Consider the following 246,966-nt stretch of genomic DNA (forward strand, 5'->3'; position numbering starts at 1 on the left):
CTCACCTGCCCCAGGGGTCCTCCGGCTCCCCCCACCCCAAGCTCCTCAGTCGCGACTCAGGACCCGAAGACCTCTGGAGCATAGTTTCCCCCGCAGACAGTGTTAAAAATCACCACTTACTGGTCAAGGATTCCACTGATGTCGGGTTAAACGGTCGGCCCCACCTGCCCAGGACTTTGTAAGAAAGCTGACCCACTGGGCCAGCCCAAGGCCGTGGATGTGCCCTCCGCCCGACGAAGGGCAGGGCGGTGGCTGCCACCCCGGGACCGCGCCATCCGGACGCAGCATGGAGCTGTGCTCCTGGTCTCAGGATGGACCTTCAGCGCCCGAAGTCAGCCGGGCAGGTAGGCGTCGTCGGCCACCCCCCCGCTCAACCCCCTCTTCTGCGGCTCCAAACAGAAAATAGGGTTTGGGGCCAGCCTGCATGGGCTCCTCCTCCAGGGGAAGACTTAGGGAAGAAGGCGCTACAGGCCCTGGGGAGGCCCCGGGTTTGGAGAGGCGCCCGCCCGTGGGCGTGGGAGATACGTAGTCCAGACGGCCCTCCAGCCCCGCTGTTCCCCCGGGACGCCCCGCACGTCGCCAGTGTCCTCGGCGCGCCGACGGCGCTGAGTCCGGGCAGGCGTGAGGAGGAGCGTTTCCTGCCGGCGGCTGAGTTTGCTGCACGCCCTCCGGGGCCCGATGACCCGCAGAGCTGCTGGGGGTGGAGGCGAAGGCACACACGTGCTGCTCCCCGCCAGCCCGCGCGGCAGACGCGCCGCAGAGTCTAGCCGCGTGCGGGGCCATCGGAGTTGGGCTGAGTCTTCTGTTGTCCCCACGCCCTGTCCCCAAGGAGGGAAAACTCATTTTACTGTCCCGAACGCTGTTCCCACTTAGACTTTTTTTGGTGGCTGCACCGCGTGGGATCTTAGCTCCCCGACCAGGGATTGAACCCACGCCCTCGGCAGTGAGAGCGCAGAGTCCTAACCACTGGACCACCAGGGACGTCCCCGCACTCAGGCCTTTTGCGGTGCCTTTTTCGGTGTCCTTAGCACGAGTGAATTCCGTTCTCTGTCACAAGCACGTGTGAACAGACCAGCGCGTGGACTCTCCCGGGGAGACCCCTCCCGAAGGCTCCTCGCACTTGGATGTGAGTGGGCCGCGCGGCATCGTTGGGCGTTCTTCCTGCTCGTCCCAGAAAGGGCTGCTACCCCACCCCAGGCGGGCGCTGAACTACAGTCTGGAGGCCGAAGGCCGCCCTCCCCCAGGACACGGCAGCGGCCAGCAGAGCGGACGCCTCTCGGCCGTGACGTCCAGGTCTCCAGGGTTGGGGGAAGCAGGGGGCCGGGAGACGGACCTTGGGTCTCAGCCAACAAATGGCTCCCGGGTCCCTCAGGCCTGCAGCACCCAGAGAAGCAGGAGAGCTGGCCTCGTGCGGGGCGTGCCTGGCGAGGCCTGTGCTATGGGCTCCGTCCCAGCAGGAGACAGACAGAGACCCGCCCGCCCAGTCAGGAGGGGTGAATAGGGGAGCCCCTCCCGGGACACGGAGGTAGCCGGCCATCAGTCAAGGGCGGGTTTTCTTCTGCGACAGCTGCTGCGGGAGGCGGAGAGCCAGGGAGACCTGAGCCCCGCTCCCCACGCCAAGGCAGGAGGCTCCAGAAGGCTGGGCGCCCCAAAGGAAGGGCGCAGGCAGGGCTGGGGCCGTGAGGCCGGGCCACCCGGGCAAGCTAACTGGACGTGCCCGAGGCACCGTGCGGACAGGGGGCCGTGCTGCGCCTGGAGCGAGGGGCCCAGAGGGCAGGCCCTGACCTCCCCCGGGACGGGACGGGACGGGACAGGAAGGGACGGGGAGAGCGTTTGCTCCCCGGTCGTCAGGTCAACAGCGCAGGGCGGGGAGGTTTACGTCTGAAGGTGAAGGGCGGAGGAGGATTTGTAATCACAAGCCGGCCAGAGAAACCGCCCTGAGAGGGGCTCTAGGGGGCCCCCGCCTATCGCCAGGCGGGGCTGGAACAGGCAGGGGCCAGCAGAGCCAGGTGGGCCTCAGCGTGGGGTTTGGACAGAGCCCTTGGAGTTCTCACCACCCTGCGGAAGGAGCTGGGGGACAAGGGCCGTCCTGCTAGCTGCCCCCTGGCGTGGCCCCTAGGGGCACGGAGCCCCTGCAGCGGGCTCACCAGGGCTGGAGGGCAAAGCGAAGCCAAGCTGCACAGAAGCTGCCAGAGGGAACTTGGGAGGGTCACAGCAGAGCGGGAAGGCGGGGAATTTCCAAGGGGAATCGCTGCACTACAGGGGTCCCCCCCCCCGCAGCACGCGGGGCCCGCGCTCTCACTCTCCCAGGGCTGGGCTGTGTCGCCCTAAAGGCCTGGAGCTGGGGGGTGGCGCGGTTTGGAAAGGAAGCCCCAGGTGAACTTCGGGAAGGAGAAGGAGCTGAAGTGAAAAGGAAGCACCCCCAGCAAAGCAACCATGCAATCAAGCGTTTGAAACAGACAAAAAGATGGAAAGACTAGTGAAAAGAAGGCCCACGTGCCTGTCCCTAAACCATGCAGCCTCGGGCGTCCCGCCCGTCCTAGCCGGAGGCCCGTCCGCGGTGAGTGCCGTGGGCCAGGCCGTGTTCTGGGCGCTTCACATGCGGTAACTCAAGTGTCACATCAAAGCAGGAGGAAACACTGCCGCAGTAGGTGACAGAGCTAGAGGGGCCGGGCCGTGGTATCCCGGACCTGCAGCCCCTGCCTTCCACGGGATGGCTCTCGGGATGCCACCCAGGTGAGCAGGATGGGGTCGCGCTGAGGGGACACCCTGCATTTTGCTGTCCTCATCCAGCGTTGCTGGGGGGACTCACGCAGGAGCTGTGGTCCAGCTTTGCTGCCGTATCATGCTTCTTTGTGTGAACATGTCAGAGTCTATTTTCCTGTCGGACTCGCACGTGCACCATTTTTGGCTGCAGTGAATCTTCCGTCCACGTTTCTCTGTGCCCTGGTTCTGGTGCGAGAGCCTTGGGCGTATGTCTGGGGCTGGAACGGCTACATCGAGGAGGAAGGAGGCCCTGCTTTCCCAGACCTTCCCTTTGTTCCCAGCCCCCGACCGTGGGCGCGCGGTCACAGGTTCATGGCAAGTGCAGGTGCTGCCTCTCCAGGGGTGTGAGGGGTCCCGTGGGGTTCAGCCTATGCCTCCCTGACCACTGGGCGGGGAGGGGCGTCCAGCCCCAGCACATGCGTGTTAGCTGTGGGAGCTTCCTCTGCAGAAGTGTTGTAACTTCCCTCCCTTTTCGAATTTGTTGCTGGCCTTTTGTTTATTGATTCCTAGACTTTCTTTTTTTTTTTTTTTTTTTTTGCGGTACGCGGGCCTCTCACTGTTGCGGCCTCTCCAGTTGCGGAGCACAGGCTCCGGACGCGCAGGCTCGGCGGCCATGGCTCACGGGCCCAGCCGCTCCGCGGCATGTGGGATCTTCCCGGACCGGGGCACGAACCCGTGTTCCCTGCATCGGCAGGCGGGCTCTTAACCACTGCGCCACCAGGGAAGCCCCCTAGACTTTCTTTATATAAGTTGGATGCACTCATTTTTTTGGCGGTGTTATTCATTACCAAAGCCTTCTCATTTCTGCTTTGTCTTTTCCCTTTATTTTTGTGTCTTTTGATGCACAGAATTTTTTTCATTGAATGGAACGGAATGTGTTCATCGTTTGCTCTGTGGTTTGGGACACTGTGTGTCTTGCTAAGAAATCCGTTCCCTTCCTGGAGTCATAACTGATTCTCTCACACTCTATTTTGAAAATTGTAATGTTTAGCTTTCATTTGGAACTGAAATCCACCTGGAACTGAATTTGGGGGACGGCAAATAGAAGTAGGTACCCTATTTTATTTTACGTTTTCTGCCTGGGGAACAGGTCACCCCCCAGGACCATTTAAAGATCCTGCCCTTCCCCACGGATCAGCAGGGCCCCGAGGTCACCGCAGGCCTCCTGACGTGACGTGCGGGGTCTGCTTCTGGGCCCTTATTTCCTGCGGTTGGCCCACTGGCCCCTCGTTTCTGATGGCTGTGGCTTCACGAGAAGTCCAGGCATCTGGTAAGGCAAGCCCTTGTTTTTTATTCTTCAAATTTTTCTTGGTTATTCAACAACCTTTATTCTTCCACACGACTTTTAGAATCAGCTCCTAAGTTCCATTTAAAAACCAACAAAACCTGTTGGAACTTTCACTGGTATATTGTGAGGCTGGATTAATGCAGGAGGCCGGCCGTTTCCAGCGCTGATGTGTGCGAACATCCTATTCCCGCTCTCATGTCATCCTCTTTCGCGTCTTACGATAAAGTTTTATGATTTTTCCGTACACATTATGCACACCTCTTGTTCATAAGTACCAGCCACCCATTCTGGCCTCTAGAGTCTTATGTGTGTCCCTTAAATCAAGCCCGCTACTTTTATTTTTGCAATTTTCTGTATCGTTGCTCATTTCTACCTGCTAATCTGTCATGAAGAGAAGGATATTAAAATCCCGCACAAAGTTGGCATATTGTCCATTTCTCCTTGAAGTTCTATCAATTTTGTTTTCCATCGCTTGCTGCCTATGAATTTACAATTGTTCCGTTTTCTTGGTGAGCTGCTTTTTGCTCTAAGTCTAATCTAGTGTTAGTATAGCTACATATTACTTTTCTTGCCTAGTCTATAATTTTTCCTTCCCTTTAACTTACCTGTGTCTTTATATTTTGAGGTTTGTCTCTTGTATCTGTTGAAAGCATGTAAGCAGCAGGTACTGGCCTATTTTGGTTTTAATCCAGTAAGAAAATAAATACCTTTCAACCAGTGAGCTTAAACTATTTACATGTATTTTTATTATGGACTTTATTTTTACCATCTTTTCAGCATTTTCTGTGTGTCTCTTTCTGCTTCCTGATTAAGGTTTTTTCCCCCACTTTTCCTCCTCTACTGGTTATTTTTATTCTTTTAGTGGCTACTCTTAACATACTTTCTTTTTCTTTTTTAAAATTTTTATATTGAAGTATAGTTGATTTACAATGTTGTGTTAATTTCTGCTGTACAGCAAAGTGACTCAGTTATACACATAAATACTTTCTTTTTATATTTTATTTATTTATAATATATTTTAAAATTTATTTTATTTATTTATTTTTTGGCTGTGTTGGGTCTTTGCTGTTGCGCGCGGGCTTTCTCTAGTCGCAGTGAGCGGGGTCTGCTCTTCACTGTGGTGCGCGGGCTTCTCATAGCGGTGGCTTCTCTTGTTGAGGAGCACACGCTCTCGGTGCGCGGGCTTCAGTAGTGGTGGCGCGCAGGCTCAGTAGTGGTGGCTCACGGGCTCTAGAGCGCAGGCTCAGTAGTTGTGGCGCACGGGCTTCATTGCTCCGCGGCATGCGGGATCTTCCCGGACCAGGGATCGAACCCACGTGCCCTGCATTGGCAGGCAGATTCTTAACCACTGTGCCACCAGGGAAATCCCTATTTATTTATTCTTATTTTCATTTTTTTGGCTGCACTGCATGGCTTGTGTGATCTTAGCTCTCTGACCAGGGATTGAACCCAGGCCCTCGGCAGTGAAAGCACAGAGTTCTAACCACTGGACCGCCAGGGAATTCCCGTACATTCTTTTTTATATTCTTTTCCATTATGGTTTATCCCAAGATATTGAATATAGTTCAGTACTATGCAGTAGGAGCTCCTGTATAGCTGCTACTGTGCTATGCAGTAGGAGCTCGTTGTTGATCCATATTCTCTATGTAATAGTTCGCGTCTACTAATCCGAAACTGCCACTCCACCCCTCCCCCAGCCCCTCTCCCCCTTGGCAACTACAAGTCTGTTCTCTACGTCTGTGAGTCTGTTTCTGCTTTGCAGATAAGTTCGTGTCATATTTTAGATTCCACATATAAATGATATCATGATCATTGTCTTTCTCCTTCTGACTTACTTCACTTAGTATGACAATCTCCAGGTCTATCCATGTTGCTGCAAATGGCATTATTTCGTTCTTTTTCATGGCTGAGTAATATTCCATTGTGCACATGCACCGCATCTTCTCTATCCATTCACCTGTCGATGGACGTTTAGGTTGTTTCGATTTAACATACTTTCTTAAGGTAACGAGCCCTGAGGTTCACGGGCATTTTTCGCTCTCCTTCCTGCCGATGCACGTGCCTGAGGCAGTGTCACATCTGTCGCTCCCCCTCCCACCCTGAATATTTGCCAGCATTTGCAGTTCTTTCTCAGTTTTACCCCCAAAGTCACTGTTGCTATTTTCAGAGGGTTCCCATTTGCCTGGATTTCCCTGCATCTGCAGCTTCTGGGGTCCTCGGCCCTCTTTTATCTTAGGACCCCACCCTGGGCTCATTCTCCTCGAAACAAACCTTTGGGAACTTCCTTGAGCGGGTCCGGTGGTAGTAAACGTCTCAATTTTAGCTTTTCTGCAAACGTCTTTATCTCATCCTGGTTTTGAAATGGGAGTTTAGCTGTGCGATAATTACAGGGCATCATTGCTCTCTCTCAACATTTTCAGACATTTTCCACTTTTCTTGCCGGGAGGTCAGCGGACAGGATCTTATCGTCGCCCCCTCACCGGTTGCTAATCCGTCCTTTCTCTCTGTCTGATCTAAAATTCTCCCCGCTGTTTGTCTTCACTGTCTGTAGTGGCACTAGGATATGTCTGAGCATGAAGTTATTTTTATCTGGCTTGAAATTTGACTTGCCCCTTGCATCTGAGAATACAGTCTTTTATCAGTTCTAGAAATTTCTCAGCCATCGTCGTGCTTCACATATTGCCTCCGTCCCATTCCCTCGCTCTTTCTCTCTGCAGCTCCAGCCAGGGGTGCTGTACCTGCCTTTCCATCCCCAGGCCTCAGACCCTCCTTCCCGCGCTCCACCTCCGTGTCTCTCTGCACGGCATCGGGGGCTTTCTGTCCATCTGTTGGTTTGCACATTCTCTCAGCAGCCGCACCTAATCTGCTCTCTAAACTGTCCACCGAGTCTTAAAATTTACATTTTTATCACTATGTTTTTTAATTTTTTTTTAATTTTTATTTTTTGCAGTACGTGGGCCTCTCACTGCTGCGGCCTCTCCCGTTGCGGAGCACAGGCTCCGGACGCGCAGGCGCAGCGGCCACGGCTCACGGGCCCAGCCGCTCCGCGGCACGTGGGACCTTCCCGGACCGGGGCCCGAACCCGCGTCCCCTGCATCGGCAGGTGGACCCTCAACCGCCACGCCACCAGGGAAGCCCCTGTCACTATGTTTTTTTAAAAGAGAAAAAACGCTTCTCTTCTTCATACAGTATCATGTTTCCGCCTCGTGCTTTTGCTGCTCTTTCAACACTGGAAACATTTTTGACCCACAGAACCACGAATGGCTGAGCCCCAAGAGCCCCTGCGTTCTGGAAATACTCCTCCTCACCCAGCACACTCAGGGCCGAGCCGCTCTCCGGGGAGGTACCGCCTTTCTTTGATTATGAGAGCACTGGCGCGAGGAGCGCTAAGTGACCGGAGGCGGCCGTAGCTTTCTTTCTGTGCAATACTTAGTGTATCCCCCATGGAGCACCGTCCACGTTTCCCCCAAACCAGAACCTCTAATCCAACAGGACCTAAGGTCACAGGGACGAGAAGCACACATTTTGCAAGTGGGTTTCTGGGGTCGATGGTGAGAGGACCCGACCCTACCCCCCACCGTGGGTCCTCGATGGCGTATTACGGGGGAGTCTGGTTCTGGGGAGACAGTACTGTACCTTCTGCTGTTGGCTAAATACACAGACCGCGTGCTGGAGCTTAACGCCCCAGCCCCGCGGTCGCCGAGCTTTGGCTCTGAGGCTGGCTGCCCTGGGGGGTGGGGACCCAGCGGCAGAGCAGTGGCCTCTGTGGCCACAGCTCTTCTGCTAGGAAGTGAGTCCCCGATCTGAGGCTGTGAGGCGTGAGGTCTCCTGACTGTGAACCCGGGCACTTCAAGAACGCTCGGATAGCAGTGCGGGCCCAGGCCCTGGGGGCAGGGGAGCCAGCCCCTGGCTGGAGCGGATGTCGCCTCTGGTGGTGACGGCTCACTGCCCTCTCCGGTGTGGATGGAGGTCTCCTGTCACCAGTCTACCACCAGCTGGCTGGTTGGGCTCCTTGGGAAAAAGACCACTGCCATGGGCTCAGCATCAGAGGCTTCTGCTAGCAGGCCGGACATCCGGCCGCGTCGTTCTCGGAGAGCGGGAACCGGAGCTGTCTCGTGCGGTGGCCAGTGAGGCGGAGGCCGACAGCTGCCCGGTGGCCCGGTGAGCCATCTGTCCACCTGGTTTTTCTCTGCGCTGGATGTTCTCTGCGGACGTGGGCGGGACACAAAGAGCCACACGTGTTGTGCCGCCCCCTTAGACCAACCACTTTCCCTAAGGCGTCCCATCGAGGCCCTTCCCCCAGACCTTCGGGATGTGGTCTTCCGATTTTGCTGCTTCCAGGCGACTGAGTAGTGAGCCAAGCCGTTCATCGCTGCCCAGAAGTCCTCCCATGGCATCACCTCCAGCCACCTCTCCCTCTGTCCAAAGGCACGGCACAGTGATCTCTCTAACCGCTGCCCACTGGCCTTCGGGGCCACCTGCGTGGGCTGGGGTGCAGTCGCTGTGCACGTTCCTTTGGCGCCATCATACCAGGCTGAGCCACTCATGAATCAGGCCTAGGATGCTCCCTCTAGTAGCGTCTTAGGACTTAGGGGCCAGCCCCAAGGGGCAAGGTGTGGCTGAGGGGGAGGTGTCTGAGTGACAGAGGTGACACGAGGGGCGGGGCCACGGTCTGTGTAACTTCTTCGTGCCCAGGCTTGACACCAAACGTCCCATTTCCACCTTGGGACACAGACGCTGTTGCACCCGCCCATCCTGTGACCCAGTGCTTTGAGAGCACCTAGCTTGGGAAGGACGGTTCCAATCACACCTGACGTCCCATGCTGAGGCCATCAGGATGTACCGGGACCCGAGACCCGCTTTGCAAACAGTGTTTAGTTCCCCGAGGCAGAAGGCATGGCATCACTCCAGAACCCTAGGGTCCTGGGCTGTGACGTTCCCGTGGGGCTGTTCCCGCTGCCACCAGGGAGCTGAGCTGGGTGGAAGCATCCTCGACCAGCGTACTGGCCGCAGGGGGCGGCCACCTGAGCTTCCCCGCGGTGGCAGTGTCCCACGCTACTGCATCCCCTCTGCCTTAGTGGAGTGGGGGGGACCTCTGACCGTCCCCAGATCTCTAGTCAGATGGTGGGTTCTCCAAGTGCACGTGTGACGCTGCTAGAACTCCTCACCTCCTGAGGCTCCAGGCCCCTCCTCCACACTCTGCCCAGGCAGCGCTGGCATCTCCACGTGCTACAGGGCGTCCCCATGGCCATGCCCCAGGGCGGCCCGTCCACGGCACGTCAGGAGCACCCCAGACACCCCACCCAGCACGCTGGTGACCCCGAGCTCCGGGGCAGACGCCCAGCCCCGCAGCCTCTTCCCTACCCGGCCTTACGCCCTGCACCTCCGCCCCTACCGCCCGGTCCCCTGAGGACCACAGCCACGCAGGAGCCAGACCTGCACCCAAGCGAGCAGAGCCTGCGCTCCCCTGCTCAGGCTAGGCTCAGGCCTGGCCCTCGTGGCTGTGCTGGACTCAAGGACTGGTGGCAGCTGGGGGCCGCCTGACTCAGGGGCGGCCTCTGCAGGTCTGCAGGGAAGGGGCGGTGCCCTCCCTCATGCAGGAGAGGGCGGCTGCTTTGCCGGCCCAGAGCTCGGGGCAACTTGGAGTTCTCGACTTGCAGGCTGGTCTGGTAAGCTTTTCCCTCCTGAGTCTTGGGGTCCCATTCCCACCCCATGCCTTGTCCTCAGCACAGGAGACCCGTCAGAGCCGCATGGCTAAATCGCCTTGAGGCTGTGCCTCTCTCGTGATGCAGGTGACCAGCCATCCCAGGGTTCCTGAGACTGTCCTGGCCCTGAAAGTCCCACATCCTCGGGAACAGACGCCCCGCTCACGGGCAGTTAGCCACCTGGGCCCGATTTTCAGGACGAGCCGATTACAAGTGGGGTGATTGACTGTCCAGGGACAGAGCCCGAGAACCCCGCTGAGGGCCCGGGCCAGTGTGCCGCCTGAAACCAGAACGGGCCGGAACCGTCGCCATTTAAATCAGGGAAACATCTCGTCACTGACACTACGTTCAAATAAGGGGAACCCGAGGACCCCAAGAGTCAGCAGCAGGTGGTTTCGTTTACTTTAAAAATGCCGAGTTAAGAATTAACAGATGTACAGGGAGTGAGACTGGCTAGTCCAGGAACCGAGGTTGGACCCACCTGGGGGCTCGACGGCGTCCCCGGCGCAGCGCTCCCCTCGCTCATAACCTGATGTTCCAGCAAAGCCTGAGGAGGCATTTGGGGACACGGACAGAGCGAGGGTAGGCACAGTGGCCTGTTTCTGGGAGGGTAACCACATCCTGCAGCCACCAGGGCCTTCCCGGCGCCCAGCTGGCGCGTCCGTGGCCACGCAGCCCGCTTAGGGGGCGGCCCAGACTAATGGCCACTTAAAAATGCATGAGCTCGGCTCCCACCGGGTGCCGCGTGGCGTTGGAAGGACGGATCCCTGGGGTCTCTCCGGAGGGCCCTGGAATCAGCATCTGCTCTACCTCCTGACCACCTTCCCTTCGCCGGCCCTCCCCACCCCCCTCGGAGCGAATGCTGCCGCCCTGAGCTTTGTCACCGGCTTCTCTCATCTCACGGGGGTCTGCCGAGCGAGCGGGTTTTAGGGTCTGCACGGGTACACGGCACCAGGACGGACCCCGGGCTGCCAGGGCTGAGGCCGTTGTTTGGCCCGTTTCCCACCCAAGCGCACGGAGAGCATCAGACATACCGATTCCCATCCCCCGCCCCCTACGGCTCCCAGCGAGGCCCCGCCTCAGCTTAGGCTGCAGGATCTGGCTCTGGCAGTCCTGCAGGGCGCCAGGGTATGGGACACCGTGTGGCCTGGGGTCGCAGCTCCCAGGCCGGGGAAGGAGGCTCCTCTCAGGTAGGAGCTCTCTCTGTGCGTCTCGGCTTTCAGAGTGGCCCCTCTGGTCTGAGTCCAGCCTTCTCTTGCAAGGCTTTGCTGTGACCAGCGCAGCCCAGAGCATGCTGCCGTCACCTCGGGGCCCCAGCCAGCCGTGCTCTGCACCCAACCCCAACAGGTGGCGCTTTGTCTGAGTACTGAGTCATCACAGAGCCCCGCCCGCTCTCATGGCATGAACTGCGAGCAATAGGAACCCTAAGAGTGGCCTAAACAAGGAGTGAGTCCTTTGCCCACGATGAGCACAGAGCCAGGTCCGTGCTGACCTGCCCTGCAGCTTGACAAGGTCAGAGCCAGTGCGTTGTCTGTGCAGCCGGCGCAGGCTGGAGGGTAGCTGGACACATGCACGCTTGGCCTGGCAGCGTCCACGGCAGAGGCCATGACAGGCTGTGGGGTGTCAGCCGACCATCTCCCCACCGTGCACGGCCTCCCAGCGCCTGTGTTCTCAGGAGGGCTGCCTGGAGGGAGTCTTAAGAGCCCAAAGCCCCCTAGGCTGAACCTCCACCGGTGGAAGTGAGTCCTGCGCAAACTGGCTGGCGAGGAATTTGGGAAGCGAGGGGCCCGTGGGCCCAGAACCCTCCAGTGAGTGACAGCAGGAAGTGACAGCTGCCTGAGAAAGGCCGGGTGCAGCAGTTGCCGTGGTTACCATACATCCTCTGCCAGGGACACAGGGGCCGCGCCTCTGAGGAAGGAGCCTGCCTGCTTTTAAAGACAGTCCTTGGGCTTCCCTGGTGGCGCAGTGGTTGAGAGTCCACCTGCCGATGCAGGGGACGCGGGTTCGTGCCCCGGTCCGGGAAGATCCCACATGCCGCGGAGCGGCTGGGCCCGTGAGCCGTGGCCGCTGAGCCTGGCGTCCACAGGCTCCGCAACGGGAGAGGCCACAACAGTGAGAGGCCTGCATACCGTAAAAAAAAAAAAAAGAAAAAAAAAAAAGACGGTCCTTAAGACATCGCTTTATTATAAAGAACCTCAACCTACCCAGTCTTATTGAGTGGAATGTCTGTCTGAGTGTAAAGTTCAGATGAGAAAAATCACTCCATTTCCAGGAGGTTCGTAAATGAGAGGAAAGGTTAAGTACAGTCGATCCAGTTTTTCTGAGTAGTTAATGCACTCGCCCTATAACCCAGCACGCGTGGAGAGGTCCCAGTCTCCCAGGGCCTGTCTACCCGGGACTCCTTCCCCTACCCCCGTGGACAGGCAGGCCTGGCGGCCACACCCCTGCTCTGAGCAGCTGGCGGTCTGATGCGATGGTGCTGAAGGCCCTGTCGTTTTGACGGACACCGCCCGTCCACACCCGCGGAAGTGGCTGCATTTACCCCTTCCACCAGCATTGCACGTGAGGCCACTTTCCCACCCTGTCACCCACTCAGTGTGTTGTCAGACTGGAGTTTTGCCAGTTTGATGGGTGTGAGATAACAGAAAATTTATATTGGGCTCTGTCCTGGGTTCATGGAGCAGAGCTCCTGAAACCCTTGTAAATTCCCAAGTGACAAGAGCAACAGAAGCATCCTTTGTCCCAGTGAGGTGACTCGGTGGCCACTGGGTGGGGGCAGGTCATCAGAAAGACCGAGCCAGGATGAGAACCTTGGCATTTTCAGCCCTGCCTCCCGTCCTCTTAAGGAAGGAGGGGGCCGGAAGTGGAGTTAACAATAGGTCACACCGATGTGAGAAAGGCTCCTAAAACCCCACTGGTGTGGGTTTGGAGAGCTTCCAGTTTGGTGGACACATCCACATAATTGGAGAGGAACGCGCCCCAACTCCCCGGGGACGGAAGCCCTGCACTCAGGACCCTCCCAGACCTCACCCTGTGTATCTCTTCATCTGGGTTTTCATCTGTGTCCTTTATCATATCCTATAATGAACTGGTAAATGAAAATAAGTGTTTCCCTGAGGTCTGTGAGCCACTCTAGCAAATTATCTGGACCCAGAAGGGGGTCACGGAAACTTTCAATTGGTGGCCAAGTTGGGCAAAAGCTATGGGTAACCTGAGGACTTACTTCTTACAAACTGGTGTGTGGGGGTTCATGTCTTCACCTCTTTTTATTGGATTATTCTTTTTCTTCTTGATTTGTAGGAGCTCTTTATATATTATATATTAGGAAGGTTAGCCCTTTATAATATATGTTACCATTTTTATTCCAGCTTGTCTTTTTTTTTTTTTTTTTGCCGTACGCGGGCCTCTCACTGTTGCGGCCTCTCCCGTTGCGGAGCACAGGCTCCGGACGCGCAGGCTCAGCAGCCACGGCTCACGGGCCCAGCCGCTCCGCGGCATTTGGGATCTTCCCGGACCGGGGCACAAACCCGTGTCCCCTGCATCGGCAGGCGGACTCTCAACCACTGCGCCACCAGGGAAGCCCCTCCAGCTCGTCTTTTATCTTTTGACTTTGCTTATGATATTTTTCCCCAGGCATATGTTTTTATTTTTACCCCAATTCATCAACCTTTTATTTTTTTGGTCTCCGGATTTTGACACATATTAGAGAGGCCTTCTTCACTCCAGGGTCATAAAGAAATTTGTTGTGTTTTCTTCTAATGATTTCGTGGTTTCACTTTCTACATGTACATTTTTTAAAAATTCATTCATTCATTTTTGGCTGCGTTGGGTCTTCGTTGCTGCGCACAGGCTTTCTCTAGTTGTGGCGAGCGGGGGCTCCTCTTCGTTGTGGTGCGCGGCCTTCTCACTGCAGTGGCTTCTCTTGCTGTGGAGCACGGGCTCTAGGCAGGCAGGCTTCAGTAGTTGTGGCACACGGGCTCAGTAGTTGTGGCTCGTGGGCTCTAGAGCGCAGGCTCAGTAGTTGTGGCGCTCGGGCTTAGTTGCTCCGCGGCATGTGGGATCTTCCCGGACCAGGGCTCAAATGGAATCCCTGGCGGATTCTTAACCACTGCACCACCAGGGAAGTCCCTTCTACATGTAAATTTTTGATCTCCCTGAGGAGAGGATTTAATCTCATCTTTTTCTACTTGGGTACTTAGTTGTCCCAACGTAATTTATTAAATGTCTGTCTATTTGATGACTCTTTTTCAAATATCTGGTAAGCCTCCCAGAAGCTCTCTAAGATTGGTATTGATTCTATTTGATAAATAGATCCAAAATGATACAATGGAGATAAGAGCTATTTTATCAGTGGCTGGGATTCAATTAGATACATGTATGTAAATCCCTTGGCACACAGTAACTGCTAATAGATGGTATTTTTAAAAATCACTGCACTCAGTGAGAATCACTCTGAGACACAGAATCACAGAATCAGCCCGGGGGGTGTGGTGGCCACAGGGCAGCAGGCAGATAAGTGAGCAGGAAAGCCTTCTTGCTTGTGTTGTTGCACTAATTCGGCCCCATTGCTGAAAATGGTTATAAAAAGGACAGCAGTACAATCTGTACTTCTTTATTCAGTGCCTCTCAGTCTCTCCGTATACTTCCAAATGATTTTCATTTGAGTCCATTTTTTTACCTTTTGATTTGAAATTCCAACTTTATCGCATCCCCAATCCCCATATGTATGTGGGTCTATTTCTGATTTTCCAATTCCGTTCCACTGCCCTGTGGGTAGTACACAGTCCCTTGCACTCGCTTCGGTTATTAAGGCTTCGTGGAATGCTTTGCACGGGCGCTTTAGGGTTTGCTCGTTACGCTTCTTTACAGGGTTTTCCTGGCTGTCCTCTTTTGTTTAGTTTTCATATCATTTCTCTGAAATCAGCTTTTCTAGAAGCAGAGAAACAAGCTTGTTGGTACTTTTAATTATAAGGCTTGCATTAAATCTAGAAGTCAATTTAGGGAGAATTCGCATATCCACGATGTTGAGCTGTCCCAGCCAAGAGCATGCAGGTCAACTTTAGGGTCTTTGAAGGTTTTTCTCACACATATTTCGCACATTCCTTGTGACGGGTATTCACAGATACTTTATCTTTTTTGTTGTTGCTGCTATTGTGAGGTTCTCTCTCCCACATCTTCTATACGGTACACATGCACACGCGCACACACACAATCGGCCGATCGCTATAGACATATGAAGTCTACTGTATAGTAACACAATATTAATTAATTTAAATATATTATTAATTTTAATATATTTTAACTTATTGGGGGGGGCTTTTTTTTTTACTTGCTCCAGTTTATTTTATTTTATTCTTTTGTCTGCGTTGGGTCTTCGTTGCTGTGCGCGGGCTGTAGGTGCGCAGGCTTCAGTAGTTGTGGCACGTGGGCTCAGTAGTTGTGGCTCGCGGGCTCTAGAGTGCAGGCTCAGTAGTTGTGGCGCACGGGCTTAGTTGCTCTGCGGCATGTGGGATCTTCCCAGACCTGGGCTCGAACTCATGTCCCCTGCATTGGCAGGTGGGCTCTTAACCACTGCACCACTAGGGAAGCCCTTATTTTAATTTTAAAAGAAATCTGCTAAACTCTCTTATTATTCGTGCTCATTTAGAATGGATTCTTTATTGAATCTGATTTCCAAAATAATGATCGTTTTTATGCCTCTAATTTCTTTCTCTTGCCTGGCGGTGCTGATGATGGGTATCTAGCTCAGTGTTACTCAGGGTGATGGTCTTAGGGATTCCTGTCTTCTTTCTGACTTTAATGGGAATAAGTCCAGAGTCTCCTCATTACGTACAGTGCTGAGTTTGGGGCTGGTATTTATATGAGTATAATGGTATACATATTGCTAAGTTAAGGAAGAATCCATCAATTCCTATCTTTTGAAGCATTTTTTTTTAACTTCAGGAATGACTGATGAATTTGAGAAATGCTTTTTCTGAATTAATATAGATAATCATAAGGGTTTTATCCTTAAATCTATTAATATGATGGGTTATATGAATAGATTTTCTAATATTAACTTGCTTTTTCACTTTTGCTTCGAACTCTATTTGGTAATAGATTATCCTTTAAGAGTTGATGGATCAGGGCTTCCCTGGTGGCGCAGTGGTTGGGAGTCCGCCTGCCGACGCAGGGGACGCGGGTTCGTGCCCCGGTCCGGGAAGATCCCACGTGCCGCGGAGCGGCTGGGCCCGTGAGCCGTGGCCGCTGCGCCTGCGCGTCCGGAGCCTGTGCTCTGCAACGGGAGAGACCACAACAGTGAGAGGCCCGCGTAGCACACACACACACACACACACACACACAAAGAGTTGATGGATCAGGCTTCCCTGGTGGCAGAGTGGTTACGAGTCTGCCTGCCGATGCAGGGGACACGGGTTCGAACCCTGGTCGGGGAGGATCCCACGTGCTGTAGAGCAACTAAGCCTGTGCACCACAACTACTGAGCCTGCACTCTAGAGCCCGCGAGCCACAGCTACTGAGCCCGTGCGCCACAACTACTGAAGCCTGCGCACCTAGAGCCTCTGCTCCACAACAAGAGAAGCCACCACAATGAGAAGCCCATGGACCGCAACGAAGAGTAGCCCCTGCTCGCCGCAACTAGAGAAAGCCCACGTGCAGCAAAGAAGACCCAACGCAGGCATAAATAAATTAATTTTAAAAAAGAGAGTTGATGGATCCTATTTGCTAATATTTTATTTAAGGGTTTAGCATTGATATTTGTAAGTTACACTGATTTCTAGATTTCTCTTTGTGTGCAGTCTTCATCAGGTTTTGGCATCAATAATATACTTCTTCAGTTTAAAAAAGTTGTAAGTTTTCCTTCTTTGTCTATGTTATGGAGTAGTTTAAAGATGGGTAGACTTTCCCCGGGAAACTGTCTGATTGGGTGGGATTTTGGGGTGGGTCTTAAACTACTTTTTCTATTTCTTATTTGGAAATTATCTGTTTGGTCTTCCTATGTTTATGAGTCAACTTTTTCCTAGAAAATTAAATTTCATCTTGGTTTACATTTTATTTTAAACAAATAATTGCTTAAATTAATTAGTACAAATTAGTCATTTAAATTAAAGACATTTTTTTGTCTCTGTGGTTATTTCTCACCTTGTCATTTTAATTTTGTGTATTTGTAGTTTCTCTCCCCTTTTCCTTCACCCACTTAGCTAGTCACTTACTTATTTTTTCCAAAGTGCCAGATTATTTCTTTCTACAGCTTTCTATTTTCTCACCTCTTTTGTCTTTATTAACTCCTTCCTTTTTTTTTAAACATCTTTATTGGAGTATAATTGCTTTACAATGGTGTGTTAGTTTCTGCTGTGTAACAAAGTGAATCAGCTATATGTGTACATATATCCCCATATCCCCTCCCTCTTGCGTCTCCCTCCCACCCTCTTTATCCCACCCCTCTAGGTGGTCACAGAGCACCGAGCTGATCTCCCTGTGCTATGCGGCTGCTTCCCACTAGCTATCTGTTTTACGTTTGGTAGTGTGTATATGTCCACGCCACTCTCTCACTTCATCTCAGCTTCCTCTTCCCCCTCCCCATGTCCTCAAGTCCATTCTCCACATCAGCGTCTTTATTCCTGTCCTGCCCCTAGGTTCATCAGGACCATTATTTTTTTTAGATTCCATATATATGTGTTAGCATACAGTATTTTTCTCTTTCCAACTTACTTTGCTCTGTATGACAGACTCTAGGTCCATCCACCTCATACAAATAACTCATTTTTGTTCTTTTCTATGGCTGAGTAATATTCCATTGTACGTATGTGCCACATCTTCTTTATCCATTCATCTGTCGATGGACACTTAGGTTGCTTCCATGTCCTGGCTATTGTAAATAGAGCTGCAATGAACATTTTGATACATGACTCTTTTTGAATTATGGTTTTCTCAGGGTATATGTCCAGTAGTGGGATTGCTGGGTCATATGGTAGTTCTATTTGTAGTTTTTTAAGGAACCTCCATACTGTTCTCCATAGTGGCTGTATCAATTTACATTCCCACTAACAGTGCAAGAGGGTTCCCTTTTCTCCACACCCTCTCCAGCGTTTATTGTTTGTAGATTTTTTGACAATGGCCATTCTGACCAGTGTGAGGTGATACCTCATTGTAGTTTTTTTGTTTTGTTTTGTTTTGTTTTGTTTTTTTGCGGTTCGAGGGCCTCTCACTGCCGTGGCCTCTCCCGTTGCGGAGCACAGACTCTGGACGCGAAGGCTCAGCAGCCACGGCTCACGGGCCCAGCCGCTCCGCGGCACGTGGGATCTTCCCGGACCGGGGCATGAACCCGCGTCCCCTGCATCGGCAGGCGGACTCTCAACCACTGCGCCACCAGGGAAGCCCCTTCATTGTAGTTTTGATTTGCATTTCTCTAATGATTAGTGATGTTCAGCATCCTTTTATCTGTTTGTTGGCAATCTGTATATCTTCTTTGGTAACTCCTTCCTTCTCTCCTATCAGTTATTTTTGTTTTTCATTTACTAATCTTTTAATTCAGTGATGAATTCATTTGTTTTCATTCTTCCTCTTTTAAAATTTGATATATTTGAATTTAAGGCGATGTGTTTTCCATGAAACACTGCTCACAGGTCCTAACATGTAGTGCTTTCATTATCTTTGATTTTTAGGAATTGTGCAGTTGGCTTTATATTTGCCCTTTGACCCAGGTTGTTTAGGAAAAAAATTGTAGATTTCCAAGTAGGATGCCTTTTCTGTTTCCTTATTTTGTTATCAATTTCTGGTATTATTGCATCATGATCAGAAAATCTTGTATTTTCCTACAGTTTGGAAAGTTACTGAGGTTTTCTCTGCGGCTAAGTGTACGGTCGGCATTTGTGAATGTTCCAGGGCCACATGGAGAGGTGGTGCCTGTCCCGTAGCTATGCTGGAAACGCCTCCCTCACATCAACCTTACTGATCATCTCGTTGGGCTGTGAATGTGGTTGCTTTTGCACTGGTTCTGCCATGGACTCAGAGGCAGAGTCAACACCCCTCTTAACAACAGAGCCAGCCTTTCTCTGTGTCTCCTGACATGAGGATGTATCTTTTTGGGGGTATTTTTTGGCCATGCCGCAGCATGTGGGATCTTAGTTCCCTGACCAGGGATGGAACCCGTGCCCCCTAGAGTGGAAGCGTGGAGTCTTAACCACTGGACTGCCAGGGAAGTCCCTGAGGCTGTATCTTAAACAACGGTCTACAACTTTCCTCCATGCAGTAGCCTTGAAGAAAGAACATGGTCTGTCTGAGGTTTCTGGGAGGACAGCGTAACTTCCCTCCCCCTCGCCATCTTATCTGGCTGCCTGGGTCTGTAGAAATCTCTGCAAAGGAAGGGCAGGGGTGAGGAGGAGCCCGGGGTCAGAGGTGCCTGCTGGGCCTGGGGAAGCAGCCCTGAGCCCCAGACAGCAGCAAGGACCCCAGAGAAAACAGCGAGCCCCTCACTCAGAAAACCTACCTGGGGCTTCTGTGCCAGCTGTGGTAAGAGCAGGGCAGACAGACACTGGCAAGCTCACCACCGACACTGTGTGGGGCCCAGCTGTGTCGCCTTCTGTCACGTTTGTTTTGGAGCTCCTGGCCTGTCCGGTCAGGGACAGCCGGCGGAGACATGAGGACGGCCAGGCCATGCCAACCGCCAGGCCTCCTTCAGGGCCACGGTCCTCAAATATTGCTTCCACATTCATTAAAGGATTCAAGGGAAAAAAGGGTTTTCTATTTATTAAGTACTCTTGATGTTCAGAACAAAGCATTTGGGGACTTCCCTGGCGGTCCAGCGGTTAGGACTCCGTGCTTCCACTGCTGCGGGCATGGGTTCGATCCCTGGTCGGGGAACTAAGATCCCACAAGCTGTGTGGCAAGGCCCCCCCAAAATATTTTTTAAATTAAAAAGCAAAGCATTTATTACGCGTGATTTTTCTGAGCCAGCCGAGTTCCTGGTCAGCACACTAAACAGGAAACATTTAGGTAATCAACGAATCACTGCTTCTCAGTGACCAGGCCATGGATGCATCTATTTCAGACTTCAGGGCGCATGCGCCTCCTTCATGACGCGGATCAGGCTGCGTCTTAGGTCGGGTGTGAGCCAGACTTGGCGCAGGTGGGTTTTCTTTGTCGGTGGCCCCAGAAAGAGGAGGAAGAGGGTGGGGGAAGGGGGGGTCAAGGACCAGGCGCGCAACGGTGACTGTCATCGAGCTTGCTGTCTCCGCGGGCTCGACCTGCCGCCGGGCCCGCTCGGGAGCCGTGCACCCCACACTGTGAGGTTTGCACATTGATTCCCCAGCTCATTGGGGGAGGGCCTGGTGGTGTCAGTTTCCCACCACTTCCTGCTCAGCCTGCTCTGGAGGCCCCAGCGGGTCCTGGAGGTGGGACCCTACCCGTGCCAGGGCCGGCCAGCTGCAGTTGAATCAGAGCGAGCTGGGGGTCTGGGGCCTGGGGCCCCCTATGTGTCTGCTGGAGTCTGAGTCACCACGCAGGCCCCTGTGACCGGACTTTTCCGGGGGAAGAGACACACCCAGAGAGCTGGGTTAGCTGACCCCGCCCTTCCTGCTTATGCCCGTGGAGCTTGGTGCCTTTGGAGGCTGGCATTCTGGGCGGCTCAGCCTTTCCACCCACCACTCTCTTCTGCCCCCGGCCCCCGATATTAGGCGCGCCAGTAGCTGGCACAAGAGCCACTAGCCCTGCTTCCACAGCTGACTTCTGCCACCGGGGAAGAGGGCGGCCCCCTGGGCTGGAGAACAGCCCGAGCAGGTGGAGGGCGGACGTGTGGGGACCTCCCGCACGGTGGTGGTTCCTGTCCCCACCTCCTGTCTGCGTCCGGCAGGGACCCAGGTGAGAGACCGGAGGTTTGGGCATGGAAAGGCCTCTTGGGGGATAACCGCAGCTTGGAAGGAGAGGGCGAGAATCCAGGCTGTCAGAAAGCCAAGAAAGAAGCAACTGAGCTAAAAATAGGAGCATTGAACAGAATATCCGGAAATGCCATCCACAGTGCCAGGTTTGATTTCATTATTGCTAATTGTTTAAGTCACATTATGCAGAATAAAACCTGGGAAGGGGATATACTGTGTCTATACAAACGAATGTGGAACGTGATGCACAAAGCCAGTAACAGTGAACCGTGACCTGAGCCCATCATTGAGCCTGAGAGGAGGGCAGGTGGGCTGGGGCTTTCCCCCCTGGTTTGTCTCCCGGCTCCGCCCTTTAACCCGCTGGGCCTCGGGCGCCTCCTGTATAAAATGGGGTGAGGCGAGGCGCCACCTGCCGGAGCTGTGGCTTCCAGGAGCTCCCGGAGCGGCCCGACACCAGGGGCTGTTCTCTGAGCGGCCACCGGGCGAGCACTTCCTCTATCTGTTCCTCCACTTCCCATCTGTGAAATGGAGATGGGAAAACCATCTCAAGGATTCTGAGGGAATTAATTGCAGAGCACACATGTTTTGGAGGGGAAAATTCTATCACGATCCCTGCTTTCAGCTGAGAAAATTGAGGCTCAGGAAAAGGGAAGGATGATTTGGAATCCAAGTATCCTGCTCAGAATCAGCTACCTAGCCAACGGTGCGGTGCGGCTCTGTTCTCGTTTGTATACAGTCGGGCAAGACAGTTTGATGCATTTCTGTCCAATCTCTTTTGAAATAGTTTTTTTTTTTTACTTTTATGTAGTGGTGATCATATCACACCTTCATGTTTGTTAAAGACTTTTTTTTTTTTAGCTTTTTAAAAGCCAGTGTTTATTCCTTTTAAAATGTTCCAGAGACTTTAAAAAGGTCCAAAGGCCTTAAAGCTATCCAGGTTTCAGATAAGATAACAGGCAGGCGCTGACTGTTGGTTTCTCTGTTGCTAAAGCCTCAGTTTCAACCTGTTCAGTTCTGTTCCTCCACGATTCCAGCTGGGGAGTGGCGGATTCCTCCGACTTTCAGCAAACTTCAGCAAAGGTACCACGCCAATAAGGAGGGGAAAACAGTGCTAGTAGCAATCATCGTCATGGCAAGGGAGAAAGTTTTATGATCCAGGAATCCACTTTGACAATCAACATTATACGATTTTCCAGACTATCATAAACACCTTCTAAACACTATTTTATTTATTTATTTATTTTGCGGTACGCGGGCCTCTCTCTGCTGTGGCCTCTCCCGTTGCGGAGCACAGGCTCCGGACGCGCAGGCTCAGCGGCCACGGCTCACGGGCCCAGCCGCTCCGCGGTATGTGGGATCTTCCCGGACCGGGGCACGAACCCGTGTCCCCTGCATCGGCAGGCGGATTCTCAACCACTGTGCCACCAGGGAAGCCCTAAACACTATTCTGATGGTGACATAATTGTTCATCAAATAAACACAACATAATTTATGTAACAGTCATTTTTATTTATTTTCATCGTTTTCAATTTTTGGCCACTGCCAACAACGCTGCCACGTGTGTTTTTATCCATAAAGGTTTGGGAGAGACTGTTTCCTTAAAGAGATCTAGAAGTGGAATTGTTGGGTCAGAGGATGAAAGGGTGCTACTGCCGTTTAAAGAGGTGGCATCTCAGAGAACGCACCGAGGCAGAGAAACGACTGTCCAGGTGTGCTAGGCTGCTTGCTTTCCCACACCCTCACCTGCCTCAGCCCTCCCCACCCCCAACCAAGTTTTTATTAATTTAGTAGAAAAAAAGTTTATATGGCATTTCCTCTATGACTCATGAGGGAGATTATCTCTCCACATAATTATTACTACTCCTATTTCCCTTTTGTGGACTATTTGCCCCCCTGAGGCTACCATTTAGGGAAGGCTTGGTTAAATGTGAGGAAACACCTGCCCTAGAGGGTCAGGACCACTCTGCCTAGCGCTGCCCGTGGCAATGTTCCTGAACATCTGGTGAGCAAAGGAGGTGCAGTGAGAGGAGCTGGGATGCTGTGGAGCGGTAAAAGCGATACACAATTTACCTGGTGGATTCTTTGGAGACTCGTGTGTTACATCTTGAAAGTCAGTTGAGTTGATCAAACTTCTATTTTGAGACCACGTAGATTCATACACAGTTGTATGTAGAGCTCCCATGCACCCTTTATGTCATAGGGAAAAACAAATCTGACTTCATACTGGATCTTTCTTTTACTTCAATCTTTATGTTCTATTGCTTTTGCTACAAGTTAATCAGTAAAGGGATGTTGCCTATAACTTAAAGTAAACATAGTGGCCCATCTCCCAGAACCCTGCCTCCCCTATGCATGAGCTTAAGCTAAAATACCTTTTCTTCAGTTCACCAGAAACACCCTGACCAGGCCCACCTGTAACTGGCTGCAGGAAAGCAGAAATTGACACATCCCCTCCGGGAGTCTGGCTGGAACCAGGAAATATTTGCAACAACTTACGTCTTTATAACTTTACTTCCTCACCTCCCCCTCTTTGCTCTGTAAAAGAAACTAGCATCCAAACCTGTGCAAGACGGTTCTTTGGGACACTAGTCCACCCTCTCCTCTGTCTGCTGGCTTTCCCAATAAAGTCGCTATTCCTGCCCCAACACCTCATCTCTCGATTTATTGGCCTGTGTGCAGCAAGCAGTACGAGCTTGGACTTCGTAACATTTACCCAGGTTCCCCCAGTGGCAGTGTCTTGTAAAACTCTAGCGCAATATCACATCCGGATGCCGACACTGGTGCCGTCCAGACTCACAACATGCCATGCACACAAGGTCCCTCCTGCTGCCCTTTTACAGCCACATCCACTACCTCGTTACCCCCACACACCCCTTACCCCTTGGCAACCAATAAGCTGTTCTCCACATCTATAATTTTGTCATTTCAAGACTGTTCCATAAATGGAATCATATAATATATAACCTTTGGGGGTTAGAGTTTTTTCTTTCTTTTTTCTTCTTAAAAAATTTTTTTTGGCTGCGTTGGGTCTTCGTTGCTGCACACGGGCTTTCTCTTGTTGTGGTGAGCAGGGGCTACTCTTCGTTGTGGTGCACAGGCTTCCCATTGCAGTGGCTTCTCTTGTTGCAGAGCACGGGCTGTAGGTGCGTGGGCTTCGTAGTTGCAGCACGCAGGCTCAGTAGTTGTGGCATGCGGGTAAGTAGTTGTGGCGCACGGGCTTAGTTGCTCCGCAGCATGTGGGATCTTCCCAGACCAGGGATCGAACTTGTGTCCCCTGCATTGGCAGGCGGATTCTTAACCTCTGCGCCACTAGGGAAGTCCTAGAGTTTTTTCATTCAGCATAATTCTGTCAAGATCCACCCAGGTGGTTGTGTGTATCAATAGTTCAGTCTTTTTTGTTGCCACGTGGTCTTTCACAGTGCCGATGGAGCACACATCGTTTAACCAGTCACCCGTCAAAGGACACCTGGGTGGTTTCCAGTTTCAGCCACCAGTAATAAACCTGCTGTGAACACGTGCTGGATCACCTTCGGTTTTAGCACAGCCCTCTGTGGAGAGGGCCTAAGGAGTGGGGCAGAGCAAGCCCAGGGGGGCCTCCCCTTAGACGAAGCATCTGCAATATCCCAATATATAATTGAACAGGCTCTCTGCAGCCTGAAAGTGTAATGGGCTACCAGGAAAGACCATTTGGGCTCAAGTTCCAGCAACCTTTAAAAAAACAAATGCTCAGCAGAAAAGGATCTGAAAGAAAGAAGAATGGACATCGATTAATAGAGATAGCATCATTTTCACCAATATTGAAAGGAATTGCTAAACCAGTATGTGTGCTGAATTCAAGCATTTTCTAAATTCCCATGTGAAAAAGAAAAAAATCTCTGATAGGTCTGCTCAGGGGAAAAATAGCCCAGGAGTCCCCTTACTGCCCTTGAGCCAAAGTGTTGCCTGGTATAGAGTGGAAGAGCTTTGACCTCCCCTTCCCTCCATCCAGAAAGAAAATCCTTCCAAACAAGAGTTGGCCAGTGGGGCCAGGCCACAGCATTGCCGTGAAGGAAGAATTGTTAGTGTCTGTCTTCTCAGAGTCTCTCTGGACTTAGTTCTCTGTTAGAATAGGCTAAAGATGTGGAGACCTGGCCTTGGAGTCTACATTTGGTATCTTCTGTTTCATATTTTATTTTTGTTATTTGAGTAGATGTGAAGTGATATGTCGTTGTCACTTTAATTTGCGTTTCCCGGATATCTAATGGATGCTGAGCATCTTTTCATGTGATAACTGGCCATTCGTGGTGGTCCTCTCTCTCTTTTCCCTTTTATTATTTTTTTATTTTGGCCTCACCGTGCGGCACTCGGGATCTAGTTCCCTCACCAGGGATTGAACCCGTGCCCCCTGCATTGGGACCGTGAAGTCTTAACCACTGGACTGCCAGGTAAGTCCCTCTTTGTAGGTATTCTACTGAGGTTTTCCTGAGTCTCTCGATCTGTAAGTCAGGAGTTCACTGCTTTCCGTCAAATTTCTGGATGTCTGCCCTCTTCTCACTGTCTTCCTGGTAAGCCCTGTGGAACCTCAGCCAGTGAGCGCTGAGCGCAGCTGAGGCTGAGCCTTGCACTGAGCCGCACGCAGACTTCTGGCTCTTATCCCTACCTCCCTCTGCTCCGCGGCCCTGCCTCACAGGCTCCATCTGTCCTAGACCCTGACCTCTGCCTGCTCACCCAGCCTCAAAGCACAGCGCTGCACTGTGCACACACACTCGGCAGCTGTGTTCACACTCAAACTGTTCCACATACATTTACCTTATTTCATCTGCAAAAGTTACCCCAAACCTACTTTCCTTGCGTAAGAAAGGTACATGCGGTTAAAGTAAGGTTTTATTTTGTGGCATTCCCAGAAGGTGCCTACTCCGTGGAAGGTCCTGTGTGGCTGGGTATTGGGGGTGGGGACACAAGTAAAAGGCAGCCCCTAATTCAAGAATTTTACAGTGTCACGGAGACAGGAAACTAGTGTTGCGGGGCTGCAGAGAAAGGTGGTTGCTTCCAACCGCAGGGCAGAGTTTGTGGGAGTCGGCCTCCCGGGTGCGCCTTGAGGAGGACCGTGGTGCTGCTGGAGAGTCTAGGTTGCACTGAGAAGGTATGTAATCTTGCTCTACTTAATGGCACCAATATTACTTCATAAAAACAGTGTAACGAGAAACACAAGACCAAGAGTGTTGCAAGGGGTAACTGCCATTCAGCTCAGTGGTGGGAATTAACCTGGTGTCCTAATGATTCCCCCGAGGCATCGGGCCTCTGGTAGAAATAACAATGCTAGTCTATGGGCGGCAGTCCCACACAGGTGTCCACTTGCTGATGTCGGCGACTCCCGGGGTCCATGTGTCGGTGTCAGCGACCCCCAGGTGGTCCCCCCGTCCGGCTGTCTGAGACCCCCGGGTGGTCCCCGTGTCCGCACGCGGCTGTCAGCGACCCCCAGGTGCTTCCACGGGACCCGGGTCAGCGACCCCCGGGGCTGTCCTCGACGTCGGGCACTCCTGCGGGCGAGGCTCGTGGGCGCCCCGCAGCAAGTCCCGGCTGCCCTCCCCACGCCAGCCCTGTCCGCCCGAGGGCGCCAGCCTGGGGGGCGGCTCCCGGCCGTCCAGTCCCTACGGTACGGGACCCACAGCGGCCCACGTCCGGCCTGCGCGGACTTCGCCCCGAGGCGCGGAGGATACCTCCGCCGACACTCAGCCTGGACCACCTTTCCGTCGGAGGACCGCGTCTGCGTGGCGGAAAGGCCTCCCCTTTAAGGCGCGCGCCCCGGAAGCGGTACCGCCGCGCGCCGGCACCGGAAGCGGATGCCGCCGGCGGGCGGCGACGGCGGGCGGCCGGCTCGGGAGCTACCTCGCGCGGCCGGGCGGGCGTCGCTGTTGCGGTTGCGGCGCCGCTTAGGCTCGGGCTGGCCCGGCGCGGCCTCGGGCTGCCCATGGGGCGCAGGAGGCCGGGCCGGTGACGCCGGACGCCCATGGACACCCCTGAGGAGCCGGTGCCGCCGGTGATCTACACCATGGAGAACAAGCCTATCGTCACCTGTAAGTGCCCGGCGGCGCGGGAGGGGGCGGCAGCCGCGGCGTGCAGCCCGGCCCAGGTCGCCGGCCCCTAGGCCCCCGCGGCCCGGCCCCCGCGCTCCCGGCCGGGCCGCTTCCTGGAATGGAGGTGTGGCCGGGGCGGCGGCGGCTGCGGCGGGGTCCTGACCCGCGGGCGACCTCCGACCTCCCCGGTGCCGACCTCGTATCTCTCTCTCCTGGAGGCGATCTCTGACCTCCTCGGAGACGGTCTTCCGGTTGTCTGGCTGCAGTTGGACAGCGCCCGGGGCGCGGGGCGCCCAGGACGGAGGGCGCGCCCCGAGGGGCCCCCGCTGTGCGCCCCGTCCGGTCGCAGGCTGTGCAGCTGGCCCCGCGCGGGCCGGACTTTCCTGGCGGGGACGGTCTCCTCCAGGCGCACTGTTTCCTCCTCTCCCGCAGAGGGTCTCCCGGCTCTCGGTTGCGAGCGTGGAGGAAGTTTGCGTGCGGTTGTTGTGTTTGTTAGGAGTCGGGGGTTTGTACTTCAGTAACGTGTTAAGTAGTGGAAGACGCAGGGGACCCGTCGGCCTTGCCCGGCTGCACTTGCCTGGGCACAGCGGCTCTGCCGGGCCGGGACCGCGACCCAGGGCTCTTCCCCGCAGGCCGCTCAGGCACTTCCCGAGACGCTGGCACAGAGCAGAAACCCATTTCACAGATGAGGCTGCAAAGGTTCGGTGAGCTCATCCACGCTCTGGATCATTGGACTGGTGCCCCTTCATTTTGAGTGTCGGGTTTTTGTGGGATTTTTTTTTTTGGCGCCACATTTACGCATCCACAAAGGAATTGTTTTTATGTTACAGAAAAATTTCCTCTAATTTTTACAGCCATAACTTCGGAATTAAATACTTTCAAAAACACTGAGCTTAGGGGCTTCCCTGGTGGCGCGGTGGTTGAGAGTCCGCCTGCCGATGCGGGGGACGCGGGTTCGTGCCCTGGTCCGGGAGGATCCCACGTGCCGCGGAGCGGCTGGGCCCGTGAGCCGTGGCCGCTGGGCCTGCGCGTCCGGAGCCTGTGCTCCGCGACGGGGGAGGCCACGGCAGTGAGAGGCCCGCATACCGCAAAAAAAAAAAAAAAAAAAACACTGAGCTTATGGAAAGTGTTGAAATGTTGGGTGACATTTTGATGACTTGCAGACAGGTGTTTCAGGCTATTAGGATTTTTGATCTCTGACAGTGTTCTTATCTTCAGTTAGTTTTTTTCAGATGGTCTTCCACGTTTTGAAAGGAAGCACTCTTTCTACAGCAACATCCAGGCCGGCACTTAGGCCTTAGTAGATGGTTTTGTAGGTCTTGAGCCCTCTCTTGTTTTTTTCTCTCTCTTCTTTTCTTTCCTTTTTTTTTTTTTTTTTTAAATTAATGGATACTCTTCTTGTATGCTTTCTCTTGTCAGATCCCTGAGAAATTGTATATTTCAAGTTGAAGTCTGTTGCTTTATCTTTAGCTGATAAACTTTCTCAGGGAAATGGACGGTGTCACATCTAAATTTGGACACTTGCATAGTTCGAAACTGTTTTCTCTTTTCACCAGGACAGCTGCAAGTCTTGCTCAAGACTGTACCTTTAGTCGAGAGAACAGGTGTGTGTAGAGCTGATCTGGAGGCCCTGCAGTTAATTCCCAGGTGCTTTCTGTACCCTCAGGGAAGAGGAGCCAGGCTCGGGGTGGTCTTCCTGTTAGGTTTCAGTGTCTTCCAGACACTGGGGACTCCTCCCCACGTGCCCTGCACACTGTGAGTGCTGATCAGTATTGCCTGTCGAAACATTAACGAGTCTAATTATATCTCATACATACGCCTTAGCTTACATCTCATAGCAGTGTTTCTGTGGGCGTTATGTAAATACATATCTGAAGAGAAAGTTCACCTTTGGGTTGGGTTCAACCTTGACTAAACAGGTAAATCGTTATCCTAGTAGTGTTTGAGATACGGGTCTAGTGTTTAGTTTCATACCCACATGCATGACAGACAGCTAAAGGATAGTTTCCTTTCCTACAGATTTATTGTAAAAGCTATGTTGGTGGAGGTTTTTCCGTTGTTTAAAACTGTTGTCTGTACTGATGGTATCTCTGTTTTAAAAGGCACAACCATTCATTCATTGGAGTCTCAGAAAAGAAAGTGGCTTCAGTAAACTTTCAGAGAAAGTTACCTTGAAAATTAAAAAGATCCCTTTAAAAGTTAAAGATTTTTTTAAGTTTTAGGAAGGCTGACTTCGTTTTGGTGTGTCTGGGACTGAAGCTGCGGTAAAGCACTTGCTGTCCTGGTTTCACGTTATACTTTCTTTATCTTGTTCCATTCTTTCATCTGCACATGTGTTGAAGGGAGCCGCTCGTGTAAGCAGTGTAGACAGAGCTAGTAGGAAAATTGCTTTAAAAAAGTCCATCTGGAGGCTTTGCTGTTGTGTACATAGCTCCTTTAGTATGCAGCATTTTAGTTTTCCAAAGTCTGTTTAATACTTTTCCAGCCATTGCACCCTGAGGAGGTCTGTGTTTGTTCATTGTAAAATGAGAGCAGAGTATGTGCTCATTTTCAGTTTTTTTTCATAGGATTTAGAACGTTTTACTTTGAGTGAAAGTGAATTGTGCATCAGCGGTTCTGAGAAGAATGTAGAATGTTACCAGTTGAGGTAAATTTAGGAACTGTTCTTTTGTGGCCATGAGAAGAGTGGAAAGTCCCCAGAGATTAGGGGTAAACAGAATACATCATTCCTTGAAAACCTTGCTAAATTATTTTAATAATATTCTGAAGATACCTAAAAGTTTTAATGGCCTTTAGTCCGTAATTAAAATTTCCCGAAGCTGTTGCCTAACTGCCTCTGGTGCAGAGTGACTACCTCTGTGGGGGCTCTGCTTAGACTCCCAGGCCCCGTGAAGCTGCTGAATTCTGGAGGATGTGTCTGCAATGCACAGGGATGTGCACCGAGCAGTCTGCCGTACTAGTGGTGTGATGGCACTGGCAATGAATCACCTGGCCATAGCAATGTGAATACCTGTAGTATAACTGACTAATCATGAAAGATGCACAGTGAAACGGAAACAAATTCAGCAGATCCATTTGATCTAAATTTAAGTTAGAGCTTAGCTTTTTTTTTTTTTTCAACCACTGGATCAGTTCTCTGCTTTGGAATAAAGACTGAGGTTTCTGATCCAAGGGTATGTTAGGAAAGAGATGTTCCTTTTCCAGCTATCTCATTTAGCAGACAAAGCTATTGTAATTCCACTGATTTGTGGCTTTTCTTTATTAGCATATAACACATAACTATCAGTGTGGAATTGTGTAGTATCTGAAAAACAGCAGTGTTCATTCGAATGATCTGTTCTCACCCAGTCACATCGGATGGTGCTGCTTTAATTTTTCTCAATCTCTATATTTAGGGTTCCCAATCCGAGATTATGAATTTTCAAAGGGGGGGAAAGGCAACAAAACTGAGCAGATCCATAATGCTTTTTACCTGGTTGGGTTTTGTTTTTTTCCCCCCTGTAGGTTAAAGTTTTTAAATTTGCACATTGCAATTTTCTATCAAGCGTGAAAGTATGGTGCTTGTGATTTAACCACTCTCAGTTTCATTGCTGGAAAAGTAACTTAAAATGTCCTCTTTTTAAACTGATACACATAAATGCAGGTCTTGGTCCATATTGAATCCTTAAGCCAGTAGGGAATCAGCTATTGAGAAGTGGGAGAAACGTTTCTCCTTAGGAAACCTCGGTTCGATGGGTTGTATTTGGAGGGCAGGGGCTGAGGCATTAGTACCTGTACTTTTCTTGATTTAGAAATCACTTCAGGCTTCCCTGGTGGTCCAGTGGTTAAGAATCCGTCTGCCAGTTCAGGGGACACGGGTTCGATCCCTGGTCTGGGAAGATCCCACGTGGTGCAGAGCAACTAAGCCCGTGCATCACAACTACTGAGCCTGTGCTCTAGAGCCCAGGAGCCACAACTACTGAGCCCGCATGCCACAACTACTGAAGCCCGCGTGCTTAGAGCCCATGCTCTGCAACAAGAGAAGCCTCCACAGTGAGAAGCTCGCTCACCGCAACAAAGAGTAGCCCCCGCTCGCTGCAACTAGAGAAAGCCCGTGTGTAGCAACGAAGACCCAACACAGCCAAAAATAAAAATAAAAATAAAAAATAAATATTTTAAAAAGAAGAAGAAGAAATCGCTTCTACCTGTGTGTGGTTAGAAACAGGCAGGACTTACTGTGTAACTACTTCCTCATCTGTGAAATAGGGACAGGGATGGTACCAGTCTCAGAGGGTTGATATGGGGATTGAATGAATATGTGTAAAGCACTCAGAAGAGTGATGAATGTGCAAAAAGAATGTTAGCTACTCAGGAGGGACTTCTCAGTTTCCTCTGTGCATGGTGGCCATAGTGTCCTCAGTAATTTTTTCATGGCACCTCTAGGCTAAAAAGAATATTTAATAATTCCATTTATTAAGTAGTTTGGTTCAAATAATTTTATTAAGTATTATGTCCTAACAATAGTTATTTGAAAAAAAAATACGCATAAATTGGACGAAAATTTTTATTTCATTCTTAGATAACCAGAGTAACATATTAGGATGGTTGCACCTGTTGGGCACTACACAACTTCTCTAACCTGGAAATCAGACTGGACACTGCTGCTTCGTTTATTTGACAGTGGTGGGGGGTGATTCTTGGTCTTTTATTACAGCAGTTACCCTGTTTTGTGATGATAATGATGTCATTGAAAGAACTGTTGCACGATGTAGTATTGAAACTGATTAACTCAGCTGGGGCCTGGGACATCTTCAGTATTGCTGTTTCCCCTCAAAAATTTGGAACATCCTTTGGGCCCTCTCTGGGTTTGCTGCGGTACCCTGAAACACCTGGGTACACATTTGGGAACCCATGCTACTAGTATGTTAGCCCAACTCTAGGGTGGATTCAATTGAACCAGTAATTCAGAAGTGAAAAGCTTCCTTTTCCACTTGAACGTCGGCTCATGTGCCTGATTTACAAGATGTGTTTCTGAAGAGTTTCTAGTAAAGTTTGGTTTATGCAAACGAGACTCGGGGGTCTGATTTTTTTTTTTTTTAATTTAAGCACTGATGAATCTCTGAAGTAATCAAGCATGGCAGACATAACACATGGGCCGGTCTTTCCCTAGAAAGGAACTGACGGCATGGTGGTTGGTCCACACAAGAGGTAGGAAAGGCCACCTTGGTTACCTTTTATTGAAAAGGCCAGTGACTTACTGAAGAATTTTTTGTCTAAAAAAACTTTTTTGCCAGTTGACGGAGTGGAGTGGCTTTTCACATGGAGTGCACAACTTGGTGCGTGGTCTCCCAGGGGCTCCGTGTTGATCTCCGGGCCCTCTGCTCTGGCCTGGGGGCTTCGGATCTAGATGACAGACCGCGGGACGGGGACTGCGCAGCCTCAGATTCTCCCGATCGCCTCCCTCTCTCACAGTCTCCCTGCTGGCGTTTGCCCACAGCCTCCTGGGCTTTCTCTCCTCCCTTTCTATCACCTTTCCTTCTGTCTTTCCTCCCTTCTGTCCCCGCCTTCAGTCAAATCGTTCCTTTGGAACTGCTCTTAACGTGAATTTTAAATGTATTCACAGCATTTTGCACTTAGAGAATGTTTGGTTTTTACATTTAAAATCGGTGACCTTGTCGTCATCCCCAGCTGCTTTCTCGCCCGACCGCCGTTCCGTCTACCGGCAAATAGCATTCTACCTTCGAACTGATCTAGGAGTCAGCCCCTTCTCCACACCTTCACTGCTGCTCCCCCCAAGCCCCGCCCCCTTCATCTCTCCCTGGGACCCCAGCAGCCTCCCAGCTGGCCACACCATCTCCAGCCTGGCCCTTGAAGCGCGTTCTCTCTGGGGTTGAAGGCAGTCTCTCTAAGAGAGAAGTACAGCATGTAATTCCTCTGCTCAGGCCCCTCCAGGGGCCACCCACCTTCTCAGCGTAATATTCCCAGGCCTTCCCATGGGCTCTGAGACCCTCTGCGTCCTACCGCCCCCTGGCCCCAGCACTGGCCTCCTGGCTGTGCCTTTAACCACTGGGTCCCTGCAGCCCCTGTTCGCGTGGTGCCCGCATCGCTTTCCTGACCCCCTGGGTGCGTCCCTCCCGCTCCCTGGGCTGCTCATGTGCCACTTCCCAGGCCTGCTTAGGGTTTGGCATCGCTTCGACTTTATTCAGTCTTATTGGCTCAGCACCCCCATGATAGAACCTTTGTTTTTTCATGGTGGATTGTTTCTCTTCACCCCTAACCCAGGCTGCCCGCACACTAGAACGTGCGGTTCAGGATTGCGGGAACTTTATCTGTTATGATCACGGCTGTGTTTCTGGCGCCCGGACGGTGCTGAGCGCGCAGTTGGTGATCAGTACATATTTGTTGAAGAATCAGATCAACGAATGAGTAAACATTACTGTAAAGGGAAAACTGTGCTCTGTGTCATTGAACGCTTCCATAAGGCAGGCGCTTTTGATGGTGTAAAGTTATTTTCTTTAAATACACGTCTTCATCAAGATCATTTTGTAGAATTTGAATCCTGATCACTCAGACTTGTTTTTAGGTAAACTGCTATGCGCTTAGTTTTTTTTCTTCTTTTTGATTCTAGGACATTCTCTGTTTGGAGTTTTTGAATTGAGGAAATACATGTTAATCCAGTAAAAGAAAAGCTCAGTGGTATGGTAGGGGCCATAATCTTTAAAATGGTCCTTCTGAGTCGTGTTCAGATATGTTTTCTTTACTATACGTCAATAGAAATTTAACTGTGACCAAAACAAAGCATTCTCGGGTCGATGATTCAGCTTCTGCTGTGGAACATTTAGGATTGAGAGACTGTCAACCTGGCATTTGGATAAAGCCTTGAAAGAAGATAGAGCTGTAACTTTTCGAAATGAAACTTTAACCTTAAATGTGTATAAATAAGAACAGGAATACATTTTCATGATAAAAAATGGAATCTAGAAGTGTAATTGCTGGGTCAGAAGCGGGGAGCAGTTTAAATTTTGAGACCTGCCCCTCAGTCACCCTGTGAGAACGCTGTCCTCTGAGATATACTCCGCCCCGCTGAATGGGGGTCATCTTTGTAGTTTTTGCCAGTCTGATGGATGACTGTTTCTGAACAACTTTATTAAGAGCTCTAATCTACATACTATAAAATTAATATCCATTGTACACGTGCAATCCTCTGACTGATAGTAAATATACAGAGTTGTGCAGCCATCACCGTAATTCAGTTCTAGAACATTTCCATCACCCCAAGAACTTGTTAGCAGTCAATCTCTGCTCCTATCCCCAGGCATAGGCAGCCACTAATTTGCTTTCTGTCCCTATAAATTTGCGTTTTCTAGACATTTCAAAGAAGTGAATCACGTAATATGCTGTCTTCTGTCCGGCTTCTTTCACTCTGCAGTGTTTCTGAGGTTCATCCGTGTTGCACCAACTATAATTTGCCCCTTTTTTATTGCTGACTCGTATTCCACTGTGTGGATGGACCGCATCTGGTTTATCCATTCGCCAGTTGATGGACATTTGGATCGTTTCCAGCTTTTTGTCGTGAGTAATGCTGCTCTGTACATTTGCATGAGTTGTAAGGTTTCACTGTATTTTCTTGATATATGTCCTTTATCAGATAGATGATTTGCAAATATTTGGTCCTGATCTTTGGTTGTCTTTCAGTTAATGTATTTTGAAGTACAAACATTTTAAATTTCGATGAAATCCAGTTACCAATTTTTTTTCTATGGATTTTACTTTCGATATCATACCTAAGAACTCTCTGCCCAGCCCAAGGCCCTCAGAGTTGGTTTGGTGTTATATACCTGACAATTAGTGAGGCTCTTTTTATGCGTGTACTTGTGCTTGGACCTCTTCTGAACTGCCTGTTCATCTGGGTTTACTTTGACGTATGAGAAGTATGGCCGAAAACATACCTAAAAGATGAATTGGTGTAGCACTAGGAAAGATGTACCTTCTATTTTTGTATTTTATACCATATGTATTAGTTTTCTAGGGCTGCTGTAACAAATTGCCAGAAACTGGATGGCTTAAAACAACAGAAATATATTCTCTCACAGTTCTGGAGACCAGAAGTTGAAAATCAGAGTGTCAGCAAGGCTGTACTCCCTCCCAAGGCTTTGGGGGAGTGGGCGGGGTGGGAATCCTTTCTTGCCTCTTTCCAGCTCCCAGGAATCCTCGGCTTGTAGCCACACTGCTCCAGTCTCTGCCTTGTCTTCACACTGCTTTCTCTCTCCCTGTGTTTTCCCTTCTGTCTCTTATCTGACCTGACAAGTGACCTCTTGTCATTGGATTTAGGTCCCATCCATATATGATCTGGAATGATCTTATTTGAGAGCCTGAGCTTAATCACATCTGTAAAGACCCCTTTGCCAAATAAGGTTCATTCTCAGGTTCTGGGGCGTCAAGACGTGGACAGATCTTTTGGGCGTCCTGTTCAGCTCCTTCACTGCAGTGTCTGCATGGCGTTCAGGTGCACGTCGGCCGGCATCCGTCGAATGTCTTTGGTTTTATGTCACTTCCTCTGCTTGGAGGCTTGTCCTCATTCTCCTCCTGACCAAGGAGCAGTGCCCTGGCATCTGGAATTGGGGCTTGAGATGTCGATACAAGGTGGGATGATCTCTTAGGAAAAGACGAACGCTTTCTGCAATCTTTCTTTCCCTCTTTCTTCCCCTAGGGAAATAAATGCTTTTGTCTTCCTGCACAAGTGTTACATGATGTTTCATTCCTCAATATTATTTTAGGCCTTTGTTTGCAAAATTTTTTAAAAAGTGAGCAGAGAAATTATGAAGAAACTGACAGTAGGCTTAGACGTTGGTTTCACCACAGAGTGGGATATGTTTGGAAGTTTTTTTATTTTTAACAGATCTGTTTAGTGTTTGGAAGTTGTTGCATAAGTTTCAGAGCTGGGATTTTAGGTAGAGCCTTGGAACTAACAATAACCCCTGTGGTAACAATTTTTACTACATCCATACATAGCTCACCGTTTGTAGGCACTCTTAGTCTGGCTGGGTCAGCTCAAAAGTTTCTAGGCATTGAGGTGCACAGTGGGAAGGGCCGTCAGGTCATTTGGAGGTTGAAGACCTGAGGGCCAGTTTCGCTGTGCCTGACCAGGACCCCTCAGTATTAGGTAGCACGGCGAGGACCAGCAGCAAGGTGGCGACTCCTCCTCCCCCACGACCTTACCTAGTGGTCAGGGTGTCAGACACTGTCTGCCCACACGGAAGGGAGGATTGTCCCTAAAATTACCCCTGAGAGAAAGCCTTTGCCATAGAGTTAAGTAAAAGAAGAATATCACTTCCTTTAGTTCAGCAGTCGAAGAACTGAGTAGGGCAACTGTACTGGAAATATTTAGTGTAATCTTACTCATTCTAAAATTAAATTCATACTCGGAGAACTTGACCACCAGCAAGCACCGTCATTGCATCTTCTGTAGGATATCCTGTCCTTTGGGGGCCCTGAATTGTCTAGTGTAGAACATGAGGGAGTTGGGCTAGATTCGCCATCAGCGAATGTGTACTCAGCATCTCTTCTGTGCCAGGTGCTGTTGCAGGTGCTTGGGTTACACCTGTGAGCAGAGACCCCAGCCCTCTTAGAGCTTACGTTCCAGCAAGAGGAGATAGACAGTGTACATACATAGTAAATTATGTAATAGGTGATATGTGCTAGGCCGAAAAGGACAAAGAGAAAAGGGTAAGAGAAATGGCAGAATTGTTAACATTTCAAACTTTTTATTACAGAAACTTGCAAATATGTAAAAAGAAATAGAATTATGTGAAGAAACCTTACAAACCTATCGCTCAACTTCAACAATTGAACGAATGTCAGTCTTGCTTCTTTATACCCCTCATTCCTTCCAGTCCTGTGTTATTTTCAAGCAAATCTTAGGCATCACGCATTTATCAGTAAATGTGTGTGTTCCGGACTGAATATTTGTGTGGCCTGCCCAAATTCATGTAGTGAAGCCCAAGCCCCTAATGCGGTGGTATTTGGAGATGCGACCTTCTGGGAGGTCATCAGCATTGGCTTGGGTCACGAGGGTGGTGGGTACCTTACAGTGGTGTCACTGACCTCATAAGAAGAGGAGGAGACATTGGGAGGGCACTTGTGCTCTGCAAGTCAGGAAGGAGAGCCCTCCCTGGGAGCACAGTCAGGCGCCTTGCACTCCAGCCTCCAGAATGAGGAGGAAAACAATTGTGCTGTTTCAGCCACTGCATCTGGGGTGTTTTATCGTGGCAGCCTGAGCTAAGACAGTATGGATCTCTAAAAGACCAGGACTTCTAAAAGACATAACTGCAAAAACTTTTATGGCATCTAAAAAAACACAATTCCTTAGTATCAAATATTCAGCGTTTACATTTCCAACATGTCTGAAGTGTCTTTTTTTAAAAAATTATTTGAATTATTTAGTATCCAAATAAGGTTTTTAGGTAAATGTCTTCAGTCGCTCTTGAAATTTTGATTTCCCCCCATCCCTCTTTTGTTCCTTGCAGCTTCTTGAGGAGCCCAGGGGGTGTGTCTTGTGGTCCCCTGCCTGGACTGTGCCAGCTGTGTCCTGTGGTGTCCTTGAACACCATCCTCTGTCCTCTGTTTCCTGAAGGGTGTCAGAGCCCGAGTCTGGGTCAGAATGCAGTTTGGATTTTTCTGGCAAGACTTGCACAGGTGGTGGTGTGTTCTTCTGTCAGCAGGCGCAGTAATGTCCGCTGGTCTCTCTTTTTGTGATGTTAGCAGATATTTATTCTCACATCATTAATTACCTAAGGGTTGCAAAACCATGCTATTTATTCTAATTTTACCGTTTCTTCATTTATTACCTGAAAGATTTCTGTAAAGAGTGTGTATTTGTATACACACACACACACACACACACACACACACACACACACACACTTGTTTATGTTATTTGGTTACTCAGTGGTATAGTTTTGTATAGGAAAGGCAGACCAAATACTTGATTCTTCTCCTTTACATAACTTCTCAAAATGAGTTAGTTCACTAGTATTCTTCATTGGTGATCAATTAGCTTTTGCTTATTTTTATTTTATTTTATTTCTGTAGTATCATTATGAACTTAAGGATTTAAACATACTTGGTTTGTTTCAGTCCATGCACTTGTTATCGTTACTGATGGGCAAGTTCCCTCTTTGCCAGCAGGCTTGTGAGTGTAGGAATCTGTTAGTTTCCTTGCTCTCTGGTATGACGCAATGTTCCAGACTCATTTTGTGCATTTGCTGTCTGGACCTGGAGTAGCCATTCTCCAGGGAGCCCTGATTCCTTCTAGTGGGAGATGGTATTTGGAGACCCCAGTCTGTGTGCTTGGGCTTCTAGTTGCTGCTGGGCTATTTCAGGGGGCAGAGCTAGGAATTTAAAGGTGGAAGCACATCCTGAGTTCACTTTGATCTTTTCAATTCAAATTCAGAACTTCAGGGTTTTATTTAACCGCTCTATCCTCTATATTTGCTTTCTTCCTGCTCTTTTATATTTTCTTTCCTCCAGTTTTCAGGGATGATAGTGTTAGAGCGAGGTTCTCAGACTGGATCAGAATCCAGTGGAGCGCTCGTTGGAACCCGAGGCCAGGCCCCACCCCAGAGTTTCTGACTGAGCAGGTATGGGGTGGGGCCTGGGAACCAGCACTTGTAACAAACACCCAGATGATGCTGGTGCTGCAGGTCCAGGGAACTACTTACTCCACCTTCCACAGCCTCTGAATAACACTTTAACTCTGCCATCAACAAAGTGACTAGTGAAGATAGACTTAAAACTTTTTTAGGAGTTCTTTGTGGCATTTGGATATGTTACCCCACTAGGAATGAATAGTCAAATGTCTACGAACTGCACATACATTTAATAAGCTCATTTGTTTTATATTTTCCTGATATTTTTAGGGAAAGCTTTTTAAAAATTTAATTTGTTTTATAATTATATAAAATACATGCTTCCAAAGGCAAATCTGCCAACACGATACATTTAAAACAATCTAGCGTATACCCCTGTCCTCTCTACCGTATCCCTGCCCTGACCTAAATAGTCTCCTTCTATAGGAGACATTCATACATATTTGTACTTCCCCTTCTTAGGTCAGAGATTACAAACTACACACACATTTTTCCCACTTTGCTATTTTCCCTCAACGTTTCCTGGTGGACATAGTGTGTGAGATCTTTCCCGTTGCTTTTTATAGTCCCCTAGACCTTTGTCGTGTCCACGTGCTGTGCTTTATTCCACCGGTCTCCCATCGGTGGAATTTGAACGGTTTCATCTCTTGCTGTTTGACATAGTCTTGTACCGAGTAGCCTTGCGTGTGCGTCTGTGTTCTCATTTTCCCCGTGTACCTGTCGGGGTAGAGCAAGCACTGCAAGGGTTGCTGGGACTGTGGTAAACACTTAGTCTTGCTAGATGTTCTCAAACCCCCTTCACGATGGCGCACCTGTTGAAAAGTGCAGTTAGACCACATTGAGAAAGAGAGTGATCTTCGGACAGACCTTAAGGAGGTGAAGGGGAGATCGGGGAAGGAGCCCTTTGGGAGCCCTTCTACCCAAGTCCGCAGGTCAGGGGCGTGCCCGGAGTGAGCAGGATCTCCTCCTGAACTCGCAAATGCAGGGGTTCAAACTGCTGCAATCTTACTGTCTTTCCTGTATTTTAAAAATATGTAAACCTTCAAAGGCTGAATCTTCAGTCTTCACATATTTAGATGCATTTATCCGATCTTTCTGTTTCTGTTGGAACTCTTCAGTTTTAAGTCTAGTGTGGTGTCTGAGTGCTAGAGAAGGTGACTGCTGTCCCCCGGTTAGAAGTGTGTACTCAGACCGCCTTAACGCTTGGCGTGTGTGTTAACTTGTCTTTCGTGTCAACAAAGAAGGACTTCGGGACTTTCTATCTTGCGAGTAGTCTCTGTGTGTTGCTTGTAGTTCCTGTTCTGCAAACCCCCACAGTGTGAAACTTGACTAACACGCACACATTGTACTTTTTCCCTTTGGTCACACCTGCGGGGTGGTGACTGTTGCGTAGACTGGGTACCGGGGGTGAGGGACACGGGGTGGGGGAGCACGTGTGTCTGTCACAGTCAGGCTGGGGGAAAGCTGGATGGAACTGCCTAACATGAAAGCTGGTGCTGACCTGGCCGGGTGTGCGGAGTTGTGATTTAATCACCGTTATTTTGGAAGGCCTGAGGCAGGGGATGTGACAACTGACGACCAAGTGCAGGCGATTCCCATCATGTCGAATGGAGGAATTACTTTTCTTGAAACTTGGCCTCTGCGGCTCGGAGCTGCGGGAGGGTTCATTTGCTTTTCTTCTCAGTATCGACCTTCCAGTGAAGGGAGCGCAGTGTTCATGTGTAGAAATGGGCCATCGGTTGCCTGGTCGTTTTCGGGCACAGGCTAAGCCTTAATTTCTATTAATACTTGCAGAATCTGGATGCCATCTGGGTCTTTTTTGTTCTTTCTCGTTAGCTTTCACTCCCTGCCCCCACCCCCAAATGTGAAAGCCTTTCATGTACAGATACCCTGGGAAGAGCCCCGGGGAGGCTGCCGTACCCCGGAGCACACATCTGATGTCAGTTGTCCCCGCGAGAGAGCTACCAACTTGAGGCAGGAATTCACTTTGATTACCACATTGACACTACACATAAATTATGGAAAATACGTGTTACATATTGTTGAATAGGCTGCAGTGACTTCCCAGTTTGTGACTTTGGACTTTTTTTTTGTCCATTTGCAGGTCGGTTGTACTAGAAGCTGTTGAGGAGAAATTAAGGAACGTACGGTCTGAGGGTGAGCGCACGTGTGCTTAGGGTTAAAGACAGTGCCCTCCTCAACACTTCTTGTTTTCCAGTAGGAGTCAGCTGCCTCACAGTGAAGCGTAGCTTTATTTTGTTAACAGCATGCTTAAAGAATGGCTGTTTTTATCAACTTTTATATAAAGCAAATGTTAGATAAATTCTATATTTCCTTTGACTTTTTTTGAAGTAAAGCCATAGCATCGCTTGCTTGGAAGGGCCTGAGGTAGGTTCCCTAGTCCTAGTCCAGCCTCTCCACAGCGGCCTAGTCTCCAGAGACCCAACTAGGAGGTCGTCAGGTGCGGATGAGCCAAAGGCAGGTTCCTCTGTCTACACCACACACTTCTTCATGTGGAGCCACGATCCACCCTCTAGTGCTGTGGAGCCTCTGGAGCCATAAAGGGTAAATCTGACCCCTTTTTTTTTTTAAGTTAAGACGCTGCCCGCTAGACGGTTGAAGACAGCCATCTTATTAACAGACTAAGTAATCCGGATGTCTTCAACAATTTAAGATAAAATGCGAGATGCATTTTATTAGAAAAGTTACTCTTTCCTTTTACTGAGATTACACTAAAGAATTTGAAGAAGAATTGTACTGTATGAGAGTATCAATAAAATATTTAAAATCTTTATTTAATATCTTTTATCCAACATAAATCTCCAAATAAAGGTACCGATATTGAAAATACATGGTAGCAGGTGTTTCGGAAAGCTGTCCTCAGCGGCAGATTGGCTGAACATTGGGTTTTTATCTGCCACTTTCTCATGGTTGTAATTTCCTGATCCTTTCCTACTTTTGTGTGAGGGCCTTCACAGTTTGTATGTTTCAGCATTGGTAACAGTGGGATGCCGGTGACATAACGGTGCACTCTTGGTGGTGGTTTTGGTGGAAGGTCTTCTGGAGCCTGTGTTTTCAGCCAAGCGGTGTCAACACAGCCACTGCAGATTCCTTAGGAAACAATAAAATGAGGAAACAGAGAAGCAGCTCGGAGTGGCAGCCAAGAACATTGAGTTCGGAGTGGGCTGCCCCGTGCGGCTCGGCCCAGCTCTGGTGCTTGGGAGCCGCTTGACTCAGCTGGGTGGGCAGGTGCCGGGTGCCTGGGCCTCCACGTGTGGGGTGGCTCTAGGTCCCGGGGCTGCTGGGAGGGCTCAGGGCGCCTGTGCAGAGTGCTGTCCGAGAATGCACGGTAAACAGAGGGGCCCTCTTTTGACTTTTGTTAGCTAGCTCTCACCTGGGGCCAAACCCTCTATAGTTTATTTAGCACATCCTCCCGGATCATCAGATCAGATTACATAGGTTTTTTGGGGGGGGGACAGGGGGGGTGGCAGCACAAATCAAATGCTTTTATTTTTCCCTTTTAAGTCTCTCATACACTTTTGATAGTTGTGTCCGTTTTTTTGCGGCTGCTGTAACAAATTACGCAGGCTTTGTGCCTTAAAGTAACAGAGATATTCTCTCAGAGCTCTGGAGGCCAGAAGTCTGAGTGGGTCTCCTTAGGTTAGAATCAAGATGTGGGCAGGGCTGATCCTTCCCGAGGCTCGGGGGGGAGAATCCATTTCCTGCCTTTTCTGGCTTCTAGAGGTGCCCGCGTCCTTGGCTCTCTGGGCCCCTCCGCCTTCAAAGCCAGTGACACCAGGTCAGTCTTTCCCGTGATGCCGTCTCTTCGGTTGTGGCTCTTCCGCCTCCCTCTTCCCGACTTAAGGTCCCTTGTGAGTCCAGTGGGCCATCCAGAGAATCCAGGATCATCTCTTTAAGGTCAGCTGACTAGCCGCCTTCATCCACCGGCAGCCTTAATTCTCCCTCCCCATGTAATGTAACATGTTCCCAGGCCCCAGGGAGTTGGCCAGTTTCGTAGATTTCCGACTGCCCATAACATGCGTCTGGGAGAGAACCATTGGTAATGATTCTATACGTATGAAAACCCTGTTTCTTCCCCAATTGAGAGGTGACTTTTCTCAGTATCCCCAGAGGCGTAGTTGGTAGCTCAGGAACATTCAAACCACATTTGGTAACTTACGCTACTTTTTCTGCAGACTGTTTCATGCCAAATTCTAACTGAGTGCTAAAATCTTTTAAAAATGATTACATAAACATTATAGGAACATTAGCAACAACGAAGGTATGGCTTTTTGAACATAGATACAAACATCTTTCTTCTAGATTAAGAGAATATGTGCCTTTATTTTAGTCTAGTTTAGACATCCCACATTCCTGAGATGCAGGCTGTGAGCCCCTCTGTAATCTCCTCCCCCTAATGGAACCACTTTGCACGGTTTGGTTTGGATGTAGGTTTTCAGGAGGATGAAGCTTTCACTGCTTGTTACCTGCGGGAGGCATTTTCACACCGAGCAGGACTGTGGACTCAGTCCTCTGCTCTTGAAGTATCAACGTAAGACCGATTCTGTTCTGGTTGCAATGGACTGTTACGGATTGAAAATCTGAATTTTAAAAATGCTTTGACACTAAGTAACTTGGTGGATTTGCAGTTCTAGGGACCCTAAAATAAAAGTTGAGTGCGTAAAATGATTGTAAGTTTTCATTGCTCCTTAGGAAGGTGAAGCGTGCAGCAGATGATGTGTGACTGGCCCTGGCCACGGCCGGCCGAGGTGCGTCTGCCGCATCCTCATGGGTCTGCCTGGGCCTGTTACTCATCTTTGCTTAGACTGTCGTCTTAGTGATAGCATCTCGGGTCTAAAAGACTGTCTAGCCTACACGTTTCTATTTTTAGTTATAATCGACTTCTTTGAAAATTAGAGTTGTTTCAAAAATAGCCAGCTTTTTACTCTTAGTGTTGGTCATCTAGAATCCAAATGAGGGAATTCTCTGGTGGTTCAGTGGTTAGGACTTGGCGCTTTCACTGCTGTGGCCTGGGTTCAATCCCTGGTCGGGGAACTAAGACCCCACAAGCCACACAGCGTGGCCAAAAATAAACAAATAAAATCTGAATGATATATCTTTATCTGTAGTTATTTATGTTTTGTTGGACATGTGTTAGTGTCTCTTTACGTTGGTAAAAGTTATCTACTTTATGATTGTCCTTCTGTTTTAAAAATTTTAAGAAAATGTTAAGCTGAGTTTGTTGAAATACCCATTTATGCTTAAGTCACTGAAGTCGTCTTTCTGAATTCTTCCCCCCGCCCCGTGTTTAATTAGTTCTTATCTGCTTTTAACAAAGAAAGTTTAAAATTACATGATTAATACATGAATATATATGCTTCTAAAAATCTCAGAGCATGCAGTCATAATTCAGGAAATAGCGAAGGTCTGCATCAGTCACCTGACGGCATGGAACAGCAAGTCTAATCACAACTGGTGTAAATAAGAAAACAGGTTCAGATAAGCAGCAACCCGGGGCTCTGCCCTCCTTTCTTGGGGAGCGTCTGAGCTGGGCTCTCCTCAGCCGTTGGGCTTAGGCCCAGCCTGGAGTCAGGTGCCAGCAAGCCTGGGCACCATCCAGACGGAGTGCCTGCGTCCCTCCGCAGAGCAAGGCCACTGTCCCCTGATGTTTCCCTTTACGTTTGAGTGGCCCCTCTGCCTGTCGGCAGTCATTGCTCCTGCCTGGGTGCTGCCACACGCCGATGCCGATGCTCCGCAGACGCCCCTGGAGCTGCCTGTGGGCGCCCTGGCTGGCCCCATCCTCGTATCCACGTGTCCCCAATTGAGTGACCACACACACACACACACACACACACACACACACACACACACACACACACACACACACACACACGGAGAGAGAGATTTGTATTGGGTTGGCCGAAAGGTTCGTTCCGTTTTTTCCGTAAGATGGCTCTGGTAGCGCTTAGTTGTCTTTAACTTCATTTGAAACAATTTTGTTAGATTGTATTGTGACAGCTGTCATATCAGCGTGCATTTAAAAAAAAAAACTAACCAAAATTGGTGAATTTTTGTGTAGCCATTTTAATATTGAAGGTGGAAGAAAAACAACATTTTCGGCATATTATGCTAGATTATTTCAAGGAAGGTAAAAACGCAACTGAAAACACAAAAGAAGATCTGTGCAGTGTATGGAGAAGGTGCTGTGACTGATCGAACGTGCCAGAAGTTGTTTGAGAAGTTTCGTGCTGGAGATTTCTCACTGGACGATGCTCCACGGTCGGGTAGACCAGTTGAAGTTGATAGTGACCAAATCGAAACAATAATTGAGAAACAATCAACGTTATACCACGCGGGAGATAGCCAACATACTCAGAATATCCAAATCAAGCAATGAAAATCATTTGCACCAGCTTGGTTATGTGAATTGCTTTGGTGTTTGGGTTCCACATAGGCGAAGAAAACCTTGACCGTTCTGCATGCGATTCTCTACCGAAACATAACGAAAACATTCCATTTTTAAAACAAGTTGTGATGTGCTATGAAAAGTAGACACTGTACAATGATGTGGAACGGAAGAGATCGTGGGGCAAGCGAAATGAACCACCACCAACCACACCAAAGGCCGGTCTTCATCCAAAGAAGGTGATGTTGTGTTTATGGTAGGGTTGGAAGGGAGTCCTCTATTAAGAGCTCCTTCCGGAAAACCAAACGATTAAGTCCAACAAATACTGCTCCCAGTTAGACCAGCTAGCTGAAAGCAGCACTCCACGAAAAGCGTCCAGAATTAGTCAACAGTAAACACATAATCTTCCATCAGGATAACACAAAACCTCATGTTTCTTTGATGACCAGGCAAAAACGGTTACAGCTTGGCTGGGAAGTTCTGATTCATCCGCCATATTCACCAGACATTGCACCTTCAGATTTCCATTTATTTCGGTCTTTACAAAATTCTCTCAATGGAAAAAATTTCCATTCCCTGGAAGACTGTAAAAGGCACCTGGAACAGTTCTTTGCTCAAAAAGATAAAAAGTTTTGGAAAGATGGAATTATGAAGTTGCCTGAAAAATGGCAGAAGGTAGTGGGACAAAACAGTGAATACATTGCTCAGTAAGTTCTTGGTGAAAATGAAAAATGTCTTTTATTTTTACTTAAAAACTGAAGGAACTTTTTGGCCAACCCAATATTAATGGGATTGTGCTTTGAATTACTTATACAAATTATTTTGATGTCTCCCCTCTCTCACCAAAAAAAAAAAAAAGAAAGAAATCTTAGTTGTTGAAATAAATAGTCTGAGTTGACTCTTTTAATAGGCCTCTTGAGTAAGAAAAATAAACACAGCAGTTTTCTGAACAGGGTTCTTTGAACACATCAATCTGAAGCCTCATTTTTGCTTCTACTAGCTGTTTTCTAACAACAGAATCCTTATTGGGTTTTCTCATGCCCCTGTTGCCCATGGGATCAAAACAGAAGTGGCTCTTACAATACAGACCTCAGAACGCAAATGGCTTTTCTGCTAAGTGGTTTTGGGCTATTTTGGGGAGCTACAAAGTATACACTGTTAATTTAATTACTTATCACATAAGCCTAGATTTAATTCTTTTGGGGTTTTACACCTAAGCTCTTTCCCGTCCCTCTCTTTTAGAGCTCTGGCTCTCTATAGCTCATTTTCAAAGACATCTCTAGTTATCATAATACTCAATATAAAGACTTAGGAGTATTATCATTAATAATAGCTATATATTCTGAGAAGATCATGGGAGGCTTTTCTTCATGTTCAATCACTGTAGAATTTCAATGGGTGAGAAGAATTTGACCTTCAAATGTAAATCAGGGGTGCTGTATCAGTTGGCTAGGGCTGCCATAACAAAATACCACAGACTGGCGGCTTAAACAACAGAAACTTGTTTTCTCACAGTTCTGGTGGCTGGACGTCCAGATCAAAGTGTCGACAGGGTTGGCTTCTGAGGCCTCCCTCCTTGGCTTGGAGGTGGCCAGCCTTCTTCTTGCTGTGTCCTCATGCGGTCTTTTCCCACCCCGGAGTCTGCGTATCCACATTTTCTCTTATAAGGATGCCAGTCAGATTGGATCAGGGCCCATTCTAAAGCCCTCATTCTAACTTAATCATCTTTTCAAGACCTTCTCTGCAAATACGGGCACATTCAGAGGTACCGGTGGTTAGGATTTCAACATATGAATTTTGCAGGGACACAGTTTGGCTCCTAACAGGCACTGAGATCAAATGGTCACTTAAGTCCCCGGTTATTGTCAGATGACGTCTTTGCCCTTGGCAGATGTGCTAATTGACCTATAATCTTTTAAAATTAAATTTAGGACACAGATTAAAGATTTATTTTATGATTGAATATAAGAAAAATTGTTACTTTATAGTCTCCACTTAGACAAGTTTTATATCGTATAACAGGATTTCCTGTGGGGGACACTTGGGAGGGGGTGTGTAAGAGGCACTTCATTTGTTTACTCTGTACATAGGTTTTTCTTTTCTTTCCTTTTTTCCCTTAACATCTTTATTGGAGTATAATTGCTTTGCAATGGTGTGTTAGTTTCTGCTGTATAACAAAGTGAATCAGCTATATGTATACATATATCCCCATATCCCCTCCCTCTTGCGTCTCCCTCCCACCCCTCTAGGTGGTCACAGAGCACCGAGCTGAGCTGCTTCTCACTAGCTTTCTGTTTTACATTTGATAGTGTATATATGTCAGTGCTACTGTCTCACTTTGTCCCAGCTTACCCTTCCCCCTCCCCGTGTCCTCAAGTCCATTCTCTACGTCTGCATCTTTATTCCTGTCCTGCCCCTAGGTTCATTAGGACCTTTTTTTTTTTTTTGATTCCATATATATGTGTTAGCATATGGTATTTGTCTTTCTCTTTCTGACTTACTTCACTCTGTATGACAGACTCTAGGTCCATCCACCTCACTAAAAATAACTCAATTTCGTTTCCTCTTATGGCAGAGTAATATTCCGTTGTATGTATGTGCCACATCTTCTTTATTCATTCATCTGTTGATGGACACATAGGTTGCTTCCATGTCCTGGCTATTGTAAATAGAACTGCAGTGAACATTGTGGTACATGACTCCTTTTGAATTATGGTTTTCTCAGGGTATATGCCCAGTAGTGGGATTGCTGGGTCATATGGTAGTTCTATTTTTAGTTTTTTAAGGAGCTTCCGTACTGTTCTCCATAGTGGCTGTATCAATTTACATTCCCACCAACAGTGCAAGAGAGTTCCCTTTTCTCCACACCCTCTCCATCATTTATTGTTTGTAGATTTTTTTTTTTTTTTTTTTTTTTTTTTTTTTTTTTTTGCGGTATGCGGGCCTCTCACTGCTGTGGCCTCTCCCGTTGCGGAGCACAGGCTCCGGACGCGCAGGCCCAGCGGCCATGGCTCACGGGCCCAGCCGCTCCGCGGCATGTGGGATCCTCCCGGACCAGGGCACGAACCCGTGACCCCTGCATCGGCAGGTGGACTCCCAACCACTGCGCCACCAGGGAAGCCCTGTTTGTAGATTTTTTGACGATGGCCGTTCTGACCGGTGTGAGATGATATCTCATTGTAGTTTTGATTTGCATTTCTCTAGTGATTAGTGATGCTGAGCATCCTTTCATGTGTTTGTTGGCAATCTGTATATCTTCTTTGGAGAAATGTCTGTTTAGGTCTCTTCTGCCCATTTTTGGATAGGGTTGTTTGTTTTTTTTTTTTTTGCAGTATGTGGGCCTCTCACTGCTGTGGCCTCTCCCGCTGCGGAGCACAGGCCCCGGACGCGCAGGCCCAGCGGCCATGGCTCACGGGCCCAGCCGCTCCGCGGCACGCGGGATCCCCCCGGACCACGGCACGAACCCATGTCCCCTGCATCGGCAGGCGGACTCCCAACCACTGCGCCACCAGGGAAGCCCAGGGTTGTTTGTTTTTTAGATGGTGAGCTGCAGGAGCTGCTTGTATATTTTGGAGATTAATCCTTTGTCAGTTGCTTCTTTTGCAAATATTTTCTCCCATTCTGAGGGTTGTCTTTTCATCTCGTTTATGGTTTCCTTTGCTGTGCAAAAGCTTTTAAGTTTCATTAGGTCCCATTTGTTTATTTTTGTTTTGATTTCCATTTCTCTAGGAGATGGGTCAAAAAGGATCTTGCTGTGATTTATGGCATAGAGTGTTCTGCCTATGTTTTCCTCTAAGAATTTGATAGTGTCTGGGCTTACATTTAGGTCTTTAATCCATTTTGAGTTTATTTTTGTGTATGGTGTTAGGGAGTGTTCTAATTTCATTTCTTTACATGTAGCTGTCCAGTTTTCCTGGCACGACTTATTGAAGAGGCTGTCTTTTCTCTATTGTATATTCTTGCCTCCTTTATCAAAAATAAGGTGATCATATGTGTGTGGGTTTCTCTCTGGGCTTTCTATCCTGTTCCATTGATCTATATTCCTGTTTTTGTGCCAGTACCATGCTGTCTTGATTACTGTAGCCTTGTAGTATAGTCTGAAGTCCGGGAGCCTGATTCCTCCAACTCTGTTTTTCGTTCTCAAGATTGCTTTGGCTGTTCGAGGTCTTTTGTGTTTCCATACAGATTGTGAAATTTTTTGTTCTAGTTCTGTGGAAAATGCCATTGGTAGTTTGATGGAGATTGCACTGAATCTGTAGATTGCTTTGGGTAGTATAGTCATTTTCACAATGTTGATTCTTCCAATCCAGAAACATGGTATATCTCTCCATCTGTTTGTATTATCTTTGATTTCTTTCATCAGTGTCTTATAGTTTTCTGCATACAGGTCTTTTGTCCCCTTAGGTAGGTTTATTTCTAGGTATTTTATTCTTTTTGTTGCATTGGTAAATGGGAGTGTTTCCTTAATTACTCTTTCAGATTTTTCATCATTAGTGTATAGGAATGCAAGAGATTTCTGTGCATTAATGTTGTATCCTGCTACTTTACCAAATTCATTGATTAGTTCTAGTAGTTTTCTGGTAGCATCTCTAGGATTCTCTGTGTATAGTATCACATCATCTGCAAACAGTGACAGCTTTACTTTTTCTTTTCCGATTTGGATTCCCTTTATTTCTTTTTCTTCTCTGATTGCTGTGGCTAAAACTTCCAAAACTATGTTTAATGATAGTGGTGAGAGTGAACAACCTTGTCTTCTTCCTAATCTTAGTGGAAATGGTTTCAGTTTTTCACCATTGAGAACGATGTTGGCTGTGGGTTTGTCATATATGGCCTTTATTATGTTGAGGTAAGTTCCCTCTATGCCTACTTGCTGGAGCGTTTTTATCATAAATGGGTGTTGAATTTTGTAAAAAGCTTTTTCTGCATCTATTGAGATTTTCATATGATTTTTTATCCTTCAGTTTGTTAATATGGTGTATTACATGGATTGGTTTGTGTATATTGAAGAATCCTTGCATTCCTGGGATAAACCCCACTTGATCATGGTGTATGATCCTTTTAATGTGCTGTTGGATTCTGTTTGCTAGTATTTTGTTGAGGATTTTTGCATCTCTGTTCATCAGAGATATCTTTTTTTGTGACATCTTTGTCTGCTTTTGGTATCAGGGTGATGGTGGCCTCATAGAATGAGCTTAGGAGTGTTCCTCCCTGTGCTGTATTTTGGAAGAGTTTGAGAAGGATAGGTGTTAGCTCTTTTGTAAATGTTTGATAGAATTCACCTGTGAAGCCATCTGGTCCTGGGCTTTTGTTTCTTGGACGATTTTAAATCACAGATTCAATTTCAGTGCTTGTGATTGGTCTGTTTATATTTTCTATTTCTTCCTGGTTCAGTCTCGGAAGGTTGTGCTTTTCTAAGAATTTGTCCATTTCTCCCAGGTTATCCATTTTATTGGCATATAGTTGCTTATAGTAATCTCTCATGATCCTTTGTGTTTCTGCAGTGTCAGTTGTTACTTCCTTTTCATTTCTAATTCTGTTGATTTGAGTCTTCTCCAGTTTTTTTCTCGATGCGTCTGGCTAATGGTTTATCAATTTTGTTTATCTTCTTAAAGAACCATCTTTTAGTTTTATTGATCTTTGCTATCATTTCCTTTATTTCTTTTTATTTCTGATCTGATCTTTATGATTTCTTTCCTTCTGCTAACTTTGGGGTTTTTTTGTGTGTGTTCTTTCTCTGATTGCTTTAGGTATAAGGTTAGGTTGCTTATTTGAGATTTTTCTTGTTTCTTGAGGTAGGATTGTATTGCTATAAACTTCCCTCTTAGAACTGCTTTTGCTGCATCCCATAGGTTTTGGGTCATCGTGTTCTTTTATTGTCATTTGCTTCTAGGTATTTTTTTTTTTTTATTTCTTCAGTGATCTCTTGGTTATTTAGTAACGTATCGTTTAGCCTCCATGTGTTTGTATTTTTTACAGTTTTTTTTTTTTTCTGTAATTGGTATCTAGTCTCATAGTGTTGTGGTCGGAAAAGATACTTGATACGATAGCAATTTTCTTAAATTTACCAGGGCTTGATATGTGACCCAAGATACGATCTATCCTGGAGAATGTTCCATGAGCACTTGAGAAGAAAGTGTATTCTGTTGTTTTTGGATGAAATGTCCTATAAATATCAATTAAATCCATCTTGTTTAATGTGTCATTTAAAGTTTGTGTTTCCTTATTTATATTCATTTTGCATGATCTGTCCATTGGTGAAAGTGGGGTGTTAAAGTTCCCTGCTATTATTATGTTACTATTGATTTCCCCTTTTATGGCTGTTAGCATTTGCCTTATGTATTGAGGTGCTCTTGTGTTGGGTGCATAAATATTTCAAATTGTTATATCTTCTTCTTGGATTGATCCCTTGATCATTATGTAGTGTCCTTCTTTGTCTCTTGTAATAGTCTTTATTTGAAAGTCTATTTTGTCTGATATGAGAATTGCTACTCCAGCTTTCTTTTGATTTCCATTTGCATAGAATATGTTTTTCCATCTCCTCACTTTCAGTCTGTAGGTGTCCCTAGGTCTGAAGTGGGTCTCTTGTAGACAACATTATATACGGGTCTTGTTTTTGTATCCATTCAGCCAGTCTATGTCTTTTGTTGGAGCATTTAATCCATTTACATTTAAGGTAATTATCGATATGTATGTTTCTTTTACCATTTTCTTAGTTGTTTTGGGTTTGTTTTTGTGGGTATTTTCCTTCTCTTGTGTTTCCTGCGTAGAGAAGTTCCTTTAGCATTTGTTGTAAAGCTGGTTTGGTGGTGCTGAATTCCCTTATCTTTTGCTTGTCTCTAAAGGTTTTAATTTCTACATTGAATCTGAATGAGATCCTTGCTGGGTAGAGTAATCTTGGTTGCAGGTTTTTCCCTTTTATCACTTTAGTTAAATATGTCTTGCCACTCCCTTTTGGCTTGCAGAGTTTCTGCTGAAAGATCAGCTGTTAACCTTATAGGGATTCCCTTGTATGTTATTTGTTGCTTTTCCCTTGCTGCTTTTAATATTTTTTCTTTGTATTTAATTTTTGATAGTTTGATTAATATGTGTGTCTTGGTGTGTTTCTTTTTGGGTTTATCCTGTATGGTACTCTCTATGCTTCCTGGACTTGATTGACTATTTCCTTTCCCATGTTAGGGAAATTTTCAACTATAATCTCTTCAAATATTTTCTCAGACCCTTTCTTTTTCTCTTCTTCTTCTGGGACCCCTATAATTTGAATGTTGGTGAGTTTAATGTTGTCCCAGAGATCTCTGAGACTGTCCTCAGTTCCTTTCATTCTTTTTTCTTTATTCTGCTCCCTGGCAGTTATTTCCACCATTTTATCTTCCAGCTTACTTATCCATTCTTCCACCTCAGTTATTCTGTTATTGATTCCTTCTAGAGTATTTTTAATTTCAGTAATTGTGTTGTTCATTACTGTTTGTTTGCTCTAGTTCTTCTAGGTCCTTGTTAAATGTTTCTTGTATTTTCTTCACTCTGTTTCCGAAATTTTGGATCATCTTTACTATCATTACTCTGAATTCATTGTTTAGGTAGGTTGCCTGTTTCGTCTTCATTTATTTGGTCTTGTAGGTTTTTTATCTTGCTCCTTCATCTGTAACATTTTTTTGTCTTTTATTTTTTTGATGGGTGGTGCTGTATTCCTGTCTTACTGGTTGTTTGGACTGAGATGTCAAGCACTGGAGTTTGTAGGCAGTTGGATAGAGCTGGGTCTTGGTGCTGAGATGAGGACCTCCAGGAGGCCTCACTCCAATTAATATTCCCTGGGGTCTGAGGTTCTCTGTTAGTCCAGTGGTTTGGACTTGGAGCTCCCACCACAGGAGCTCAGGCCTGATCTCTGGCCTGGGAACCAAGATCTCACAAGCTTTGTGGCATGGTAAAAAAAAGGAAGAAAGAAAGAAAAGGTGCAGTACAATATCAAAGAATAAAAAAATAAAATTGGAAAGATAAAAGGTATGTTAGGAAAAATAAAACTATAATTGAAACAACTGCAACAAGGTAAAATAAAACCACAACAGAAAAAAGAAAAAAGAAAGAAAGAAAGAAAAGGGGGTGGGGAAACAGGCCAAAAGGAAAGATCACTAACAAAGTATGAAGAATAAAATAGAATTAGAAAAATAAAAGATGTATTAGGAAAAATAAAATTCTAAAAGAATCAACAACAGTGTATCAACAAGGTGAAACAGAACCCCAATCTAAAAGAGGAAGAAACAACAACAACAAAAAGAAGCCTTGGTTATGAGGGCGGAGTTCAGGTGGGAGTGGAACTTAGGCAGGGGCGGGGTTTAGGGTGGGGCGGGACCTAGGCGGGTGTGAGGGGCCTCTGCTTAGGGCTGGAGGGGAGAGGCAGCTCGTGGAAGGGAGGGCCTCTGGAGTGTGGAGCTCTGGAGTCAGGAGGTGGGGCCCTGAGTGGGTGTGCATGGGTGGGGCTTGGTCCCAGTGCCTTGGAGGGGGTCTCAGAGGGGGTCTCCGAGTGTAGGGGCAGGGCTTGGGCTTTGCGCAGCAGGAGGGAGGCTGGGAGGGCAGAGGATTAGGCCAGGGAGCCCAACAGGCTACCTGGTGCCTAAGTGGACAGGGGAAGTGCTGGCCCTGTTCCCTTCCGTTCCTTCACACCCCTCCCCACCATCTCCCCCAGGCTCTCCCCTGTTGCTGCTGGGCCCCTAACTGTGCGTGGGTGGGTCCCGCTGGGTGTAGGAACTCCTCCCCTCCCCCAGCCGCCTCTCAGGGGTGCTGGTCCTGGAGGTGCGGCCTTTACTTTTGCTCCCCTTCCCTCCCTCCCACTCCCTTGGGACCCTCGTGGCTGGAGGAGGCCTCGGTGGGCACAGGATCAGGCCCAGGATCTCAGCAGGCTCCTGGGCAGGGGAGACCCGGCCACGCTCCCTTTTGATCCTCTGCCCTCCCAGTGGCCCCCCAATTTCCCCCTTCAGGTGTGGGATCCCTTCCCCTCCCCCAGCCGCCCCTCAGGGGCGCCAGTCCCCTCCCGCCTCCACCACTTCTCCTCCCTCTTCACTCACCCCATGTCCCACGTCCTACCCAGTTGTTGGGAGTTCCTCCTGTCCCCTTAGGTGTCTGTGGTCCCCCACTGGTGCCTGGTAGGTGCCCTAGTTGTGCAGAGACACGGATTCCACGTCCTCCTAGTACGCCATCTTGACTCCACCCCCTGTACCTTTATGTGAGACTTTATTGCAAGGACCATATATACGTGTGTATATATATATATATAAAACCAAGTGAGAGAGGAGAAAGCTTCTTTGTGTTTGCCCTAATTTCTATTTAGCAAAGTGTAGTGATTTTAATATGTTAATCTTAGAACCTTTAAAAGAGACAGAAGGAGTTGGCGCTCAAAGATAAGAAATCTGAAGCTAACTGAAGGTTTTCTTACTTTGATTTCTAAGACAACTACCAAGTGAATGAACATGATGAAAAATGATGAGTTAAAACATAAAAGTTGTTTTTATGTCAACAATAAATTATTAATAGTAACCTTATTAAGCATTAACTTTGTGTCAGGCCTTGTTCAGGGTTATTTGTGCTGACTCACTCCGTCTCACCACAGCCCTGTTGGGAGCTATTCTTATTTTCCCATTTCACAGATGGTCCCTGAGGCACAGCAAGGCTGGGTGGTCTCCCCGTGCTTACTCAGCTAGTCGGTGGTGGAGCTTAGGTGGGAATCAGGCCCTCAGCCTTTCAGCATCTGTGTCCAGCCACTGTGCCCCATTGCCTCTCGGATAAGCAGGGCAGCTGCCCAGAAACACCGTTCCTCTCAGCAGTCACTTGACAGTGTTATGTGGTTTGGGGAAGGTTTTTTTTTTTGCGGTACGCGGGCCTCTCACTGTTGTGGCCTCTCCCGTCGCGGAGCACAGGCTCTGGACGCGCAGGCTCAGCGGCCATGGCTCACGGGTCTAGCTGCTCCGCGGCACGTGGGATCCTCCCGGACCAGGGCACGAACCCGCGTCCCCTGCATCGGCAGGCGGACTCTCAACCACTACGCCACCAGGGAAGCCCTGGGGAAGGTTTTGTTTTGGTTTTTTGGGAGGCTCATCATAGCAAAATAAGCAAATGTGTTAATGGCCCACATCGATTCCCAATGATTTCTTTAAGATCAATAAAAAAGCAAATGGAAAATGGTTTTGCTTAAAGTTACAGGATCCTCTCAGTATAAGAATTAGAGTCATCGACTTAAAGGTTCTTTTTAAGCCTAAGTACAATATGGCTATGCTATCATTTTTGTGAGAGCTAAGTGGATTTTTCAGTTCCATCAAAGCTAGGATGAAAGAGCTGAATTAACAGCTTAGCATGCGAAGTCAGACACTCCTGGGTTCCTCACTGGTCTCCGCAGCCAGCCAGCTTTGTGCTCCCCCTCCTCAGCTGTGAGGTCGGGTCTGCCTCCAGGACTTCCCTGTGGACTGGAGGAGAGCAGGCGTGTCCGGTGTCCTGGGTGTCATGGACACAGAGAGCGTATTGTACGTCTCGCCTCCTAGTGGCATTTGGATGCATATCGAGCTTATTTTGGTGAAGAAACTCATGTTCACTTGTCCGGATTTCCTATTCTGCCTGGAGTTTCATGGCTGTTTTGTCTAAGTTGAAGAGAGCAGCAGCTGTATGAGCTGACGCAGGGGTGAGGCTGGGTGGAGCTGGGCCAGCTTCACCTCTCCTTAGCTTTTAGACCCCAGGCAGGTGACTCCCCTTTCCTGATCCTCCTCCTCCTCCTTCTCCTCCTCCTCGTGGGGAGAATCATAGCCACCTCAGAGAGGCCAGGCGAGGGTTAGTTAGATCACGTGTCAAGTGCTGGCTTTTCTTGAGACCACTTATTTAAAGATATGAAAAAATCTTGTTTTGTGATGTCATTCTGCTAAATTATTAAGTTGCTTAAAAATACCACTTAATAAATTTTAGAGTCCATTTTTCCTATATTTACCTAAAAATGCCATTTTTATTCCTGTTGTAGGTGCTGGAGATCAGAATTTATTTACCTCTATTTATCCGACGCTCTCCCAGCAGCTTCCAAGAGAACCGATGGAATGGAGAAGGTACGGCGCCTCTGGGTTTCCCTGCATCTCCCTCCTCATTTTGTAGGCATTTGTGTGAGCAAGTGAAGTAGTAAGAGTTAAAGGCTAAGTTCTCAGGAAACTGAGTGGAGCCACGTAATCGTGGGCCTTCTTCTCTAAGGAATGTGTTGATTTTCTTGATAAGACATAGGACGGTAGAAATGGGACACTTCTTCTGAGCTGAAGACCCACTTTTATAGGAATGGCTTCTGATTCCTCATGGCATTTTGGAAAGGAGACACACACTCTGATTCCACATTAGAGCAGGTGACTCTGTCTGCTGTCTTATGAGGCTTTCTCTCTGCCCTGAGCTCCTGGCTCTTGTCTTAAGGATGAGAAAGTGTATAGAAAGATGTTACTTAAAAATTATGAAGGAGGGGCTTCCTTGATGGCACAGTGGTTAAGAATCTGCCTGCCAATGTAGAGGACACGGGCTCGAGCCCCGGCCTGGGAAGATCCCACATGCCACGGAGCAGCTAAGCCCGTGCACCACAACTACCGAGCCTGTGCTCAAAGCTCGCGTGCCACAACTACTGAGCCTGCGTGCCACAACCACTGAGCCTGCATGCCACAACTACTGAAGTCCGCAACCTAGAGCCCATGCTCCGCAACAAGAGAAGCCACCGCAGTGGGAAGCCTGCACACTGCAGCAAAGAGTAGTCCCCGCTCGCCGCAACTAGAGAAAGCCCGCGCGCAGCAACAAAGACCCAACACAGCCAAAAATAAAAATTAAAAGTAACTAAATTTATAAAAAAAAATTTAGGAGGGAAACCAGATCAATCCTCCTGTTTGCCCTGTTGTTTGTAATTGTTCCTCTAATGACTTGTTCTGAGGAAATAATTGACTTTGAATTATCTCACTGGAAGACTAATTTCTGGTCAGATTAGATATTGTTTGTAGAAAATGTTTGGATTGGGACTTGCTGATACCGGTAATGTGATGTGAACCACCAAGGTGTATGAAGAATTTCCTGTTGTTACGCATGTTCATGTAATTCTGATTCTTGCCACGTTATTCCTTCTGGCCCCCAGTTTGTCATCTACTAACGTGAAGAGTTAACATTCTGGATGACTTATCCAGGCTCTCTCTTGAACCTAGTCTAATTTTTGTGCCCGATTATAGTGTTACAAGGAATGTATTTAATTACCTACATGTAATATGCAGAGTGTACAGAATGTGGGAGAATTCTCTTACAGAAAAAATTATTCAACATCTCAAGAGGCCCAGTGCTGTGAATGAGAGAAAATAGTCCAGCAAACGGAAGAGTTTAATACCTGAAGAAATGGTGTAATCTGTAAAGGGTTTCCAGTAGTTTGTGTTATTTAAACATTCAGAAAGATAGAAGAAACAGGAAAGGGTGTTGTGAGGAAAAAAATGAAATAGAGACACTGCATAGATTTAACACGTATTTTCATCTCTTCACCTTCTTGAAAACTAAATGAGAAAAGAGAACGAGAAATGTTCAAGGACAGAGGAGGGCAGAAGTGGCGGCAGCAGACACGTGGACGCCTCTTTGGGAGAAGGATGGACAGAGGGATAGGGCGGAAAGAAAGCTGAGCCCGTGTGTCTGCAGAGGTGGCTCCCTGAGAAGCAGGCGAGCCCCTGACAGGTGACAGGGCCTGGGGCCCAGGACCTTGGTAGGCGAGGGGGAGAAAGAGGTGACAGAAGGCCTGGGCGGGGTTCCCTCTGCCGTGTGTGTGTGTGTGTGTGTGTGTGTGTGTGTAAAGCTCTGTAGTACTACTTGACATGTTAAAGTGTATGTATATTACTTTGATGAAACTTTAAATTAATTGATTAGATCTTGGGGGGTGGAATTGAAGCAAAAACTTTACTTGATGCAGAGAACTGCTGTGTAGCTGAAAAGCGAAGTAGCGAGTTGGGAGATTGCGCTTGGAAACTCTGGAGTTGAATGCTGAGAGCTGGAGTCTCTGGAGGCGTGAAAGGAAAGCTGAGCAGTGAAGGCCAAGTCCAGAAGTTCCAATGTCCCTGTAGAAGATGTTTCAGAAGGAGAGTATAGAGAGGGTGGAGGACAGGTGATACTTGAAGCACTGGCGTCAAGATTTTCCCAGCAGTGAATTCGCAGATTGCAGGGGCTGCTGAATGTCAAGCAGAATGAAAACAAAACAGAGCAAACAAAAAGCCACGCCAAGCAACAGGGAGAATAGAAAAGCCGAATTTGCAGTCTCTAACAGCATTTAAAACGTAGCATAAAATATAGAATTTAAGAAGAGTTTTGAGGGCAAGTACCTACCTCTGAATCTGGAGTTCTGTATTATTCATACTCATACAAGCGAGAAGACTGCCTCAGCCTCCCCCAGGCCTTGGGAGAGACAGGATGCCAGCTGGGCCCAGGATGGCCGGGGGCCCTGATCTGCCACTCTGGCCGCACGGCACCACACGTGTTCTCTCCAGAGTGCTGTTCACATCTTATATTTGCTGCTTGCCACCGGATGGAGATCGTTGGGAAACATTTTCAGACATGTATGATCAGAAACTGTACTGCTCTCTGTGAAATAATTAAGGAATGTATCTCAAGAAAAAGGAAAATGAACCATGAATTCACAGGATACAGGAAGCAGCTGCCAGCAAGCAAGTCATAAATACTGTGCTATATTATGGTGTCAGTGCTTTTAAGAATTAAAAAATCTAAAATTTCAGATTGTGGAGGAAAGCAGAGAGAAGACAGTGTACTATCTTTGTCTCGTTCAGGGAGAGGTAGACATTTACTGTAGTCTTTGAGAGGGAAATTTACGTTTATGCATATTAAAAATTAAAATGTAACCAACAGCAGAAAAGAAATAGATGGTTAAACTTTCAACTAACAGAGAAAAAGGATGGAAAAAGAAAACTTGATTAACCTCTCAAAGGACAGAAAAAAATCGAGAGCCTGAAATAGAAAATCCACAAGTTCAAGCATAATCACATTAAATTTGGTTGGTTTCAGCTTATTAATCACCGAGACTCCTTAGATTGGATAAAAAGTACAAAATCCAGCTATAGATATTTAAAAGAGATACAACTACTAGAAGTGGAAAATAGAGGTATGGAAAAAAGATGTATTTAGCATAATTTATTTTTACAAGTAACATAAAACAGCATCCATACCCTCTGATAGCCATAGATTAGATGAGTGCATCTTGTGGGATTTCTCTATGTGTCCTTTGTTCTTGGGTTGAGAAAAAATGGAGGAGGGTGGTTACCACTATTTTATTTATGCTATGTGAACGAAACCTGTTCTTTTTCACCAGACAGTTCTCTTTTTTGGATAATACGGGTTGTCAAAAAAGTATTAGAGCAGTTTAAAGCTTTGATAGCTTCACACAGCACTTTTGACAATTGGGAAACTTTTCTTCTTTTATAGTGACTGTAGGTTAACATCCGTTTTTCCCAGAAGTCTGTGTTGCAAGCAGAGTAAAGCCGACAGATTTACGGGGAGCCCTGACATGTCCATGTGGGCTGTGTTTAATTAAGCTAAGTTACAGCATCTTTTCGGATAGCATACGTAATCGCTACAGTTCAGGCTCAGTGCCCTGTGTGTACTTCTGAACTCACGGATGTGATTAAATTGTCGTCGTCGTTTTCTCCTTTTCTTTCTGCTGAACATTCTCATTTTTCTCAGCGACTTGTTGAAAATTATTTATAGGTCCTACGGCCGAGCTCCAAAGATGATTCACCTAGAGTCTAACTTTGTTCAATTCAAAGAGGAGCTGCTGCCCAAAGAAGGAAACACAGCTCTGCTCACGTTCCCCTTTCTTCATGTTTATTGGACGGAGTGCTGTGTAAGTACGCATGTAAAGGGAAAAGTTACAAGAACATGTCTTGGAATGGGGTTAATATGCAGTGGTCTGGGTTTTGCTAAGACAGCTATACTTTTTGAAATTTACTTTTTAATTTTAATTGTTTGGTAGTCTTCTCTCTTCTCCACCCTTCAGCCAAGCGTGTGGCTTTGCCGTGGCCTATTTTCTGCCCTGGCCCAGCGCAGGGCACTTGTGGTGAGATCACCAAATACAGGCTCGCTTGTGTTTCCAGTTCTTGTGAGCCGCCTCACTGTGGCCTAGTGGGCACTAGGTGTTTCTAGTATTTACTTTCAGCTTTGTTTTCATAACACCCTGTACTCACCATCATGACAGTAACTGTACTTGCAAATCCTCGTTTGTCTTTGCCTCTGGTTTGCGGGCTCTCTGGGGGCAGGGAACTGTGTCTCCTAACTCACGATCCGTGTCTGGTGCAAGAGGCGCTCTGGGACGCCCATCGAGTGAGGGGACGCTGCAGCTGCGGGCGCTGCGGCCTTTACTTGTACTTGGCAGTTCTGTGTTCGTGAACCCATTTTTTTTTTTTTTTTTTTGCGGTACGCAGGCCTCTCACCGCCGCGGCCTCTCCCGTTGTGGAGCACAGGCTCCGGAGCAGTGAGCCGTGGCTCATGGGCCCAGCTGCTCTGCGGCATGTGGGATCTTCCCGGACCGGGGCACGAACCCGCGTCCCCTGCCTCGGCAGGCAGACTCCCAACCGCTGTGCCACCAGGGAAGCCCGTGAACCCATTCTTGACGGAATTATTCTTTCATGAACGAATAGAAAATTCTGTGGGTCATTTCTTCCTGTCTGTTTGACTCTAATACAACAAGCATTTAGCAGTATACAAAATATATAAATTGTTACATACTGTGACATTTTAACCTGAACCTGAGGACGCAGAAGTCGTTTTTGTAGTTTTAGTGAGAAAGGACTCGGAACTCACGCCTGTTCTTCCCTTCACCCAGCGCACCTTTCGCCTTTGCTGACTTTGCTTTGTAGCCTTTCCCAGTGGAGTCACGTGGGATGTGCTCCCTCCCGAGAACAAGTGTGATGGCACATGTGAGATGCTGTCCACCAGGGGAGCTCGTTGGAGACTCTGCGCCCAGGGTTTTTACTGGGCCAGGCACATACGCAGCCTCCGCCTGGCACACAGCAAAACTCCAGGGGTGGCTAGACCCCTGGGGGAATGCAGATGTTCAGCATAAGCCATGTTGTTTGCACAGTTTATGCCCAGGGAGGCACCCCTATCACACAGTGACGGGAACCCCTCCAAAATCCAGACCAGATTTAGCCGCCAGTGATGATTCTTCCTGCACCGGTCATTACCCAGACTTGCACATGGCACTTCCCCCAATTTATCAGCCAGCGCTCTACTCTAGGGAGGAGCCTGGGTGGGCTTCTGTTTTATTAGTGCTTTATAGTCAGTTATCCTTACTTATTTTGACGTTCAAGCTGTCCCACATTTGGCCAGTGAGAGCCACCCCAAGCCGGCTCCTGGGTCCTTTTGAGCCCTTTCTAACTTTCTGGCACAACAAGGTGTTTGGGTTCTTGTCCCTTTGCTACCCTTGCGCTGGAATCAGCCATTTTTTCACAGAGCCCTGGTTCCCCTGGCACCGTGGGAGGGTCCCCGCTTCTGCGCCTTTTGACTACTTGGGGCTAGGGAAGCTTGTGTCTTAGAAATCATGATTGCTACTGGTGCCTCTGATTTTAGCCTAACCCCACAGGGCTCTTCCTTGCTTTACCCTGTTCCGTGTTTATTATATCTACCCTGGCTCTGACACATGAACACATTCACTCACCTGCCCAGTCCTGCAGTGTGCATAGAATAGTTTCAGAATTGCTTCACCTGTACTGCAGCCGGAAACAAACCTGCTAGAAAGAGTTCAGAGTTTGTTTGCAGTTCGTGCTTTCCCTAGACTGACAGTCCACATTATACCTGGTCGGGTTGCTCCTCCCTCAGGGGTCATTCTCTTCAGTGTTTGCCTAGTTGCTCTGGCATGTTTATTTATCCACGTGGATTTTAGTATCAAATTACTTTTCTAAGTATTTTACTTTTTAGTTGCTATTGTCAACGGGGTTTTCTCTCCCATTATATCTTCTAGTTGGTTATTTTTTTTGTATATGAGGACATTGGTTTTTTTCATGTTAACCTTGCTGAATTCTTTTATAGTTTGAGTTAGTTTTATCATTGGTTCTCTAGTCCCCAAAGTCTAGGATTTTCCAGATATCCTATCCTGTCACCTGCAGAGAGTCTTATTTCTTCCTTTTCAATTCTTATGCCTCAAATTGCTTTTCCTGTTGTAAGACATTGTCTAGTAGCAGTGGAGACAGCGGGTATCTTTTCCTTGTTCCTGACTTCAGTGGGAATGCCTGTGGTGTCTCCCCGCAGTAGGGTGCTGGCTATGGGAATAAGGTAAATTTGAGTGAGTGTGTGAAGGAACTTCCATCCGTTCCTATTTTCTTGAGGGTTTTTATTAGGAATACACTGTTGAATCCTGTTAAAGGCTTTCTCATACCTGATGGAGATAACCATATGATTTTTCCCACTTATATCTACTAATTTGTTGAATTACATTAATGGGTTTCTTATTATTGAACCGTACTTGCATTCCTGGTATATTCCACTTGGTCAGAGTATTATTTTCTTAATGTGGTATTGGTGTCTGTTCACATTATTTAGGATTTTTTGCATCTATAAATATATTCACAAGTGGTTGGTCTATAACTTTTTTTCTGCTGTGTTTATCAGGTTTAGATATCAATGTTATACTTGATTCATAAAAATAACTTGGAAGTTTTTGTTTGTCTTCTATATCTGAAACAATTTACGTAGCACTAGTACTATCTGGTCTCTAGGGTTTGATGGAGTTCTCCTGAGAAACCATCTGGGCCTGGTACTTTCTTGTGGGATAGTTCCTTGATCACTTTCTGTATCCCTTCCAGGGAAATTGATCTGTTTCAGCCATTTGTCAATTTTGATAAACTGTATTTTTCTTAGAAATTATACATTTCAGTTTAAAAATTTCTTTTCATTGAGGTGTATGAAGTGGTCTTTTTTCAACTTTTAAAATATGCTCTGTGTCAATAGTTATTTCCCCATCATTATTTCTTATTTTGTATATTTGTGTTTTCTTCCTTTCTTCCTTGATTAAATTAGCTAGTTGTTTCTTTCCCCACCAGAGAAACAGGAGTTTTATTTATTAATCTGATCTACTATTAGCATGTTTTCTATCTCATTAATTTCTGCTTCCATTTTTATTATTTCCTTCCTTTCATTTTCTTATAGTTTACTTTGTTCTTTTCCTAGTTTTTTTAAGTTGGGAATGCATTTATTTTCATTCTTAAATTTTTAATGATATAGGTCTTTAAAGATGTGAATTTAAATATATCCCTGTGTTGTTATTATTTTTCAGAAATTCTCTGTTTTCTGTTTGTATCGCCCCTTACACTCAATAGTTTAACAGAAAGTTTTTTAATCTCCAGAAGGAAGTTTAAAAATTTTTTCACTTTAACATTTCTAATTTTATTGCATTGTGATTAGAGTGGTCTTTTTAATATTTTCTGCTATTAGGAAAATTTTTTTTCTTTGTGACCTAATAAAGTCTTTGTGGATGTTCCATGTGTGCTTGAGAATGTATTTTCTTTGTTTTTAGATTGTAATACTAAATATGTACCCATAAGAGCTTATACTGATTATGTTGTTGAGGTCATTTATATTTTGTTTTGTCCCCTTGATCTATCTTTAACTGATAGTGGTATGTTAAAGTCTTCTATTATTAGAAAGTTTCTATTTCTCCTGCATCTTCTGCAGTTTCTATTTTATATAGGTAGTTGATGCATTATTTAGTGCATGGATATTAATAACTATTATAATCTTTATGGAGTGAAATATGTCATTAAAAACATGGTTTCTGAGTAGTGTTTCAGGGTTAGGAAGGCCTTGTTTATCTGAAGATAATAACGGATTTTCTCCTATATTTTCTTTTAATATTTTTATAATTTGTGTTTTATATTTGGATCTGTATAGCTTCAAGTTATTTTTGTATATGGTAGGAGCAATGTGGGTTCAGTGTCTAATTTGTTGTCTAAATGGGGAGCAACTTGACCTAATATCATTTCATAATAGTCTACCTTTTCCCCACTTACTGAAAATGTCACCTTTATTTTATTTATTTATTTATATTTTTTGGCTGCATTGGGTCTTCATTGCTGCACGCGGGCTTTCTCTAGTTGCGGTGAGCGGGGCTATTCTTTGCGGCGGTGCGCGGGCTTCTCTTGTTGCGGAGCACGGGCTCTAGGCACGCTGGCTCAGTAGTTGTGGCACACAGGCTTAATTGCTCCACTGCATGTGAGATCTTCCCAGACCAGGGATCAAACCCGTGTCCCCTGCATTGGCAGGCAGATTCTTTTTTTTTAATTTTTTTTTTTTTTTTTTTTTGTGGTACGTGGGCCTCTCCCATTGCGCGGAGCACAGGCTCTGGACGCGCAAACTCAGTGGCCATGGCCCATGGGCCCAGCCGCTCCGCGGCATGTGGGATCCTCCCAGACCGGGGCACGAACCCGTGTCCCCTGCATCGGCAGGCGGATTCTCAACCACTGCGCCACCAGGAAAGTCCCGTCACCTTTATTTTAAAGCAGTTTCCTTTGTGCACAATATTCTGGACACATCAGTTCTATTGATCATTGTCTGTTTTATGCCTGGACCAGACTTTTAATTACATTTAGTTACATTTTTATAATACGTATTGATATCTGTTCTTTTAAAATAAATCTCTTGGCTAACATGCATTTTCTCTTTCATATGAATTTTAGAATCCGATTGTTAGGTGTACAGATTTTATTTTCCAAAAACGTCTGTACCAGTATCTCCCATCCACGTGTTCTTCTCTGCACCGCAGTGACATTGCTGCCATGAGAGCCTGGGTCTGTGTTTTCTCCAGTTGAATCTGGGTGGGTCTGACTGGCAGAGGGAAGCTATGACTCTTGAGACTGTCCTAAAAGCGACTATATCTTTGCTGCGTCCTCTTGGGATGCTTGCTCTCAGACCCCAGCCACCATTCTCAGAGGAAGTCGGTGCCCCTGTGGGAAGGCCATCCGGAGGGGTGCGTTCCCAGCCCCAGCAGGTCCTGTCAGCAAGCTCGCCTCCACCAGCAGGCGTGTCATTGCCTGCTCGCTCCCAGCCTTCCAGTGCCACAGCTGACACCACGCGGGGCAGATGAGCTGTCCACCACATCTCCAGGGTGCAGGTCTGTGAGCAGATCTCCTGGACCACCGCGTATTGTAGTGGTTCGTTACAAAGCCATAGGTAACTGGAACAGTGACCGAAAAGAAAAAAACAGAAGACTGAGCTGTTTTGATTGGGATTGTCTTGAAAAAGTTACACGTTCATCTGAGAAGAATTTTAATGATCATGAATCTTCTCCTCTGGGAGCCTGGTTTGTTTCTCCATTCTTTATGGCATTTTTATGTTTTCGTAACATGTCATAATGTTTTTCATAAAAGTCTTGCATTTTTTTGCCAGGTGTAGTTTTTGTGGGCATTATGGATGATGGTTTTTTGTTCTCCTTAAACTTGTTTTCTAGTAGGGAGCCTGTGGGGTTTTTTGGTTTTGTTTTATTGATAATTTTTTTTAATTTAAATTTTAATTACTTACTTAATTAATTTTTTTGGCCGGGTTGGGTATGTGTTGCTGTGCGCGAACTTTCTGTAGTTGAGGGAGCGGGGGCTACTCTTCGTTGCGGTGCGCAGGCTTCAGTAGTTGCGGCACGCAGGCTCAGTAGTTGTGGCTCGAGAGCTGTAGAGCCCAGGCTCAGTAGTTTTGGTGCATGGGCTTAGTCGCTCCGTGGCATGTGGGATCTTCCCGGACCAGGGCTCGAACCTGTGTCCCCTGCATTGGCAGCAGATTCTTAACCTCTGCGCCACCTGGGAAGTTCCTATTGATAGTTTTGATTATCATCTGTTAGAAAATTTGGGGGAGCAAGTTGACAATGTTTAGGAGTTTAGATTTAAAAGTAAAACTCTTTGTTATGTTATTTCACTAGTTGCTTTAGGCTTTATAGCAGCGGTCCCCAACCTTTTTGGCACCAGGGACCGGTTTAGTTGAAGACAGTGTTTCCAAGGACGGGGGTGGGGTGGGGGGATAGTTCAGGCGGTGATGCGAGTGATGGAGAGCAGCAGTGAAGCTCTGCTTGCTCTCCCGCCGCCCCCCTCCTGCTGTGCGGCCCGGTTCTTCATAGGCGCAGACCAGTACCAGTCCTCGGCCCGGGGGGTTGGGGAACTCTGGTTTATAGTGTACACTGTAAGTTACACCTCTTTCCTTCAAGTCATATTATACTAGTTGAGCCAGAGTTGCTTCCCTTTCCATACTGGTAACTCCCTTCTCTGGCTTGGAGAAGCCAGGCACTCATTATCCTCCATGTGTTTGCTTATTGGAATCATCGCTGCCTGTGAACCTTCTCCTGTCACTGCTGCCCCGTGGTGTGGGTGCCCCCCCCCCGCGCTCTGAGGCTGACGCGCTGCTGGATCACCCCCTCCCCACCTCATGTGACCCGTGACCCCCCTCGGAGGCCGTGTTTGCCCTACTTGTCCTGGGACACCCCAAGCCGGCCCCCAGTCCTTTGTCATCTGTGCTGTGATGCCTCCTCACCCAGCGTGGCTCTGGCGCCAAGGCGGCTGCTCCCCACCAGGACCCCCTCGTCCCCCTTCCTTCCCTGTGGTGACGTCTTCCTCTCTTCGCTGTGGTTTCCTCAGATACCCTTAACCTCAGTGGCTCAGCTTGGGTTCCTCTTCTGCAGAGTCAGCGAGTCTCCTTAGGAGCGTTTGCTCACCGTCGTGAGTGATGCGCTGGGTTCCCTCCCCCGATTCTGCCAGAACTTCGGGGGACTCTGTCCAGCCGGCCGCTCAGCGAGGCCTCTTCCCGAGAGTCCCTGCAAGCTGCCACAGCATGTCCCCAGCAGAGGGCCTGGTGTCCCCTTGGGGTGCGGCCACCTCTCCTCAGTGTGAATTGTGGTGAGGGGCGCCCTGAACTGGCTCCGGGACGGCCTTGGAGCTTGTCAGGCCTCCTCACCGCCCCTTGTCCACCCTGTGATTCGTGTCTGCGCCTTGATTTTAAAGCTGCTGGCATCTGTGGCTGCAGCCCCCTGGCCTTTTGGTTTCAGTTGCCAGGCGTCCTGCATCTGGGTTTTGACAGAACACCAGCATTGTAAAATCTCAGCTTCCAAGTCCTAAGCACCGCCATTGTATGGAAAATATGCAGTATGTGTGTATGTTACTGTTGGATATTAATTCACAGAAATGAGATTTTTGCAGGCCTTTTAATTTTTAACCAAAAGATCTTTTTCAGATTGTACTTATTGCAAATTTAAACTGAGGACATAGCAGTTTAAAAAATTTTTAAGTACTGCCTTTTGGAACTTTTCACTTATTAATTAAACGAAAGGAGAGACTTTATACAGAATTTGAGATTTAACTCATTTATGGATCAATCGCATGAGTGTTACTCTAGAGAGACTAAAAAATCCAGAGAAAATACAAGCAGGATAGTAAGGAATCTTTCTATTAAAAGAGGGGAAAGCATATATTTAGGCAGTAGCTATTAATTATAGTTTCCAAAGGTTTTTAAGCGCCTGATGTTGAAATGAATTAAACATCTTGGCTTTTTCACTCTGAATCTGCTTAGTGGATTTATGGAGTATAACGTCAGTTGTAAGCGGAGCTACAAAGCAAGGAGGACTTCTGTTTCCCTGCTTCTCCCTGGAAGAGAACCGAGGCTCGCCTCGTTGGCGCTCTCGTGCAGGCTGGCGGGTGTGTGGTGCCCTGAGTCAGGAGCAGCCTCGATTTCGGGGCCCAGGCCAGCTCCCCTGCCGGGGTCCGTGTGCATGAGAAGAACTCTCAAAAGCCCCGGAGCGCCCCCTTACCCGGGTTCGCCTCTGAAGCTGCCCTGCCCCTGACGCGGCCTGCACGCGCCATTGGCGTTAGGGTGGTTCCGGGGGCTCCAGAGCCGCTCGCCTCCCCCGTCAGGGCGGGGCTGTGACTGTGGTGGGACCCTGTTGCGCTCGGGCCCGTGGCCTCCGGCCCTGCAGGCCTGGGTTTCAAAGCCCCAGCTTAGTCAGCAGACTGTGTTGCTGTGGGCAGCTTGCTCGGCCCTCGGCCGCTCCACCTCTGCCTCTGCAGCGCTGGGAGACCTCCCCGCGGCGTCCCCGGCCTCGGGGACAGTGCACACCTGGGGTGTGGCGCTGAGCCTGCCCAGAGTGCCAGCAGCCGGGACGAGCGCCGGGCTTTCCGTGGTGTCCCCGTCCCGGAGCAGGAGAGCACGCGGTCTTCTGTCACTGGACACATTTGCCGTGCAAACTAAAGGATACTACTTAACCTGCTTTCACGGTGAATTATTTATTTTCAGGATACTGAAGTGTATAAAGCTACAGTAAAAGACGACCTCACCAAGTGGCAGAGTGTTCTGAAGGCTCACAGCTCCGCGGACTGGTTAATAGTGGTGGTTGAAAATGATGCCAAGAAAAAAAACAAAACCAACATCCTTCCCCGGACTTCTATTGTGGACAAGATAAGAAACGATTTTTGTAATAAGCAGAGTGACAGGTAAGTGTATGTTTCATTTTACCTCTTCGGGCTGATGTCTGGATGATGTATAGTTTACTGGCTTCCAGGTCGTAGTCAATATTCGCTGTGTGAGCCCCTGTCTGATGCCTGACGCTTGAGCATGTGGTGGGCGCTGAGGAGCAGACTAGGTCCCCCTCGTGGAGTTCCTGGCTGGCTGGCGAGAAACTCTGAACAGCCATCTGCAGCAGGTTGCCTGGCAGGGGAGGCCCCGAGGCCTGGTGGCCGCGGGAGAGGCCACAGTGGGTCCCCTTGGAAGGCCGGATATGGGTGTTAGCGCAGGAAGGGCTCTGAGAAGTCTGCAGCCTGTGTACAGCAGGGCTCCTTGGGCATTTCTTGGTTCTGGGACCCTGTGTTTTGTTTACCCGAACACCTAGTAAGAGTTCCTTAAGACAGAAGTTATAAAATGCTGGTTTAATGTTCTTCAGAAACTTTAAAAGGGAACCTGAGATTTTGGTGGCTGCTTCACTGCCTGGACTTACTCTCCCCTCCTGCTCAGCCGTGTCTGGGCCCTGTCCTCTCCTGCTGGTAGCGCACTTCCTGTCTCTTCACTGAGTCCGTGCCTAGCTGTGGCGGCCAGTGCGTCTCAGCACCCGGCCAGTTGTAGTCTGTGTCTGGCAGTTCAGCCCTTGAGGTGCTGGGGCTGCAGTGGTGAGCCTCGTCCCTGCTCTGCTGCTGCGTGGTCTAGCGGCAGAGGCGGGCTTTACTTCACACCCAAGTCATCACACTGGTCACCACAGTGGCAGATGCTCAGACGGAAGGTTCCAGAGTGCGGCAAGAGCTGGGAGTAGGGGAGCTGGCCTGCTCTGGGGGCTAAGATATGAAGGACGTGCGAGGAGTTAAGGGAAGAGATCCTGGGTGTGTGCTGCCAGGAGTCCCAACCAGACCCTGCCACGCGGCTGCCACTTGGCCGCATCCTGCGTCAGGTCCACCTGATGAGCTGACAGTTCTTCGGGGAGGAAGCCATGTGTGGCCTTCCTTTCTATGTTCCACACAGTACTGGGTACACAGTAATGTTCAGACTTGCTTTATTTAAAGTTTGAATTAGATGGTTGAGCTTACACTTTATCTTAGGGAAATCTCACTGTATCTGGACTTCTGGGGATTTTTTTTCTGAGGTCTGTTATTCATACATTAGTTATCTCAAAGGAATCAGTTTAACATTCTGCTAGATGCTCCATTACTGAGTGTCCTTTTCCTCTCTGTGGTTAGGTGTACTAACATTTTTGTTTTGAAAGAAGAGTGGACGGCCACAAGGCCTGGAGGGAAGAGAGCAGCTTCACCATCTGAGGGGAAGTGGGCCGCAGGGAATGCTGAGACAGGGGCGGGAGCCCAAAGTCAAACCCGAGTGGCCTCTGAGTGGTGTTTTTTTGTTTTGTTTTGTTTTTTAATTAATTAACTTATTTATTTTTTTGGCTGCATTGGGTCTTCGTAGCTGCACGCGGGCTTTCTCTACTTGTGGCGAGCGGGGGCTACTCTTCGTTGCGGTGCGCGGGCTTCTCATTGCGGTGGCTTCTCTTGTTGCGGAGCACAGGCTTCTAGGTGCGCGGGCCCAGTAGTTGTGGCGCACGGGCTTAGTTGCTCCGCGGCACGTGGGATCTTCCCGGACCAGGGCTCGAACCTGTGTCCCCCGCATTGACAGGAGGATTCTTAACCACTGCACCACCAGGGAAGTCCTTGAGTGGTTTTTAATATAACAAAAGAAATCATATTTGTTTGGGATTTTGTTAAGTAAATAAATTGGTACTAATGGGGTGTGTTAGTCTAAACTTATGAAAAGTTCAAACTGTGTAATAATTTTTTTGAAGTGCTTATTGATTACTTTTGTCTACGTTATAATTTTATCTAATTTCCAAAAGTATGTTTCTGCTAGGCCCATTTAAAACTAACTTGCTTTTAATGACTATTCTTTATACGAAAAATTTAACTTACTAAAATTTTTAACATTTCATCTTCAGTATTTAGAGATGCCTTCTAACATTTTGATTTTCATGAATTTGCAAAGCCACCTTTGACAAATCTGTACTCTTAAAGTATAGATTTCACTTAATACAAAATGTTTTCTTTGAACAGTAAATGTATTTCTACACTATTATTGTTAGTATATAGTAGTCCATAGTATTAATGCACTGTAAGTTATTTATACAGTCCTCTGCTGGACTTACAAGTTATTGCTTACTTATTATTATAAAAGTATAAACATCATTCTAGCGCAGAATGTTATCTACATCCTTAATTATTTCCTTAGGATAACTCCCTGAAAGGAAAATTGCTTGGTGAAAGTTTTTGTGCATTTTCAGGCTTTTGGTAAGTGTTGCTGAAACAGAGGGTCGTGTGTTAATTGGCTGTGCCAGCAGCGTCCCCGTGACTGGCGGAGACCCCGGCCTGGAGCTCCTTGCCCTGCAGCCGCGTGCCATGCGGATGCGGCTCTACTCCAGATCAGACTCCACCAGCCCTGACTTAAGGAGCTGTTTTGGGTTCTCCGTTTCTCAGTTAGCCATGCTCGATGTGAATTTCTGAAGCGTAGTTTGTTGTGTTAATTAGTAAGAGAAGAAGAAGATGTAGTAGAAACAGTAAATGTTGAAGGGCATAGTAAGGGATAGAGAGCGTAATGAATATATCGTCTGATTGCTAAGCACCAGGTCACTGAAGGAAAATATCGTTTTGGTGGTTGGTGTTTGTGTCAGTTTCCTTTTTCATTTACCCCTTGTAGGTATAGAGAACTCTGTGTCTGGTCAGGCATAAACATGGATTATAATCCTTGAGAACGCCTGAAGGAGAAACTACTGAGCTGATAGACCCTCGCAGCTCATATAGTGAATAGATACACGTTAGTCCTTTGAGGGAGGGGGCTTAGGAGTGAGCTGACTGGACCCCTTTATCTTTCAGGGGAAGGAACAGAATCTAGTGGGGATGGAATGACTGGATTAAAGCCGGCCGCCGACTTAAAAATTTTCTTCTTGGTACTGATTACTCACCTGGTGGACCCCCTAGACTATGGCTGTTTCACCCTTTGTCCACTGATTTATAATCCATAGCTTTAGTCCTCCCTCCAAGAGGTATGATGGAGCCCAGAGAAAATGAAACTTAGAATCTGTTCATTTTGCTACTTGCTGGTAGTTCAGGTAAAATATTTACAGAGGAGGAATGTTGATACTCATAGCATCAATATTTAAAAGTTATTTCTGAGTTCAGATTTATTTATCTTTCTGAATTACTGTTATCAAGGATAAAGAAAGTTACCTTTTCCAATCTCTCGCATGAATGGGTTGCCTTTTCCAAATCCATTGGAAACACTTGAAATTATATGCCTTTGACATTTTTACACCATGCATACAAAGTCTTTTTGTAGTGAAATTGTATTATACTTACAAGTTAAGCAATATCTTGCTACGCCTTTATTTATCAAGTATTTATTAACGCTGCTCTCGAGGCACTCACAGTCCGGTGGGAGAAACAGACCAGCAAAGAGGGGAGGCGTTTCCAGGGCGCACCGACTGCTGTGGTCGTGGAATCCTGGAGTCGCAGTGGGGCCAAGCGCAGAGCAGCGGGGGCGGGGCTGGGGGAGAGGTTCAGTGAGGGTGTGTCAGCTGAGCAGGGCTGTGCGGGGGAGGTGCTGGGAGACGGGAGAACATGAGAAGCTGAGTGGGCTTGCGCTGGAGATAGTAGGAACCAAAGCCGGACAGCTGGGTTGGTCCGTGTTGTCGTGGGCCTCGTGGGCCACGTTAAAACATCTAGATTTTAGTCTGTCAATTACAAGGAACCAAAAGGTTTTTGAAGGGGGCGGGGCAGGTGGGGTTTGGGAACTGAGTGGGATACGATCACCTTATTTTACAGAGAGCCCTGGAGACAGGATCTAAGACTCAAGACTCATCATAAATCCCTCTCCCCCTTTCCAGTCCATTCTACAGTAACACTCTTGGGAACAGCACTGACCGCTCACGTGGCGTTGGCTCAGTTCACGATGAAGCCTTTTCCTGATCTGATTTCTCACCACCTGCCTAATGTCTTTTACCCGTTAAAGAAGGAAGAAAGGAAGGGGAGGGAGGAAGCCAACCTGCACCCCAGGAAACTGGTAGCCGTGGGGCAGCGGTTCTGTGCTTGCGGTGGTTTCTCCACAGTCCTTTTGTCTCTCCACAGGTGTGTCGTGCTCTCGGACCCCTTGAAGGACTCCTCCCGAACTCAGGAATCCTGGAATGCTTTCCTGACCAAACTCAGGACATTGCTTCTTATGTCTTTTACCAAAAACCTAGGCAAGTTTGAGGATGACATGAGAACCTTGAGGGAGAAGAGGACTGAGCCAGGCTGGAGCTTCTGTGACTATTTCATGGTGCAGGTACTTGGCTGATTATATAGAACTAGGCTGTTTCCTTCTTCTCTCGTTCCCTCTTTCGTTCTTTACGAATAAGGCAGCTCTTTTGGTAATTCATATTGACATAGTTTTTAAAACCAAAAGACAGTACAGTAGGTAACAGATGGTGCTTCATTCTCTCGGCTTCTTAGGCCGAGGATCAGAGGTGGTCTGCTGAGTAATCATGCTGTCAGCTGCCCTGCTGCTTCAGAGCTTGACGTCGGGCCTTTCTGAACCGGCCTTGTGCTCAGAGTAATGCCGCTTTTGTTAGTGTCTCGGGCCTCCCGGGGTGTCCACCGTGGACGTGGCCGAGGCCGAGGAGTCCCAGCCGTGGTGATGATCCTGTGATAAAGACGTCCACTCCCTGCCTGGGGCTGTGATTAAATTATGACTTCCCAAGAACGTTTCCTCTGCAGTTTTGTTTTAGAACCTTGGGTTCCAATAAAAGATTGTCTTAAGCTGGTTTCTTTACTCTAGTTTACAGAAGTATGGTCTGTAGTCAACTCGTTATCTCTTTCTAAAGAAAATTTATTTGTTTATTTATTATTATCATTGGCTGCATTGGGTGTTCTTTGCTGCGTGCGGGCTTTCTCTAGTTGCGGCGAGCGGGGGCTGCTCTTCGTTGTGGTGCGTGGGCTTCTCATTGCGGTGGCTTCTCTTGTTGCGCAGCACGGGCCCTAGACGCGCGGGCTCAGTAGTTGTGGCTCGTGGGCGCAGTAGTTGTGGCTCGTGGGCTCTAGGGCGCAGGCTCGGTAGCTGTGGCGCACGGGCTTAGTTGCTCCACGTCATGTGGGATCTTCCCGGACCAGGGATCGAACCCGTGTCCCCTGCACTGGCAGGCGGATTCTTGACCACTGCACCACCAGGGAAGCCCCAGCTCTTTCTCTTTTAAGAAGAAAAGTCTTAAGAGAACAAAGGGATGTGTAATAGAGTAGTTTGGGGGAGGAGGCCTTCTTAACACCGCAGAGTGATAAGAAAGTTGCTCTTAGGGTTCCTTGTTCTTGTTCACCATGTTTTGACTGAAAAAGTGTAATTTTCATATTTAAACATCACTTGTATATTAGTCACTGAAGAAGTAACGCACTTTGAATAAATAAAAGACCAATTCTCATTAGAAATTTTGAAGTTTATCTCTTATTCTGATGCTTCTGTCTTAGTGGCATTTGGATGATTTTGGCCACATAAGGGAATTTGAATGTGTTCATTCCCTGTATGATTGACCAATGGCAGATCTTTCAGATTTCCCTGTCTCTTTACCCTCCAAGCTTATTAAACTTATTTTTTAAGAGTAACAAACCAGGAAAGAGGGAGTCTAAATGAACCCAGTGGTGCCGGTTTAGAATCAGTGTGAACCCATGGTTGGATGGCTGCTGGCTAGATAGATTCACAAATACAGAGGTATGTGTAGGTGAGGGTTAATACATATACATATATTTCCTTGCTCTCTGCTCTGATGGGGCCTAGAAAAAAATGACACCTCAGTAGCAATGCACATACTCAGTGCCCAGATCTTGGTTTCTAAACTGCATTCTCCAATAAAAGGTGCCAGGGCTCCTGAGGAAGTGGTTGATTCCAGGGCTGGTGTATGGAAAATACAGTATCGTGTAGAACCGGAAAGTTAAGAGGGGCACAGGAAAGGTGGAGGACTGTCAAAAGAAGATATGCACCACCTCCAGGAGCCCCCTCCATGGCCAAAGCAGGAGCAGTTTGTGCAACAAAAGAAGTACTAACAGACTTGGATTTTAACCCGTGGGGTAAAATTCATATCCATGAGTCTGTATAGATGTAACTAAATAGGTAAATGGAGGAGAAGATTCTGCTCTTCCATATAGCAGAACTCTAATGAAAAAGTGTGTGTCTGGGGGCCAGGGAAATACCGTGGGCGAGAGGCTGACCAGTGAGGCCCAGTCTGCTGGCAGGTCACACAGAGACTCCGGGGCCATGTTGGCCGCTCCCTGCTTCTTTCTAGTCTTCTCTCTGCGTGTGCATAGAGGTTGACATGTGTGGCCATTAAAGTGATCTTTTCTTGGTGTAGCTCAAGCGTTATTCGTTATGCTGCATGCTTTTCTCTGTTGTAATCTTTCATAGTTACTTGTTTCAAAACACTGATTTATAGTTTTGCTTTTTCTTTTTTAAACTTTTTTTGGGTAAACAGGAGGAGCTTGCCTTTGTTTTCGAGATGCTACAGCAGTTTGAAGATGCCCTGGTGCAGTACGATGAGCTGGATGCTCTGTTTTCTCAGTATGTTGTCAACTTTGGCGCTGGGGGTGAGTAACGACGTTTTGGAAACAAATTCTCTTCTCCGTATAGCTTTCCCCACTTTTGAATAGTATGGAAGCTGCTGATTATTTACCTAGTGATTAAATCATCTTTTGTTGTTGTTTTTTAAAAAACATTATATACAATATATTCCCATGGTTCCTATCGGAAATGAAATGAGAATTAAGAATTAGTCACTTACACTTGTAGAAGCATCTTGAGTAATGAAAGTGTTTAAGAAGTTGTTTTTTAGATATAAAGTGTCATTTCTCCAACCTCCAGCAGGCTAGTGATGCTTCTGATTCTGTGTCTCCTTGCTAGCGTAAGAGTGGGAGTCTTCTTCTTCTGTTGAGAGGTTGTCTTTGTAATATTTGAGAGTTCATTACCGTGAGTCCTGTATGACACCATTGTAAAGGGTGTTCATCTTTCTTTTAAACTTTTAAATGATGTCTTAAAGTCTTCTAAAAATACAGAACTAGCACAGTGACCCACATACAAAGAAAAAGTTTATAATTGTGCTCACTGCTCTTTGCTTGATATTTATTTTGAAGGAGGTGGCATCATATTATCATGACCTTTGTCTGAAGCTTGTTATTCTTACTAACAGCCCATCACAGGCATCTCTTCAAGCTGACAGATCAGGTTCTAAGCTATTGCCGATAAGAGCTGCAGAGTGCTTCATAGTGTGGATTCGTTAGACGTTATTCAGCCCACTGGGTTGGACATTTGGGTTGTTTCCGCTCTTGCTACCACAAGCAGTGCTGTGATAGACATCTTCGTTGGGGCTTCTTTTGAGAACCCTTGTCACAGTGTCTGAAGAAAGGCATGATTCCAAGGAGCCACCGTAGTGTCTGCTAGGAGGCCTGTAGGGAGTGAGGTGCTGGGACAGTCAGCGTGGGCTGTGGCACCGCCCTTGTTCTGGGAGTGATGAAGTGTCACCCACTGAGCCCCACTCCAGAACAGTTTCTACGCAGTTCACGTTTGGGTCTCCTTACTTTGCTGAGACACAAACATAAGCATATAACCAAAGCAAAGTACTTACCAATTAAGTTGTAAAAATGTAGAAGAGGTAAAATTCCATTTCTTATATCTTACATATCCATATTATACATGTATATCTCAAATAGCTCACATGTTTCTTACATTATATTTCACGTAATTTCTTTGTTCTCTCAGTTTTTAAATAAACCTGGGGCAATTTAAAACCAAAAGTAAGCCTGGACCAACTTTAGCAGCTAAATAATATTGTTCATTTTTGTTCATTCATGTAACAGATACTTCCTGAGAGCCCACTCTGTGCCAGGCCCTGTTCTAAATACAGTAGGGAAAAAACCAGAATTCCTTCTTTTATGGAGTTTACGTGAAGGGGAAATAGAAACAGAAAAACAAAAGTGTGACTTAAAGTCAGGTAGTGAGACTAGTACGTGTGGCCTGCAGAAGAGGACACGGGTGCAGGGGTAGGGTGACGGTAGGTGCTGTTTAGTATTAGACAGATGGCCTGGGAGGCTCTCCGAGGAGAGGCCCGACTGAAATGTGGGGGGAGCCAGGAGAGTGCTGGGGATGGGGGCCCCGGCAGAGGGACCTGCTGGGGAGGGGACCCCGATGGGTGGGGGACACCGCACTTAGTGGGCACTGAATCCGCTGAGTCTAAGTTCAGATCAGTAGAGGATGCTCTGCTGTATTTGGCACTTCAGACATACAGTGACGTCAGTGTGCCAGTGTTGAGTCACTTCCTGAAGAGAACGTAGAATTAGATGGCGTGACACCTCTCTTTTGGAGTGAGAAGGTAGATTACAAACTTTTTCATAAAGGTCGAGTGACTTGTTATTGTAGATTCTTCTATTTATTTTAAGATCACATCTGAGTCTTAGGACTGTAAGTTAAAATCGAGGAGTCTCATTGGAAATTTTTGCCAGTTAAAGAATTTTTCTCCTCTGCTGCCTGCTACTACGTCTTCCTTGTGCCTGCCGTCCCTTCCCCTAGGAGCATGACTCAGGGATTGGCATGGTTGAGTTGAGACGGGCATGAGGCTTAAACAAGTCAGGAAAAGTGTGGAAATGAAGGAAGATGAGCCTCACAGCACACTCAGCATGCTTCCTCCTGGGGCCGACTGACCGCAGAGCCTGAGGTGTCCCTGGCCCTTGGCCTGGCGGTCTCTGATTGCGTCCTGACCTGCTCAGGACCTTCTGGGCCCGCTACGGCGTTGTGCCCCGTGGCCGGTGTCCCGTCCCCCAGCTCTCATCCCCAGGTGCCAGGTACCCGGTGGGTGTTCTTGCGGTCACCACCCTGTCCCGCTTCCCTAGACGGGGTCCCTGCAGACAGAGGGGTGGGCCGGCGCTTCGGGCCTGTCCAGTAGCTGAGCCGCCTGTCGGTCCACGAGGGCTCACGGTCCTGCGCAGTGAGGTGGAGGAATCTGCAGTCAGCGCCTTTCACGATGTGTGTTTGTTTAGATGGTGCCAACTGGCTGACTTTTTTCTGCCAGCCGGTGAAGAGCTGGAATGGATTGATCCTCCGAAAGCCCATAGATATGGAGAAGCGCGGATTGATACAGAGGCAAGAAGCCACCCTGTTAGATCTGCGCAGTTACCTGTTCTCTCGCCAGTGCACCCTGCTCCTCTTCCTGCAGAGGCCGTGGGAGGTGGCTCAGCGCGCCCTAGAGCTGCTGCACAGCTGTGTGCAGGAGCTGAAGCTCTTGGAAGTGAGTGGTCTCTTTTCCCCATTTACCCGCTTCCTGACTGTTGGCGTAGAAAACGCGGAACCTTCGATCCCAGGCATTGAACTGTATGTGCTTAGGAAAGAGTTTTCTTTTTGTGAATGTCCTTAATTTTTACTATATTATTTGCATACTTACTCTTTACACTGATTAATGAATTGCTCGAAAATGTAATTTCTGCTCTCAACACGGTGGAGCTCACTCACGTTGGCCCAAAGCGAGCCTCTTAGATCACTTTCTTTTTAAGGCAACTTTGGCTTATTCTGTGGGAGCTGGTCTTCACCGATAAAGATTAATTACCTGCTGGACACACAGAATTAGGTTTTGTAGGTAGACGTCTGTTTTATTTCAGAACTGTCTTTCAGATAAATGGTTTTGCACATGAACATGCCGGTAACAGTGTGAGTGATACACAGCCAGCTGTGCCATGTTCGTTAGTAGCACGAAGCGTAACGGAGGTACGTTATGAATACGTGTGTGCATGTGTGTATGAGAGAAAGCAGTTAGCGAGCCTTTAAGTGGTGTGTTTATAGTGAAATCTTTGTCTTTATAGACTAATATCCCCCAGGGCTGCTGAGCTCTTTTCTTGCCCTTAGCATCATAAGCATTTTAGTGACGTAAGGGAACTTTAATGACTGTCCAGTCTGAGGGCTCTCACCTTTTTTGTTTCAGTGACCTCTTTACACGGAAAAATGCGCATATGCACGTACAAAATGTTACATATAATTTCAGAGGATTCACAGGCACCCCCATTCCCTGGTTCAAAACGAAGTGGATGGTCGAATTCCATTTAATAAGTGAGGAAAGTGGGTCTGGGAGTGGTTAGGTGACTCATACGCACACAGCGAGGCACAGAGTCAAATCCTCGAGGCCGGGCTGCCGTCCTTTCCGTCGTGCTCCACACCAGCGCTCGCAGGGGCGGTTACAGAAGACCAGGGTGACCAGCGGTAGGGAGAGTTTTCATATGATAGTAATTTCTGCTTTGTGTTCTTTAGAAAACTAAATAACAGGCTCAACACTTAGTTTGAAATGACCTTAAGAGATCTACACATTTTTTTAAAAACCCAAATGAAGAGAAACTGTTTCAGTTAATTTCTAAAGAAGAGATGCCTAGCCTAGCTGAGTCACAAACTTGAGAATTTAAGACTTTTTATCAAATTATTTTTTTTCCTTGGACATCTAATCAGGCGTATGAGGAAAAATAGCATCTTGAACCTGGAGGTGATATTCTTGTGGCTGCCTGTCACCGAGTAGATTTTGACAATCTGCTTTGGCTACGCTATGTAACTGCACAGACTGGGGTGGGCGGGGGCTTTGCTTCATTAATGGGGCAGGGCCGCCTGTGTTCATGGGTGCCTAGAGAGTTTACTGACGTAGAGATTTTGTCTTGTTACTGGATTGGGGAAAAACATGGGATGTGTATTAGAGTCCAAGCAGTTCAGCCGTGGCGCTTTCAAATTGGGGTCACCCCAGGAGGGACTTTTAGGATGTGCACAGATGTGGGGCAGGTGTGGGAAACCACGGACGGTGGTCGGAGCCAGCCTCTTCAGCGCTGGGCCCAGCCGGTCACAAGCTCTCTTTTTCAAATTCTTTTTCTTGCCTTAGACGGTTGACTAGTCAGTCACCTGCCAGGCTGCGGAGAGGAGAGGGAGCACCGGGGGGGGCTCTGGCCCTGCAGGAAGGAGCGGGATGCGGCCCACACTTCTTTCTCCTCCCCTCCAGGCCTTCTGGAAGCTGGAAGGCAGGGCACCCGGGGACGGGGTGCGCTCAGCTCCCAGGCAGGCGGCCGGGACAGCCAGTGTGGAGCGGATGCCACGAGCATCTTTGCCCGCCGCGTGTGGGGACGGTGTCCTACGCACTTGCCGTGCGGTGGGTCCCCTGGCTTGGCCCGTGTCCCGAGTTCTGTAGAAGTCGCTGGAATGGGTCAGTTTTTACCCTCTTGGCTGGAAAGAGAACAGAGTGAGTGGTGGCGGGCCGTGTGAGCCGGGGCGGGGGCGGCGGCCGGGACGCCTGTCCTCCAGGGCGGCGGCGGCCGGCGTGCTTCCCTTTCTCCAGCGGCCGCGCTGGTCGCTCCCTGCTTGGAGGCGCTCCCCCCTCTCGGCGCTTGTCTGCTTCTGCCGTGGAGCGAGCAGGCTGCTGAAGCGGGGGAGGCAGCCGCACTGTGGTCCCCGAGGACACAGCTTTCCGGACCTCGTCCCTCTCGTGCTGTGTGACCGACCGACCGCGCCCCGCTCCATGTCCCCTGGTGTCGGGGCAGCAGCCGGGGCAGCCGGGCCTGTTGCGGTGCCTCCTCAGCCACTGTCGCTGGTCCCGGCGGGCGCCTGGCCTGCCCCGGGCGTGGCGCTCCTGTGGGGCCGCCTGGCCTGTCTGCTGTGCTTCAGAGGGGCCTTCCGCTCTCGCCCCGAGCTTGGCTCCTGTCCCGAGTCGGGCACCCTTCGTGAGGGGCCAAGCTGCAGGGCGACAGTGCAGCTCCGAGGCCAGCAGCGTGGGCCCCGAGCAGCCCGCCTGCACCGGACGCCCGCCGCCTTCCCGCTCGGCCCTGCGGAGGGGCGCCCAGCAGCGGCTGCCTGTGGGTCAGGGACCCGCGAGGTGACGCGCGTCCATGGCGGTCAGCCTGTTGTCATCCTTCAGGCAAGTGAGGACACTCCTTACTGGCGTCTTCTTGGCTCTTTCTTTCAAAAGATGCCACTGCAGAGGGCGTGCCGCAGGGCTTCACACACAGAATTCTTCTCTCAACTTTCTCAACTGAGATTCTTTCTCTAGGTAGTTTGGGGGCGGGGGGTTGTTACATCTTGAGCTTTGCAGTTGGCAGTTAACCCGAAAAGTTATTCTTAGAGTTTCTTTAAATTTTTACGGAAACAGTGAAAATTCAAGACTCAGAATTGTTTACTTTTTCTGTCCGTTTGATTGTACGCTCAAAACTAGACTTGTTTCCTGTGTCTGGCTGGCTTTCTGGTGATTATTGTTCACAGTCACGTCCACGGCCAGAGGCCGGCACGGAGCCTCGGGTTCTGCTGCACAGGGCTGGGCGGGGCCGCTCGGGCACATAGGCCGGGGCGTCAGGCTACGCGCAGGCTGAGCCGGTACGTGGTTCTTCTAGGGTTAGGCTACGCTTGTTCATCCTTTCAAAGCCAAAAGCCTGAGTATTGCAGGCGTCTTGTGTGTTTCTCATCGTAACATTTCTTCTGCAGAAAACGCTGTGTGTGTTTGCTCTTGTGGCTTGTAAAGCATATGCCCTGGTAACTTCCTGGCTGGGTCCTCAGATGATTTAAAGTATCTTCCCTGAGTAGGAGGCATTGTGGTGCCAGATGCCAGCTCCGGGGTGGGGCCTGGAGTCACACCCCAGGGGTGCTACCTAAGGCCTGGGGCCAGCTCCCCTATTGCAAATGTGTGAACATGGAAATTGTACCTACCCCGTACAGTTGCTGGGGTCAGGAAGTAACACCTGGAAAGTTATATCAGTTCTGTGTGAGCTCCAGTGATTCCATTACAGAGTATTTCTTTTTGTCTGCAACATTTTAAAGATTCCCCCCCTTTACCAAAAGTTGAGTATATTCTCTGTTATAAATTTGGAAAATACAGACAAATATACAGAAGAAAATGTCATTGCTTATTCTAAAGCAGGAGGTTCCCTTTTTGGTCTGTGGGCTTTCTGTCTGGAGAAGAGCTGCTGTTTATTTAATTGGTCCTGTTTCGGACATTTGGATTGTTCAGCAGTGTCTGTAGTTGGAGGAGTGTGTATCCTTGTACATCGTCTTTATGCAGTGCATTCATACAAGTAGAACGGCCAGTTCAAGGATGCCTGTGTCTTTAACGCTTTTAGTGTACATCACCAAATTGCCTTCCAGAAAGATCTTCCCATTTTTAGTTACACTAGCAGTGCTATTTTCCGGCATCTATGGTAAGAAAGAAAGTAATTTGTGTGTATACTTTAATCTTTACCAGATTGGTAAAGGAGAACAATATAAGAAGGTATTTTCTAGAAGGCCGTTTTATTTTTCTTACAGTGACTCTGCCCAAAAGACTTCTGTTTTAACGTGTTCGCCTCAGAGCTGACTTGTCTTTTATCAGCTTAGGTTCTGATGATGTTCACAGACAGGGCAGGCCAAGAGGGATCAGGACTCTTCAGGATCTAGAGACAGGCCAGTGCCATGGATGCGAGGCCACTGCCCCAGCTGGCCGTGTGAGCGGGGCCGTGTGGGGTAGACACTCCAGGCTGACCCGGAGGGATAAGGCTCGCCACCCGGGCCTGCCAGCTGGCATTGCTGTTCCAAGGTCCCGGCCCCGCAGAGGACAAAAGCAGAGGTGTAGCCGAGGAGCGCACCTCGGGGTCGTCGAGTACTTGCTGTGTGCCGGACACTCTGCTGGGCTCCTCCCCACGTGGATGGGTGGGGGTCATCGTGGGACCTTGAGCCCTGAGGACCTGAACTGGGAGGACAGAGTAGGAGCCGACAGGAGGAGGTGCGTGAGGGGGGTCAGCACCGCGACGGCCCGTGGCTCCCGGGAAAAGGGAAAAGGCGTTTGAGGAGGAGCTGCCAAGTACCATTCAAGAAACAGCTGATTACCAGCTGGGCACGGTGGTGAACGCGGTGGTGGGGGAGAGGGCCCGCAAACGCGGGAGCAGTGCGTCCCACCTACCCTCGAGAAGCCCGCCGCGGGGCGCGTGGGGCCTGCAGGTGAGCAGGCCGTCAGAGCCCGGGGCTGCCAGGCAGTGAGAGCGGAATGTTCGGAGGTGGCCGGGTGTCCAGCAGGGAGGGGCAGCGTGCGTGGGCGCGTCGGCGGCGCCTGACGTGTGCCGGGGAAGGTCTGCAGAGCCGGTCTCGTGTGAGCTAGGTTTTAAAAGATTCATTCATTCAGCAGTTATTCGTTGAGCACCTGTTTTGTGCCAGGCAGTCATTTATTCTAGGCACCGTGTTTTTAGCAGAGAGCGAGACAGACCAGCCCCTGGCCTGTGGAGGAGCTTTGGTTTTCACGGGCTGAGTCAGGATCCACCAGGCGGACGTGGCTTGGGTGGCAGGTGCAGAGAGAGTAGAGTGCGTTTCAGGCAGACAAAATTCACTGTTATTTAAAGAACTCTATGGAAGCTTAGTCTTGCTAGAACTTCAGGGGTGAGGCAGGGCTTGGAGGTGAGGCTCCAGAGGTACTGGAAGCCAGGTTTTGAAAGCGCCCGTCATCTGGAGGGTCGGATTTTATTCTGTAACTATTGGGAAGCCGTTGTTGGGTTTGAAGCCGGGGTGCCGTGCAAGGTGTTAGGACCTGGAGGTGGAGGCGGAGAGAAGCGAAGGGTTAGGAGGAGGCGTGGAGAAGAGTCTGAGGTGCGGCCGGAGTCCGAGGAGAAGCTGAGGCGTGAGCCCAGGCGCTGGGGCAGAGTCTGAGTACATGAGGTAAAACTTACTCAATGCATACACGGTTCCGAGCCAGCCGAGTCTCACACCAGCCACCAGTGATTATTATTTTATGAAAGATAAAACAACAAAGCTTCTGCAAGGTAATATGGGAGAGCACCTTTACGTCCTTGAGGTGGCCAAGTGTTTCTGAAACAGGACAGAAAGGCACTGGCCAGAAGGGAAGTGTATGGAAATCAGAGCTCCTCTTCATCAGTCAGCGCCACGGAGGGGGCGACGGGGCCGCAAGCTGTGCGGTCAGGAAGGGCTCTTACCCAGGATATGGGAAGAGCTCCTGCGGATCAGCTTAAAAGACAGGCGAATAGAAAACAGGCAAATGAAGCTATCCAGATGGCCAGTAGGCATACGAGAAGGTGCCCAATCTCATTAATTAATAGTGAAGTGCAAACTAGCACCACAGTGAAGCCCCCCCAGTGGCTGAAGTGGAAAGACCGGACGAGTGTTAGTGACGGGGGAGGAGCCGGAACTCCCTTCTTGGCAACGAGAGTGGGAGTTGGCGCCCCGACTTTGGAAACCGGTTCGGCGGTGTCTGCTGGAGCCAACCCTGCGCGTGCCCGATGAGCCGGCAGTCTCCCCCCAGGTCTGCTCGGAGGGCGTTCCCAGGTGTCCAGGAGACGGTGCCGGCGTGCTCGTAGTGGCGTCATTCGTGAGCTCTAGAACCGGAAATAACCCAAATGTCCATCACGTACGAGGGAAAAGGTGACTGCCGTCTGTTCAGACAGCAGACTGGCGTGTGGCAGCGGGAACGAACGAGCCCGGAGTCTCACGAACGCAAAGTTTAGCTGGAGCGGTCAGACACCGAAGGGCACCTGCCTGTTGATTTCTTGTGCAGGTGCGAGAGGAAGCACAGATGTCGTGTTGGGAAGCGTGTGGCGGCCGCGGCCCTCCAGCGGGGCGGCCCCGTCAGGGTTCACGTTAGGACGCTGGGTTTTTCAGTATTGGGGTTATATTTAAAAAGGTAGTTTTAGCAAAAGAGAATGAAAAGAATGCCTTTCATTGTATGCTTGGAAAACGGTAAAGCGGCTCTTGCCGTGACCGGTAACACGGATAGCAGAAGAGAGAGGCCCGGAGAAAACTAAAGGGTGCGTGATAAGGAGTCAGTTCTAAAAGGTCTGTTGTTCACGAAGGAAGTTGTCCAGAGGGACCCGGAGCCCATGGAAAGGCACCCGCGCCCTTCCTGTTAGGGTGTGCGAGCTGTGAGACGCCGAGCGCGCCGCACGGCTCCGGCCGGGGCTCGGCCCTCGCTCGGGGGCAGGGCTTGCTCTTTGCCGGGTGCAGGCAGCGTGGGTGCTGGGGTGGGCGGCCTTCACAGGGACACGGGCTGCCGCCATCCGTAGATGTGTGGCTCCTGGGCGAGAACCTCGTGGGCGTCGGCACCTCTCGTGTGTTTGTTGGAGTGCGTGCGCCCACCTCGGCCGCGCGCCCTGCGGAGCTCGCCCAGTTCGATTGCGGGAGGCGCGCGCTCTGTCCAGGGTCCCCGAGCTGCATCGTACCGACCAGCTCTCTGTGCGTCCCTTTGGGGGCGCTCCTCTCCGGGCAAGAGAGTCAGTTGTACCGCTTGATGGAAGTTGCTTCTGGTCATGGAATTTTTTTTCTATACTGATTTTTGTCAAAGGATCTAAGCGGCTTGTCTCATTTTTCAAAGACTGGGCAATTTAGTGTTTATAGGAACATTTAATAGCATTCTCTGTTCTCTCCAGTTGGTGCCACGGCCTTTTGTTTGTGCTCAGGGTGTGTTGAAGGAGTCCTTCTTACATAATCAGTTTCACCAGCTTATGCAGCTGGCTCTTCTCTTGTCACCTGATGTAGCGGCACCTCTTACTTTCCCACTTTGAATAGGACTAATTAGCGTGTCTCACCAAAGCTAGGACACCAGTTGTAAGATACCTCATATGATGTCAGTGCCACCAGGAAGACAGTCTGCTCTGCCAAGTGTGGGTGTTAAGATGCCCTTGACTGTGAGGCATTCCTATGTCAAAAACACTGAAACGTAGGAAAAAAGTCCATTTTAGAATCAATCACATACAGTAGATGCTTTTGAATTTCTGATAACATTTTATTATATCTCTAAGCAACAGGTGCTCTTTTTTACAAACATAGTTACACTTAAAAAATTAATAGCAATTCCTAAATATCATCTAATATTTACTTAATATTTAGATTTCTAGCATTGAACATGATCTTCTGAAATGTGATCAAGTGGTCATCTGAGATCTTAGTTTCCCACCTTCACTTTATATGCTCTTTAAACTGAGAGGTGACCAGTGTTCAAACGTAGACTAAGTGATGACAGTCGGCCTTGCTGTAGGCTTCTTTTGTTAATAAGCTTTTAAAGTACATTATTGCAAGTTACATCCCTGCCAAGTCACTCAGTATCATCAGAAATATGACGCCAGATAGTGTATTTGGACACAGATCGCTCCTTTCCTCCCGTAGGTGGACTGCTGTACAGGTCCCGTTTCTCTTCCCTGTAGTTTTGCAGAGACTGGGTGGCTGCTTGGAGGGGCAAAGGAGGGCGAGCGGGCCCAGGTGCTTCCCCCAGCGCTCTCCTCACGTGCCCGCGTCTGTGCCCCCAGGTCTCCGTGCCACCCGGTGCCCTGGATTGCTGGGTGTTCCTGAGCTGCTTGGAGGTGCTGCAGAGGATAGAAGGGTGTTGCGACCGGGCACAGATAGACTCAAACATCGCCCACACCGTGGGTCTGTGGAGCTACGCCACAGAGAAGGTAACTGCCCCAGTGCAGGTGTGAGTCTCGGCCGGGGCTCTGCCCGTGGGGCTGGGGGACGGAGTTAGCTGTTCGGAGAAGTGCTGCTCACTTAGTCCCTGCACAGGCAGCTCTGGCTACTTCAGGGTGCGTCTAGGAGCAGCGTGGATGCAGTCGTTCCCTGCCGATGTCACTGTATCTGGCAGACATCAGACACTCGCTGCGCTCGTGCTAAAGGCGGGCTTCTGCTCCAGGAACGGGTGGGGGGACAAAGCAGGGTGAGCGCGCAGCCGTGGGCAGACGTGCAGAAGAGGACGGTGGCCCCGAGCGCGCGGCAGGAAGGCCTGCCGGGGCAGGGGTTGAGGGGGGGCAGGCGGAGTGCGAGGCCTTGCGAGCTTGGGAGAGCGCGGGTGGAGAGCACAGGCTGGGAACGAGCGGCGGCAGAGCCACTCTGAGGACGATTACGTAGAGGCTTTGAGTTGGCAATGACCCCAGTAAGAGACGTTTTCAGATCCAGGTGAGAATCGTTTGGATAGGAAAGCCGAATTTCTTCTAGTATTTAGATGGTTTTAACTTTAAATTTGTAAATTCTCTGCGGACTCTTATGGCAAACTAATTGAAATTTGGGGTTTATCTCAACAGCTAAAGTCCTTGGGCTATCTGTGTGGACTTGTGTCAGAACAGGGACCCAACTCAGAAGACCTTAACAGGACGGTGGATCTTTTGGCGGGCTTGGGAGCTGAACGGCCTGAAACAGGTGCTTTTTGAGATGTCCCCATACACGTGGTGGAAAGCAACGAGAATGTCGGCTGTAACTGGCACATATAATTTGGGTTCCGTGATATAATTACTCACCATTTGGGAAATTACACTCATTATTAGCTGACCAGATTAATACACAGGATATTTTACCTTTTAGTAGCATAAAGAAATGTCAGAAATAGTTTAAGAAATTGTGGGACTTGCCTGGCGGTCTGGTGGTTAGGACTTCGTGCTTCCTCTGCAGGGGGCGCGGGTGCCATCCGTGGTCAGGGAACTGAGATCCCGCATGCCATGCAGTGTGGCCAAAGAAAAAAAAAGAAAGAAAGAAATTGTAACGATTCTTAAAAATGTGTCTGAGTTTCTTGTAGGCTTAAGTGAGCTGATCATGCCTTTTTACAGCCCACGTGAAGTTTAAATGCATCAATCTTCCTCTGAATTACAGATGATTATGTTTCTAATGATATGGCCAGACAAATCCTTTTATTGAGTAAATTACCCCTAGGTAATAAAGCACTTTGAAAGGAACGTTGCTAATTTTAGGCAGGAACACCTCCATGAGTATGATTTGGCAAAACTGTTGCTGAAGTAGAGCATAGGGCACATACCTAATGGCCTGGGAGGCCTCTCGCTGCTGAATCCGTTTGTCAGGGAACGCGTGCTATGTGTATATTACACTGTTTCCACCTCAGACCACGTCAGATCATTTTGGGAGTAATTTAATTCATTGTAGGATTTGTAACACGTACTTAAAAAAATTCTAGTCTCAATTTAAGATAAAAGTATTACTTGAAGGGTTTAGACTATTTCACGAGTATATTAATTAGACAAGAATGTAAGTAATAATGTAGTTTCAGTTGGCGTGGGTTGTTTGTGATTTCCATGAACATCAGACAAAGTCCTTTACCTGTGACATTTGAGGCGGAATGTAAACTCATATGATTGGACATAATTAAGATGAATAAGGACTCTTATTTCTTTCTGTTTAAGCCAACACTGCTCAGAGTCCGTATAAGAAACTCAAGGAAGCATTATCATCAGTAGAAGCTTTTGAAAAACACTACTTAGTAAGTATTACAAAGCTTCCGCTGTCTACCCACGGCAGAAAGCCCCCCTCTACTAGACTTTGCTACTTTGTGACCTTTTGAGTTGGGAATGAGCTGGTATTTGGAACCTCCTTCTTGTTGGCCTTTGAAGTTTCTTTGGTACCCTAGGGAGTTGTGCGTGAAACCTGGGATAGTTGGTTTATTAGCATCCATGGTGCCATAATTAGGCATAAAGGCATCTTTGGATATTTATAATTTTGTTCACAATGGTATAGCTCATTCAGTAGAACAGAAATTGTAAGAAAGGATAGTGAATGGTTTTCTGTGTACAAAGGAACAATTTGAACCTGAACAGAGCTATTGTACTTGATTTTAAAGGACTTAAATTTGGACAGTCTCAGAAAGCAGTGCAGTAGAAGCTCGGTGACCCGTCTGCCTTCCTAAGTCACGGTTAATTCGACAGCAGTTGACAGTGGTCTGTAATACTGCCTCTGTCATCCAAAATGTGAGAGACATTCAAAATGTTACCCACAGATGCAGAATACTTTGAAAAAAATTATTCTGTGCCTGCTGAGTTCACGTTTCTTTTATTATTATGATTTATAGTTTATGTACAAGCTAATGACTCGTGTGTAAATCACACATTTATCACAGTGATTTATACAATAGTGTATAAACCACTATTACATAAAAACTCAAATAACACAAAAAGAGATACAAAGTAAAAAACTGTTATATTAACAAGGAAGTCTTGCTTCAGCCTTGGGTAAATAAATGTAGGATTTGTCTAGCATTAAAGTACAGAATTATTTGGTTCTTTGCTTTTCCGCAGGACTTGTCCCATGCCACCATTGAAATGTATACGAGTATTGGGAGAATTCGATCCGCTAAGTTCGTTGGAAAGGATCTGGCGGAGTTTTACATGTAATTGATTTTGAACTTTTCTCTGAATTTCAGGCATCTCACATGTGTAGTAAGAGGTTTGTTATGTAGGAGTTAATATGAAATGTACATAACTTTGTAGAACAAAAAATGTAAACTGTTAACCAATCATCATTTCTTAAGAAAATTTCTTTGAAAACCAGAGTGAATTCAGCTTATTACCCTTAATAATTGTTACTGATCTTTGTGTTTCTTTCATTTAATTAATTTAATGAACTTATATGTAAATATTATACACATGTAGATAATATATATACTATTATATGCGATACATAGTATGTGTTCTACAGCATTTTCTCTAGTTGCTGTTTTAAACGCCTCCTCAGAGGATTGAAAGCCTCGAGGTCAGTGACGTGAAGCACGTGATATGTCAGGTCTGTGAGAGAGGGCTGAGCCGTGAGTGCTTGTGAGCTGGGGTGTGCAGACACTGTGAGCTTTTCTAGTCTGGCTCCAGCTTTGGAGTGGATTCCAGAGAAAAGACTAAAAACGTGGCATATTTCTCACGTGTTCGATAAAGAACCGCTGCTGGCAGTGTAACTGCTACTTCAAAGCACTGGGAAGAGATACGGATAACGAGGGAAAACACATTTTCTCAAAAGAAATGTGTGTTTGAAATGATATCTTGAAATCTATAGTTAGTCATTTCATTAGATGAAACAAGAAAGAATAACTTACTTTAATGGATTGCAGGGCTCTGAAGGGGTTCATAGATCATCTGAGTGAACCTCCTAGTGTTTCAGCTGTGGTTGGAGCAGGGAAAATCAGTTGCACAGCTGAGTCATGCGGGGCTGGACGTCGGCTCTCCTGAGTCTCCAGCTAGTGTACCTGCTGACTAAATCGGTAGCCGTGTCCTCAGGCGCCGTGAGCTGAGGCTTGGCGCTGCAGTGGGGTGATGCTGGCCTGCTAACTGGAGACTTGGGTCCTGGTGCTGGCTTGACCTTGGACTAGCCGCGTGGCCCTCGGCCTGGGTCTGAGGGGACTGGATGACAAATGGCCTCCCTTCCAGCTCTACAGTGTAAGAATCTTGGGCTGGAGATAGTAACTGAAGAAGTATGTAGAAGGTTCTGATCCCTTTAAAAAATGGGGGAGGGGCTTCCCTGGTGGCGCAGTGGTTAAGAATCCGTCTGCCAGCGCAGGGGACACGGGTTCGAGCCCTGGTCTGGGAAGATCCCACATGCCGCGGAGCAACTAAGCCCGTGCGCCACAACTACTGAGCCTGCGCTCTAGAGCTCGTGAGCCCCAACTACTGAAGCCCGCGCACCGAGAGCCCGTGCTCCTCAACAAGAGAAGCCGCCGCAGTGAGAAGCCCGCGCACCGCAACGAAGAAGAGCCCCCGCTCGCCGCAGCTAGAGAAAGCCCGCGCGCAGCAACGAAGACCCAACGCAGCCAAAAATAAATACATTTATTTTTTAAGTTAAATAAATAAAAGAAAATAAAATATGGGGGAGAGGACCATAAAAGTCTGGAGAAACCGACACATGTGATTGATAGGTTTAAAATTTATTTGAGGATTTGGGACGTCTCATTGCTTCATAAGCGAGCCTGGGCGGCTGCCCCGGGCTGCTTAGAGGGCGAGCGCTGGTTCGGTGTCGGCCTTCGTCCCGTGAGGTCAGCAGCCCCGCCCTCTGGGAGAGGCCCGGGCATCCGTGCTGTCCCCGAAGCTCTGGCAAAGCTCTCATTCACTGGGTTTTAGACTTTGTTGTATTCTGCACGTCCTGAGGGTTTAAATTGGGGTGATAAGTGTTGATATTGAAATTCCTCACAGTTCTCTGTAAATCTTCGAAACCTGCTCAGTGCTTTTGCCTGAGTGTCCGACTTGGGTCAAGCTCCCCTGTCGGCTGGCCCGTGTGGAGCACGCTGTGTTGGCCTGTCCTCGGCAGTGAGTGTGGCCCCGAGCCCAGGTTTCGAAGCTCCCTCCATAACTGGCTGTGTGCCTGTGGACGGAGGCTTCCGCTTTCTTCCCGCTTGGTGTTCTTCTGGCAGCTTGAAATCGTGAGTGACGCCCTCACGTTCTTATCCGGAGACTCAGCTCTGAGGGCTCTTTGGCTAGTGTAGGATGCCGGGCACACAGCGTGTGCGGGATTCTCAGCCTGAGCGCATTTCTCAGGTGCAGTTAGGTGTTCCTGACTTCTTGTTCTTTCTCATGTTGCGGGCGGGGTGGTCAGAGAAGGTGTGTCTGCAGATGGCACCATTTCACGGTGTGGGGTTGTCAGGGGTGGAGAGCAGGCCGTGAGAGGTTATGTGTGAGTTTGTTGATTACCACGAGCCGTAATGAAAGCTTCTGTTTGTTGATGTGCAAGGAGGAAGAAGTGTCCCCAGAAGGCAGAGATCTATCTTCAAGGAGCCTTGAAGAACTACCTGGCTGAGGGCTGGGCACTGCCTGTCACGCACACAAGGAAGCAGCTAGCTGAGTGTCAGAAACACCTTGGACAAATTGAGAAGTATCCTTTAAGGTGAATACGTTCGTGAAGTAGGAGGCCTGCTTTCTCCGTGTACGGCAGCAGTGCCCACCGTTGAGGGTTTCAGGAGGACCTGGTAACTGGCAGAGAAAGGCCTGCCTTGGCGCGCGTGCTGTGCTGGATAGAAGCTGCTGCCTCGTCAGCGTGTCTGACTACTGCTTGAGCCCCTAGCACCCTAGAGAAAGGGGAGCACCCGTCGGGGGGCGCCCTGCGGGGACCGGCGGGGCTGGTGCGCGGCGCCCAAGCGTGTGCTCCTCTCAGGCCCCTTGACCCTGCGCTCAGCTACCTTCAGACCAGCAGCGTCCTGGCCAGCGACCAGCACCTGACGGAGAGCGAGCGGCAGCACTTCTGCAGAGAGGTGGTCGGCGTCGCCCTCCGGCAGGCGGGCAGCCCAGGTGAGGCTCGCTTCAGACGCCGCTGCGGAGGCTCCGATGTCGGCGGGGGCGGGGGGGGGGGGGGGGCAGAAGCCGTAAGACCGCGTGTGTGCCCTGTGCTTAATGCCGCGTGTGTGCTCCGTACCGACCACCTAGATTCAGCAGTCGTTAACCTCTTGCCGTGTCGCAAACGGGTGTCTCCATCTTTCTTTTTTCTTTCTGCGGAACTTCAGAGCAGCTCCAGAGCCTGAAACAGCGTAGCATCTTCTGAAAACAGAGGTGATCCCCTAACCACCCTGCCCACAGAGGGACGAGGTTCTAAGTCAGGCGACCGAGTTGTCCCCTCTTCAGATCCCCCCATTGTCTTGAAAAGTGTTTTTAGAAATCATTTTGTATTCAAAATAATTGGACTCTACTGGTCCAGTCAGGGGTCACACACTGCATTTGACTGTTGTGTCTCAGGTCTCCTTTAACTTAGAACAGTCTTTGCATCTCGATTTCTTCCTCTTTTCCAGACACTGACCTTTTAAAATACAACAGCTTTATTGAGACAGGATTCACAGCGTGCAGTACACGACTCTGTGGCTTTTGGTGCCGTCGCAGACGCGTGCGCCCGTCCCACAGTCAGTGTTAGAGCATTTTTATCACCCGAAGGAAACCCCACACTTATTTCCTCCCGACCTCCTCCTACCACTCCCCATCCCCCCAGGTCCCCGGGAACCACTAATCCACCTTCTGTCCCAAGTCCCCGGGAACCACCAATCCACTTTCTATCTCGGAAGGTACGTGTTCCGGATATTTCGCGTAAATGGAATCATACAACATGTGTTTTGCTGTGACCGGCTTATTTCACTCAGCACAGCGTTTTCAGGATTCAGCGATGTTGTAGCGTGTGTCAGCATCTCATTCCTTTTGTGACTGAATAACAGTCTGTGGCATGGATGGACCGCACTGTGTCCCTCCCTCCATCGGTTGTTTGACAGCAGGGCTGTAAGGCACTGACTTCGTAAAGACGTCGGGCCACGTGTCTCATAGACTGTCTCACCGTCTGAAGTTCCTTGAGTATTTCCTTATGGGAATGTGTTTTGGCAAATATACTTTAAAAATTGCTGTGTAGTAAGATTAAACTTATTGTAGTATTTAGCTTCTCATGTTCAGTTTATCAAGAAGAGTATTTATTTAAAATAGTCGCTGTCTTAGCTCGAGCTGCCGTAACAAAATGCCCCAGACTGGACGCTTCAGCAGCGGGTGTTTACTTTCTCACAGTTCTGGAGGCTGACATCTGAGGTCACGATGCCAGCAGGGTGGGTTTCTGATGAGGCCCCTCTTCCTGGCTTGTCCCTTCAAGGCAGGGGGTGGCGGGGGGTGGGGGAGGTGGAAGGGAGGTGGAGAGAGAGCCTCAGAGGGAGGGAGGGAGCGGGAAGGGAGGTGCGGGGAGAGACGGAGCGGGCTGTCCGGGGCGTCCTCCCACGAGGGCCCGCGTCCCTCATGACCTCATCAAACCCTGCCTTTCTCCCAGAGGGCCCACTGGGGGGAAGGGCTTCCACTTAAGAATTGTGGCGGGACGGCGTTCGGTCCACAGCGGCTGCGAACGCTTGAAAGCCAGCGTTCCCAGAGGTTTGGGCTTCGGGTTGCTGTGGCCGTTGCCTGTGGGCTGCGTGTCACGCCCACCGAGCCGTCTGCGTGGGTGTCTCAGGGGCGGCGCGGCGCTGACATGCGCTTTAGGGCCTGTAACGGGCCCCGACTGGCCATCGTGGAGCCGTGTGCCGGATCTGCTGTGTGTGGCCCGGGCGGGAGCCTGTGCGGTTACGCTTGTCCTGCCAGCTTTCCGTGGCGTCTCTGTGAGGAAGATATTCCGCGATTGTCCCTGTTTTCTTGTGGTTTTATGGCATCAGTCTCAGCACCGCCTCCCGTACCGGTCAGTCCAGTGGCCTTGTGGGTGTTCTAGACACACCAGTGCTTGTGGAAAGGAGGTGGGAGGGTGCAGTGGGTTCCCCCCTGATGGTGCCTCCGGGGCTGGGGGCCTGCTGCCCTCCTGGCTCCTCGCTTCGTTGGCTGCCCTCGCAGGTGGCACACACCTGGGTTTATTTCCAGATGTGCGGGGGGGTTGGGCATCTTTACGGGAGAATCTTTCTGTGCGTGGGAAGGTGGTGGAATCCCCTGAAACAGCTCTAGGAACCGGACTTTACGAATCTTGTTTTGAAATTGAGGAGTTAGTTGACCTGTGTTTCTCTCGGGTTTGCCAAAACAGGAGTTAGAAACCTTAATTTCTTCAGGTTTTATGATTTCCAGGAGTTACCTAGGCATGTGTTTCTGTTCCCTTTTTGACAAAATAACTCTTTTTGGTGTGTGAAGATGGCACGAGGTCGGGAGGGTCTGAACCATCTCTTTTGCACGTCATTGCTTCCTGTGGGCCCGATGGTGGCCCAGTCCTGCAGTCGCTGTAGCATCTGGAAGTGTGACTTGGGAAGTAAAACATGGTACTGTGTATTTACAGGTCACAAAATAGTACTCCCTATGCATTCTTTTGCACAACTGAGAGATCTCCATTTTACCCCTTCCAATGCTGTGGTCCATGTGGGTGGCGTCTTGTCCGTGGAGATAACCGTGTGCAGTCGGATGCCCGTGCCTGTCCACGTGGAGCAGATTGCCATCAACGTGCACTTCAGCATCGAGAAAAACAGCTCCCGCAAGACTGCCGAGTGGCTCACCAGGCACAAGACGGCCAACGGGATCGTCAGCTTCCCGGCAGAGGCCCCGCCTCTCCCCGCACCCCAGAGCAGCCCGCCCGCGCTGGAGCTGTGCGAGGTGTTTGAGAGAAGTCCTTCCGACAATTCCCTGCACACGACAGGGATTATCTGCAAAAACGTCCACATGCTGCTAAGGAAGCAGGAGAGTGGCACGTCCCTGGAAGCGCCCTCGGGTGCCGCTCTGGAGGCCGGGGCCCACGTGCTGAGGTGCACCGCCGTGACCCTGGAGCCAGGGCCCAACGCGATCACGTTCAGCACGCAGGTATGTGTTGGGCTGGGGAGTTTCCTTGAGGGGTGGTCGGGAGCGGGTGGCACTTGCAGGAACCCTCTGAAGAAGCTGAGAATCCAGCAGACGCCTCTGTTCTGTGAACCTGACTTTGATTTGTATCCTTAAGGAAAAACAGACGGATGTGTTGAAAAATTTTTTTGTACTTACATAATTGTAAGGCAGTTGATAAATTTTGAATGCAGTTCTTGACGTAGGTAATTATTTGTGTTCTCACTGGATGTAGTTAGACTTTTTCCCTTTGTATTAGAATATACCCTCATTTGCTAAAATGAGGAAGTTTCAGAGAAGATGGCGCTTTCATGTTAAACTCTCTTCTCCTTTTGTGGCTGCATGGATGGATGCCAAGACAGTTGTTTCTGCCCCGCTCCGATACAGATCTTCCTCCAGGGCAGCGGCTTCTGTTCGTTCCACTGACCCCAGAGGCCGGTGGAAAGTACAGCTATTTGCCACGTGTGTTTTTAGTCTAGTCTTAGAGCAGGTCTTACATTTCATGCTCCCTGTCTCCATTAAATACCTTTTCCAGAAGAGAAAGCCACAGATAAACCTTATTAAATTGAGAATGCGTTATTAAGCATGAAGTCAAACTTAAGCATCAGTTACTCAGAAAATCCTCGACTGAGAGATGCCGAGGGATCTTTTCAACAGCCCGCGTGTAGACGTGTTAGCACAGCGTGGCGGGAAAGAGAGGGTAGGAAGAACGGTCACTTCAGAGGTTATGGCTCAGCCTCCCCGTGAGAAGCTCGTCATTGCAGGAACGGGGCGGCTGTGCGAATGCTCGGTTTTGCCCCCAGGCCAAGGAGCCGGGAACCTACACGCTGCGGCAGCTGTGCGCCTCGGTGGGCCCGGTGTGGTTCGTCCTTCCTCACATCTACCCGCCGGTGCAGTACGACGTGTATTCGCAGGAGCCGCAGCTGCACGTGGAGCCGCTGGCCGGTGAGTGGGCCGCGGGGGCTCTGCGGGGCTTCTGTGCTGCACTGGGCTCCTTTACTCTCAGGGAGCGCGTGGGAGGAGGGCTTTCTGCAGCGGCACGCTTGCAGCCCTCTGTAAGAGACACTTCGGGGAGCATCGTGGAGATTTTGCCTGGGAACGGACTCTGGCTCTTTGGTTCATCTGAATATTTGCTTCTCTGTAATTGCTACTCGGGTGTTTACTAAACGTTAGCTGAGAAAAATGAGCTAAATCTCAGCTGATGTCTACTGCAGAGAATTTAATAAGTAAATACAATTTCCTGCTTAGAGTTCCATTTCAGAGGCTGAATGCTAGATTAGTTATGGTCTGTGCTCTGATCAAAAAGTCTTCTCTGGGCTTCCCTGGTGGCGCAGTGGTTGAGAGTCCGCCTGCCGACGCAGGGGGCGCGGGTTCGTGCCCCGGTCCGGGAGGATCCCACGTGCCGCGGAGCCGCTGCGCCTGCGCGTCCGGAGCCCGTGCTCCGCAACGGGAGAGGCCGCGGCGGTGAGAGGCCCGCGTACCGCAAAAAAAAAAAAAAAAAAAAGTCTTTTCCTTTGGAAGTGTTGATTAACCTTGATCCCCAGGCATGGCATTTGAGAAATTCAGTGCTGCTGTGTCCTTTTTGTTAAGTCCAACAATTAGGAGGAGTTGGTGTAAACAAATTATTGAAGACCACATAGCAGCTTGGGTAAAACACTAATGAGTGAGCGGCTCTGTGCTTCAGGCTAGAAACAATGTGTTTATTTGCTTGCTTCTTCCATTTGCGGGGAAAGAAAATCAAGGAAAGCGTTTTTTTCTATTTAATCTCTCTGAACTACCTATTTTTATGCTTTTTTTTTTTTTTTTTTTTCGTTATGCGGGCCTCTCACTGTTGTGGCCTTTCCCGTTGCGGAGCACAGGCTCCGGACGCACAGGCCCAGCGGCCATGGCTCACGGGCTCAGCCGCTCCGCGGCATGTGGGATCCTCCCGGACCAGGGCACGAACCCGTGTCCCCTGCATCGGCAGGCGGACTCCCAACCACTGCGCCACCAGGGAAGCCCCTATTTTTATGCTTTTAAACTTCTCCCCTGGCGGCCTGGAAAGGCCTCAGGTGTGGAACACAGCAGTCTCTCAGTGGTTCTTCCCTCAGAGAACCTTTTGTGACAAAGGCTGAGCCCTGTGGCTGGGAGAGCCTGGGAGGTGCTGGCTGACCCTCCGCCTTGCTCCCTTTCTCACCTCCGCCTCTCCCTCTCTCTCTCTCTCTCTCTCTCTCTCTCTCTCATGTGTTATTCCTCCTCCTTGTGTCTTGTCTCCTGCATTCTTCCTTCTGCCTTCCCTGGAACCGATTCTTAGAAAACCTCAGCCCCTTCCCGCCCTCCATTTCCACCCAGGAGAAAGTGTACGCTGAACCAGAGGAAGAGGCCTGACCTGGAAAGGCCAGAGGAAAATCTGAATAGCAGCAGCACATGCGGTTTCATTACTTTTTTCTTTATTAGTGTCGTTATCTGAGTCTCTCTCAATAACTGGCTGGCGGGTACGTTTTGAGGCCCTCGTCGACACGGTTGCCACCACAATCCCTAACTCTCCAAACTGAAGTGGTGATGAGGTCCCTGAGGCTCTGGGGTTCTCCTGTGCCTGGCGAGGGCCCCTCAGCGCTGCAGACCCCGTTACTGAGGTGTGCGGAGAGGGTGCGCACCGAGCCGCGTTATGGAGTGTGCGCGGTGAGCGGGCCTCGTCTAGTAGAAGCCGCGGCGCCCTCCAGCTCGCGGGGGCCTCCGTTGGCGCCCTTGCTTCGTGGTGACGCTCACTGCTGTCTTCTCCCCTTAGATAGCCTTTTGGCCGGGATTCCTCAGAAGGTCAAGTTCACTGTCACTACTGGCCATTACACAGTAAAAAACGGGGACAGCCTTCAGCTCAGCAATGTAGAAGCCGTGCTTATCCTGTGTCATGAAGAGAACAGGGCAGTGATCTATTCCAACATGAGAGGTAAGGCAGCAGTCGCCTGGCAAAGGCGGACTCTTGGCGTGTTGTCATGCACCGTGAGGATGTAAGGAGCCTGTCATCCCTGCGTCCTCGGTGGCATCTGAGGACCGCTTCCCCTCGCGGCTCTTGCGTGGCCACGTTCCACCTGTAGGTGGACTGTAACCCTTCCCCTAGGTGGGGCATTGCATTTGAGGGGAGTAGACTTAGAGCTGTGCGCGTGCCCAGTGGCCACGCAGCACTGACCTTGCTGTGGTCTCTTGGTGCGGCGCTGCCGCCTGGGCTCACGCTCCGTGGTGACGCCCTGCCGGCCTCCAGCCCCCTTCTGCCCTCCTCAGCTCTCCTCAGCCGAAAGGAAAAGCAAATCAGCCTTTTAAGACACTGGTGGGAAGCCCTAAAAAAGTCCCACCTCCCACGGTCCCCAGCCACGAGGTCTGGAGAGGGAAGGCCGCAGCTCTCCTTCTCGGTGGGAGTTGGTCTGGCGGTGGGTGGAGTGGGAGCGTGTCCTGCGGGGACACACGCAGTCTCGGGGGGGCTGTGTGAAGGGCGCCTGTTGTCTGTCCTCGGCCTGAGCACGGTGACAGTCCCCTGAGCCGAGCCCCACATGCAGTGCTGCTCTGCCTTCGGGGCTTTTGCTCCCGACTTTCCTGTCTCCCTCCCTCTGCAGCCCTTCCCAGTTACACGCTTCCGTGTGTGTAGGAGCGGCGGGAGCTGGGCTGGAGCCGCACTGCTGGGCCCGTCCCTCCTGGAGAGGACAGAGGGGCTGTGTCACAGGAGGCTTTTTCTGTCTTCCCCAGAAAAGGCTGCCGATGCTGCGCTGCGGGTTCAGTCATCCGACAAGGTCACGAGCATCAGCCTGCCAGCTGCGCCTGCATACCACATGATCGAATTTGAACTGGAAGTTCTCTCTTTACCTTCAGCTCCAGCAACTGGAGGGGAGAGCACCGTGCTGGGGATGGCAGAGCCCCATGGGAAGCATGAGGACACACAAAAAGCCGGCCACTGCATGGCTACCACGGACCACAAAGTAAGCAGGGGCTGGGACGGTGCAGCCCTGGGCTCAGCCTCTGTACATCCCCCTTGCTTTGAAAGACAGTACATACAAGATGACTTCTGTCGGGGTGGCAGGTCTCCAATCCCTGTACCACAAGCTCAGGTTGGGTTTAGCGTTTATGGCCGTGAATCACTCCTTCTTAGATAGGGGGTGCATCTTGCAAAGACAAAGACAGGCTCTTAACTCTTATGTCCCAACTCGAGGAAGGACGGTTTATTGCAAGAGAAACGGTCTTTGCTTAGAGGGCAGTGACTTTGCCTCTGTGGTCCATCTGTCCTGATGATTAGGCTAGAGGGAGTTCTGTGTCTTGGTGTGCTTTTGCTTTCTGTTCCCTGAAACATCACATCATACTTGGCAAGGAAGAAGTGCTAAGATTTTATGCTTTGGTGCTGGTCTTTATTGACAGTTATTTGAGAGATCCATGACTTTGATCCTAAATCCGCAGCCTGTCAGCTCACAGAACCAGTCACTAGCATCATGAGTTTGTCCATGTCTTACAGTACAGGTATCAGTTCCGAGGGCTTTTGAACAACCCGAGGGTAGACGTGTGTGCCTGTGGTCCCATGGGACTGTACGTTTTGCATACTGTTAAAAGCTGGTGCCTGAGGGTCTGGCTTCCAGACAGCCTGGAGGTAGTTGCTGAGACCGTCCCCTTTGGGACACTGACAAGTCTTGGCTCACCCTCGACCCCTGGGAGCCACTAGAAATAGAGTCGGCTGCTCGGACAGGCACAAAGGTTTGGGAGACAACCAAGAGCTGCGGCAGAGTTGAAGAACAAGGTTTATCTCCTACACGAGGCCACTCCCTCAAGACTGGGAGAGGTGGTCATTTCATCTACCGTACAGAAAGCGACACAGAAAAGCAAAATGAAGAAACGGAGGAGTATGTTCCAAAATGAAAGAACAAGATAAAACCTCAGGAAATAACTTTAATGAAACAGAGATAAGTCATTCACCTGGTAAAGAGTTCAAAGTAATGTTCATAAAGATGCCATCGAACTGGGGAGAAAAATGGAGGAAAACAGTGAGAACCTCAACAAAGAGATAGAAACTTATAAGAAAGTACCAAAAAGAATCTCAGAGCTGAAGAGCACAATAACCGAACTGAAAGAGACACTAGGGGTTCAACAGCAGACTAGATGAAGCAAAGAAAGGACCAGTCAACTCAAAGACAAAGCAGGGGGATTTGTCCAATCAGAGCGGAGAAAAGATTGGAAAAAATGGAAGATGGCTTAAGGGACTTATGGGACAACATCAAACAGACAAACATTCACATCATAGGGGGTCCCAGAAGGAGAAGAGAGAGAGCGAGAGGGGCAGAAATTTTATTTGTGGAAATAATGGCTAAAAACTTGCCTACCCTGGGGAAGGAAAGAGACATTGAGATCCACGAAGCCCAGAGAGTTTCAAACAAGGTGAACCCAAAGAGACTCACACGAAGACACATTATAGGTAAAATGTCAAAAGTTAAAGACAAGGAAAGAATCTGTTATGTGCAGGAGAACCCCATAAAACTATCAGCAGATTTTCAGCAGAAACTTTGCAGGCCAGAAGGGAGTGGCACGATATGTTAAACTTGCTGGGGGAGGGGGTGGGAGACAAACAGCTTCCAACTGAGAATATACTCCATGTGGCAAAGTTATCCTTCAGAATTGAAGCAAAGACAAAGAGTTTTCCAGAGAAGTAAAAACTAAAGTTTATCGCCACTAAGCCAGCCCTACAAGAAATGTTAGAGATCTCTTTCAGATGAAAAGAAACTGCACTAAGTAGTAACAGAAACACATGAAAGAATAAATCTCACTGGAAAGGTAACTATTTGATAAATGTAGTGGATTGATCACTTATAAAGCTGGTATGAAGGTGAAAAAGAAAGCAGTAAAAATAGCTGTGATTACAGTAATTAGTTAAGGGATACACAAGATAAAAAGATGTAAAATGTGACATCTCAAAAACAAAATGTTGGAGGGGGGAGTTACGATGCTGAGTTTTAGAATGGAATCAAACTTAAGTTGTTATCAACTTAAAATAGGCTGTTATAGATGTAAGTTACTACATATAAGCCTCATGGTAACCACAGAGCAAAACCTATAGTAAATACACAAAAGATAAAGGAATATAAACATACCACTAAAGAAAGTCATCACACCACAAGGAAGAGAGCAAGAGAAGGAGATAGGAACAGAGAGGAACTTTAAAAACAGCCAGAAAACAATTAAGAAAATGACAGTAAGCACACACATATCAATAATTACTTGAAACGTAAATGGCTAAATTCTCCCCTCAAAAGACAAAGTGACTGAATGGATAAAAAAATCAAGACCCATCTATAAGCTGCCTACAAGAGACTCACTGTAGATGTAAGGATGCACAAACCGAAAGTAAAGGGATGGAAAAAGATATTCCATGCAAATGGAAACGAAAAAAAGCTGGAGTAGCTACACTTATATCAGACAAAATACACTTTAAATCAGAGGCTGTAGTAAGAGACAAAGATGGGTGTTAGGTAACGATAAAGGGGTCAATCCAATAAGAAAATATAATGTTCATAAGTATTTATGCACCCAACATAGGAGCACCTAAAATACAAGGCAAATATTAGCATATCTAAAGGGAGAATAGCAGTGTTAATAATAGTACGGGCTTTAATACTCCACTTACATAAATGGATAGAACCTCCAGACAAAAAATGAATAAGGACACATCGGACTTAAATATGTTAAACTAGATGGATTTAACAGACATTTACAGAATATACCGTCCAAAAACAACAGAATACAGATTCTTCTCAAGTACACATGGAATAATTTTCAAGATAGATCATATATTAGGCTGCAAAACAAGTCTTAATAAACTTAAGAGGGTTGAAATCATATCAAGCATCTTTTCCAACCACAAAGGTATGAAACTAGAAATTAATTACATGAAGAAAACTGCAAACTGCACAAATATGTGGAGGTTAAACAACATGCTGTTGAAGAACCGATGGGTCAAAGAAGAAACCAAAAGAGAACTGAAAATCTACCTTGAAATGAACATGGAAATGTAACATATCAAAATTTATGGGATGCAGTGAAAGCAGTTCTCAGAGGGAAGTTCATAGCAATAAGTGCCTTCCTCAAGAAACAAGAAAAGTCTCAAACAACCTAATTTTATACCTCAAGGAACTAGAAAAAGAACAAAGCTCAGAGTTAGTGGAAGGAAGGAAATAACATGATCAGAGGAGAAACAAATGAAATAGAGACTAAAAAGATAATAGAAAAGATCAATGAAACTAAGAGCTGGTTCTTTGAAAAGATAAAATTGACAAACCTTTAGGTAGACTCACCAAGAAAAAGGACTCAAAATCAGAAACGAAAGAGATGTTACAAGTGACACCACAGAAATACAAAGTGTCATAAGAGACTAGTACTATGAACAATTATATGCCAATAAATTGGATGACCTAGAAGAAATGGATAAATTCCTAAAAACATACAAGCTACCAAGACTGAGTCATGATGAAATAGAAAATCTGAGCAAACTGATTACTAGTAAGGACGTTGAAACAGTTTTCAAAAAACCTCCCAACTAACAAAAGTCCAGGACCAGATGGCTTCACTGGTGATTCTACCAAACATTCAGAGAATTAATACCAGTCCTTCTCAACCTCTTCCAAAAAATAGAAGAGGAAGGAACTCTCCCACACTTGCTTTACAGGCCTGCATTATTACCCAGATACCAAAACCAGACAAGGATGCCACAAGAAAAGAAAATTACAGGCCAGTGTCTCTGATAAACATAGGTACAAAAATTCTCAACAAAATATTAGCAAACCAAGTTCAACAAAACATGGAAAGGATTATACAGCAGTATAATCCTGGGATTTACTCCAGGATTGCAAGGATGGTTCAACATCCACAAATTAATGTGATACACTACATTAACAGAATGAAGGATTAAAAATCATGTGATCTTGTCAATAGATGCAGACAAAGCATTTGACAAAATTCAACATCCATTTATGACAAAAATTCTCAACAAAGCCAGAATAGAGGGAACGTACCTCAACATAAGAAAGGCCATATATGGCAAGCCCACAGCCAACATTGTGATCAATGGTGAAAAGCTGAAAGCTTTTCTTCTGAGATCAGGAATAAGACAAGGATGCCCACCACTTTTATTTAACATAGTATTGGAAGTCTTAGAGCAATTAGGCAATAAAAATAAATAAAAGTCATCCAAATTGGGAAGGAAGAAGTAAAACTGTCACTATTTGAAGATGATATGATATTATATAGAGAAAAATATAAAGACTCCCACACAAAAAACTGTTAGGACTAGTAAGCAAATTCAGTAAAGTTACAGGATACAAAACCAGTACACAAAAATCTGTCACATTTCTTTACACTAATAATGAACCGTCAGAAAGAGAAATTAGGAAAACAATCCCATTTTCAATTGCATCAAAAAATAAAATACCTAGGAATAAACTTAACCCTGAAGGTAAAAGATTTGTTTATTGAAACCCAGAAGACATTAATGAAAGAAATAGAAGAAGACATAAATAAATGGAAAGATAGTCTATGCTCATGGGTTGGAAGAATTAATATTGTAAAATGTCCATACTTCCCAAGGAAGTCTGCAGATTCAGTGCAATCCCTATCAAAATTCCAATGGGATTTTTCACAGAAATGGAAGAAACAATCCTAAAGTTTGTGTGGAACCACAGAAGACCCCAAATAACCAGAGCAATCTTTTTTTTTTTTTTTTGACTGCATTGGGTCTTCGTTGCTGCCCACGGGCTTTCTCTGGTTGCGGTGAGCAGGGGCTACTCTTTGTTGCAGTGAACGGGCTTCTCATTGCGGTGGCTTCTCTCGTTGTGGAGCACGGGCTCAGTTTTTGCGGCGCGTGGGCTTCAGTAGTGGTGGCGCGCAGGCTCTAGGGCGTGCGGGCTTCAGTAGTTGTGGCGTGCGGGCTCTAGAGCCCAGGCTCAGTAGTTGTGGCACACAGGCTTAGTTGCTCTGCAGTTTGTGGGATCTTCCCAGACCAGGAATTGAACCTGTGTCCCCTGCATTAGCAGGCAGATTCTTAACCACTGCGCCACCAGGGAAGTCCCCAAAGCAATCTTGACAAAGAAGTACAAAGCTGGAGGTATTATGCTCCCTGATTTCAAACTATTAGTATATTACAAACCGATAGTAATTAAAACAGTATGGTACTGGCGTGAAAACAGACACATAGATCGATGGAACAGAATAGAGAGCCCAGAAATAAATCTACACATATATGGTCAATTAATTTATGATGAAGGATCCAAGAATGTATAATGAGGAAAGGGCATTCAGTAAAAGGTGTTGGGAAAACTGGAGAGTCACATACAAAGGAATGAAACTGGACTTTACACTGTATACTGTAAATGAACTAAAAATGAATTAAAGACTTGAAAGTAAGACCTGAAACCATACAACTCCTAGAAGAAAACACAGGTAGTAAGTTCTTGGCGTGGGCCTTGATGTTGATTTTTTCAATCTGACACCAAAAGCAAAAGCAATAAAAGCAAAAATAAACAGATGGGACTCCGTCAAACTACAAAGCTTCTACACAGCAAAGAAACTATCAACAAAATGAAAAGGCAACCTACTGAATAGAAGAAATATTTCCAAATCATATGTCTGATGAGTGGCTAATAAACTAAATGTATAAAGAACTCATACGACTCAATAGCAAAAAAAACCAAGCAATCCAATTAAAAACTGGGCAGAAGATCTGAACAGACGTTTTTCCAAAGAAGACATACAGAAGGCCAACAGGTACATGAAAAGATGCTCAACATCACTTAATCATCAGGGAAATGTAATCAAAACCACAATGAGATAATCATCTCACACCTGTCAGAATGGCTTTTATCAAAAAGACAACAAATAATAAGTGTCAGCAGAAAGGGAACCCTCATGTATTATTGGTGGGGATGCAAAGTGGTGCAGCCACTGCAGAAAACAGTATGGAGGGTCCTCAAAAAATTAAAAATAGATCTGTCATACAATTTAGCAATTCCACTTCTGGGTATTTTTCTGAAGAAAACAAAAACACTAACTCAGAAAGATACCTGCACCCCCGTGTTCATTGCAGCATTATGTATAATAGCCAAGATATAGAAGCAACCTAAGCATCCACCATGGATGAATGAATAAAGATGAGTACACACACACACACACACACACACACACACACACAGAGGAATATTATTCAGCCATAAAGAAGAATAGGTCTTGTCATTTGAGACAACTTGGATGGATCTAGAGGGCATTATGCTAAGTGAAATAAGACAAAGACAAATGCCATGTGGTCTAACTTATCTGTGGAATCTAAGAAGTAAAAATAAAGACCAAGCTCATAGATAAGGAGGACATATTGGTGGCTGCCCGAGGCATGGAGTAGGGGTTGAGAGAAATGGATGAATTGTTTTTTTGTTATTTTGTTTTTTAGTTTAAATAAATTGAATAATTTTTAAAAAAGAAGTGAATGCACAAAAGCAGTAGGATAAAAGGCTAATAGAAGCAGTCATTTCAAAGGGATTATGGCATAGAATACTAGGCAAGGCAGGATCTCAAAAATAATGTCTTAATTTTCAGTCCTTGAAATTTCTTCCCTCCTTACCTGATACAGAGTTCAGGAGGCAAAGATGATACTTATAACAATAAGCTCACGTTCTATACTCAGTATATTCCTTTGTTCCGGGGGGGGAAATAAAATACAAGTTTGGGAACTGGTTTCTGCCCTTAAGGAAGTCAATAGCTTGGTCCACACGACAGCCCCAGATTGGGTTTCAGTTATGTATTCGGTGTCTTGTGTATTAAGAGTTTGGGTAATTCACCTGATTTGTAATAGTTAATGATTGATTAGTATCATCTGCACATGCGTGACTAAAAGCACTTGGTCGTAACCTCCTGCACATTAAAAACACATTTGTCGTTGTGACCTCACGCCCGTGAGAATAGCGGGGCGGGGTCTGCGCTGGGGGCGGCGGCGTCTGCTCGGGGCTGTTGACACCATGCTGATGGCTCATGTTCCTCTCCTTTGTTTGTGTGTGTGTCTAATGGGGTTTGTCTCTCTGGATAAGAAACGGTAAAGACACCAAATATCTAGGAAATGGGCCGCCACAGACCTGGATGGATGGTGGTGGCGGTGCCTATCCCCTGTGGTGACGGGTCTGAACGCCTGTCCCCCGTCTCCCCTCAGGTGTCCATCGATTGCCCGTGGTCCATCTACTCCACTGTCATCTCGCTGACGTTCAGCATGCCCTTCAGGACCACGCACTCCCTGCTGTCGTCCGGGACACGGTAAAGGACCCCAGGCCCCTTTCCCAGGCTCCCCTACCTGCAGACCCTACTGTGGAGAGCCGGGCTTTGCTGACACTGAGCATGTTTTCTCATGGCCGTGATGCCACTGTCCACCCGTGAAAATTCATGGTCATTCCCTGGGTCCCATAGCACCCAGCCCATACTGAGGTTCAGTTTGTAGGATACAGGATTCAAACACAGTCCCCTCTGTTTCTGAGATCCCTTCTTCTCCCTCCTCCCCCTGTTTTCAAGCCGTGGGCCCATTGCCAGACTTGGGTCGGTTGCCATTTTGGATTTCCCTCGTCACGTCCTCGTGGGTTTGTGTAAGCAGCTCTCTGTCAGCTGCTGTCTGTCGCCTCTAGAGGGGGGCTTGCAGTCTCAGCACTCGCGATGCCCGGTCAGATCCCTGTGCTGTGGCTGTTTCGCAGCACCCCCTGCCCCCCCCTTCCCAGCAGGGGCCCTCCTCGCCCTCCGTACCCTTGGTGTGAGCCACAGACGTCTCCAGACATCGTGCCCAGTTGAGAGCTGCTGCTTTAGGGGCTTGACTAGGTTCAGATTCCGTTTTTGGACAAGGAAGTCTGCAGGCCTCACCCTGTGCTTCGGCTGTCCCCGCATCAGGAGACTCAGCGTGTGGTGGTTAAAAACACCAGCAGCTCTACGGAGACTCTGGCTTGCTTTATGTGAGCCTGGATTGTCAAAACTCCTCTTTACGTGTAACAGAAATTCAGGTGAATTCTGTACTGACCTTGTTTCTCAGTGAGTAATCGTTCCTTCTATAGATGAAGAGTAGTTTTACTCTTTCTACCATGACTCACTGCAAGCTATTGTATGTTTAGGAAAATCAGTTACAGTCGTGTAATAATGTATCCAAAATAGAATATTCTTTGACCCATTTTTCCTAAGAGATAGCTTGCTTAGAAGGACGTGGTTTTTTCTGACACTTTTACGTGTGAAATTAAAAGTAGAAATACGTGTTAACAACTGGTTCTTATTTTCCTGTGTCACTTTTTTGATTCTTTACAGAACGTCTTAATACAGCCAAAGTATGTTTAATAAAGTTCTTAAATGGCAAAATCGCATTGTTTTTCTCCTTTAGGAAATATGTGCAAGTGTGTGTCCAGAATTTGTCAGAACTGGACTTCCAGCTGTCAGACAGTCATCTCGTGGACACCGGCGATAGTACTGGCCTGCGACTAATACCGCTGAACACGGAATCCGAGCAGGTAAGCGTTTCCTAGGACCGAGCGCGAACCCCTCAGCAGAACACAGAGGAGAACAAGTGTGTCGTGATGTTGATGGAAGTGCGGTGCGCTTCAGCTGAGCCTTTCCGTGTAGAGAGCGAGCTCGCTGGTGGTCCGCGGGAAGCGTGCCCTGACGCGCAGCTGTGTCGCTGCGACGCGCACGTTGCGGTTCGCGGTGGGCCGAGCGGCACGGCACACGGAGTAAGAAATAGGCTGGTGTTTGTGTTTTTAGAAAAATTAAATCTTGCGTTTGTCAGGCTCCACGCACAGATTTATTCCGAGCTTGTCCTGATCAGTCTCAGGCTGATTGCGTGGACGCCGTCACCCCCAGAGACAGTGGCTGCTGCGTACGTGCCGGCCTTGCCCCGCGACGGGCTCTCGGGGGCCGGGGTGGCTCTGTATACAGGAGTCACGTTCACGTTCCCACTGCCTGCTTGAATCCTGGCCCTGTTTTTTCTGTGCATCGGTTGCGTGTGGTTTTAGACAGTCTGTGCTGAGCGTTTAGAAGATCAAAGGTTTTCTTAGTGGATGTCCGATCTTCAGCGTTTTCAAAGGATTTTTCCCAACATTTGAGCCATGTCAGATGCTCCCGGGTCTGTCACTGTGCTTACAGGTGTGGACTTGTTGTCCGGGGTGGTGCCGGTTCCCTTCCTCACTGCACTCAGCGGCCAACACACAGTAGTTGGCGTGGGTGTAAGGATGTCCCTTTAACTGTTTGATGACATTTCCCACTTTGGGAATGTATGGGCTACTGAATCCTAGTAACTGCTCTTTATGCTTTTTAAAACCGTCCCCTGTGCTGCAGAGCTTATGGAATCGCAAAGGCTGAGACCCTTCTGACCAGCTTGGTGTTCCCTTTTCTTCCTCGAGGGCGGCCGAGGGCAATGCTGGGGAGGCGGGCGTGGCAGTGCAGGCTGTGTGTGGGGAAGCGGGCCCTGGGGGACCGCCTCCCCCGACCCTCTCGCCCCCCTGGCGGGAGGCGCCGCCCGGGGCCAAGCGCCTGTGTTGTGCGCGCGCAGTGACGCCGGCCCTCTTTGCAGCGCATCCACAGCAAGCAGGCGGTGTTCTTTGTCTGGGAGCTGAAGTGGACGCAGGAGCCTCCCCCCTCCCTGCGCTGCCGGTTCTCCGTTGGATTCTCCCCCGCTGCTGAGGAGCGGCTGTCTGTCTCCTTAAAGCCCTATACTTATGAATTTCAAGTGGACAATTTTTTGGTATGTATCGCCTTATTTTCTGGTGGGGTTGTGCGGTGGCAAGGTGGAAGAAGGCATCATATTCTTTACCTTCTGTAAATCAGACAAAAGCTTTCAGTATAATGAAGCATCCAGTCGCAGAAAAGAGCACTTGGGGCGTGGAGGCCCCGACTGGCTGGTTAGAGCCCGAGGTCCGGTCGGGTGGCGCGTCTGACACTCGTGCCCTCCTGCACGGCTCCCGCCGAGCACGATCATCTCTGGAGACAGGACCCCCGCCTCTCCTCCCTCTTCTCTTCCTTACGCTGACTTGGTCGTGTCCTGCACCCGTTTCTTAGAGTCCTTTTATCTTGAGCGTTAGCTGCTACGTCTCTAGGTTTTTAGAAGAAAAACTGAAAGTATTATGGAAACTTACTTAAAGCAGATTTTCTTTAACCTGCACGTTAGGTGTGGAGCTAAAAGCAGCCTAGACCGAGGTGAGTAAAGGCAGTAGTTGTGTTTTGTTTCTGTGGTGAGATGATGGGGTTTGGTGTTATAGGTAAATCAAAATATGGATACACAACTTTGTGGTGTCCCTTTTCTTCTCTTTACGACTGAGATCGTCATACACTTTATTTGAGAAGGTGTTTGTATAGCTCTTGACGTTAGCAATTTTTTTCAACACCTCCTTCCAACCAAAAGACTGTTTGTTTCGACCCTCCTGCTTCCTTGAGCTCTCCTTCTTAGCCTTAGAGTTAAACATAATCACTAGCATAGTTTCTCTTTTTATGGGACAAACAGGTGCCCTTTTGATGTGATAATAGCAGCTGAACATTAAATTATTCATATGGTAAAGGGTCTGCATAAATTTAATCTGGTTTCCTTACTGCAGATGATGATTAACACTAGTTAGCAGTTTCCACTATTTTCTGTCTTTCTTGCTTCCTTTTCAAATTGAGCATAGGAAAAATTTTCCTTTAGAACTGAACAAGCTTAGCTAAAGGCCAGAGAAAAATACCTGGTGGATTGCTCTCTTCAAAACCAGTATTCTGACGATGAGAAATACAGATACCACTTTTCTTTTTCGGCTGCGTTGGGTCTTCGTTGCTGCACATGCGCTTTCTCTAGTTGTGGCGAGCGGGGGCTACTCTTCGTTGCTGCTCACGGGCTTCTCATTGCAGTGGCTTCTCTTGCTGCGGAGCATGGGCTCTAGGCACGTGGGCTCAGCAGTTGTGGCTCGCGGGCTCTAGAGCGCAGGCTCAGTAGTTGTGGCACATGGGCTTAGTTGCTCCGCAGCACGTGGGATCTTCCCGGACCAGGGCTCGAACCCGTGTCCCTTGCATTGGCAGGCAGATTCTGAACCACTGCGCCACCGGGGAAGTCCCCAGATAACCACATTTTTTTTAAAAGCTTCATTGAGATTTAATTTCTATGCCATGAAGTTCACCCGTTCGGAGTGTGCATGTCAGTGAAGTGAGCGTGTTGACAGAGCTGTGCTGCCGGCACCGTGATCGTGTTTTAGCACACTTTCACCCTCCCAAGAAGAAGCCTGTGCCTCGTTCACACTCACCCCCTCTCCTTCTCTCCTTCCTCTTCTCACCCTGGGCCACCCCTGATCCAGAGGCAAGTGTGCCTGTGCTTTGCCTGTTCAGGTGCAGTTGTGTTATGTGCGATCCTCTCAAGACTGGCTGCTTTCACGTGACAGGATGTTTCCAGAGCTCATTCATTTCGCAGCATGTTCGGGACTCCATTCTTTGTTGTGGGTGAATAATATTCCATTGTGTGCATAGGCCGCATTTTGTTTTCCATTTACCTGTGCTGGACATCTGGGTTGTTTCCACCTTGGGACTGTTATGAATAATAATGCTGTGAACATCCTTGAGGAAGTTTTCATGTGTACGTATGTGTTCCATCCTCTTAGGTAAATTCCTCGGTGGAGTTGCTTAACTTTTTGAGAAGCTGTTAAACTGTTTTTTAAAGAAGCGTCACTTGATATTCTCTCGGGCAACGGTGAGGTTCCAGTTTCCACATTCGCACCAACACTTGTTCTTGCTGCCCCTTGACCGCAGGCGTCCCAGTGGGCGTGAGCTGGTCTCTCATGACGGCCCACGATGTTCAGTATCTTTCCTGTGCTTCTTGGCCATTTGTGTGTCTTCTTGGAGAGATGTGTCTATTCATAGCCTTTTTCCATTTCTCAGTGGGGTTGTCTTTTTATTGAGTTGTAAGTGTTTCTTTGTATGTTCAGGTCCTTATCATACATATGATATGCAGATATTTTCTCCCATTCTGTGGTTGTATTTTCACTTCTCTTGATGGTGTCCTCTGAAGCACGAAAGTTTTAATTTTGGTGAAGTCCAACCTTAGTCTCTTATTTCTTATACATTTGGTGTAGGAGCCAAGAAACCATTGTTTATCCCAAGTTCAAAAAGATGTCCTCCCATGTTTTCCTCTAAGAGTTTTATAGTTTTACCTTTTACATTTCAGTCTACGATCTACTTTGAGGTAACTTCATGTATGGTGACAGGTGGCGGTCCAGATTCATTCTTTCCATGCGGTGCCCCTATACCATCCATTGAAAAGACCCTTCTTTCCCCGTTGAATGGTCCTGGCACCCGTGTTGAATATCTGCCGAGTTGATTTCTGGGGAGCTCACTTGTAGGCGCCGTACCCGCAGCCTCTGCAGCTGCTGTCAGCAGGCCCCTTGCTGCCGACTTAGGCTCAGCTGCCCCCGCTTCCCGAGAGCAGCCAGGAAGCCGTGTGCGAGGACACGCACTTAGGGGCGCGGCCGCCTTGCCACTCTGTCACTTGGAGCTGCCTCTCCAGCTCTCAGCAGTCGCGCTCGTCTGGCTGCCCTTGCAGCCCTTGCAGACCGTGCGGGCTCCGGCTGTGAGCTTCTCGGGCCAGGGCCGCTAACTTCGGCCCCTTTGGTGTTGCCGTTCTCTCCGTCAGAAGGGGGTCAACCGCGTGGGGGGGGCCCGGGCTGTGATCCCTCGTGCGGGCTTGGGACCTTTGTCCCGGGTGGTGGGCAAGTGTGAACACGTGTGACTACCAGACAGGTCCCGGAGAAAGAAGCATTATGGAGAAGGTTCATTATGGACCTTTCCAAGGAACTCCCGTTAATTTTGCTAGTTGTGATGCTGGCATTGTGTTTCATTAAGAAAACGTCCGTACCGTTTAGTAACGCATCCTGAAGTATATATGGGTGAAGTGACAGGTCTGGAATCTGCTTTAAAGTGGCGCGGGCAGATAAATCAGTGTGGATCGACGGATGGCGGAGGCTCATGAAGCAGGATCTGACCCTGACTGTGGGTGACAGGCCCGTGCAGGGTCACAGGCCGTCCTTCCTCCTCCTGAGATGCTTGGACGTGTTCTCATTAGGAAGAGAGCTTAAGGCTCTTGAGGCGGGGCTTCCCGAGGGCATCGTCTCTGCAGGGAGGCAGCGGTCGGGGAGCGGACGCACAGCTCCTCCTCTGGTCCGTTCTCTCTCGGGTCTGCGGGCGGCACCGTGGGCCCCAAACAGCATTTCTTCAGACGGTTTATGTGTCTCCTTTGCCCTTCCCTCTCCTTTCTTGCCCAGACCCTGTACAATGTGAGGGCGGAGATATCGCCCCCTCCGGGGACAGAGCTCTGTAAGACAGGCGCCCTCTGCTCCTTGGAGGTGTGCGTCACGCGGCTCTCGGGCCTCTCGGAAGTGGACAAGGATGAGGCGCTGACGGAGTGCGACGAGTGCTTCTCCACGAAGCTTATGTACGAAGGTGGGTCGAGCGCGTCTTTCCCTGAGCGCTGTGCTCGCCCCCGCCATTCACAGAGCGCCGTGCTCCTCGCCGGAAGAGGGGACCGTCTAGACTTGAAAGCGCGCGTTCGAACGCTCCAGTGTATGACCTGGTCCTGGGCCCGCGGGATGCTGAGCCTGGTTACCGCGGAGTCATTCTCCTAGCAGGCACTCGAGCAGCCCTGGGGCTCCGGGCTGAGCCCACAGCGGTGCCTAGAGCCGCCCTGTCCTCTCTGCCCGTGAGTCAGGCCCACCCCCGAAGCAGAGCCCAGACCCCCTTGCGCAGCAGGCCAGGCGTCCTGTAGCCATGCTCCTGCGCTTCCCCTCCAGCCCCTTTCACCCCCTTTCCCCTCGCCCCCCACCCGACCCCGGCCCTGACACGCCCGGGCCCTCCTCCCTCCCCAGTCTCTGCCAGACAGCCCTTTGCAGCCCCCCTCCTCCTGGGCCTGGGCTTCTTCAGCAGTGGTTCTCAGGTTTTGGCATCAGGCCATCGATGCTCTTAAAGTAATTAAGGAGGCAAAGATTTATTTACTTATTTTAAAATAATAGGGAAGCCATTTCCTGATAATACTCTTGAAAAAGAACTATTTTCCAGATCAGTAAATAGAGCGAGAAGAATGGCGTTTTGCAGCCTTTCAGATCTCTTTAATGTCTGGCTCATGGCAGGTGCTGAATTTCCCTGTCTGCTGCATTCCATCTGGTGATGTCCCGTACTGGTTAAGGTAGATGAAGAACCTCCAGTCTCGCACAGATTTGTAACTGGTAAAGGGAGCACTCTCTCTTAACAGCCTTCAGACAACTGGATGTTCTCTGATACGCCACCAAAACTCAACAAGCGGTAGTTTTTGACAGGCTGGTTACAACGTGGAATCTGAAATCACATGAGTGAGCGTTTCATGCTGTTTCATTCAGTCCTTTCATCTGCCTTGAGTTCTGGAAGGATCTTTCACCCGGGCACGTTTGGTAGCCCCGCACCTCCGTCATTTGTGAAACACGATTCCTGAATTGTGCAGCCCCTGTTCGTTGTTCAGGGCCACAAACTCGTGCTGGTCTCAGGCTCACGCTGGGCCCATCACGAGGGTCTTGGAGTGCCGGGACCCTGCCAAGCTCACAGTGGCAAAGGCAGTTTTCCAAAATGCTAACTTTTGATCAGAGTTTCGAACTGTATCATGGGCAACTTCTTTGAAGTGCCAGGCTTGTGCCATTCATTTAGAAGCAGGCGTCTGCCGGATGCCTGAGGCTGACGGGCTCGCTGGTGAGGCCCCAGCGAGCTCAGTGGCCTGGCAGCCCGTGCTGTGCCCCGGCCCGATTCCCATGTTACGGGAAGCAGGGTGACGGATGCACGGACCTCTCTCCACTATTCTGCAAGCTCTTGTGAGTCTCTAAGCATCTCAAAATTAAAGTTAAAAAGAGAGATGTGTACGAAAGGGTTGAATTAATGAAATTAAATTGATTCTGACTGCTTCATGAGGGCATCCTTAGCTAAAACTGGCGCTCTTTCCCTGCAAGTCTGTGGTGGCGAAGAACACAGTGCCTTGACTCTGAGTGCACGTGGGGCCCCGGCTCACACTCAGGCCCTCGCGTTCCCACCAGAGGGCGCGTCAACACCGAGGAAGGCAGGAGTGTGCCCTCACGGCGCCCTGCAGACCAGCTCGGGGAACCCCTGCTCCGGTGCCCCTCCCCGATGCTGCTGTGGCTTCTGCCCGGCCTCCTCGAAGGCCCCCGGCCCCCTGTGGGAAGGTCGCCCTCTGCCACCCCTTCTTTGCTCATGGAGCGTCCAGTCACGTGCTCCTGGGCTCTGGCTTTGTGCCCGTGGCAGGAACGCTCTGACCTCCGTGCACGGTCATCTGCTGCCCGAGGACAAGCAGCACCTGTCCTCCTTACCTCCTGAATGACCGCTCGGTTAGGTGTTTGAATCGCACCGAGTTGCCTCCCGCTTGTGGTTTAAGTTGGTGTTTGTCATAGCACCTGCCATACAGCAAGCCCCTCTGCGGTACTCATAGAGGAGCTAGGTGCCTGACCTGCCTCTTTTCTTCCCGTCCCATCAGAGGCTTCTTTGGGTGGCAGAGTTGGGGTCAGACCCCCCGCCAGAGGCGCCAGCTCCCCGCCCCTCCCCCATTCTGCAGCCGGAGCGACCGTGCCCTTGAAGCATCACACGGCGCTTTCGAGGGGATTTGAATGCAGAATTGAATCACTGCTCATTTATTAACTTGAGGAGGGAAAAGTGATTTTTCCCTGTGCACCCAACCTGTATCTTCCTTATGAAATCAGGTGCGTTTTACTTTGAGGTGCAGTTACGAGGCATCGAGGTACAAAGTATACACTCCGGTTCTGGACTTGGCATTGTGGAGTGTGAGGCTGTTGATGTTTCTTATTTTGGTGTGAACGCTGAAGGTCCCTTTTTGGGGTGCAAGCGGTGCTGTCCCTCTTTGTTTCAGTTGTCGACAACAGCAGCAATTGGGCGGTGTGCGGGAAGAGCTCCGGGCTCATCTGCATGCCCGTGGCCGCTCAGGCCACCCACAGAGTCCACATGGAGGTGATGCCCCTCTTTGCGGGCTACCTGCCCCTCCCCGACGTCAGGCTGTTTAAATACCTGCCCCATCACTCTGTGCACTCGTCGCAACTGGATGCTGGTAAGGACTCTGCGGCGAAGGCACCGTCCGGGGGGGGGGGGGCAGCTCCGTGCGGAGAGGCCACGGACTATGGCGTATGGGGACAGGCTTGCTGCTTAACAGCCCGTGTCCAGGGCCAAACACTAGTCAGGGTCACACGTCTTGGGCCCAGGACCCAGGCGCTAGATTCTCTTCAAAGGCAACGCCGCCTTTGACGTCCTTGTGCCCTGAAGGGCGACTCGGGAGGCTGGCGGCGCCCCCCCGGGCGGGGGAGGTCGGCGCGGGGCGGCCTCCATCTCACTTCCCGTGCGCTTTGCAGATAGCTGGATAGAAAACGATAGCCTCTCGGTGGACAAGCACGCGGACGACCAGGTGGACAGCGGCAGCGTCCAGAGCAGGGGCAGCGTGCGCTCGGTGGCCAGCAGCGACCACAAGGGCCTGCCCATGCCCCGGCTCCGGGCGCTGCCCCCCGGCCAGGCCTTCAACGCCAGCGCGGGCACGCAGGTCCTGGTCGTCCCCAGCCAGGACGACCACGTGCTCGAGGTCAGCGTCACGTGACCACGCCCGGGGCTCCCACCGTCCCCAGGCCGCGCGCGCGTGCACGCCCACGCCCACGCCCACGCTTGAAGGGATCCTGACTCGACTGTGACTCTCTCTCGCTCTAACCAGACTCTTAGTGATTCTGCCTGGCCGTGGACGCGTCAGAGAATTGCAGTGCGCCACTGGTCAGCTGAGTTGCGTCGTTATTTGTGTGCTGTCTGGGGTGTCAGAAGCCTGTTGTTTTCTCATCTCCCCGTCCCTGTGCTGCCGTCCTCCCGTGTTGGCCCAGAGCCCCACTTTCCCCTCACCCTCTGCTCAGGAAAGAGCTAGGTCCTAGCACTGTCACCTGAGCAGCCCGTCATCCGTCGGTTCTCTGTGGGAGCCTGGGGGTCTTTCAGGTAGACTCACAGCAGGCCTGGCAGGCTTCTTAGTGACACGTGTGTGCCTTTCTGGTCGCACGGCTGCCCGATTTCTGGACCAGGTGCATTTGTATGTCTCCTAAGGGGTAAAACACAGTCCTTTACCCCAGATCATCTAGCTGTGCTTTTCTAGAATAACACCCTTTCTGGGCGGGGGGATGGCGCTGGGGGTTGGGTGGGGAAAGAACAAAACCCCTTCTGTGCCTTGGGATGTCAAACTGGGTGGACCTGGAGCATCCATCAGCTGGAACCATTTTAAAGGTACTTTAAGACTAGACCAGGGCACGAGAAAGAACTCGGTATTGAAATAATTTGGAAACAAATGTTTCTGGAACCCTTTCTCCCTTCTCCCGCGATGTGGATTAGGTATTACATACACATGGAATTAAATATATATTTATTTTAATTGTCATTGTGTCTGTGGGGGTTAGTACGTTGCTTTTCTCTCACCTTTAAATTTAGTCTTTACATGTAACTGTAACTGTCTAATGAATATTTTTCTTTTGCACCTTAAGTCTCAGAAATTAAGAGGTTCCATTTAAATGACGATTAGAGGGGTCTCCTCCGTGTATTTCTCGTCTGGTTGTAGGAAGGACGAAAGTCTTGGGCTGTTATTCTCTGCTGTCCACTACCTTGCGGTCATACCATGCAAATGGGTTAATTTGCTCTAGGTTGTAAATTTAATTGTACATATGGTCGATTTATTATTTTTAAAAGTACAAACTAACTGATGTAATGTTTAAGTTGCACCAAAAATCAAGGACAAAATAAACGTGTGTTTGTTTTTATTGGTGTGAAAGTCACAGCTTGTAAATAAGTGTTGTATGTATTAAACCTTTTCCAGCTGTCCAAAGCGATGTATTTTTGTACATAAGAAATAGAGAACTCTTAATTCACTGGAACAGTGTGGTTGGAATTGAACTTGACCAGATTAACACGAGTGTAGCCGGTCCAGCAGAGGGTGGGGCCTCGTGAATAACCTCAAACGTGTGAGCGGTGGGGAAGAAGGAGCCTTCTGCAGCAGCTGCCACCGTCCTGGCGTGCCACTTGCTGGAGGTGTGGGCCAGGAAGGCACAGCGCAAAGTGAATATAGAGCAGAGCAGGTGCTTTCTGTGCGCGGTCTTGGCTCGCTTAACAAGTGAAGGTGGTGATCCCCGCCCCCCCCCCCATGGTTTTCATTTGTAGAAATTGGAGAAGTGTGCAAAGAAGATAAATATATGTTTAATTAAACTTTTCAGAAATTTACCTTTCTTACGTACAGTTTAAAACTAATAAATGAGGCAAATTAGAAGTTCAGAATCTAATGATAGTTTAGGGTTTCTAACGTAAGTTTGTTTTATTGTAAAAATTGATGATTGCCCTACAGATCCACCAAGCCTTTTGAATAAAGAGACCTTTGATATTTGATTCTGTCAGAAAAGCCTCTCATCCACGTGGTGAGCCTCGGAGCCCAGGGAAGGCGCCCTTGCTTCGTGTGTAATGTAGCGTTCGTTCCCTCTCACCTTCTGGGGGGGAATGGGAGTCAGTGCTTCCCTGATTTTTGGTGGACTTTTGTGCTAGGTTCTGATCCCAGGATGAAATTCTCTAACTACTTACATATTTAGAGGAGAAAAAAATGGAGGGGAAATCCAAAATGTTTATGGTAGTTTCTTATGTCTGGAAATTGAATGAAGGTCAAATTTATCTCAGGTTTGTTTTTTACCCCCTAATTACCCAAAAGATCTTTTGCAATCTAAGTTACTTGGGTGCCTCTGTTGTTGTTGTTGTTTTTAGCACAAATGAAGAATGTCACCTAAAACTTGGTCTTTTTTTTTTTTTTTTAACTAAAAGGCTGTAATTGGATTTTTGTTTTGTTTAAAATAAGGCTTATGTGTTTGAGACAAGCTAAGCTGGTTTTGTTGGTAAAGGTGTAGCAGCTGTTAAACAATTGTGATGCCACGTACTGAATGTGCATCTAAGAAGCAGAATATGCAGCCATTTTACAAATATCTGTGGAAGATGTAAATACTAGCAAATGAAAAAGAAAATAAGTTATAATTTTGGTGAATTTCATAGGGTCTCCTGTGATTGGAAAAATTATAACTCTTCTGATTGTAATGTGGAAATTGTATTTAATCTGAAAATGACTTCTACCTACAGTTCCATTGTCAGCCCAGCCTGCAGTGGGTCGGGTTCCCATATCCGTCTTTAGTTGATGGGGCTGGGTATCCCATACAGGGTTAGTGGAGAAAGGACACACAGGCTTCTAGTCAATTTTTCTTTAGTGTTTAAAATAAAATTGAGTTACAAAATGAAATTAAACACTCCACGTGTGTACATAAAATGAAAACTTATACAACTTTTTATAAGAGAACAAACTAGGCTGATCAAAGTTTTATTGTCAACTGCGATCTTTAAAAGAAATCTCCTATGTGATTTTAAAATGTGAGTGTTCATGAAAATGCCCCTTTCTCTAAATGTATTCATCCTGTGCGTCAGGCTGTAAGACCCAAAAGCATTGTTGATATGGTTTGCTGGGATTCTGTGGCTGGAAAAGGTGACAAGTTGGTGACTTTGATACTGCAGGTATTAACTCCATTTTCATGGTTTACTATGAAAGTCATTTTTCACATTATTCTGTAATATATTGTTAGACTAAAGCCATTGTATTAAGACTGTTTAAAATGTAAGCATTATAATTCTGAAAATACACATTTTAAGAAGAAACTTGCTGCTGTGAACTTCATTCTTTTGTTGTGGAGTGTGAAAATTGAGTGTCTAAAGTTAAAGAACTTTCTTGTTTTATTTCCCTAATCCTTGTTCTTGACTCTAAGCATAGATTATTTACTTTTGGGGGAGCATTAGGGATTTTTTCACAACTTATTACCCAATAGCTCACTAGAAGTAAGACATTTCAGTGTTCAGAGTTCTCGAGGTTTTTGCAGACCTATTTGCCCAGCCTGAAGTTTGACAAGGTAAAACTGCCTCTGTCACGTTTGGTAGCACCGCTAATACAATTTCTTTTCTTCGGAAAAGGTTTTCAGTTTATTCAGTCTCGTTGTTTTGGTCCCCACTTCATAATCGAGAGCTTTCAAACGAATAAGCGTGGGGTTGGACTTTCTCACCCTCCTTGGTGCCTGAATGGCCCGTCAGGGCCCGTCTCAAGCCCGTGAAGATCCATAAGCCTGGACTGCGGTGGGCGGTGCGGGCGGGCAGGAACCCACGCCTCGGGGGCGGGGCCGGCTGGCTGGGGCTCCGCCTCGGGGGCGGGGCCACGCCTCCGGCGGCGCAGCTCTTCCGGGCCCAGTTGGGGGCGCTGTGGTGCGTTGGCGCTCTCCTGCCCCGGAAGTGCTTACTGCGGGCCGGGGGGCGGGGCGCAGAGGCCGCAAGCAACACACGTGTGGCGGCCGCGATGAAGTTCGCGTACCGGGTGAGTGCGGGCCGGGGGTGGTGCGGGGTCCTTAGCCCGGGGTTCCGGTGGGGTCGCTGCTCGAGACTGCTGCTTTGGGGCCAGGGAGCCGGGCCTGGGCGGGCTGGGTCCGGCAGCACCGGTCGGCCCCTCACCGTGCAGCCTGAGGCAGGCCGGGCGAGGGGCCGCGTCGCCCTGGACTGGGACGGAGCGGCGGGCGTGGGCGGGAGGAGCAGGAGCGCTGCGGGAGGGTCTGGCTGAGCTCCGAGAGGGCAGCGAGAACCAGCCCGGACTGAAGTCCTGCTTCCCGGAGCCCGCAGCGCGCGACGTGGGGAGGACGCGGGGACAGGCGCCGAGCCCACTGGAGCGCTCTTGCATCTTCCGCACGTCTCTGGACCCTTGGCACAGCGGGCCACCCGCGGGTTTGGCGCTCTGGGCGTTTGCGCGGCCCGGTCCGCTGCTGCCACTCCCCTGAAGGCTGTTCTTCCGCCGGGCCGCCGCCTCCGGCCTTTCCCCCTCCGGCCTTTCCCCCTCCGTCGGGTCCCAGCTCTTTACAGGCTTGCTCTGGCCCTGGCCACAGCGCGGCCCTCCAGCAGCTCCACCCCACACCCACGCTGCCCCCACCCAGCCTGGTCTTCTGTGACCCGAACCTCCCGCTGACCAGCTCCTCTCGGGCCTGATTTCATCCACGCTCTCCATTTCTTGGGTCATCTCCCCAGTTCCGACACCACTGCCTTCTGTGTGGAAGGGCACCAAAGGCTCACCGATTCCCTGCATCTCTTCTGGCTCCCAGGGTCGCTTAGCGTGACCTTCGAAAAAGGGGAGCGATCACGGTTTACTTCTGCTTAGAACATTGGCTGACCGGGCTCTCCTCGTGGCCTCCTTGGGGTTCCCAGGGCCCTGCCCGCCTGCAGCTCCAGATGCTCCTTGTCATCTGGGTTCCAGCTCAGGTGGCCCCTCTGAGGGTCCTTCCCTGACCACCCTCTGAAGTTCCTCTCCCTTTCCTGCCCACGGGGTTGGCTGTCTGGGCAGCACGGCGCTCTTGCAATCACAGCTCTGTCTCCATCGCCCACCTGCCCGACGTGGAGCCTGAGGGCGGCTGATGGTTGAATGAATGATTGAATGGATGGGCTGCAGCAGGTTGCCCTGTTCAGGAAGCCGTGAACCCAGGATGCACCTGGGACGCTGTTCCGTTGTCACAGCTGTTCTCTTCCTGCAACGTGGGTCCTGTCCTGTCCTCCACCCGGCAGACACCCTGTCTGGATGCTCTCACTGTGCCCCTTACCCCCCAGCGGGAGCTCAGGGCCTCTGGGGACTGGGCTCACTTCCTCCTCTCTCCTGCTCCGGGCCTGGCCTTGTAGGTGCCCAGGAAGTGTCCTGGGGGGTGGGGGGTGGCTAGCGGGACCCCAGGAATGATCAGGGAGCCTGCGGGGGTCTCTGCACCATCTCTTTGACCGGAGGCCTCGCTTAGCCCTTTCCCGGAGTTGTATTTTCTTTGTGTTAAGACAGCTTTGTTTTCTTTTCAGTTTTCAAATTTGCTGGGGACAGTCTATCGGTGTGGAAACTTAAATTTTACGTGTGATGGAAATTCAGTTATCAGTCCCGTGGGAAACAGAGTCACTGTGTTTGACCTAAAAAAGTAAGTTCACCAAAATGACGTTAACAGCCGTGATCATTGTAGTTGGCAGGTAAAAACACAGTGTCTTCCTCACCTCTCTTTAATAGCGTAGCACACCTGTTCCTATTAAACAGGCACTGGAGACAGAGCCCCCTGAGAGGGGGCTACGGGATTTACATAGTGCAGATGGGTCAGCGGCGGGACTGGCGGTAGGGACCCTGGTTTCTTCCTTCTAGTCTCTCAGCTGAACCCCAGGTAGTGAGGTTGTTGATGTTCCCTTCAGGGTAGTGGCTGCGTGTCACTTGGCTGAAACGTTTGGGAGGGGATGCCTGGGGCATGGGGGCCACCCGGGACTGCCGTCCTGCCGGCGCGCTCAGGTTCCCTCTGTCTCCTGCTGAGCAAGCACGTGGCTCCATTCCTGTCTTCTCCGGGGGAGGCCGTCACCCCTTGGCAGACGTGCGTGGCCCGGGCGAGACCCTCCTGTTGCAGAGGCTGCCTGGGTCTCTGCAGGCCTCGGTCTCCGAGTCTGTAAGGCGGGGCCGTAGCACCTGCCTTGCTTGCGAGTTGTTTCCTGAAGTGCGGGGCGCACGCAGGGCCAGCTGCTGACGGGGCATCACTGGCGTCGATGGTGACGGGGCTATCTAGAGGAATGACCACGTGGGGGCACTATGTAATAAAGAACAAAATCAGAGTGTGATCCAGTGGTTGTTTATTTTTACTTAGCTTTCCATTTTTCTGTGTTTTTGCATTTCTGCAAAAAGCTTTACGGGGCCTGCTGTCCCTGCGCTCACCCTCCCGTTGGACAGCTGGCTTGTTTTTGGTTTCCTGACTATGTGTTTCCAGGGTTCTCTCAGGATGAGGTCCTGGAAGCAAAATTGACACATTTGAAGCCCACTTTTAAGGTTTTTACATGCTTAGCGAAATTTTCTCGAGGACGTTGTCTTATTTCTTCTCCCTCTCGAGGGACGGGCGGTGGAGGAGTCCGGGGTTCTGGCAGACCTGGAGGGGTGGGGAGACAGGTGCAGGGCGGGTGCTGCTGGTCCAGGCCGGCCCGGTCCCCCACCCCTGCCTGATGACACGAGAGCAGCAGCTCAGCTCTGGTTTTTTGTCTCCCAGCAACAAGTCCAACACTCTGCCTCTGGCCACTCGGTACAACATCAAGTGTGTGGGGCTGTCCCCGGACGGCCGCCTCGCCATCATTGTCGATGAAGGTAACCGCCCTCGGCCGAGAGGTGGCAGAAGGCACGGGCTGGTGACTGCAGGGCGGGCGGGGCAGGTGTCCGGCTGACGCGAGGCCGACACTGAGACCCCTGGGGGTCCAGGCCCGCGCGGTCCCCTCGGCCGCTTCTGCGTCTGGGCCCCCGGTGGGCCTCGGGCGGGCACGCGGGGCGTCCTCCCTGGCCGTGTGCCGCCGGCGCCGCGCGGCTGGGCCTCACGACCTGATGCCTGCGTGCGACGCACGGGGCCTCACTCTGCTCTCCCTTTTCCCGCAGGGGGCGAGGCGCTGCTCGCCAGCCTGGTCTGCAGGGCCGTGCTGCACCGCTTCCACTTCAAGGGTGCTGTGCACAGCGTCTCCTTCTCCCCTGATGGCAGGTACGCACCTGCGGGCGGGGTGGGAGCTGTCGAGCTGCAGGCTCCCCCACGCCTGGTGGGCTCGGACATCACCGCGGCGGCCACAGACAGTCCCTGAGCCCGTGCCCCTCTGGGTCCCCCCTGGATCCGGTCTGCACAGGCCCCTCCTCTCCTCCCCTGGGGCTGGTGTTCACACCTCGAGTGGGAGGTTCTGCAGGTTCCTGTCCAAAACCGTCTCCGGAAGCTGTGCCCTCAGACAGCGGGCTCACGAAGGAGCCCTGGTGCTGAGCGGCACTGACCGCGGCCTTGACCCCCACTGGGAGGAGGGCGTGGCAAGTCCCGGGCCTGCTCTGGGCTCCAGGGCCGTGGGACGAGGGCTGTTCCCGGCTGCTCACGCCCAGGCTGGCCAGCTGTGCCGTGGAAGGAGCGGCTACAGCAGTCAGTGGTGAGCCCCGCCCCGTGTCCACCCTCCGAGACCCCGGAGAAGGCGTCCTGGGCAGGGGCCGCACCCGGGTCCTGTCCCAGGGCCTGTGTCTTGCGTTCGGTCCCACCCGGGGCTGTCTGAGCTTGGCCTGGCCTTGGTGACCACCCCCTGGGCCGGCGGGAGAACCTGAGGGGCCTCTGCTCCGGGGCAGAGGTGTGGCAGGGCCCGGGGTCTGTCCACCCGGAGAAGGGGGCACTCGGGGCCCGTGAGAGGCAGGGTTAGGGCCCCAGGCTTGCCGCCCGTAGGGCTGGCCTCGGAGCAAGAGAGCGGTCCTCTCCGAAGATCTGAGCTGGGCTCGGGCCTCACTGGCGCTGGATGTTGACGGCACCCGTTTCTGCGGCAGGAAATTTGTTGTCACCAAAGGCAACCTTGCTCAGATGTACCACGCCCCTGGGAGGAAGCGGGAATTCAATGCGTTTGTCCTGGACAAAACCTACTTCGGGCCGTACGATGAGACCACATGCATTGACTGGACAGACGACTCCCGGTGAGGCCTGGTCGGGACGGGGCTGGGCATAGGAGGGGCCCGAGGCGAACTGTAAGCAGCACCTGTTGGGGAACTCGGGGTGACTTGTCGCATCCCCGTCTTGTTTTCAAATGGTCTCTCACGAGCCTCGTGTGGCACGGGGCACAGGCCTGGCTCCTGGGTCTGAGTCGGGTCTGTCTGGCCCTCGTCACCAGAAACTAGAGCAGAGCGCGGCCCTAGATGAGGCCTGCGATAAGCCAGCGTGCGGTGGCCCGGCTTCCGGGGCGGCTGTGGGCAGGAGGAGCGCCGGCGGGCGCTGCCCAGCCTGGCTGCCGGGCCAGTGCTCTGGCCCAGCTGTCCCTGAGAGGGGCTGGCCGTGTCTCCGCTGCCCTGGGTTCTGTGCGCCGGGAGGGGGAGGGGAGGCTGATGGTGGCCGCCACTTCATACGCCAGGAGAGCAGTTCTCACGCGGTTGGCCGCAGCGCGTGGCACGCGGCCCCCAGGCGCGCAGTGCGTCCGAGGGAGACGTGGGCGGGCTCCTCGGGGGTGGGTCTGTGGGGAGGACCGGGCACCCCGTAGCCAAGCCTTCCTGCCCTTCCGCGGGTCCTGGGATCGAGGGCGGGTCAGGGAGGCGTGAAGAGCAGGCTCCCCAGGCAGCCCCCCACGGGCTCAGTGGTCGGTTCTCAGGCTCCCCTGGGCTGCCCCACCCCGAGAGACTGCTCTGCTCGGAGGGACAGTGACACACGTGCAGAGAGGCTCCTGGTCCCGGGAGAAGCACAGGTGGATGCAGCAGACCAGAGCTGTCCCCGCCTGGAGCCGTGGGCGTCTCCCCTGTGCCCGGGGACCCCATGGGGAGGCTGTCACCCGCAAGGCCCAGGCTGAGCTGCGACTCCCCCGTCCCCCAGGTGCTTTGCGGTCGGGAGCAAAGACATGTCCACGTGGGTGTTTGGGGCCGAGCGGTGGGACAACCTCATCTACTACGCGCTGGGGGGACACAAGGATGCCATCGTGGGCTGCTTCTTCGAGTCCAGCAGCCTGGACGTACGTCCCCGGTCACAGCCTCGAGTGGGCGCCGGGCCCTCCCCTGCGGCTGCTCCCGGTTCCCTGGGGAGGCTGGGGCCGCGGTAGCCGGGGCAGGCTTGGGAGGTGTCTGTGCAGCCTGGGCCACCGTGGGCTGGGGGTCAGGGTGACCCAGGCTCTCGCGCCTCCCTCCGCAGCTGTACACGCTCAGCCAGGACGGCGCCCTGTGCGTGTGGCAGTGCGACACCTCCCCCGAGGGCCTGAGGCTGAAAGCGCCCGCGGGCTGGAAGGCGGACCTGCTGCAGAGGGAGGACGCGGACGAGGGCGAGGACGAGGACGAAGACGGGGCGGAGAGGGAGACCGCCGTCCACGGGAAGGCCGTGCCGGCTGCCGAGGGGCAGCAGGGGAAAGTGAAGTACTCGCGGGTGGCCAAGTAGGTCTCCTGCCTGCACGGGGCGGGCCTGCGCCCTCTGGGGCCGCGTTGTGATTCCTGCCCCGGGGCCCCGGGCGGGGGTGGGCAGGTGAGGAGTCGGGGGTACCTGGGGAAGTGCTGTCCCAGGCAGACCAAGGGTCAGGAGCTGGGCGCGCAGAGCTGCGAGTGTGAGGACGAGGTAGGTCACCCTTGGGAGGAGGGGCAGCATCGTCAGGCCGCCCTCCGCATGCCCTGGGGGTCGGGGTGGGGCTGTGGGACCGCTGAGCTCTGTGGTCCTCCTCCCACGGTTCTTGTGTCCCTGCCTGCTTAGGTACTTCTTCAATAAAGAAGGAGATTTCAACCATCTGACAGCTGCAGCATATCACAAGAAGGTCCACCTCTTGGTCACTGGTTTTGCTTCTGGAATCTTCCACCTTCACGAGCTCCCAGAGTTCAACCTCATCCACTCCCTGAGGTCAGCGACTCGGCTGTGTGTGGTCATGTGTGCGCGCGCGCGTTCTCAGTCCGCCGGCGGACGGTGGGGGAGATGGAAGCCGTGCTGTGCCCGTCTGGACCGAGGGCCGTGGAGTGGCCAGGAGGCCCGGCCAGCCACACGGATGGCTTCCCAGGACACGTGCGCCTTCCTCTGTCCTGGATTAGAGAGACTGGGGACGCTGCTGCCCTGTCCCCATCGCAGACGTGCAGTCTCCTCGGCCCCATCCAACCCCCAGTCAGGGGGAGCTTTGGTTCCACGCGTAGATCACATCGTTTTTATTTCCCGTTCTCCATTTTCTTCTCTTGCGTCTTTGGCACGTTGAGAAAACTAAAAGTACTGGTTTCCCGAAGTCACGCAGCTTCGAGGTTTTGAACGCGGGGCAAGAAGACTGGGTTTTCTGATGCGCTCGGTGAAGTGAATCATCTGTGTCTAGTTAAGGGGTGGGGAGGAAGTGGGTGCTGCTAGCGGGGAGACCTGGCCCCGTCCTCACTCGCACGGCCACCCCGGGGAAGGGGTGGGGGCCCTTGCCGTGCCGACCGAGCCCCGCGTTTCTCCGCAGTGTCTCGGATCAGAGGGTCTCGTCCATCGCCGTCAACGGCTCTGGGGACTGGATCGCCTTCGGGTGCTCAGGTTGGTACCTGGGTTTGCGAGGACAGGAGCGGGACTCTTCCTCCGGGAAGCCTGCCACCATCCCGCCCCCCGCAAGGTGCTGCGCCAGGCCAGCAGCCGCTGGAACCTCCCGCACGAAGGCCTCGCTGAGTCCCGAGCCCCGTTGCCGCCTGAATTCCGGCCTCCCTCGGCAGCGCCTGGCCTGTCGCCTCGGCCTCTGGCGGGTGACGCGGGAGGGTGGCGTCTCCGCGCCGGGGCCCTCGTCGAGGCGGAGGCTGACGGCACCTGCCTGCGGCCGAGGCGGGCGCGGTGTCACGAGCGGTCCCCGTGTGCCCCACAGGCCTGGGCCAGCTGCTGGTGTGGGAGTGGCAAAGCGAGTCCTACGTGCTGAGGCAGCAGGGCCACTTCAACAGCATGGTGTCCCTGGCCTACTCCCCCGACGGGCAGTACATCGTGACCGGCGGCGACGACAGCAAGGTGGGCCGCGGGGGGTGGGGGGGAGTCGGAGGGGTCCTGTCCCCACTCTGTCCCCATTCTGCTGGCCTGGCTGAGGCGGGGTGCCACACCGTGGCCAGGCCCCGACTTGGGGTCCAGCCTGGAGCTGCAGAGCCCACCCCGCCTCATCTGGCTTCCTGAGAGGCCTTTTGCAGACTTGCCCGGTCTGAGGGGAGAGGCTTTGGGTGTCTGTTTCCCCCTTCTGGGCTTGGTTTTTCTGGGCACGCCTAAGGGGGCTCAGACGTGGGAGGCTGCCCCCGTGGGGTGTCCTGAGCCGCGGCGCTGCCCGCCACAGGTCAAGGTGTGGAACACCCTCAGCGGCTTCTGCTTCATCACTTTCACGGAGCACTCGAGTGGGGTCACCGGCGTGACCTTCACCACCACCGGCTACGTCATCGTGACCTCTTCCATGGACGGGACCGTGCGCGCCTTTGACCTTCACAGGTGACCTTCCTGTGGGGAGGCCTGCCCCGCAGCCCCTCCCCGTGTGCTGGGCTGTGACAGCGAGGCGGGGGGGTTCTGGGCTCGTCGGTCAGACACGGGGTGAGGCCCACCGGGACCGTCCCGACCGGGCTCTCCTCCCGCAGGTACCGCAACTTCCGCACCTTCACGTCCCCGCGCCCCACCCAGTTCTCCTGTGTGGCTGTGGACTCGAGCGGGGACATCGTCTCTGCTGGGGCCCAGGACTCTTTTGAGATCTTCATCTGGTCCATGCAGACGGGCAGGCTCCTCGACGTAAGGGCCGCGAGTCCAGGAGCTGCGCTCTTGCCCGGGGGCTGGGCTGTGGGGAGGGGGCCTGGCTGACCCGAGAGGAGTGGGGTTCGGAGTCACACCCCTGGCACGGGCAGCACCATTTACACGCGTTTCCTGGGCGGGCTCCCCTTCCTGGCCCACGCTGCAGCCCAGCGGCCACGGCCTCTGCACCCCGGGGTGGCCCGCTGGGCGTCTCTCGTCCTCAGGGCTCCTTTCTGAACGGCCGTAGGTTTTGTCTGGCCACGAAGGGCCCATCAGTGGTCTGTGTTTCAACCCAATGAAGTCGGTTTTGGCCAGCGCCTCGTGGGACAGGACGGTGCGTCTGTGGGACATGGCGGACAGCTGGAGGACCACAGAGACGCTGGCCCTCACCTCTGACGGTAAGCGGCAGCCGGGCACCCGGGGGAAGGCCCGGTCTGGGGCGCATCGTTGGATAAAGCCAGGGCTCCGAGCGCCGTGGGCTGTTCGGGTTGGTGGCCTGGTTTTGTCACTTGGCATCGGGCTCCCCCAGGGGAGCAAGCCAGGGGCCCTGCTGTAGCACCTTCCTCGGCCTGAGGCCCTGTCCTGGAGCCCCACCGCCCGCGCTCGGGGGCAAAGCGTCCTGGTGCGTAGCCGGCCGGGCTGCAGAGCTGGTGGGTCACGGCGAGGACTGCGCTGCCTGTGTCTGGCCCCCACGGAGCCCAGTCGTTGGCCCCGGGGCCCGTGGTCTCTGTGGTGGTCTCTGCTTCCTGCCACCCGACCCGGCTCTGGTTCAGGCTTTTAGCCACTGGCCCCCTGTGTCTTCTGGGGGCCTCCGTACCACCCCCGCCTCCAGCTTGTCTGTCTCTAGCCAGCCCGTGACCTCCGTGTGACGCCTCCCGCCCAGAGCCCTCCACTGGGCCGCCCCCGATCGGTTATGCCTTGTGTGCGCCCTGCGGCCCGCCGGGCCCTCAGGGCGCCGGGATGAGGGCGGCTCGGTGCGGCCCATTGGCCGGAGCCCGGGGTCTTCCTCGGCCCTAATTCCGCGCCTCTCCTCAGCTCTGGCCGTGACCTTTCGCCCTGACGGTGCCGAGCTGGCTGTGGCCACGCTGAACTCACAGATCACCTTTTGGGACCCCGAAAACGCGGTGCAGACGGGCTCCATCGAGGGCAGGCACGACCTCAAGACGGGCAGGAAGGAGCTGGACAAGATCACTGCCAAGCACTCGGCCAAGGGGAAGTGAGTGCTCGGTGGGGCTGTCCCGGAGCCCAGGAGCTCCTCAGCGGGGGCCCCTCCCAGGGGAGCAGGGTGTTGGCGGGGTCCGTGTGGATGAACCGCTTCTGCACCCTCCCACCCCGAGGACCAGGATCCGTGGGCCCGTTTTCAGTTCTCTCGGTGCACCCCTGCCAGGGTCATGCCGGGCCCCCTGGTGACTCTGTTTCACCTTTTGAGGACCCCCCCCCCCCGCCAAGCGTGCACGGGTTACACCCCCCAGGGCAGGGGCTTCTGCTGTCCCCACATCATTAACGATACTCCTTCCTGCCTGTTTTTAAAAATCCCAGCTGTTCCGGTGGGTGTGAGCTGGTGCCTCACGGTTTTGGTTTGCCACGTCCCTGAGCAATGACGTTCTTGGCATCTTTTCACTGGCCATTGGTGTGTGGGCTTTTTTCTCCAGAGCATCTGCCTGTTCTAATGGGCTGTTTGTATTGCTGAGTTGTAAGAGCTCTTTGAGTACTTGAGACATGAGATCCTTATCAGATATACACTTCGCAAGTACCTTCTTCCTCCTGTGGCTCCTCTCCACTTTCTTGAAGGTGTTGTTTGAAGCACGTTTTTAATTGTGACAAAGTCCCACTTGTATGTTTTTTCCTTTGTCGCTTGTGCTCTCGGTGTTGTATCTAAGAATCCTCTGCCCAATCCAAGGTCACCGTCTCGAGTCCTGTGAGCCAGCAGGGCAGCGAGCGCCAGGTTTCTGGTCCTGCGGGCCTGGGTAGATGCCCCTGTGAGCGCCGCCGTGAGCGAGGTGGGTGGGCGGGCCCCTCCCCGTGGCCCTTCTGGGAGCCACCCTGCCTCTCGGAAGCTGCAGCGTTGCCTCTCCTCCAGGGGCCGTGCTGCCCAGAAGGAGCCTGGTGACTGGGCCAAGGTTCTGACCCTGCGTTTAGGCCAGAGCCCCGGAGGATGCTGGGGAGGGTGCTGTTCGCCTTCTGGGTGGCGGCTGAGTCCGCGCCCCCTCTGTGCAGGGCCTTTACCACCCTCTGCTACTCTGCGGACAGCCAGAGCATCCTGGCGGGAGGGATGTCCAAGTTTGTGTGCATCTATCACGTCAAGGAGCAGATTCTCCGGAAGAAGTTCGAGATCTCCTGCAACCTCTCTCTGGACGCCATGGAGGTGAGCGAGCACTGCAAGGCCTCAGAGCAGGGCCCGGGGGCTGCCCGGCCTCACCCACGGCCCTGCGCACGCCCTGGCTCCACGGGGACCTGGGGGTGGCGGGGCTCTGGACAGGTGCGCCTGCCCGGGTTCACCCGCTCTGGCCCCCCTGCCGGGCGAGGGGCTTCTGCGTGCGGCTGTAAGCCCGGCCCCTCCTGGCTGTTCCGGGGTGGGCTGTCCTCGTCATGTCCCCGGGGCCGTGCGGCTCCCTCGCAGGCTCACGCGTGCCCTTCGCCCGGCTGTCGGGTTAGAGCATCCGCGCACCACGGGGCTGTGCCCGCGGGAGCCCGGGGGGGCCCTGCCCTGTCCCGTCCCAGGCTCCTCCACATGCCCCATGGGGTTCCAGGCGGGGCTGGCCGCCCCCCAGCCTGTGTGGGTGGCACAGGAGGGAGCTGGGGCAGACGGGCGCACCCTCCCTGCACCTCCTGCAGTGAGATGTCCAGGTCTCGCCCTTTAGGAATTTTTGAACCGAAGGAAAATGACAGAGTTTGGCAACCTGGCGCTCATTGACCAAGACGCCGCGGAGGAGGGCGGGGTCACGATACCGCTGCCGGGCGTAAAGAAGGGTGAGCAGAAGGTCCTCTTGTGTCCCCCTGGCCAGGGCACGGCAGGCCGCCCTGCTCACCACCTGCTTTGCCTGGGGGATGGCGGGCGGTGTTGCTCTCGTCGGGGCTGCAGCGACTGACGTCCAGGAACTCTGGCACCGGTGGCCAGGGCGCGGGGTCCCACCTGCGAGCGGCTGGGCATCTGGCCGGTGCCCAGCCCTGTGCCTCGCGCCTGCCCCCACGTGGGCTTCAGGACAAGCCCAGTGTCGGGCTGGCAGCCTCCCCGGCCTGAGGGGCTGGAACCCCCTGCCTCGCAGCCTGGGCTGGGCAGGGCTTTTCTCCGGAATGGACAAGCCAGCTGCTGGCTCGGCCGGAGCCCTGAGGGCTCGTCCGTGGAGGCCCGCAGCGCCCCTGAAGCAGCACCTGAGGCCCCGACACGGGCTGCTGCTCCTGCTGGGTCTGCAGGGCGGCCTCCCTCTGTGGGGCGAGTGGTGAGGGACGTGCTGCCCCGTGACGGGCGGTGTGCCTCTGTTCCCAGGTGACATGAGCTCCCGGCACTTCAAGCCTGAGATCAGGGTGACTTCGCTCCGCTTCTCTCCCACTGGTGCGCCAGGTCATGGATGTGGGAGGGGTGGGCCTGGTCCCGATGGCCTTCCGGGCCTGCGGTGTGCACAGCGGGCCCGTCAGCCCACTCGCGGGCCGAGGGCAGCACGGAGCCTCTGGCCGGCTCTGGGCACCGCCGAGCCCCGGGGGTGAGACGTGGCCTTCTTTGTCCCCGCTGGTGGACGGCTGTGGAAGCTGTGGCTTCAGACACACCCAGCTTCCAAGCGGGGAGGTGGGCACCTGCCCTGAGCGCCCTGCCCGTGTGCCTGTGGGGCCGACCCAGGAGTGTCCGGCAGGGGAGGGAGCAGGACGCGGCGCTCCTTCCCCCTTGTTGAACTCAGGACCCCGGGGACGTGTTCAGCAGCTGTCCTTCAAAAAATGGGGAAAAGCGGAAATAAACGTTCAGGAAGCCTTTGCTAAGTCTGCTTGATTTCCCAGGGCGCTGCTGGGCGGCCACCACCACCGAGGGGCTCCTTATCTACTCCCTGGACGCCCGGATGCTCTTTGACCCGTTCGAGCTGGACACCAGCGTCACGCCTGCGCAGATCCGGGCGGCGCTGTGCCAGCGGGACTTCACCAGGGCCATCCTCATGGCCTTCCGGCTCAACGAGAGGAAGCTGCTGCAGGAGGCCCTGGAGTCGGTGCCCTGGGACGAGAGTGAGCCCGGGCCAGGGCCGGGGAGGCCCGCGGGCCACACGCGGCGGCCGGTCTCTGCACGTGCAGAGCTGTGAGCGCGTCTCTCCTGACAGGTGCTTTGTGGGCTGAGTGGGACCTTCCTCCTTGTCTTCCAGTTGAGGTCATCAGCTCCTCCCTGCCTGACTTGTACGTGGAGAAGGTGCTGGAATTTCTAGCTTCATCCTTCGAAGAGTCTCGCCATCTAGAATTCTACCTCATATGGACTCAGAAACTGCTTATGGTCCACGGACAGAAGCTCAAGTCCAGGTACGACCCGCCCGCCCCCTCGGCCACCTGTCACTGGGTCGGCCGCCCGTGCGCGCGCACGGACCGGGGCCGGCGTTTACAAGCGGACGGCGCGGAGCAGGTCCGGGTGGCCTCGTGGCGGCCGCCCACGCTGAGGGACGTCTCCTTTCCAGAGTGGGGACACTGCTGCCGGCGGTTCAGTTCCTTCAGAAGAGCATCCAGCGCCACTGGGACGACGTCTCCAAACTGTACGTGTCTCGGGAGTGGCTGATGGGCAGGGCGGGGCTTTCTCTGTCACCAGCGGGTTCCTGTTGGTTCCACGGCAGGGCCGCTCCCCGTGTCGTCTGATTTGGGGACAGGAGGCCCCCGCGTCGGTCTTACTGACGTGAGCCCCGTGTGCCCTCGGCAGCTGTGACTGGAACCGCTACAGCGTGCAGTACGCTCTGGCCGTTTCTAAGCAGCGGGGCCTGAAGCGGCCCTCGGAGCCAGCGGGCAGCGAGGAGGGAGCAGATGGGTCTGAGGACGACGACGACAGTCTGCGCCTGCTCGGGGGAGGAGACGGGGACGCCGACGGGCCGCGGGCGTAGAGCTGGCCGCCCGCAGCCCTGCTGGCTTCGGCCGGGGTGTTGGGCAAGGCGGGACCCCCACCGCGGGGGCAGCCGGGACGCGAGGGCGCTGTCGCCAGGACCCGCTGTCCTGCAGGAACCAGACGCGGCCACGGGGTCAGTGCGCGAGCTGACGGGTCCCTGGCAGGCACGGGCTTGGCACCCGGGGCCCAGGAGCGTCTGCCGTCGAAAGCACCTTGTGGAGAGGTGAATGGGCTCACGTGTGTAGACGCGAACTTCGTATGAGTTTTTATGTTTTTAACATAAAGCTTTGCTAATCTTAGAGATGAAAAAGACGTGTATCTCTGCAATGTAGGTATTAAGTCTGACCTCTGCATTTGAAATGTTTGTGATGTATCCTGGGTGTGACTGTCGTGCTGGGGGATCAGGGCCACCTGCCCGCTGGCGCTTCTGTGCCAGGGGACAGGTGAGCAGGGCAGGTGGCTCGTCCTCATGGTCTGGCCTAGGCTGCCAGCCCCGTCATCCCTGCACAGGGTCCAACAGGGAACATCTGCTTGACCCTGACCTTGGAGCGGGGCCTGGGGCTGGGCCTGGACAGGCTTTCCAGGGAGACCCATCAGACCTGCTGGCCAGCTCTGAGAGGAAGACTCCATCCTGCGATGCCCCTCGGGAAGGGTCACTGTGAGGGCAGCCCCTTGGTAACTACAGCCTCCAGGGTCAGGACACAGGCCCCAGCCTGCAGGTCACCAGAGGCGCGGCCTTGAGTCACTGGACGGTTATTAGGATGGACGGCGGGCAGGTTCTTGCTAGTCTGGTGGGGCTGTGTGCTCTCCTACCTGCTATGAAACTCGTGCCATCTTGGGATGGAGTCATTTCCTTTGTAAATATAATGATGTCTATCAGAGCTTTTTCTGTTCTTGGGTATTAAGGTAGAAAATAAATACATTGATAGTTGTGTATTTTAGATGCAAATAACTCATCTGTAAACCATCCCCGTGGTCCTGAAAGAAACTGGGATGGACCAGTTTCTTTCTGGATGGACCAGAAACTGGGATGTTTCTCTCCTCCTCCCACCTTCATGCCAGGGATTGTCACACACCGAGCTTGGGACACAAACACTGACTCACCTCTCAAAAGCCACTGCAGCAGGGGGTGAAAGGCAGTGTTGGGCCTGTCATCCTAACCCCCAGCTGGGGAAAGGTACACTCAGCCCTGCCAGCCCTCTCCCAGGCTCCCCCACTAATGATTAAAGGAGGACTAAGTAATATAACCATGACCCTCCTCTAGAGGCTACCCTAATACCCACTCCCGAAGCAAAATTCTCGTGTAATTTGACCTCCCCTTGCACCCTCTACAGTTCACTTAACGATGTACCTAAAGGCCTCCCTACAGAGCTCGGACCACCGTTCATCCACAAGCCAGGACACCCTAGCAAGTGGGACCCACTGAAAACTATAACCTTCCAACTTGTAAGTTTTCTCCGGAGGAGTCCAAACTGAGTCAGCAGAGGGACTGACCCAAACCAAAGGTGGTCTAGCCTTCCAAGGCTACTCCCAACCTGCCTGGAGGGCCTTAGAACACACTGGCTACCAAGAGCATCAAATGGCAAAAGTGGGTTCAAGCACACCAGAATAAGAGTTGCTGTAATAGGCCCCCAAACGAAGAGGCCTGCAGCTCACCAGACCCTACAAGCTGGCCCCATTCTCACGTCACTCACGTGCCACTAACTCATCTTTGGCCCCAGCCCGTTGGCCTCTGCAGAAACACACATGGATGACGATGTGGACACCAGGAGGATGTGTTCCTCTGTGGGGCCCAGAGAGCCACAACACCTAAAGGAAATGTCCCCGGCAAAGCCCACTGGGGTCCCCGGAAAAATAAGACGGAATCCAGGTGATATACGGTCCAACCTCTTTTGTGTTTATTCTAGTTTTACTTGCCTGTATGGGGCCGTGTGCAGAGGCTCCCCACCTAACATGTCGGATTAGCGTTCCCAGTGCAAAGCGGCTCTGCCTGACAGCCTGACAGCCAGGCAGCCAGACTGGGTGAGCCGTGTGCAGAAGTGCTGCACCTGCCTGACCCACAATGACTCCACCCCTCCCTCTGCCAGAACCCTATAAAGCAGCACCGACCCTGGGCCTTTCAGGGGAGACCCTGTGCCGTAGAGCCAGCTCCCATCTCTCCATTCTTCGATCAAAGAATAAAGCTTTCCTTTGCTTCTCAACTGAACTTGGTCTCCGTCTACTGGCACAAGTGACACAGGGCAGAAGGGCGCTTACTGGTGCCCGACTCGAGGGTCGGTAACGTGTCCACCCCAGGAGAGCAAAGGAAGGCAGCCTCAGACTTAATAATCACGGGCCAGGCTTAGCACCAGGATGAGCAGCCCCACGGGGCGGGGGGTACCTATCACGAGGCCACCCTTCAAAATCTACCTGCCTCGGTGGAGGAACGGGCCGAAACGCCAGCCTCCAGTTAGACTGACTACAGGGCATGGTGAGCTCCATAGCCACTGCAGTGACGGATAACAGAACAGCCTTCGGTTACCCCCTGGCAGAGCAAGGCGGCGTCTGTGTGGCTGCAACACCTGCTGCTGGTGCATGTGGACAAACACCACAGACCACCCAGTGTAAAGGAAATAACACCAACAGGCCAGCCGGTGACACAGCGTTGGTAATCGCGCCCCGGAAGCATGGAATTCTACAAAGGGCTTTCTCCCCAGTAAGTCGGCCCTTTACTCCATCCACTGACACCTCCTTTAGTCACAGCGCTACTGATTCTTCTGTTGGGCCTATAATTCTTAACTTTCATGTCAAGTTTGTCTCGCAAAGACTGCAGGCCACCAAATTATTCCTCTGTCGTGCCAACCCTGAACTGGGGGCATACCAACACCTCCAACAGTCCAGTTTGAATACCCTAGAATGTGTACAGCTAGACGTCAAACTGTTTCATTCCTCAAGCCCCTGCTGGGTCTTTCGCCCTTAGCAGCAGAAAGCGGCTAGAGTGGTGGTCACCCCTCATACCTCAAGACTGAGGAATGATCCAAAGACAGGCATGGACTGAAATCACCTGTGAGTTACAAGGCCCACGAGGTAGAAACAAAATGACACAGAGAACACCAAGCTCCTGCAGAGAGGACCGGGGAAACACACTTGCTGACAGCCCCGCCGACTGAGCATTGCGCAGGCACACTGAAGGACTAGAACGAGGGACTACGATAGTGACCTTTGGACGTCACGGGCCAAAACCCCACTGCATGTTACACCCCGCACCGCCGATTTGCACCTGCGACCGGTCAGAGGCTTAACTGGCAGCCGCAGCGCCTGCGCAGGAGAGCTCTTGATACTTACACTGAAACTTACACTTACTTTCCACCAATCATATCCGAGCCCCCCCCCCTTCCCCTTCTTGCTCCCTACTTCCTGATAAATACCCCCTCAGCAGGCCCCGGAGACAGAGTTGAGCTTCGCACCGCACCCCTACGCCTGTTCTTGTTGGGGCCCCCCTGTGATAAACCTCTTTCTCTGCAAAGACCTGGCCTCATACCTGGCCTTCCCTCTGCACAACCAGCTGGGTTACAAAAGGACCCACGTCAATAGAAACGCGAAGAGCAGCAGGGGGAGGGGTGCCGGGCCGCTGCAGCGGGAGGGCCTCACTCCCGCCCGGACTCAGCGGCCGGGAAAGGGGGGCGCAGATGAGAACTGGACACTTGGGCTCCGGCCACTCAGTCTCGCAGAGTCACGTTGAGGCCTCACGACGACACAAGTTAACTCCACAGCCCGTAGCTCAGCGCAGCACTTCTCAGCAGCCGCAACCCTCCGCGCCTCCCGGCGACGCTACCGCGGGGCGGGACGGGGGCGGTGCCCGAAGCCACGTGGACGCGCTGCGGGGCCACGCGCCCTTGCTGGGCTGCGCGCGAGCCACGGGCGAATGCGCAGGCGCGGCCCCGCCCACCGGCGCGCCCGCGGGCAGGGCGGCGGCTGTGCGCAGGCTCGGACCCGCTCACCGTGACCCTGCGACCCCGATATCCTCGCGCAGGATGGCGGCCATCCGGGCTCTGGTGGCGTCCAGGCTGGCGGTGACCGCCGCTTTCGCGCCGCGACCCGGCCTGCGTGCGCTGCCGTTCGGCGGACCGGCGCCGTTTCCGCGCGCGGCCCTTCACGCCTCCGCGCCGCGCCCCGTGGCCAGGGTCGCAGTGGTGAGCGGACGGGCGGGGCGTGGGGACGAGGGGCGGGGCGCCGAGGTCGGCCTTCCCACCGTCCCCGTGCCCGCGGGCGGCCCCTCCGCCCCCCACCGCCTCCCTCGCGCTGACCTCCCTCTCCTCCAGCTCGGTCCCTCCCCCCGCTGAAGGCGGTCGGCCCGCCCGGTGGACTGCGTGGCCCCCGTGACCGGCCCTCCATCCCCGCAGGTGCTGTCCGGATGCGGGGTCTACGACGGGACGGAGCTCCACGAGGCCTCATCGTAAGCCCCTGGGCGGCTCGCCCTCGGGAGGGGCGGTCCCCCTTTTCCTGAACCGTTCGGAGAAGCCTTCCTGCTGGTTCGGAAGGCAGAGAGGACTGCTGGACGAGACTCAGGGAGGCGCGAAGGACAACGTTTAAACTCAATGCGTGTTACGTACAGGGAGACACAAAATGAGCTTTTTAGTATCACCTTTGGTGCTGTCCCACAGTGGTAACCGCTTACATCACTCTGCTGTTTTTCCACACTCAACGTGTTGTAAACATTGGGATCACACTGTCCTGCGGGTTGTCAGAGAGAGCTCTTTTCCGTCTTTACAGCATGAGATTTAAGGGCCGTGCAGTGACCTCGCTGTAGACAGATGTCATTGGGGCAGCCTGTCAGCTGTTGCCGAGTAGTTCGTTCTTTGATTGATTTATTTTAAAAGTTCCTGTGAGTAGGACTGTAGGGGCTCTCAAGGTCAGAGTTGGTTGAAGGCGAGAGTTAGGTAGTGGTTGGGGAATACATCCCTGCCAAGCGCGGGGAGGTGGCTGGGGGTGGCTGCTGGGCGTGGCCAGCGTGTGCTGGCAGTGGCCGGACAGAGAGTGAACTTTGGAGCGTGCTGGGCTGGTGGGTGCAGAGGGCCAGGAGTTTCCTGATGGGGGCTGAGCGGGGTGGGGCAGGAGAGAGGAGGCAGCGAGGAATAACCTGCAGCTTGAAACCTCCCGGGCAGAGCAAGGAGTTGTAGGTCGAGTGCCCGCGAGGTTCCGAGGAGCTGAACCCAAGTCCAGGGGTCCCGGCCCTGCCAGTGGACGGCTGTGATCTGTCTTGGGGTCTCGTGTCTCCTCCCTCTCTGGAAGTGGGTAGTGACAGCACTGCCAGGGACAGATTTCGTGCCAGTGTTTAGACTCGGACCTGCCGCAGAGCAACCCTTGGTAGATGCTGGTATCGTCAGCAGCCCCCAGGGTCGCCTGCGTGTCTCCCACCCCCATGAGGGGAAGGTTGGGGAGACCAAGAACTGAACTTTGGAGACTAAAAGCCCTCCTCAACCCCTCGAGGCCCTTGTCAATTGGCCCATGGGAGGAAGAACACCCAGAAGGAGCCTGGGAATGCAGACATCCAGGCTGTGACAGTTGCCCGGTCACCCGTCCCTACAGCCTGGTTTGTAAAGGGAACTTGGGGGGGCTAGCTGGTCTCCACAGGCCGGTTCAGTGACAGCAAACTCAAATAGAGGGCATTTGGGTCGTTAGCAAGCCAGTCATGACTTTTTGGAAAGCCAGGAGGTTGTTAACCTATGTGAGAAGCGTATACCTGTCAGTCATCTAAAACCGTGTTTTTAAGCACCCGGTGGCAGGTAAAGCTGGGCCAGGCACATGTCAGAGTCTGGTCTGATTCCCTCCTGTGCAGGATACTGGTTCACCTGAGCCGTGCAGGGGCCGAGGTCCAGATCTTTGCACCTGACATCCCTCAGATGCACGTGATTGACCACACCAAGGGCCAGCCTTCTGAGGGCGAAGCCAGGTACGGGCCCCTCGACCTCGTCCTTGAACGTGGACGGGTTGAAACTCCCCGAGAACCCGCACGCGGTTGCTTCATAGCTGGGAGCCGAGTCCACGTTTAAGTGGACTTCACGGCCACTTAAGTGGTCCTGCGGCTGTGCCGGACCTCAGGACGCTCCTCACCGTCCAGCACTGTTGGAGAAGTGGAGGAAGCTTCCCCCTGAGTGAGCTCCTCGTACCTTCATTCTGACCGAAGGCACGTGCGTTCCTTTGGTGTCAAACCTCATCCACCCGCTTGGACCCACGTGTCTGTGAGCAGCTCCCCAGCATTTCTGTTCCTGAGGGGAGTGCGGCCCCGCTCCGGCCTGGCCCAGGCTGCAGGGCGATGGCCCCTGAGGGCTCTGGTTCCCAGGTGCCCTCCAGCGGGTGCAGACAGTGAGGGACGGGGCCGTGGGAAGGAGCCGCGGTGCTGTCTCCCGGGGCCGCAGCCCGGTCAGGACCCTGGCCCTGGGCGCCGCGCAGCCGGGGCTGTGGGAGGAGCGCCCTCGGTGGCCGCCTCGCTCGTCCCTCGAAGTTGCTTCTTAGCGCTCCCCCCGCGGCTCCATCGCCACCCCTTCCCAGCGCTAAATGCTGCCTGGCAGCCCTGCCTGCCACGGGAGGCCGGGTGACGAGTCGTGGTGCTGCGGAAGCGCCCACCTGAAAGGGCTCCGGAGGACGTCTCGAGCACAGACCCGCCGTGGTCACTGCCGCTGTGTCGCCTTTTCTCGGGAGCGACCCGCACTGCCTGTGAGCCGGGAGGACAGGTCCTCTTGTCTCGTGGAGGCTCCTTCCTGCCCCGTTCTCCCACCTGTCCACACGCTGAACCTCCTGGGGGCCTCTCTCCGCTCTTCCCCAGGAACGTTCTGACTGAGTCCGCGAGGATCGCGCGCGGCAAGATCACCGACCTGGCCCGACTCAGCGCCGCTAACCACGACGCGGCCGTCTTCCCCGGGGGCTTCGGAGCCGCCAAAAACCTGTACGTGTTTCGGCTTGGGGCTCTCCTGCTTCTCCCCTGGACCGCTCGATGGGGACGCAGTGGGGGTGGGAGCAGCTGTTGGGGGCTCTGGCCCAGCGACGACGCAGCTGCCCCACCACAGGGAACCCCAATGGGAGGAGGCTCCTGGCACCTGGCCATCCAGGGGTGGTGCTAGGGGTCTCGTCACATCAGAGCCCGTCCCTGTACACGTTCCCCGCAGACACCTGCTCTCCTGTGGACCTTGCAGCGCGGAAAACTGCCTTTCTGGTTGGGCTGTTTGCAGGATGGTCTCGACCAGAGAAAGAGAGATCTCTCTTTTTTTTTTGCTCTTTGGGTTGTTGCCACGGTAACTGAATCTCAAGCCTAGGAGGCCGTCACGCCACAGCTGTGATGTACTTTGGGTTTCAGGTTCTCTTTGTGTTCTCTCGTCCTTTTCTTTCTCCTCCGCGTTTCATGGAAATTCTCTTGCGCTGGCCTTGCTGGCCCAGCACATCCCTTCCGACGTGGCGCGGGGCTGCTGCTCCCGTGACGGAGGGGGCTCGAGGGCTGCGGGAAAGCACCCAGCAGCTGCGCCCCACGGCTTTGGGGTTTTAAACACGGTGCAGCATGTGTCACAGCCCGGACTACATGCGTTTTGGTCAGTTGACCGCTTGGTCATTGAGGTTCCTGCAGCAGCGCGAGGGCCTCCCAGCTGGCGCTCTTGTCTGTCCGGGCGCTGTGCGCCCCGGAGCGGGGGCAGAGGTGGTTATGTTCCCTGAGGTCCACCTCTAGTCTTGGTCCTTCCGCGTCCTGACATCTTGAGGCTCCTTTCTGCTTGCGGGCATCACCAGAGCACCTCTTTGCTCCACCTTCCCACCGGCTTTCGCACCGTCCTTCCTCCTGCTTGGACCCCTGCCCCGCCTCGAGTCCTCTCTGTCTCCCAGAGCCACAGCCTGGGGCGCTTGCCTGCATCGCCAGCCTCCTGAGCCCCCTGGCGGGAGATGGCGGGTCACAGTCTGCGTCGGCTGGGCTTGTCCTTCTTGCGGGACTGGGTTTCTTTCTCTGAAAAATGAGCTGGATTCACAGACCCTGTGCCTTCCCTCAGCCCTTAGAGCTCTCCTGGCGTGAGGGTAGCTTGGGGTTCACTGGGGTTATGTCCCTGGCGTGGCTGACAGTCTGCCTCGGGTGACTTAGTGGTGGTGTGTCTCGGTGTGCAGCGGAGCAGGGCCTTGGGTCAGCATCCATGTCTGTGACCTCCCAGACCCCTGGGGGAAGCTGTGATTTCTGGCCACTGGTCCCAGTCTTTCTGACCTTTCCAGAGGAAAGGCCGGCTCCACATCAGCGGTCTGTGCGGTGCACGGGGCAGCAGGCGAGGTCAGTATGACATATTCACTGTGGAAGCCTCGTTCTTCCTGCGTGGGACCCCAGGATCACCTCCGGCAATGCTGCCAGCTTTTCATCTTCCGAGAGATTCACGTACACGTCTGCGTTAAAAATCCAACCAGATGGTAGCCTCTTGTTCTGCTCTCTGTGTCTTTCACTTAACGCTGAGGCTCGTCCCTTAAACGTCTGAGAGCCGCACACGCAGATCCCGTTGTGTAGGCGACCCGGTGCTGATGGGACCCCGGGACTTCCCGTTCTCTCTTCTGTCTTGTACCTTTTGGAGGTACGGCTGACGTACGTGTGTTTAAAGTATACAATCGGACCTGTCTTGAGACGCTTGCGCTCGCTGAGAAACCACTTCAGGGCAGCCAGCACGCCTCCCACCTGCAGGTTGTCGCGTCGTGCGCGCGACGCACCGGGTGCCCGGGGCAGAGGCATCAACCACGTGAGCAGGGGAAGCCCGGGATGGGGCTCCTGGCGGAGAGGCGTGGCCTTGGAAATCTGAGGGGTCTGCGTTTGCCTTCCAAAGAGATGGTACTGGTGCGAGCCCGCCGACTGGGAGGGAGACCGTTCCAGACACCCCAGCGGTCTTGCTCTGGTGGAGAAGACGGGGTCTTGTTTGGTTTGTGTTTCTTTTCCTTGTGAGTGAAGCGCAGGATCCGTCACTGGTTTCGGGCCGACGGCGCGTCCTGCTGACCCTGGGTGGGCCGAGCTCACGGCCCGAGCGCCTGCGTGTCAGCTTCCCCTTCACCTCTGCTGGCCTCCCCGCCTTTACCCTGCCAGGCTGCTTTATGTTTCAAAACATAGAAAAAAATACACGCGTATACGTGTAATTACACGAAAGGCCGTGCACGCGTACTTGACACACGTGTCAGTTTCTGCAGTTGCTGGGAAGTTCCTGGAGCACACAGGATCCCGGGGGGCGGGGAGTGGGGCCGGGGGCTCCCCAGGCAGGCGGATGTTGCGCCCTGCGGTCTAAGGAAGCCTCTTCTCGTGGCAGGAGCACGTTCGCCGTAGACGGGGGCGACTGCAAGGTGAATAAAGACGTGGAGCGCGTCCTGAAGGAGTTCCACCAGGCCGGGAAGCCCATTGGGTACGTGCGGCCCAGCGGGCCCGGCGGTGGTGGAGGGAGGGTGGCGGCGGAGCCCGTGGCTGAGGCCGTGGCTCACAGCCAGGAGCTGGCGCCTGGAGCTGTGTGGTCTTGGAGACTCTCAGCCCCTTTCCTTGTTATAACTGAGGGGGTTTTGTGTGATCTCACAGGTGCCTTCCAGCTGTGAAAATTCTGTGGTCGTGTGGTTACGTTAATTTCTCCTGCTGACTTAGTGAGGAGGGCAGGGCGTGATCCTCTCAGGGTCTAGAAGGCTCCCAAGTCCTTCCGTGGCCCCCAGCCTCTGCCAGTCCTCTCCCCAGGCCTGGTTTCCGCCTTCCCGTCCTGGCTTGGAGCAGCCCCTTGGCTAGCTGGCCCCGTCCTTCCTCGTGCCACGGCTGCCGTGGGCCCCATTCCCGACCCCTCGCTCGCAGCTGCCCTTCCTCGGGGACTGGGTCCTGCGGTGGCCACACACTGGGCCCACACTCACCGGCCCAGCCACTGCTCACAGCCCAGCCTGAGGTCCTCGGCCTGGCAGACGGGCGAGGCCCGTCGTAACCCACACCAGGAGGCACTTGCGGACGAGTGACGGCGACCCCGTCATCAGACCTGCTTGTCAGGCTGCCCTTGCCACGAGCGGCCTGGGGGAGGGCTCCTCGGTGCTGCTTTCCCACGGGCGTTGGCGCACGACGCCGGTGCTGGAGCGTGTGGGTCGCATGCTTTGGAGTCCTCCCTGGCTGGGGAAGTCCTCCCAGGAGCACGGCGGTGTGCAGATGCACTAAAAACAAAATCCGCCAGGTTCTCCATCACGTGGCTGCTCGCTGCCTCCTGTTGGAAACTGGAGAAGAATGAGGATGTCAGAGCATTGGGTCTGAACGGGGCACAGATGCTGCACAGGACAGCCCACCAGGGGCAGCGTCCTTCCCAGACTGGCCACTCACTGGAGACCCTGCCCTCTCAGTGTCCCAGGCACCCCCCACGAGCGGCCGTAGCCCAGGAGAATTCCTGCCCTTGCAGCGCCCAGCTGGTCACCTCCCCGGGGGCCCCGCTGGGGCAGCACCGGGGTGTGCGGGCGAGCGCCCGGGGCGGGGACCCAGCTCCCTTCCTCTAAAAAGTCAGCACGACAAACGGGCCAGAAGCCCAGCAGATCGGCCACCTTGTGGCGGGCACCCTGTCCACTCGAGTGAACAGACGCCTCTCAGCTGAGCTGGAGAAGAACCCGGGTCACCCTGGCGTGGAGGGTGCGGGATGGTGACACGGTCCTGTACCGGCTGCCATGTCACTGTGGGCGGCTCCGTTCAGCCCCTCACGCGGCAGGCCTCTTGTCCGTCTATGAAAGCAGCTGCGTTGTCTGGCCACGTGCAAAACGCCCTTTCCGGGTCAGGGCACCTCGCACCCCCCTTCCGGGCCGCGCCGTCACCCCGTGACCCGCTTGTCAGAAGCACAGACAGAGCGAGGGCTCCAGCCGGCTCTGCTGCCGGGCTCGTGCTTCCCTCCCCACAGCGCGGGAGCCCCCGGCAGCCTGTGTCGGTGCCCCCGGCCTAGGACAGGCAGGCAGCCCAGCCTTCGCCTCGGGCGTCGCCTGCAGAGTCAGGTGCCCGGGGACCTGGTGATGTGACAGATTCCCGGGACGGCCGTTCCGACGACGCTCGCCCGCTCGGGGCTGAGGGAGCTCGTCTTGCGGTCCCTGCACAGGGCTTGTGGCAGTTGTCTCGGCGTCGAACGAGCGTGTATGTGTGTTCTCACCACACTGTGTTGCGCTCAGCTCAGAGGACCAGCTGAGCAGACGGGGAGGTGGGGCACAGCCCAGAGGGGTGTGGACCCCAGGGGAGGGGGGACCGGCCTGGCTGGAGCAGCTGGGCCAGGTGTCATGCGTGTTCTCGCTGGGGGCCGGGCCCTGGTGAGGCCCTGGCTGCTGGAGCCCCCCGTGTTGGCTGATCCAGGGGCTCGGGAGCTGCCGGCTGGGGGGCGGGGGGGGGCTGGTGAAGAGCAGGACCTCAGAGGAACCCCGAGGGCAGGCGTCCAGCGAGAACCTGCAGGGCTCGGACGCCTCCGGGGACAGCCTGCTCACGGGGTGTCGGGAGAGGGTTTGGCACATGCTGCTAGGACAGGGCCCTTGGCTCGGCACCGGCAGCCCAGGCGAGGCTGCTGCTTGGACCGTGTCCCCTGGCCTCCTGTGCCCCCTCCAGAGAAGGGGACTGGGTCTCAGCCGGTCAGTACAGCCGGGCTTCTCAGTTGCCGGGCGACAAACCACCCTAAAGCTGGGGCCGAAGACAGCGCCGCCGACCGTGGCCTGCTCTCCGGGGGGTCTTGGCGCCCTGGGCACCGTGTCAGGTGCCTGGTGCGTGTCTGGCGGCCGGGGCCCAGCTGGCTGCCCTCCGCCCCTCTCCCGCCTGCGCCAGGGGCCGGGCGGCTCCCCCGTGCTCCACCGGTCACAGCTGCCGTGGGCAGCCCAGGGGCCGGGGCAGCTCCAGCCCGCGGAGCCGGCAGAGGCTCTGGCACTGGGCGCTCCGTCCCCGTGGCACTGGTGTCTGTGCCCCGTTCTGAGGCTGACCGCGTTCTCTAAGCACGCCTTGCCGGGCCCCCGGCCTGGCGGCCACCCGCGCGGCCCTGAGCTGACCCTCCTTTCCTCGACTTTCAGCTTGTGCTGCGTCGCTCCCGTCCTCGCGGCCAGAGTGCTCGGAAGCGTCGAGGTCACCGTGGGCCACGAGCAGGAGGAGGGCGGCAAGTGGCCGCACGCCGGGACCGCGCAGGTCATCAAAGCCCTGGGTGCCAAGCACTGTGTGACGGGAGTGACCATATCCTTCCAGCAGCGGGGGCGACGTGGGAAACCCCCCTCTGGGCCCTGGGGGCCGCCCTGGGGTGCATCACAGCGGGCGCCCAGGGCATGTGCGTGGGGGGGCGTAGCGCCCGAGGCTGTGACCCCTCCGCCGTCCGGTGGCCACATTCCCAAGTCCCCGCAGTGACGCTGGGTGAGCGCAGCACACCCCAGGCCCGGGGCTCGGTGGGCCGGCTGAGGAGGTGGCCGTGGGCTCGCGGTGGGTGGGGTAGGGCGCGGCCTGTGGCGGAGGGAGAGTGCGTGCCCGGTGCCGGGCCAGAGGCTGGGGTGGAAGGCGCGAGGGCTGCTCGTCTTTATCTGGTGGCAGGGCCCTGGGTGGCACAGACGGAGAGCCACCCCTGGCAGCCGTGTCGCCCCCATGCCTCCCGCAAGCGGGTCCTCTGTGTCCTGAGGTCATCAGGGTGCGCTTTGGGTGTGGAGAGCCTCAGGCCCCAGGCTACCCGCCTTCCAGCTCTGCGCCTGGGCCCGAGGGTCTCCGGGGGGCCGGAGTCAGGAGCAGAACGGCGTGGGGCCCCAGGGGGCGCGGGAGGCCAGCCCGTTACCCTGCGGGCGTCTGTCCTGGCCGGGGCGCGCGCTCCTCGCTGTGTCTCCGCCTGCAGGCAGTTTCAGGCCTGCGTGTCCCTCCCTGTCCAGCATGGGGCGGCCAGCGCCGGGCCTGGGGCTTGGCATTGGCCCAGGAAGCAGGTCTCGGAGGAGGTGAGGCACCTCTGTGCTGAGGCTGGGGCCCCGGTCCGGTTGCTCCGTGCTCCCAGCGGGCACTCGGACAGGCTGCCGCCGCCGCTGCCCTCAGGGCGGCCCCGGGGTCCCAGCTGGCGCTCGGGCCTCCGGCCCGCGTCTGCAGCCATGGGGCCCGCGAGGCCCGCTGCTGGGCGTGTGTTAGGAAGCGGCCCGTGGGGTCGGGCTCCAGGATCTTCGGTTAAGGTAGCGCAGGGAGTGCAGACAGCCCCTTCCGGGTGACGTTGGGGTAGGGGTGGGACGTGCACCTGGCAGGGGGTGGGCGCTGCTTGACGCCATGAGCTTTCTGTTTCCGGCCGTGCGGTGTTCTTCCATAACCTGTGTGCACGAGGCTCACGTGGACCAGAAGAACAAGGTGGTCACCACCCCGGCTTTCATGTGTGACGCCGCCTTCCACCACATTCACGACGGGATTGGGGCCATGGTGAGGAAGGTGCTGGAACTCGCCAGCAAGTGAGGCCCTCGGTGCCGGGGCCGCTCGCCTGTCAGCTCGGGACCGGGCAGGAATTGATTTCTTCGCTTAGACCGGCGGGCTTTTTCTTTGTACGGAGGGCGCTCACGGTGCGCTCGGGGTCAGGGGTAGACTCCCTCTCGAGGAGTGAGGCCAGGGCGGCAGGGCCCACCCTCTGAGAGGGGCGCTGGCACCTGGACTCGTGTGCAGCTTCAAGCTTGAGATCAAGTCTGCTTTTCTGTGCCAGCAGAACGGAGAGAGAGGTCGGCGGTCCTAGGCCGGGCTCGCTTCAGAGCACCTTACTTAATATTTGGAAGGAAACGTGCTTTAAGTGTGCACATCTCATAATCAGGAAACCAGAATACCACCTCGTCGACAATTAAAGCTTCTCTAACCTGGAGTGAGCACCTATTAATTAGAACAGTCAGCGGCTTTCTAGCGCAGGCAGGCCCTTTGGGGAGAGGAGACTTCTTTCTGAAACAGACATGGGCGGCTCTCTTCCAGGCCCCCCGAGCCCAGCAGGTGAGGGGCACACACGAGGCTCCGTACCTTAGGCTCAGGTCTCCTTGTTTCAGGAAGGGAGGGTGCAGGTGCTCAGCCTGTGTGGACCTGCAGGTGGGGCCCAGGCCCCAAGGAGGGGACGTGGGGCGTGCAGGAGGAGCGATAAAGTGAGAGCCGGCAGGCTGGCTGGCGCCTTTCTGTGGGCGTGTGATTTCTGTCCCGGGACGGTCCACTGGGGGCGTCGCCCGTCACAGCACAGCCCCGCTGGCCTGTCCTCCGTCACCCAGGATGGCGCCCGGATGCTCGGTGCCGCCACGGCCTCGTCTGGTCCTGAGAAAGCTGCCGGGGCCGACATGGTGGGCTGTTCAGTTGGGTCCAGTCCATGCTGATCCGTGGCCCGGTGGCCTGGGGGTGGAGTGCAGTCACAGGTCGCCCACACCGCCCCACACCCCGCTCCACCGACGGACGCGCCTCTAGCAGGTTCCCAGGGTCTGGGGGAGCTCGGGGCGGGCCAGGCCTGTGGAAGGAGCCGTAGAGCCCGAGACCACGCCCACCTGATCGGCTTAGCTCCCTTGGTATCTCACGTCAGGCAGTCTTCCCTGCACGGGAACTCTGTTCTCTGGTGACCTGTCCTTCTCCCACGACGCCAGGTCCCGTGGGACACGAGCCCCCGAGGCACACCTGCAGGCAGCAGCCACGCCGGCCAGCATCGACCTTGCTCAAGAGAGCCTTGCAGGGCCCATCCGAGGTCAGGGACCTGAGCTTAGCAGCTCATCCTAAGAAACTTGTTCACTGAAACATTTTTTACAAATGTGTGTGTGTGTGTGTGTGTGTGTGTACATGCATGTGCACGTAGAAGAATGCAAAATCACAGGTGTGCACCTCAGTGAGTTTTCATGGAATGACCTGCCTCCTGGATCCAGAGACCACAGCATCACCAGCCCGGGTCCGCTCGGCTCCAGGGGGATGCCCAGGCGATGGTGTGTGTCCTGGCTGCGTGACTTTCTTTTACAGAAACGTCTCTGGAAGGTTCTCCGCTGGCCGTCCACGTCCCATGGGCGTGGCCTCGGGGGCGTGGCCTCTGGGGGGCGTGCCGAGGGTGTGGCCCCTGGGCTCCAGGTGTGGTGTGGTGTGTTCGGCTCCTGTGTGCCTCGCCCCAGGATACGGGCATCTGGCCCTGGGGTCTGTTGGACCTTCTTTTTTCATTCCTGCCACCTCGGTGGCTGTGGAAGGTGTTCCCGTGGTTTTCTCTGGCCTCTCCCTGGTGTCCGCGGAGGCCCATCTCCTCTCTGTCTGTTTCCTGGCCCTTTGGCAAAGTGTCCGTTGGAGTTTGGGGCCATTTCGCTGTCGGATGTCCCTCCGTGTTTGGTGACTGGAACGACTTGTGCTCTGATTGCAGGTCCTTTGTCAGTTAAACGGGTCGCGCGTGTTTTCTCCGCTGTCTTCTCATTCCAAGCGGTGTTGACGAGCAGCTCCTCCTGATTTAATGTTGGCCTGTTGATCACCCTTTACCGTGTGTGTTCCTGTCTTTCTGTGGAAGAAAACCCCCTCCCCCAGGGCTGAGGGCGCAGTTTCCTGCCTCATCCTCTGAGATCCGTGTTAACCGTCGTCTCGCCTCCACGCTCGGACCGGCGGTTCGTCTAGAATCGGTGTCTATGAGTCATCCTGCGCTGCATTTGGTTCCTCGCTTCTGGAAACGCCAGGGGATGTGCCCACAGAGCAGAGTGGGCTGCAGTGGCCCGAGAGCTGTCAATGCGAGGCCACCTGGAGCCCCACTCGCTTGAGTTTATCTCACAGGAGCGGGGCGGGGGCGGCCTCGGGGGCAGTGGGGCATCAGTGCCCGAGGGGTGGAGACCCGCGGGGGGCAGGCTGCCCGGATTCCACCTCCTCTGCTGCCACCTGCTGTGACCCGGCCAGAGGGCCAGGCGGCCAGGGAGGGAAGGGCCAACTCACAAGGAAGTCCCCAGAGAATGTTTGTGTGGTCACTCGGTGTCACTCACAGTTCCCTGTTGTCCAGCCTGGACGTTTCCCCACGAAATGCCCGGTCGCCCCGTCCAGGATGGCCACCGCGGGGGTGAAGTCCGGTGACAGCCAACACGCGGTCCTGTCGGCATTGCATCTGCCCGCTTAACCCTGGCGCCAGTCCCGGGAGGGGGTCCCCGAAGGGGGGGCCCGGGTCAGGCAGAAGGACGGGCAGAGAAGCTGGCTCTGGAAACGTCTGAAACATTCCAAAGCCCGAGAGGGACCCCGGCAGCCCAGAGCCAGAGGGAGTCCAGGCGTGAATTCGCTGGACGGGGATTGAGCGCCTGCTTGGCGCCAGGCAGCGCCGCAGAGCCGGGGGCGGGGGCGGGGGCGGGGGGACGGGGACACGATCCTGCACTCCCGGGGCCCGGGCTGGGGGATGGCGGGCCCGCGAGCAGGCGAGCCAGGGGCCTGAGGGTATCGGGCGACCCGCCAGGCAGGAGGGTGGTCAGGGAAGGGACGGGCACCATCTCAGCAAGGACCAGGGGCAGAGCAAGCGGGTGGCTGTGTGTGCAGAGCGGTCCCCACTGCCGGGCCCGGGAGCTCAAGGACAGCCGGGGCCGTGTGGGTGCCTGGAGGCTCCTTGGCGGGGGCCAGGCCGCTGGGGGCGCTGCAGAGCCATCCTTGGGTCTGGTGCGGGCTCCCAGGGTGGGCCAGGCCTGGCTGGGTGACCTCCTCCTGTGGGCACCGCGGGGACAGGGCTGGTCATCTGCCTGGGCAGGGACCCCACCGTCCCTGCCCCTTCCCCTGTTTGGGCCCCTTCGTGGGCACCTTTTCACCACCCCTGCCGGCCCCTCCACCTGCAAAGCCTGCCCCCCATCTGTGTAGCCAGCCCCCTCGGCCCTCAGCTCCCTGCCCCAGGGCCCCCGTGCAGAGGGCTTGCCACCGCTCACGGTCTGTGGCCTGTGTGTGCACGCTCACACGTGCATGCGTGTGAGGCTCGCCGACCAGAGCGGGGTTTACCTGGCGGCCCCGTGCCGCCCTCAGCCCAGCTCCAGGCCGCCCCCGGGGCCCCTCCCCTGGGCGGCACCTGCCCTTCCACAGCTTCCTTTTCCTGCAGGACTTCCTGGATGACACGTTTTTTGCTTTGTTTTATACGAGCTTTATTCTTTAGAGCAGTCTCAGGTTCACAGAAGAGTTGACTGGAAAGTACGGAGAGTTCCCAGACCCTCCCCCACCCCCACCCCGCACACGGCCTCCCCCGTTGTCAGCATCCCCGCCGGACGGCGCGTCTGTTGCAGTCGATGAGCCTGCACGGGTGCAGTGTCTCATCACCCTGAGTCCACAGGTGCCGTGGGGCTCCCTCTTGGCGTTGTGCGTCCCAGGGGTTTAGACAAACGTGTGATGACGCTTGCCCACCACCGTAGTGTCGTACAGATTGGTTTGCTCTAAACAGCGTCTGCGCCCCACCTGTGCCTCCCTCCCCTCTTCCCACCCCTGGCAGCCACTGATCTTTCTACCGCCTCCATGGTTGTGCCTTTTCCGGAATGTCGTATGGTTGGAATCATATAGCATGAAGCCTTTTCAGATGGGCTTCTTTCACTGAGTACATGCACTTAAGTTTCCTGCATGTCTTGCCTTGGCTTGATAGCTCATTTCTTTCTAATGTTGAAATGATATGCGCCACTGTCTGAATGGACCACGGTTTTTCCGTGTGCCTACTGAGTAATGCCTTGGTTGCTTCCAAGTCTTGGCAATTATGAAAAAAGCTGATGTAAACACATGAGTGCAGGTTTTTGCGTGGACGTAAGCTTTTAGCTCCTTTGGGTGAACACCCAGGAGCACAGCTGCTGAATTGCATGGTGAGAGCGTGTTTAGTTTGGGAGAGACCACCAGTCAGTCTTCCCCAGTGGCTGCACCGTTTTGCATTCCCACCAGCAATGAATGAGGACTTCACGTCCTCCCCAGCATTGGGTGTTGTCAGGGTGTGGGATTTTGGCCATACTAATAGGTGCTGAGTGGTAGCTTATTTGATTTTCCCTCTCCTAATGACGTTATGCCATGGAGCATCTTTTCATATAACTGTTTGCCATCTGTATATCTTCTTTGATGAAGTGTCTTTCCAGATCTTCTGCCTGTTTAAAAATCTGTTGTTCATTTTCTCTTTGTTACGTTTTGAGCATTGTTTGTATGTTTTGGGTAACGGCCTTTTCTCAGATGTCTCTTCTGCAGTTGTTTTCCTCCGCCCGTGCCTTGTCTTCTCATTCTCTTGACTGTGTCTTTGTAGAGCAGAAGTGTTTGAGGTTTTTTTTTTCTTTTGGCCGCACCGTGTGGCATGCGGGATCTTAGCTCCCCGACCAGGGATTGAACCCAGGCCCTCGGCAGTGAAAGCACGGAGTCCTAACCACTGGACCGCCAGGGAATTCCCGGAAGTGTTCAGTTTTAATGAAGTCCGGCTTATCAGTTCTTTCTTTCATGGATCATGCCTTTGGTGTTATAACTAAAAAGGCATCACCGTAGCCAGGCTCACCTAGGTTTTCTCTAATGTTCTAGATGTTTTATGTTTTGCATTTTATGTTTATGCCTGTGACCCATTTTGAGTTAATTTCTGTGAGGATTGTAAAGTCTCTGTCCAGATTCATTGTTTTGCATGTGGCATCCAGTTGTTCCAACACCTTTCGTTATCTTTGCTCCATTGTGTTGCCTTTGCTGTTTTGTCAAAGATCAGTTGATTTCTGTGGGTCTATGTACGTGGGTCTATTTCTGGCCTGTGTTCTGTTGCATTGATCTAGTTCTCTGTTCTGTTACCCGTCCTACACTGTCTTGATTACTGTAGCTTTGTAGTCAGTCTTGAAGTCAAGTTGTTCTCCTCCCGTATTGTGTTGTACATTAACCTTGTGTCCTGCAACCTTTGCTGTAATTGCTTCTTCGTTCCCAGGAGGCTTTTTGTTGATTCTTGTCATCTGTGAATAAAGACACTCTTATGTCTTCCTTCTCCATCTGAATAACTTTTATTTCCTTTTCTTGTGTTATTGTATTAAGCAAGGACTTGCAGTATGATGTTGAAAAGGAGTAAAGAGAGGGGACATCCTCCTTTACCTTTTTCCTGATCTTAGTGGGGAAGCTTCTAGCTTCTCATCATTAAGTATGATGGTAGCTGTAGGTTTTTGTAGATGATCTTTATCCAGTTGAGGAAGTTCCCCTCTATTCCTAGTTACTGAGAGTTTTTATCATAAATTGGTCTTGGAATTTGTCAGATGCTTTGTCTGCGTCGATTGATGTGATCACGTCATTTTTCTTTTTTAGTCTGTTGATGTGATAGGTTATATTAATTGATTTTCAAATGTTGAACCCATCTTGTTTACCTGGGAAAAGTCCACCTACTCGTGGTATATCATTCTTTTTCAGCATCGTTGGATTTGACTTGCTAATATTTTGTTGAGGGTTTTTGCATCTGTGTTCATGAGATTCATTGATCTGCAGTTTTCTTGTAATGTCTTTGTCTGGTTTTGGTATTAGAGTGACACTGGGCCTCATAGAAAGACTTACAAGTATTCCTTCTGCTTCTGTCTTCTGGAAGAGATTGTAGAGAATTGGTATAATTTTTTCTCTAAATGTTTGGTAGAACTCACCACTGAACCTATCTGGGCTTGGTACTTTCCGTTTTGGAAGATTATTTAGTAATTGATTCAGTTCCTTTAATAGATAAAGCCCTATTCAGATTGTCTATTTCTTCTTACGTAGTTTTGGCGGATGTGTCTTTCAAGGAATTGGTCAATTTTATCAAGGTTAATTTGTGACTATAGATTGTTCATAGTATTCCTTTATTATCTTTTTAATGTTTATGGGATTTGTAGTGATGTTTCCTCTTTCATTTCTCATATAAGTAATTTGCATCTTTTTTTTTTCTTTTTAGTTAGCTTGGCTAGAGGCTTATCAATATTACTGATTTTTCCAAAGAAGAACCAGCTTTTGGTCTCATTGGTTTTCTCTGTTAACTGTTTTCAATTTCATTGATTTCTGCTCTAATTTTTATTATTTCTTTTCTTCTGCTTGCTTTGGATTTGTAATTTGCTTTTCTTTTTTTAGTTTCCTAAGGTAGAAGCTTAGGTTATTAATTTTAGATCTTTCTTCTTTTCTAATATATGCATTCAATGCTATAAATTCCCCTCTAAGCACTGCTTTAGCTACATCCCACAGATTTTAAGTTGTATTCTCATTTTCACTTAGTTCAAAATATTTTTAAATTTCTCTTAAGATTTCTTCTTTGATCCATGTATTATTTAGAAGTGTGTTGTTTAATCTCCAGGTATTTAGGGCTTTTCCAGCTGTCTTTGCAGTTTAATTTCACTGTGGTCTAAGAGTATGGTTTTTATTCTTTTAAATTTGTTAAGATGTGTCTTATGGCCCAGAATGTGGTCTGTCTTTGTGAATGTTCCATGTGAGCTTGAGAAGAATGTGTGTGTCCTGCTGTTGTTGATTGAAGTAGTCTATAAATGACAATTATATCCCGATGATTGATGGCGGTGGTCAGCTCAACTGTGCCCTTACTGGTCCTCTGCCTGCTGGATATGACCATTTCTAAGACAGGGGTGTCAAAGTCTTCAACTGTCTATTTCTCCTGCAGTTTTATCACTTTTTGCCTTATGTCGTCTGAAGCTCCGTTGTAAGGTGCATACATGTTCAGGATCATTCAGTCCTCTTGGAGAACTGACCCTTTATCGTTGGGTAGTTTGCCCCTCTCTGTCCCTGATCACTTTCCTTGCTTTGAAGCCTGCTCTGCCTGAAATTAATACAGCTAATCCTGCTTTCTTTTCATTAGTATTCACATGGTAAATCTTTCCCCATCCATTAATTTTAATCCATATGTGTCTTTATATTTAAAGTGGGGTTTTTGTAGGCTACATGTAGTTGGGTCTGACCGTCTCTGTGTTTTAATTGCTGTATTTTGGCCATTATATCTACCGTACTTGTTACTATTTTCTGCTCATGGCCTTTGGTCTTTGTTCCTATTTTAGTCTTCTACTCTTTTTCTGCCTTTTATGGTTTTAACTGAGCGTTTTATATGATTCCAATTTCCCTCTTTCCATAGCATATCAGTTTTACTTCTCTTTTACTTGTTTCGGTAACTGCTTTAGGGTTTGCAATAGGTTCACATCTCTTCCACGTCTACTTTCAGATAACTCTGTGCCGTTTCATGGGTAGAGTGAGTACCTCAGAGCGTCCCCCACCCCTCCCCCCGCCCTCGTACCAGTCCTGTCCTTCACTTTACTTGTCCGCGAGCCACAGTCATTGGTCACATTGTTGCTGTTATTATTTTGAACAAACTGCCATCTGTTAGATCTACTGAGAATAAGGAAAATAAAATTTCACAGTTTCACAGGGTATAGGATTCTAGGTGGGTTTTTCTCTCAACACTTAAAATATTTCATTCGACTCTGTCCTTGCTTACATGGTCTCTGAGGAGACGTCAGATGTAATTCTTATCCTTGTTCCTCTGTAGGTGAGGTGTTCTGTTCTCTGGCTTCTTCTGGGGTTTTTTCTTTATCTTGATTTTCTGCAGTTTGACTGTGATGTGCCTGGTTCTAGGTTCTTGGCATGATGTCACCTTTAACCTTTGCTGCGATAGGAGTGAGATTTAGCCCCTGGGCCCCGCACCCGAGTCAGGCGGACGGTTCTGGAATTGGCCCTGGCCTTGGGCCAGTGTTGCTGCCTGCTGGGTACCTTTGCAGGAGGCGGGGTGCAGTGTTGGAAGCCCTGTCTGTTCTGTTGTGTTTTTTAAAATATGTATTTATTTACTTATTTATTTGGTTGCACCGGGTCTTAGTTGCGGCACACGGGCTCTTTAGTTGTGGCACGCGAACTCTTAGTGGCAGCGTGCATGTGGGATCTAGTTCCCCGACCAGGGATTGAACCCGGGCCCCCTGCATTGGGAGCGCCGAGTCTTATACCCTGTGCCACCAGGGAAGTCCCGTTCTGTCTGTTCCTGACAGACCTGGAAACACTCCCGTGAGAAGGGGTTGGGTGGGTGCTGGGGGAGGGGCATGCTGGCTTTGGAGAGCTGCCACGGCTGCCTTGGTGAGGGGCGGGTGGCAGGCGGGTACTGTGTGTGCCAAGTCCTTCAGCCCCGCCCGGGCCCGGAGCCGGGCCTCGGAGGTGAGGAGCATGAACCCCTGTGGTCCCGCTCTCGGCGGTGGGCTGGGGTGTCTGCAGTGCACGTCTTTGTAACTGCAGAGTCTGGCGGCCGCACCGACAGTGACTGTAGGCCCGAGCGGCCCTGGGGGAGACCAGCCCGCTTGCAGAGCCACGAGCAGTGAAAGGATGGTTGTCTCAAGCCACTAGAGTCTGGGGGCGGTTTGTTACACAGCAGGAGATAACTGGTACACACATCCCGCAGGCTGGGCTCGAGGCCCGTCCAGCAGGCTGCCCACGCTCGGCTCCCCTGACGTGAGGTCTGTCCCCTGGCCCGTCTCCCCACGGACGGGGCCGTTGCTCACACGGAGTCGGAGCCCCCGGCGCAGGGCCTGGGTCTGGAACGCGCTGAGCCAGGCTCTGCGCGTGAGCGAGTGGCTTGAACACCCCGGGGCTCCCACAGCTGCCCCGCGGGCGCCTTCCCCGGCCTGACGAGGCGACAGGCGTGGGATCCGGAACGGTCTGCACCAAGTGTCAGCAGGTCCCCGGACACCTGTACCTCGGGTGCGTGGTCAAAGGGAAGGCCGGGACACGGCCCGTCTGTGGCTGGGGTGCAGCAGAGGCCGCGCGCCTCCGTGGTCCACAAAGGGACAGGTCGTCTGTGACTGGTGAGCAGCGCAGCCGCCCAGGAGGGGCTCGGGCCTGTCCCGCCCGCGTGGTAGGCCCTGCTCACCGGAGTCTGCCCCCTCCCCCACCCCCGCCCCGCCCGCGGTGCCATATGCGCGCCCTCCAGGCGGGGCAGAGGGCCCTGCAGCCATGTTGCTGGGCGAGTCCCCAGTGAAGGGAGTGGTGAGGGACTTTGGGGGGTCACAGATGTGAAAATGCAAAGCCGCTGTCCATCCAAGAGACAAGTAGAGTGGTCTGTTTCACTCTAGAAGGAAGAAATACCTGAGGTGCTGTGTGTGCTCAGGGCTCATCCGCGTGTGGATGGGAGCTGCCAGGGGTGGGTGCCAGGTGTTTCTAGAGCAGGTGTCCCCAGCGAGGCCGACCCAGCTCCCCGGATGCCCATCCAGGTGGCCACAGGCTCTGCAGTCAGGTCCGGCGGCCCCATGCGAGTCCTCTGGGGACTGAGGTCAGGTGTTTGGATATCCGGGAGGGGGACGGGTTTCCCACGTAGACGTTTGGCGCAAGCTTGAGCGGTGGAGGAGGCCGGGCGCTCCGTGATCCGCTGGTGCCGCCGGAGGAAGACCGGCGCCGTGAGCACACGAGCCCCGTGGCCACCAGCAGCGTCGCCCCAGCTCCCTGGGCGCCGCTGGGCAAAGCCTGGATCCTGAGCCTTCCTCCCGCGTGACCTCTGGAAGGTCCCGTGACTGCTGAGGCCAGAGAGATGGAGGTGATGATGCCTGCTCCTGGGGGCTTGAGAGGACTTGATCTCTGTGTGTGTGTGTGTGTGTGTGTGTGTGTGTGTGTGTGTGTAGGCGTGGGGGTGTGGTTGGTATGTAGGTGTACATGTGTTGGAGTGTGTGTATGTGCACATGTATGCACGTGTGTATAGGTGCGTATGTCCGTGTGGGAGCGTGTATGTGTAGGTGTGTGTGGATGTTGGCACATGTATGCTTGTAGGTGTGTGTGCACACGTGTTATGCCTGGGCACGAATGTGTGCACATTTATTTGTCAGCATCTAGGGTAGAGTCAGGGAGATGCCTGCCTGTAGGGCATCGCGGAAACGGTAGTTACTTTTTATTTCGCAGCGTGAGTTACCTTCTTAGGAAACCACTACAGCCACAAGAAAAACAATCACTATTCAGTCATTCGAGCCCGTGGACTTGGCGGCCAAGTGCAGCAGAACCTTGTGTGGGGAGCAGGGTTGGGGAGGGGTGTCACTTCTGACCTCAGGACCCAGCTTTCCCTGTTGCTGTGACAACAGCAGTCCAGAGCCCCACCCCCGCCTCTCCCCTGCTCAGAAGGGCTTTCTCTGCTCCTGGGAGCCCTGGCTAGGCTGGTCCCCACCTCTGTGCCTGGAGGGGAGGGGGACTCGGGGGGCTGGCTGTGCTGAAACAGGAAACCAGAAGCGTCCTGACCCCCCAAGGGGTGGAGGCTGCTTTTAAAGGTGAGAATCGGTGATCCACTCTGCAGTGATGGGGCCTGGCCCAGCCCCCCGGGGCCCTTGAAGGCGCGGGCCCAGCCTCCTTCCTACGCCTCCAGACTGTGGGCCACGGGGCCTCGAGGTACCTGGTTTGGAGCTCCGGCTCTCACCCCTGCCCATCGTTGCCCACACGGGGACGGCGGTCGGCCCTGGCCTTTCTGGTCTGCGCTCCAGCCACCTGGATCTTGTGTCTCTGCTGCCCGCCCCTCCCACAACGTGCAGCCTTATTACTTCTCGGCTCCAGAAGGGGGTTCCCTCTGGGGGCCGAGGCCCAGGGACACAGTGGGGGGGGACTTGGGAAGAATTTATGGAATTCAGGTATCATAACCTGTGGCTTCTTTTAAAAAATGTTCTCTTTAATCTGTCTCATTTTCATGCTTCCCTGCACTTCCTGGTTTGGGCTGAGGTCAAATAGCAGAAGTACTAAAATATTTCTCACCAAGTGTCTCTTGGTGCTTGGATCCGGCCCCGAACAGGAAGTTCCTTGAGACTTCTCTCCGGAAGGCTCTGCATCCACCGTGGGCACTGTGCGCGTGACCTGGGGTCCTACAGGGACGCTGGGCTCTCAGCCCGAGGGGCCCATCCCTGGCTTGGGGACGACACCAGTACCTTATAGGAATCAAAGGGGAAGTTAGGAAGCCGCTCGTCTCCGGCCGTCGTAACAGACCTCACGGATGGGGCAGCTCGCACAACAGAAGTTCACTCTCGCAGTTGAGGCTGGAGGTCTGAGATCAGGTCGCCCACGGGGTCCCTCTGAGGCCTCCCTCCTGGGCATGCCCGTGGCCGTCCCTCTGTGTGCGTCTGTGTCCCGACCTTCCCTTTTCATAAGGACACCAGTCGGGTTGAATTGCACCCACCCCAGCCACCTCATTGTAACTTAGTCACCTCTTTAAAGGCGTAACCTCCAAAAGCGGTCACGTTCTGAGGTGCTGGGGGCCAGGCTCCAACAAGTGGGTTTAGGGCACTCAGGTCAGCCCATAAGACCGTCTTTATTTGTTTACTTGTTTGTTTATTTTTGGCTGTGTTGGGTCTTCGTTGCTGCGCGCTGGCTTTCTCTAGTTGCGGCGAGCGGGGGCTACTCTTCGTTGCGGTGCGCGGGCTTCTCATTGCGGTGGCTTCTCTTGTTGCGGAGCATGGGCTCTAGGCGCACGGGCTTCAGTAGTTGTGGCTTGCGGGCTCAGTAGTTGTGGCTTGCGGGCTCTAGAGCACAGGCTCAGTAGTTGTGGTGCACGGGCTTAGTTGCTCCGCGGCATGTGGGATCTTCCCAGACCAGGGCTTGAACCCGTGTCCCCTGCACTGGCAGGCGGATTCTTAACCACTGTGCCACCAGGGAAGCCCCCAGAGCGTCATTTGTAAAAAGTCAATCCAGGGCTGAAGGTGCGGCTCTTGAGCACCTCAGGTCAGGCAGTGCCCCTCTAACAGCAGAGCTTGTTCTGGATCGGTCTCTGGATGAGGCTGCCATCTGGGACCCTCCTGACAGGCTCGTGGGGCCCCTGCCTGAAGCCGGCCCTGGCACAGCCCAGGACGCAGGGCACACGGGCTCCGGCTCCCCCTGCCCCCAGGCTTTCGTGGGGAGAAATCCCTTTACAGGGATTGTTGTTGTTTATCGTTGTTACCACTTCAGCCGTTTTGAAGCATACCGTTCGGTGGTGACAAGGACAGTCCCAGTGCCGTGTGGCCCCCGGAGTCGGTTCCGGGCCCCCAGACGCCACCCGGCAGCCGCCCACCTGCCCGCCCGCCTGCCCGCCTGGAGGACTCGTGCAGTCCAGGTGGACGTGGGTTTTGCATCCTGGACACCCTCCTGAGCAGGTGCTCAGAGAAGAAGTTAAGAAAGAGGCCGCCTGGGTGTCGGGTCCCAGCTCTGCTCGGCAGCGGGGGCGCCTCGGGCTCCGGAGCGCGTTCTGCCTCCCCGCTGGTCCGAGAGCACAGAGCGGGGCCCCGGCTCGGAGCGCTGCCGCCTGATGGCCGCTTTGTCCCCAGGGCCCACTCTCTCGTGGCCGCCCCCCCAGGGCTGGGACATGACCCCGCGGTGCTCACAGCGGTTTCCTCTTCTCAGCCGGGGCTCCCGCTGGCCGCCCTAGGCCACCTCCAGAAGCCACCGGAGACACGGCGGCCGAGGGATTTCTGGAGGAGGGGCGCACAGGTGGGCAGGCAGGTGGGGAGGCCATCATGGCGGGTCTGAGGTGATCACTGGCCCCCCGGGCCCTGGAGGGGCCTCAGGAGCCCCCAGCTGACAAGGTGGGCGGGGCTTCCTTACCCCAACCCCGTCCATCAGGGACATGGGTTCCCAGATGCCTCCGCCCAGACGGGAGCCCAGGTGGGTGGGTGTCAGGGGACACGGAAGGACGGAGGAGCCGGCAGGGGGTCTGGGAGAGCGCCGCCCCTCCGGCGGCCCTGGGCCCGTGCCGTCCCTGGGTAGGACCCGCCTGGTCCTCTCGCCCACCTGGCCGCTCCTGCAGGGCGGGGCCGGCACTGAGTCTGGAGCTGTGGCAGCTGACAGCCAGCGTCACAGCCCTCGGCTCGGTCTGGAGGAGGAAGTTGGTCTCGGGAGCCTGTTGGGGATTTTGAAGGGGGGTTTCCATCCCGGCACCAGCTTCTATGGAGGTGCTAGATGGCTCTGGAAGGTCAGTCCCTTTTTTTTTTTTTTTTTTCTTTGCTGCACCTGCTCTTAGTTGCAGCTCCTGGGATCTTTGCTGCCACGTGTAGGATCCTTAGTTGCGGCCCGCAGCATCTAATTCCCTGACCAGGGCTCAAACCCAGGCTCCCTGCATTGGGAGCGTGGAATCCTAGCCGCTAGACCGCCAGGGAAGTCCCCAGGTCAGTCCCTTATCCAGTGAGTCACCTTAGAGCTTAGAGTCACGGCTGCAGCAGCTCAGGTCCCGTGCTGTGCCTGGGGTGGGGCTCAGCCAGGCTCCCGAAGGAGGACAGAAGGCAAGGCCTCCCTGGCCCAGCTCCCCAGCCCCTCCAGCAGGCTGATGCCCGTCTGTTGTGGTTCATTTTATGTGTCGACTACACCTTGGGGCGCCCAGATTAAACCGGGTTTCTGGGCGTGTCGGAGGGGGCGTTCGGTGGGCTTTCTGCCCTCTTCCCCAGCGACCACAGCTAAGCCAGACGACAGGAAACCAAAGCAAACACGAGGACCCCTCTCTGCCACCTCCCAGGACGCCAGGGCTCGTGGCGCCGTCCCGGCGAGGGGCTTGCCCGACGCCCCACGGTCGCAGAGGGCGGCTGCCGTCCCCCTCGGGCCTCCCGGGAGGCTGAGCCGGGTGAAGGGGGCCTTCGAGCCGCGAGGGCGGGCGGTGGGGAGCGCTGCCCCGCGCCGAGGTGGCTGCCTGTCCGGAGGTGGTGGCCGTGCCGCCCTTTGCCCGGATGGACGCGGAGGCCGTCCTCACCATGGACAGGCCCTTAACTAACCTGGTCCAGGTCGGGAAGAGCCCAGTCACGACACCGGCATGGGAAGCCGAGGGAGGGCCGTCCAGGGGCTCTCCGACAGCCGGGCTGCCCACACCGTCTGCGTTGCACCGTGTTACCGTCGGGTTGGCACGTTGGCGGGCACGCAGCGAGGGGAAGCCCCCAGGACGCTGGGCCAGCCCAGGAGGGCCAGGTCCGCAGCGCACCCCCTTTGGGGGGGGGGGTGTCCAGCACGCGTCCTGGCAGGCGGCCCTTCCTGTGCAGGAAAACGCAGGTTAAACGGAGCCGAACAGGCGTCTTTATTGGAGAACGTCTCGGGCTCTACATGTGCTTCCCAGGAACGCGCCTCACAGGGTCATGGACCCCGCTGACCCGCCGACCCTGTTCTTTGCCCATATCTTGCTCCAGTCATGCTCATGGAGACCTGCTCTGGGGAACTCTGTCCTGGAACTGAACTGAAAGTGTTGGCATCGTAAACGGCCGACCCCCACCACCCCTCGGCTGTGGTCTCGCTGAGGGGCGCTCTGCAACCCTCAGTCCCCCGTAGGCGCTGGGCCTGCAGGGTGCAGCCCGCTCTGGGCCAGCGGACACGTCTGCCCCACAGCTGGGCACAGTCCGGACGCGGCTGCTTTTCTGTGGAAGGAGCGTATTCCTCCCAGATCCTGTAGAGGGCGGGATTGCGGCCCCCCTCCAAAAGATACGTCCACCTGGACCCCATTTTGGAAATAGGGTCTTCGCAAAGGTGATTCAATTAAGGACCTTGTGATGAGATGGTCCTGGTTACTGGGGTCAGCCCTAAGTCCAGTGACAGGTGTCCCTATATAAGAAGTGCATGGAGAGGAGGAGGCTGTGTAATGACGGCGGCTGGATTGGAGTGATGTGGCCACGAGCCAAGGACGCCTGGGGCCACCAGGAGCCAGAGGAGAGGCTGGAGCAGATTTCTCCCTGAGTCTCCGGAGAGACCCAACCCTGCAGACACCTTGGTTTTGGACTTCCGGCCTCCTGAATATGAGGGGATGAATTTCTGTTGCCTTAAGGCACCAAGTGTGTGGTAATCGGTTACGGCACCTCTAGGGGAACTGATGGGACGCCGAATGGAGACGCGAACCCCCCAGAAGCGTGGGCTGCCCGCTCAGATGAGACGTGGCCACTTCTTCACGGTGATTCCCAAGTTCTCACTCAGCAGCGGATCCCAAATGCTGTTGAGCAGAGTCCCTGGAATCCTCCTGAGTGCGTAGAGGACTGACTCAGTGACTGGGCGGCCGAGACCGGGTTTCCCACCGGTTCCGGCGTCTCCGTGCTGGTGGGCTCTGGACCGCGAGCGGCTGGGAAGGAAACGGTCTTGCACAACCGGGAGCTTTCCAGAGCGCCCTGGGGGACCCGCCCTCACGGCCCTGCTGGGATTGGCCGGGGCGAGGGCCGGGCGGCAAGGTGTTCGAAGCTCCCCGGGGCCCCCCGCGTACAGCCGGGCTGGGAGCCCCGCGCAGCAGCCCCAGGCCTGACGCCGAGGATGGCGGGTTCCCGCCTGCACCTGGAGGCCAGTGTCCCCGCAGGAGCTGCCCGCATTCACTGGGGCGGGGCGGGGCGGGTGGGGGGGCTCCTGACACATTCTAGAACCAGCCGAAGGGATGTGACTGAGCGGAACACAGCCAGGTCACAGGAAGGTCGGGGCCTGACCCTGAAGCGAGAGACGCAGGTCAGGGAGGGAGCCGGGTGCCCGCGGGCAGCTCCCTGGTCGGCTTCGTCTCCCGGAGTCCAAAGGGTCCACCAGGTCCTAGGACAGGCGAGGCCCGAGGCAGGGGCAGGGCCGCCGCGTGGGGGCCTGTCGCCGTCGGCTGGGGTTTGCAGTGGGATCACTGCCGAGTGCGGAGACGGGCGGATGGACTCTCGTCCGGCCCGGGGCCTCAGCCTCGTGTGTGCAGTCGCCCAGGGAGAGGTCTGCTCGCTCCTCTTCTGGAAGGTTCCTCTCAGTGACGTCAGCACAAGACTTCCCGTCTGCCCCAGCTGTTGAACTTGGACCGCAGGCCGTCTTCTGTTGCGAAAGAAAGGCCTTCATTGCTGCCTGACCTGGCGCCCTCAACCCTCCAGGACCAGACCCCGCAGGGAGCCTGGCTCGTGAGAGGAGTGACCTGAGGGCCCCTCCCTCCCTGACCCGACCCTGACCCTGACCCGACCCTGACCCTGACCCTCGGTGCATCCACCAGGGAACTTCAAATGGGGATTCCGGATGTCCGCATGCGGCCGACGTCAGCAGCGCGCAGGGGCGTGATGCTCTGTGCCGAGAGGCTGCCCCACCCCCGGCCCGGGGCTCAGAGCCAGTGGCCTCCGGCGCCGGCGCCAGTGGCCGCTGCTTCCGTCTCTCCACGCGCCCGCAGTGACCTGAGGCAGGGGCAGAGGGGATGCCACCCGTTCTGAAGGGTTTCGGGCCCTGGGGATCGCACCAGGGCCATCCCTGTGGTGTGGCCAGTGGGACCGAGGACGGCCTGTCCTCAAAGCCGCGCACTAGGAAGCACCGGGCTGGGGGCCACCCCCTGCCGCGACCCCTGCCCTCCCCGCAGTGGGGTCCACCTGGCTCAGACTGGCGTCCCCACGAGCCCGGGGAGGGGACCCCCAGTTCCTGGGTCCACTGCTGTGTCGGCCTCTCCCAACACCTCCCTCCCCCGCACCCTGCTGCCCTGGGTCCCCGTGCGTCCGGGTGCCCCTCTGACCCCCGACCCCTCGTCGCCAGCCAGACTGACTGCGCTCCGTCCGCCTCCAGCCCCGCGAGTGGCGAGCTGCCGGTCACCCCCAGAGGGGAGAGGACGTCCCTCCGGGGAGGGGGTGAGGCCTGCGGTGGGGGGGCTCCAGGGGCGGGCGGGTGGAGCGGTGGGGGCCCCTCGGTGGGCTGCTTCACGGAGCCCCTTCTCCCCGTCCTCAGGAGGGCCCCCCCTTTCCAGCAGAGCAGCCCTGTGGGAGGCCTGGCTGGAGGCTGGGGGGCCGTGCTGCTGGGCGGAGCGCCTGCCCTGCGGACCCCCGCACTGCCTCCAGGTGCCCGGGGGTGGCTGCAGCCGCAAGCCAGGCCCTGGCCCCGTGGCGTCCACCTGCCCGGCCCCACGGGCCCCTCCAGGTTTGGACGAGCGAGGGATGGAGAGCACGGGCCGCGGGGCTCGGGGTGGTCGAGGCAGCTGCCCCTGGAGGGAAGCGGAGAGAAACCCCGGGGCTCCGAGCCGCGGGCGGCTGGCAGTGCGTGTGCCGGCCACAGGGCCTGCCGCCCTCAGAGCTGGGCGTCGGGCCGCGGGCTCGGAATACTGGGCACGTGCTGGGAGGCTGCTGGGCGGTGGGGCCCGAACTTCAGGACCCCCGAGTGGGCAGCTTTCAGACTCAGGAGGGCAGAGGGGAAGTCCCGCCGGCCCTGCGGTGGCCCAGCGACGGGAGCAGCCAGGGCTCCGTTCCCCTTTCCCCGAGCCCCGGGCTGCCGTGCACGGGCCACAGCCACGTGAGCAGGGCTGACGTGACTGGGACTTCTCTTCAGAAAGGGCCCTGGAGTCAGAGAGGAGTCAGCTTGAAGTTTTCTCCAGTGCTTTGTTGTGAAAACTTTTTTTGGAGCCAATGTTTCCTTTTTTAAAATCGTGGGAAAGTATACATAATGTGAAACTTACCGTCTTCGCCATTTTACAGTGTCCGGCTCAGTGGCACTCGGTACATTCACGTGGCCGTGGAGCGAGATCCCCGCCGTCCGTCTCCAGAATGTCCATCTCCCCAAAACTGAAACTCTGCCCCCATGAAACGCTCCCTCCCGTGCCCTCCCCCAGCCCCCGGCCCCCACCGTCCTGCTGTCTGTCCCTATGGATCTGGCTCCTGCAGGGATCAGACAGCATTTGTCCTTCTGCGTCTGGCTTATGTCACTGAGCGTAACGCCCTCGAGGTTCACCCACGTCGTGGCTGGTGTCAGAGTGTCCTTCCCTTTTCAGGCTGCAATAATATTCTGCTGTGCGGAGGGACCACGTTTCCTTTATCCCTCTGCCCACGGACGCTTGAGTTGTTTCCACCCCTTGGCTATTGTGAGTAATGCTGCTATGAACACAGGTGTACAAATACCTGTTTGAGACCCTGTTTTCAATCCTTTTGGGTCTATGCCTAGAAGTGGGATATACAAATTCTCTCTTTAATTTTTTGAGGAACCACCATCCTGTTTTCTACGGCGGCTGCACCATTTTACATTCTCACCAACAATTCGAATTTTTCCACATTCTCACCAACACTTGTGTTTCTGTTTCTGTCTTTGTTTTGTTTTGCGGTACGCGGGCCTCTCACCGTCGCGGCCTCTCCCGTCGCGGACCACAAGCTCCGGATGCGCAGGCTCAGTGGCCACGGCTCACGGGCCCAGCCGCTCCACGGCACGTGGGATCCTCCCAGACCGGGGCACGAACCCGCACCGCCCGCGTCGGCAGGCGGACTCTCGACCCCTGCGCCACCAGGGAAGCCCTCTGTCTTTGTTTTTATGTCATAGCCTTCCTAATGGGCATGTGTTGTGAAAACTGCTAAGTGTCTAAAAGTTTGAAGACCGGGAGACTGAATGCCCGCATCCTGTATCCCAAGAAAACAGTTACCAAGTTCACTTTACCTCTTTTCGATATCGACATACATGTTGTTTTTGGATGTACCATTCTAAAAGCAAGTTGTAGACATTTGAACACCAGATCCCTCAGCAGACTTCTGGGATAAGGAAAACGATACCATGGCGACCTCGACACCCTCAGGACCCCCGTGGCGGCAGCTGCCCTCCATCCCCACAGACGCCCGCCGGCCTGCACACGGGGGGTCACAGCCGGCCTCGGGCTACACTCTCTCCTGGATGGCGCTCCCTTGGCTGTGGACAGTGTCCCCGCTCTGGCTCTGTCTCACTGCCCCCTGCAGCTTCCAGCTTGCCTGCTCTCTCCTGCCTGGTTCCCGTAACCTGGAGGTTGGCTCTAGAGGGGCCGTCCTTAATCTTCACTTTGCCCCCAGGAGATATTTGCCCACGCTCGAGAGACGTCTGTGGCCATCACACCAGAGGGGGTGCTGTTCAATGCCCTGCAACGTACAGGGCAGCCCCCCAAAGGTCAGCAGCGCCGCGGGTGAGAACCCCTGGTCTGGAGGCTGCCGAGCTCCAGGTCAGACGCCTCTGGCCGGGTCTTTGCAGCGAGTGCAGGAGGGCAGCCGAGAAGGAGCGCCTGTGACCCCTCCCCTGCCGACTCCTAAGTCACCTGGGGCCCTGCTTCAGCCCCGAGTCCCCGGGAGCCCTTCACCTGGTGGCTTCCGCTGCCGCCTCTGTCCCAGGAGGGGTGGGGTGGGTGGGTGGTCACACTGGGGCCGCAGGTAGCGATGCTGTCGCTTCATCAGCGCCTCTGCGTTTACTGGCTGACGTTCCTCCGTAAAGAAGAGCCTCCCTTGTTTCCCTTCCTCCGGTCTCTCTTGCTTTTTTGGTTTAGATTTAGCCTTAGAGTTTTTAAAGTATCTCTCTGGATTTATGGATTTGTATTCATTTGAAGTGTCACGGTGAATCACCGCCATGATTCTGTTTGAGAATCAGTGTCCACAGTGTGGCCGCTGCGCTTGACCCCCACGGTCCCAGGGGGCGAGCACCTCCCCCCCCCCCCGCCCCACCTGTGCTCCCGCCTCGGGCTCGGGTCCACCACCCGCCTGCTTCCTTCCAGGGGGGAAAGGATTTTGAAATCGAGGTCCAGGCAGGATCAGATGTCTCTGGTGTCATTGTTTCTAGACGGTTCCATCGAACTAGCCTAGAATACAGAGCACAGAGCAAACACACACACAGGTGAACACGTGCACGGCGGCCTTGTCACTTAGGCGTAACATCAGGAGGGCTCTCGACGGCGTTGGCTGGCTGGCTGTGTTAGCTTTTTCTCGCACTGAAACTCTCGGTTTCTGAGAACCTCACGATATTAACTCAGTTGCTTCATCTCACAGGCCTGGGCTCCACGACATCAGCCTGAGTCTCGGGCACGGAGGCGGGTTTGGATTTCCTCGTGGTCCATTGTTCTCAGCACGGGCCCCACTGAAGAGCAGCGGCCAGAAGCACACGCACAGAGCTGCCTGCAGGGACTCTTCCCCAGGCTGGGGTGCTAGCAGTAGTCTGAAGAATGTTTGATGTTCAGCCATGTTTCCTCAAAATACCGAAAGCAGTGCTTTGCACACAGACGTCTTTCTGCTCTTGAAAATGTTTTGACATTTGAAGTGTCCTAGGATGTCGTCAGGAGCTGGCCGGTGGTGGGGTTTCTCCTGCCAAGCTGCATGCTTCCCGCTGGGGGGCGCTTCCCGCTGGTCGGGCGCTCAGGCCCCTCAGTGCTGAGGTGGGGGCCGGGCAGGGCCCCTTCTCTCGGAACGAGCTCCAATTTCCGCGCTGTGTGGCCTGGGGCAAGCTGCCCACCTCTCTGGGCCTTGACTTCCTCACCTGTGAAACGGGGAAAATAAGGAAGCTGCTTCCTGAGGCGCTTGGGGGTTTGGGGGGAATCAGGTCGCTTCTGCAGGCCAGGGGCACGGGTGCCTCCAGCCGTGGGCCCTGGCACGTGAGGATTGGCCGGGCCACCAGGGAGTGGACCCCGTGGGACGGGTCAGGGTCTGCTCACGTCCAAACGCGGCAGGTGTCTACCGCCACTGCCTGCAAGAGGACGCCAGCCCCGTGCCAAGGGTGCACCCACCTGGGTGCAGATGGAACTGAGGGTACAGGCCGGAGGGACGATGGGGGTGGGCGAGAGCCACGTGGGGTGGGGGTGGGGGGCCGCGTTCAGACGGCAGCGTCAGAAGGTCACCCTGGAGTCAGCAGGGAGGGACGGCGGGAAGTGGCATCTAGAGGGTCGCCCGGCTGCTGTGGAGGGGCCTGGGGAGGCCAAGCGGGGCGTGGAGAGTGGACCAGCGGTGGAAGTCGGGGCTCGAGGGGCGCTGGTTCTGGGGTGACGGGGGCTGGGTTCTCACCCCAGGTGGCTTCAGGGCGGAGGGCGCCCCACAGGTTGGACACGGGTTTGGAGACTTCCCTGGGGGAGGAGCAGCAGGAGCGGGCTGGCTGCCACGGGGAAGCGGCGGGCCCCCAGCAGGTGGAGGCCCCGGAGCAGGGGTCACACGGGACCCCAACTGTCCCGGGGCCCAGGAGCAGCGGCTGTTGAGACTGCGGTGGTGGAGCGAGGTCCATCGTTGAGTGGACGCTGGTTAGCGGGGTCACGTAGGGCGAACCCGAGCGCGTTCCACGTGGGCCCCACACTCTGCGGGGACCCTGGTCCCAAGGGCAGGGACAGAGCGGGAGGGGTGAGGAAGGAGCTAGGAAGGGTGTCGTCCAGCAGGGACCCGGCCGGCGGGCGGTGCGGGGGCACACGCTGACCGCGGCCTCTAGGGGCGGTGGTGAGGCCCGGGCTTTCTCCCTCAGTGATGGGGGTCCCCTCCTCCCCTCTTTCAGGACTGTGGCCTCCGCGCACCGCCCGGTCCACAGGAACCCCACGGACGAGTGCGTGGGGACTCCGGAGCCCCGGCCATGCCGGCCGCCCCACGCTCTCCGGAGCTGGCGGGCAGCCCGGGCCCAGGACACCCGCCCTGCCTGGCGTTGGGGGCGTGCCCCCCCCGCTGCGCCCCTTTATCACAGCCCCGCACCCCGCCTTGCAGCCTGGCTTGTGATCACAGCACAGCCGCGGTCCGTGCGCTGACCTCCGGCCTCCGGGGCTGCAGCGGGTGGGCGGGGCCTCCCGGGGTGAGAGCGCCCGCAGGCCCCTCCCCGTCATCCCCGACTCCAGATGCCCCAGATCCTCCTGCATCACGTCACCGCTGAGCTCTGAGCCCTCCTTCCACAGCCGCCCAGCCCCCGTGCCTTTGAACCCCGCCTCGGCCACCCGAGGTTGGGGACGTGCCCCGCACCTCTGCTCTCGGCCGCCCCCCACTCGCCAGCGTTGGGGTCACTTCGTGGAGGGCGACCCGCTCTCGGGCCCTCAGGTCCGTGGGCCACGCCCACATCTGGACTGAGGCCAGCGCCGGGCACGGGGGTGAGGCCCTATGGAGGCCGCCTCCTGGGCCGTCTGGTGTCACAAGGGCTCCGGCCACGTGGTCCCTCGCCCTCTGCCCTCGGAGGAGCTGGAGCCCTGCCCTCAGGAGTGCTGCAGGGCTCTGCTGACCTGGCTCGCCCAGCCTGGCCTGGAGCCCACTTTCCCTCGTTGACTGTGGTCTGGGACTTTCCTGGCGAGGCTCCTTTGCCACAGAGACACTCCCGGGGAAGCCCCGCGCGAAAGTGGGGTCACCGGGTCGGCCGGCGGCACGGGGTCCCCGCCTGGGTCAGAGCCCCCAGCGCTCCCGTCTCTGGGGCGTGATGCAAGCTGCCCAGGGGAAGCATATTGTGCTCGGGCATTTAGTGCCCCCAGGCCTGGGGGTGCGCTGGGCGCTGGCCTGGGGTGCCCTGTCCCCCTGTCCTGGGGGTGCGCTGGGCCCTGGCCTGGGGGATGGCCCCTCCTCCTCTGTGGGTGCAGCCTGGTCGGCCCCCCTCTGGAAGCTCCGGGCAGCAGGGCGGGGTGGGGACACGTGACGGGCTCGGCGCTGCCTCTCAGGCTCCTCAGACGCAGGAGGAAGAAATCCCCTTTCCTACTTGGGCTAAACTAAGCCCTTGAAAATGTCGGAGGGAGCGGGACTTCGGCGGGGCTTTCCTGGGAAGCGGCCTGGGGACTTGCCCTGACTTTTTGTTTCTGCACGTGGGAGCCGGCCCCTGGCGCAGGAGCAAGCGCGCTGCCCTCGCTGAGCCCCGGGCCGGCCCGGCGCCGGGCAGGGTGGACGCTGCGGCCGAGCGCGTGCCCGCGTGCTGCCCGCCTCTGCTCCCGGCGGCGGCCGGGCGCGCGTGTGCTGAGTGCCCCGTCCCTGCAGAGGCGGACCCCGAGCTGCCGGTCGGTGAGCCGGGCGGCGGTCGCCGCAGGGGCACGTGCTCAGAGCCAGACCGGCAGCCTGGGCTTCAGCCCTCCTGGCCGTGGGGGCAGGCGGGTCCCCGCCGGGCCTCCCCCCGGCCGGGCCTCAGTTTCCTCCAGTAGAACCTGCAGCCTCTGGTCGCTGCGGTGGGGACGGGTTCGGGTGCCCAGCGGGCCCCTGGGGCTCCGTCCACTCCGGCCCGGGGCCCCCAGCGCTCGCGGGCTCTGGGGCACACCTGCCGCTCCCCGCCCAGCCAGCGGCAGAGCGCCAGCGCTGACATGGCGTCCTGGCACCTGGGGAGGGGGCGGGTAGGTAGGCTCGCAGGTAGGTCGGGTGCTCTGGCCGTGGGAGAGTGGGTATCGCGTCCCTGGCCGTGGGCAGCCAGGCGTAGTGCCGTACTGGCCTCGAGGCTCAGGCGAGGGAGGGGTGGGTCCAGGGGGCCGCGGGCTTGACTTCTTGGGGACAAGCGGCCTCCTCCCAGGCAGCGCTCCTCGGGGCCAGGACCAGGGCCTGTTGTCGCTGGGGCAGCATCTGCCTGATTTCTCTAAAGGAACCGATGACATTCCTTTAAACCCGGGGCGATCTGGGAGACCCCCGTGTGCCCCGAAGGCGGCTCAGATGCGCCTGCTGGAGGTCGGGTGCTCGCCTGGGTCACAGCCCTGGACCCCACAGCGCCTCGGGCCCATCTCTTTTCAGGCGGTTCGGCCCTGGGACTTGTGTCACGCACCTTGATTGATTTATACGTATTACGCATCGTTGAGAAACGTCGGGTACAGACAGTGTGGCCTCCTTCCTCTGCAGAGTCCGCGGACTCGAGACGGGCCTTCCATTTGCAGGCGGCAGGCCACAGGCCACAGCGGTCCCGCAGGCGGGGGTTCCCGCCACGCACCTGGCTGCCCCGTGAGCCGGAGGTGGCGCGGAGGGTCCGTGCCCGGCGCGTCCACGGGCTGCTCTCCGGGCCCGAAGACCGCCGACCAAATTTCTGCCCAGCGGGGCCCCCGAGCCACACGCGGCGTCGCCCTCAGCGCTCGGAGACGGAACTCGGACACGGTGCAACCCGGCCAGGTGACTTCTCGGTGTGACCCTCGTGACCAAGGACGCTGTGCTGGCCCTGCAGCTGTGACAGCAAGTTAGATGTCACCCGCGTTTTAGTGCAGGTTCGCTCCCAGACCAAGCGCTTTGCGTAGCGTTAAGAATGTTATCCCTTTTACAAAAATACGTGTTCTTACAGAAGTGACATAAACGATGTCTGTCACTCGTTGAGTGGAGGCTGACATTGGCCTTTTTTTATATCTAGTTTAAATTTTATTAAATAAAGCTGTCATGAGATGCAGACAGGAAATTAACTCTTTTTTTTTTTTTTTTAAGCCTAAACTCACGTCTTTAGTGAAAACAGCAAAATGGTGAAGGGGTTTGTGAGCCAGAAAGGCTGGGGGACAGAGCTGGATGCCGGGGCTCCTGGGGCCGCTGGTGGGGCCTGGAGCGGGAGGGTGGCGTGAGGGCAAGCGCAGCCCCGGGGACACAGTCTGGCGGAGAGGGCTGCTGGCTGCAGGCTGGGGAGGCCGAGGGTTCCAACTGGGGGCCGAGCCCCTGCTCCGCGCTCTCCATCCTGAAGGCTTCCTCGTCCCTGCCCCAGGGGCAGTCAGGCACAGGACGTGCCCCTAGGGGACTGGTGAGCTGTCCACCCGAGGGTCCTGAAGGTCTGGGAAACTGCTCCTGGGGCAGCAGAACCCCGGAGTGAGGACGGGGGAGGCCCAGGTCTTTGGGGGGTGGGGAACCTCCGCACAGACCAGGCAGCTGAACTGCCAGCTGCCACCCCCGGCCTGTCCCCACCTTCAGCCAGGGACACAGCCGCAGACAGAGCCATGGAACCGCCAGCCACTCCCCCTCACCTGTCCCCGCCCCCCGGGCCCCCCGGCCTGCCCCGCTTCTCGGTCGGTCCGGGACCTCCAGCCCTGCCTGCTCTGTGCCCGGCTTGTGCTGCTGTCGCAGGTCGGGGGCGGAAAATGAGCGCCAATTCCCTGTCGTAGTTAACAGGCTTCCTGTCCTCACTGGCACAGCAAGCATCTCTGCTGTGTCGTTTAATAATGTCGGAGCACTAGCGGCTGGCGGTGGCTGGCCACCAATTGGGTGATTTTGGGGGGGTTCTTCTCCGCGCTCTTTTAGACTTTCCAATTCCCCACGAAGCGCATCAGGAAGAAGATCTTGTATCCCAACAGCCGTGGAAGGGTGTGTCTTGAAGCCGCGCACGTCCGCGTTTGTGGCGTGACTTCCCACGAGCAGACGCGTCTCTGAACACAGGCCGGGTTCCCGCGCCCAACGCTCACGTCCAGTGCGTCGAGCCACGCCGGGAACGCGGGCCCCTCTGCAGGTGTGCGGTGGCGGGCGGTTTCCCGAGCCCCGGCGGAATGGCCGGGTGTCCGGCCGCCCACAGGATCCTCTCTAGACCCTCCCAGGGCTGGTGCCACGGCGCCCCGTGCAGAGCCAGGAGCCCACACTCAGCCAGGCCCGTCCCGCCTTCAGGCGGGCTTCCTGCAAAAAGGAAAACTTTTAGATAAGAAAGCTGAGGCTGGGGCCCTGGAAGGGGGAGTTGATCACATTTCCAGTTACTTCGATGGGCAGGAAGAAGACTCCAGGACAAGCGCCTCGGTGTGGTCCACAGAGGAGCCGATACGCCCCCTGCTGTCCCCCACCCGTCTGGTCCTGGGGAGGAAGGCAGTACCCCTGTGGTGTGGCGGCCGCACTCTCCCGGCCCTGGACTTCTGAGCCCCGCGTGCATTTACGTGCAGCTGCGTGAGCCCTCGTGTTCGTGCGCGTGCGTCTGTGCGCGTGCGTCTGTGCGCGTGCGTCTGTGCGTGTGCGCGTGCGTGTGCGTGCGTGTGCGTGCACTTGCGTGTGCATGTGTGGGTTCACATCTACTCAGAAACTCTGCTCCAGGAGGGAGGTATCTTTATTTGGAGGCTGTCATGGGCCCAGCAGAGCAGAGGTAACCGAGGTATAACAGGTGCTGGGGAAGGTCGGAGCACAGCAGCCTTCCCACAGGTTTCTTGTCCTGAACCAGCAGTGCTTGCCCAGAGGGGCTGCCTGGGGGGCCCTCGGCAGCGCCCCCCCGCCACCGCCAAGACAGGTCAAGTGCAAATCAGCCCCCTCTTGCCCCTCCCCTGGAGAAAGCCTGGGGCTACAGGTGCCAGCCAGCGTGCCAGGAAGGCCTGGGGAAGGAGGCCCGCTGGCCCTGGCGCCCAAGGTCAAGAGCGGGCAGACGCCTTCCTCTTTCCCGCCGAGCAGGTAGCGCCTGCTCCGGGACCTCCAAGTCCGGAGGAGGGCTCGCTCACTTCCTCGCTGAGCTCATGCTCGCGGGGGTGGAATGTTCTCCTGGAAGCTAGTCTCCATGTGCTGGGTGTGGACTTTCCCAGGCGGCAGGCTCAGAGAAAGTAAACAGAGCGGGGCTTGCCCGGAGGAAACGAACTGCCCCAGTGGCCTGGTCGGGGTTTCCCATGGCTCCTATGACTTCTGGCCAAGACCCACACTTTCTCCAAGTGCTTCCTCAAAGACCTGCATTTGGGGTCCGTCCACCCAGCACGTCTGGGGAGACGACAGTTCTGGAACAGAGGTGGTAGGTTGCACAGTTCTGTGGATTACTTGGTGCCACTGCAAAAATAGTTAAAATGGTAAATTCATGTGGTGTGTATTTTACCACAGTGAAAATAAGTGAGTAAATGGGAGAACCCGCAGGCACTTATCAGCTCACTCTGCAGGTGGCAAGTCCGGCCCGGCGTGGCTGGGTCCTGCACGAGGTCGCCGGCGAGGCCTGCGCTGGCCGGGCTGCGTCCTCGGCTGGAGCTCGGGGTCCCTTCCACGCTCACTGCCGTCACTGGCAGAGCTCAGGTCCTTGCGGTTGCAGGACCGAGAGCCCCGTTTTCTTGCTGGCTGCTGGGCAGGGGCTGCTCTCTGACCTGGACGTCGTCCTAGGTCCTTTCCCGGGCCCTCCGTCCCCCAGCCAGCAGCAGCCCGTCGACTCCCGCAGGGAGAACTCTCTGCTCTCAAAGGACTTGTGTCCCGGGACCCCCCGATCCTCTCCCTAATGAAGGTCCGCGGGGTCGTAACGGAATCACAGGCTCGGATCTCTTTGCCAAGTGTCCACGATCACCTGGGCAGCATGGGCCCGAGACCCCCCAGTCCCCTTGCTGACGGAGCGCCGGGGTCGGCTCGCTGTCCCTTCAGCCTGAGTCCCTCCAGGCCTTCTCAGGAGGGACTGCGCCTGAGTCGCGGGAGCCTGTGAGACGCAGGTGCAGCTCGGGGCTCTGGGGTTACCCTCCCACGGTGCCCAGGCTGCTGTCCACATCCCTGAGCAGTGCGTCCAGAGCTCACACCTGTGTCACCCCCTCCCCACAGGCACTATCCGACGCCACCCCTGACCCAGGGCCCACGAGCCCCCCCTGCCCTCCCAGGCTGAGCTTAATGCGGCCCCGGTCGGAATATGGCTCCGCCCACCGGCTCCCATGCTCAGGAGGCTGTGTGTGTGTGTGTGTGTGTCTGTGAGTGTGTGTGTGATGTCTGCTTGTATCTATGTGTGTCTGTGTTGTGTGTGTGTCTGCTTGTATCTGTGAGTGTGTTGCAAGTGTGTGCATCTGTGTGTGTCTGCGTGTGTCTGCTTGTATCTGTGTCTGCTTGTATCTGCGTGTGTGTCTGTGTCTACTTGTATCTGTGAGTGTCTGCGTGTGTCTGCTTGTATCTGTGTCTGTGTATCTGCTTGTATCTGTGTGTGTCTGCTTGTATCTGTGAGTGTCTGCGTGTGTCTGCTTGTATCTGTGTCTGTGTTGTCTGTGCATCTGTGTGTGTGTCTGTCTGCTTGTATCTGTGAGTGTGTGCGTGTGTGTGCATGTGTATGGGTGTGTGCTGCAGCCCGTGCAGACCCCGGGGTGGCAGAATAGTGCTGGTGGCATGTTCCAGCCCCGACGACACCGCTGGGCAGGGCAGAGCAGGAATTAGCTGGTAATTAGCCCAAGTGGATCCCACGATCCCCTAGGTCTGCCCCCTGCCCTTTGGGGAGAGCAGGACCCGAGCGGCTTCCAGGAGCCTGGGCTGCACACAGGGTGGACCCGTGCAGGCCTGGCCCGTGGGTGGGCTGGTCCCGGGTGAGCGGGAGGCCCCCAGCTTCCGCTCTGTCACCGCTCCTGACTCGGTGCCTCTGTGCCACCGCGTGTCTGCAGCAGAGTCTGGTTGCGTGAGCGTCTTTCTGACTTTTTGCCCCTTTTTAACCATATCTGCTCTACCACTCAGGGTTCATTGCCCCCCCTGTTTTATCGAGGGTAATTGACAGCCGTCCGGGTTCTCGGCTGCAGGTGGTGGAGGCTCACTCGGCCTCCCAGGGCTCTGGGGTCAGCAGGGAGGAAGGAGGGGCCCGGCCCTGGGCCGCCCACCAAGCGCTGCCCTGATGGCCTGCTTCGGAGCACGTGCCCCAGACCCCACGCGGGGCACGCCGGGCCTTTCCGTGGCCCTCGAGCCTGCGTTTGCAGGATTGTAGTTTAGTTTAGTTTAGTTTAGTTGCAGTTCAGTTGTGGGCAGCAGCCTGTCCGTCTGCACAACCGCACGTCCCAGTTACGTGGTGCGGTTGGCGTGGCCCGTGCAACGTGGACAGAAAGACTAAGGACCTCGGGTCCCTGGTGGCCCCGTGGACTCTGTGCCAGCTGTGGCGCCCGCCCACTTCCTGGTGCAGGAGAAAAAGTAACCCCCCGCCCCGGCCTGAGCGGCCCTGCTCTTACCTCGGTGTCTCCTGGGCGAACCCTGCAGGTTGCGCCCCATCTCCACGGGTTTGAGCTCGGGCTGCAGGGGATTCCAGCCCTAGCCCTGCTCGGGGTCACGCACTGATGCCCACGGAGAAGCAGCGGGCTGGCCACGTGGAGCCCTGCCACGCTCCACGCACCGGGCTAAACAGACAGCTGCCACTGTGGTAGCCGCTGGGTGTGGGGGGGGGTGTTACAGAGCCGTGGATACACAGAGCACAGCCAGCAATCACATCTGTGAAGATGGGAGGTTGACTTTCAGGGGCCGTGTGCCGACATCTCATTGGATCTGGTTTCTGCTTTCATCCTGCCAGGGCTTCTGGGGCCCCGGCCCCCCACACGCTGGCCAGACCTGGCCCTCACCCCACCCCTGCCCGCTGGAGTAGTTGCACCGTGGAAAGAGGCAGATGCTGACAAGCAGGGCTCTTCTCCCAGGAGAGGCAGCGTGATCCCTGAGCAGCAGAGCCTGGCGGGCCTCGCCGCCCGCCCCCGCGGACACGGCGGCTTTCTGCCCAGCTCCCCCCGTAGGCTGGCGCTCGCGGACGCGCTGTGCTGGCCTCGGGGGCCCAGTTTGGAGCTGCTGCTCCGTGAGCCAGGGTGGGACGGGTGCAGTCACGTGAAGGGAGCCGTTTGGGGAAAGCGAGAGTCGTGAGCAGCGCTTGGAGAAACGGTGTGTTGGTGGCAAGTCCGCCGTCCCTGCTCGGTCGTTTCCGAAACATGATTCAATGAAGGAAGCTTTTATCGGGCCCACGCCACCTCGGGGTGTGGGAGTGGGGGGCCCGTGAGGTGCTGGGGGCCTCAGTGGAGTTCCTCAGCTAAAGTGGCCCCTGGCCGGGGTCCCAGCCCGTCCGGCCGTCGCGCTGCTCACCCGGGCGGGGACCGAGGCCCAGCGGCCGCAGAGCCATGCAGGAGTCAGGCCAGCCACTCCGGAGCTGCGAGGCCACAACGACGGAGCCGGCGTCAGGGAGGGTGGCGGCACGGCCCCCAGCTTCGCGCGCACCTGCCCTGCCGGTGTGCCGCTGCCCCGTGGGCTCTTCTCCAGTGGCCGCGAGCGGTCTTTGGACGGGCGGCAGGCGGGCCAGGGGCTGTCGCTGTCGCGTGCGGTGAGCTGGCTTCACCGGCTGAAGCTCGATCCTGAAGTCGGCCTTCGCCCCGCAAGGTGACGACTGGATTTCGTGTCTCTTACTGTGGTGCAAGTCCACAGATACCGGCTACGGGGCCCTCTCGCCAGAACTATTTAACTTGAGTCTAACAGGCCTTCGGAGCGAACTTCCAGCTGCAGGAATGACAAGGGACGGGAGGACCAGCGACCCGGCAGACCCAGGCAGGGGGGCTTCCCCCGGACCCCGGCGCTAGCTCCGCCCATCAGTGTCGCGGAAATGGCGTGCGTGCGGCCTGGGAACGCCATGCCCGGGGCTGTCACAATCCGTGTGCGGTCCGGGTCAAGTGCTCTTCGAGAGAGACCAGCTGTGGAAGATATTCTCGGGCAGTCTGGGAAATCAGGACATGAACTGGGGATTAGACGTCATGAAAGAATTTGTCCTGATTTTGTTAAGGTGATGATATTCTTTGTTTATGGGAGCAATATTTGTATTATTTTAGAGAAGCAGACAGAAGTATTTCAGGGAGGGATGGCATGATGTCTGTGGTGTGCTGTCAAATTCTTCAGCATTAATTAAGGAGAAAGAAAATACGCCAGTATTTAGGGTGAGATTAATGCCTTTGGAGGTCCCCTTACCCCTGCTCCAACTACGTAATTCAGAATGAAACTTTATTTTTTTGAAATGTGATAATAAACATACACACAAATGGTAGAAATAACTCACGTTATGTGAGGTAAGATTGGGTGGTTCACTGTTCAGAAAAGAGGACATTTGCTTCCCCTTATAGTTTCTTCAACAATGTAATTTTTAAAGGATTGATAAGGCATGATGGTTAATTTTATGTGTCGGTTTGGCTGGGCCACGGTACTCAGCTAGTTGGCCAAACACATCTGGATCTTGCCATGAAGATTTTTTTTTAGATGAGATTAACATTAAATCAGTACTTTGAGTGGAGCAGATTGCCCTCCAAAATGTGGGTGGGCCTCATCTAATCAGTTGAAGGCCATAAGAGAAAACACACTGAGGTCCCCTGGGGAGGAAGGAGCTCTGCCTCCAGATGGCCTTCAGACTCGAGCTGCAGCACCACCTCTTCCTGGGGCTCTGAGCAGCCTGCAGATTGTGGACTTGCCAGCCTCCACAAGCACATGAGCTGATTCCTTAAAATAAATCCCTCTCTTCCTCTCTCTGCATAGCTATATACCAATATAGATATAGATATGGATAGGGACATAGACATGGGCATATCCCCTATTGGTTCTGTTTCTCTGCAGAACCCTGTCTCACACACAAGAGAAACGGGTAGACTGAGTGTTACAAGAAGCTGCAAATCCACAAGAAAGTGTGGAGGGACCCGGCAGGAGGGAGGCGGCTGAGCTAAGGGTGCGGGTCATGGGAGTGGGGTGGGGACCGGTGGTCCCTCTTATATGACCTGTGTCAAAGGACCCTGGGGTGGGCAGGGGACCCTGAGACTCTGGTGCTGGCTGTGACCATGACAGCATCCCCACCACTCCCAGGTTCTACCTACCAGATTATGCCTGTCTCCTAGGAAGTGAGACCCCCAAGAGCCATCGCTCCTTGAAAGGTGAAGGTCTTAGCTTTAGCAACAGTTCTTTTGTAATTTTTGGATTTTATTCACAAATTCTACTTGAACTTCACTCTAGCTTCAATCACCTTGATTCCGCCATTCACCATTTCCTGCTTGCCCTTACCTGTTTGTGGGTCTTTATTTTGAGTCACCTCTTGTTTGCCTGGGTAATTTTTTGAGTTGGTTTTTCAGGAAGGGAATGTTCTTAGCACAATTTCTGAGCCCCCTGGTGCCTGAGAACCTTCTTTTCTGTTGCCCGCACACGTGCAGGAGGTCACCCCACAGGGACCTGGCTGGGTACAGAAGTTGGGGCTTTTTGCAGCCGTGGCGCCATGGCCATCCTCTGTTGTCTCCTGGTATCTGTGCAGAACTCTCTTGGGCCACTCTGAGTTTCTTTGTGTGTGCTTGCCTGATGTTTTATACTTGAGATTTTCACCAGACTGTCATTAATTTTTCTTGGTACCCAATGAGACTTTTTGTTAAATGGATTGAGATTGGTCTTCAGTTCAAGGAAATTTCTTCTACTGTATCTTTGATTACTGTCTCTGTTCTTTTTGTTCACGTTTCTTCCTCTGGAAAAGCAATTCTGTACCTGGTGAGTGTCTAGCTTTCGTCTTCAAATGTCCTTTCAACTCATGACTGTGTCTTTATTCCACACTGTTTCCCTAGTTCACCTGCTCTCTTCTCAATGGACATCTGTCTGTCCACCAACTTGCACTCAATTTCAGTCTATTTCATCTGCATCTCAGCCCTTATTTCCTACATTAAAGGATTTCTTAAATTTTATTGACTGAAAATAACAGCCTGGATGTATTATTCTTCCTTCGTGCTAGGTGCTATGTTTTCCTGGGTTTATGAAACAGAATAATGAATGGTTCCGTGCTGGTTTTATTTGTCTTTTTACTGCTTCCTGGACAATCAGAATCTTACAGAGGCTGGTGTTTCCCCCGGCACAGGGAGATCGGGTCTTCCTGACTCGCCTCCATTTGCATTTGGTGGCTGTGTTCCTGCTCCTGCTGTCACTTCGTGGACGGTGTTTGCAGCTGCTCCGGGGACGGGGTGGAGGAGGGGCCCTGGAAAATTCCATGGTTCTCTGTCCTGTGGACTGAAGCCCACTGTGGGCTGGGTCCACCCTCCACCCTCCACTTGGGCCAGAAACTCCTCTGCACCGCCTGAGCCCTGCTCCATCAGAAAGCTTGTGCCCAGACTTCCAGCCCAACAGGCACAGACCCAGCTCTGACAGGCGCTGCCACTGGTGAGTCAGGGCAGCACTTTGCTGCTTGGCCCCGCCATGAGCTTTCGCCTCAGCCTCCTGTATCCAAGGCGCTGAGGTCCCCTGCCTGGGCCCCGGCTGCCCTCGTAGCTCAGCCTCCACGCCAGGGGCTCTGGGGTCCCAGACGCCTCTCCCTCAGTCACTGTCACCTTCCTTGGAAACAATCAGCTGGCACCAGCGTCCGGGAGGCCCTGGGTGAGGCCTCCGCTCACAGGCCCACCACGCCTGGGCTTCGGTCAATGGTGTGCGCGGGGTGCCCTGGCTCCACGGGCCGTGGGGTCTGTCTGCACTTGGGGAGCTTTCCACCCAACCAGGTGAGCCTGGGTGGGACAGGAGCGGGGCCCTTGTTGCTGTCCGTGGTCCCCCAAGTGTCCCTAAACTACTGGCACAAGTTTGCTGCCGTGTACAGCCACTCGTCCCAGAACTTTGGGACCTGGAGACTTAGGAGCGGGGGGCAGCCTGTAGACACAAGCCCTTGTGCACCCAGCTCCGGGACCCAGAACCCCCGCCCGCTCCTCCGTATGCCCCACGGGCCCAGGAGAGCCCGGCTCACACAGTTGCACAGGGGGAGGTGTACCAGTGAGCCTGGGCCCAGGGACAGGGTCGCTTCTCCCCAAATGCACGGTGCTGTCCTTACCTGTCACACTGAAGCAGGCAGGTGAGAGGTCAGGAGCCCAGAGGGGAGCCTGGTCACCTGGGTGGCTAGTTGTCTGGCCGTGGGCGAGCTCTCTAACCATCCCTGCCTCGGTTTCCCCCTCTGTAACCTAGAGGAGGTCCTCTTGCCTCTCCAGCAGGCGAGCGGGAAGGTTAAAAAAGCTATTTTGCTTATTTTTACTATTATCGTGACCACCAAATAAAGACGCGGACCATTCCATCTCCTCTGAGGCCCCAGCATAACCTTGGCTGACGTGCTCTTAGCCCAGCTGGCCTGGCATGCCGTCAGCTGGCCTCCTCGGAGGGGCCAGGAGGGGATGCGGGTACGGGGGGGAGAGGTGGTCTCTGACCTGCCCGTCCTCTGCCTAAACTCCTGTCCATGGGCAGCCTGGCCCTGACCTCTGACCAGGGTGGGCACTGGACCCAGAGGCCCCTCAGACCCCTTCCTCAGGAACGTGGAGCTGCGGCTACAGCCGCCCACCCACGATGCCTGGACTGAGGGTGAAACCTTCTCAGATTGGGGGTGGCCCACGTTCTCATCCTGCGGACTAGAGCAGGAGAGGGCGATGGGAGGGGGTGTCCTGCCCCAGAAAGGAGCAGAGAGAAGGGCTGAGGCCAGAGGCCACGTGTCGGGCACGCCTGCCGTGGGCTGCTTCCGGCCAGGGCTGGGACACCCCAGTCACCCTTCTCACGTCTTCCCTGTCTGAATCTGCAAGACTGAGCTGTGTTCCGTGACCTGCAGCCGAACTGTCACAACCAAGAGCAAACCCTTCTCCTATCCTTCGGTCCCTCCAGCGACACGATGTCCTCCATCTCCCAGAAGCTTCCCAGCCCATCTGGACACAGGGCTGATTTTTCACCTTGCCGTGCCTTCGCTGAGCCCCCTGGGAAGGCCCTTGGTGGAGGTCCTGTCACTCACCCACCTCGTTCACCCCTGGCTCAGGCCACAGACACTCTCTGTATTCCCTCAGGCCTCCCAGGGGGCTTTTGTTCTCTGATGCTTAGCCTGGGTTCTCTACTTCTTCTTCCATCACTAATTTTTCTTCTTAATCATGACGGTTGTCCTGCTCTTGAACCATCCTTGCATTGCTAGCATAAACCCTTCTTGGTGATAGTGTATGATGATTGGATACTTTGGCACCATGTTTAATACATTGGTAGAGTCTTTTGGCAACTATTTGATCTAGAATGCTTGCATCAATAGACATAAGTGAAATAGCATCATTTTCGCATGCTATCTTTATGAAAGTTATGTTTACACAAATTAAAGGAGGCTTTCCATCTTTTTTCTGAGGCCTAGAAAAGTTTGCACAAGTTTGAAATATCTATTTAAAAAGTAAATAAAGTTTAGTTGAATTTGAAATTCAGGACTGGAATTTTTCCAAAGATAGATCTTTAGTTAACTTTCTAATTTCTTCTGTGGAAGTTGGACTTTATAAATGTCCCAGTTCTAGGGGCTTCCCTGGTGGCGCAGCGGTTGAGAGTCCACCTGCCGATGCAGGGGACACGGGTTCGAGCCCTGGTCTGGGAGGATCCCACGTGCCGCGGAGCGGCTGGACCCGTGAGCCGTGGCCGCTGAGCCTGCGCGTCCGGAGCCTGTGCTCCGCAACGGGAGAGGCTGCGACAGTGAGAGGCCCGCGTACCGCAAAAGAAAAAAAAAAAAAAAGTCCCAGTTCTTCTAGGATTGATTTTGGTAATTTCTGTTTTGCTAGGAGAGCAACCATTTCCTCCCTATTTTCATGGGGATGGGCTTGATTCGCTCGTCTGCCTACAGCCCCGCTGCCCTGCCCACCCCTCTACCACGACTCTGGGCAGGGGCCCGGCAGGGGCCATGGGTCCGGCTTGGGTCCGAGGCCTCCCTTTGGATTATGTCAGTTTGTCACGTGGCTGTGCTTACTGATAGGACACTCTCACTTGGGAAGAAAACAATGGGGTGTGTTCTCAGGGCAGTACAATAACAGACATTTTTAGGGACAGGTGGGAAGGGCGTTATCTTTAGCATCGGCATTGCCGTCTTAACCAGCAAATGCCATTCCTGCCCCACCACTTTGGAAGAGTCTTCACCAGATATGATCTTATTATCTGAAAACTGGTTAATCAAGTTCAGGGCCAGCAAGCCTGGGTAATTTCCAGCCTTCCTAATGCACAGTTCATGTCTTTTAAACACTGATTCTTATTCATCAGCTTTTTATTAAGGTTAAATTCCCTTTAATGTCTTAAGTTCTATTATAATTTAATATATTCTTTTTCTTTTTAAGCATTTCAAATACCTGACAGGAAGCATTTACACCACAAACACACCAAACCTCTCAAACACTTAAATTACTCTTATTTATGTAATAAATTAAGCTTATAACAAATCAAGTTCACATGCACATTCTAATACTGTTTTACACCCTTAAATTATTTAATATCTCTCAGCTTAAAATCACAACTCTAATAGAAGTAATAGGTCATCCCTAAACTTAATTTTAAAGAGAACTAATACAAGAACATTGATATAGTGCGTTATTTCTATGAAATTTTTTTGTTGTTTCGCTACGTTACAGCTTAACGCTAACTTTGATACGTCTATAAAGAACTTGCTCTATAAAGCTTGACATTCTATTATAAAATATATATGTAGTTGAGTTTAGCCTCTTTATTTTTTTAAATTGCAGTAGAATGTATACAACATGAAAGTTACCATTTTAACCACTTTGAATGTGCAGTTCAGTGGCGTTAAGTACATTCACTTTGGTGCGTAGCCATCACGGTTTTCCGTCTCCAGGACGTTTTCATGTTGCAAAACTGAAACTCTGCACCCGTTGAGCAATTCCCGTACCCCAGCCGCTGGCCAACCACTGTTCTGGCTCCGTGAGTGTGGCTCCTCCAGGGACCTCAAGTGAGTGGATCACACACAATTTGTCCTTCTGTGTCTGGCTTATGTCACTGAGCATGATGTCCTCAAGGTTCACCCATGTCATAGCAGGTGTCAGAGTGTCCTTCCTTTTTACGGCTGCATAATATTCCCTTGTGTGGAAGGACCACATTTTGTTTATCCACCGTCGCTGATGGGTGTGTGGGTTGTTTACATTCCATATTTTGCTTTTGTGAATACGCTGCTATGAACATGGGTGTGCAGCTATCTATTCAAGTCTCTGCTTTCATTCCTTTGGAGTGCACGCCCAGAGTGGAATTGCTGGATGATACAGTAATTCTGTGTTTAATGTTTTGAGGAATCAGCACCCTGTTTTCCACGGCAGCTGCACCATTTTACATTCTCACCGGCAGTGCCCAAGGGTCCCACTTTCTTCACATCTCTGCCCACACTTTGTTTTTGTTTTGTTTGTTATTGTTGTTGTTTTAATAATAGCCATGCTGTTGGATACGAAGTGATAGTGCTCATGTGGTTTCGATTTGCATTTCCCCAGTGATTTGTGATACTGAGCATCTTTTCGTGTGCTTAGTGTCCATTTTTATATCTTCCTTGGAGAAATTCCTATTCGGGTCCTTTGCCCATTTTAAAATCAGTGTTCTATGTTTTTTGTTGTTGCTGTTTTAGAAGTTCTCTGTCTGTTTTGTATATTAGCCCCCCTTATCAGATACATGATTTGTGAGTATTTCCCTCATTCTGTGGTTTGCCTTTTCACTCTGTTGATCGTGTCCTTTGATGCACAAGAGTTTTAAATTTTGATGTAATCTAATTTCTCTAGTTTTTTTCTTCTGTTGGTTTGTGCTTCTGGTGTCAGATCCAAGAAACCATTGCCCAATCCAACGTCATGAAGCCTTTCCTCTGTTTTCATTTAAGAGTTTTACCGTTTCAGTCCTACATTTAGGTCTTTGGTCTGGTTTGAGAAAAGTTTTCTATGTGCCACGCGTGAGGTGAGGGTCCAGCTTCATTCTTTGGCTCGGGAATACATTGGTGGGCTTCTTCAGGAAGAGTTAACCGTGCTCTTTCACTGGAGGTCTTCCTGTGTTCTAGCTTTGCTCGCCTCCAGCTGTGCTTCTGGCACGTTGTGGGCCTGGGACAGAGTGAATGTTTGCTTAAGACCATTTGTTTAATCTTGGCTTGGATTTGCATGTAAACACAGAGACAGTCCTAGACATCCTAAACCACTTGATGAGTCTCAGCTAAAAGCAATAAAAATCCACCTACGGATGGAAATCTGACGACGTCCTGCCGCTATAGCGGTCCCTCGCTTGCCCGCTGGAAGGCTGGGTGAGGGCGTGGGTTCGGGCTTGTTCACACCGTGGTACCCCCCGTCCCCGCTATCCCGAGGCTTCCCCGCGGCCCCCTCCCACCTGGCCTCCTCCCCAGCCAGCAGCAGACAGGCCAGGAAAGCGGGATGCTGAGAAAGGCTGAGAGCCGCACGGAGCTCACCGGCCAGGTACGATGGCCGAGGTTTGAGGAGCCAGAGAGCCCAACAGTAGCTTCTGAATGATGTTTCTCATTCCTCTTCCTCTGCAGGGACGTGGGTTCCCTTCACCACGAGACACACCAGCCAGTCCCCTGGACCTGCTGGCCCTCCCCTCCTCGCTTGGCCATGGGCCTGGGCTGGCCCCTGCTGGGCTGCCCGGTCTGGTCCCTGATCTTGCCCTTGACGGCGGGTCATTCTTGGTCTCGTCTGTCACCCGGAACAGCTGCGTGACGCACGGTTCGCATCTCTGGGCCTGTGTGCTCTGGGCTCGGGCGCTATCTGTGGTCTCTGGGGGGCAGGCACCTTCTGTGGTCTGGGGACCGGGGAGGGGCCAGGGAGGGAGCCTGTGTAGAGGGAGAAGCCCCTCCCTCCCCGGACACAGGGCTGCAAAGGCATCTCCCTCATCCATTGCTCGGGTGTCACATGGATGGATGCAGAGCAGGGGCCCCGGGCACCAGGCGGCTGTGAGTGGGCCTGGGAGGGGGACCCCAGGTCGCCCGGGTGGGTGGCTGCAGTGGGGCACCGACCCCGGCTGGCTGTGCTTCGACCCCGTGTGCATGGCACCGTGGTGATACCACACCGACCCCCCGGGGCACCTGTCATAGGCTCATTTTTTAGAGGAAGAACATGGAAGCAGAGAGGGAAGTGGCAGGGCCTCTGCGTCCTCACCCTCACCCTTACCGGGCCCGTCTCACACCAGCCTCACGGCCAAGAGACCGCGGCCCCCTCTCTGGGCTCCCGCGCACGCAGGTGTCCCAGCTCCGCTTCCACAGCTCAAGGGTTCCAACCAAGATGGGTGCCCTTTGGGGGGTCAGGCCTGGGGACTGGACTTCCCTGGGGCAAGGGGTCCCCCTCCTCCCCCATGAGATCTCTGTGTCCCAGGGGCTTGGCCACACAGCTGGACAGGTGGCCTGCTCCACGCGGGGGGCCGTGTGGACTCACTTCTCGGGCCGCGGGGCAGGCCCGGTTGTACATCTGCAGCCGGGTCCCTCCAGGTATACGGTCCTCTTCCGCCCCTGTTCAGTTCAATCCCATGGCACGTGGTGGCGACCAGACATAGAGCCACACCTGGGAAGGTGACAGGTGCTTTCTCACAGCCTCGGAGGAGCCAGGTTCTGTCCCCGCTGCCTGGATGGGGCTGCCCGGCGCGCCGCCCGCTGCCCACCCAGCTTCCGCCTCGGAACCGCCCAGCAGCTGCAGGCGTGGATGTGGCTCCCACGGGTCTCCCCAGATGCACAAGCTCAGACATCACAAGCCAGTGCCCAGGGCTCACCAGGCTGGGTGTCCCGAAAGGCATATTCTGCTGAGAGTTCCCGAAGCAGCAGAGAGTCTTTCTTTTCTGTCCCCACAGAGTCCCAGGAAACCCAAGAGGAAGGGCACCGCCCCGGATGGACCCGCGAGCAGCCCCGGACTGATCCTTGGCCTCCCTCCCTCCCTCCCCCAGGCCCCCAGCACCCGGGATTGATGTCTTAGGGGGCCTCTTGGGCCTGCAGGAGAACGTCCCACCCCAGGCGCATCCGGATCTGAGGACCTGACCGCCTTGGGAGGCAGCTCTTCTCAGGGTCCCTCCGGGAGAGACTGACCAGGTCGGTGAAGACAGAAGCTGTTGGCTGTCCTGGCTCGGGGCCTCGCCTCCCCTCCCCTGCCCCTTCCTGTTCCGTCCTGCTCCCTGGCCCATTTCCATGCATCCCATTTACGCTCTTCTGCTGGGGGGCGGGCAGGGAGGAGTGGCCAACCCCCTAATCCACCTCCTGCTGTGGGAGACATGGATGTGGCTTAAGGAAGATGGACGGGGGAGTGTGGCCGGTGCACCGCTCGCCCATAGTCGTCTGTGTCTCCCTGACCCCACAGGCATTGAGCTTGACCGCATGACTTGCTCTGGCCAGTGGACGTAGGCATGTCTGAGCCAAAATAGTCCACGTGCTCGGTTCTTCCCCTCTTGCTCTCTCGTCCATGGTGACCACAGAGGTCCCAGGAGGTCCTGGAACAAGCAGTCACTTGGAGCCGGCCAAGCCCTCTGCTTCAGTGGACTCGGTCCTCACATGATGTACTGTGAGCCTCTGAGCTGCCGGGGATGTTTGTTACTGCAGCAAACGCTGACTGCTACAACAACCCAAAGGAAAGAATAGCTAACAGTAGAATTTGAGATATGCCAAATTTATTTTGAGAGGGGATACCAACATGTCACATGACAGAGGCCATGAAATATATGAGGAGGACACAGTACTTAGTGACATGGCAGGGGGTGGTGAGCAGGGAGGACCCAGAATCCAAACTCAAGTGACCAGTGAAAACATACGAGAGGTGGTTCTGGGGATGACATATCATCTGATCCTGGCCAGGAGGGAGCTCCAAGGGGCAGGGCTGGAGGCGGAGCAATGTTCTCTGCCTCTCCTGTGACCCTGATGGCCTGCATGTCTGTGAGGCTGCTCCTCCCCCTTCCGGGAACAGGGCTGATCCGTATGCCCCGGCCTCCCACACGGTCAGGTGTGGGGCTGAGTGCAAGCTGGTGGCATTCAGGTAGAAGTGATGTGTCACCCCCAGGCCTGGCCCTAAAGCCCTCCCCCGCCCGAGCCCCCAACTCCTCCTAGTCCAGTCTGGGTGGGAGGAGGGCGGAGCCGTGAGAGGGGAGGGGCCTGGGACCCCCAGGGGCTGCGTGGAGCAGACGTCCTGGACTGGACTCTGACCGGGTTAGATGCAAACTTGCCTCGAGTTAAACCACAGGCACCCGCTTGCCCGGGGACGGGGGACCTGCCTTGGCCATAAGATGAGCCTGGGGGTGCGGAGCAGAGTGAGGTGCAGCCCCCCGACCCACCCCAGCAGGCGGCCGCCTCCTGTGTCTGCAGGGCCGCTTGGGCCCCACCTGCAGCTAGCTCGCTCTTCTGCAGGCACCCACCTCTCAGCTTCTGTGAGCCCCTCGGTCCCCGACGGCTCGTGGGACGGCATCTGGGTGCCGAGGCTGGCCCGGCTGTCCACGGGGCTGCCGCTCACCTGCCCCTGGGTCTCCAGTGCCGCCCCCCCCACCCCGTGCCCCCGCCGACGCGGTCTCAGGCGGCCTCCAGACCCCTTCCCAGCCGGCACTGCCCCTCCCCCCCTTTCCCTGACCAGTGTCCTTCACAGGCCCCTAAAGGAGTCTTAAGAGATTCTGTGGTCCCCAGTACAGTTTTAAGTTAGCAACTGAGGAAACAGACAGAGACCATCCAAAGCAAAGGCTCTTTTATTCAGTGTGCCGGGCAGGGACTCGCGGGCAGGCAGTGGAGGGGGCGGCCTGGTGCTGGGAAGGGGGGGTCGCGGGGCCTAGGGAGGCCGAGGGTGGCGGTGGGGGGCGGGCGGCGTCCAGGAGCTGCGCGGCTGTCCCGGAGCATAGCCGGCTCCCTCCCGATGGTCCTGAGTTGGAAGCAGGGAGAGAAGTTAGGGAAGCTGGCGGTCACAGGCCAAGTCTTGTCCGTCCTCGGGTGATTTTTCCTGGTTGCTGTCTGGCGTCCTGGCAGATGACCGCGGTCCGGCCTTGAGCCGCCGTGACGCACAGGCCCGTCCCAGCCGGTCCTGGAGATGTGGGGGTCTGGCCCCCCAGGCAGGTGGCTGCGGGCTGCGGGTCAGAGTTTCATCTTTCGTGTTGTCTGGCCGTGGTCCACGGGTACATGCAGTCTCTAACCGAAATTTCTCCCCCTAAGTTTAAGTGGTAGCATCTGACATATCGTAGCAACCAACACTGAGACAATAACAACGAGGTCATTCTTTGAACTGTGCGCCAGCGTGTGTTGTGGGGGCCAAGATGAGGGTCGCTCAGAGAATGAACTTCCTCAATGAATCGTGAACACGGAGAGTCAACGTGCTATGTCCTGTCACCGTGTTTCAGCAACTCAACGTCGTGCGTGGCTAAAGGGTGGGCTCTCTGTGAAGCGGGGGGCTGCCCCTACCTCCCGGTGAGGGGTGTGTGTGTGTGAGAGCTCACGTGGGAGCCCGTGAGTGAGCGCGCGTGTGCGTGTGCCGGGGGTGAACTGGACTCCGTGCTCATCAGTTATCAGACAAGAATCAGGTGTGAATCAGGTAGCACGACTGACCCCATCAGCCCGGAGGTCAGCTTTCCCATGTTTTCAGCAGACGAGGGGGCAGGTGTCACAGCCTGTGGGTGGGGACCCGGCTGGGAAACAGCTTTGCTTCTTCCTGACAAGGAAACGCTACTTCTGCCCAGGGTGGGGTGAAGACGCGGCCGAGCAGGAAGCTGTCCCACCCACTCGCAGGTCAGAGCCTTGCCTGAACCATTGGTGTCTGGGTGCTTTTCCTCCCCCCGTGTCACACCCTCAGAGGGGTGTTGGAATTCGCGAGAAGCTGGGCACCTCTGAGCTTGGAGGGTCAGTGTTGGAGTCCCCCAGGGGCTGGCTCCCTAACCACAGTTGGGGGGCCCGGAGCATCGCCTCCCCTCCTGCCCCCTCACTCGGGGTCGCCCCAGAACCCCTGGGGACGGGTGCAGGCCGCCAGGGATGCCGGGGCAGGGCCCCCTGTGAGCTGACTCCAGAAGGGAACACGGGCATGTTGAAGCTCCGGCACCCGGTCCCCTCCTCGTGTCCCCAGGAAAGAGTTCGGCCCTTCTGTGGCCCCAGTTTGAAGGCCGCCGGCCTAGAGAGCCCCTTCTGTCCTGGCCCCTCGTCCCACGGGGCTCGCCTGGCCCCGGGTGGCAGCCCCTCCACCGCGCGCTCACACGCACCTCAGCGCATCACATGCGGAGGCACATCTCCTCCAACTGCCAGCGTCCTGGGAAAAGGGGGGCATAGCATTCGTTGCTTTTTGCCATTGAAGAAATATTATTTTATAATAACTGCACTTAGTACAAAAAATAAACAAGTCTGGAATGTACAAGTCACTCTCTGTTCCCACCCCTCCCCCTCTGGGGCTGGCCCACTGAGATGACCACGTCTAACTCTTCTCTGAGGGTCATCTCTGCTGTGCTTCGTATTTTGTTCCCTGTCAAATACTTCCCTGTTTAACGGGAAAGCTTTGCTGCAAACGGGCACAAAACCTAGTTGAGGTGCCCTGAATCGTGGTCCCCCAGAGGGCTTCACATCTTAATCTCCGGAACCTGTGACGATGTCACCTAGCAGGGTAAGAGGGGCTTCACAGATGGGATTAAATGAAGGTTCTGGAAACGGGAGGTTATCCACATCAGGAGGCGGAAAGGTCAGAGAGAGAAGTGATGATGGAAACAGACCAGAGAGGGCAGAAAACGTGATGCTGCATCTTTCAAGACGGAGAAGGAAGCCGCAAGCCAAGGACAGGCAGGCGCCTCCGGGAGCTGGAAAAGGCAGGAAATGACCCTACCCTGTGCGCTACCCCCGCCGAAGGAATGCAGCCTCCACTCATCCAGCCCACTGAGGTTGACGCCTGACCTCTGTATCTGCAAGACAGTAAACTCGTGTTGTCTTAAGCCACTCAGTGGTGGTTATTTATTAGGAAACTAATATACTCTTGTTATCAAAATACTCATAAAACATCCTTAAGCAGCATGATTGAAGACATTTGTGTAGTGGTTACAGAAACTGGCATAACAAGACTTCATTTAAGAAAAGCCAGATTTAAAATGAGACATAATTGTTTAATAATAATAAACAGCTGCAAGTGCATCTTAACAAATGGAGCGGCCTCGGGCCAGAACCTTGACACTGACGTTTATTTTGCCACTTAAAAGAGTCAGACGACTTTCATCTTAGTCGCATTATCGGGGAAGTCTCAGCCTTGTGTTCTTGCTGGTGGCCGCAGCACAACACACCTATCCAGAGCCCGGCAGCTGGCTTCCAAGTGTCCAAGGAAAACAGGCTCCAGCTGGCTTCTGCTGTGGAAGCCTGGTCACTCCAGGAACCAGCTGAGGTCCGGTGGGGGTGGGCGAGTTGGAAGGGGGACCAGCCCCACTTTCCCTCCCATCTGCCCCCACACCACCGGGGCTCGGGGAGCCCCTAAAATGAAACCAGCACGACGCAGGCTGTTTTGCACCCTGCGTCTGAACCATTGGGGTCGACCCCTCGAAGAGGCACCCAGATCTGTCACATTGTCATTCTCTCCACACTTCGCAGGACCCCCGTCATCGAGGGGCTCCTCAGGCCGGGCCAGCTTCCCACTCGCAGCTGGGAGTGATTTGACCAGCACAGAGGGCCGAGGCTGTTTATAAGACGGGACAGAGTAAACCAAAGTTCTGCTTTGTTGTGTTTTTTTTTTCGGAATGTGAAATTCCTTTGGAATGCTGGTGTTCGTGGTAAGACTGAGTTTAATTATTACCATTCCTGCTGCTTCTTACAAGAAAATAAAATTAATCTATGTTGGTTTCTAAAACAAATATTAAAATCCCGCATAGACCGTTGAGAAAGATATTCCCACACCAGATCTGGGGCAGGGTGTTATTCTGTGTGATGCCTTTTGGATCCCTTCTAGGGAGAGACTGGCATTCCTGACAAAATGCTTGAGCATGTTTCCGAGTGATTTTGATGGGCTGGAGACCCCTCTCTGAGAAGTTGGATTTACTCCACCCGAATCATTGGTCTGCCGGGGAACCAAAGGACCCTGAGGTCTGTGGGATGCTTTTACGTATATATTTATTTAAAACTCAGTCTGACAGCAATCATCCAACCATCTTTTTTCTTTTCTCTAAAGTATCTCTGTCAAGAAGAATCCATGTACAAGCTTTTATGGAACTTGTTCTCTTCCTGGACAACTAGAAATAAAACTTTGCCACATGCTTCTTCACTGGGGAAGTAGTGTAAACGCCTTCTTTGTGGCCGGAGATAGTCAATGTCATTTTTTTTCGTGGTATGACTCTTTGACCATAGGGACCCCAGAGGGTCAGCCATGGCACAGCCCATTCTCCCAGTCAGTAGGACGGGGAGGGGAGGGCAGTGGGGAGGGGGTTGTCACAGCAGAGAGGGAAACCCAGGTCCATACTGCTACTTCTTGGCTTACAATTTTTAGACTGATTTGTTGGCTTCTTGCTGTGAATGATTATATTTTAGCCCTTCTGCACCCTAATTTCTCCTCCTTATCCTCTCAATGTCATGATTTTTAATCAATAAATAGTGTTTGGGCTTCCCTGGTGGCGCAGTGGTTGGGAGTCCGCCTGCCGATGCAGGGGACGCGGGTTCGTGCCCGGGTCCGGGAGGATCCCACATGCCGCGGAGCGGCTGGGCCCGTGAGCCGTGGCCGCTGCGCCTGCGCGTCCGGAGCCTGTGCTCCGCAACGGGAGAGGCCACAGCAGTGAGAGGCCCGCGTACCACAAAAAAAAAAAAAAAAAGAAAAAAAAAGGGTTTATGTTATTTTGATTGAGAATAGTGCTTATAGCAAAGGCCAGTGGTATCCTATGATGACACTTTTCTGATACTGCTCTTTGTCTTACCTGGCCTTTCTACATGGCTTTGTTTTTTTCCTTACACTCTTTTAATCACATCCTCATTTTTTTCAACTCTCCATCATGTCAGGTGTGTTAGTTTCCCGTGGCTGCTGAAACAAAGTACACAAAGTGGTTGCCTTAACGCAACAGAAATGTATTCTTTCACAGTTAAGGAGGCCAGAAGTCCAAAATCAAGGGGTCGGCAGGGCCATGCTCTCTCTGCGAAGCCTCCGGGGGAGGATCCTTCCTTGTCTCTCGCAGCTTCTGACAGTTGCTGACAGTCCTTGGAGTTCCTTGACTTGAAGCCGTATCACCTCAGTCTCTGCCTTAGTGGTCACATGGCATTCTCTCTGTGTCTGTCTCTCCTCTTCTTATAAGGGCACCAGGCATATTGGGTTAGGGCCCGGTCCAACCCTGTATCACCTCATCTTAATTTGATTATATCTGCAAAGACCCTAATTGCCAAATAAAGTCACAGTCACAGGTACCAGGGATTAGGACTTACACATGTCTTTCCGGGGGACACAACTCAACCCATAATCTCACGTGTCCTATCACACTCCCCCGGGATTTCCTTCCAGAGCCCCCCCGCCTGCTCCACGCTGGATGGGCTGCTCCCCAGACCTGCCGGAAGGATTTTCTTGGATTTCCCGACACTGTCCCCACGAGTTGGAGAGACTGTTTTAGGGACCCATGTCTTTTCCTTTCTTCATTTATCTCCTCATTTTGCTGAAGTGTGTCCTCGAGGAGTGTCCTACGAAAGGGTGTGTGGGCCGTACGTTTCCTGGGTGTTTACATATGCCTAAAAACAGCCTTATCCACTCTCACGCCTGATGGATAGTTTGGTCAGTGAATGAATTCTCACCAAAAATAACTCCTGCCAGCATCCCGAGGACCTGCCCTGCTGCCTTCCCGCCTCTCGAGCTGCGGGCAGTCCATCCTCGCTCGCCGTGGCTGACGTGTACTCTGTTGCTCAGAAATCTTTCGGGATCTCCTTTTCCCCCGTGATATTCTGAAATTCACGATGGTGCGTCTGACAGGGGGTTTATTGATATTATCATTCATTCGTTTGGACACTCAGGTGGCTCCTTACAGCCTGAAAACTCACATCCCTTCAGCTGGAGAAACTCTCTTCTGTTCTATCTTTGACAGCCTCCTCACCCCATTTTTCTCTGGTTCCCCTTTTGCCAGAATTGTGGGTCATTGTGCATCTGGCCTCTTCTACGGATCCTCACTGTCTCCTGTCCTTTCTGTCTTATTTCCTGTCTTCTTTTTCTGCCTTCAGAGAGACTTCATCTTTATCTCCAACCCCTTGAATTTTCAGTAGTGCTTTTATTTATTTATTTATTTTTTGCGGTCCGTGGGCCTCTCGCTGTCGTGGCCTCTCCCGTTGCGGAGCACAGGCTCCGGACGCGCAGGCTCAGCGGCCACGGCTCACGGGCCCAGCCGCTCCGTGGCACGTGGGATCCTCCCGGACCGGGGCACGAACCCGCATCCCCCGCGTCGGCAGGCGGACTCTCAACCGCTGCGCCACCAGGGAAGCCCCAGTAGTGCTTTTATTTTAGTTTTCTAGAAGCCTTTTCTTGTACTCAGTCCTGGTTTATGGAGGCACCGTCTTCTCTGAGGATGTTAGCAGCAGGGTGCTAAGTTCTCCTCCTTCCTTGACTTACCTGTTTCCCTCAGCATCTTTAGTTTGCTCTGTGTCTCGGTCTCTCTTTTATGTCACCAGATGACCTTTGGTTGTCTGCTGTGTCCAAGAACGAGACGATAAGGATCCAGGGGGATGTACTGACCTCGTGCTGGGGGCCCTCTAAATTCCTGAATGCGGGCAGACTGTGTCAGGGGTTCGTCTTGCTCCTGAGACAGCCACCCAGGCCAGCACTGTTGCCCGCTGCCACCCCTGCCCAGCCCGCCTTGGGAGCCTGGCAAAGAAGGGGTCTGGGGGTGAAGATCTCTGTTGGGGGCGGGGGTGTCGTGCTGGCATCCACCGGGCGTCTCCTGTCCCTTGGGGCTGTGCCCTGGGTCCCCTTAACACTTTGGTCAAACCTTCTCCCCAGGGCACAGGAGGCCAAAACCACTGAGGATGTTCAAAACTCTAGGATGTCAAGGAAGAAGAGCGAGCGGATGCTTTGGGGATGTGTCCACAGCTGAGAAACGCCCAAGCAGGCGCCTCTCTCGGGGGACCCAGGCGGGCCGCCCATAAATACACGCTGCTGAGCAGGGCGAGGAAGGGTCGCCCTCTCGGCCGGCGCCGCCCTACGCTGAGCCTGGCTGAGCCTCCTCCCCACCTCTACGTGTGGGCGGGTCCTCTCCCACCTCCTCCTCTACCTGTGGTGGCCTCACCCCTTGGGCTGGAAATACACCTGCTGTCCCCGCCCATCCGCCAGCCAGGGGCTGAGTCCTGCGTGTCCCTGCTGGGCTGTCCATCCCCTCCCCCTCCCAACCTCTCCTCTCTCCACCCAGGCCCCGGCAGGACTGGGACTTCGTCCTGTCTGCTTCCTGGTCCTCCGGCCAGCGGGCAGTGGCCTCAGAGATGCCGCAGAGGGAGGGAGGGCAGGGCAGTCGTCTGCCCACCAGGGTGAGTGGCCCGGCCCCGCCCGACGGGGCCTGAGGCCGGGCGGGTCTGCAACTGAGAGGACCCGGGATGGGGGAGGGGGAGGCGAGGAGGGGAGCCACTTCCCCTCCCAGGCCCAGAGGGAGGGTGGCCCCTCATCCTTCGACAGGTGTTGACAGTGACGGCGACGGGACAGGCGCTGTCCTAGGCGCTGGGGACACGGGCCGGAGGGGACAGAGTCCCGGAGCTCGGGCCTGAGGCAAGTGCAGAGCGGAGCGGCCCTGACTGCGGTGCAGGGGGAGAGCGGGTCTCTCCGAGCAGAAACGACTGGAGTGAGCGGGGTGTGCCTGCCGACCCCTTAGGAGAGGATCAGCAAGTGCAAAGGCCCTGGGGCAGGCATGCCCTCGGCCAGCTGAAGGAACTGCAGGAAGGGGAGGAGGAGAGGGCAGAAGGTCGGGGTTGCGTGGTGGTGGTTTGGGTTTTCAAGGTGGGTCCCTTGGACCCTCAGACCCCCTGTTCACACACAGCCTACCAGGTCCCCCAGGTCCCTTGCCTGCAGCCCCCGATGACCGAAGGGCAAAAAAACCACGTCTGTCATTCTGGGAGCCTAGAAATGATTTCTGAGGGCCAAGTGTAAGGAAATTTGGAAAAGCAACAGAGATTCAGAGACGAGGGGCAAGGACTCCTTCTGGGGTTTCTGAGTCTAGTCTCTCATCGCCTCTGTAAACGTTAGACAACTGATAGCAATACAGGTAAGTCTTATTTATAGACAGTGGGTTGCATGGTGCCCCCAAAGAGATAGGTTCACACCCTAAACCCTGGTACCCACGCATGTGACCTGATTTGGGAATAGTCTTTGCAGATGTAGTCAGGTAAGGATCTTGGCACCAGATCATCCTGGTTTAGGGTGGACCCTAAATGCCATGACTGTGGTCTTCGCAAGAGGAAGGAAGAGGAGATTGGAGGCGCATGAACACAGAGGGAGAAGCCGTGGGAAGATGGAGGCGGCGACTGCAGAGCTGTATTTACAGGACCGGGAACACTAGGGTTTACTGGTAACCGTCAGACGCTGGAAGGGGCAAGGAAGGGTCCCCCCGGAGCCTCCAGAAGGAATCACCCTGTGACACCTTGATAGGACTCTGGCCTCGGGAACTGTGACAGAGCAAATCTCTGCTGTTTTAAGCTGTCAGTCTGTGCCCCGGAGACCCATTGGCACACAGATGAATTCGGAGCCAGTCGACTTCCCTCCACCCCATCCGTGGACCAGCCGGCTCCGTCCATTCCTTTTCTCCCTGTAAACTGATGCCTTTTCACTCTCTTTTGAACTGGCTGGACCATCTTACCAGTTCCTTCACTAAACTGAGTTAAATAAACTCTTTCACGTGCATTCATTTTAAACCTGCTTGAGAGTCACGATTTTGCCTCTTTTTGAAGATTATCTTTTACACGAATGACATAGGGATGGCAAGATAGAAGCTTCTGGATGTGAAACGAGTCTCTGGGTTGCTGATCTGAGCACCTGCCCCATCATTTACTCGTGATTGAGGAAAATAAAACACTAGGTCCAAGTGGCTTTAACCCCACAAGACACCTCGTCTTTGGAGCCAGAAGAAAATGACCCCCAAACAGGTCTGTTCGGGTCTGGAGAGGCCCTGGCTGTGGGGCCTTGAGGAGGAGACACACACGGGAGCCTCAGGAAACGGCGGGGACGGGCGTCGGGTGCCAGCTTGGCGGGACCGGCTGGCTTCCTAACGAGGCGGCCCGGCGGGTGAGGTTGGCGTTGAGGCTCCTCGGGCTGCACCAGGCCCCCCGGGGCCCAGGGCTGCGCTGAGGGCCGAGGGCGGGTCTGCATCCCCGCCAGAACCTGGCGGCTCTGTGTCCCCGGGGCCGCCCCGGCGGCAGGGCGGGGATGTCGCAGCTGGGGCCCCGGGCCGCGAACGGCAGGCCGCCGCCCCAGCTCAGCCCAGGCCGGGCAGGTGGCTGCCATCTCCAGCCACTTCCACCGGCGCACCGCCCCCCGGCCCTGCTGCCTCCCCTCCTCCCACGTCCCCCCGCCCAAATGCCAGCTCCCCAGCCCAGGCCGTTGAAATCAGTAAAGGCACAGATGCCGACAAGGGCCGTAATAGTAACCCTGGCGGGCGTCCATGGAGGCTGGGCTCAGGATGGCTCTGTGGGCAACGGGGACACGGTGGTGACCTCTGCCCTCTCCCGAGGCTGGCTCTGTCCTAGGCCCACCCCACTCACTCCCCAGCTGCCGGCCCAGAGACTCGGCAGCCCGGCAGGACACCCTGGGCGCGAGGGGACCAGCTGGGCTCTGAGCCCTCCATCTGCGCAGAGAGGGGTCCTCTCCGCCCGCTGCAGGTGGCCGGCCAAGCGTTGATGCGTCGCCCTTGTCTCTGGTTCCTCCCGAGCATAAACGCACACCTGCTCTTGCCCTCAGCTTTTCTGGAGGGGTTTTCCAACGTGGGACGGTGACCTCACCTCCAGGCCGGGAGGCCAGGGCTGGGGTGACATAGCATCTCCTCTGCCCTCTCTTCTGCTCGTCTTTCACTGGTTCATTCACCGGCGTGTTTGTCCCCAGCGCTGGCGTGGGGTCAGGGAGGCGGGCGCGTCTGCTGTGCGCAGCGTGCAGCCGGCACCGCCCCCACCCGCGGCCGGACCGCTGACTCGGACCCCGGGGGCGGGCGGCTCAGACATGGCCGTTGTCTGGGGATGCGGCTCGGGGGACACCAGAGTCCGCGCCTGGCATGACTTTGACCTGCAACGTCCGGAGGCACTTTGGGTTGTCGCTGCCGGCGGTGGTGGTGCCAGGGTGCCGCTCAGCAGCCGCAGGGCCCGGGACAGGGCGACGTGACCCCAGACGTCCAGGGTGCTGAGGGGGGGCCCTGCTCTGGACTAGAGGTGCGCTGACTGCCTCATACTGGGTTTCTCTTGCGCCCGCCGCCCAGTCAGTGCGGTGGCCGCGCCCCGTCCGTGACCGGCCCCTGCAGCCCACCTGCGAGCCCACTTTTCTCTCCTTCCAGCCCTGCGCCCGCCGTCTGCGTCCGCCTCCTTCTCCCTCCCCTGGAGACGTTGCTCCCGGCCCCTCTGGGGGGCGTCCCGCCCTCCTTCCTGGGGTGCACGGCCTCCGAGTGGACCACAGAGGGCGAGGGTGTCAGCCCGGCGCATCAGAGCCCCGTGGGGTGCCAGGCCTGGGGACCCATGGGGCCCACGGGGCCTTTCTGCCTCCTGCGGAGGAGCTGGGCTCCTGTCACATCAGTCCCCACTGGAGCTGTGGGGAAGGCTCCACGGGGACATGGGGCCTCGGAGCTGGTGGGCACAGGAGGGGGGCAGAGGCCGGACAGGGGAGGGACGCTCAGGGGGGAAGCCCGTGGTGGGTGAGGTCAGGGCCTCTTGGCGGTGGCCAGGGACGGCCCGAGCCCCTGGAGGGGGGCGTGCGGGGAGCGGGGGGCCCCTAACACAGCTGTGTGGCCGGAAGGTGTGTGGAGCTGACCAGGGAGGAGAGGACGAGGGCCCAGCCTCGGGAGGCTGACCTGGACGCTATCTCCCGCAGGCCCCTCCCGTGCCCGTCTGCTCGCACAGGAGCAAGTGCCTCTGGGCCCACAGGCAGGGCTGTTCTTAAGGGGAGCAGGGCCCTGGGGGGGGCGGGTCAGGACCACAGAGCAGAGCCCCAGGGGTGTCAAAGCCTCAGAGATGGTCCCTGGGGGTCAGAACCACAGAAGAGGACCCCAACACTTGCACGTGGACACCTGACGTGGCCACCGGGACCTCTGAAAGCCAAGGGCACGGACAGGTCATTTCCAGGCCTTTCTCCGGCTGAAGCACGGGGGTATCAGCTGTGCCAGAGCGCGTCATGAGGCATCACCTGGAAGCAGATTCTGGAAGAATGTTCCCCAAGGTCCTGAGCAGCCTGTGAATCCTCAGAGCCTCCCTCCTCCCACTGGCCACAACTAGAGAGAGCCGTGCGCACCAATGAAGACCCAATGCAGCCAAAGATAAAAATAAATAAAATTTTTTTTTAAAAAAAAGAAACGCCTGTAGAACTCTAAGACACGTCCCCTCAACCCCGTCTCCTCTTTTATTCCCTCTAGAGCTCTGATCTCTCCGTGTCGTCATGGTTACCTGACTTCTGTGCGGCTCACCTATGACCTGACACCTGGAACGGTTCCTGCCCCCTACACGGCTCTCCGTGAGCTCGTCCCCTCCTGGGGGGTCGGGTGGGGCCGAATGAGTGACCCTGGATGGATGAGTAAATGAACAGAACTGGCGCCTGCCCGGCACCCAGAGCGCTGCGGGGGACCAGCTGCACGAGAGGAGAAATCTCTGGGAGCCTGAACCTCTCCAGACAAACAGGGGGCCTAGGCTGAGAAACCTCAGTGTTAAAAATAGAGGCCGTTAAAAAAATGTTTTTAACCAACGGATGGAAATTCCCTTAATCGAAAGGAGCTGCTGCAAATCAAGCCACGGGAGTGATGTCCAGGAGCTGAGGACCGTTTCTTAGCAAAGAATGCCATCTCTGGGGACTTCCCAGGGGAGAGGCTGTGAGCGAAGTTCTGCAGGCACCCAACAGTCTTTGAAAAAGAAAGGACGCCGAAATTCTCTTCCCGGATTTAGCAAATAAATGAGGGGCCCCGTGCAGAGGGGCGTTATTTAGGGCAAGTGCCCTCGGCCAGTTTGTACTGGGGATTTGGGGGAACAGAACAGCACTTCACCGGGTAGGACAGTAGGACAGGAAATGCGAGAATCCAGATAAATAATTTGGGGGACTGTCCTGAGCTGAGAGCGGGCATCAGAGACCGGGAGCCGCCCGGCCCCAGCCCGCAGGTGTGCGCCTGGCTTCTCCCTGCATTTGCTTGCAAGCTCCCCGCCCTATCACAACCCGCTGCAAACGTACTGAACGTTTAAGGCTGTTTCCCACCGCCTGCGGTCTGTGGCGCCCAGAGAGCCCAGCCGCAGGAGGAAGGCGCACGCAGGTTCAAGTGCGCAGCCTGGGGTCCGTGGGTGAGCCCACCTCGGACTTTTTGTGCCCCGGGTGCCTTGCTTGTCTCGGCCCGGGGGGCGGCCCTGTTCTCCGGCCAGCTCAGTCACTGGCTTGCTCGCAAGCCCCCTGGGCCTCGTCTTCTTCCTGTAAAATGAGGAGAGGCGGGAGCCACGGTTAGCTGCGCTGCCTGAGCCCGGGAGCCAGGTTTCCCGGGGCATCAGCAGCAGCGATTCTTAGCCTGCGGCCCAGCCCAGGCCTTCTGGTGTAATTGGCCTGGTTTGCAACTTTGCTGAAAGCTCCCGGGCAGCCTTAACGGGACCTGGGGGTGTGTGAACCTGAAATCTAACCCTCTGGGGGACACCCAGCAGCCCAGATGGTGCAGCAGGGGCGTCTTGGGCACAGCAGGAAGAGGCTAGACTACGGCATCGGAAGACTCTGCCTTCGGCACTGCAATGGGCGGAGGGTCTCGCTCGGCCTCCCCCCGGGAAGCAGCAATCGCGCGTGTCCCACTTGCGTGGCAATGTTATTAGGGAGCTGCGACTTCTGTGCCATGCAAATGCTCGCCGGTCACGGTGTGGCTTTAGGAAGACGCGAGGCTGCGGGCCATGCACACAGGCGACGGAGCGTGACGGGCTCTGCCCTCTGGCTGAGCACCTGTAGAGCGGCCACCATCCTGACGGAGGCCCGGGCCGGGGCACAGCCTGACCCCTTGGGAGGGAGCTGGCGGACATGCCCGTCCTGCCCTCCTGCCCCCACTCCCACGGGCTGAACCCAAAGGGGAGGGAAGGGCCAGGCACGGTCCTGTGATCCGCGGTCCCCCCAGGTGTTCTTGTCTGGGCAAAGGAGCCTGATCTCTTCTTTTTATTTTATTTTATTTTTTTTGCGGTACGCGGGCTTCTCACTGTTGTGGCCTCTCCCGTTGCGGGGCACAGGCTCCGGACGCGCAGGCTCAGCGGCCACGGCTCACGGGCCCAGCCGCTCCGCGGCACGTGGGATCCTCCCGGACCGGGGCACGAACCCGCGTCCCCTGCATCGGCAGGCGGACTCTCAACCACTGCGCCACCAGGGAAGCCCGCCTGATCTCTTCTTTACGGGGTGAAGCCAGGAGGTCAGCCCGAGAGTCTAGTGGAGTCCGACTAGTCTGGAATTGTTTCAGAAAAAAGTTGCAGGCGTTGTGGAATTTGATGCAGACAACTGGCACCTAGTCTGCGTGTGTATCTAATCACACCTTTCCGTCCACGCGGCTTCCCGTCTGCACCTTAACGTCCATGTCTGCTTCATGCCTGCATTCGCCCCCCTGACCTACCTGCCTAGGGACGCACACGTGCAGGTAATCGGTGATCCGCACCTGCTGACACGCCCAGGGCTCCGGGGACCCTGTGGCCCGAGGGAGGGACCCTGGAGCGTCCAGGCGGTACGTCCCGACGGACTGTGCTTGGCCCGGGCCGACTTCCTCTGAAGGACTTCAACGGAGGTCTGGGAGGGACGAGCGCCCTTCCCCCAACCTCACGGCCCACCTTCTCATCAGACGCCTTGCAGCCTCCGTGGGAAAAGCCCCTGGAGCGAGGCCAAGCGGGAGCCGGGCGGCTTAGGCGGGACCTGGCAGATCTGGGCACGGGATTCGGGCCGCGCTGAGCGGCACGTGTGGAGCCGAGCCCACGGGGCAGAAAGGCTGCCCCAGCTCTGACCAGAGGGTCTGCCTTGGTGGCCCCTCCCCCGGGGGGAGCTGTCACAGCCCAGCCTGAGGACAGCTGGGCGCTGGGGCAGACAGGCTCCCGCTCTCCCCGGCCCCCCAGTATCTGACAGTGCTGCCCCCCCCACCCCGTCTCGCTGGAGGAGGAGGACCGTATCATCGTAAATGCAGACCTAACAGCCTCACAGCATCCTTCACTTTCCGGAGCGTCACCAAAGCCCTTTCTCACCGGTCCTCACAGAGCCCTGGGCGGGCGGGCGGCCGGAGGGCAGCACTGCCCCGGGGGAGGGGCCGGGCCGGCCCATCCCGGACCCAGGCCCTCGCTGTGGCTGCAGAGCTGCCCTCACACCTTCTGGGAACCAGGAACTACCCGCCATTCTCCCGGCTCTGGAAGGAGTGCCAGGCTAGCTTTGGGAGCGCTGCAACATAAGAGGGCCCTTTCGGACTTGGCTTCCTGACTACGAAAGTGTGGCTTCCTTTTTTAGGTGCTAGAGGCAGACAGGAAGTTTGGGAAGTCATTTCAACCAAGTCTGTTGCTTTGCCTCTAGCCGGGCTGAGCTTTATTGCGATTCTCCCAGCCTGCGGGCCGGCGATCGTCAGGGACGCCTCGGGCCCAGGCAGATGTGCACGATGGTTAGGGCCCGGTGCAGACCCGCCCCCTGACCCCCCACCCGTCAACTCCGAAGCCCAGACCCCGCCTGGAGCAGATGCCCACATGGCACCCGCTCGCCCCGTGGACAGGGCCACTGCCCCCGAGAAGGATGGCACCAAATCCACTGCCAGGGCCAGGGCGCCAGCCAGCAGCCCCCTCCACGAAGTCCTTCCAGGAACATCTTGCTAAAGTCAAAGTCACTAAGTCTGATTCTGTGTCATGACTCTTCCCAATGAAAAAGAAGGCAGGGTCAGGCCTTCTTCAGTACATGGCAGGTCCCCCTCTGGCTGTGGCTCTCCCGGCTGCGGGGTCTCCCTCTGAGTACGAGGTTTCCCTCTGGCCGTGGGGTGCCCCACCCCGAGCTGTGGGCCTCTCATCTACAGCCAGTAGCCTTTCCCAGACCTGGAACCTTGTAATTTACAGCTTTTTCAGTGCCCTTTGTCACAATACATTACCACTACTTTTTAAAAAATTTTTTATTTATTTATTTACTTTTGGCTGCGTTGGGTCTTCGTTGCTGCGCGCGGGCTTTCTCTAGTTGCGGCGAGCGGAGGCCACTCTTGGCTGCGGTGCGTGGGCTTCTCTCATCGCGGTGGCCTCTCTTGTTGCGGAGCACGGGCTCTAGGCCGGCGGGCCTCGGTAGTTGTGACACGCAGGCTCAGTAGTTGTGGCACACGGGCTTATTTGCTCCACAGCATGTGGGATCCTCCCAGACCAGGGCACGAACCCGCGTCCCCTGCATTGGCAGGTGGACTCTCAACCACTGCGCCACCAGGGAAGCCCTGTTACCACTACTTTCTGTTTGATGCTTTATTTTATTATAGAGGGTGAGGGATTCCCGGGTCTATCCCATCATTAAGTAATGGTTTATAAATAATCCCTCCCACGTTGGGAAGTTGGGGAGATTTTGCAGCCCTCCAAAGCACAGAGTGCAGGTTCGCCCATCAACATCCCCTGACCCTGGCCAGCTCTGCCCCCCTCCCCCCTTCACCTACCCGTTCCCACGTGGCCCCCCAAAAAGGACACACTAAATCCACACGGTGACATGAACGCTTTTCCTTCCCAAAGGGGTCTGCTTAGACACCCGGGAAGTGAGTTTCTTTTTCAGATTTGGAGGTTTCATTGGAAGATAATCAGAGAACCCAACCAGTTAACGAAAGTAGAAGGTTCCAAGGTTACGATCGCAGACATGGGTATAAACGGATGTCTCAGGCGCTACACGCTTCTGTGCACACAGCCCCGACGTGTCCAGCGGTTGGGGGCAGAGGTGGAAAGTCCCCGGCGACTCAGGTGCGCGGCTCCCGGGCGGGCTGAGACGTCAGGGACCCACGCCTTCCTACGCTCCGGCTGCAGCCGCCCCCCAACATGTGTGTCACGCTGCCTGACCCAATCCCCACAGGAGCGGCCCTCAAGCTGTTGCTGAGGCCGGGGGTCCCTCCCGCAGACGGCACCACCTTCAGGGCAGGAATTGCTGCGTCTTCCGGGTCCGGACACACCAGACCCGCGCGTGCCCTGCGTGGTGGGGTCTGCTCTCTGGGATGCTGGCCGTGGCCGTGCTGCCCTCTCCTCCCGTGCTGTGCTTCACTCACAATTAAGTGAGAACTTGGTTAGGGTCCAGCCTCCACAATTCATATCCCACCCCCGTTTTTTAGGAAGTGGTTGGTCGTCGTTGTTGTTTTTCTAAGTAACTTTTTCCCCTAAAAATCTAAAGAGTGGCTCCGAAGCCTCTTGATTTTGGAGTCTGGAGTGGAATCCCGACGGCGTCGGGGCAGAGGCCGGCCTCCACAGGCACCGGGCCTTGTGGGCAGGGGGTCTGCAGTGACCCTGGCCCTGGCCGAGGTGGGAGGGCCGGGAGCCACTGAGGACACAGTGCCTGGCATTTGGGGTTGAAGAGGGTCTGCTGGACCGAGGGCCTCCCGAGCCAGGGCCCCGTCGCCCTCACAGTCCCCCGTCGGCCGCCTTGGCCACGGCTGCACCTTCCCTGTCACTCCCCCAGGGCCAGCCACTCTTCTCTTTCGAAAGACCATCCGCCCTGCCTGTCCTCACCCTCGGCTTCCTCCAGCCTCAGCCTGGTCCCGGTGGCCTCCTGAGATCAAAGACTCCGTTTCCCAGCATCCTTTGCAGCGGGGCCACGCCCAAGTGCACGTCCCGGGGGGCTGCCCACCCACCCGAAGGGCTCCGACCCAGCGGGCCGGGGGCACAGATCCCAAGGAAGGCCCAGAGCAAGGTGCGGGCCTGCCCCTCCCTAGGCTGTGAGGCTGTGTGCTCGCGGGAGGGGCCGGGTGGCTTAAGCAACAGAACCCCTTGGCCACCCTGTGGGCTCGGTACCGACCGCAGGAGACTGGCCGGGGGTGGGGACCACGGCGAGGACGAGCCGGGGTGCCGGGGCCAGCGCTCGCGCAAAGGGCGTCGCGGTCCCCGCTGGGACGCCCCACGCGGACGCTCCTGCAGGGGCAGGGGCAGGGCCCGACCCGCTCGGGGGTGAGGGCTGGGGTTCGCCCGCCGGGCCCAGCTTGCCGTGGGTACCCCTCGCAGTGGAGGCACGAAGAGGGCCGTGACCGCGCGCGGCTGTCACACGGGACAGAGGGGCGGCGGCCGCCGGGCCACGCCCTCGGGTCTGGACCTCAGCCGGCTGCAGGCCGGCGCCCAGGTCGCCACCCTCCCTCTCACCCCCCCTGCCTGCCACCTCTGCCGCTTCCTAACCCTCCTCGTGTCCCTTCCCCATCTCTCCATCCTTCTCTCTCCTCCTCTTGGGAGCTGTAGTGAGTCACACAGGGTCCCCCAAACTCACGTCCCGGAGCCTCACTTGGAACCAGGGTCTGTGCCGATGTCGCTAGCAAAGCTGGGGTCACCCTGGGTCGGGGGGCCCTCAGTGCAGTGACCGGCGTCCTTGTAAGGGAAGCAGAGCGCCAGAGACTGAGGGCTGTGGGCTGCACCGGGGGCCACCTGCAGCCACCAGAAGCCGGACGAGACACGCGAAGGTCAGGGAAGCAGCCCTGCCGACAACTTCATCTTGGACTCTGGCCCTCCAGACGGAGAGGCAGTGGGGTTCTGTTGCTTAGCCGCCCGGCCCCTCCCGGGAGCACACAGCCTCACAGCCTGGGTGAGTCCCGCCACCACCCCACATGGCAGGCAGACCCCGCACAGAGGCCCTGCCTGTCGGGGTCCCTGGGTCTGGGCCCAGCAGCCCTCCCAGGCTGCACTTTAGCCAGATCGCAGGGTCCTTTTCTGGGTTCAGGCGAGGGGGACCGGCCCTGGATCTGCTGAGAGCCATGGGGCGGCAGTGCTTTGGGGACAACCCCAGGCGCACAGCTGTGCTCTCTGAGAAACTCTCCTTCCTCTAGGCCAGCAGCTTCCTGAGTCCCCCTCCCCCGCCCGGTCCCGGCCCAGGAAACCCCACTCTGGTGTGACAGGTGCCCCCCCTTCCTGGCCGGCCCTCTCCCAGCAGCCTCGGGCACCTGCGAGCTTGGGGTCAGGAGGCCCACGGAGCAGGGCTGGGCGATGAATCACTCTCTGGTGCGGGGGGAGGGCCGGGCTCAGGCCACACGACAGTGTAAGGGGCAGAGAAGGGCCAGGAAGGTGAGGAGGGAGGGCAGCGGGGGAGGGGGGGGCTGAGCCTGCACACTCCTTGGCCACTCCCCCGAGACCCAGACCGGGGGCTTTGGAGCCTTGGATCCGGTGTGGCCCTGCGTCTGGCCCTGACACGGGCTGGCTGACCAGGGGCCTGTGCAGCTCTCGGGCCTTGCAGCTTGTCAATGTCGGTCTTGCGGGGGGGGCCCCCCCCACCCCCCAGGAAACGTGCACTGTACCCTCCCAGCGGGGGTGTGCCGGAAGTCCCCTCCCCAGAGGTCAGGGTGGGCCGCGCCTCTGGTCACTGGGACGAGCCCCTGAACTCCTGACGCCGAAGACCCCAGCCTCTTGCTTCTCCCTGATGACAGAAGGACCGACACGGATTCAGGGAAACCGTGCCATGTTTACTAGTAACTACAGAGGCTCTCCCCTTGCGACTCGGGAGTCTGGAGGAGTTACCGGGACACGTCGTCGGGGCAGGCAGGACGGCTGTGGGCCAGGACGGCCACCCTAGGGGGCAAGACCACCCCCTTCAGCCCCAGATGACCTTTGGGCTGTGGGGCGGGGCGTCCGTCACCAAGGACAGAATCGCCCCACATCACGTAAGCTGCCTTCTCGGTGGAAGCGCCCTCTTTCTGAAGAGTCGGGCCTGGAGGGAGAGGAACACAGGGTGTGCCTGTCCGGCACCAGCACTGCCGGAGCCGCGTGCGGGCCCCGCCGCCGACCAGCGGCCGGCGTCACAGCACTGGGGCCGCGCCGGGCAGTGGCAGAGCAGGCTGCCTTCTCCTGAGGTTCCCGAAGCGTGGGCTGCCCTCCCCAGGGTGCGGGCTGCGGGCTGCGGTCACGGGGAGGGTCCGAGCTGCAGGCAGAGCCTGGCTCCAGCCTCCTCACCTTGCGGGAGGGTGAGGTGGTCTGGTCACGCGGCTGCTACTTCCCTTCTGTCCCCTGCCCTCGAGGCGAGCCTCCATCTGCCGGCCCGGCTCCGCCTCCCCGATGGGTGTTCACTGCGCAGCTCGGTGAGCAGGGCGCTGGGGGCAGGGGCCACGGGGCCCCCAGAGGCCAGGACTCCGGTTGCTGGGGCGGCCAGGCGGCCTCTGCCCCCACGGCAGTGCCAGCACCTCGGACTCTCGCGCCTGGCCGGCCCCTGGCCTGGAACGTTCCCCGGGCCTGGCCCTGAGCCATGAGTCACCTCTCCTGTGCCCCGTGCGACGGGGACGGGGACCGCGGCCCGCTGCCCCGCCCTCCCCGGGAAGGTGACACGGGATCCTCACCCCGGGGCCACTGACCTCTGGGTCCCCGTCCGTGGTGGGACGTCGAGCAGCGTCCTGCTCACCACCCGTCAGAAGCCCGTAGGAACCCCCAGGAGTGGGAACCAAATGCCTCCACGCTGGCCAATGTCGCCTGGGGGGCGGGGCCACCCGGGTGAGGACGGACGGGGCGGGGCAGGGGTCAGGATGGGCTCGGTGGGCCGAGCCCGCGCGCACGCTGACCCACGCGGCCAGACGCAGGCACGCCGGCTGCTTGCGTCCTCCAGAAACGTCAAAACGTGGCGCTCGCTCACTGCCCACCACGCAGCGTGAGGAGCGAGCAGCGGCCGCCGGGGTGGGCAGGCCGAGGGCGAGCCGTGCGAGCTGGGCAGCGCGCCCTCGTGGCCCGGAGGGAGCGGCGAGGGTCCGCTGGGGCCCAGCGGGGAGATGCTGACCCGGGGCCCGGAGCCTGGAGGGCGTGGCCTCGACCGCCCGGGAGCCCAGGGTCCGGGCAGAGCCCGCAAGCGCGTGCGGGGAGAGCCGCGGGCGGCCGCGTCACGGGGCCTGGGCGGGAGGCCGGCCTAGCCGCTTCCCCAGGAAGGCAACCCCTTCTGATAGGAAAGCGGGAAGCACACTCAGCCTCCCTGCAGCTGCCCCGTCCTGCCGCGCTGAGACCCCGGCCCCGACCAGCTCCAGGGGCCTCTCGGGGTCTGCAGGCCGGGCCTCGGGCAGGACGGCGGAGCGGCCCCTAGGCGCACCCGTCCTGGTGTCCCATCAGTCATGGGGACAGGCCTGCGACCAGCTGGCGCACCCCACCTGCTGCTCTCAAGGGCCCCTCGGGCTTCCTGCTCGCGATGCCACGAGTCACCTTCTGTCACTCTTTGAGGAGCCACGCTTGTCTTCTAGTGCTTTCATGCTCAAGCCTGTGTGGATCCCTCATCACACCTATTTAAAAGCCACATGAAGGCTCTCTGGTACAAAAACAGACAAGCATGCGCGCAATTTCTGGGAACGCTGTTGGCTCAGGTTCCGCGCTGAGCCGGCCTTGTCGAGTTTGCTGCGAGTCTGGGCCTGGGGGGGGAGGGCTCACGTGCCCACCGGTGCCGAATGACCACAGGGGCAACAGACCTGCTTCCGGGGGGCGTGCCCACCGGGGTCACCTAGCAGCCACCTCTGCAGAACCTTCTGGAAACAGTGAACTGCTAGAGGCAATCCAGGAATCAACACGGAAACCGCCTGGGCAGGGTCAGGGCGTCGGGCCGCCGCCTCCGTGGACTTGGCCACTGCCCCACTCCAGTCGCCCAGGGCGCCCAGTGGGCTCCAAGGAACCCGGCACGTGAGGTGAAATCTCCATCACGACCGTGCAGGTCACCAGGGGAGGCCCGCGAGGGGCCCTGGGTGACGGTGCCGGCAGGGGCTGCCCAGCAAGATTCGAGGGAATTGCTGCCGCGTTTGAAGAAAGGCCACCATGCGGCCGGAAGGCCGCCCACCGTCCAACTCACGGCCCCAGTTTGAAGGACTGTGAGGGTCACCTGTCCACGCTGGTGTCTGCTGGAGACGGGTGTCCCAGCCCTGCCTGTTCCCTGCAGCGGAGCCTGAGCCTAGGGCCACCGTGCCCAGCTGCACCGCCCAGCACAGACCTTCTCCCAAAATTCCACTGTTTTTTTTTGTTGTTGTTGCTTGTTTTTTTCAATGTGTTTTTGAGGAGGGAAACCTAGCTTTTGACCAAAACAAACGAGGTCGGGTTTTCCTCCCAGGGAGAGTTCTGGAGGGACATGAATTCCAGGGGGTCCTCTGGTGCCGCCCGCTCAGTGCTTTGGGACACGTGTGCACAGACGCGGGGTCCTCGGGGCGGAGGTGGGGCAGGAGACTGACCAGCAGAGCCAGCACGTGGCCCCTGCACCTGGAGCAAACACGGCCCGGCACCGCTCGTCCCGGAGGAGAGTGAGTGGCCTCGGAAGCCCGTCCGGTCCAGGATGCCGAGAAGCGCTGCAGGCTCTTGGGGGCCGGTGGCGGCAAGGGAGCCGTCACAACCCTTTTCCTGCTCTGTGTTTGGCAGCGAAGGTGGGGAGCCCAGCTACCCGGGGGCACGTGCATCCCCGAGGAGTTGCCGACCTTCTCAAAGTGCTGCCAGGATCAGGGCAGTGCCCGCCACGTGCCGCCCGGGGTCGGCGTGGTCCTTCCGGGGGGCGCCCGCGTGTCCCCACGGGGCCAAGTGGCCCAGCGTCCGTGCAGCCCCCAGTACGGGCGCAGACGGTGTCCTCTGCCCGGCCTGCCCGGGTCGGGTCTCAAGCTGCCGTCCGACGTCCCCGCCGGAGGCACGTCCTGGGGGGCCCTCGTCACACGTGCTCTTGGAAGGAAAGAGGGGGGAGGGGCGTGAGCACAGAGTCAGCTCGTTCTCACTCTGGAAGCGGAGCCTCAGCTCCTCAGGAACCAGGACGGTGAAAACAGGCTTGGAAACGCCTGCAGACGGGAGCCCCGTCGGACTGTCAGGTCAGCAGGCCCGGATTCCTCGGCAAGCTGCTTCCTGCCCGCCCCGTCTGAAAGCGGCCTCGGGAGGGAATGTGCTGCGGCTCCAGGCGGCCGCGCGCCCCGGAATCTCCTGGGTGAACAGGTGGGCGGGCACCGCCGCGTGGCCCGTGCTCACCTCACCCTCCCCTGACGACCCTTCTCACAGGTGGAGAAAGGCTCAGAGGTGTGGTCGTTGGCCTCAGGCGTGGAGCCCGCCGGCCTGACCACGAAGGCCCTGGCAGCCCGAGGCACCTGCCAGCGGGAAACCGAAAGCGAAGGCCCTGCGTGCGGCTACCTTCCCAAACTGGGCTGGGAATCACTCTGACCTTTGCTCTGGGACGGTGAGGTGCCCGCACAAAGGGTCTGGACTGGCTGGAGAGCCCCGCCCCCCGTCTCAACCCCGTGGGGCTGAGACGGAGGGAGAACGGGAGGACGGGCCGGGCAGCTGTGGAGGGGCAGCGGGGCTGTGGTCCCAGGCTCTCTGCTAACATGTACGTGTAGCTGCACGTTTGGAAAATCCCATAGCACGATGTCAGCAAGAGGACGGGCTTACACGCCAAGGAAGGCCAGGGGGACAGGCCTTCGCTTGGGGTTTCACCGTCTCTGAAACTGGAAAGGCCTATTTCCTGGTCATCGAGTAGCACCCGTGCTGAAAGGCGGGCACAGAAGAGAGTGGAGCGCCCAGCTCGCCCGAGCCCGTGGACCCGCGCTTCCTCCACGGGTCTCCTTCCCTCCTGGCAAACTGACCTGTGAGCTCCAGCTCCGGCCTCGCAGCCTGGGCGCCTGTTGGAACAAAGCGGAAACACTCAGGGCGGGCCGTGACGGGGCCTCTCTGAAGACCCCAGGGGCCCAGCACTCAGCAGTGCCCCACACTCCACGGCTCCTCCGGCTTCCTGCTCGGGTGAGGGGCTCCTCAGGCCGCCCTGATTTCCAGGACGAGACTTCGTAAGAGGTCAGGGTGGGAAATGCTTCGAGATGCTCAAGGGCCTTCAGCGGCCTGCCTGGGTCGGCAGTGGGGCCGTGGGCAGTATTTCTGGGCAGATGGCATTGGCAACCAGGTGGAAGCTCCAGGCGGCATATGTAGAAACCCCGCCCGGCAGGCAGAGCCCCTACTGTGCACCGGCTCTGCAATCCAGCCGCTCCCTTTCCCTACCCTCCCGGGAGTCCAGGAGGGGCCCGACTTAGTTCATAAGGCCTCTGGGGATGCCCGCTGACCTCCACCACCAGGCCGACCTGGGGAGACTGTGCTGGTCTCCCCCCACCGAGGGGTTCCCCCGAGGCCCCAGCCCTCAGGCCCTCTTGTGACACCTGGGTGGTCCCAGGGTCCGCATTCTAGGCTCTTTTGCTCCCCACCGTGAGTTCTGCTGCTTTGTCTTACAGGGTCAAAACCCAGACTTTCTGGATCTGTCTTTGCGCTTGGCCATAACTGGACAGACGGCCTTGAGGGACTGAAGGCAACTCGGCTTCCACAGACACACCACGTCCACATTCAGAGTCCGCCGTCCCCCCCAGACCCAGAGACCGGACTTCCCTTTGGGGCACAATTGTGTCAGGATCTCGGAGGCGGAGGTCACGCCCAGGAGGTCTGGCGTTGCTATCCTCACGCACGGGAGCACTATTAAAGCGTGCTTCCCGTGAAAGCAGCACCCCACAGAGCTTGTAAACATCTTGGGAAAGGCCAGCCCTCACCCCCAACAAAATAAACGTGCACCGTCTGCAGCGTGGGCTTCTCTGATACCTGCGTAGCTTCTGTAGGGACATCTCCTCTTGCACAGCCAGCCCGTGGCCACGGCCACGGCCACGGCCAGCACGGCAAGGACACTGAGAACCGGCCGGTTCACCGCATCCTGGGTGTCGTCCACTGGGTCCTCAGTGATGCTGTCCTTGGTTCCCGTGAACATTTCTGCAGGAAAGGAAAGTAACCCAGGACTTACAGGGTCAGGAGGAAAAGGGCGTTTCTTCATCCTGAAGGAGAGAGCGCTAAGGGAAGTACTGATCCACCAAACTTTCCCAGAGGTATTTTGTGATTTTTAAGCTATAAATCTGACGGAGAGAAGGGTTTCCTCTTTCAGGTGAGCCTTCATCTCTTCCTGGAATGTCACTCCTCCTCACCCTACCTGTGTGACCTGTAATCCCAGCCCTGACTAAAGGTCCACACCTGGGAATGGGCGTGGTGGGAAGCAGTCTTCCTGGCTTTTTAAACTAAACTTAATTTAATTATTTCTAGCTTAATCGCTGGCTTAAAAAAATGATGGTGAAATGCACACAACACAAAATTAACCATCTTAAAATGAACAACTCGGTGGCATTTAGTACATTCACAAGGTCATGCAGCCAAAACCATTATCTAATTCCAGAACTTTCCACCACCACAAAAGGAAACCCCCTACCCATCAGTGGTCACTTCCCATCCTCTCTCCCGGCCCCGGGCAAACTCTAATCTAATTTCTGCCTGTTGGATTTACCTAGACGGGACATTTTGCACAAACGGAATCATACACTAGGTGGCCTTCCGTGCCTGGCTTCTCTCACTGCACGGCCCGTCCACACTGCAGCATACGGTCAGCGCCTCACCCCTTTTCGTGGCTGAGTAACGCTCCGCTGTGTGGACGCACACATCCCTCCGTCCACCCGCGCACACCTGGGCTGCTCCCACCTTTTGGTTATCGTGAATAAGCTGCCGTGAACATTCACGTACAAGTATCTGTTTGATTCTCGTCTCCAGCGCTCTGGGGTGCATGCCTAGGGGTGGAATTGCTGGCTCACGTGCTCCTTTTTAAGGAGCCAGCAGACTGTTCTTCACGGCGGCTGCACCGTTTCCCGTCCCGCTGACACTGCACGAGGGGCCCATCCTCCTGCCCCGTGTCCAACCATCGTGCCCGTTGAGAGTGGTTCTCACGGGCAGACAAGCAATAACCTCCCCGGGCAGCTTGTTACAAGGGTCCCGTGTTTGCCGAAACCCGAAGGAGCCGTGAGCCAGACAGTGCCTAGGCCTCCCACGCCCCTTAGAACCATCTGGAAGCTTTTCAACATGTCCTGTTGCCTGGACAGCCCAGAGGTGCTGATTCAGAGGGTCTGGGCACAGGGCGGGGTGACGGGGGTTGACAGGCTTCCCAGTTGTTCCCCAGAGCAGCTGGGCCGAGACTACGGCCCCAGGAGACCCTCCCGTGCCCCTTCCCCTGCACCCGGCTGCCCTGCTGGGACGCAGAGGCCAGCAGAGGCCTTTGGTGCAGCCAGAAGACCGTGACCGCTGAGTCCCAGGGCTGCGCCTGCATTCCAGGAAGGCGAGTGCCCGGGCACGGCGGCTCCCGGCAGCTGGGTGCCTCGGCGGCTTCTCAGCGTCAGGCAGGCCCCCGACAGCCCACCCTCCAGCTCTCCTGCCCCTCCTTCCCTGGCGTCTCAACACTGGTGCCAGGGACGCCCAGGCTGAGAGAGCCTGTGGCTTCTACGAAGGAGTCACCCGCCTATACCCTTCCACAGGGGGCCTGGGACGGCAGCCAGGCCCAGCCGGACCCCCCTGGCGGAGGAGGGGTTCTGGCTTCCCGGGGGGCACACGTCCAGAGAGCTGGGGTGGCGGCTGTGCAGGAGGGGCTTCAATCCTGATGCTGCCGCCGCCTCAGCCTGCAGCTTCTGAAGTGTTACATGACCTTTCGGAGGCTCAGTCCCTCATCTGTGAGATGGGTCACCGAAACTGACCCCCCCCCCCCCGACCAGGTGTGTGAGGATTCAGCACCCCAAGCACCTGGCCGGCCCTGCCCTCCGTCACCGGGTGATTCTCCCTGTCACCTCCTCTGAAGCCGCTGCCCAGTCGCCTCACAGGGGCTCTGTCTTCCACCTGCGAAGGTCCCCCAAGTCAGCCCCAGCCCCCAGCCTTGGGTCGGGGTCAGCGTGCAGAGCCGGGACCTTACCTGTCTGGCCGCTGGTCAGGTTCTGGTGAAGAAGCACATTCTCAATGCAGCAGCCCACGTCGACGGTGGGGCTCCGCCTGACCCGCAGGACGCTGACCACGTTGTAGAGGCCCCGTGCGTTCAGGGACACGGTGCTGTTCTGCAGGGCGTCGTCCAGCAGGCTGTTGTCCGTCTTGTTGATCCAGTACACGTTGGGCCGCGGGTAGCCGTTCGTGGACGTGCACGTGAAGGTGAACTCCTCGTCCTGGGATGGGCCGCTGACCACCGGCGTGCTGTAGTTCGCTGCAGGGGAGGGAAACGGGCTGAGGGGTGCCAGGCTCCGAAGGTCAGAGAAGCGGGGGGACACAGCGCCAAGGGTCAGGGTAGCGGGGAGGCAGCCGTCGTGCCCCAGACGCCGGAGCAGGGCCGGGACCAAGGCTGTGGTCTGGGCAGCAGCACAGGCCCCGATCTACCAGAGTCACGCCCCCCCCCCCCCGCAACCCACCAATAGGGGCGCCATGAGCCGGGCGGGAGGTGACCAGCACCCACGTCCCACCCCAAGGGGGCCGGCCTCCTTTGAGTCTAGTGACACAGTCAGCTGGCAATTCACCCGTCTCTCCACTGAACGGTGCCCCGAGCAGCTTGGTGGAGGGGTTTTAATTTTCTCCCTCAACTGTGATCTCATTTAGTGCCTTATACCACGCCCTCCTAATTTCATTAAAGCATCTAGTTTGGGTTGAAGTGGAGAGTTGCAAGGCAAGAGCAGCAAGCTTAGGGGCTCTTGTGAGGAAGGAGGCACCTCGGCTACTGGAAAACTTCCATAGGAGCTGAACGATGTTTCCACCCCCTAAGCTGCGCACGCGGTTTAAACAGAAGCCCGCTAGAGGGGTCTGGATTTCCTTTAAGGGAAGACACGGGTGAAGGAGCCACAGGAAACGGGTCTTCCGGGACGTAAGGCTGGAATGGAATCAACTCGGCAGCTCCTCCGTCTTACCTGCCACGTTTAGCGTGACCGTGACCTCCAAAATCTTTTCTAGTTCTAAGGATTTCCGAAACACCAGGCAGCTGAACGTCTGCTCGTCCCGGGGGCTGACGTCGTGCAGGTGCAGAGAGAAGTTGCCCCGCTTCATGGCGTCCAGGGACAGCCGGGCCCTTCCCCGGTAGTGGTTGTTACCATGGCCGGCAGAGCTGTTTCCCGAGAGGTAGTAAGTCACCACAGAGTTGGCGTTCCGTTTGCCCGGCACGCTGATTTGCCAGTAAACGTAAAGGTCATTTAAATCGAAGCTGTTTCCTTTGGGGTAAATGCAGCTGAGCCAGACGTCACTGCCCACCATCGCTCGGACTTCTTCTTCTTGAACCTCTGCAAGCATCCAAAAAGAACAGAATTCCTCTTCTGCACTTGACTCGTACGTAACTTTGAAGTCACCCTTTTGAGGGGTGGGGGAGCTTCTGGGTTGCACAACTCAAACCCCAATTCTGACTCATTTCAGTAGGAAAGGGATGTATTAATAATAAGATGCACATAGGAAAGCAACAATAGTTTAAAAATTCGGACACTGGCGGTAAGCTGCTCTGATGTATCGCCAGGGCTGGTTTCCTGTCATCGTGTCGGGAGCCAGCCAGGACTGCCCCTTCACTGTTTTTGCTACTTCTTGGGAGTTTACAATGAATTCAAAATAAAAAGCCTTTTAAAAAAAATTCAGACATTTGAAAAGAAAACATCAGCTTCTCAACAACACCATCAGAGTAGTGTTTGCAACTCCATCGGAGAAGGCCCAGCGAGGCTATAACCAGTCAAATGCCAGCAGGGAAAGTGGCCGCGTGCCCTGACCCGTCGCCCTGTGGGCTGGAAGGCCAGGCAAAGTCTCAGTCTCCACTGTGGTGCCATATCCCCGTTCTGCACTCTTCTGGAAGCTGGTGGCTTTGGGGAGCAAAGGGTCACGAGAAACAGGAAGCCCAGCTCCCAGCTCCTCTGGAAAGCGGAGGTTCTGAAACACTTGGGGGGAACTGCACTCTGCCTGCCCCAAACACAACACAAAACGAGAACCACGGGGTCTGGCTGAGCCCTCCCCTGTGTGGCTCTCAATGCCACACATTACCCTGGGCTTGGGGGCCCCGCTTTCTCACAAGGGCCCCTGGCAAAGCAAGCAGGGCTGCGGGGAGGGCCCCACTGACACCTGTACCCCGCGGTCCTCACTGCTCAGCACCGAAGGGCTTGGAAGTCTCCCGCAGGAGCGCCGTCCGCACTTACCAGCTCGCAGGCCACAGAGTAACAGCAGGAACAGCCCAGGACTGTGGAGAAAACAAGCAGAAAAGGCAGCAGGTGAGCCCCGCTTTTCCCAAATGGGGCCAGGGGCCGTTTACAGCCATCATCCCAGTGGGGCACACCCACAGCCAGCCCGGGTTCCAGGAGAGGAGACAGCGCCAACACCTCCCTACCCAGCAGGCCAGCCCCAAGGGGCTGGCAGCCCCTGCGAGGGACCAGCTCCCAAGTTAATAAAACACCCCTCAAAGCAATTATGAGAGTGTGATAAAGGGTATCGAGAGGGATCACCAGCCCCCTGGTGGCCTGGCTTGGCATGGATGGAGTCTAAGAAATTGTATAAAATCGGGAAAAAAAAAAACACTTTCGGGATATTTGACGTTTGAGAGACAGAGAAGGTGTAAGATGCACCCCGCCACCGCCAGGGTCTGGTGGGCCCTCAGCACAACCTTTTGAAGGAAAGTGATCAATCTGAAACCAGATCTGGTGGCCAGCTCAGCCCTGGGGGCCGGCAGATCCCTCTCGTGGCTCCCAGGCTCCTGGCACCTTCAGCCTGGGAGCCTCTGTACCCTGCACGCCTCAGCGGTGGCCCCTGGCTCACCTGTCACCACTCTGCCCCTGCCCCAGCCCACTCCTCGTTGGGTCACATAGGAGAAAGCACAGACGGGGCCCCTGCTCAGGGCTGTGGGCGGCTGCTGGCTGTGACACTGCAGTATTTTCTTTTTCCGTTCTTGAGGGAACAGTCTTTACCTGCATTTCCAACTGGGGAGACTGGGTGGGGGGGACCCTGGGGTGGGTGGGCTTCGGGGCTGCGCGTGTGGGACACCTGGGGATGGGGTACGTCACCAGCTCATCAAGGGAAGCACAGGCTGCCGACGCGAAGACCGCCCTGAAGGGGGCATTCTGACAAAAAGCTGTTGCCTCCCCCTCAGCTGGCGAGAGACCAGGAGTGACCAGCTGGCCGGCACCTTCCCCAGTTTGCCTTTGCTGAGGCAGGAGGGGGAAAACCCAGGCGTGCGGGGGTCATGTCACCAGTGGTGGGCGCCAGACGGCATGCGAGGCAAATAAGAGCGACCCTGGCACAGCAGAGTCACACCCTTCTTGCCTCTGGGCCCCCGCCGGGGGCGGGGAGGGGAGGGGAGGTGGGGGGAAGTGAGAGTGGGTCGCTACGTCTTCTCTCCCAGCTTTCCTCTTTCCCTCCCTCGGCAGGGACCCCCGACCCGGGTACACCCGCGTACTGTCACCGTCCCGCGCGGCCGGGGGGGGACAGCGCCGGCAGGCAACCGCGCCGCCCGCAGCCCCGCGCGGCGCCGCCCCTCCCGGAGCCCGAGGCCTCCGCTGCGCCTCCAGGCTCGGTTCCCCGCGCCCAGAGGGCGCGTCCGCGCACACGCTCACCTCCTCGGCCGCATGGTGGGGGCGGAGACCCCGGGCCACGGGGGAACTCGGACGGCGGGAGGTCTCGGAGCACTAGAGCCCGCGGGCCGCGGGAGCCCTCGGGCCGCGGGAGCCCTCGGAGCGGCCGGCACTCGCTGCGCTCCGCCGCGCCTCGGAGGCTCTGGGCGCGGAGCGGGTCGCCGGCTCAGCGCCCTCGCGGTGCCGGCCCCGCCCCTGGTCCCACCCCCGGCCCGGCCCTCCCACGGCCTTGGCCACGGGCCCGGCGCGGGGGAACGGAAGCTTGGACAGTGACTCCCCAAAGCTCAGCCCTTCCCAGGAGAGGGGGTCAGTCGGGCCCCGCGGGTGGCAGGGTGGGGCTCCAGGTCCGCCGGGCCTTGAGCCTGGGTGCAGTAGGTGCCCCGGCACGTCGGCGGCAGCGAAGGGCCGGGGGAGGAGGGCGGCCGAGGGCGCTGCGGGACGGCTTCCCCGGCTGGAGGGGCCGTGGAGACTCAGCGCTGCCCCGGAGGCGCGCAGAACGTCCGCGCCCCCAAGCGCCCCGCCCCCGCCTGCGCTTGCCCCGCCCCTGCGGCCGGAGAGCCGGGCTCCCGCCCTCCCTCCGCTCGGAGGCGCAGGCAGGCCCTCCAGTGCTAGGTGAAGTCCGAGCTCCACGACTCTTAGGGACGAATGAATGAGTGGCGGGAAGGAGGGAAGGCAGGCCGGCGGGCTCCACCTTCCAGAGTCCAACCCGAGTCTCCCCCAGCCAGCCTTGCTGCCCCGTCCTGTGTCAGTCCTGGGCCACCTGCCGCAGCATATTTGCCTGTTAAAGGCTCTGAAAAGCCCAACGCGTGGAAACCAGTTCGTCTTTGCTCCTCCGAGCGTGTGGGACTTGTCACTCTTTTTTGTTTTTTTTTTTTCCCCTGGTGTGGGAAAGGCGGCGCAAAGCCGCGGAGCTAGGGGCAAACGCCCTGTTTCCTTCCTTCCCCAGCCCTCCCAGTCCACACGGCCTCCTCTCTGCAGGCCCACCTGAGCCAGTGCTCCCCCGCCTTCCTCCCGCACCGGCCAGGTAGGTGCCGGCGAGGTGAGCGGGTGGAGCCATGAGGCGAGAGGACGTCCCCAGAAGGGTCCGGGCTCCCAGGCACCCCACCTCGGGTCTGGAGGCTTCTGTCGGGTGGACCAGGCGCGAGGGGTGTGTCCTGTGGCCCAGGCTCATGGGGATGCTGAGGCCAGCCTTTGGGGAGCAGGAGAGGCAGGGTGTAAAGGGAGGGCAGAGCCCGGGGGGCTCCCCTGGCCCCAGCCACCTGCATGCTGTCATTCTTTCAACAAAGATTTAGTGCCCACCTACCACGCACGGCCTATGTGAGTACTAAAGAGAAGAGCTTAAGATAAGAGAATCTCTGCCTGGTGGAAATTGACATTTCCGTGGCGACAAGAGCAAACCGGACAAGGAAGCAAAAGAGCTGGGCTGGGAGACGAGGATGCTGCTGAGGAGGAGGATGGGGGCTGCAGGTGGCCGGGCGCTGGTGGGGGGGGGCCCTGCAGTCCTAAAGCGCAGGGACTTCACCCCTCCCAGGCCAGGCTGCAGGCTGGGGTAGGGGATTTAGAGAGGCCAGGCAGGATCTATCCTCCCTTTGCGGGGGGGGGGGGGGGGCGGGGAGAAGGGACAGGGGTCCCAGCCAGGACTCCCGTTCAAGTGTCCAGTGAGGGCACAGACAGCCTGAACTTGGGTGGGGGGCATCGGGAAGGCGTTGCAGGATGGGGGCCAGGAGGAAAAGTAAGATCTGGCCAGGAGAACCGGGCGCGGGTGCAAATCAGATCAGAGATGGGGTCTCAGGACGCTGCTCACCCCCAGAGCCAGAAAACCAACGCCGCATCTAGAACAGAGGCAGCGGGACGCTTGGGGGGGTGGTGGTCACCGTATCACGCCCAGCAGAGCTGGAGGGGGCATGATAGCGGTGTCCTTAGATCCCCTCCCCCGAGATTGGCAGCAGCTGGCAGAAGAGGACCTCGTTTGGGGAGGGCCAAGCCTGCGTCACCCGCAGGTGAGGAGGAAGGGACAAGGGACCGGCTGGGTGCGACACCTCCCGCCCTCCTGGGTCCAGTCCGCTCCCACCAAGATCCCCACCCGACCCGCGGTGCTGGGGAGCGGGAGGGGTGGACCCCACGCGCAACCTCCGGTGCTGGGGGATGGAGGGCCCCGCTCGGTTAACGCCTCCCTCACAGCGTGGGCTCACGGGGAGCGGGGAAGGAAAGGTGCCCGGTCGGCGTCCAGGGCTGCAGCCCTATGGTGCAGCGGGGGGGGGGGGGGGGGGGGGCACAGCCCCAGGGCAGCGGGGGAGGGAGCGCGGTGGGCTTCAGGGGGCGAACGCCACGGAGCGGCCGGCTGCTGTGGGGAAGGCGTCAGGCTTGGCTTCCTGGGCAGCCCCCCTCCCCGGACCCCGGGGGGCCAAGTTCTGCTGCCAGGCCCACCCAAGAGCGAATGCGCTGTTTGTTGAGCAGGCAGGCAAGCGGTGGGGGGAGTGCAGCTGGGCTGGAAGGGGACGTCAGAGCAGGACCGACGCGGGGCGGGGGGGGGGGGGACACGCCGGGAGCGGGCAGAAGACCAGCCCCAGGAACGTCAGACTGGTAACCCCCCTCTGTGCCTGCGTTGCCCCATTTGCGAAGTGGTGAGATAGTTATAACGTCTTCCTCATAAAGCAGCTAAGTTGATACGTGGTTATTGTGAGTGAACACACATAAAGCATTCACACCAATACTGGCACGTGGCTTACGAACAGAGGATTTCAGGACGAATGAACACACAGAACAGCCCTCAGGAGGCTTCCTGCGGGTGAGGTTAGGTTTTCCTCTCTTGCCCTTCACCCGTGACTGTTTCTCAGGCAGCGGGGCGGGGGTGTGTGCTGGGGGGGGGCGGCGGAGAGAGAAGCCCACCCTGAAGGCTATCTAGGCCAACCTGGGAACCAAGCCGGAGTTGCTTCTGTGCTGAAGATTGAAGGCTCTGGGTGCAGACACAGAAGCAAGACCCCATTACCTCAGACTCGGGGCTTCAAACAACAGAAATGCACCCTCTCAAGTTCTGGAGCCGGGATGCCTGAACCAGCGCTTCTCGGGGGGGCTGGAGGTGAGGGTCCTTCCCGACTCTCCCGCCCCGGGCGCCCGCTGTCTTGCAGCTGCGTCTCTGTCCCCACGGCAGTGGCCTTCTCTGTATGGCTCGGGTCTCCTCTGCCACCCCTGGCGAGGGCCTTCGGGATCCCACGTAATCCAGCACAGTCTCCCGATTTCCATCTCATCACAGCAGCCAAGTCCTTTTTTTGCCTTATAAGGTGACATTCACAGGTTCTGGGATTTAGGACAGGACCATCTTTCTGGGGTCATCAGTCAGATGACCACAGGGGGTCACAAGGGGCCTCTGTAGGCGGGATTAAATACTTAGAGGCAGAATGCCAAGGTGCTTGAGAGAGAGCAGGAGATATAAAGCTGCGTTGAGAGGCTCTGGGCCCCGCCTGGGAGCAGGCTGACATAGAGCTGACGCTGGCAGGTGGGGCCCCTTGGCGCTGGCTGCCTTGGGTGGAAGCAGCTGTTCCCAGCCCTATCCCGTCAACCGCTGGCACGAGTGCCTGTCTCTGTGGTCAGTTTGGTCCCAGAGCTTGGCCTCCCTGGAGGGTCTCATCTGTGCTCAGATGCTCCTGTCCCCACTGGCCCTCCGTGTTTTCTGGGGCTGCCATGACCTTGGTTTCATTACAGACCTTTAGCCCCTGGACAGGAGACCTGCGACATCAGAGCCCAGTATCGTCCTCCTGTATAGCCTGGAGAGAAGGTCTTCGTGAAGCCGAAGCTGTTTCTATCTGCCAGGGCTCTCAGTGGGTGTGTGTGTGTGGTGGGGGGCGGGGTGTGTGGGTGTGTGTGTGAGAGAGGGAGAAAGAGAGGGGGGGGAGAGAGACAGGAAGAGAGATAGTTTATTCAACGAATTGGCTCATGTAGTTATGGAGGCCTGATTAACCCAAAACCTGCAGGGTGAGCTGGCCAGCTGGAGAGTTGTGCTTGGAGAGAATTCCTCCTTGCTCAGGGAAGATTAGGCCTTTGATGGCTTGGGACTGTCTCAGTCTGATGCAGCCACTATAATGAAATTCCACCCACTAGGCAGCTTATAAACAGAAATGTCCTGCTTGCAGTTCTGGAGGCTGGAGGTGGCAGATCAGGTACCGGCAGGGCCGGGTGAGGGCCCCTTTCACGGTCACATGCTTCTCGTGTGTCCACACGTGGGCAGGGGTGAGGGAGCTCCCTGGGGCCTCTTTTGTAAGGGCACTAATCTCATTTTGGAGTCACCTCTCAAAGGCCCAACCTCCTCATGCGATCACCTTGGAGCTTAGGTTAGGTAGGGTCAACAGATGAGTTCAGACGACAGCGCCCACGCGCATTGTGGAGCGTAACCTGCTTTACTCACAGCCCACTGATTTAAGTATCAATGTAAAATGCAGAAAACCCTTCACAGAGACCTCCAGGATAATGTTTGAACAAATGTCCGGGCGCCGTGGCCCAGCCAAGTCAACACACAAAGTTAACCATCACAACTTCTATTTCAAGATACTTTTAAAACACCCTTCAGAAAGTCCAATTGTAACCCCACCTTTCTTCCACAAACCACTATCAGCACCAGCACTGGTCCCAAGCTTCCCCAGGTCACAGTGTAACGCCCAGGACAAGCAGAATCTATGTGCCTATCTGAGTCTGGGTCCCTTTGGGGAGTTTTCTGGTTAACCTGGAAAGGCCCCTTTGGCATTCATCACACGTGACTTGAAGCCGGCTCTGTCAATGCTCCAATGGTCCTGTCCTCACCAGAGCCCGGGGCAAGCTGGGACCCCGCCTTCTGCAAGCAAGTCCCTCTGGGTTAGGCAGGACCAAAGGTCGCATGCTTCACGAGTGGACCCGGCCTTGGCCTCCGTGCCCTCTGTTCAGCCCGTCCTACTTGGCTGACCGAGTGGATATCTACACTTTGCAAAGGTTTGGGATGTTCCCTGTGGCTCTAATCAGGGTGGGTGATTTTAACCATCAAGGCACACGGCAGCCGCGACGGCATCGGCTGCGTGTACAAATGGCACAGGTGCAGCGCGCGGTTATAACAACGTGTCCCGCTCGTCTTTTTCACATACTTTCCTGTGTCCTACAGAATGAAATAAAGGCTGTGCTTATACACAAAAACACCAAAAAAATGGCCCACAACGATCATCATAAATATATTTTAACCTCCCAGCTGGCACACAGAAACATTTCCAGCAGCACAACGTGCACGATAATGTCGGGGTCTCGTCCACCGTTAGACCCGAGGCTTCGCCCCCTCCCACCAAAGGCCATGGTGGGAGCAGGGCCCTGTATCTCCAGACCCAAAGGGATGATGGGCCTGTAGCGACCATGGGAAATCTGAAGTTAAGCAAATAAAATAACAATTTGAAAAGGAAAAAAGAAACAATGTAATGAAAGTTGTCTTTGTTCTAGGAAAAGTCTTTTTCTTTTTTTTCACGTATAATGACTCATTTATAAAGAGGAAGTGAGTTCTGTTGAAAAATACTTGAAATATTCTCTCAGGGGGAGAAAACAATTCTTCACCAGCATGGCTGGGCCCTGGGCCGGGGGCTTTGCTCTCTGCCTGTCCTGAGCCAGCAGGGATAATTCCTCCTGGGAATCCAGAGCCGAATGCCTGCTGTGAAGGAGAGCGGGGGCTTGGTACCCACCCAAGGGCTCCTGGGAGACGGTGGGCAGGGGAGGCACCTGGAAAGCTGGGGGGCGCCAGTCTCGCTAGATTCCCCGAGGCCTCTGAGAGAAAGACCCCGCCTGCCTTCTGTGGGTTTTTCACCCCATGGAGGGTTGACAAGCATGTCCTGGGCAGTAGGGGACGACGGCTCCCACACGCCTCCCAGGGAGGGGCCTGTCACTCGAGACGGGCGCACAGAGGGTCCCCAAGGGCAGACCACCGGTCCAGCTCAGCAGGCCTCGCTTTCAGGGTGGAGGGGCCACCACGGAGCAGACCCACGGGGAAGGGAGGGCGGGACTCGTGGGCAAGGTTGGTCGAGCATGTTCCGTGGCCCTCCGGAGGGCTCTTCCGCGCCCGAGCTGAGCTGGCTGCCCGTGGGCTCCGGGCGGCCTGTGCCGGGGTGCCACGCAGCAGGGACCCCGCTCGTCATGTGATGCAAGCCTGGGGACTCAAGTCTCGCGGACGTGGCACCTGGCACCTCGCTGGACTCGGGGGACGTTTCTCGGCTCAGTTTGGGGGGGTGGAGAAGGCCACGGCCAAGGTGCCAGGAACCCACAGCGCCCCTGCTGGTGCCCTCCCTGCCGCCTCCTCGGGGCAGCTCCGCTGTCCAAGGGAGGCCGAGGCTGTCTGAAGGCAGCTGCCCGTCATCCCAGCAAAAGGGTCCCTGCTTCCAGTGAGGGGGGTCTCCCTGGCGACGGAGACAACGTGAGCCTGAAGGGAAGCACCTGCTGCGCTCCTAGGGCCCAGGCCCCGCCACCCTCCTCCGGGGGGGAGAGACGTGGGGAGGCGGCCATGGAGGAGGTGGGGTGACCCCCAGGTCTTCCAAAAAGCTAGTGTTTCGGAACCTGCCCCGCCTGGCTCCCCGCCTGCCCGCTACGGTCCTGGTTGGGGGCCTGGTGGGCGCCACAGCGTGAGCGGGGAGGAGGCTGGCCCTGTGACGTGGTGAAAAGAAGTTTCCAGGCACTGTCAGGAGGAGGACCCTTGACTTACCGTCCTGGAAGACGCGGGCAGCGTCGGTCCAGCGCGAGGGCAAAGGCCAGGCGCGTGGGGCCTGGGGGAGGAGACGGCCTTCTCCTCAAGGGCTCCGGGGGGCAGCGTGTGGCAGGGAGAGTGGAGGAGGGCAGGGTCCCGGGAGTGGAAAGGCTGCCTGGGGCGGCGGGTGGCCGGACCAGGGCCGTGGGGGTGCAGGGGTGGCGAGGGGACGCGCATGAGAATCGCCGGTCCTGAGAATGTTCCAGGAGCACGGAGGGCCGTGTGTGCCTGTCTGTGCGTGCACGAACGCGTGTGTGTGCGCGTATGTGTGTGTGTGAAAGCCCAAGGCAGGCCTGTTCGAGGGGCTGAAAGAAGCTCGGTGCGGCGCAAACGCACACAGTGGGGTGCCCGTGAGGATGTGGGCTTGTGTGAGATGAGTGTGAGCCCGTGAGACAGCGAGTGTGTGCTTGGGAGCGTGCGGCTGTGCGGGGCGAGGCACGTGCCCGGAGCCTGGTGGGGGGGAGGACCGGGACCGGGGCACACGTGCCGCGTGGCTCCCGTCCAGGGGTTCGTCCGCAGGTGAGAGGCTCAGAAGGCACCAGTGCAGAAGCGGGGAGAAGGTCCCCGAAGTGGAGAGGGGGCACCGCTGACCTTGAGCTTGTCCAGAATTTGTGGGGCGGCCCCTGACCTGGGCACAGAGGCTGCCCCGGGCACGGCTCTGTGTAGAAAACCCTCCGCTCTCTTACACTCTCAGACTTGTTTCCCTGCTGGACCCGAGGCGGCCGGCGTCCCTCCAAGCTTCCAGGGATCATCGCAAACGCACAGGAAATACCTCTTCACGGCGGGGATATTGCTCCACACGTGCACGGCGTCCTGGATGGTACTGCCATGGACGTCCTGGATGGTCACCGGGTCAGTCTGAGGGATAAAAACGTCAGCTATGAACTGGGGGGACGCACAGGCCTCAGCCGCCGTGGCCACCACGCCTGAGCCCAGAACAGCGTCCTGGCCCCCCTAGACTGATTATGTCTCCCAGTCGACATTGCTTACACATCACATCTTTTTTCTTATAAATCACCTTATAAGGAAAAAAGCCGAGTTTTGTTTTGTTTTGTTTTGTTTTGTGGTACGCGGGCCTGTCACTGTCGCAGCCTCTCCCGTTGCGGAGCACAGGCTCCAGACGCGCAGGCTCAGCGGCCACGGCTCACGGGCCCAGCCGCTCTGCGGCATGTGGGATCTTCCCAGACCGGGGCACGAACCCGTGTCCCCTGCATCGGCAGGCGGACTCTCAACCACTGCGCCACCAGGGAAGCCCCCGAGATATTATTTTAGACCTTTTAACTGGTAGATTATTTTCATTCCCACAGGTCAACTGGCCCAGGGACTCCCCGCCTGCTCCGTGGCAGAGGTGGATTCCCATGAAGGACAAAGAAGTCCTTGCTCTTTGAGCCAAGAGATATGTCATCTCAGGCAGATAAGAGGCTTTGTGGACCTACAGCAGTGTTTCCTAAAGGGCCGATGCTTCACGATGCCCACAGGAGCCAAGGGAGTGGCTGGATCCTGGGGCCGCAGTCGCCCTAGAAAGCACCGGAAGGTCAGGGAAGGAGGGGCTGGGGGGGAGTCGTGGCAGGAGGGAGGTCATCCAGTCCCCAACACCCAACCAGGTGGCCCGAACTCTACATCTCCGGACTCGGAGTGGTGGGGTGTGCAGAAGGGCCCACGTGGACCGTTCCCAAGTCTGACCGTCCCTGGACACATCAGTCTCCTCCCGTGTCCAGACACCTGGCCGGGAGGAGAGCTCACACCTGGATGTACTATCAGGCACAGGGCAGAAAGAGACAGTCCTGTACTGGGCACGTCTAGCTGTTGCCTGCCACCGGCAGGAAGGTCTCTTTTTTGCCTCTACTTCTGATTTGGGACCAGTTCTGTTCTACCAGATGTGCCCACAAGACGATCACGAGTCAGTACCCTTGCTGTCCTCCAAGTTTGCTGACGTCTGGCACCCAGGTTTGGAGACTGTGCTTTTTGTCTGGACTCACGGTTACTATTCATAGATTTTTCAGTAAACAGGTCCCCTTACAAGCCTCATCATGACTGCTGATATGTGGTGACATGTCAGTATTTTAAAATTCCAGGCTTCCTAAAAAGGAGAAATGACCACTCATGCGGAAGAAAGTAAGAGAATCGTGAGGCCACTTTGCTCAACCCTATGAAAATGATTTTTAAACTTTAATTGAATGGGTGACATTCTGGGAAAACATAACTTACCAAACTGACCTCAGAAAAGATTGAAAATCTTAACAGGTGAGTGCCCACAGAAGAATTGCTCCCGTTTTAAAACAATGGCAACGACAAGCAATGCTGGCAACTGCACAGGAAAAGTCTGTCAAGTTTTAAAATATTTTTATGAAACAAACTTAACATTGACATCCCAACCCAATAAAAATAGCACAAAACAAGAAAACCTCACACACCTGCCTCTCTCATGCTTGTCAAAGAAAAAATCCTACAGGAAATGCAGTTCACCAGATTTCAAGCAATCTGTCAAAACAGCCATACACCACGACTAAGTGGGTATTTTCCAGGAATGCAAGGACGGATCACTATTAGGAAATCTATTAGTATATTATATCCTATTAATAATCTAAAGAAGGAATTTAATTATCTCCATAGACGTAAAAAAGAACATTTGACAGAATCCAACAATTATTCTTGAAAAAATGGCTCAAAAAATAGAAATCAAGGGAAACTTCTGAAATTTCCTTAACATAGTGAAATTTATCAACCTCAACCTCAAAGTCAGCATCAGCTTAGAAGAGAAACACTGGAAACATTTACGTGAAAGTCAGGAACCAGGCCGGCATGTCCCATCACTACTGTGATTCAACGTGAGACAAGAGAAACGTGTCTGAGATACAAAATTAGAAAGAAAAAACTATCATGACTTGCAGATAATCCGCTCAAATACCTAGAAGGTCTAACTGAATCAACTGTCAACCACTGTCATCCACAAAGTAATCCAAGAAGGCAGCAGAAGCTAAATTAATGTAGAGAGATCAAGTTCCTAGTATCAAACCAGTAAGATACAAAATGGAAAATCCCCACTGCATAGGAGGGAAGAAGACAGGCCATTTGGGAGCCAAGGCGAGGGAGCGCAGAGAGCCGGGGACACCCCGCGGGCAGGCGAGGGGCACGGCAGCCCGGCCGCCGCGGGGTCTGCGCGGACACCCTCCCAGGGCCGTGGCAGCATCCCTGCAAACGGCCCACGGACCCCGCGGCCTCACTTCCGGAAGCCACCCCGCAGGTGTCCCCACTCACGCCCCCGCCTCATAGCATTGTTCGCAAGAGCAGGAGATCGCAAAGAGCCCAACTGTCCCCGGGAACAGGTTAAAAGGGCATTTTTCACATCCATACCAGGTAAAACTGCACAAAACAAAACACGTACGTCAAAACAGAGAGTGAGGAAGGTACTTTTCCAACAGAACGATTTCCAAGGTAACGGTTAAGTGAAAAAAGCCCGACGCAGGGCAGCGGGGCGGGCAGACGTGTCGGTTTGTGAAGACGTCCCGGAGGTGGCCAAGGACCCGAAGACAAGTGCAGTGGGGAAGGCGGGAGACTTTCACTGCGGGGACCCCGGGCCTGGCCCGGGGCTGCCCTGTGTGGGGGTCAGCTGGGAGGCACGGGCCCGGTCAGCCCTGGACGAACCGGTCACTGAGTCCAGAAGTGGCTGCTCTAATGGTCAGGCCTTGGGCCTGAGGACAGAAACAGCAAGGCTGTCGGTGCCCCGGGATGGGTCTGAGTGTGTGTGCGTGTAACCGACCGACGCACTGCGCATCGCGGCGTGGGAGTGTGTGCGCGTGTGTGCGCGTGCGAGCACGCGTGCGCACGGATGGGGTGGCGGGGAGGAGAAGGGCGTGACCCGAGGTGGCGGGATCTTTCATCCAGAGCGGTGCAAACTGCTCAGACCTCAGTGGTGAGACAGACGGCCCTCGTGGGCCCTGTGAACTCTGAAAACCCAGGCCTCGGGGCCGGGGCCCGAGCGGTGCCCCCCGGGGGCCCCCAGCGTCCCTCGGGGAGGCCGCGGCCCGCACCCACCTCCAGAAAGCGAGTGGCCACGACGCGGTCGCGCTCGGTCAGCACCAGGTTGTCCACGAACATCCAGAAGAAGGGCTGGGGGCTGCCCGGCCGGGGCCTCGCGTACTGCAGGATGCGGTGGAACTGGTACAGGTACCACGCTGCGGTGGGGAGCGATCGGGTGGGTCTGGGCTCTGCCCGGAGGGCCCTGGGACGCAAGGGCGGGGCTCTGGTGGGGACACAGGTGGGCCGGGTGGAGACAACGCAGGTGCGCAGGCGCGGGAGGCCAGGCCACGCCCCGCAGGGACACACCTGCGGACAGGGTGGGAGGGGCGCCAGGCCGCCCTGGGGTGACGGCCCCGCTGGCTGTCTTGGCTGTGGTGATGGCTCACGGGGTACGCGCTTCAAAACCCACCACGCTGTACACACTGAATACGGACGATTGACGTATGTCTCTGATGCCCCAATAAAGCTGATTTTTTTTTTTAAGAACGCAGACAGTTTGCGATTCCTGCCCTCCCTGAGGAGGGCCGGGCTGCGTGGGAGGGCGCGGCAGGCAGAAGGCTCTGGAGTCTGAGCAGATCCCACGGCCTCTTACCCGGGGGATGGTCGCAGGCGTGGCCCCGCGGGGGCGTGGAGCCGTAGGCGAGGTCGAAGGGGCCCCATTCTTCCACCTGCGGGAGAATGCGGGCGGCTCAGGAGGGCAGAGAGCTCCCCCCGCCCCCGGGCCGGGCACCTTTTCTGTCTAACCGTGTGATTCAGGCTGACCCTCACGGAAGGGGTCGGGGGGTGGTCAGACCCGCCCCTTGGTTCAGGGGGTGCAGGGAGCCCCACTTTCTCTATCATCTCGGGGAGGCCGGCCCTCCGCAGAGCCCTGGGAACCCGAGCGCGGTGATTCCTTCGTGCCGGGCGTGGCCCTTACAGACCCTCCAGGGAGGGTGACACGGGGCCCCCAAGGATTCACGCGGATTCTGTGTGTTGCTGGGAAATACAGGTGGAGGCCCCGATGGGTCGCCGGGCGGCAGGCAGCCTTCCCCGGGGAGCGCGAGCCGCCCCTGCTGCAGCCCCCGCCCCCCAGCCCCGTCCGGCCCCTACATGCAATCCCACCTGAGCTGAGACGCTGAGGATTCCTTTCCCCCATCAGGAGCCCCGGTGACTGAGGGACCCGGTTAGAGACTCTAGCCCGTGTCGCTCTTCTTGAAAAACAACGGAGAGACCCAAACACTGATCCCTGGCTTTCTGACGGCAGCCCGTCCAGAGCAGACGTGGCTTCCCTGGACCCTCCCCAAGTCACTTAACAGAAGCCGACACCCGACGTTAGCCTCCGGCCTCACGTGCCCCTGACCTCACGTGCCCCGTCTCAGTCAGCTCTGACCCTGACCCAGGCCCTCCTGGTGGCAACTGGGCAGCGGGCTCCAGGGAAGCCTCCTCACTGGTGCGAGCACAGCAGCGGGTCTGGACAGGGAGGGGGCACGGGGGCCGGAGGAGGTGAGCGTGGCCTGGGGGCCCGGGACCCGCACCCCAACACCACACGAAGGTGGCTGCTGAAATGACCCCAGGAAAGGTCGTGAAGGAAGCCAGGTCTTAGAGGGAACACCCCCCGCTGTCCCCGAGAACCCGCCAGTGTGCACTTTAAACCCCCCGAAACCCGCAGCCAGGCGTGGCTGCGTAGACGTGGAAGCCGGACACCCCCGTCTCTAGGGTGGGCTGCAGGGTGGGAAAGCCCATTTTACAGGCCTCGCGATAAAGGAGCGAAGGCAGGACTGGGCGCTGGGGAACCGAGTGATGATGGCACACGTGAGCCACTGTCACCCCTGACACGCGAAAGCTCATTACGGGAGGGGGCGTCTAGACCCTCGGCTGCGCCAGCGAGAGCCCCTCCATGTCTGATCTGTTCTTGCAGCTCCGCTACTTGGGGAGGGCCCGTGTCACTCTCCGGTCCGGCCTTGACCGTCCTGCCCTGGCAGGGAGGACCCCGCCCTGGGGGGCCTGGGACGAGGGTGCGGGTGGGCGCAGGCTCCAGAAACGCTTCCTGGTGGGACGTCCGAAGGGGCCCGAGGGGCAAGAAGAGGGCTGTCCTGGGTTTCGGGGCAGGCCAGACGCCAGGGTGACGGAGGAGGGGGCGTCTCCAGTCTCAGCCAGAGAGGAGGGCTGGCCCCTGGGACACGGCGCCCCGGCCAGACGGGGAGCAGAGCTGAGAGGCCCTGCCGGCCCCCGGGGGGTGAAGCGGGCCCCCCCACATTGGCAGCTTCCTTGCTGCCACCTCCTATGGCCAGTGCTCCGGCCCCTCTGACGCCGTGCCCATGGCTGCCGGGCTTTAATTCTCTTGTGAGAGGCTGTGTGGGCGAGCGGGTGACGGACCGGGTCTTCCTGCCCTGAGGCCACAGAGGAGGCGTCCAGGCCCTTTCCCATCAGCGGGGCTCGAGGCCCAGCTGCTGAGTCATTTTTAGGCCCTTCCTCCAAGGCCGCCGTCCAGGACAGCACGAAATAGCCTTCGAGGGAGCCAGAACATTTCATGACGGCGCTCGGAGAATGTTTTCAAACAATCAGGGGTGGCTGTGTTCGAGACTCAGCTCTTCATTTTAGGGGGTGGGGGTGGGGGGAGGAATCGCCCGCCCTGGGCGGCACATCACAGGTGGTGGGGTGGGCCCCTCGGATTGCAAAGCAGTCGGGCAGGAGGCTTGGCCAACGGCTCTCCTCTGGGCGGTGGGCAGCGGGGGGCTACGGACACGCCTCTCAGCTCTCCCCCCGCGGGGGGCCGACACCCCCAGGTGGGCCCTGCTGGGGACAGAGCATCCGGGCTGCCACGCCCCCTCCTCCTCCTGTCCGGTCCCTGACCCCCGACGCACCCCTCCCCCCAGTCTGCTCTCCCCCTTGGTGCCTGGAGGAACACAGCAGTACTTACGTCCCTCCTGACTACGTCGGTGACATCATCCAAATGCTTCAGTTTTCCCGGCGCCGAACCGTATTCCAAAAAGCCCAAACTCATCAGCTCTGGGTGGGGAACGAAGGGGACACACAGGGCTGACGCTGGTTTTTGACCCCATGTGGAACTAAAGGGCCGCCGTTAGCAAGCGGACTTTATCTTTTCAACCGCATGGCAGGGGCAAGCAAACTCCACGGAGAACGGATTTCAGAAAGGCGAGCAGTTTGTTGCAAAACCAGGCCCTCCTGGCTGCCATGTGGCTCTCTGGGTTAGGAAACCACTGGGTGGTGGAAGTCCGTGCTGATGTCACCTGGTCCAGCTGTGTGCAACGGCTGGGTTGCAGGGGAGTTTGCAGCCTGGGCTCTCGCCCGGAAAGAATCTTAACCAACTGAACTAAGGATGTATCGTCCGGGCAGGGACCTGACGGCTGGGAGGCCATGGGCTTCCTTCAGGGGAAAGCCGTGCCCACTCTGTGCGTCTCAGCCCCCAGGTCCCTAACACGGGTGTGCACGAGGCCACTGTGACCACGCTACACAAGACATGGGGCGTAGTGCCAGCAGCGGGGTGGACGCCCCCCCCCCACCCCCGCACCGTTCCATTTGGCCAGAGACAAGGAGTATTTTCATGGATTCTTCTTACATCTGCCGGGCCCAGCAGAATCCATAGGATTTGCAAGGGCACCCACCAGCAGGTGGGGTCTGCTGAGGGTACAGAGGGGCAAGACACCCAGGCAAGGCTGGAATGTGGCACGTGGCCAGCCTGGGCAATCTGGGAGATTTGGGTAGAGAGGGAGGGTGCGGGGAGCCCTGCGAGGGGTGGGGCAGCCCTATAAGGTGGCCAGGTATGTGGAGGTGTCTGAGGTTTGGTGGCCGTGGGCAGGGCCGTCCTAGGCAGAGAGCCTGGGCCCCATGGCCCTCACTACAGCATTTCACACCCACCATCTTGCTACGTGAATTTTCTTTCCAAGGCATCCCTGCCTAAGGAAGGAGCCCCAGGCGCCCCTGCAGCCCCCTCCCCTCCTGAAAAGGACCCTCAGGTCACCAGCCTCAAACAGGCAGCAAGCGCAAACATAGGGGACATTCCGACCCCGCCCACCGCCCACTCCCCGATCCCCCACGAGTCTCGCTCCAGGCAGACCCATCTTCCATCGTCAGTCCTCAGACATCACCGCACCCACCTTTCTTGATGTCCCCAAAAAGGGACAGCACCCGGACGGGCTCTCTCTTCCACACAGGCACAGTCTTGTACATCTCAAGGGGACTCTCCTATTTATTTTTTTAAAGAAAAGGAAGTTCTGAGGACTGCTTGGTTGTAGAGCCCATGAGCGACAAGAAAAATTCTTTCTGGCTCCGCAGAAGCTTTTCCCCTGATGAATGATGACACACCTGCCGGGCCGGCCGGCCCCGCCCTGACTGCACTGACCCCCAGGCCTCCCTGAGACCCCACCCATCCCCCAGGACGAGGGCTTCTGCCCTCCACACCAAGCCCCCAACCTGGGCCATCTCTAGCAAAGGAAAGCCAGGTGCCAGGGGATTTTCCTGATGGTGAAAGAAGATAATTCTATCCCGAGAGAAATCACCTCCCTTGTATTTCTTGGGAAGAGTCTCGGACCTGGGGCGTTCTGAACACCCAGGGCCGTGGGATTCACCCGACCCCTCTCCATCCCCTCTGCGGGCTCCCAATGTGGGGCTGAAGCCACACGGCACCCCTGGAGGCTACCAACGTCAGGCGTCTCCCGGGCCAGGCCTGAGCCAGCCCCTGAGTCCTGCCATGAAGGAGCCGGGCTGAGGACAAGGAAGCAGGGAGGCCTCCTCGGGTAACACCCGCCGGCAGAGACCCGACGGGTCCATTCATGAAACAAGCACCCCAGTGCCCCCTGACCCCCAGGAGGTCCCACTTGGGAGTGCCTGGCCTCCCACAAACTGCGGATGTGATTCCAGGCCTGGGGGGGGGCCCTGCCTGGGGGCGGGGGAGGGGGGTCCCAGGAGGCCCTGAGCCCCCCGGGGGAGGGTCTGCTCAGGGCTGGAGCAGGTGGACGGCGCCCAACGCAGGCAGCGAGTGAAGCCGCGGGCGCGTGTGGGGGAGGGCAGGCTGCCCAGAGGAGGCGTGGGGACCGGTGCCGGCACAGCCCCGAGGGACCCTTGGGGACACACATCCTGGTCCCGCGGCAGCCGCAGGAGCAGTGCCTCCTTCCCGCTGTGCTCCGGCTCCAGTGGCAGTAATACCAGCTCTGAGCATCAGTCCCTTCTCCCTTCGATGAGGAACCAGCACGGGGTCCTTCCGCACTGAGACGGAGGGTTTCTGCGGCTCAGCGGGCCCACAGAAGGTCCTACGGGGAGTGCAGACACCTTGTTCCGAAAAGCACCATAAAGGCACCTGCTCCCTTCTGGTTTCAGGGAGTGCAGGGCCGTGGGGCTGCCACGTGCCCCCGTGGTGGCCCAGCAATGCTGTGTGTGGCGACTCTTCACAACCAGCCTGGACACGGGCAGCAGGCGAGAGAGCCTGAGGCCCCAGCCCTCCCCGTCATGGGGCCACCCTCCCTCTGTGCGCCTCTGTCCCCTTCCTTCCTGCTGGATGACACCGATCATTGCGTTTCACGTCACCCTAATCCAGGGTGACCTCACCTTAAGATTCTTAACTAAATTACGTCTGCAAAGACCCCATTTCCAAAATAGGCCATGTTCACAGGTAACGGGGGTTCGGATTTGGATGTATCTTTGGGGGACAGAGCTCAACCCACCACGATGAGCCCATACGCCTGCCCAGCTCCCGGCTCCCGGCCTTGATCCTGGAGAGGAGCCATGTCTGTGCCAGCTGTCCGGGCTGGACCAGGAGCCCCTGCCCCAGGCGTTTGCTCTCATTTGCCGGACCTGGAGGCACACCTCCGCTGGGCCCCTCTCCTACGTCCTACAAATGCCTCATTCCCAGGCTTGGAAGAAACACAACTGCCATATGGAAGTGATTTGTAGAGGGGCTTCCCTGGTGGCGCAGTGGTTAAGAATCCGCCTGCCAATGCAGGGAGCACAGGTTCGAGTCCTGGTCCGGGAAGATCCCACGTGCCGCGGAGCAACTAAGCCCGTGCGAGACAACTACTGAGCCTGCGCTCTAGAGCCGCGAGCCACAACTACTGAGCCCACGAGCCACAACTACTGAGGCCCATGAGCCTAGAGCCTGTGCTCCACAACAAGAGAAGCCACCACAATGAGAAGCCCACGCACCGTAACGAAGACCCAACGTAGCCAAAAATCAATAAATTAATTTTAAAAAAAGAAAAAAAATTTTAAAAAATAAGGCGACTTATAGAAGACAGAGCATCTAGTGGACAAAGAGGAGATGGGAAAAGCGCATTTGCTTAAAAGCCCTGGACTTCGTTGCGTAAGGGAGCGGACGGGCATCTTGCAGCCCGTCACCAGAGGAAAGGAACCAAGTTGGGGCCGCCGAGCACCCGCTGTGTCCTCTCCGCCTCCCGGTCACAGAAGGCCTTCAGCAGCCCCCGCCACTTCTTCCTCCTCTGCAGCAGCCCACTGCGGGGGAAGGGCAGGCACAGGAAGCAGACCCAGTGACTCATGGCCTGCACTTTCCCCGAGGTCCCGGGGCCCACCAGGCTGTCGATGCATTCGAAACAGTAGCACCTGGAGTCAAGCAGAGAACCACAGCGACAGGCCTGCCACTGCCTTGGCTGCCAGGTGAAACCCCGGCGGTCCTGCAGGCAGAGGAGAGCCTGCTCCTTGCTCCAGAGTGAGGGGTGGAAGCCACACGCGGGCTCAGGTGAAAAGATGGAGCTGGCAGGGGTGAGAGAGGCGAGGCTGTGGCCAGGGGAAGGGGGACGGGTCCCTCTTGGGAACCCAGCCATCTGCAGAAGACGGCAGGGGTTCTGTGGGCAGTGACAGATTTCAAAGACTCCCCTAAGCCAGCTGGTTCCCTCCCCCAACCTCCAGATCCTGAGAAACCAGGCGAGATCTCTGCAGGAGACCCCCAGTGCGGGGTCGGGGTCGGGTCGGGGCCGAAGACTCGGGGCGGGACAGCAGTAAACGCCAGGACGGCCCAGAAGGACTGAGAGGGGGGGACCACGGGTGAAGCTCAGGATGGCATGTAGCAGGGAATGAATATGCCTTGCCTGACCCCAACCGCATGGGTTTTCTGTCACTGCCCTGCTTAACCACGGAGGGAGCAGCTAGGTCTTGGCGATAAAAACAGAAAGAAAAATCACAAGCGCAGATCTTCTGACACCCCCCTCCCCTAGGTCAAGGCTATACACCAAATGAAACATTCGAGATGGAAATGGAAAGCTTTGGAGAAAGTCATACTTTTGGGGGGTGAACCCCCTTGGACTCTGGGATGCGGAGCTGGGAAGAATGGGAGTTTCCCAGACTTGTGGGCAGTGGTCCTTCGCCCCTTGCCCGGACCCCCGGGGCCCCTGGCCTCACCGAGTGCAGTCGGGGTTCTCGCAGATGAGCAGCGTCTCCCCCGCACAGCATATGGAGCAGTGAGACTGGTACCCGTCCTCGTCGTACAAGAAGAGGCACTCCAGGAACCTGTCCTTGACGAGGGCAAAGCCAGGCTGCCTCCTCTACTGCACGGCCCCCACAAAGCCGCCCCATGCCTCCCTGCTTACCTTGCACGGAGTGCACATCCCTCCCTCAAACAGAGGGTGCTGCGTGTGCACCTGGAAACTTCCGCAGCAGATACACACGTCTGAGGCGAAAACCCACAGGGCAGCGTGTCACAATGCCATCAGGCACGGCAGCAGACTTAGGAACAAGTTTAACAGTAACAAAAAAAGTGCAAGACCTGTACACTGAAGACCACAGACTAATATTGAAAGAAATTAAGGATCAGACAGATGGGAGGGCATCCCATGTTCATGGATCAGAAGACTAAACAGTGTTAAAATGGAGAGCCGCCCCAACTCTGGTTTTGAGAAACCAGATCCTTCTCAAACTCCCAGCTGGCCTTTTCCTTTCTTTCTTTCTTTTTAGAAATTGCTGAGATGATCCTAAAATTCATATGTAAATGCAGGGGATCCAGAATGGGCAAACCCAAAGAGAAAGAAAGTAGACTCGTGGTTGCCTAGGGTTGAAAGGGGAGGCAGAGAGATGAGGAAGGAGCACTGACTGTTGATGGGTACCAGTTTCTTTTGCGGATGACGAAAATGCCCTAAAATTAGGTTGTACCGATGGGTACACGTATCTGTAATTACACTAAAAGACACTGAAGTGTACGCTTCAAATGAAGTGTCAGCGTCCTTGGGGCAGGTGGAGGGGATACGAGCTGGGCACCAGTGGCGTCCACTGCCCTCTTCCATGGATGGACAATGAGTGAGGCTGCAAGTCTTTCCTCAGCTGGCTGACATCCCTTCACCTGGGCAGGTGTGCAATGCTCACCTTCTATGTCTCGCTGGTTAACCTTGACTTCATATGCAATAAGATCTGGAAAAGAAAATAAGTAGCCCCTTCCTCTGCCTGTCTCCTAATTTAGACACCTCAAGAGATGAGCCTCACAAGTCCTTGGTGAAGGACTTCTGAAGTCACAGGAACCAGAGGACCAGCACCGCCCCCCCATCCCCTCCGCCTTTCATGGTGACGTGTTAAACATCTGAGCTGGTGGGGTGGGGTGGGGGAGGCTTTGGGTGGGGCCCTCCTGCTCCTGAATGATGTGGGAGTATTCCAGAAGCCGGGAACCCCAGACACTGCCCAGGCCTGGGCTCAGCACCCCAAGTGCTGGATCCAGTACCTGAAGAGCCCTCACCTCTGTGGAGCCTGGGTGACGGTGGGGATGACGGCTCGCTGGAGCCCACCAGGATGGTGTCCATGCTGTGCTCCGCTTCCGGGTCCAGGACTGCAGCTGTGGCCACGGGGACGCCAAACCAGGACACAGGGTGTGCACCAGCCCGGGAGAAAGTGTCCCATGGGCCTCCGTCTTGGAGCCCCAGACCCCCAGCACGGGGACTGAGCAGACCTCCCAGCCCGGCCCGTACCCACCTCCCACCACGACACTCACCCCTCTCGACCCCCAGGGTCACGGGGCAGCAAGAGCGGTGGGGAGGGCCGACCTCGAGGGGGGGCCCGGTGGGCGCGGTCAGGGGGGTCGCTTCTCCCCACAAATGGTAGGGCAGGGCGCCTCGAAGGGCCCAGCGTCCAGCACAGCCCCCGCCCCCTTCTGTGTCCTCCCTAGCTGTGCACCCCTCAGCCACCCGCATGCTCCTGCCGCCACACTGTCCCCCAGACCCCAGCCTGTGGTCTCTCCCATCTGACCCTCAAAGGCAGGGGGGCTACGGAGAAGGAGAAAGGGCCTCACTGATTTCACGGCTCCCCATCCAGCAGCGGGGCTGGGTCAGCGTCCGAGCCATCCAGGGTTTCCAGGCTCAGGATTCCCGGGGAGGAGAGCGCCATGGAACCTGGGAAGGGGCCTTCCAGAAACCAGCAGGAACCTGGGGTGCTGGGCCCGCTGGGCGCGGGGGTTGCGAAGGGTGACGTGACGTGCGGGGGCGGGGAGAGGGGAGGGGCAGGGGAGCCCTCAGTGCCACTGGCTGTTGGCTGGAAGGGTGGGGGGGCTCGTGTGGGCGCGCTCCTGTTGGGTGGGGTTAGGGGTCTGGGGAGGGGGAGGGGGAGGAGAGTCCCCCTGGTGGGGAGGGGTGAAGAGAGGCGTACGGGCGGGGTGAGGTGGCTCAGTAATGGGGCGCTGAGTGTGGGGGTTGTGTGGGGGGCTTAGGGGCGGGGCTGAGGGCTGGGGGAGGGGGCAGGAGGGCAGGCGTGGGCAGAGGGGGTTCAGTGGGCTTAGGGAGCTCAAGGGTGGGGGTGAGCGTGCCGGGTGAGGGGGGTAGTTTACTGCAGTGGGAGAGGCCAAGGGGCAGTGGTGGGGAGGGGCTCAGCTGGGGCCTGGAGGGGGCATAACTCCCCCCCCCCTGCTGGGGTGTGGGCTGGGCCTACCGACTTTCCCGTAAAAAGCTCAGCGTGGGGCGGTGGGGGGTAACTTTGCAGTGAGAAACCGGACAAACACAGCTCTGCCAGGTGGTCAAGGTCGACGTCAAGAGTGGAGAGGACAGTACTGGCCTGGAGGCGCTGAGATGAGGATGGCCTGTCACCTCTGTGGGCTCCCTCCCCACGCATGACCCTCCCTCCACCCGTGAGAAAAATACCAGAAAATTCCAGGGGAGGAACAGCGTACAAAATACCTGCCCAGGACTCTTCAAAACTGTCACGCTCGTCAAAAGCAGAGAAAATCTGAAAATCTGTCACAGCCAAGAAGAGCGTAAGGAGACAGGATGGCTAAAAGGGACAGAAAAAGGACATTAGGGGGAAACCAAGGGCATCTCGTAGACTACGGCTTATCCGTGTAGTGAATGTCGTATCAGTATTGGTTCATTAATTGTAACAACTGTATCACACTAATGCAAGATGTCAATAATAGGGGAGATTGGGTGGGGTTTTGGGGAATTCTGTCCTAGCCTCACAAATGTTCCGTAGATACAAACTGTTCTAAAATAGTTTCTGTTTTTAACAACACAGTATTATTGACTATAGTCACCATGCCGGTACATTACACCCCTATCTATGGGAATTTATTTATAACTGGAAATTTGTATCTTTTGACCCTCCTCTTCACCCATTTGCCCATTCCTCAGTCCTCACCTCTGGCAACCACCTTCTCTGTTTCTATGATTTTAAAAAAATATTTATTTATTTATTTGGCTGCCCCGGGTCTTAGTTGTGGCATGCAGGATCTTTAGTTGCAGCGGGATCTAGTTCCCTGACCAGGAATCGAACCTGGGCTCCCTGCATTGGAAGCACAGAGTTGTACCACTGGACCACTAGGGAAGTCCCAGGTTTGTGTTTTTTTAATTCCACATGTAAGTGAGAGCATATGGTATTTGTCTTTCTCTGTCTGACTTGTTTCACTTAGCATAATGCCCTCAAGGTCAATCCATGTTGTCACAAATGGCAAAATTTCATTCTTTTTAATGGTTGAGTAATATTCCATGGTATACATACACCATATTTTCTTTATCCGTTCATCCATTCATGGGCACTTAGGGTGTTTCCATGTCTTGAATACTGTAAATAATGCTGAACATGGGGGCGCAGATATCTTCTCATTAGTGTTTTCCTTGTTTTTGGAAGAATATCCAGAAATGGAATTGCTGGATTGTATGGTAGTTCTATTTTTTCTTTTTTGAGGAACCTCTATACTGTTTCCTGTGGTGGCTGCATCAGTTTACATTCTCACAACTGTGCACGAGTGTCCCCTTTTCTCCACACCCTCCCCAGCACTTGTTATTTCTTGTCTTTTTGATACTAGCCACTCTGACAAGTGTGAGGTGGTAACTCACTGTGGTCTTGATTTGCATTTCCCTGATGATGAGTGATGTTGAGCACATTTTCATGTACCTGTTGGCCGTCTGTATGTCTAATTTGGAAAAACATCTATCCAGATTCCTTGCCTAGATTTTATATCAAATTGTTTGTTGTTTTGCTATTGAGCTATATGAATTCTTTATATATTTTGGATATTAACCCCTTATTAGATATATGATTTTCAAATATTTTCTACCATTCAGTACAATGCATTTTCATTTTGTTGATGGTTTCCTTTGTAGTGCAGAAGATTTTTCAGTATGATTATACTCTCATTTGTTTATTTTTGCTTTCGTTGCCTTCACTTTTGGTGTCAAATCCAAAAAACCATTGCCAAGACCGATGTCAAGGAGTTTACCACCTATGTTCTCTTCTAGGAGTTTGTGGTTTCAGGTCTTATGTTCAAGTCTTAAATCCATTTGGAGTTCATTTTTGTGTGTGGTGTAAGATAGTGGTCCAGTTTCATTCTTCACCATGCAGCTGTCCAGTGTTCCCCAACACCATTAAGTGAAGAGACTGTTCTTTCCCCATTGTATATTCTTGGCTCCTTTGTCATAAATTAATTTTCCATATATACGTGGGTTTACTTCTGTGCTTTCTATTCTGTTCCATTGATCTATGTGTCTGTTTTTGTGCCAGTACCATACTGTTTTAATTATAGTAGCTCTGTAACATAGTTTGAAATCAGGGTGTGTGACGCCTCTAGCTTTGTTCTTCTTTCTCAAGATTGCTTTGGCAATTCATGGTCTTTGTGGTTCCACATAAATTTTTGGATTGTTTTTTCTATTCCTGTGAAACATGCCATTGGAATTTTGATAGGGGTTTCATTGAATCTGTAGATTGCCTTGGCTAGTATGGTTATTTTAACAATATTAATTCTTTCAATCCATGAGCATATCTTTCTAAATATTTTAGAATATTTATTCTACAAGAGTTTATTAAAACCTTTTTTAGTGGAGACAAGAGAATACTGATGATGACAATGAAATCATTTTCCCCATGTTTGAGTACGCTGTCTTGATTGCCTTCTCCTCCTTTTACTTAGTTTAGCTTTTTTTTTTTAACTAGGACACCAGATTAAAAATTATTATAAGGACCAGGAGTGACTGGGGTGCAGAGGCCTCCCTGTCACCTGACCACACCACCCAACTCCCATGTCACACCCCGCTCCCCACTCTGCCCTGTCCATGTTGTTCCTGTAACAGAAGGGGAATGTGGGGATTCCAGGTGCCCATTCCAGCTCCACGGAAGGGACTATCTTCTCGTTGTTGGACCCGAACGGCCGGGAGGGCGTCCTGGGGGCAAGATCACCTGACCCGGTGACGTGGAGCAGAGGCTCCTGGAAGGTTCCACCTAGGGTACATGGACAAGTACAGGGGTGGGGGGAACCCAGGACACTCCCGGGCAGGTGCCTTCCTGTCAGGGTCTCGGGTCACCGTATGCCCTGCTGCAGCTTGGCAGAGAGCAGCACTGTCTGGGGGGATGGGGGGGGGCCCTAGTGGTTTGGAAACAGGCCTCAGAGGAGCTGGCCTCTTGGTGACCAGCTCAGTCTCTGAGGCCACCACCAGCTTCAGACCCTGACATGTCAGGACCCTCTGCCGACCAAGGGTACCCCTGTCCTCACTCATGAACACCCCGGGAAACCTGAAAATCCCATGCGTGGGAGCAAATGGCAGGACACAAAGCAGGCCTCCATCTCCATGGGGACCACCGGCCAGCTCAACCTCCCCCTATGGCCCCACAACCAGCAGTGACCACGCTCTGCGAGGGGCAGTTCTGAAGCTTTCTGGGGGAACCCCAGTCCCTCCCAACCCAGCCCAGTCTGCCTGACACCCCTGCCTTCCCTGGCCGGGACTCTGCAGGGCTGGCACGGGCCCAGTGAGGACCTGCCGACACCCCTGCGTGAACCTCCACACCCTCAGAGCCACGGTGGGCCTGTGGTTAGGTCTCGCTTGGCCTGCTGGTCACCCTCTGGGTGCTGGCCTGACAGGGTACCCACAGCTTGATCTCAGTTCTGTTCAGAGGCTTTTGGGCCCAAAGGCATCCTGAACGGCTCCTGACTCCTGTCGGGCTCAGCCCCTCACCCAAGGCTGGGTCTGGGGGCGGCTCTGTACAGCCTAGGAGGATCCTGTCCTGGCGCCAGGGTTTCCTGGCAATGAGGAGAGACCCCCCTACACTGCTCGGTCCTCATGCTGTCCTTCTGCATTCCTGCACAGCTCCAGAGTAGCAGGGGGTCTCGCTGGCATCTGGAGAGGATTTGGGGACACATGAAGCAGAGGGGGGGCCTGGCAGAGGGTGGAGCCATGCCTCTCTGAGAACGTGCACTGGTCGGGGGACGATGGGACCACTGCCCAGAAGCTGCATGAGGGAAGCCACGAGAGCATAAGGGCCATCAGGGACTGGGGTTCAGATCTTTTCCTTTGCCTGCAGGTATCAGGCCTGGGCTCCTGGCTGCTTGTAGGTCATTCAGGCGGAGGCGCTGCAGAGACCCCCCCATCTCCCGGGCTGTGGGCCAGGGCGTGAGATGAAGTAGGGGCTGCAAAGCCCAGCGCCCCTACTAAGCGGACTCACGACTCCAGGTCTTCATGCTTTCACTGCACGGTAAGCTCCCAGGGAGACAGGGTCCTGGGGAGACCGGCTGGGCTCAGTCATCCTGCGTGTCCGGAGCTGATTCCCACACTGGTATTTCAGGCATACAACTCCACGTGCAGTGTCTATAAATGCTCCACGAAGGGAAGAGTCTCTGTTGAAATAGGGTTGGGGGAAGTGGAATGTTAAGTGGGTGCGTTTCCTGCGGGACTTATCAGAGCCTTTATGATGGAAGGCTCAGTGACGGAAGTTGTGAACCTCCAAGCAGGGGATGGTATACAGCCTGGCCCCGACCGATCTGACCAGGGCATCCTGTTCCCAAGGCTGCCCATGACCGTGCTTCTGGAGGGTGGGAGAAGCTGCCGGCTGTCGGCCCAAGGCTGGGCACCTCGGCAAGTGGGCCGGTTAGGCCTCAGTACTGACGACCCAGGGCCCAGGGCTGCAGCAGCAGAGGCTAGTGTCCTGTCCCCTCCTCCTGACCCCCATGGTCCCGGCCCCTGTGGGGCAGACTGGCGGCCAGTGCCCTCTTCTATCTGGAATGTGCAGCCAGGGCAGGGAAAGGGAACACAGAGACCCGCCCATGTTTCAGTTACCGAATCAGGTCACATGACCCACCTCACGCTAGTGGGAGGCGAGTGGTGGTGTTTTGTGATGCTCTCGGGGGAACGGATGGATGGATGAACGAACATCCATTCTTCTCCCCAAGACAAAGTGCAGTGGGGGTAAAAGAGGAATTCGCCCTGGTGTTGGCCTGACCACAAGGTGACCCACTGGCCCTCAGGCTCTGGTCCGACCCTCCGCCCAGCCTGCCGCTGTCTTGACCACTAATGATGCTTTAAATATGCAGAGAGAGAGAAGGCAGCCACTGACAGCTCAGAAGGGCCTGGCCTCACAGCCAGGTGATCTGGTGCTCCCGGTGGAGGCCAGCGACCTCACAGGGCACAGCCTCAGACAGGCCGCTCTGTGCAGTGATGAGGGGAGTGGAAAAGCCCCCTTCCCGGTCTGTCTGAGCGCAAAAGCCAGGGCCTCCGCCACCCACAAAAGTGACCAGACATCCCCCTCTCCTGGCTAAAACGGCGACTGCACCTCTTCCAAACTGCCCGACGAGAGGCCTTAGGGCTCCGGGTCCCTGCACCTCCCCTTCCCAACAGCGCCCCATCCAGAGACGCCGTGGGGGAGCCTTGGGAGCAGGGCTGCTGGCTGGGACCCCCGTTCATGGTGACGTCATTGCACTGAGGTCCCTGAGAACATGGCGAGATGACCCACCAGCTGCTGGCTTTAACCGGCCCTTCCTGCAAGCCCCCTTACGCCAGGGAGTCCCCGTATACTACATTTATAAACACTCAGGGGAAAACACCATTTTTACTAGCTGTGCCCAGACTATACGTTTTTATAGACCGCCATTCAAAAAGTCCCAAAGTGATGGCGAAATGATGCTGGATTCCAGCCCCTGTTGCTGTTGGGCTCTGTTGGGCTCTGGAATAAAACTTAGGCAAATCAAGTCCCTCTTCTCTGTTCCTGTTTCTTTTTAAACTCTTGAGTATTTGTCTTTTTCTTATCGATTTGAGAATTCGCTATATTAAAGATAGTACCTAACTCTCATATACATGTCACAAATATTTTCTTCAGCTGGTTATATCGATTTTAATTTTTTAATATTTTTATACACAAGTATCTTGCATTTGTCTTTTCTGTCATGGTTTTTGCTTTTCCTATCATACTTAAACATTTCCTCTCCACCACAAAATGATACTAGCATTCATCTTTATTTTAGCATTTTATTTCATTTTGTAAACATGTCTTTATTCTAGTCAGGATCTTCTTTGGTATTTGGCATGCTTTTTGCACTGATTAGTTTGTCTGAAGATGATGTAACAATGGGTCCATCGACTCCCCGCTCCAACATATTCCACGCAAGGCATTTATTACCTGACGATCCTCAGCTGTGTTCGGATATCGTGCTAAGCTTTGCATTTCACACCAGCAAAATCTGCGTCTCTCTGCACCAGTCCTCCCACCCTCCTCACTGTAGCTTTTTAATACTTTATCTGGGGCAGCTTGATCCTCTTCAGAGGTGTCTTGTCTCTTCCTCATTCATCTTCCAAAAGAACTTGAGACTCAACTTCTAAACCCCCTTTAGTAACTCAATTGGAATTACATTAGCTTTAGAGAATAATTAAGGAAGAACTGCCTTTTAAAAAGTTTTTATTGAAGTAGAGTTGATTTACAATGTTGTATTAATTTTTGCTATACAGCAAAGTGATTCATTATACATATATACATTCTTTTTCATATTCTTTTCCATCATGGTTTATTGGAGAATACCGAATAGAGTTCCCTGTGCTCTGCAGTAGGCCCTTGTTGTTTATCCGTTCTGTATACACTCGTTTGCATCTGTTGACCCCAAACTCCCACTCCATCCATCCCCCACCCCTCAGCTCCACTGGCAACCACAAGTCTGTTCTCTATGTCTGTGAGTCTGTTCCTGTTCCGTAGATATGAAGAACTGCCTTTTAAAATGCAATTAAGAAATGAAATCCAGAAGCGTGGTGTATCTTTCTGTTTCTTCTTTTTAAAAAATTATATATGTTAATTATACCTTAATAAAAAGAGATACAAGCAAATAAATAAATAAATAATAAAAATAAATAAAACGTAAAATGTGGGTACAGCAGATTTCTCCCTATCTTTATTCCTAATTATCTGATATTTTACTTGGTGCTATGAATATTTTCCATTATACTTTATTTCCTATTTTTCATGTAAAAACAAATCTGTGCATGTCATTAAATTCAGACCATATTTAAGTGTACAGATGAACTAGTGAAGCCCCATATCACCATCTCCCACCTGCCCCAGGGCTCACACGTGTTATGTCTCCTTCCAGACGGAGAGGTTTTATTTTTCCTTCTCTTGTCTTCGTCACAATAATTGAGTCACCCTGTACACACTGCAACGCAATTTGCAGCACATAGTAAACACCATGCAGGGCCCTGCAGCCGCCCCACCTTCCCCCTGGCTCAGCCATTGTCTGGAGGGGTGGCCTTGATGCTAACCTGTCTCCGCTGAGGGATATTTTGGGGGTTTCCCTTCCTTCACCCTCACACGTAATCCGCTGGGGACTCCCCTTTGACCCCGGAGCAGGTCACTTTTCTGCTTCATTCCCTGCACACTCAGCGGGACAGGACCTGGTAGGGAACTTCTGGAAGGGATGTCCCCAAAGAACACTGGTGTCAGTGTGCATTTCCACAGCCCACCGTGGCCCAGGTCCCAGCCTGCCAAACTCCCAGTGGGGCCAGTGGGTGGCCAGCATCTGCACGGGGGATTCAGGGCCACAGGCAGAGGCTGAGGACACTGGTGTGGCTATGCCAGCCAGAGGCTCTTTTTGTTTGTTTGTTTTTTGCAGTATACGGGCCTCTCACAGCTGCGGCCCCTCCCATTGCGGAGCACAGGCTCCGGACGCGCAGGCCCAGCGGCCATGGGTCACGGGCCCAGCTGCTCCGCGGCATGTGGGATCCTCCCGGACCGGGGCACGAACCCGCGTCCCCTGCGTCGGCAGGAGGACTCTCAACCACTGCGCCACCAGGGAAGCCCTCATCACTTTTATTCAACATAGTGCTGGAAGTTCTATCCTGTGCAATAAGGCAAGAACAGGGAATAAAAGGCATACAGATTGGGAGGGAAGAAATAAAATAGTTCCTATTTACAGATGATAAAATTGTCTTTGTAGAAAATCTCAAAACAAAATAAAAACACTCCTAGAACAAATAAAATGAATTCAGCAAGGTTGTAGGACGCAAGATGAACATGTGAAAAATCATTCATATTTCTAAATACTAACAATGAATAGAGACACAAAAATTAAAATTAAAAGCACAAAATTACTTACTCTTGCTCAAAAAGTTAAATCTTAGGCGTAAGTATAACAAAACAGGTATAGAACTTGTGTGCTGAAAACTACAAAACATTGATAAAAGAAATCAATTAAGTTCTAAATAAAGGGAGAAACATACACACATGGATTAGAAGACTTAATGTAATAAAGATGCCAATTTTCCCCAAATTGTAACTTCTATCAACATCCTAGCAATAATTTTGTAGACAGAGACAAGATTATTCTAAAATTTATATGGAAAATCAAAGAAACAAGAGTAGCTAAAGCAATTTTGAAAAAAAATAAAATGGGAGGAATTGGTCTACTGGTCTTCAAGATTTATCATATAATTACAGTAGTCAAATATTTGTGGTATGGATGGATGGACATACACAGAGATTAATGGAACAGAATAGAGAACTCAGAAATAGATCCACACAAATATGCCCAATTGATTTTTTAAAAATTAATTAATTTTTATTGTGGTAAAATGTACATAACGTAAAAGCTACCGTCTCAACCATTTGGAAGTTTAAAATCCACGAGCAATTAGTACATCAAAATGTTGTATTAATCATCACCACTGTCTATTTCCAGAACTTTTTCATCATCCCAAATGGGAACCCCATACTTATTAAGCAGTGACTCCTTCCCCCACCCCCACCTCCTGGAAATCTGCTTTCTTTCTCTATGGATTAGCCTATTCTGGGTATTTCACATACATGAAGTCACACAATAGGTGGCATCTTATGTCTGACTTATTACACTTAGTCTAGCATTTTTGAGGTCTACGCACGTTGTAACTGAGTGATGATTGTACGGATGGACCACACTTGATCCATTCTTCTGTAGATGGACAGTTGGGTTGTTTCCATCCTTTGGCTGCTGTGAGTAGTGCTGCTATAAACATTTGTGTACAAGCTTTTGTTTGAGTATCTGTTTTCGATTCTTTTGGGTGTACACCTAGGAGTGGAATTGCTGGGTCATACGGTAATGTTATGTTTAACTCATTGAGGAGACACCAAACATTCTTCCAGAATGGCTGCACCATTTTACATTCCCACCATCAATGTGTGAGGGTTCCTATTTCTCTGCATCTTCTCTAACACTTGTTATCGTCTGCTTTTTGATAATAGCCATCCTAGTGGGTGTGAGGTGGTATCTCATTTGGTTTTAATTTGCATTTTCGTAGTGAGTAATGATGGTGAGCATCTTTTCTTGGGGAAACAGGTGCAGAGAGGGTCACATAGCTGGCTGGAGGACAAGAGGGTGCTGAAGTCCAGGCAGAGAGTCACCAGGAGACTGAGCCTCCCCTGGTGCCCCACCACCCAAGAAGGCCTCAGGGGGCAGGCCAAGGGCCTCTCCTGCTCTGCTCCTCCAGTTGAGGCCTGGGCTGGCATTCTCAGGACACTGAGGGCATTCTAACTCAGGATTCCTGACCCCTGGGGCCCCAGCCCTTTTTGGGGAGCCACAGAGACTGAAGCCCCATCTGGGGCAAAAAGAGAAGATTGTAGTGTCCAGGCTTCCTTGAGGGGCCAAGGCCAGCAGCCGAGGGACAGGACCCCCTCCTGTTCCCACCCTGCCACTGGGGTCTCCTCCTCCCCGACATCTGGGCATATCACTCAGGGAGCATTTCCTCCTCCTTGCAAGCTGGGAGTGCCTGACATGACCTGGGCACCCAAGGAGTGTCCTGTGTGCTGAGAGCATGCACCTGGACACCATCCATCCAAGGCCATTTACTAGCTGTGTGACTTTGGTCAAGTTCCTTAACCTCTCTGTGCCTCCATCTCCCTATCTGTAGAATGGGGATGATGATAGCGTTGAACGAACAGGGTGGTTCTGGGATTAAGCAAGAGCAGTTGCAAAGCACTCAGAACCGTGCCTAGTGTGTAGTGGGGATGGTGTGTCTCATACGTAGCATCACTGCACTGCAGGAGAAGCTCCTGTGCTCTCTCCCTTGCAGGTGAGGACAGAGGCTCAGAGATTCGCTACTCAGGGGTGGGCAAGTTGCTGGGCTGTTCGCTGCCTGGAGAAGGAGCTGAGGCTCAGGCCCCGAAGGCAGTGACCTGGCTGAAGGCAGTGCCGGACCTTGAGGGGCCGCTCTGTGGTCGTGCAGGCAGCCTCCACACACCCTGGGCCGCTCCAGGCTGCTAGCAGGTAAGGGGCTGCTATGGAAAGCCCCGGTGTAGTGGAAAGTCCGAAACTCTACAGGAGCCTGTTTGCTAATCTCCAAGCCAGAGCCTGGGGTGACGCCCGAAGCAGTCAGGCCGGCCTCACGACAGAGGCACCTGCAAGGTATCAGGGCTTTAAACAGTGAAGACTTTGCTCTTCTTGGCAGTTTTAATTTCCCTTGAACCGTTGGCTTGTGACTAAAGCGTCCTCTAGGGACCACTCAGCCCCGCAGGGAGAAAGTGCACTGGGTGCAGAGTAACACTGGGGGAAAGAATCGGGGCTGTGGGCCAGTCACCCCAAGGCCACACACACGGCTCCCTGGCATCTGGGTGCTTCTGTGTGTGAAATTTGGGGTCACGCAGGACAGGCAGCAACGGCCCCCAAGCCCCACATCTCCACGGCTGCACCCACGGCACTGCAGCCTGTGGGCTCGGCGCCCTGGAGGTGGGCAGTGCCAGGGCCCTGCTCCTGACTCAGTCCCCAGAACGTTCTACAGAGAGCTAGCCCAAGAGCTCCCCGCTCAGGTCCTGGCCCTTGAGATGTCAATGCCCTCAGCCCTCACCACCGCCCCCCGTGCCGGCCCCAGGCTGACGGAGCTCACGTCTCCGCCTCCAACACCACTGCCCCAGGCTTGGAGCAGCCCGAGGCCCAGAACTGAACCATCAGGGGCCCGGGCCTGCAGGCGGGGACACAAAGCCAGGGCTCCCAGGTCAGGAGGGGACCCCCGGTGCCCCACCCTGGACTCCCACCTCAGTGTAAAACATGAGGGCCGACGCATGTAAGAAGTCTCGGTGACACCCCCGTCTCATGGGTCACGAGTCCTTCCCCCTGGCCCGTGTGGCCGGTCCCAGCCCAGTGCTGGCCCTGACCCCAGGCTTCCTGGAGCCCCCAATCACCCTCCGGCCCCGTCCCCCGGCGCCCAGCTTCTCTCCCTAACACAACATGGCCAGACAGCTTCCTCCAAGAGTCCCCCAACTCTGCAGGCTGACCACAGGGATGGTCCTTCCCCCTGTGTCTTGCATCCCTGCCCCCTACCCAGACCAGGCTGTCTGGGCCCCCGAGAGCTCAGCGTCCCCGGACGCCCCAGTCTACTGCCCCTGCCCACGAGTTGCCTGGGATGCTGTTCCCATCAAGTGGACTTGCTGCTGCAACCCTCCGGGAAGCCTTCCCTACTTCCCCCCAGAAACTTCTGTTCCCCACCTAGGAAGACTCCTGGGGCGCCCCTTCCTGGGCTGTGAGCCAGACA

At 54.4% G+C, this 246,966-nt stretch overlaps 4 protein-coding genes across 11 annotated transcripts; 3 read left to right on the forward strand and 1 right to left on the reverse strand.

Annotated features, from left to right (window-relative positions):
• Nucleotides 1–26,454: 26,454 nt before the first annotated feature.
• TRAPPC10 (trafficking protein particle complex subunit 10) lies at nucleotides 26,455–118,002 on the forward strand. Of its 4 annotated transcripts, none has more exons than XM_059064774.2 (23): nucleotides 26,455–26,689; nucleotides 55,713–55,794; nucleotides 59,456–59,591; nucleotides 68,003–68,199; nucleotides 72,358–72,553; nucleotides 74,724–74,835; nucleotides 77,278–77,525; nucleotides 85,522–85,668; nucleotides 86,290–86,404; nucleotides 87,397–87,473; nucleotides 88,285–88,376; nucleotides 90,695–90,835; nucleotides 91,136–91,248; nucleotides 93,725–94,239; nucleotides 95,058–95,199; nucleotides 97,022–97,180; nucleotides 97,972–98,201; nucleotides 105,446–105,546; nucleotides 106,643–106,769; nucleotides 107,828–107,998; nucleotides 111,531–111,708; nucleotides 114,164–114,358; nucleotides 114,657–118,002. In XM_059064774.2, exons 1-23 carry the CDS (start codon nucleotides 26,623–26,625, stop codon nucleotides 114,893–114,895), a joined length of 3,780 nt encoding a protein of 1,259 aa, XP_058920757.1. In that variant the 5' UTR covers nucleotides 26,455–26,622; the 3' UTR covers nucleotides 114,896–118,002. The 4 variants fall into 4 exon arrangements, with proteins under 4 accessions (XP_058920757.1, XP_058920759.1, XP_066891317.1 ...); XM_059064776.2 differs by having other exon boundaries at nucleotides 26,480–26,689; nucleotides 98,095–98,201; XM_067035216.1 differs by lacking the exon at nucleotides 26,455–26,689 and adding an exon at nucleotides 40,427–40,473.
• Nucleotides 118,003–118,600: 598 nt separating this feature from the next.
• PWP2 (PWP2 small subunit processome component) lies at nucleotides 118,601–132,588 on the forward strand. 2 transcript variants are annotated; one of them, XM_067035218.1, is made up of 21 exons: nucleotides 118,601–118,705; nucleotides 120,211–120,323; nucleotides 121,419–121,513; nucleotides 121,796–121,895; nucleotides 122,702–122,845; nucleotides 123,729–123,864; nucleotides 124,041–124,276; nucleotides 124,587–124,730; nucleotides 125,311–125,381; nucleotides 125,701–125,837; nucleotides 126,151–126,299; nucleotides 126,443–126,590; nucleotides 126,838–126,988; nucleotides 127,626–127,806; nucleotides 128,808–128,955; nucleotides 129,452–129,560; nucleotides 130,078–130,143; nucleotides 130,581–130,799; nucleotides 130,892–131,084; nucleotides 131,237–131,311; nucleotides 131,473–132,588. In XM_067035218.1, exons 1-21 carry the CDS (start codon nucleotides 118,688–118,690, stop codon nucleotides 131,648–131,650), a joined length of 2,811 nt encoding a protein of 936 aa, XP_066891319.1. In that variant the 5' UTR covers nucleotides 118,601–118,687; the 3' UTR covers nucleotides 131,651–132,588. The 2 variants fall into 2 exon arrangements, with proteins under 2 accessions (XP_066891319.1, XP_058920761.1); XM_059064778.2 differs by having other exon boundaries at nucleotides 118,605–118,705; nucleotides 130,934–131,084.
• Nucleotides 132,589–135,568: 2,980 nt separating this feature from the next.
• GATD3 (glutamine amidotransferase class 1 domain containing 3) lies at nucleotides 135,569–145,750 on the forward strand. Of its 2 annotated transcripts, XM_067035220.1 has the most exons (7): nucleotides 135,569–135,824; nucleotides 136,035–136,087; nucleotides 137,471–137,584; nucleotides 138,458–138,577; nucleotides 140,940–141,032; nucleotides 143,668–143,824; nucleotides 144,929–145,750. In XM_067035220.1, the coding sequence occupies exons 1-7, from the start codon at nucleotides 135,666–135,668 to the stop codon at nucleotides 145,055–145,057; spliced, it is 825 nt and encodes a 274-aa protein (XP_066891321.1). In that variant the 5' UTR covers nucleotides 135,569–135,665; the 3' UTR covers nucleotides 145,058–145,750. The 2 variants fall into 2 exon arrangements, with proteins under 2 accessions (XP_066891321.1, XP_066891320.1); XM_067035219.1 differs by lacking the exon at nucleotides 138,458–138,577.
• A 58,364-nt stretch (nucleotides 145,751–204,114) lies between these two features.
• LOC131757386 (ICOS ligand) lies at nucleotides 204,115–228,995 on the reverse strand. 3 transcript variants are annotated; one of them, XM_067035221.1, is made up of 10 exons: nucleotides 228,711–228,995; nucleotides 226,404–226,479; nucleotides 225,827–225,966; nucleotides 222,564–222,649; nucleotides 213,628–213,668; nucleotides 212,371–212,736; nucleotides 211,398–211,679; nucleotides 209,228–209,392; nucleotides 208,237–208,272; nucleotides 205,446–207,328 (listed from the first exon to the last, which is right to left on the reverse strand). In XM_067035221.1, exons 1-10 carry the CDS (start codon nucleotides 228,792–228,794, stop codon nucleotides 207,318–207,320), a joined length of 1,287 nt encoding a protein of 428 aa, XP_066891322.1. In that variant the 5' UTR covers nucleotides 228,795–228,995; the 3' UTR covers nucleotides 205,446–207,317. The 3 variants fall into 3 exon arrangements, with proteins under 3 accessions (XP_058920792.2, XP_066891322.1, XP_066891323.1); XM_067035222.1 differs by lacking the exons at nucleotides 225,827–225,966; nucleotides 226,404–226,479 and having other exon boundaries at nucleotides 228,711–228,942; XM_059064809.2 differs by lacking the exons at nucleotides 222,564–222,649; nucleotides 225,827–225,966; nucleotides 226,404–226,479; nucleotides 228,711–228,995 and adding an exon at nucleotides 215,035–215,220 and having other exon boundaries at nucleotides 204,115–207,328.
• Nucleotides 228,996–246,966: the final 17,971 nt, after the last annotated feature.

Source organism: Kogia breviceps, chromosome 5 (assembly GCF_026419965.1).
Source record: "Kogia breviceps isolate mKogBre1 chromosome 5, mKogBre1 haplotype 1, whole genome shotgun sequence".
In the NCBI taxonomy this organism is placed as follows: domain Eukaryota; kingdom Metazoa; phylum Chordata; class Mammalia; order Artiodactyla; family Physeteridae; genus Kogia; species Kogia breviceps.

Bases quoted from the DNA above. Each gene is read 5' to 3' on its own strand.
- TRAPPC10 (XM_059064774.2), top strand. From the start codon at position 26,623: ATGGACACCCCTGAGGAGCCGGTGCCGCCGGTGATCTACACCATGGAG. The intron at 26,690-55,712 runs GTAAGTGCCCGG...TTCCTGTTGTAG, and splicing joins GAACAAGCCTATCGTCACCT to GTGCTGGAGATCAGAATTTA. The intron at 95,200-97,021 runs GTGAGTGGGCCG...TTCTCCCCTTAG, and splicing joins GCACGTGGAGCCGCTGGCCG to ATAGCCTTTTGGCCGGGATT.
- PWP2 (XM_067035218.1), top strand. The intron at 121,514-121,795 runs GTAACCGCCCTC...CTTTTCCCGCAG, and splicing joins CGCCATCATTGTCGATGAAG to GGGGCGAGGCGCTGCTCGCC. The intron at 125,382-125,700 runs GTTGGTACCTGG...TGTGCCCCACAG, and splicing joins GATCGCCTTCGGGTGCTCAG to GCCTGGGCCAGCTGCTGGTG.
- GATD3 (XM_067035220.1), top strand. From the start codon at position 135,666: ATGGCGGCCATCCGGGCTCTGGTGGCGTCCAGGCTGGCGGTGACCGCC. The intron at 135,825-136,034 runs GTGAGCGGACGG...CCATCCCCGCAG, and splicing joins CCGTGGCCAGGGTCGCAGTG to GTGCTGTCCGGATGCGGGGT. The intron at 136,088-137,470 runs GTAAGCCCCTGG...CCTCCTGTGCAG, and splicing joins GAGCTCCACGAGGCCTCATC to GATACTGGTTCACCTGAGCC.
- LOC131757386 (XM_067035221.1), bottom strand. From the start codon at position 228,794: ATGAGTTTGGGCTTTTTGGAATACGGTTCGGCGCCGGGAAAACTGAAG. The intron at 225,967-226,403 runs GTAAGAGGCCGT...TCCCCACCGCAG, and splicing joins CGCCTGCGACCATCCCCCGG to CGTGGTACCTGTACCAGTTC. The intron at 212,737-213,627 runs GTAAGTGCGGAC...GGATGCTTGCAG, and splicing joins ACTCTGTGGCCTGCGAGCTG to AGGTTCAAGAAGAAGAAGTC.